Source organism: Acanthopagrus latus, chromosome 2 (assembly GCF_904848185.1).
Source record: "Acanthopagrus latus isolate v.2019 chromosome 2, fAcaLat1.1, whole genome shotgun sequence".
In the NCBI taxonomy this organism is placed as follows: Eukaryota; Metazoa; Chordata; class Actinopteri; order Spariformes; family Sparidae; genus Acanthopagrus; species Acanthopagrus latus.
Window position 1 is genome coordinate 26,278,968 of NC_051040.1, and position 233,811 is coordinate 26,512,778.

At 41.5% G+C, this 233,811-nt stretch overlaps 3 protein-coding genes across 10 annotated transcripts in view; 2 read left to right on the forward strand and 1 right to left on the reverse strand.

The window, feature by feature from the left end:
- The window catches only part of zgc:165508 (uncharacterized protein LOC100101652 homolog), a 27,609-nt gene extending 6,876 nt beyond the window's left edge, over positions 1-20,733 (forward strand). For all 5 annotated transcript variants that reach the window (XM_037117408.1, XM_037117390.1, XM_037117416.1 and 2 more), the window contains 4 exons: positions 4,238-4,331; positions 4,451-4,633; positions 12,613-12,744; positions 15,851-20,733. In XM_037117408.1, coding sequence (XP_036973303.1) covers positions 4,262-4,331; positions 4,451-4,633; positions 12,613-12,744; positions 15,851-16,497 — 1,032 coding nt within the window. In that variant the 5' untranslated portion in view covers positions 4,238-4,261 and the 3' untranslated portion in view covers positions 16,498-20,733. The remainder of the gene's footprint in view (positions 1-4,237; positions 4,332-4,450; positions 4,634-12,612; positions 12,745-15,850) is intronic.
- Positions 20,734-23,709: 2,976 nt separating this feature from the next.
- Positions 23,710-30,549, forward strand: LOC119007807 (heat shock protein beta-7-like). Of its 2 annotated transcripts, none has more exons than XM_037077723.1 (3): positions 23,710-25,041; positions 26,917-27,110; positions 29,787-30,549. In XM_037077723.1, the coding sequence occupies exons 1-3, from the start codon at positions 24,795-24,797 to the stop codon at positions 29,976-29,978; spliced, it is 633 nt and encodes a 210-aa protein (XP_036933618.1). In that variant the 5' UTR covers positions 23,710-24,794; the 3' UTR covers positions 29,979-30,549. The 2 variants fall into 2 exon arrangements, with proteins under 2 accessions (XP_036933618.1, XP_036933623.1); XM_037077728.1 differs by having other exon boundaries at positions 24,795-25,041; positions 26,959-27,110; positions 29,787-29,978.
- Positions 30,550-34,770: 4,221 nt separating this feature from the next.
- On the reverse strand, positions 34,771-194,033 carry LOC119034338 (chloride channel protein 2-like). Of its 3 annotated transcripts, XM_037125239.1 has the most exons (26): positions 193,798-194,032; positions 146,847-146,997; positions 129,596-129,646; positions 117,076-117,207; positions 114,130-114,258; positions 113,165-113,298; positions 111,286-111,363; positions 106,195-106,273; positions 105,611-105,736; positions 105,341-105,425; positions 100,437-100,538; positions 99,219-99,303; positions 96,406-96,561; positions 83,482-83,551; positions 82,854-82,964; positions 76,423-76,636; positions 69,248-69,381; positions 67,778-67,968; positions 66,394-66,505; positions 64,668-64,738; positions 64,100-64,174; positions 61,767-61,799; positions 52,279-52,317; positions 50,672-50,776; positions 42,757-42,843; positions 34,771-39,401 (listed from the first exon to the last, which is right to left on the reverse strand). In XM_037125239.1, exons 1-26 carry the CDS (start codon positions 193,846-193,848, stop codon positions 39,207-39,209), a joined length of 2,796 nt encoding a protein of 931 aa, XP_036981134.1. In that variant the 5' UTR covers positions 193,849-194,032; the 3' UTR covers positions 34,771-39,206. The 3 variants fall into 3 exon arrangements, with proteins under 3 accessions (XP_036981134.1, XP_036981142.1, XP_036981150.1); XM_037125247.1 differs by lacking the exon at positions 61,767-61,799 and having other exon boundaries at positions 193,798-194,033; XM_037125255.1 differs by lacking the exons at positions 61,767-61,799; positions 64,100-64,174.
- Between the last annotated feature and the right edge of the window lie 39,778 nt (positions 194,034-233,811).

A 233,811-nucleotide genomic window follows, 5' to 3' on the forward strand; every position in this document is an offset into this window, starting at 1 on the left:
GCAGGTACACCAGGAGGAATTGTTCCGTGGTGACCAGTTGCCATAGAAATGTTCCCATCGTGGAAAAAAAAAAGTTGAGAGGTAGAGCAAGAGAGAAATAAAAGGGAGAGAGAGAGAGAGAGAGAGAGAGAGAGAGAGAGAGAGAGAGAGACGACACAAAGTCAGGCAGAGACGAAGGATGCTCAGATTATTTTCCACCACGGAAGCAAATATCAGTGCGTTCCGCTGAAACCATTAACAGCAGCGCGTAATTTGTATGATGACGCGTGTTCTTGTACACGTGTGTGCCTGTGAGTGATTGGGGGATTGGGCTTCTGAGCGACAATAAACCAAAGCAACAGGCTGAACCATTGTGTGTTTTTGCAGGTGACATTAGATGAATAAATAAATATTTTAAAAAAAGCCGGTACAATGGCACAAATCAGGTTTCTGCTAATATAACTTCATATCTCATTTTTAATATTATTAGCCCTAAAAATAGAGCAATACATACAAATGTCTGGGAAGCAAAAAGGTTTTGCTGAAACACTAATATTTGTTTCTTAATCAAATCATAGATGTTACTGATATAACTAAGTCAGAGGGGCCATGTTGAGTTATTAAAGAATCTGTCTACACATGTATTACAGCATACACTAACATGTCCTGATGTCTCTCTGACATAGGCTTGCAGAGAGACAGCTACCGCAGCTAAACTACCGTCATTTCATCAGTGTAACTGCCGGACACAAGATGTCTCCTGTTTCACTGTACAGACCGTTCTGAGGAATTTGAAATCCAGAATCCATGTAAAAATTGCCATGATGTCACAAATCATGCTCATAGTCCTGCCTTTTGAAATGAGCGCCGGGAAAATGTACACTTTGAGCAGTGGATGTGAAATCCCATTTTTGACTGGAGGGGGCTTTAACACAGACATCCTGAAAATGTACTCCAACAAATCATGATCCTAAAATCACTGGCGCGTGCTTTGGTGTGCGCGTGCCTGCGTGCGGGGCTTCCAGGTGACGCAGGTGGGGAGCCGGTGAGGTCAGTCTGGTGTCAGCCTGCACTCTGCCTGCTCTCCTTGGCGTTCGGGCCGTGTCGAGGAACCTGCCGTGCTTTTCTCTGGGATGCCTCGAAGCCGCGACATTCCGCCTGCGCTGACTCGCGGCGATGACAATTAACCAGCGATTTAAAAGCCAAAGTTGCACCTGAGCAGCGTCACGTCCTCCTCCTGGCTGTCTGTGTTCATCAGACCGAGAAGATTTAGACCCTGTCTTGACGGAACGTGTGCGTTTGTACTGCTACTCCTCTGAGAGCAACCATACACAAGTCTTGTTTGTGTTATAGTGTGTTCCTGTATGAGGTTAAGCTCTGAATCTGAGGGTTAGAACTCAGCCTGGTCTTTGGTCCGTATTTTAGATTTTTGTGTGTGTGTGTGTAAATGTGCATATGTATGCGCTGCACGTCGTTGGAGCGTGTGATGGGAAGGATGCGGCGCAGCAGCCTAATTGAAGCGCTCGGTCTGCTCTGAGTGCTGCTCATGTCTTCCTCTGTGTTCGCTCTGTTGTTCAGTAGGGCAGTGGGGGAGCGGAGGGGGGGAGGGGAGGGGAGCAGAGCCAGGCGGTGCTGTTGACTGGAGCTGTGTGGCAAGATGATGTTCAAGCATACGGCCGGACCCAGTTTTTTCTAAAAAGCTGACACTGATAGGCATTGTAATGCTTGAATTGGACCGTTAAGTGCCTCCAAAATGACCGGTTGTCTTTCTAAACAGTATCCCTCTCCCTTAAACAGCGTTTGCATTGTCCTGGGATACGCTACGTGGAAAAACTGTTATAATATCAACTTTAGCGTCGTTAGGCAGCTGAGACAGGAGTTTCTGAGTTGGATATCCTTGAAGGTGTTTAAAATCCTCCATGCCACACTGAAATGGTTACTCTGGGCAACAAATCAAACATTATCCAGCTGTGCGTTGACAACACTGACCGTCCTTACATCTATTTGATTTTTAATTTACAGAACCAAACACAATGTATCTTTCCAACCCTCCTCGGGGCTATGTGTCACATTATCTCCAGATTATCCCCTCTCTGATCTGTGAGCTGCTCTGTGGCACAAGAGGATTATCACGCCTCGCGGCAGCCGCTGATACCGTCACAAGCTCAGGATCCCCCTCAGCTCTCATAGGGCCTTTGTGATGGAGAATTTTTTTGTTTGTTATTCGGCTGGAATTTGGTTGCTTTTAAGTGGAACTGACAGGACAAGGTCAGGGTGATGCTTCTTGGATGCTTCACTGTGCGGCCCGGTGTTTTTTTTTTTTTTTTTTTTTTTTAAATTTGCTGCAAATCAGAAGTGGTCTGTGTTGAATCATTAATGAATGGTAGGAAAGCAGGAAGATTTAACTTCATGGTAACGCAAAAACCTAAATGTTTGCTATATTTACGAGTGGTGCAGCTGTCTAAGTCAAGTAGCTGAGCGTTGTTTCCCTCAATGAAACCTGAGCTCCAGTGAGCTGCGGTCGGTCGCCACAGGGCCGGAATCAAGCCGCACTTGTTGAGATATACCGAGTCCGCCTAAAACCTTTTCCAAAGTGCTCAGTCAGCCAGGCGTGTTGACCCATACTGAGGAACAACACGATGGCGTCAGCTCGGCATGTGGCCTTTGATGCTGACGTGCCCCGCTTCCCACGTGAGTACAGGTGGGGCTATAAAAAGAGTTAGCAGACAAAAGAAATTGTCAACACCCGATACTCCCTCTGTGGTTGGACTTCACGCAGCAGACAGATTTGATGGAGGACAGACGGGGGGAGGGGGTTCGTCTTTTGTCTACTGTCTTTTGTTAACTACTGGTTTTGTTAACTCACTGCTGGAAATTCCCTATGTAACTGTCTGGAGACGGCATTTCTAGTTTCCTTTCCCATACAGTTACTTGTATATTTGCAGTTGCATTTGAAATGTGCTAAAAGCCACATGTGGCACCTCTGGAGAGGTCTGTGGCGGCACTGACTGCATGTTATGTACAAATATACATGGTCAGTGCAGAACCAGAGATACACTTCTTTCTATGACTGTTCATCTGAAGTACTCTGAGTTATAGCATGAGAATCAACTAGAGGTCCTAATTTGCTCATTATGGACCTAACAAACCACTTACATTGATGCGGCTACAACTATCAAGCAGTATCATTGTCTTGGTGTTCTACCTACTTGTGTTTCTACTCTTGTATGAAAAGTAACATGCAAACTGATTAGTCCAGATGTTAGGTCTTCAGTGTTAAATGAATAGTTCAGCTTTTTAGGAACATTGAACTAGCTGTAATCTCGGCAGGATGCCTGTCAGCTTCCCGCTGACATGAAGTCTCTGGGAAGTCACTCCAACCAGCAAAGCAATAGTCTGGCACATGCTGTAATCCCGTGTCATTTTTGGCACTCAATTTTTTTGCAGAACAAGATAAAACATGTTAATCAGTGATATGAGAGCGGTATGGATTTCATGTAGCTCAAATGATAGAAGCAAGAATAAGTGTATTTCTTAAAATATTCAACAATTACTTTAATTTGCTACACAGCATGCCTAATTTAGATAATTTAATCCTGTGTGGAGAAGCAACGCGCAGTGCTTGCAGGAAGCAGGGCATTGTACGGCTATGAACTGCACCAGTAGCAAGAAGTGTTTTAGTCCCACCAGTTTACGCAGTACAATGCCCTGCCTCCAGCTGGCGCTACACGCTGATTCTCCACGCAGGCGGACACTTGATGGGGATAAGTGCCTCATACAACCCTCAAAAGACCCAAACTATCCCTTTAAATATTTTCCACAATATTCTAAGACAACGTTACAGTACAACAATGTTCTGGGTCTATTACAGCTCCTAACACTTTAAGACATAGGAGCTGTATTGCTAAGATGCACTCCTAAATATTCATTATAGTCATCCCAAGACAAAGCATCATTGCAATACTGATGTATTTCCCTCGCATCATGCTGGCCTAGTGCCCATGTGCGGTTGTTGCTATACAGCCTGTGACTCATTAAAATCACTGTTTGCTGTGTAAAGAGAGAATCCTTCACTTTCTACGGCCTTGAAGTACACTGAAGTTGTTGAAGTAGTGTGAACACAGGAGGCTCTCCTCCATGAAAGGACAACACTTGGTTTTCCTCTGAGTCATGGCAGGGTGTATTGAACGGCTGAGCTGAGCTGCTGTACAGGTTTTCCCCTTGAGTAGCAGCTTTTTTTTTCCTCTTGTCCTTCCAGGTGAATGTTGACGACACCATTGAAATGTTACCAAAATCAAGAAGAGCTCTGACCATTCAAGAGATTGCTGCATTAGCGCGATCCTCTCTGCATGGTGAGTACGACGTTAAACACATACATGTTAAGGAATACAGCTGATGTTCATACTGTACTGCGCATAAGCATGCATGAAAATAAAACTGCAGCATAACCCCTGTGTGTGTGTCTGCGTAGGTATTTCCCAGGTAGTGAAGGACCATGTGACGAAGCCTACAGCAATGGCTCAGGGCAGAGTGGCCCATCTGATTGAGTGGAAAGGCTGGTGTAAGCCCATCGACACCCCAGCAGCTCTGGAATCAGACTTCAACTCGTACTCCGACCTCACTGAGGGAGAGCAGGAGGCACGCTTCGCTGCTGGTAAGCCTTAAGATGTTTGTCTGTGTGACTTGTTTATGACACAAACATTACAGGAAAACAGTCGCCCTGTTTTGCTAGACTCTAAGTTCAGGCTGAGAGGGAGCGTTTGAAGGCCAGAGGTCAACTGACAGCGAATTCACTGAAGGGATGACTCACATCCCGGGGGCAATAGAATTTACGAAGATACACAGTATAATGATGAAAGATCACACAGTCAGTATAAAGCCTAAGCCTAAGACAGTGACTGGAAAATAGCTGTAAAATTCACATGTATTTTAATCAGATGTAAATGTGTCATCTAATTGGATTAATGAACTCAATCTAAAGTGTCAAATTTAATGCAGCGTTTTGCCTATTGTGGTTAGTGTATAATTTGTGGAACATGTATATATTAAAGAAGTGTATTAATGCCTGATTACATTAAATTAATACAGACTTATTCTTAAACCTTAAGTGTTTATTGAATCATAACATATAAAGTTAGGGAGAACTTCCACATTACCACAATGTATTTTTCAAGTGTTAATTTTTTGTATTTTTTAAGTATTGCATTTATAATGCGTTATTCTGTCTCCCATGGTTAACAACACATCTATTTTTTTTTTATTTATTCACATGAACTCAACAGAGCTTTGCATTTGATCAGGCCATTTACAGCTTTTGAAAATTGGATATGGATATGGAAAACCAATATCAAAAGGATAATTATGTTGATTCGTTGCAGGCAGAATTATACTTTCTTCCCCATTTTAAACAAACCGTTAGCAAGCACATCTTATTCACTGGACATCTCACAAGAAAGACTTCCTAACTGTATGTATGTATGTATGGACATTGTATGGGTGGCTTCATGTTATTTAATTATAAGCAATATTTATGCATTTTTGTATCTTATTTGTTTAATGTCTTCAATTATTAACTGTTAAGCATGTTAAGCATACCTGCGTGGTAGTGCAATGTATAAATTAACACACTGCAATCGGACAACATCTGAAGATTGTCAGAGTCATGCTATGGATTGAGAAAGGTGTGAATGCAGTCTGTATAGTGTGACCTCATTTACCATGGCCCTCCATCATATTAATATTGTGATATTATTATAATATAGATATTATTAACTGGAAGACATAATTGAGGGATCCTGTTGGCATACTGCTTTTGCGTTCGTCCAGACCAAAATGGTGCGCCAAAACGGTGCAGCGCTGTGGGAGTGTCACTCCCTGTCCGTGACGTTGATCCGCTGATCAGTTTGCAGAAAGTCATAGCTGCTATGTTTTTATGCTTCTAAAGACAACCAGGTCCAGATCATTACTGTGGGTTTTAAATTGGGGGACAAGACTGAGCCGAGGTGACATTTCTACACAGAGAAATATATGTTGTGTTCTCTCTGTAGTATGTTTGTCATGCTAAATAACATGTCCTGCTACTGACTCATCCTGCTCTGCCTCTGCCAGAGTAGGTTAAGCATGCTACAGTGATCGCCAGCATCCAGGGATGTGTTTTAAACTGGTGCACAACGCCAAATTATTTGAACGCACATGACACATTACTTCACACTCCATTGTGGCTTTAGTTGTATGTGACTGACCACTGGATCATTACGTTGCCGCAGCTGGCTGTGTTTTTTTGTGAAACCCCCTGCAGTAAAAGTGGACTACCCTCATTAAAATGAATGGGAAAACCTGCAATCGCTGGTGATCTGATGTAAATTCAGCTGTAAGCTGCTATAAGTATCATCGCTTTAGCTAACTTTCTGTCCATTTGCCTGCTAGCAATTGACATTGTTCACTCAACATCACCACATAAAGGTGCAGTGGTAATTGCCAGCTATAACAGCAAACAGGGAATCCTGCTCTCTGTGCATTAAAACAAGCCTTACAGCACTTTTAAGGCCTTATATGGCCATAACACATCACCACAACCTCCCCAGTTTGAGATCTGGCCAGGGATCTCAACTGCATGCTTACCAGTCTCTGTCACTTTCTAAGTCTTCACTGTCAAATGATCTCTTTAAGACAGAAAATGCTAAAAGCTGTCAAAAAATGGGTGAAAATTGAAGCATTACTGTAGAGACAGAGATATCTTGACCTTCACTTCCTAGCCTGGACACTGGATTGTACACTAATCATCATGCAACTCATCATGCAACATGGCATCATTAACACTGCAACAGTTTCTAAGTGCTTACTGTTATATATCTGTTGTCTTCAAGCCTCACGCTAAGATAACGATATCATCAAGTTTTTCTTTTCTCAGTCTTGACAAAGCTTCCTCACAGTCACAGAACTGTTCCTTTGCGAGAAAAAAAAAACTGCCCAACAAGTTGTAAGTTTTCCTGACTACGTGTCTTCCTGCTGTCTCATGATGCTCGTCAAGCCCCCTTGGCTATGCCCATACAGAGTTACCACTTCGCTAGACCTGTGCGCCTGAGTTTCTGACTGTTGAGATCAGACATCATCTTGGAATCAAGATAAAGAGAGCAGTTATCTATTGTGAATGCAATTGATAGTGGTGTCAGTATCTAGGTACAGCCTGCCTGTTGACACCAGGTGTAGATGTTATGTTTGACGCTGCAGCTCCTGTATGCGCCCACGGCCGTTACCCTTAACTCGTCTCCTCCACATGTACAGATGGTTCGTTCCTGACAGAGCGCCGCTCACCCGCGGCTCTCCTGTCTCCTCTATCTTTTTACTCCCTTCACCTCGTCTTTCCCCCCTCCATTCATTACCCCCTTCCTCCTATTCTCGCTGTCCCCTCTTTTAATGTTCCTCTCTGCCCTCTGTCTTTGTCTCCTCTTCTTCTCTGTTTTTTTCACCCCATCCCTCCTGCCTGCTCCCCCTCCATTCTCCCGCTCGATCCCCGCAATGCAGACTCTCAAGGTTAATTTGCACAGTAAGGTTTTGCTCCTGGCTAGTGCCACCGTGACTGAGCGATTTTTCTCTGTGCCTCCTCTGTTCCCTTTCTTTTTTTTTTTTAATCTCTTTTATATCTTACTATTTACATAACTTCTCATCTCATGCCCCCCAATCCTTCTGATCCATGCCCTGATGATGATGCTGGTTATTAAAAAGTCACATCAGTCATTTCATAGATTCCTTTAAACCACAACCATAACACACTCTAAAGGTGATCTTTTCACAGCAGGTTTGGAACTGGCCACAGAAACATTCTCTAAACCTTACATTTATATCTTTATTAATTATTGATTGATCATTTAATTGTGAGTTGACGACCAGTGGGCTGGGGAGTTGTTGCTGTATGTTATACTTCCCCTTGTCTCTAAGGATTACATCATCAGTTTGTGTCCATTCCATCAGGGAGCTGCCAGTTGTGCTGACTCCGTTTATTTTCGTCAGCTCTCTCCTTGTACCCCGGTGAGAGTGTCGGAAAAGGGTGACTGGACACAATGCGGGAATGTCAGCACGCGCGTTAGTACACAAGATGAGCATGTCCCGACGTGTGAAGTGAGCGTTTGGTGTGTTTTAGTGTGTATGTAAGCAAGTCATAGTACAACACAGCTGTGTGTGTGTGTGTGTTAGTGTGTTAGTTGGGGAGTTTAGGACGTATACTGAAACCTAGAATGCAGGTGGGGTTGTCCCATTGATAGACTGACTTCTGCTAACACACACACTCCTTCAAGTTAATCCTGCAGGGTCTCTCCGTAGAGCGTGAAACTGGCTGCCAACACAGAGAGGCTTATGTCACTGTGTGTATGTGTGTGGAAGCAGGAGACAGAGTGTGAGTGAGAGAATATGTTGTAACTACGTGTGTGTGTGTGTGTGTGTGTGTGTGTGTGTGTGTGTGTGTGTGTGTGTGTGTGTATTAAAGTGGCAGTAGTCCAGTTCCTGGTGCACTGTAGTGGAGCCGGGTGGGGTGGGGGGGAATATTGCCTGACCAGTCCTGCTCACCAGGTTTACGCGATCCAAGCAACAAACAAGCCTGGCGGAAAATCTAAATTGGGAAAACTGGCACGAGGTGTCGGAAAAAATGTCTTTGGTCTTGACAAACGGCCGCTTAATAGACTCCATGTCAGATTGTGTCAAGTTTCTTCGTAATTAACATATTCTTCAGCAATGAATCCCATGACTGTATGTGATGTGAAAAGAGTTGCTTGCAGTGTTGAATCCACAGAGAGGGATCACTCATCTCTGCAGTTTCTCTCAGCTCTGTGGAGCGTTTAATATCTTTTTACTGTGCTGCTTTGTTTTTACAGCCAGCAGCTTTACTGTTGGTTCACTCACTCAGTGATCATCAACCTTATCGCCTTTTTCTTCGGTGAAAAAGCTTTGATAAATCCGCTGGAAACTACCTGCCCAATTGTGTGGAGGAATGCTTTGAAAGCATAGCGATCTACCAATTACTCTAAACTGGAAGAAGACCAAAAACAGTTAATGGAGGCTTGAAGTCAGCATTACTATAAAAAAATGAAGATGGCGTTTTATTTAAGTGTTCCTGAGCCCATGTCCTAATACACTTTACAAAATCATCGTTCCACAGCGTGGTGAACCTCACCCAATCCCTGCTTGTGAATGACTGAGCCTTTTGAGGATGCTTCTTTTAAACCAAATCATGATATAATCACTTCTTACCAATACACTTGGGTAATGTTTCCAAAAAACTCTTTCATGATTTCCTCAGTCTTTTGTTTCCCCTGTCCCAACTTGTTTGAAACATGTTGTTGACATCAAATTCAGAATAAGAAGTTAAATACAAAAATCAATGAAGTTGATCAGGTAAGATGTTAAATATATTATCTTTGTAGTGTTTTCAATTGTGTTTGTTTCAAAACGATTTGCAAATTTATATATATTTATATATATATTTCACACAGCATCCCAACTTTATTGGGGCCCGGGTTGTACATATGTCATATTCATCTGCAGGAGTTACTTTTTGCCTTCAAACCAGCTGAATATTTATGAGGGAAATGGAAGAGTTGACAAGTATAGAAACTGCAAACCACTGCAGCACATACAGCTGGCTCTAGTATATCCAAACTGTATCGCTGAGTACAGACAGATAAAAAGGAAGCTGCAGTATAATTGCAGCAAGAGTGTGTGTGAGAGACAAATTAAGTCACAGTGAACACATATTTGCAATGTTCACACAGGACATGATCTTAGTTTTTATTGACAGAAGAATACAGATGTAGTCTTGTGTGTATAGCTGTAGACGCACGTCATTTCTGCATGGCATGTGGGTCACTGACAAGAAAAAGTATGCATGCCGGTAAGAGCTCTCTTTCTTCCGACATTAAAGGAATTACAAAAGTCTTTCAAAGGAGAACAAAAGAGCAGCTGCATTTGCCAGAGGATGTGTCGGTGTTTGTGAGGAGAGTTCAGGGCCCAGCTACAGTGGAGGATGAATGAGAGCATCGATCTCTCTCTGTGGGAGACAACGCATGAATACTGAGCATTGACCAGAGAGAGTCACAGAGAGAGAGACGTGAAGAGAAGGAGGCCGGGGAGAGATAGGAATCAAAATGAGAAGTGAGGGACAAGGCTGAATGATTGCACGGCGATAGAAAGAAGAATGTCAGGGACGGGGAGAGTCAGGTGAGTCGATAGAGCGTTTCATTGAGAGAGACGACTGGAGGAAAGGCGTGACATAAAGGAGACAGTGGGTGAACAGGGAGGAATACAAAATGGATGGAACGAGAGGACGAGGACGAGGCCGAGCGGACACATGAAGGGAAAAAGAGAGACAGAGGGAGTCTTATTCTCTGATTGGCCAGCCCCTGATGATGATTGGAGGCGATTGGTCACTTGGACCTTGTGGCTGACTGGTCCTGGCACATGCTGAGTCACCTCACGCACACACACACACACACACACACACACACACACACACACACACACACAAATGCACATGAAAGTGTATGTTTGTTTACTGACAGAATATGGTGATGAATCATGGTAGTGGAGGTTATTTATGGGCAAATAAGCACTACAGAAGTACAGCCACCGATAAAATCAGGTCACGTTTTCTAAGATTGTGACTTTAAAGCCATATTATGAAACTTTTTCATCTTATAATAACAGCCTGTCTTGTAATATGGTGAATGTTAGCACTTATTTCTGCACTATATAGCTTCAGTGAGAGGATCACAGTTTTATATACATGTTTACTTCAAGATAGAAGTTTTCAAGACATAACATTGTTCTGACGTAATGAGTTTTGTTTGTAGTTAGCACCTACATCGGGTCTAACAAATTGTGAAACACCTGGGATTTGTATTTACGACAGCGGTGTTGCACAAAATGCCACTTCCCACATAATGTTGCTTTACGTATAGCTATGCAAAAAGTTCATTTCAGCGTTCACCAGACTTTTAATTACAACTGGCATGCACAGTTCTGCAATACATGTGATTAGGCCTGGTGCGACTGAACTAATTACGGAAAATACGTCAATTTACGTATATGTGGAGGATGTAAGCAGTACTTCCTGGAGTCACATTGGATCCTGTGGTGCAGCGGTGTGGGAGTCACTCTTGTTATATTAATCAAGTGGTAAAAGAATAATATTTAGATTAATAGAAAAAATGACAGATTAATCAGTTAATGGAAAAAATAATTGATAGACTGATGAATAAAAAGGTAAATATTAGGTGCAGCCCTATATATCTTTGTAAAGCATGTCACCAGGAGTGTTTGTTATTTGTTATGTTTGTTAGTGAAGTTTTTATATACTATATACTAAAAATGTCAAAATGTAAAGACAAAAATATTCATTGGTCAGTTAAATTTGTGTTAAAAAGACATCTGATTGTAGCTGAGTAGTGAGTTTAATGTGGATGAATTATTGCTATGCAAATAAACATTATGCTAAATCTACAATGTAAGTCATTACAATACAAGTGATTCCACCCTGATCATCGACCATGTTCACACAACCGCCATTTTCTTCTGACGTCACGTTCAGGATCAGCAAATCGAATGTTCAACAATTTACATGTTACATGTCATGCAAACATAAGGAATCTGACATTTTTTTTTGTCTTTTTACCACTTCCTGTCGACAAGCAACTGACAAGACGCTGGATGGTGAAAATCTAGAGGAACATTTGCTAAGTTGAAATCTGGCCCAGGTCCTCCCTTTGTTCACTATCCATTATCTTTTCAGTTGGTCAGGAAGTGATAAAATAATAATGATTTGAACCTGGAACACAGTCCCAGCACATTTGAGCTTCCCACTCTGAGCGTGGAAGCAATTCATAATTCATTCCATACATGTTGATATTTTAGCATTTTCCACTTTTACTGTATTTTGCAAGAAATCCCAGTTTAGGAACACTATCATATTATATACACACCAATAAGCCACAACAAAACATTGAGGTGGGAAGTGAATCAATCATTGATCATCTTGTTACGATCAAAATCATTTTGATGTTACTGTGCAAATTGTAGACCCTAAGTGTGACTTCATAGGAAAATTGCCACTATGTGAATGTAGTCTATTGTTTTCAGTAGTGACCTGCTCTGTGTGTCTGTGCTGGCCATGACTTGAATACTGGCTTGTGTGATGATTCTCTGTGATGTGATATTATCATTATTATTTGAAATGAAAACGTCACTGCAGTTTACTTAAGAATGTTTCTCCTGGCATTTCCAGTCACATACAGATGCTGTCAGTGCTTTTATGAGATCTTCTTCATGTTTCCTCCAACCTACTGCTTCCTTTTCACTGGCAGGAATGCAACCCACATTACAACACTAAAACCTTGTTGACAGCCATCTTAAGTGCTCTGGCCATATGTCGGCTGAAGAACAGTGACTGTAATGGGAACGCTGTCTCTTTCCAGTTAACTATAATACCACAGCATGCACTCGTCCCCCCCCACCCTTCGAGCACAGACCTACTAATCTTACATGGAGACACAATAGCCTGCTGCCTCCGTGTTACCCTGCCAGCCATGTATTCGCATGTGTACATGTGAAGCTTATGCGTGTATGTATATGTGTGTGTTTGTGCAGGTGTGGCAGAGCAGTTCGCCATAGCTGAGGCTAAGCTGAGGGCCTGGTCCTCTGTGGATGGCGACGAGTCGAACGATGACTCATATGATGAAGACTTTCTGCCTGCCAATGAGCCCACCACACAGAGCACAGGTACGAACATACACACACACATACACACACACATGTGCGCGCACACACACACACACACACACTTGTTCATCACAGTGAAGTTAAATCACATTTATTTCCTTCATATTGTCCCCTTCCCTCCTAATACCCCTCTGCCTCATCCATCTCTCTCTCTCTCCATCTCTCTAGCCCTCTCACTCACTCTCTCCCTCCCTCTCGCTCGCTCTCTGTATCTTTCATTGTCCCAGTGCCCTAGTTTTCATCCCCTCCCAACATTTTTTTTTTTTGTTCCTCGGCGCAATTTGATATCCCCTCCTGCAAGTTTAATATCATTTCCTTTCCTGCCGAGACAGTGTCTGGGCGAGGGGGGTGTGTGAGCGGGTTATAAATACACAGAGTGTGTTTGACCAGGGCTCTGTGTATGTCGAGGTGGGTGTGTGTGTATACCAGAGCTTTCATCTTGATTACACTGAACCGCCAATAACCTGTACAGCAGCTAATAACGTTCAGCTCAGTGTTGCTTCTCTATCTTCTTATATTCTTCTACGGCCTTCTTGCGTTCTGGTAAAGGCCATTTAGAAAATGGAGCTTCACGTGTACGAACCTGTAAATGACACTGATGAAGAAGAAAAATGAAGATGATGAATTCAGCTGTCATTAATGTCTAATTCGTTACATATACACTATATTACCAAAAGTATTCGCTCACCCATTCAAATGATCAGAATCAGGTGTTCTAATCACTTGGCCTGGCCCCAGGTGTATAAATTCAAGCACTCAGGCATGCAGACTGTGAAACAAGACATTTGTGAAAGAATGGGCCGCTCTCAGGAGCTCAGTGAATTCCAGCGTGGAACTGTCATAGGATGCCACTTGTGCAACAAATCCAGTCGTGAAATTTCCTCGCTCCTAAATATTCCACAGTCAACTGTCAGCTCTATTATAACAAAATGGAAGCGTTTGGGAACAACAGCAACTCAGCCACGAAGTGGTAGGCCACGTAAAGTGACGGAGAGGGGTCAGCGGATGCTGAAGCGCATAGTGCAAAGAGGTCGCCGACTTTCTGCACAGTCAATTGCTAGAGAGCTACAAACTTCATGTGACCTTCAGATTAGCCCAAGTACAGTACGCAGAGAGCTTCATGGAATGGGTTTCCATGGCCGAGCAGCTGCAGCCAAGCCACACATCACCAAGTGCAATGCAAGGCGTCGGATGCAATGGTGTAAAGCACGCCGTCACTGGCCTCTAGAGCAGTGGAGACGCGTTCTCTGGAGTGATGAATCACGCTTTTCCATCTGGCAATCTGATGGACGAGTCTGGGTTTGGAGGTTGCCAGGAGAACGGTACATTTCAGATTGCATTGTGCCAACTGTGAAATTTGGTGGAGGAGGAATTATGGTATGGGGTTGTTTTTCAGGAGCTGGGCTTGGCCCCTTAGTTCCAGTGAAAGGAACATTGAATGCTTCAGGATACCAAAACATTTTGGACAATTCCATGCTCCCAACCTTGTGGGAACAGTTTGGAGCGGGCCCCTTCCTCTTCCAACATGACTGTGCACCAGTGCACAAAGCAAGGTCCATAAAGACGTGGATGACAGAGTCTGGTGTGGATGAACTTGACTGGCCTGCACAGAGTCCTGACCTGAACCCGATAGAACACCTTTGGGATGAATTAGAGCGGAGACTGAGAGCCAGGCCTTCTCGACCAACATCAGTGTGTGACCTCACCAATGCGCTTTTGGAAGAATGGTCAAAAATTCCTATAAACACTCTCCTCAACCTTGTGGACAGTCTTCCCAGAAGAGTTGAAGCTGTAATAGCTGCAAAAGGTGGACCGACATCATATTGAATTCTATGAGTTAGGAATGGGATGGCACTTCAGTTCATAGAATGAGTAAAGGCAGGTGAGCGAATACTTTTGGTAATATAGTGTATCTTTATATGTTTTTTTGCCCTTTTCCAAATCCTACTGGGGGTAGAGTCTAATACTGGTCATCTCACTGCACTTGATTTTGCTGGGAAACGTCGGGTCCTTGAATTCATATAAATGCTACTTTACATGTTCTACCCAATGAAAAACTGTTGCAGACCAAGAACACCCTCTCATGGTAACTGCATATATAAATATACCAGCGGTGGGTAACTATGAGATAAAAGAGAGTGATTAAGAACAATTTGAAAACCAGAAATGTACACCGATCAGCCACAACATTAAAACCACTAACAGGTGAAGTGAACACCATTGATCATTTCAGTAAAATGCAATGTGCAGCTGGGCAACCCCCGGGTCCTGGTGTTCATGGGAAGGCTTCTTGAACTGAATTACCCAACCAGGCATTGTTGCATATCTTCTCACTGCAACGGCAATCACTGTCGGAAGTGGCCCTCCAACAGGACAGTGCACCCTGGAATGGCCAGAGGAACGCAACAGAAAGCACAAGGTCTCCAAATTCTCCAGATCCCAATCCGATCGACGATGTGCCGGAAGGAGTCTAATACGTGGAGGCCCCAGGGTGAATTAGACATAGATCTGACCATGTTTGGCGGCCATGTTTCAAGCGCATCCCATGGATGCTTAGGGCCAGGTCGATACCGTAAGCTTTTTGCAAGATTCTTCAGGCCATTCCTGAGCAGTTTTGTGGTGTGACAGAGAGCACTGTCCCGCTGGAGGGTTAGGACGCTGCCATTGGGGAGTACATTTGACATGCATTCTTGGTTTGCAGTGGTAGGTGGTGGTCAAGAAGCATCTACATGAAAGCCAAGACACAAGGTTTTTTCTGGAAAACTAACTTCACGTTCAGGGTTTTTTAGCTGAACCCATACATATTTGAGGCCAAACTAACATGCTGAATATTGATAAATTACCTCTAAATCAGTTTTTGCTTTTCAAAACCTACATTGACTACATCCGTTTCTGCCATCTTGCAGGATTCTTTTGCTCTACCCTTGCTGGTGCATTGTTACATTTCTTTTCACCTTTTATCATTTTCTGCTGTATTTTCTGCTCATATTTGATGCCTCAACCACTTAGTTACCCTATAGGAAATATTAGTTTGAACTCTTTTGTCCTCTCTTATTATTGTTGTTTTTGCTTCAAAGCTTCTTACAGCCTGTATCATTCACTCTAGATGTGCCATCGTATCCTCCCTACTTGAAGGACCTGATCCACAGCCAGCTTTGCCAGCACTTGGGCCTGCAAAGGCCATGTTGCGAGGGTGGTGGAGGAGGTGGCGAGGGAGGTGGCAGTGGAGAGCCTTCCCCCACGACAGGCTCCCCGGACACCCTGTGCTCCAGCCTCTGCAGCCTGGATGAGCACCACCCGCTGCTACGCGACCTAGGCGGCCACCGTGGCAACCACGCCCACAGCAACGCTGCAGAGCTCGCCGCCAAGATCCTGTCAGCACTGCAGGGAGGGGAGGAGCTGCTGGCCCGACTGCAGAGGGCGGGGCAGAGCGGGCCTGGTGGGGGGGACTGCGGCTTCCACAGCCTTGGCGGGGGAGGGCGGGGCATCAGGCCCTGCGGGGGTCAGGACTCTCCTTGCTACTCCATGTCTTACTCTGAGACGTACTTGTCACCAGGCGAGGATGACGACACCCCCTGCAAGGACTATGAGAGCACAGTGTGCCAGGTGGAGGCGGAGGGCAACGGAGTGGAGTACCCACCCGACTATGACCCACGCCGGAGGGTCTCCGACGTAGCCTCCTCTGGGGTCGTGTCCCTCGATGAGGAGGATGAAGAGGAGGAGGAGAGGGCAGGCGATCCAAACAACCAATGACTCCTTTCCTGTCACATCAGTGTTTGATTCCTCCGCGCTCTTTGGGGGGGATCTCTTTTTTGCAACAAATTCCCCACTCCTCCATGGCGTCTGAAAAGTCTGAACCTGCACGCATGTTAATTTCTTTTGACTGAAACATCCGTCTTTGCCTTACTTGCAGCATTTCAACTCCTACTCTCCACCCCGTGACTGCTTTCATCCCCATTCGATGTATCGACTCTATTTTCTTTGAAGGCGTCCAAACAATCTTTTATATCAGTGTGAAAACAGGACAGCTGGACGCTGCAGTGACTTACTCGTGGGTATGACGCTCACAGTTTTCGGCTCCATCCCCACCTGCAAGGAGACTCCAAAAACTGGATGCCACCAACAGGCAGACAGAATGACTGAGTTTAAGACTCTGACTTATCTTTGCATGTGTTTTGCAAGTGCTGAAATTGATGGGCTGACCCGGTCTTGAGCACGGTTTGTAATCTCAGCTGTTCTGTATAACCACCCCGACCCGCCTCCCCCAGTGTCGCCCATGGGAGGGAGGGTTGACACTGCGTCCTGGGACCTGCTCTTATCTCCCCCCCTCTCCTCCCCCCGCCCCTCCTTTGCAAGAGACAAAATAGCATCCTTTTGGGCATGGCTTGCTGAGTATGCCAAACTATTTAATCCTGTCACTACCAATTATGAGCAAATGCTGGAATGTCTTTAAAGTGACAGGACATAGTATGTATTTTAAAAATAACAAAGTTTAAAAAAAAGATTTGTCACAAATTATATGACAGAAATTATATGCTTTTATTGTACTAGTTTTCTATCACTCAGACATGTTGTTGTTCACATTATTCCAGACATCATTATGATGGACATAATGCCATAATGATCTACTATAGTTACTGGATATTTTTGGGGGTTCCGTGGATTCCCGCATGGAAGACACGAGAACGTTGGTTGTCTTAAAAAATACACAGCAGCAGCGATGACAACAAACACTGACAGAATGTTCCTGAAGTGACCCTTCGGCGACAGGCGTTCAGCAGGAAGGGGCGCAGGTGGAGAAGACAGAAGTTTTTTCTGTGAAGCGACTAGTTGCATCGGAGATTTTCTATATTTTTGTATGCGTTGTCATGCTTTGATCTCTTTGCCTATGCGGCGTGCCAGTGTATGTGGTTTTTTGCACGAAGCTAACGTGGCTGTAGATTTCTCCTTTTTTTTTTTTTTTCGTTATCACTGTGTGATATAGTTTAATGGGAAAAAAACAACAATACAATGTGAACAAAAAACTTTTTATTTTAGTTTCAAAAGAGGATACTGTGATACGGTTTGTTATTGCCATATGTCATGATCCTCATGAAGAGCTATTGTTCTTGTCTGTTTCCCAGAATGCTCTTCTTTCTTTCCTGTCATACTGACTCCTGAAAAGCTTTGCCTTTTATTCTCTACTTTCCCTTCTTTTCTATGAGGTTTGCAGAGTGGCATGTTTATGTGACACATGCGGAAGCTCCCATCTCCATGATGTGAGGAGCCCTGTTGAGGTTCTCCCAGAGGGACTGTCATTCATACAACTCAGGAAATCCCATTGGACCACAGCATCAATGTATCCCGCCCGCCTGCGTAACACTACTCGTCTCTCATCCTCCGTGTGTGTGTGTGTGTGTGTGCGTGTGTGTGTGTGTGTTCTACGTGTGCTTGTGTGGGTGCATTTTGGCGTGTTTGTGAGAGAGAAAGCCTGGTGTGCGTAGTTATTTTCTACAAATAATTAAAGCACAGATTCAGTCCCCACATCCTTCTTTACTGTTTGACTGTTCAGATAAGCCTCAATGTGCAAGTCCGTATGTTTGACATTTTGTGTGTGTGTGTGTGTGTGTGTGTGTGTGTGTGTGTGTGTGGCTGTAATGTAAGATGTCAGCAAGCGTTAAGCTTGCATTGTATATCCATTCCAAAATCCCTTCGATGCAGCGATTCCCTTTAAAGCAGTGTCTGGTGTAGCTGAGCTCTCGTTGGAGGTTGACCTTGGTGCTGGGGACAACATCTGGAAAATACATAAGGGATGGTGTTGATAAATCATCCAACTTCTAAACTACATGAAAATAAAGTGTCCCAGTCAGGACAGTTGGAAAAGACAGCGACAACTCAGGAGGAACCATTGAGCTGTGCCTTTCATTCATCACCTGTGACCTCCCAAGTTGTACCATCGTCACATCCTCCGTGCTGTCACTCAGGCCACAGCTTAGCTTGGCTTCCTTCCCCTTCTTCTTCCTTTCCTGAATGAGCGAGTGCAGATATATTCAGACCAGTTGGACAGCGGCACCAAATATCCTTGTTACATCTACTGAGTGTATTCTGGCGCTATAGCTGGAGGCTAACATCAGGCCGATTGTCCTTTTGGTTGACATTAAAAGCCGCGGTTGCTAACGAGGCGAGGTTGTGCTCGTCCCCGCCCCACATCACCACTTCCTCTATTTATTAGTCTGTCCACCACAGTACATTTGCTGTCTGTCTCTCTGAGTGTCCCTGTCCTCTCCCCGGGCAGTGTGTGTGTGTGCGATGGTGTGAGTGTGTGTGTGTGACAGAAGACGGGCACCTTGGTGTGATGCGTTTTTTCACTCACCCAGCAGTCTTGTTCTGTGTTTTTTATTTGCCTACTTTTGAGGACCATGACTACATTTATTAATCAAGTCTTCATTTTCCCCCTAATCTAACCCCAGACCCTAATCCCTTTGTAGAAGTGGTGTTTTCTATTCTTTCTGTCCTTGTGAGAACATTTTGTCCTCATAAGAATAGAGAGGGAAGAATTCCTGCTGACACACACACAGACAGCCTGATGAATGTCTCCCCTCTCCATCCTTCTGTCTCTGTCCTGTCATTTCCTGCCCCCTCTCCTCCCACCCCTCTTTGTCTCTGTCCTTTCCTCTTTGCCTCCTCGCTTTATTTCCCTCTCTCCCTCCATCAATCCCCACAGGGGGGCTCGTTACATAACCGAGAGGACATCCGAGTGCTACCTTTGCCGACAGGCAATTAGCCCGCGATTATGAAACCGCCTGACGAACAGGAGATGTGTATCTCCTCCCGTCTTTCTTTTTTTTTTTTTCCGCCCTTGCGTCTTTTTCCCCTTCACTCCATGTGCACCCTCCCCTTCCCTTTTTCTTCCTGATCCCCACTGCCACAAGCTTTTATTTTAAAGTAACATCTTTTTAGGTTAGCTGTCCCAGAAAACTTGTGATTTGCAGAAAGCAACAGATGATGCAGAGGAGTGTTTCTCGCTCACCTCTCTGTACAGAAGGGATGAGTAGTTCGTAGCCTGATAACAGACGAACACCCTGCTGTTCTGGAGTCAGACAGAAGTCTTTAGAGTGAAGCATGTTTCTTTTGGTGTGTGTGTGTCTCTGGGCAGTGTGTTTTAGTCTGTTGCTTCGGGCAAGTGCTGACATTGGAAACCTATCAGAGAAAAGCGCTCCAGATTCTGTGTGTGTGTGTGTTTGTGTGTGTGATAGTGGCGGGAGAATCCGGCGCTATAAAAAGACATCAAAACATCTGTTGGGCAGTATCAAGCCAGGAGGGCGTATGAAAATTCAGTTGGTGCTGGTGCCCCCGTCACCCTGTAGCCTACTTACCATTTTAAAACAAAGCTGAAGGGCCTGGGGACCGTTTCCAGCATCACCGACCCCCAGTGGTGAACATTAGGACAAAACCTGCAAACACAACTGAGAGAGTGAACGCTGCTGAAGGAACTGACTACAGAGAGTGTAATTTTCGCAGAGAGAGATGGTGTGTTTTTAACCCACATTAGCCTTTACAGTCTTAATTAAAACATCCCACAATCCTCGAGGGGATCGGGTGCATACAGTGACACGCGCATAAAAACGAGCAGAGGCTTAACATAGTTCAGAGAGCAAAGCCATACAACTCTCCCAGCAGAGGACAAAGACACCACGAGCTAACAGGGTAAATGGAAAATAGATGACCCAAAATGAATGTACCGTCCCGTCCACATCGTAAGTGGGTTCCATATCACCAATCGCATCGGTCCAACACACACACTCAACCCTCTCCTCCCTCTGAGATCTCAACCCTGTCTGTTATTTTTTTCTTCTTCTGTTTCCTTTTTAATCCTTTTCTTCTTCCTCTTTTAGCTGAATGTAATTATTTGATTATTGCCACCTTGGATTTGAAAAATGAATCTTTGTGTGCTGCATCTGATATTATTTCGAATTAATAAAATATTGTTATTGTTCTTTGCAAAAAATACGAGTCAGGTGTGATGTGATTATTCTTTAGGTAATATAAAAGAGAGTTAAAGATAGATGGGAGGAGAACACCTCTCCCCCCATTAATCTGGCTGGATCCCATGTCGTGTTTTATGGATATGATTAGATAATGAACTGCGTTCAGCTCTTTCAGCACCATTCACTACTAGACATCCACTGTGATATGCACATCATAAAGCCTGCTGCAATTAGCTCCCTGACATGACGACATCATTATTAAGTTATTACAGGAGCAAAGGACAACGGTCAGAGAGACTGCAAAGAGTGGAGCCGTGCTTACTGATCCTACAGCAGTAGGAATTTCATTTTTCCATGACATCATCGACCCCTGGGGAGCTCAGTAATCCATTTGGTGGGTCTGGAGAGGGAGGGGGGGAAATATCAGAACAGGATGTGTTGGATTTCGAACAAAGGGTAATGTGTGTGATCATCATCCTTGGACCGAGCAGACAGGTCTGGTTTTGTGGGGGAGTGTAAACAAGGTGCTCCATGATGGGGCTTCTAAACACGCGAAAATGAAAGGAAACACTTCTATATGAATCCCCAAACAAAACAACGGAGTATGAATTTGACAGGTGACCACTTCTTACATTTTGCTCCTTTAGTGTCAAGGTCTTTCAAAACCACTGGTGCCTTAGAAAGGAATTTTAGATTTCCACATATTGTGTAAAGCACTGTATTAAAAACAATAAGGCACAGTAGGTTGGGTCTCCTATCAAGGTGAAATCGTAGCCTGACTTTAGATCCGGCATACTGTGCTTCAAAAGTACTGAAAATGTTCAGAAAATGGCAAACCAAAATTAAGCTGGTGCACCAGATGCTTTGTCACACAGAAGCATCTGACAATCATTGGCTAACTTTAATAGACAAGATCAACAGTAGGAGAGTGTACCGCCAGCAGAACCACTTGGTAAATCAAACTCTTACCAAAGCCTGTAGGGAGAAGAGTGAAAACAGCTTTTCCACTGAAATAGGCTCTTTTTGCTCCTCAATGAAATACTCCTGACTTCTAATAAAACCGATGCTGTAGCAACATCTACGCCAACCTGTTGAGGAGCTGCCATTATTGTTTTCAAAGGAACATTCACTTCTTCTACCTCAGTATGCACTGTGTGGCTGAAAAAAAAAAAAGAAAGAAAAGTTTGATGTTTTGGGAAAGTCACTTTCTTGCTGAGAAGATCGATACCAAAAGATGTACACTGTGTTATCAAGGCAAGCTTTGGAGGTATTTGTAGGCGAACTTTTCAACTTTACACAGAGCCCCGCTTCCAGTCTTTATGCTAAGCTAAGATAATCTCCTCTCACACTGATGTGAGAGCAGTGTTGACATTCTAATCTATCTCTCATCAATAAGTTGACTAAGTCTATTTCCCAAAATACTGAGCTATTCCCTTAAAGTAAGTGATTGATCATGGTAATAGTTCAAAGAATCTGACACTGACTGTCGGTAGTCATGACTTGAAAACATGGCTTGTGGACTCCATGGGTTAAAATTTCATTTGATGGAGGTCTTAATTACCAGACATTTAAAAAAAAATCTTCATCATGCCTGATACCTTTCTGACTATTTGAACCTTGATATTCACGGCTAGCTAGCATTATTTTCATAGCTAGTGCATGAGTGTTCTCCCATGACCCACGCACATGGGAAAGGGAGGCCTTTTGAAAGTGTTGTGCTGTGACCTGCATTTTGATTTTGCAGACAGAAGACTGTTAAAGCTCCAATATATATGAATTAGCCACCTTCACACAACTCATACCACAAATAAACAGTGAGCAGCATAATATCCGATTAGGTCCCCACGTTAGCTGGTTAGCTCAGCTAGCAGTGCAGCTATGAATCTGATCAGCTATGTCAGGTCTGGAAGCTCAAAGCACCAAGAGAGTGACTACCACAAGAGCGCTGGACCACCAGTAGAGGGTGGTTTTCAGGCTGGAAGCTGGTTAGCATGTTTACTTCAAGGACATCCTGCACATGTCAAAGGTCAAACTACATATTCTGTTGATAAGTTGGTTGATTTAAACTAAAATTCCTATGTATTTACTTTTAAATAAAAATAGATGCTTAACCAGGTTAAGTTATGTTTAAGACAAATGTAATTATTGTAGGCCAGTGCAAACAAGCTAGCAACTAAGCTAGCAGTTTTGTGAGGCTGTACTGAGATCTGTAGTCATGGTAACAAAAAATAAACACATAGCCATCATATTTTGGTTAGGGTTAGGCAACAAAACTACTTGGTCAGGTTTAGGAAAAGACATTTTTTATGTACGTAGCGTAAATCAAATGTGTTATATCTGTTTACTTAGGGACATAAATTTAAAACAGTCACCAGTGACTTTTTGTTTCACACATGACACGAACCAAGTTGTGTCCTCTTTGATCAAACAATCAACTTCAACCTCTGCCCTAACCTGTGTGGGCTTTCCTAACATTTTTTAGAGAGAGTTTCAAAGGAGCATGCACACTCCATTTTCACTGGCTCAGCCAGCTAACATGCTGGTAGCGGGTGGCTATCCTAGTGTGCAGGTATTTGGTCGTCAACCAAAGGACTGGACAAATAAAGGCTGACCTAATGATGGATGGGATCTTGAATACAACATTTCATGGCCATGATGACAAAAATACTAAATGGAGATTCTTTGATGTTCTTTTTCCCTCCACAGCTGTTCTACCTGCTTTTACCTCGTTAACATCATTTCGTTATCCATTCTCCACTGAATTCAGCCAAAGTGCACCATATGTGGATACACCATCTGTTAGAGGTCAGTAGAGATACTATATTCTGGGCTCTGGAGACCAGCGTGCACCACCCAGAGACTAAAACTATTCCCAGCGGAGACACTGGACCTCTGGCAGGGGAGCCGATCAGATGAACTCCTCTACTGCTGACTCGGAGCAGTTGAAGGAGACAGCTGAGTGCCTACATTTTAAAAAGTGTATTTCCTATTATCCTGCACTTTTCTCAGGTCATTCTGTATACAGTGAAGATTATTTAAATAATGTTCCGGAAAGCCTTTTTTAAAGATATGCTGTGGAAGATTTATTCATGCATAATTTTTTATACAAGGACAGATACAAGTGTTTCACCTGAGAGCACAAATTGGGACTGTCATGTTGATGTATGCTGCCTGTATTAACTGGATTGTTTCAGTTTTATAGCTCACATATGAAGTGTCCCTGCTATGACTGACGCTACATTATCCTGAAGGGTAAAACGACATGCTGCTGTAAGTCATTTTTCACGTCCTCGAATGAAAAACACACACGTATACCGTAAAATTATTAATGTGACAGTCTTGAATGTCACTGTTGCCATGCAGCGCCGAGGACAACTACGCTGTCAATAGGCAAATGTCACATCAATTAAAGCTTTTTAAGAGGGAACGTAAAGGTCAGCCGGGGCTGTATATACTTTGGCTTTTGTCGGACTAAAAAACATTTTGTACATTTTGTGATCTTGGCCTTGAATCTGTTCTCCACGGAAGCACTCTCCATTTCAGATTTGAACTTTAGAGTGTATCTGTTATTCCATTAGCAGGTAAGCAGAACTTAAATGGCCAATTTTCTCTTGCATTATTGATAAAGCGTTCACATCGTGTGCTCGGTCAGTCTAACTGACGACCTGACCATACACTCGCCACTCTTCTATTTCTGACCACATGCTAGAAGCATCTCCAAGAGGCCCCTCCAGCCTTATCTCTGCTGTGTGGCTCTGCATAAGAAGGGGTCTCCAGTCCTTATCAGTTTGTCCGTTACATTCTTGGCACCGATGGATAGACAAACTGCCATTTATGGCTAAAGGAAGACATGCTGTTCTACTTCCCACAATACACCAGTGCTTTATAAAAACCCACAACAGAGACTGTGAGTGGGAGTGTAACAGCTTTTGGTAACCCACTTCTTTCGCTTTTATTCTGAAGAGTACAGAAATCACATCTGAAAAGGGTCTGATTTTCTGAATCTAGGCTGTATTGAGAGTGGGAGTATTTTCTTCTAAGTGTTTGTTTGCAAGTGTGAAAGGCTACTTCACATCCTCTATTATGGCATCACTGACATCTTCCAGCCGGAGATCCTCCTCCTCCTACCGTTCATCATCACGTTACAGCACCTCCAGCTCTTATCGGTCCGAGGGCTCACTGGGTGGATCGTCCGATTCTCTGGATCCCCTTTTTGAGCCGTTTCTTGACTCGGCTGATCATACCGGTCTGTTTGGAGAAGAGGGCCCCGGGGGACCCAGCTGTTTGTCCCCCTTCAGCAGGCACAGCAGATCCTCCTATGGACACACTGGTAAGGAAACTGGCTGATCACTAAGCCTCTTCTCCATTAGTTTCTATGCTTGACAGGCCTTCTGTTGTTACACCCCAAATACAATTTGTAGTCATAATGTTGGTAGATTTACCTAACAGCTATTTCCTCACTGTATGGAAAGCAGGGCCTGAATCAGAGTTTAGGGTAAAGCTGGGCTCAGACTTATAGACTGCATTAAATCTTGACAGGGCTTTCCAGTCTGAAAAGGGAAGCCAATGCAGAGGTGCCTTAAAACTGAACTATTTCTGAAGGCCAGCATGGGGCAACTCCAGATTTTCCAAATTTTCCAAATGAGTTTATGGTGCTAATCGTTGGTTTCGACTCCTCTTCAATTCAGCATCTAATACATTTCGTAAGTTATAGTCTCATTTAGAGTAAAACAAAAACGGTGAAGCAGGGTGTGCTTTTGGCTGGATTCACATCAAATCAGGTGGTGCAGTGCAAATGCATCTTTTCCCATTGACTCTTATAATAAGAGTAGTAAGTTTTGGCTGCTGTGATGCTGACAGGGGTTTAAAAAATAACTGTTTTAAAGTTCAAACCAACTAAACTTTTGAAGAGATGGAGCCCGACGTCATGTTGCGGTGGTCAATCACATATGCTGGCGATCAGACTCACAGCGTGAATGATTAAATCCACAGTGGATTGTAATGTAGTGTGTTGCTACCATGACCATGACTGACTCTGGATATTCTCCCCAGCTCCACCCTCTCCACCAAATGCAGTTGCCTCTTGCTCTAAATACTTGAGTGAGAGTACAAAAGTACTTACTACAATTGGGATATCTCAACCCCAGATGGTCTTAATCAGGTTAATTAGTGAATAGACAGCTGCTGTATTTATTTGTTACACAGTAACAAATCATCATGTCCTGAACTGGAGCAATGGAGCAGTCCAGGCTTAGTGCCTTGCTTATGGGCACCTTGGCAGCACTGAGGCACAAGGCAGAACCTTGTTCATTCACTTCCTCCACCAGCAGTAAAAGAGGCATTAATGTTTCACATTACAGTGGTGCGTTGATCGAAAGAAAAACGCCACAGAGAAGAAAAAGACCTGCGGCTCGGAGAAAGTAATGAGCCGGAGTCATGAAGGCTTCTAAAAATGATGATGTCTGTATGGCTCCAGACATCATCTATGGGCCACATAAAGAACTAATAGCAATGAGAAAAAAATGATGTGCTAATATAAAACACAGGAGCCTCTAATATGATATAAAGTGTTGAAGCAGTTCAACTGCCGCACAGAGCCATAATAACCCCAATAAAAAAAGGTTTATTACTGGTGTGACGCTGTAGGCAGATTAAAGCATAATCAATAAGTGGGCTTAACATTTTATGTTGCTGACCTGTTTGGAATATTTCAGTGCTCAAATGTCAAATCAAATGAAAAAAAAAGACCCAAAAGTGTTTGATGCTCCTGCTGAGTCTCTTCTTTAGTTAAGTTTGCCAGGCTGGCAGTAAACCACATTTAACAGCCAGAACACGAGCTCCAGTCTCTCATGGCCTTTATCTTCTAGTCCGAATATAAAACATAAAAAGACCCCAAAGTGGTCAATACTAATGCTAAATAAATAACTAAGACTCTTGAATGCATAGTTAGGCTACAGGAATAAACTGTGTAAAATAAAAGGGACCAAATTTTCAAAATGTAGTATATGAAGATACATAAAAAATATAGGTCAGAATTATTCATATGGATCTATGGTTCAATTTATTTTTCTCATACTTCTAACTAGTTACTTTCTATTTTTCTCAGCATTCCCACTGAAATCGATGCAGCATTCCACCCATTTTATTCTTGTTTATATATTTCTGAATGTATGAGTTTGAATCCTTTCACTGTTCAAACTTCCAGATATTGCTCCTACAGTGTGCTGTGTCTCCACCGCCCCTGTAGGTGGCGCTGTGACAGGCCGGCAGAGCAGCACAGGTGGGCCAGTGCATCCCCTGGGAGACAGCTACTACATGTCAGCTAACGTCAGCCAGTATGAGCCACATGACATAGTGGTGATGGCCTACAACCACCATGTCGTCATTCACGCTCAGAAGGTGTGTGTGTGTGCATGTGTAAATTAGCAGAGGTGTGTTATTATAATTCTGATGGTGTGGGCGGGAACCAGCAGAGCGTACGGGAACATGTCTCAAATGTGTTTTTCTCACAAACCACACGCGTCATATGACTGCGGGAATGAATCAGACACTCGTGTCCATTCTTGGACTGACTGACACAGTTTTGAGGGTAGTCAGTTGCATTTTTGATCTGGTCTGCATTATTAAACAGCACTCAACATCCTTTAGCCTCTATTGGGCAGGACAGCTTGTAGAGAGAGATAGTAAAGAGAGGGAGAAAAGCACCGGGTGTCCCGAGTCCTGGGAATGAAACTGTGTATTATACTGAGTCTCAGTACACGGGGAGCATGGTCTACCAGAGGAGCATCCAGGGAACGAAAATGTGACCATTTTCATGAAAAATCAAGTGAGTTAATCAGTTTAAAACCTCATTATAATATGAATATGAATAATTTAATGGTTAGTGGTTTAAAAGAATATATATACATTTAAATCATAGTTGTTATTATTACATTTTAATACAACTAAATACATATAGATTGTACATAATAAAACAAATAATCAAAAGGAATCAAAAGAGTTTCAGCTTCATTTAAAGGACACCTTTTCTGCTTTTATTTTTTTCCTTTCCTTCACCTAGTCAGTAGTGATGACATCACTATGTCACATTTGCATCTTTTTATTTTTATTTTTTTAAATTTTTTTAACACGGAGCTTAAAATATGATGAACCTGGCCAGAGACAAGGAGAGCGGTGCTGGCTCAGGTGTGTGTGATCTAAGCAGTCTTAGTGTTCTGGGGGGTGGAGGGGGGAGCTTTAAAGAGACATGAGACAAAACTGAGCATTTCAGACAGAGGGGGCATACAGTGCTGCACAGAACAGCATGAGAAAAGTAATGTGTTTTTGAGCATTTAGGCATGCAAACCTATTCTAGGAGTAATGCTGAATACAATTATGAACCTGTAAATAAGCATAGTGTGTCTAGTAAGAGATCACCAAGTGTTTAAGGGAATAAGAAAAAAAAAAAATACAAAGTTGTGCTGTATTTCTGGGTTCTCTCTGAATTTAACTTTTTCTTGCAAAATACTTACAAAATTATACAATTACCTATTCTGGTCTCCAAAAAGTGTTTAAATGTAACAGTTTCTGGTCAAACTGCTCAAGTCCATTCTAAGGCCATAACCACTCAGGAGCATTGAGTACTATGTCATTAGGTAAATTATACTACTGGACAATCAGTACTGATGTATTAACACTCAGTCAAGTTAGTTAAGTCGTTACTTAAGGGCAGTCAAGTCAACTTTTAAGGCCCCAACACACCGCCCAGATGTCCAACTGCCTTATCCGACCACTCTCATTGCATTGAACACACCGCTTCGACGTGCTGCCAGCTCCACGGTAGCATGTATGTTCTGCGCTTGTGCAAGATGCAATAAGTGGGTGGCTCTAGTGTTTAAATACTAGATACTGGACTAGAGGTGTATGCACACAACTTTAAATCAAAACGAAACTTAACTATGTCAGACAAAAACAGCTGCATACTAAACATGCAGCGAGGCATTACCAAACGAACACAGATCAATTTGTCCTGAGTGGACATAATAACAGCTTTTGTCATGCCAGTACTGCAAAACATGAAAAAAAGAAATGACGGGACGGAGTGCGTAGAAAACCAATGCACACGCAGTATTCTGCCCCACACACATTCGCTAGCACACCGCCAATCAGAGAATCTAATGGCTCAGACGGCTGACAGCCGACTTCACATGCTGAATCGGAGCAGACAACGTCCGAGTGGCTCCAAAAGCTTCCAACGCAGCTGAACACGCTGAACACGCTGAACATATTTGTTCCTGACCTCATCCGAGTCTCTCCAAATGCTTCAGACGTCGGCTGGTGTGCTCCTGCCTTTACCCCCCAAGATGATGTAGTCATATCTGCAGTATCCAGTCTTTACATATAGAAAAGACAAAGTGTTGACAAAAAGTATGATGATGAATTGATTCTGTCGCAGAATAATATTGAAAACGTAATCAGTTGCAGTCTGCTGTACATACCACTGCAGAGAATAAAGCAAGGTAGTGTCCTCTCAACAAACCAACAGTGATTGAGCAGTACCGTAATCCATAGAAAACCAAACAACCTGCATCATGTCCATTATATCAGACTCAGGCAGCTGACCTGCAGACAGGCTGCAGCTTGTCCTGCCTTCCCTCACAGTTTGACATTAATCAGGTTTAAAAGGTGAGAGAGTAGGAGAAGAAGCAGTGGGATCCTCTGCAGCGGTGCAGGAGGATCATTTTAACAGGGGCCAGTGGACAAATTGGCAAAAATCCACAACCATTCAACTCACATTAAAGACCGGTAACAGTGCCGAAATGTCCTCAGAGAGAACTAGTCAGTGTTCATTTCCTCTAGCCTCTCCTCCCTGTTTTTCCTCTCTTGCACACCAACTTGAGCAGCTGTTACCTCTTCACCTTCCCCTCTTTCCCTCCATCTCACCCAGTCTTCACACCTTTCTTAGCCTTGTTGTTCTTCTCACTTTCTCTTGTTGTCCTCCAGTGATCGGTGACCCTTTTTTCATCGTCTCTGCTCCCCTCTGTTTAACCCTTTCCAACAGCTTTTCATCTCTTTCATCTTGTCTCTGTCTTGTAGGTACTTGACGATGGAAGCATCAGTGACACATTCACCCATAAATCCCTCTTCCCGGAGGATATGGACCCTCTGTCAGTCAGTGGGAGCCTTAACCCTGATGGTACCCTGGTGGTGAGCGTCCGCCGGACTGCAGCACCAGCTGTGCTGGAGCCACTGGGTGTCCCCACTTATCGAAGTGAAGCTCACCTCTGAGCTCCAGCCTCATAGTGCTTCTCTCTCCTAACATTGTTTGACTATTATCATGTTATTATAGCGTTGTCAGCGAGATACACTCATGTATCAAGCCAATAATAAGTTAAGTCTGTGAATGACAAGTTGTGTTTGTCTACCGGTTAAGCAAAACTTTGATCACTATAATATATCTCAGCAACTTCTGCTGTACTTGGATCAGATCCATTGGGGTAGGGCTTACAGTCTGCCAGAATATCTTTTTGATATTACTATACCAATGTGGGGTGCCAAAGTTAGATAAATACGAAGTCCCACACAGAGTGGCTATGAAACACAGATGAACACAGACGACTGAAACCCTCTAAAAATGCATGTTTGACTTAAAACAAGTAGCCCCAGGTCAGTCTCTGTAATCTTTTTTATATGAACAATGTAATAAGTGTACTTTTTTCATGTTCTTGTGTAAATCACAAGTTGCACAACCAGTGCAAGTTGCAAACTTTGTCTGTAGTGTCAAACTAATTTATATTATGATTCAAGGTTCAATAAATGTGTGTTTTGTACAGAAAATGTTTGCAAATGTTTTTGTTAATGTGAAGGTTGCTTGTTTGATGTATAACTCTCCAACTCCTAGTCCCTGTATCCTGGACCGTCATCACATGGCGAACATTTCTCTCTGGCATCACGCACGGATATACAGTAATGACATATGGCTGTCCTGTCTTCATGGCTGCAAGTCATATATATTCTGGCATTCTGGAAAAACTGAATGGAGGACAATGGAACGTGAAACTCTGGAGGAAAATGTCCGGTGTGTAAACATGGTGTGTTGGTCAGAGGGCACACAGCCACTGCTGTGAGAAACACAGTTTCAGCCAGAGAGCTAGGTTACGTGTGCGATCGCACCACACAGTCCGACACTCAGGGTGCATTTGCTTGTTTGAAAACATCTTCCACTTAAACTGAAATCTCGACAAAGTAAGTCAGCACATTCCAGCTCACAGTGAGTTTCTCCACAAGAATAAGTGGGTGAATGTTAGCAGAAACGGCTCTGACAACAGCCAAACACTTGTCCCGGGCCACTGATCAAGATCAATATAATTGGACTGACGTGAGGCTTTACTCTGAGGCAAAATGAGATCTCACGCCTGTCACCACTCATCTCCTCTACCTCTGTCTGCACACACACGTAGTTGAATTCCTAAGCCTATTGGGGCCGGTTATCCCCCTAGCACTCACATTTATTGACTCATGATGGTGGTGGTGCGGTATGGATGGAGGACAAACAACACATGCATCAGTAGGCTAAAAACTAACCTGTCTTACAACGCTCTAAATGCAGTTAATGCACCCTATTAGGGTTCTTCTCAGTTTATTTTTATTTATCGCGATTTTAAAACAAAAATGAAAATGATGACTTGAACAATGTCCTGTGATGAAACTGTGAATCAGATGCGCACAACATTTATCCTTTCTTTCCAATTTGTTTTTCCTTTTTACTTGAGTTACATCTGCTTGCCAGACAACGTTGGTCCACTAGATACTGCTTCAGTTATTACATACAGATAAACTGAACTGAACAATAGTATTTTATAGGAACTGAATTATTAAGTTATGCACGCTAAAGGATAGTTCTTCTTAGAATAATACATTGTATGTACTGAAGAGTTATTACAATGTTACAATTACAACTTAGACCCCAGAGGAGAAATCATTTATGTGAACTAAATAATATGAGTAAAACCATTATTCTTAATCCTTAACATTACTGCACTGTACTGTAGATCCAGTATTAATCTATTAAAGATGCAATGTGAAATGTCGTTGATTGTTGAGTGTCATCCGCAGCTTGTCTAACGCCGACACACAGCGTCTGAATTTGACCTGGAAATCTGACTGAACAATCAACCATCCGTCTCCAGACTTGCTGATTGCACCTTTAAATCTACATGCAGACTGATAGACAGCAAAAATCGACTCAGCACTTTTTTTTTTTCTTTTTTTTTTTACATTTTTCCATTCTTGTTACTAGATGTGGCATTGATGAAGACACATGTAGCCGTACAGACAGAGAATAGACTGCGGCTGTCTCTGACAGAGCCCTGTCTGCACCTCGTACCAGCCATTACATCAATCAGTCTCCGAGTGCGACAAGCACTTCCTACACTGTAGCAGTTACTGGGAGGCAGGGGGACTTTTTCTAGTGACACCTTTATTTAATATTCATCAGAAACGAGGGCGGTGTCAGCAAGGACAGATGGCGCTCTGCTCAACAAGGCTAAACGCCGCTCAAGTGTTTCTAACCTCACTCATCGCAAAACAGATGAGCGACGGCAGCCGTGCTCGTCACAACTTAATCCCGTCTTTGGCGTCTCAGCCTGCGAGAATTTGGACACGTTCAGCATATGGTCACTCACACACACATGTTCATGATCTCTTGTGTGAGGGATATAAAGCGTCACATTATTACTGATAGTACCTGGCACTAAGAGGGGATTACAGATCGTAATGGAGGTACAAACCACAATAGATACTTAAAAAAAAAGTGCTTAATGATCTCTGCAACACACAGGCAGGCACGCATGCCCGTAAACAGACGGAGACACAACTCATTCTGTCTCTCTAGAGAAAGTCTGGAGCTCCCACCTGACAGTCACTGAGTGACAGAGCTGCAGCCTACTTAACGAAAGAACTCATTTAGATCATTAAGCTTTTACCATTGCAGTCCCAGCCCATTACATTCCAGATGCTCTCCTCACATTCACACACAGCAAAACAACAGAATGGAGTGTGTGTGTGTGTGTGTGTGTGTGTGTGTGTGTGTGTGTTGTGAACAGGAACATGCCATAAGGAGGGGACAGAAAAACACTGACAGAAACAACTGCATATTCACAAACTTGAGATTGTGAAAAAGTGTGGTGGTTGCAGTTCATTACAGTGCCAACTGTTGCGGTTAACACTCCCAGTGGGAAACGAGCTGAGCTGAGTACAATGCTCTGTTACTGCAGCTGACTGGACTGACTTCCACAGTTTCCACTACTTAATCAAATTTCTAAAGTTTACAACATTCTGGATGACTCAAATGAGACCAGAACCAGTTTCCTTCCCCAGCACACTCTTTTAGATAAAACCCTTTGGCTGGAAGTGTGTTCTGAGTACTACTAGGTGGATCCTCTTAAAGATAGAAGATGTAAGCTTTCTGCGCTGAGCTGTCTAAAAACGACAAGATCTTTGTTATGTATTTTGTTGAAATGAGTGAGGAAGGAAGAAAAGTTTGACTCTTTCTCTGTGTGTGTTTGAATTTGAGCTCTGAACTCAGCACTCAGCAGAGACGCCGGCTCGCTCTCTTCTTTTCCACTCTTCGCTCTGTAACATTACATTCATTCAGTAAAGCACAGTTCATCTTTAATCAGCCGTCAACATTACAGAACATAAACACCCGACAGTGGAGGTCACCTCTCGCAGACTACTGCTGCAGTTAGGTTAATAAATGGAAGGGATCTATTTTTGAATCCCAAAAGTTTGAAAGTAATCCCTGAGCTCTCCTCTCATTGGTAGATGGCTGCAGATCAGAGCAGACTCTACTGTGACTGTTTATTCCTCAAGAAGATCAGAAGGGCCCCCTTCATGAAAAGTCGGCATGGTCAGCTCTCTAATGCTGGGTTCTGACCAAAAATGATGGAAATAATTGCATCTACTTGCTCGACCCGATAAAGTAAATCGTGTGAACCCAAAAACATTTGCAAAAACTTGCTCGAGTTCAATATTATATCAATATTATCAATATTGATACTTTTTCATAATCAAAAAGATCTGGGAATCTCACCTTATGAGATATACGTCCTTTAAAATATTCTCAACATTCAAAATGGTATGATTGGCCAATTTGTCTAACCTGTTAAAAAAGTGTGATGATGAATTTACTGTGTCACAGAATAATACTGAAATTATAATTAGTTGCAGTCTGCTGTACATACCATATAAAGCAACATTAGAGTCTTCTCACAAATGAACAGTGATTGATCAGTACTATAATGCACATAAAATCAGCAACTCACAACCTGTCAAGATACTCTCGTCTGTTGAACAACAATTTGTTTGTGTCATGATTAAAAGCTATTTTGCGCAATTTCCCTTAAAAAAATCCTGACTGGTGCAAATAAATATGTTTTTTTGACAATAAATGAGTTCTTGAGTAGTAAAAAATTCACAATTAAATACCTTATTCTGTGTTCAGTGTGTTGGATTTCCAGCAGAATTCATTATGGGGCATGAAAATAAATGCTGCAGGAGTGACTTTACATTCATACATAAAATGCTGTTCTCACTTTTAACTGCAAGTCTCAATTTTTCTAATGCTATTCTAACTTTAAACATGTTTCTAACAACAAATTCCCATTTATTCTGGTTAAGTACTTTTTCTTGTTGTTGTTTTCATTTCACACTCGCTTTGGCAATGCAAATGTGCTCCCCATGCCAATAAAGCCTGTTTGAATTAGAAAAAACTTTGAACATTTAAAGAGCAATTCTCATCCAATTAAAATACAGGGGTTCGGAGCAAATGTTGTGAAAAGCCTTTGACTCACTGTGCGACGAAAAAAAGATTCGGGACATAATGAACTAAGTGGAACATTATTATGGAATTAATGTGTTTGCTTCTGCACTGGGAGTTTCGTTGGATGACAAAAACTACACCTCAGGTGCTGAACAGCTGTTACTGAAGGGAGAGAAGAGGAAATGCAGGAAAGGATCCCAGCTGCAGAATAACACATGTCCAAGGAGATGCAAATAAAAAAATAAAATGCAGACGACCTGTTTGTTAAAATCTCATTTATTCGTCCCTGATATACAAAACAATGTTTCATTTTTCTGTGTGAAAAATAGCTCTGGATTTTGTTCAGCTCTGTCTGGTTTGGCCCTTGGGCTAGTGGGGGCCTCCAGTATGTACAATGTACAGTCCCTAAGAGCCCTAAGGAGTGGATAAAAGATAACCCTTAACAGCTGATGCAAGCATCTGGTCTTATCAAAGCCCCTCAGACTGAAGGAGAGGATAGAGAGGAGTATGATAAAACTGACTTAGCGCCACTGCTTAAGGGGGGTTTGTATGAGAGTGCCAGCCACAATCCATGCAGCAGGTTTCACCACAGAGACTTTTATGACCAGACAAGGAAGGTTTCCCAAAGCCAAAATTGAGGAGTGTAAGAGATTCCTCTTGAACAAAGACTAGACAACACCTAAAAGGGTGCACACAGTGTCCTTAAATACGTTAATTCTGATTCTAGTGCGACTCTGACAGCTTTTATTAAAGCTTTTGGGAAACCTTCCCCCTTAAGCCGTCATCACATCACTTTATCACACATAAGCTCCTGTGTGAGTGTCAGTTCCTAATATACATACATCTTTTTACACTTTTCAGGTTTCTTTACAAAAATAAGGTTATCTTGCATTCATGTCATTAATCAAAACTGGGTTACAAAGTGAGATGAACAACCGTTATTGCACAAATTGATTACTTACAAGTTGATCATTCATAAAAATAATCAGAAACAAAAAACTTTTTTTGTTTGTTTGTTTTACAACTTCTACTTTGATTAATACAGACTAATAAATATGCATCTACCTCAGTCTATATCTGTCTGGTAGCAAATGAGATGAACAATTCTGAAATGTGTGCAGAGGGGAAGGCTCTGGCAGAAGGCAGAATAATGAAAATCGATGAAAAGCACAAAGAAATGAACAGAACCAAATCAGAGTGGATCTCAGTCAGCCCCTGGGGCGAGCAGATGGGAGGGTTGCGACGATGACGGCAGGTTACCATGGCGATAACGGCACACTGTTATATATAACTGACACATCATCCATCCCCACTTACGTATTTGTGTACATGTGTGTGTGTGAAAAGTGCCTCGTCCACATGCATGTGACTAGTAAACCAGATTCAAACACTTCGGTGTCGATTGCTTATCGATAAAAGAGAGGCACTTGTGGAATGAGCGTGTCACCGACAGACCTCATGCTGGTCCCTTCAACATTAACTTCTCCTTTTGCTTTCCCATCTAGCGAACCTTCATGAGCCTTCACCCCGTTAGTGTTATTTGCACTTTACAAATAAATGTTAGTAGAAATATATCAGACATGTCAAAAGATAAAAAAAACAAAACAAAACACATAAAGGACAGCATTAAAATCAAACTGTAAAATCATCAGATGTGAAGCAAATACAACACATATCATAAAACAAGCCCCCAAAACTCTCTTTAAAAAGGAGAATAGTCAGCAATTTTTAGATTGGTTAAGACATTAAATTATGGTTTTACATTACAGGAATGATGTTAAATATATTAATCTGTACGCCCCCCATCCCCAGCTCAAAATCAGACAGTGAATAAAGCTCATCGGATGAAATTAAGATGCCAATCAAAGTGAAAAAAAATCAAACACAGGAAATATAAAATAATATTCTGTAAAGACACATAACATACAGGCACAGGATGGCGAACGTACTAAGACACCACATCAGTCACTCGCCCCCACATTAATATCCATCAAGTTTTTGGTACATTTTCATTATATAAAACAAATATTACATGCACTCAGTCATGCAAAGCCATGCTGTTCAGCTTTTACTTTTAGTGGTGCGCAGCAAGACAAGACACCGCCAAAAATAAAATGCATGCGATGCGTCAAATGCAGAAAAACACAATGGAGTTCAGTATGGGTGCATACTTAAGGCATCCAAACAGTAGAGATAATTCTGTAGGTAGTAGTGGACATCTGTTTTTTTTCCTACAAACAAACAAAAAAATAAGAAACTCAAACAAAAAAACTAACTAGAAACAAAATAAAGGTGAGTGTCTTGTATGACGTGTTTGGGTGCAGCAGCCTATTTTAGTGGAAGTGGAAAGAGCGGAGAGGGTACAACAAATCAATGTTCCTCTGACAATGTGCAGAGAGCGCACTGACGAGCCTCAAGCATTATGGCACACATGAATTATTAAATACACAGTACATATACATTATCTTTCACATCAGACTACTTGCTGAGTCAGAAACCATTCAGTCATTAAAGGTCCAGTGTGTTGGATTTCAGGGGATCTATTGGCAGGAATAGAATAACATATTTATAATTATGTTTTCCTTATTGTAAAATCAGCTGAAATGAAGAGCTGTGGTGTTTTCGTTCCCTTAGAATTCATAAATCAGAATTGATAGAATTGATTTTTATTCATGGAATGAGCCTGAGTGGGTCCTCGTCCAGCCCAGCAGCCAGAAAACAACGGCAGTTAATGTTTCTGCACAGCATGGACAGGTTGAGATGTGTCCGTGCCATATATACCACATGGACAATATACATAATGTGTTACATGTACACGCGCTGACTTTCACTTGTGGAGGTTGGGGACTGTGTTTCAGCATCTGTAAGTGTGACAACAAAACCAGATGTTTTTCCTAAATCTAAAAAACAGCGATGACACACCATGAAATTACGAAGTGGACCTAAAGACATATGTATTTGCAACATATCCATGATATGCAGAAACATACACGGCCAACATTTGCTCTGGCAGTTGGGTCGCCTCTTCCATGGAGTCCGCCACATTTCCACAGAAGCAGAGAGGCTCTTTTGTGTTTCTTAGTGGCCACCATAGACGAGGGGTCTTCAGTTGGTTGCAGTCTGCCACAACACCACTAAAAAGCACCAAATCCTACACACTGAACCTGCCAATGTTAATGCCAAAGGTTTGAGGTTGAATTGGTCAACTATGTCGGACGAGTAGCTGGGGTAAGTCTTTAGTGATGACTTGGTAAATTAAGTTAATTTGAAATGGTTGGACTACAGCTTGGTCATATGATGACGTACATACTGCATGTTGGCAACATGTTTACCCTACAGCATGCGTCATATAGCTGGTGGGGGGTCACTGTGTCTCTGAAAGTGATGGAGGTTAGCTAACATGGAAATCAAAGGCAGATTGATGAGAGGACCCAGAGCAGCTGGTTAGGTAATGATGTCTTCATTCTTTCAGCCATCCATTTGCTCCCTGTTCTTCATCTCTCCCTCGCTTCCTGCCCTGTCCGACCGCCCCCAACCTTCTCTGGAACGGTTATTAAGAGCTATATTTAGATAAGCAGAAAACCGCGACTCTCAGAGTGCGTCGCTGCCGTCTTATTTGTGTGTGTTTCTATGTGTCCTTGTCATGTAAGACTGCATTATGTAAGGAGTGTACATAATGAAAAGGGCTACAGGTGCTTCCACCACTGCCTACAGGCATGTCTGCTTGCATAGATGGTACTCTCAACCTGACCATTAAAGACTGAAGAGATGAGAAGACCAAGGAAGAGAGGAATAATGAAAGCAAGAAAAAAAAAAAATAGAAAACTAAGGCATCTGTCCCCGTAGTCCAGTGCTTGTCGAGGGGACAGACTGCAGATAAAAATGGTGCTATGGCAAATTCCAGTTAAACACAGACAACCTGATCAGTCAAAAATAAAATTATTCAAGCTGGGAAACAAAGACTGAAATGTGTTCTAAAGGCAATACAAAAAAAAAAAAGAAAATCCTATGAGAAATAGTCGTTTTGCTACCTCCATCTTCACGCGCACTCACATTTTCTCATTAGATACACTCACTCTTACAAACATACGTTATTCCTCCTCGTCACCATTGCTGAATTTCTCTCATCAAGTGGAAGACTTGTTCAATAAGGTCCAAACTTTGATCCCAACTCTAATGATACATAAGCTAAACATAGTCTGCAAAAAAAAAAATCCCTTTTATTAAGATTGCAACCAATTCCCAGTCCCTTGTTGGATTCAACCAACATGAGTCCTTTTTCTTTCTTTCTTTCTTTCTTTCTTTCATTCTTTCTTTCCCCATAATCCACATTCACTCTGCTGTGGGTTCCCGAGGGTAAATGGAGAGCAGGGCACAGGTTGAGTCGTGTTCTACTCTCCTGTGGAGTGTCTGGCTTGGTCAGTGTAAGAACCCTGGGGAAAGCACTGGTGGGTCCGCGAAGAAAAAAGTGGAGGATGGAGGAGAAAAAGAGGACTAGATGAGGAGAGAAAAGAGGAGTTACGAAGAGGCTGGCGGAGCACTGGAACTCTTCTCAGAATTAAATATTGATCCTAAGCCCTGAGGATTTTTGCATTTCTTTTGTGGCTTTGGGAGATTAAAGATCTCAATGCCTCCTCCTCCTCCTCCTCCTCTCCCTTCACCTGTTCTTCTTCTTCCCCCTCCTCTATTTTCGCTCACTGGGATTTCTCGTCGGACTCAGAGGGGGTGTGTTCGCGGGGCAGCGACATGCTCTTGTGGCGATCCCACAGCTTGTGGAGCTCGGTGGCTTCATTCTCGCTGCTGCTGGTGCCGCTGTCCCGGAAGCTGGCCAGAGGAGGACGCACCTTCACACCTTTTACCGTCACAGAACCCTCAATGGCCTTGCGAAGCTGAACGGAGAAAGACAAGTTAGAGATGACACCACAAAGAGTGTCTCAGCACTCAATGAAGCTACATTGATGTTTATGGTTCAGTGGTTAATTTCAGTTTGTGTGTTTCCAGGTCTTGGGGGGTACTACTGCACTTATATATAACCTATATAACCATTGTGGGTAATGTGGGTGCGAGGTTTTAGAAAGAAGAAGAATGCGTGGAATAAAAAGTGATTTCTCTGTTTCTGCTGTATTGACTTTGATCATTTGTTTTTAAACTGACTATAATGAGTCCAAAGCTGTTAGGCTGAACTTACTATGTGTTAATATTTACAATCAAGACCTAATAAAAAAATAGGAACTAATATGGGTTTGGGATATGTCACAGCGCTTGTTCAGAGGAAAAAATGTAATGAAATAGAGCCTAAATCATACCATTACATGAAGAGTTTTATTCACTGTCCCTTATTATGCTGTGCTGCATACAGTTTTGGCCCCAGTGGAAATAGAACTGCTAACCCTGATGCTGTACTGGCCTTGCTCTACAGTACAAGATCATGTCCGTAGTTTACAATCCAATGCACAGGCACACAAGCCATTTTCTATTTTCAACTGAAACCCCCTTTCAAAATGTAATGGAGGGAGAGCTCATGGTCAGAGGGCAGTGTGCATTGAAAAGTGAGGTCGGACTGACTTCAGCCGGTGTTTGCTGAATCCTTTCACAGTAAAAGAGGAGAGGAGAAAGGAGAGGTAGAAACGACTGCACATGTATTAATCTCTGTGGCTCTCCCTGCCGCCTACACACAGCAGAAATGAAAGTAGATCAAAAGAAAGTCCACTCACAGGGTGAGACCTGCGTCTACTGCCACAGTACATACTGCAGTCTGCCTTTCAGAAATGTTTGTAGAAACAATATAAAAAAATAAAAATGGCAGAGATGATGATTCTTGATGAGGATTTAGGCTTGGTCTTGCCAGACTAAATCACAGCAAATATAGCTTTATAGCATATTTGTGGTTTTGCGAACACCAGCGTACACTGCACACAACCAATGTACACAAGTTTATATATCAGCAACATGTGTTCTATGTCAGCAAAATACTGAACTGTGGCCATTTTCCATGAGATGTTAACAGAATCAAATGTATAAATGTATAATTACCTGCAAATAAGAATCAATGTGTTTTGGTGCCCTTAGAATGAACATTTTATATCAACAGAGGGAGTGGCACCTGTTCCACAGATTCTACCATGTTGCATGCCCATGTTACTGCAGAAGTGAAGTGGGATTTTTTGTGTTTTTAGAGACCATCACAGGTTAGGGTGTATGAGGTGAGGGGTGCTCAGTTGGTTGCAACCCGCAAAAACACTGTTAGATTCTGCTAAATCCTACGCTGGACCTTTGAGCCATCTAAGCATATGTGAACGCATGTGTACTACTTTTAGAAAATTATTCAAACCATTTATTCAATAATATTAGCTAACTTGAAATGTTTCTTCTGTCTATATGGATGTGTTTGCAAAGACAGACTCTGAGCATCAGTGCACACTCTGAATCTACAAACAATCAAGATTGTGCCAGAGCGCTGGAGGTTACTGAAAGCACCAGACTCTCTGAGTGGCAGAGTGCACTCTGTATGCGAAGATGGAGTACTGAAGTGCAGAGAGCAGTCAGTGTTTCATGAGCAGCTGAACTGGCAGTCCAAGTCAGTTGTTGCAGCTGTGGACTGATGGGTGAATTAAGAAATATAATTCACACAAAAAGAGAACAGTGAACCGTAAATCTTAAAGCTAATAGCCTGCTTTTCTAACACTTAAGGGAGACGTGCTTTTTCCTTTTTGTTCCTATCATTCAGTAATACATATACAGGTTTTTGTGCATGTAAAAAGTCTAAGCCCAATGTCACCAGCAACAGAAGCTCCTCTTTCCCACAGAAAACACTGCACCTGAAGTACTTGGAATGCCTCATCACTATTCCCCCTCTTTAAATCTGTTACCATGTCAAATGTTTGCATTTATGCATGGCTAGTTTGCAATGTAAGCATTAATCAAGGACAGCTGCTCTGTTGTTGTTAGCGGTGCTAGCTCAGGCATGTGTGAGCTGGCCAATCAGAACAGACGGCGTATTCGGGAGGGAGGGCCTTAAAGAGACAGGAGCTAAAACAGAGTGTTTTAAACAGAGGAGGACCACAGTGTATTCTGAACATCAAAGCATGTTAACACATTCTAGAAGTAACCAAAAAAATATTTTATGAACCTTAAAATGAGCATACTAGTTCTCCTTGAATTTCATAGGCATAATAACATCTTACATTGTCATCTTCCTCACTGTCAACAAACAGTTGCACATGAGGCACAACATTAATACCAAAGAAAAGGTGACGTGCTCCCTGTTTTAGCCCACAGAGCAAAATATGCAATTCTGAAATGGATTTACATTGACCTTGTGTTTTAATTAAGCAGAACACACTGGGTTTATATGACCTCTAACAATACTCATCCTTGCATTTGAAAGAAACACACTGGAGCTGTGTGAAAGTTTGTTGCGATTCTCTAAGGCCTCTTTCATCCCATCTCTCTCTGTTCTCAGTGTTTTTTTGGCCGGGCCAAGTTTGTCATGTGGCCGATAAGGTGAAGGATTTTGGCGTAACAGATTCAGTGGAAGGCCTGAAAAGAACAGTGTCCGCACGCTGTAGGGTGGAAATAATGCACTATAATCACGCACACCAACATCCCTGTGAATCTCCTCTTTCATACGGACCAGTGAGGCTGTGATATAACTGCGTGCCTGTGTGACAGACAGGCAGACTGGGAGAGGCTGGGCTTTATCTGCCATGGCTGGGTTTTTGTCTGCTGGTGGAGCGCAGAACAAAAAAGCCTAAATGTCAGGGACAGGCAAGCAGAACTGCACTTAGCAACAATCCTCTCACCACTTCCTGGCCAATTCACAAGGAGCAAGAGGTTTTCAGTTGTTTGTGAGGCAGGCGAGATGAAAAGAGAGGGAGGGGGCAGAGAACAGACACAGAGACAATAGATAGAGACAGCAATATTAAGCTGCCTTTTGTCTGTCACAGTACATAACAGGCGATGGGAGGAAGAATCATTAATGCTGACTGAAATGTCTGAGTGTGTGTGTGTGTGTACAGCAGGATGACAGCACTCCTGATGGTATTGACAGTGATTTTACAGTTATGAAAGCAGTGAATATGGCTCCCGTATAAATGATGACAGTCATGTCTTTTTACATTAGGGTAGGTGTCGAACAAATTGACAGCACTGAATCATGAGATTAGATTAAAGAGGTATGAAACCATTAAAATACACACAATAATCATATGAATATGCTAAAGAATACAGAAAAAGGACTCTTACCTCTTTCAAGGAAACCACCCCAATGAGGCGTCCTATGCTGGTAACGTAGGCATGGTCAAGGCCCAGCAGCGAGAAGATGGTGTGGGTCTGCAAAAAAGACACAAGCAGATGTGGTTGAAAACAATCAGTGAAACACTAAAAACAGCATAAACAGAGATAATACCCTGCTGGGTTCCTACTTTAATTAGAAAATGAGGTTCAGTTGGGGGAAATGCACCACTGCCTTCAATTATCCTACACAGACAACTTCATTCACAATGGATTCATTCAACAAGTCAAATGTTTTGTTTTGTTTTTTTAAAAGGGGTACGATCACTTTGGGAAATACCACAGAGACATTCAGACTGATTTAACTGCTAATTTTAAAACAGAAAAGAAAGGGGAGCAAGGGGAGCTCAAATGTCGCACTGCTGTGTCTCAGGTTGCTGGCCCTACAAACGTATGGAATCTGCCAAAACAATATCATTTCCCTTTACAGATTGATCAGCAACTGAAAATATGCAGGGATGTCTGGCCATTGTCAAGATATAATGACATATTTTATAACCAACTAGCTTCTGTTAGCATTCAACCACTTCCTAGTTAACAGTTAACTGTTTGACAACATCTAGTTTGCCTTCTATCATGTAATACTATCAAACGGTAATGTTTGCTGGAAGTGGTTGAATGCTGACGTTACCTGTTGACTCATGGAAGCTACTGGGTTATGAAATGTATTGTTTTGCCTTGATCTTTGGCCCTCCACATTTTCACTCACCCATTAGCTTCTGTTAGACAACAGCTAATGTTAGCGTTCAACCACATCCTAGCTAACATGGTTGTTTGGTAGTGTTGCACAATACAAGGTTTGATTTAATTCTAAAATATCAGCACACATCTTGGGCACATTTATTGAAGCTAGGAAGTGAAACAAAACATAATCGAACCGTAGAGTAAGATATGGGTAGTTGAATGAGGAAACTAGTTTGTCATCAAATATTTTGCTTTATTATTCCTTCCACATTTTCACTATATATCAATGGGGAGATGGTAAACTGATTCCCTAAGTTTATACAACTTTTAGGAGGATGTCAGAGGAAAATGACTGCTATGTGAATATCTGAATTACGAGTTGTTCAACAGGCTAATATATGACTCTACAAAGAATACACACAATCTGGAGATTTAAAAGCCAATCGAATACTGGGACATCACATCAGGGTCAACATTTGGAGAAAGTGTAACAGTGTGTCAGTCAGGCGACCTGTATACCAGATGATCAAGGCAAAATATAGAAAAATGGGCTTAAAGGGGAATGATGGTATTCTTAAACTTAGGGCCAATATTACACCATCATAAAACACACTACGCTGGAGTTTGCTTGCCGTCATTATCAGGGGCTGTCATATCGACATCAGCTGTCAATATCCAATAGCACAGTTACACACACACCTACATTGTAAGCCAAGTCATCTTGCTGCATCTTTTCAAATATGATTCTCTCTCTGCCTTTAGTTCAGTCATGTTGCTGATGTTTTGTTTGCCCTCTCCACCTTCCCATCAACGCCCACTCTTCACATATTCACCAGCTTAATTTCAACAGTCTCAGCAGAGTCATCAGCCTACACCACTGCTGCTCAGGGACACCCCTCAGTCACAAAACTCTCCCTGTAGAGTCTAAGCACCAGACTTTCTGACAAGACTCAATTATTAGATATCATCTGCTGCAGTAAACATCTTATTTAATTCATTACACTTGTGTTGCCTGATTGAAAAAAAAATTGTTGAATGCAGCCCTATCCTTAACAGAGTGGCCACATCAGGGCCAGTGATGTGATATAGCTTATCTGTGGTTATGACTTATTTATTTTGCAATATTCAGTTCACTGTTTTGTGTTAGATATAATAAAATCCAAGACAAGCATGGTACAAGTAATGTTCCTACCACACCATCTGAACTCTACTACTACCATGAAAGCAGTATTTAAAAGAGACAGTATTTTACGTTGGGGTTACTACTAGAATATGCTGACATGCTTTAATGCTCAAAAAGCACATCAAGTTTCTCATTCTGTCTAATGCAGCAGCTCTGTTTTCCCCTTGTCTGAAATGCTCCGTATTAGCTACAATCTCTTTAAGCAGGCCCCCTCCTGAATACCCAGATTCCTCTGATTGGTCAGCTCACACACACCTGAGCCAGCACTGCTCACAACAACAGAGCAGCTGTGTTAAATCAATTTTTAAATGCTGAACTAGCCACTAGACATAAGTACATAAGTAAATGTGTGACACTGTGAGGTGGTGTGATGTCACAAAGTCACAGAAGTAAAGGTGAGACACCTGACAAGGCATTACAGGAGCCATGTTTTCTGTGGGAGAGTGGAGCTTCTGCTGGTGTGACCCTTTTAACTTTTAAAGTCCTTCACATGCACATAACCTCTATAACACAATGAAGGTAAGGAAAGCAATCAATACAAAATAACAGGTGTCCTTTAAGCAACGTTTGCTGAATGTTACACAGTATATTTTTGTTCACAATAAACTAATGTTTAAACCGTTTTAAAATTTTACTGACCACCCAGCTGATTAACCGGGCGCATATCTTTATTCTGTGCTAATTTGTTATCATAAGGTTTACAGTGATGTGTGTGGAACTCTGCCTGCAGACTTGAGTGTCTACTAATGGTGATGACCAGACATTAACCTGTGACAGCTGTCTCATGAACGCCGTCAAATACAGGGTGAGGATGTTAAAGCATGCCGAGTCTTGTGTATAAAAGGGTAAAAATGTCAAGACCAATTTCTAATAATAGTGTTGAAAATAATTTCATCATTTACATTAATTACCTTAAAGGCCTTGACTGGCAAAGTCAGACATTTTCCCTTTGAGCCATTCCATATTTAAATATTTAAAAAACAGTATGACTCATTTCTATGCAGTCCAAATAACAAAAGGAGCTCTGCTAAAATGTTCTGTGATTACTGAAGTTGTCATTATATGCCATTAGTGTCATACATGTGTTTTTTTTCTACATTTCTACTTTGTTTGTCAACTTTTATAAATGTTAGGACTTGTACGTTTCTATGACCCTGTTTTTACTCTATTTATACTCTCTGCCCTATTAGTCCTGTATTTGCTGATGACTCAGTCTCCCCTTGGGGACCATTAAACTTTCATTTAATCCCATCTCCACTGTTAGGAGTTACCATGGAGGAGTGTGGCTGTGTGGAGATAAAAAGCAAAAAAAAAAAAAAAAAAAGCAGCGAGAGGTCAAAAACTTCAGTGGCAGATCAGAAAGGTTGCAGGACTGATGCCAGCTGGACTTTTTGTTCTAGACCCTTTTAGTGTTTAATGGGACTTCCTGCTTAGCCAGAATGGGCACTTGGGACATCTGAAATTGATCCCACTGTGCCAAGCAAACGCAAGCTGTGCCAAGAAAAAGATTGTTAAGTGTTTTTAGGCCAGGGCCATTCGTAATGTAATCTGCCGAAGCGTACCCCCACTGGACGATATAGTAGCTTCTCTGGGGTTACAGTCAGCTCACCTCACATTCAGCTCATTCACATCTATTTCAACTGCAATTCACCGATTAAAAGGTGCTGCTAATAGCATTGTAGGAACAATTGATCATCAGCACAGTGAGGGGAGACATTAGAGGCTCTAAACAAACTCTGGACCAGCACACCGCATTCTATTTTGCACTAAATTATTGGGTCATATTTGGTGTTTGTCTTCATAAATCTTTCTGTAAAGTCAACAGTTATGTTTTTAGCACATCTGTCTTGCTCTATCTCACTTACTCTAGTAGGTTGCTAGTATTAGACCCAACAATTGCAAATAAAGTTGCTTTATAGATACTCTTATTGGTATTTTAGAGCTGGTAATTTCCTGGAAAAGATTACAAACGTTGATGACTCATCCTGCACTCCATACAAACTTTTCATTCAATAAAAGCTTTCTTAGTATTTACCAATTCGCCATGGAGGTACAAAAAGGACGCCACCAGAGCGAGAGGTTCTGGGTACCTGGCCTCGCAGATTACTGTACATAAACTCAACTTCATACCTTTATTCACTGATTTAGTTGACACTGGATGATAATTTATGCAGTAAGCATTTTCTGATGTTCTCTGACTGAACAGATTGCTTTACTTGCTCATTAAGTAACTGCCGACCAGCAACCTTTCAATGAACACCTCCAGACCAGGGTTGTACGCTGCTGTTGAGAATCATGTGACTGAGTAGATTAATGGTTTCTTGATGGACAGATAACCAATCTAATGCAGCTGCTGTTCTGTAGATAGTTAAAAGCCGTGCAGTTAGCGATCTTAATTTCTGAATCATCCCTGGGGTGCTTCAGCATTTTCCTGTCACCAAACCTGTCTCTGTCTTCTTCTTAGTAGCTCTGTGTTCTGTCCAGTTCCGGCAGTGTTCACTGGGATCTGCCAATTCAGGCAGCGCCAGCCGGTAGCTCCATGGAAAGGGGCGTACCACATATTCAGCCTATTGGCTCATGTAAACGTAAATCAATATCCGTAATCAAAATCCCTCCCTAGCTGTTCTGTGGAGGAAACACTATATGCAGAAGCAAGTAACACTCTACTACCTGTTGCATGGGATCTTTAAAATGAAAACCTTGTTGAGAAGCACTGCCAGTACCAGAGGCTACAAATAACCTCCAATATGGCACGTCCACGGTGTTTATATTGAGGTATTTTATTTGATGTGGCAAATTATATACTGAAATTTAAAAATGATACTGTCACACCTTTAAAGTGCAAGTTTGTAAATAAATTACAAACAACATGTTTTCTCACTTTCTCTTTCTTGCCTAGGTTTTGAGATAACCGTCATGAAATAAGGACACTGCTCAAAATGTCAAGCTATTCCTTAGAAAATAAATAAATCAATAAACCACTTTTACACTTCAACAATCCAGAAAAACTACGTTTATAGGTACCAGCCAAATATAGAAAAGTGCTGATGGTGAGTTTTGAGGATTTGGGATACTGTTTCTGAAAAGACAAGTTGCTGAAACATTACATATGTGGAATATCGCTGAAAATGTGTGCACATAATCTTCAGTACTACCTGTGGGGCTGTCTAGGTACTGACTGATAAGAAACGAACATCCCGAGAAAAAGCAGGCACAAGGGCTCAGTGAACGGTTTGCTGACTATGAAAATGATGAGCGTGTGGATATTATAGTCACCAGATCAACCTAGCTGAACACATAAGGAAGATTTTAGATTTCACCGCCATCCATCCAAACACCAAATGAGGGATCTTGGACAATCTATGACAGGGAGCACTGAAGCTGTCCTGAAGGTTTGTAATACACCAACACTTTACATGTGGTTTTACTTAAATCTTTAACCCTACTCTATGCTTTCTTGTAATTTGGAAGATCTTTTTATGATAGTATTTAGTACAAATAATTTTGCAATTTTGCTTTTATTTGGTGAAAATATACACAGTGATGGAAATTTGAGTTGCTTTTAGCATTAAGCCACTATTCTAAATAAACTGAGGGCAGCTCTGGAGCAAAACTCAGAATACAGCGACTGTAGTAACATATTGTCATTTAACTAGCCCATTACGAAAGGGCCAACTGAAAAACCCAGAAAAACAACAGTAGCAAAATGCATGGGATATATGGTGGCCATATCCTGAGAGGCCGAGCAGGGCAAGAGTGATGTATAGTGAATAACTTCACAGGCACAAACATACACATACGCCTGAATACAGCAGCGGCTGTGGCAGCGGGCGGTGTTTAATATGCTGAGGGAGATTGCGCATGGTATTGGCTTTGGGCAGTGTGCAGCGGAGGGAGGGGAGCGAGATGGATTGGTGCAGGATCCCTCTCTTAAATGTTTAAAGAATATTCACACAGAGCCCGAAGGATGGAGAGAGAGAGAGAGAGAGAGAGAGAGAGAGAGAGAGAGAGAGAGAGAGAGAGAGAGAGAGAGAGAGAGAGAGAGAGAGAGAGAGCGAGCAACATTAGGTGCTGCCACAGCCGCTGGCTGAGTCGTTGTGTGTGTTTTTGTGTGTGAGTGCTCGGTCAGAAAGGAGGGTTTCAACAGTGAAATGTTTGTGTATGTGTGCTGGAGACAGTTTCTTTCACAATGTGCAACTGGGCTGCAGTAAGAAAACCAAAAAACATGAGCTCCAAGGAGCAAAAGCGCCTTTCTTTGCCCCACACTTTAACCGCACAGTGGAGGCTAATTTGGCCTGAGTGCCTCTGTGTGTTCTTTTGGTTTGTTTGTATGGTCTTTTAATGACACTACACACAACAAGAGCACACAGACTATCCAGAGCTTTGGAACAGGTGGAGGCTCACTTTCCAAGTGCTTCTGTTCCTGATGGGAAGTCAAGATGGCCTCAGTCCAAGACTTACTTCTGAGATGAAAATGCTAAAGACGTTCATGAATAATAAATGACCCAATCATAGTACCTTCTCACCCACTCTTCCAAACACAGGACGCTACTAACAGAGAACTTTCATAGACTGTTAGGAGTATGGAAAGTTTACAACTCAAACCTTAAAAACATTCTGTCTCCTTTCAAATAATGATAATAATCGGTTCACCCACTGTATAAAAACACAACATATGCCATAACTTAAAATAACTTGGTTGTTTTCAGTGCACATTTGTCACATAAATCCTATATGGAGGATAGGCGTCTGCTTGTGTCAATCAGTAATTACATGAAAAATTAAAAAACAACCTGGAATTCCCCAAGGCTCCAGTCTCAGACCACTTCTGTTCAAAATAACAAAACAACTAACTATCTTACTGTAATTCTGCAGATGATACACCAAGTAACATAACAATATCACCAAATGAATACAGTAAGGGAATGTTTCCATGTTCTTGTCATTAGTGTTTTCACAGGTCTCTTTCATTTAGGGAGCAGCAGCTTGTTTTAAAAACAGAATAAACAGTTCTCCAAGAACTCTCGAGACACCAGAGATTTAAAAGAACTATCAATTCTTTTAAATCACGACTTAAATCTTTTGTGTTAACTGCTGTTACGGGTGGCCAGGTTAGTGCCCTATGGGTGTGTGTGTCCTCTCTCCGCCCTGCTCTGCCTTCCTGAGCTCAGGTGTGGGCAATCACCTGAGCAGGTAAAAGGAGGCAGTATCAGGGCGTCTCTCTCTCTCTCATTACAGGTGTGTTGCAGGAGGAGGGAGGCTGCGCTGGCCTCACAGTCTTTTGCTGTTTTCTACTTCGTTGTTGATTTGAGTTTGGGTTCAGTTCCCTGGCCTGTTAGAGTGCCAGGGCTTTGTTGTTTTAATCTGGGTTTGAGTTCCTGGTAGTCCTGTTTTCGTATCTTTTTGTTTTCTTTCTCTAAGTAGGTTTAGTAGTTGATTAGGCAGCTTTAGTTGGGAGGATTCCCCAGATGCGACGGTCATGGCTGGTCTGGGGTCTCCTCTCTCTTTTTTTTCAGTTTGGCCAGGAACTCTTGCCTTTTTCTTTTGTTAAATAAAAACATTTAAACTTGACTGTGTTGAGTCGGCGTCCTTTATATGTTACTGGCCTCTTTTTGTTCGAGTCTTTGGTTGTGTTCAGTTTGGGGCCGTAACAACTGCTAACTCTTATTTAAATTTTGGAGTGAAGAACATATCTTGCACTGAATTGGTGTTTTTTTCCAGCTTTAGTTTATTGTCTATCTTGTTTGTTTTGTTAAATCTTTACCGAACACCTTTTTATATCTCAAGCAAAGCTCTTTAAAATGCCTCGTCGTTGAGAATTGTGATGCAAACATACTTTTTCAGTGGGGATAAACAAAGAACAGTGGTGAAGACACACTCCTGCATGGCAAGGACACACATTTGTGCTCCGGTATGACAGACAGACAGACACACCCACACCCACACACACACCCACACCCACACACAGAGGTTGAACAACAGCTGTATTTGCAATCAGACCTTATGCAGCGACGTGCGCTCCACCAGCTGAAACGGGGCGGGGTCGATCTTGCAGTTGTTGAAGTTGACCTGCTCATCAAGCTGCATCTCCTCCCACTCGGAAATCTGTAAAACACACAAGGGAGGACAAGGAGGAGGAGGCGGAGGAGGGAGTTTGGGATGAGAGATAAACATGACTGAAGAATGTCCAACAATAGAAGAAACAGTCCCTTGCAGACAGTGCTGTATTGACCAGTTAATTAAACAGGTCATGAAATCAACTACATTATATCCAACCCGAGGCCAAACATTTATTTTTTTACCTTCTAACGATAAATCCTGGACTGAGTGTGCTCAATACATGCTGTTAAGAGATGATATCTTTATGCCTGGTGTCTGTCACTAATCAGAGAAAGGCATCAGATCTTGCCGTACCACCAACTGAAAAATCACCTCCCTCTGATAGACAATCGATGGACCAGGCGCCGCACTGAATGACTCTATAAATCATACGAGCCACGACGATGGACGGTGAGGAAGGTGAATTGCAAACATGAAGGGAGACGTGGCGGGAAGAAGTGACATAGCAGGCGTATGAGAGGTGAACGATGAGTGATTCCGAGGGAGAAAAAAGCGGGCATGTAGGGAGAAAGTGTGAGGAATGTGCGGCTGACAGAGAGGAAATGAGAGGTGCTGTTGATGGATGAATTATGAATGATGTCATATCCAAAAATATAAGACTCCAGGGTAATCGGTCCGTCTGGGAATACTGAGGAATCTAAAAAGCCTGGTCTGTCACGATGTGATGTCATCACGAGGAAGCTGAGATGTTGGACGAATATATATATTTTTGAAAACTGATATGCATGCCAAAAATCCATGTATTTGATAGCTAATACAGGATAAGGCAGTTATATTTTACAATGTTCTTAATGTCAGCCAAAACCACCAATACTAACAAGTATTGTGTGAGTATCCAAGGCCTTATACACTATATATTACGCACAGTCCTACTGCTGGAAATGCGTGGTTGAGTACCCAATGTGGCCTCCTGTTTGGATAGCATTTCTTAAAAACTACAGTTCCCAGTTGTTTTAGGAAATAAGGGACTTCAAAACAATGGAACTACTTTTTTGTGACCTCCTTCATGGTTTTAGCAGGCAACTATGGATTAAGTGAAACAGACAAGGTAGGAAGGGTACAGTGCCATGAACGGACTAACTGTTGGTATTAGTGTTATCATAGAATAATGTCAGTCTTATTCTTTAAATGCTTAATAATGTGGCCATTTTCAAAGACCCAGTGTTGGCACCAGGATTTTGTTGTTGGGTAGAAACAGTATAAGACAGCATGTGACCCCTTGCTGCTGTACTCCAAGTAAGTTGTAAGGCCCCGTTCTTACAGATTCACACTGGTCTTCCAGTTCATCTGAATGAGGCTACAGTGTTTATTTTCACTTGTATTTCCTGATTTTGGTGTTGTGCCCCAGTTTAAAACCAACACTCATGATAACCTGTCAGTGTGGACAAACAATGAATAAGACCAGAGGTGCATTACCGTCACCTTCTGGGTAGGAGGGTCAAAGTTCACAAGGTTCTAACTTTTGTTTGACTTGCTGTCTGTCTTACCTCTCTTATAGTCATGTCATCCTCCACATCTCCATCATCCTGTGGGCAACAAGCGACAGGAGAGGAGTCAGAACACCAAACAAAGACATTCTGTGTGCACACTAAACACAGTAAAATGAAGAAACCAAACGTGTACAAGTTGAATATGTGATAGAAGAGCAAACAAATGGAAGAAAAACAATGATGACCCATTGGTTTTTATCTCACTAAACATTTATTTGAACTGTTCAACTTCGCCTCCAGCAGTACACCTGTGCACAGAAGGTAAAATGACATGCAGAAAACACATAATCACCCATGCAAAAGATCAGTGTTATACAGCGCTGCTGTCTTGAGACAGATGGACAGAAATGGAATGAGTGACTAAAGGAGCGACTACAGTACATTTAATGAGTGCGGGGGATGTGATGTATGAGATGTCAGAGCAGATGATCATTATAATGATGGATCTGCGGTGCACTCAGAGCTCACGGCCCATAACTGACAGGCTAACACTGCCAACGCTGTGTGACAAGCTGGAGTCAAACTAGCAACCCTGAGCACTGAGAATACTGCATGATGGCAATATACAGCTGATTGTGTGAGAGTGCTATTGCAGGGTGCGTTTGCAGCTCTGAGAGTGTGTGTGTGTGTGTGTGTGTGTGTGAGATGGACTGTGAAATACGATTTCAAAGTGTTTAGCCATGTGCTTGTGTGCAGGTATTTACTTTCTCAGGATTGAACACAGGAGAACATGTGTGTATATGTGTGTGTGTGTGTGTGAGAGAGAGAGCAAGAAAGGAAGAGCGAGTGTGACCCAGGGGCTGATGGGAGCCCTGAGCTCATTTATCCTCATCGCTGCGGTGGCCGACCTGTCGGTAACCCTAGCAACTGTTGCCGCGGGGTAGAAAGAGGCGCCCTACTGTAGCTCTATGCAAGCAGAGGTCTGATGTGCCTGGAGTTGATGAGACTAAACACACACACACACACACACACACACACACACACACACACACACACACACACACACACACACACACACACACACACACACACACACACACACACACACACACACACACACACACACAGCACTTTATCTCTGCTGTCTCACTGATCATTCTGCTTGTCACAAGGGCACTTTGAATGTCGCCAAGATACACTGTTGTTCCAGGGGTAAAATGTAAACTAAAGCAGGAGATCTAATCATTTGATGTGTGTGTGTGTGTGTGTGTGTGTGTGTGTGTGTGTGTGTGTGTGTGTGTGTGTGTGTGTGTATGTGTCTGCTTAAAGGTGTTTTAGAGAGCGAGCGAGAGAGAGAGCGCAAATCTCTGCTTCTGGATACATGAGTTAGGCAGAAGGGTGTGTGTGCGTGTGTGTGTGTGTGTATGGGCAGTGGGACAGTGAACTTTGGCAGTATGCATGCGACTGACGGTGAACTCAGAGGAACTGTGTGGGCATATTCAAATGAGATTTGAATGAGCATGTGTGAGTGTGTGTGAGTGCAGAGGCATGTGAGAGCCAGAGTGACTCCAGAGTGCTGACAATTGGCCGATGAAGACGTACTGCTTGCTTCGCTGTTTCTGTGACCAGACACTAGATTAGAAACGTCCATTGTTCCTCCTTTCCCTCCCTCCTGCTGTGATCCATCTTCGGTGCCATCCAGTGACCCGATAACCCAATCAGTGGCAACTATCCAAGACTAGGTCAGCAGTGGACACACACTCAATCCAGCACCAGAGACTGCAGCATCATACACACACGGAGTAGGGTTATGAAACCAGCTAAAATAAATGACGATGAGAGTTTTTAAAAAGAGCCCACCAGGATTTTAATAAGCCTATAGTAGATAGAAGTGATCTTGGTAAGGCATTCTATTTATTAATTTATTTTTTGCTATCAATTTTTACTGAAGTAAGGTTTATGTAGCACCTTTGCCTTCTAATCCAAATTCATATCACACAAAATGTGGCCTGAAAGCTAGGTCAGGGGCTCATAGTATTGTTAATTTACCCTCTGGGGATAATGAATGTCTGTTTTACAGACATAGAAAGGCCATGTCATCATCTGGGGATCATGAATCCTTTCTCTTTGCTTACCGTCCTTTACTACTTTTATTTGTTTTCTTTAATCTATTCATTGTCCCTTATTCCTTTAAATGCTCTTTTTTTCTCTGATATCTCTTCTTCCTTTTGTCCTTTGTTTTTACTCTTTTATTCACTTCTATTTTGCATTTATTTTTAAATGTATTTATTAAACTTTGATTTTATGATTTTGCCTCTTTCATCACTTTCATTCCTTCATTTTCTTTTCTGCCCTCTTGTTTTAACTCACTTCGAACAAGACTTCCTTGTGTCTGGCCTGACTGTTGACTGTTTATTTTCCAATACTGTCTTCCTGGGTTAACTGCTTTTGCTTGATTGTCAAAGCAATTTGCAAACAATTTGTAAACTCAATTTGTAAAGGTATAAGCATAAATAAAAGTCTGCACAAATTTTATCACCAATCATTCAATCAGTAAAATTCATGACAATATGGAAAAAACAGGGAACCATAAAAGCCACTTGAATTCATTCGCTGAGGACCTTGAACGTCTTGACTCATTGTTAGCAATGATGACCTTTTTCTGAAAAGAAAAATTACTTTCAAATTTTTCAAATGCTTTGCGAAGCACAAACTAAATTCCATTACTCTAATGGTGGCAGCAGAAATTCGGAGTTCCTTGGGAGCTCTCTGCATGACATGCACCATGACCATATTCATACTTGATTCTAGCTGATACACTGGGCGAGAAACACAATTGGATTTTCACTGCCATACCACTTTATAGTAAGAGACATGTGAATTCATTGAAATGTGCACATACGATTTCTGTTATAATTTCTGTTATAAAAACGTCCTCAATCAACACAGATGATCTCAACACAGATGCTTTTATTGATGAGACTCTGATGGTCTGAAGTGCCTGTTAGCAGCAGTCTGTCTGGATGTGGGTGTACTCCCTCATCGTTATCATTAGGACCTTCCACTCTGCCCTCTGAAGAGCTGTTTCAATTGGTACAGTGATGACAAAAGGCGCTTTCAAGCTCATCTCCCATGTTTAAGCTCCATATAGTAATGTCTGTTGTTTCTTTAAATTCTGCCTGTGCCACATAGTGCAATAGTGCAACAGGGAAATGTTGCGACAATGGTTATTTATCACTAATGTAAAGGCAATTAGGTGCTAATTTGCTTTGCTGCTGATGCTCACTTTGCTCATTGCTTTAAAAGGTTATTACTACCTTATCTGTGAATCTGATTAGATTGCAGATGCTGTGACACAATTTTGAAAGTCTTCATTAATTAATTTGTTCACAAAAGCAGGGGCTGTGAAGTAGTTGCAAAAGATTTGGGAAAAGTTGTGAGTTGTGGGTAGTAAATTGTTAGTTAATGATCCACTATGCTGCAGCAGTGTGTCTTTTTTGGTATAAAAACATGAGAATATCTCAGTGAAAACCTCCAAAAGTTTGATTTTGTAAGTCCGTGACAAATGATTCACCCTGAAAGTATCTGAAATTGAAATTGTCAGTATGCCACACTCTATACCCTCTCTCTTGTGTCTCCATCTCTCTGTTGTCTGAAATTATTCAGGAAATGAAAACTTCATCCTGTCCCCTGAAAATTTTCCTACCAGATACCTGAAGGACAATTTTAATGGATTCAGTGTCTTTGTTCTACAACTTATAACTTGCTTTCATTGAACCTATTATGAAAGTGCCAACACTTGACCCTAATGATTTTAATAATGAACAGCATATTTGAAAATTCCCTTTTCTTGCCATATGGTTCCCAAAAAAGTGCACTCTACTGGATTCTCTTCCAGATTATTATAACACTGAGAACTTTAGTCTCCTGTTTCTGTATCAGCCACTTGTTTTAACCAATCATTACTCAGAACTATGTTAATCATTATTTCCTTTTTGACCATAAAAGGTGGTCCTGGAATCCAATCTGTAGTGGTGGATCTTTTGTGTTGGCTTGAAAGACTACAGATTTACTTTGCTTAGTCCTACTGTATTAGTCCTCCATTTACATCTTTTTGTTGTCAAGCTCATTTGGACCAACTATTTATCAACCAATCGCATCACAACACAACACAACACAACACAACACAACACAACACCAGTTTAAATAAACCTGGTTGCACTGTAAAAACTAGGGCTTAGAAACTGTGGGAGACACCAAATTGCAAAAAATTACAATACTTTGTTAAAATGCAAAATGGTAGTTGATGGTACAAAATGGTCCCCTTAAATGAGGTCTGTAGAATATGAACTATATTCATGGTAGCATCACAAGGTGTCATGTAACTTTAAAAAATAAGTTTCAGAATCCAGAACTCTTGTATTAATAATCCATCCATCCATCCATCATCTGTACACATTATATGTACGCCGCTTAATCCTCTGCAGGGTCGCGGGGGGGCTGGAGCCTATCCCAGCTGACTTAGGGCGAAGGCAGGGGACACCCTGGACAGGTCGCCAGTCTATCGCAGTTGTATTAATAATATTTATCATATTATAATATTATACACTGTATTATACACTATTATAATATGTCATGTATAATACAAATTGAAAATATCCAATTATATTGACCTAATTTAGTAATTTATTCAAGTTGTTGGCATTATGTTTTGTTGTACCAGTATTTCCTAACATTATCAAACAGCATTTTGATCAATTGTCAGTAATACACAGTGACAACTTATTGAATGGACTAGTTTGTGTGGTGTAAATCCCTACATACTAAACACTTCTACACGTCTACTTTATTATTTCATTTTATTTACATCTTCATCTTTAGCGCTTGTTTCCATACATGCTATATTTTGCACGGAGCATTGGAACAAAAACAATTTCCCCCGGGGATTAATAAAGTATTCTGAATCTGAATCTGAACTTCTGCGGCATGTATTATGCCACCACTGACTAAGTTTAAATTTGTGAGTGGCTTATGCAAATCCAAAATATCATCTTTCGTCTTTATGCTGATGACTATGAGGTACAGTATCTGTGCTATGTTCTGAACAATAGAGAAAAGGACACTGCCGTTCCTTCTTAATTGCACATTAGCAATGTATAACAGAATGTCCCTAAATTCTGTGCAGCTGGATGTCAGAACTGAATTGTGTGTAATTGGCTTCGGCAGTTGGAGGCTCCAGATGTCACAACAACTTAGCTTATTGTCTCCGCCATCACGGATAATTGTGAAAATCTGCAATTATTATTTATAATACCGTTGGATAAACACAACAAAAAGGTTGCGCGATTCTGCTTTTTTTCAGCCTGCGAAAACTGGAAATATCAAATCATTCCTCTGTCATTGATTCCTTCTTTTAACGTTTACTTAACATGCTTTACAAAATGGAGACACCAGAGTGATTTTCTTTGAACGCTGTCAAAGATGGACAGCTGAAAATATGCAAACTTAAAAAAAAAAGAAGGAATGTGTGTGTATGTGTGTTCCCATGTAAATCCATCAATAAAGAAAGAATGACACACATTCACTGTCAATCTAAAGAAACAAAAGAATGTCAAAGAAATAAAGGGAGAGAGGAGTGATGCAAACAAAAAAAAACAACAAAAAAACAAAAAGAAAAAGGCCCACGAGCCATCATAAATAAAGCATGGAGGCATTACAAAGACGCAAGAGTGGGGGAAAAATAATGAGAAAAACAGCCAGGAGAGACTGGGAGGCTGGGCGGCATCATTTCTTTGAAACAGACTACTGATGTTATTTACCCTCCATCAATATTTCACAGCCCTAGATGGACTGAGGAAAAGGGATCGGGGGGGGTAACGACATATGACAGAGGTACTGCAAGGGGAGTAAAAGTAGTAAAGATGGCCGAAAAACATGAAGCAGAGCTGCAGAGATTAAACCAGATACTGAAACAAAGAACTGTGCGAGTGGAGCTGAAAGAAAGTGAGGGCAGAAGTAATAACTTGATTTCTCTTCTGCTGCGGGGGTGTAACTCAGAAGTCTTTGGAGAAAAATTGCTAAATTTGTTCGTCTATATTCCTGCTCGGAGGGCCCGCGGAGCCTCGACTGATTCATAACAATGCTGTAATCAGCACCGCAATCTGCCACGTGCACTTATACACTGTTGAATGTTAATAATAACTCCTGATGACAGGGGAAACAAGCCCACAGGCTTAGTGTACTATAAATGCGCGCGTGCACACACACACACACCAAGTGCTAGAGGGGTTCATTACTAATTAGCTCACTGCAAGGCAATAATGACTAACATGCTTCCAGGCCCACTTAACACATCTGAAATTTCATGGCGCTAATAACGTACCATCTGTCTCAGCACTGACCATACAGTATGCTGCTCATGGGTGCACTTAACCAATCACTGCTTTAAAATTACGGCCAGCAGTGGCAGCAAAGGGCCACTGCAAACTTGACTGGTTTCAAACACTATAAAAATGTACAGGTAAGGCATGAAGCCAAACACATCCATAAAAAGGTGGTGTATTAATCGGCAGTTATAAATTTGTTCCCTTAGGTCCATTAGCCATTAGTCATGCTATGACTTGTGTAAGTACAGAAGCCCACAATCACAAGAAAAAAAAAATAAAAATTTCTACTGAGGCTGATCTTTACTGTGCAACTGTTAACTTGACAATTAAAAGTAGTGCCAGTATATACAGGGGAATATTATTTCTCCTATTTTAGGAGATAAATAATGTCCCCAGCATGCTCAATCTAAAACATGTCATGTGCAGGTTGTCTCTGTCTTACTAGACACGGGTTTGATTAGAGATACGTGGATGCAAGTATGATCTGAGTTTTAAGGTATAATTTGTGATAAATGGCAAGCAATAGAAATAGAGGAAATAACTGCTGCTCAATATACTCTTTAATGCTTCTTTTTTTTGGCTGTAGTGAGTTGGTGCCATGAGCAATTAGCTCAGCTAGCCTTGGAGCTCAGTGGCCCGATCAGCTGCCGGAGTTAGCAGCTTCACAGTGAATACTTTCTTTGAATAAAAGAAAACTATTAGGAAAACCCAGTTTCTATGTTTCATGTGTGATGTTTTTTTCTCCGATTTACTGACAAATTCTCCAAGTATCTCTGAAGACGAATTAAAGGTTACATGAACATGGATCAGCAGTAAGTAGTGCTGTTGTCCCAGGAAGTTTAGAAATGCCACAGATGTGACTGCATATCTCTATTAGACTTTCTCTGGATTTCATTTCACTCTGACTAAATTTGCTCTCACATAGTAGCTCTCATTAATATGTCCACTGCTGAGATAAACTTCAACCTACGGTATATGAAGAAGGAAAAGTTGCAGGGAACAAGAAAAAAATAAGTAATAACCCAATTAGCGGTGCAGTTCTGAAGCAGCACATGAAGGACTGGTGGATTTCAGGGCTCAGAGCTCAAATGACGACTGCAATTGTTACACAAGTTCCCCATGTAATATTAGTCAGACCCCCATGCAACTTTTGAATGTCCTTATAGCCCCACTGTAAGGTACCTAGTGATTAGTAGCCCTAATAATACATGTTCTGTCGCTCGAATAGTGCCACATGCTGTGGTGAATCAATCAATAATGAGACGTTTATCCATTTTGACTTTCATTCAAATGAAAATGATGGTGTAACAGTTACGGATTTTTAAAAGTTTTTTAATATTCTGGCCTTTAATGTGGCACCCCATCGGGACAAATCAATGAGATTCTGAACTGACTAGTGCAAACATGCTGCGTTATTGCTCAGAAACTACCTCAAAAACAGACAGACCATGTAATAAGCAGCACTACTGCTGCAAATGTGTGAAACTAGTACAATTTCTGATGAATCTTTTTCATTACTACAGTTGAAGAAATGTGTTTCGTCAATCACCTCAAAGTAAAGTTCCCTCCGGTTTAACACAGTCTCTGTGGTCTTATACTGCCACACAACTCAACATGAGCACTGTGTTGTCATGGTTTGAAATACGCTCCTGAGGGTCCACATTTTACGCCACCAAATGATAAACCACTCCCAGCGTGCCTCCTCTGTTCCTAATTTTGTACTTTTCATTGAGTTGCTCGAGGCGAGTCTGACTTCTGCTGGGAAACTGCGCAGCATGGACTGTATTATGGAACCAAAGTGCTGAATGTTGGAACATTATCTTATGCCATTTCATAGCTGAGACTGGTCAGTTTAACAGATTAAAAAAAATAATGCTGGATGTGGTGCTGGGGGTGAGAGTCCTTTGAGGTTCACTGGACAAATTAGATGGGAGCAGTGTGTGACTTTAGAACACAATCTCATCAGTGTTTATCTTTACTAATCAATAAAATGAAGATTTCATGGGGCAACTACGCAGATGTATAACAGGAGATTACACACAGGCCTTGGAGCGATAAAGTGAAGAATGATGCACCACTCTGTGCTGGTGAATGATGGAAAATGTGCACGGACTAAAATAATTGTCACTGACGTGTGAAACTAACGGAGCTGAGAAAGTATAAATCATTAATAGTTCTAATAGAGGTACACTGACACAACAATGACTGAGCATTAAAAAGGATAGTATAGTGTGTTCTTGTATCATCTTTACATTCACGTGATACTGGGGGAAAAACTGTTCATTTCCATTAAGTTCTGTGGTTTACCTAACAGTTTAGTTTTTGCATATAAATCAGTGAAGGTGACCTATCTCACTGGCCACTAACTCGTTGAAATTGCCATCATTGAATTACCAGACTTTAAAACCCTGTCTGTTTCTACTCCTCTGGAAACCAAAATGAGACTTTCCACTGTCAGCAAATTAAATCTGGTAAATGCACTATTTGTACAAAAAATATGTTTAATTCACTGAAGCCTGTACATTATAAAAAGAAATCTGAATAATGTTAGGACTGCCATCCATATAAAGGTAAATCAGTAACTGTGGGTCACTGTCACGTCACAACATCTTTAATCCAACTACCTTTGCTGCTCCCACTGTCGGCAGACACTGAGCTGCCACCACAGTAATGCCGTCGATGCTACATGGTGGAACACACAAATCAGTCGCATGATTTGTCTAAGGGTCTTGGTGACATGCATTCGTTTAAATAGCTGTTGCTGAGTGGTTTTTTTTTTAACCAGAATGAAGCATCTATCATTTTCAAAAAATCTGGTTCTGTGTAGTACTAATAATTACTGATAATAATACTAATAATTCTTTCACATCTAGAAATTATTTGGTTCTGCATAAAAAAATACAAAAAAAATCTGTGCCACAGAATTGAAGAACCTACTTTTGGGGTTATACTGATTTTAGATTTTCACAATTACCAACAATTCTGTTTCTGTGGCAATGAATCAGAAACATGCAGCATTTAATAGCTGTGACTTTGAACAGTTTTAAATGTGATTAAAAGTTCCACTGCATGTGTTAATAAGCACATTATAAATCGTATCTGTCCTTGAGTCTTCATACTGAAATGAAAGTTAAGGAGAACTTTCGTTAACATGCTCACCCCATGGAAGCTCTTTAAGATGGCTGGTGGCTCCTAGTGAATGGAATGACATTATATGTGATGAGAAAAATAATCTCATGATGATTTGACTTAATAGATTAAGAATGAATCACTGATGCTGATAAATGGACAAAGATCAAATGTGTGAATGCGCTTTGTCTGAATGCATGATTATGTATAACGTAATGGTGTTTGATTTTCAGAAGTCAATGTCTGATAATTTCTCATGCAACACTGGATGTTCTTGTATCTTAGTATCGTTTTTCTCAATTTACAATCAGACACTTGTTTCATTGATTGACATGCATCGCTGCTGGAGCGCATGTGCTCACTGGTAATTGGACAGCAGGCTACATCCCAGTTTGTGGTGATATTTTCCAATACCTCCCGGGACTTCTCATGCATCATCATTTCATCCGAGCTGTTGCTGGAATGCCGTCATTCAAATACCAGCCTGCACCTAATGAAGAGATATGATGCTCCTATCTGGAAGGTTAACGCTGCATGCACGGAAGAACTCGCCCCAACGTGTCCCCCCACCCACCCACGCCCACAACCGACTCTCCTGCACATTAAAAACACGGAAAACAACGGTTTCTTTCATCAATGATGGCAAATGCGATGGGATTTTAGTCACTCCAGGAACAAGCTGAGGCCTGCCCTGGGAGGCTGTCACTGATTGGACGTCTCGGGTGACACAGCTGATGATGGACAGCACAGCATGCTTGGTTGAACAGCCTCTTCCTTGTAGTCCACTTGACCACAACTTAACCACATCTTCATTTTAGTATGAGAATAATTTGACCTAATTTACCAGAAGACTGATAAAAAGAGGGCACCCTGACGTTTGAGAGAAGCTATATTTAACAGGACTATATAACCCACTTTAAAATTTATGAACAATCAAATTGAGAGAATGATGGCTCAGAAATAACTAAGTTGAAAATAAGTTGAAATCTATTAAAAGGGCTATATTTAAAAAAAAAAAAAAAAATTTTTGGTCCTGATAGTGAATTCTTATGTCTAAACAATGCGAAAAAGATATATGATAATCAAGAAATATTTTTAAACACCGTTAAAAGTTACATTGTAACCATTATATTGTAAAATAATCAAATACAGCTTTAAAGTTCATCATCATGAAATTACATTTGGTCCAGCTTCTTTTCAAGAACCTGTTTAGTAATTTCACAATGACGCTCAACCACTTTATGAAGTCTACTTTAAGTAGAATTAATTTTTAAGTTCAGTAATACACCGAGTTTAACAGTTTATACAATTGACATTTAAAAACAAAAAAACGCTGTTGTGACATTAATACAGACTATAACATATCAAAAAAATAAATAAGAACAGGATAATACAAATAATGTTCAGTAAAAATAAGTGTTGTTTTAGAAATGATTCTTTTTAAACAATGAAGTGGTGACATTGTATATTCTTATATCCATAAGAGTAGGTATGTCATGATGTACTACTGGAAAAAGTAGAAATCAATAACTAAAGACCAACGAAAATAAGACTTTTATGGGGTGTTGCAGTACTTTTTAAATTCTGAACACATTGGGTCTTCATGAATGGTTACCAATCGGTTCAGGCATATATTTGAGGTTTACATTTACATTTAGGGCATTTAGCAGATGCTTTAGGATACTTTTATACAAAGCGACTTCAGTACAATAAGTACATTTGTCACTTACAATTGGTTTTATCATTTGCACAAATGTTTTAATTCTGCCTCTTCTTATTGTAGAAGGTTGCACATACTGTCAAGTAGATGTTGGAACACCATTAAAATGTACTTAAATATAAATTAAACACTACACATTAAAAAAAGTCCTCTAGCAATAGTTAATAGTTAGAGTATGTTTGAGAAAATCTCATTGCATTATTTTCTCCTACAACATCTTTTATAGATCATTAAGAGAAGCATGATATCAACCCATCTATGAAAGCATATGATGCACCTTTGGCATTGCCAATTGGCAGTAGTGGTATTTTAGTTGGCAAGTGTTCTTATAACCCCAAATGACCATTGGACCAATGAGAACAGATTAACTGAATGGATCCTAGCTTTAGCCAACCACATAAGCAACTACAAGAGTGACAGGTCAGAAGGGGGTTAGAGGCTGTACAAGAAGGAGGGTGTTCAACACTTTTTAGCACGATGACACAGACGGGCTTTAGGCTGAGCCTGGCCCAGATCACAGTCCATCGGCAGTTTGGGATTAGCCCTGGAATGAAATGGCGGGGTGACAATCAGTTGATTGGCTGATGAACCTGTTGCCGGGCGGTTTCCACGCATTTGGGTTGCCCAAATCGGTGGCTCTTACCACAACGGATATCCGGACTCGTTTGGAGGGCCTCCTGTGCTCAGGAGACGTGGGGCTCTCCACGTTGTTGTTTTTCTTCCAGGTAACCAGAGACAAGCAAACAGCGTTATCAACAACCTCAACCTAAGTTTGACTTTGCAAAAAAAACTTGCAACGCCACTTTGAAAAAAAAAATATATATATAATTGAAATCTTTTTTATGTGAAACAAACCACTTGCAGGCATGTGCAGGAGCAAAGATTTTTTTTCTGTGACTTTGCAGGATGCAAGGCCAGGATGAAGTGAAAAATGTTTTATGTTGAGACTGAGATGCTGTGTGTGTGTGTGTGTGTGTGTGTGTGTGTGTGTGTGTGTGTGTGTGTGTGTATGTCTATTTGTGTGGGAGGTACTGTACTGGAGAGCGTGAAGGACTGTATGTGAGAGATAGCATAAGACTTTGTGAGTGCACTGAATGTGTGAACAACAGGACGTGAGGATGCGTGTGTGTGTGTGTGTGTGTGCACACGCGCTCGTGTGTGTGTGATGGTGTTGCTGTTATTGGGTGCATACGAGGACACGGTTGTCTCACCTCCAGGCCTTCTGTCTCTGGACTGGCGCAGAACAGGTTCTTTAAAGCAATGCCCGAATTATCTTGTGGGCCTGAAAGAGAGACAGAGAGAGATGCAAAAACAATAAAAACAAGCAGATATCTTTGGTCTCCGTCTGTTAGATACTCTAATTATGTGCCTTCTGTTTGCAGACCTTATCCTACTGGTTGCATCTAAAGAAACATTACAACAACTGCTGTGCCATCTGCAAAAAAGCTGTCACACATGGGCCTTGTGGATGACTCTAGAGAAAAACCAAGATGGGATTGATGGGGACCGACCAAGTACTAGCTTATGAAAACATTTCTTAACCAAGGGACATCTGTTAATTTCAATCAGGGCTGAATAGACAGATTATCTGGACACTGAGTAACCATAGACTGAAAAAGACACACAGAAAAAAAGGGCAGACTAAGTGACAGCCTGGCCTTAATGGACACAAACATAACGAACCAGTGATAACAGACAGTATCTGTTCTGCAAACAAGCAGAGGCAGGTCAACATGTCCTGCTACAGTGCAGCCAGAAGGACACAAGAATCTTCACAGAAACTCCTACCAAGTGTTTGACACAGACCAAAATAAAATTCAGTATTTACTTGGAGAAGAAACTGTCATTGCTACACAGCAAAACCTGTCCGTCACAGCCCAGGAGGAAACCGTGCAACAACACATAACACTCGACTAACTCTCCTAGTGTTAGGTGGATGGCCGTGACATTGTGTGCAGACATTCATGGTCCCCAGAGGATGAAATCCTTTGACTTTGGAGGCTTTTAAATAGAATATCTTAACAATTATTGGATTGATCGCCATAAAATCTGGTTAATCCATAGTGGTCCATGAATGTCAAAATACAAATTTCACCAGTATTTTGATTTATAAATAGCCATTCTCATTAGCACACTGTACATCAAGATTACATACAAAGTCAAAGCAAAGATGTAAATACGACAGACTAGACAAATGACACCATGCAAATTACGCCCATATGTGAAAATCACCTCATTTGCATGAGATGAAAACATTCAACTTATGGCAAAAAATTCTGCATGTGTCGCAATGCTTCGTCTTGTGTTGTGTGGGGATGGGTGGGCGTGGCCAGGAGGGGCGGAGCCACTGCTCAGCACCGTCCAGCTCTAAACACATGTGCCAGTGACGCAGATAAACACAAATAATCCTGGGTTTGAACTCACGTGATCAACATGAGGTGATAATTTGCTTCACACTCATTGTGAGCACATCGTCTGTGCAGCGTCACTAAGCTGACAGTGTAGATCTGACGATGCATGATTAATCATGAATTAACTAAATTATTCTTTATGGTATAGTTATCAATGAACTGCGCAGAATGACACACATTTTAAATGCAACTGTAAGGTGTACACTGTGTTGAGCAGAACAAGGTCAAAATACTTTTTTAAGTTTGGTTTAAATTAACACAGTTGTTGTCAGTCAGGTCTAAATATTTTTTTCTTCATTTAAGAGACGAATAGAGAGAGAGAGAGACAGTGAGGTGCCATTAGTGTTATGTGAGCTGTTTAGAGAGAGAGGTCATTAAAGACACTCCTTCCGGATCTATTAAATCTCCTATTATTTTCCTTTTTGATTGCCTCATCTATCTAGTCTTTCTGTGGTGTGTGTTTGTGTGTGTCTGTGTGTGTGCGTGTGTGTGTGTGATAATGTTGCTGTAATGGCGTGTTTCTTACTGGTAGGGATCTCGGTGGGTCGCTCTACCACAGAGGATCTCTTCAGTGCTGGTTTGAGGGGCTTCAGAGCAACCGGACGAACGGGACTGAAGGTTGACTCCTCAGTCGAGATCTGCACACACACACACACACACACACAAACACACACACGCACATCGTTATAAACTGCCGAGACCCAATCCTGCTTAACAGCTCAACCCCACTCTCTCTCTTCCTGTGGACTCATTAGACAAATGGATGTAGTTCTTCGGAGTGATGAGATGGAGGCAAATCAATAGGGGGAAACAGCAGAGAAGAAAACCCTCAAAAAGAGAAGAAACCAGCGGGAGCCTTGATGTAAGATTACTTGAATTCAATGACTTTTCTGTGCTGGTACTTCTACGACCTAAAAAACATTTTTGCCGGGTTATGCTAATGCCTGTCTGAAGTGAGGGAACATTAAAGGTTTCACAGATCAAATGCTTGTGTGAAACTAGTTAGAAATATATCCAGCTGTTATTCAGTAAAGCTGTTGTTCATTAATATTTCTAAAATACTGGGCTGATATAGTCTTTTAATTTAATATTGGAGTTTCTGTTCCTACAGTCTTTGGTTTTGTCTTTTATACAGCATTATATCATCCACTCCACACACACACCTTCCAGTTCACACATCAATGCCTAAGGGCTTTCAACTCAGCCACTCACTGCAAATGGATGAAAGAGTAATGTAGAAAAAGACATAGGAGTTTTTTAAATATTAAATATATGTCTTAATAATGCTAGATTTTAAGCACTATAGTTCAGGCATCTACCTTAAACTGTGACCATCTTTGTTTCACACACACAGGAAACACACACACACACAATCTCCATACTGTTATACATGGCTTAATGAAACACGTTAATAGTGCTCTAAGTTATCCATTCGTGAAAGACAATGAATTACAAACTGTCACCATCCTTCTCTTTGAGTACAGAACAGTTAAATGACTTGGAAACAGACGGTGAAATGTTCCTTGCACTCAGTTTACTCACTTTAGCACATGGACTTTAATTTCATAATCATTCAAAATCTGGAGAGTGCCTTTTATTCTGTCTCATTTGTCAATTAATGGTTTATGTCTATGGAGATGGTACTCCTTTCCTCTCAGTCATAGCTCAAGGTAACAATGCAGCTGTGCTTTTGTCCAACATAAAAGCAATATTATTAATATAATATCCAAATATACAAAATGGGAACCGGAAGGCTCTGAATGGAAACATCTTTATCAGCTAAGGTCAGCCCAGTTTCCAGTTCACTTGCCTAGCCAATCTTTCATTTTGCTTTATAAGCAACTTGTGAAAGATCATTAAGTGTTTCCATTACACCACACTTTGTCTCTCCATCCGCAGTGACCTCTGACCTGGAAGCGGACCTCCTGACTGACCCGCTGGCTGCCATCGTCGCTGCCGGGGTTTGACACCACCGACAGGCGTTTCTTCTCCGCGACGGCTCGTTCCCTGATGTACTCTAGCCGCTTGGGCCGACCGAGCTGCTGGGAGAGCAGCGACTGGAGCTGGGCGCGCTCGATGGAGCCCAACAGGATCATCGACTCTGGGAGAGGAGAAACAGATAAAGGAAGGAGGTGAGAGAGGAGGAAGAGCAGAAAGGGTGGAGAGCAGTAAGCAGAAGAGAGAAGATGGGGAAAGTGAGAAAAATTAAGGAACAAAAGGAAGAAAACAGAAAAGGACACGGAGGGTGACAAGAGGCAGCAAAAACTTGTTTGGGGAGGGAAGAGTGAGCAGACTGCAACACATGTTGCAGCACTGCAGAGAGCTCAGCTGAGTTACATAACAAGAGCCCAGAATGCAGTGAATGTGTAATAACTAGCAGAAGTGTGAGTGTGTGTGAGTGAGTGTGTGTAAGTGTGTGCAGGCGGGTGGGTGGGTGGCAGCTTGCTTGCTTTAAGTAATTGCCTTTGTGACAGTACGTGCTGATTATGTATTTGGTTAAATGCCGCAGCTAATTGTTCCCGCACGATTGAATAATTGAGACAATGCTGGAATACCAAATTTGCACTTCAATGAGACAGCAAGTGCAGCACCATCAGCAAGCTGCACCCTGACAAGTTTGTCAATCAATCAATCACCCTAATGAGCACGCCACCAAGGTCGCTGGAGTTTGTTTTTGGTACCGACGGAAAGGGACACACAGTATCAGCATCAGCAACGCTCAACACCGACATCAATACCACATCAAACAACACACTGTATTCACATGCGGGATATGATGTTTGGATTGTTACATGCTGTTGTTTTCACACTGTTTGCTAGGGACTTCAATCAAGGCTACTGCTGCTGCTATGGAGTGTGAAAGTTTTCAGTTGGGGCATGAGCGCTGCCCTTCAAATATCTGATGAAAGTTGCTGACTAATCTATAAATGATTAGCTTGATGAAATGGCAGGGGAGGCAGGGTGTTTCCCCAAGTTCATTTAGTATACTGAATACTTTGATTTAATCTCGCAAGAGGACACGAGCCAGCACTGTTTGGATTCCTCCGAGTCATTTACATTTACAGTCCATGCAGTGCAAATGATGCTTGAAGGTAAGCTCTGACACAATCACAAGTTTAAGAGGTCTAACACAAAGTGAATTTTTAAAGAATCCATAAAACAGATGACTGGTTTGTTGATTATAATAATGTAAAGATGTTTAAATATGTCCTGGGAAGTTTACAGTTAGATTACTATCTAAACCTACACACAATTGATGCAACACTTGATGCTTGATGATGTGTGTATAAAAATCTTTCATTTTTGAAGTACATACATCTGTACATTTTATGTGTGTGTGTGTGTGTGTGTGTGTGTGTGTGTGTGTGTGTGTGTCTCACCAGCTGACTCCACTAGTGCCAGAGTCTTGAGGTGGCCAGTTAGCAGGACGTTATGCAGATCTCTGTAGCAGCAGTTGAGTGTGATGTACCGCACGTCTCGCACCATGATGTCCTCCACACGAATGTTGTACTTCCTGAGAAGAGAAAAAGGGAAAATAATGTATTTTGTATTTTTCTATTTTGTTGGGGGGGGGGAAAGAAGGACCATGGGTTGGACATAAACCATGGACTGCTGCAGCAAGGGAATGGCCTCTTGTACATGGGACACACACTCTACCTACTGAGCAGGACTGAGAATTTATCAAGTGTTACAGAGATTTAAGAGATGTTTAAATGTCATACAATGTTTGTAAAGAAAACTTTTGTAATGGAATATCATGCCACTAAAGTTACAGAACTGTTTTTTTTTTCAACTGTTCAGTTTAGTTGTCATAAAAATGCTGCTCTGCACAGATCTGTAACCACTCTCCTTCATGTTCCGTGCTGACAGCGCATCCTTCCTCCAGCTGACTGGTCAGTCCAGTAACACGGTACACTGTTGACACGTCACTCGGATGTTGGCGGCAGTGACGCCATGGCCATGTGTACAGTAGGGGGAAGTGGGTGACATTGTGTGAGCAGATCTTGCCTCAGCAGAATCGTACGCCCCGGTACACTAGTCATAAACACTCAGCTCTCTCTTCCTGCCCAAGCTTGCCAAAACCTGCAAACATGACAGCAGCCGCTCGATAGATTTCGCTGCCAAGCCCCATAGCTGTGCCAGGACGCAGAAACCGTCCAAGCCACCGCTCCTTGTTGTGGTGACAACTCAATGCACTGACCTCTCTTGAAATACAAAGTTAATTTGATGACCATCCTCCCCCGTCTCCACTTGAATTAAACAGAGCGCAAAGATCCGCTATTACAAAAAAGCCCTGTATTTAGTACCAGGGAAAGGTACCAACAGAATACAAGAGTACAAACACAGCCTGCTGAAAGTCAACTCGCTACATATGCCCACCTCCAAACACTGGTCAGAACACACGCCCCAGTGAGAGCACTTTGCTCTACTGCATCAGCTGTCTGGCTGGTACCTCATAGCTGTGAGCACCCCTCCAACACCCCAAAGCCTGGGGTATGCTTCAAAACAACTAGTCCCAAAGACATGCCAAAAGGAAATGAGCGGCACCTGCTTGTCAAATTGTAGTGTGGGCAGGTGGTTATGCTCTTTATTGATCCGACAAGCTTTTCTTTCCAGTATGATACATAAAGGACATGCTACTCCCTGCATTGGTTCTGCACTGGACACAAGTGGAAAGGTGCTGAATGTTACCTCAGCAGGATAATGAAGACCCAAGCACACCGTGGAGACTGTCATGGACTTCCCTCCACTGTCACCTGGCCTCAACCCCATTGAACATCCATTCCCAGACTTCTGGACCCTACTGTACCTGTGCTGCTGTGTTGGGTGTTTATCTACCTAGGTATTGACATATTTGTTTCCGACTCAATTCAGTGGACTTGATGGGAAATGTGTTTGTGGCCCTTGAAAATGACTTTGCAGTCAACAGCTTTCATATTTTCACTTTTCAAAGAAGAAATAGTTCCAGCAATTAAAAGTCTCTTTGTGTGATCACCACAAATTAAATTCCATTTACCTTGACTGCTTTTGTTTGTCTTATCATCACTGTACAAAGCTATCTCCATGGCTAGTTGCCGCTACAGATAAGGAGGAAAATATGTTTTTTGTCACTCAAGTAAACCAAACCTGTTTTGTGGTAATGTGCAAAGACCCTATTCTGAATTTGGTCTCCAATTTTGGTCGACAGTGCTCACTGCTGCTCTACTAAACATAGATGGATATCACCTGTCAGTTAAACAGTGCAGGTGTTTGATGATCAAGATTGAACTTTTGTAGCTGCTCTTTGTCTTTTTAGCCATGGTGACAATCATTTTATCTAAATAAGGCCCTAATGGAAAATATATTACTTCCTGGACATCAGAAGATATTTTCCTCTGTGATAGATTCAGTAGACACCTACTGTTATTGAATAGAGCTGAAATGGATAAAAACTGAATAACTACTTTTTTTTATATCAGTCTGAGATAGGAAGTAGAGAAACCTTTACCCTTAAAAAAACATCACCCTTGAAGAAAGCACCCTTATTCTGATGCATTGGCAGCCTTGTTTAATTTGCTAGTGGATCTGAAAGAATAACGTAATGCCTGCCTCTGAACTGGCCAAAAACCGCTGCCAAGACTAATTTCCCTCGGGATATCAAAGCCAGTTGATGAAATCTGATTGGTTTCCTGCTTAATTGTACCTTTCTCCTAGCAAGGCTCGGCAATGCATCTGATCAGCTTGAGCTATCGTGCATTAAGCCCGAGCTTATAGATATGAGCCAAGATAAACAGACTTGTTGAGTTATAATTCCAGGATTAAAGATCATCCATATTGTCCAGAGAAGAGTGGAGAGGCTCAGGGTGTTGATATGTGCGTGTGTGTGTGTGAGGGGAAGGTGTGGAAGCCAATAAAAGGACGCTTGTAATGAGCCGGAGAAAATATGATCATCTCCCGCAGCTCTCTGTCAGACAAGCACCGACAACAGTGGACCGAGGACGATCAGCAAACAACTATTGGCCATTATGAAAAGCTGCACAACGCAATAGTGACAGAGAGGAAACAAATAACACATACACACACCACACACGCTCACACACATACACACACAGGGTGATGTTATGTAATTGTTTAAACGTCACTCCAAACGCTGAAGATAAATCCATCAAGAAAGAAGACAAGAGTGGTCTGAAAAGGGAGAGAAGAGGTGGAAAAGGCTTTGTGGGTGTTACTGGGTCTGTTTAGAGAGAAGTGAGTGGCTAACAGCATGCCTGTAGTCAAAATATACATGTGATCCCTGTGTGTGTGTGAGAATACCTACGGAAGCTACACAAATACAAGATAAGAAATCCAATTCTCTCCATGTCCATGTGGGTGTGTGAGCAAATGTACATGCCATCATGTGTGTGCATTGCGCAGCCGGCGTTACACAAGTGTTCCTCTGCGTGTCTGTGTGTGTGTGTGTGTGTGTGTGTATGTGTGTGTGTGTGTGTCTGTGTGGGTGGACTGTTGCGTGGGTGTGAGATGGATAATTTCCAGTTTGAGTGAAAAACACATTCAGCTTGGAGGGGGCCACGCTACCTACAGCCTCTCACTCCCCCATCTCCTCCGCTCTCGTATGCTGCAGTAATAACACACACACACACACACGCGCGCACACACACACACACACACACACACACACACACACACACACACACACACACACACACACACACACAGAGTCAGGAAGACTAAAATAAAAGTGAATGAATGAGGGAGGGAAGTGGAGGCTGTCTTCACAGTGACTGAAGTTCATAGTGTGTTTGTTATCAAATATAGATGATTCAAGGAGAGGAGATTACATTTTTGTGTGGGCGCTCCTGACAGTTTCTCAATCATCTTTACGCCTCGGCAACTTTAAACATTTCGAAACGTATGTCATTATGTCTCGATAATTTGATATCTTTTGATGATAAATGATGGTGTCATGATTTATTTGCACTTTGCATGCATGCACACAAGCACGCACACACGCACACACACACGGCTGTGTGACAGTTTCTCAATCATATTTATGCCTGGGCAACTTCTAACATTTGCAGACTTTGCGTTCATCATTAAGTCTAAATGATCTGATTGTGTGTTTGATGATTGATGATGTCTGATGGTGTAATGACTGTGTGCTTACACGGACCAACACACTCAACATTTCCCGCGTTTCCTGACTTTTCTAATTCAGTGTTTTGGTTTTTTTTATGGCTTAATTCATCAATATTTTACAAAGTTTCAATTTCAACAGTTATATTCACATTGGACTGTCAACAGCCTGACGATCTTAATGACTTTTTGGATGGTAAACACAAAAGTGAATACACCCACACTGTCTGTAGTTATTCCTAATTAAACAAGACAACTGTATTTTATAGTAAGTATGATACGGACGGGCCTTACGACAATTGTGGGGGTCTCTACCTAAAAACAGAGCACCAGCTACACATTACAAGTAGCACCATGCTACACGAGTATTCATCCTTTATGCAGTGACAAATAATAAAGCCTCAGGGAAATTTGATGAGTTTAAGAAAGCACTCTACGGATGTAGCATTGTACATCTACCACAATGTCGTACTCATGACAGAAGTTAAAAATGGATGCAGCAGAACCAGAGATATCTTTTCTATTCGACAGGTATTATTTCTTGTCAATACCTGGTGCCTACATTGCCCGTTACCTAACAGTCTGGTCTGAGATATGGATGCATTATGCTGGTAGCAGCTAAGGCCGGTGATATAATCACTTTTATCAATGCATTTGCGTACGCGTGAAGGCTGCCTCCTTCATCCAGCATCCGTTTGGACCATCACCTGTGCACATCCTCAGACAACTAATGTCCATAAGATGCAACATGAGATGAACTGTAAGGGCAGCATAGGACTAGTATAGGTCAGCTGTCAGTAAGTATGTCAGCAGTAGCAGGGACAACAACGATTAGTTTCACAGAAGAAGCTAAGATATGCTATCCAGTGGTAATCTCTCGTAACACATGGAGTATAGAGGCAAATGTGTGAAAAGCTACCTTCATGTTACAGACTGTTGTCTATGAAAATGGGATTAAAAAAGCAAGAATATCTCCGGCCTAATGTAAAAGCAGACATATAGAGCAGGCAACTGAGGTCTCTCAAACGTGTTCTTTCTAACTCGAATTTTCTTATTTTAAAAGTTTTGTGTAGCTTCTCCTGGACACACCAGAGAATTTAAAACAACTTTTTTCCACATAAGCAGTAGAACTAAACACCTGTAGATGCACTTTTTCATTCTCCTGACCTGTCATTTTGCCAATTCATACCTGCCCTGAACAGCTCAGTGTCAAGACCAAATCTGTTAATGCAATTACCTCTAAATCAGTTCCAGAGCTCACCTGAACTATGACCTGTGACCACACCCATAGTCCAATATACTCAGAGGTGGCTATTGAGCAGTATAGGGCCAAACAACAGCCAGGGAAATAAATAAATAAATACAAACACAGCGTGCAGATTTGCTGAGGAACGGCATGTTTTTCAGTTGTGTTCACTGTCACAGTCTGTTTGTGCCTGCCCAGACTGACTTGTTGGCAGAGGCGCATACCCAGACCTCTCCAAAAATGTGTATGTACAACGGAGATGTCTTCATTAATTCAGTAAATCTGAAGACACGGATCCAAGATGTGACAGTCATTCAGCTTGTGTGCTGGAGCATACAGTAGCAGCTGACTGGCAGATATACATTAGCTGCTTGATCACTGTCAATCTCAACATGTCTGCTGCTGTTCCAATGCCAGCCTTTAGACATGCAAATAAACCTGACTATAAATGTTGCTAATGGATTTTGAGCTCTTTCAGGGGGTGCTAGGTGTTAATCTGTTAAACCTGAGGCCATCGTCTTTTGCACACTGCATAAAGAGGTGGTCCTGCCACAGCGCAGGATCCTCCCGTTTGATACTGAGTCCAGTGATTACTGCTGCGCTTTCATGTGGTGACATGCAGAGGAGGGAGTGGACTGCTGACTGCAACATGGACGGGAAGTTGGATAAAAGGACGACAAAGTTGGAGGAAGCTTTAATTTAGGACTACCAACTAGCTAAATTCCCATCCTACAATTCCTGAATGTGGTTAGGAAAGTTCTTCAATACTGAAAATATTTCTATATTCTACGGTACAGTTTGTTAATACTATTACATTACAATGTCAGCGAGAAGAGAAAAAAAAAGTGCGACAGCTTAATGACAACATGGCTCGCATTTCACACAGCTTTCTGCCTTCTCTTCATTCTTTCAGACACAGATGGGACGTGAGAGCGAGGAGGGGACGGAGAGGCCAAAAGGTTGCAGCTGATAATAAGAAGAGACAGAGGAAAAGAGAGCAGCAGAGATAGAGTGACAGAGGAATAGATAACGAAGAGATGGATGGCGCGGGTCAACTGAGGTGCTGATGCAGAAAGTGAAGGACTCAGGAAACAGACAGAGACAAAAGTCTTCAGGGGACGGCCGCGGAAAATGATGCACAGACGGAGGATGCAATAACATTTTTCCTCATTACTCCCAACTTGTGGATGACGCATCCAATCTCCTATCTCCACCTCCACACTGGCAAACATAACATAATGATCTCCAAATAAGTAACGAGATAATATGAAATTAATGAAAAGTACATCTGTATGGACAACAAGCAGCTATTGTGCAGTTATTGGCAATTAAAAGCCACGTGTCACTGATCCACTTTTGTAAAGCGGACTCCTCTCTGTGACACAGAGTGTACCCTGAAGGTGTGTAGGTGTGCCATTTGGAGCTCAAACCTCTAAATTAAAAGCAATTCTTTAAACCATTAAGAATCACTGTGTGAGCTTCACCTATTAATGCATTAGATTAAGACAACATTGGCAACATTCACACAGTATCTAAGCCATTATGTGACTAATTAAAACTCCCTCCATGAGAGAAAGAAACCCTGCACAACAGAAAGACTTTCAGTATTGGCAGGGCTTTAATTATATTGTAGTTAAGATCTTAGCATGCTTAAGATTGGTGACCATTTATCTTATTATTATTTTATACTTATGTTATTGTTCTAACAGCATCATACTATAATAGGCCAAATAAATGTTAATAGCTTGCTAACAACTAATAAGGTTATCTTGCATTAGCTTGCCCCCGGCTAAAAATGCTCAGCTAGCATAGCTCTGTCCAAAGGTTGGCTGCAGCTTTGTGGGACAGACAGATAATGTCTTACAGAGGAGCACTGCAGATTAGTAGATTCATGTTGTGTAGAACCTGCACGCAGCATGTGGATGACACAGAAATACAATGACATACTGATTTGAAAATGAAAAGGCTCCTTTGATGATATATTCATCCTATTTCAGAACACTTATATAGGTCATCTGATCATTTTTGAAAGACACTGTCACCATACATTTTCTTAAATCACTTGTCAATAATTACCAGGTATTTTGTTTGCAGTTTCACATTACTTTGTGCATAAACAACCTATGTAATGTAATTCAATGTAATATTATGTGTGACGGTAAGGGTTTGCTAGAGCTCCACTTTACGTACTCGTGGTGTCCCCATCCCAGCTCCGGGAGGTAGGGCAGCTTCTTGATCCTGATGATGGAGTCGTAGAGGGAGGGCTGCAGGGACTGGGCCACAGCGTTCGCCAGGATCACCGCTATCATCACCGGCAGGATGTGGGAGATCTGGCCAGTCAGCTCGAAAACGATGACAGCGGTGGAAACTGTGTGGGTGACCGCTCCGGACAAGGCCGCCGCACCTTTGGGTGGGAGAGAGGACAGTTGGGTGAGCGAGCTCTGCAGACAAGCAATTGTACAGTTCAGTGGTTTTCAAGGTGGGGTCTGGTGCTAAATAAAGGGGGTCCTTGAGTGGGTTTTCAGAGGCATCATCCATCAAAACGATATAAATTGTTCAATATTACCATGATTTCAAAGGACAATAAATTATAGTTTTACTATCCCATAGCAGATCAAAGAGAGGATGTGGAACAATATCAATGACTCAAGATACTACTGCTTGTATTTCTCACTTTCACCGCTCATTTCTCCACCAGGCCTGCTGATCTCTGAAAACAAATAGTCTCAGAAAGGGACGATTGTGCCAAGAGTGACTATAATCAAAACACATTTTGTTGTCAAGTAAAAAAAAAAAAAATGCATGGTGATATTCAACATCTCTTACAAGTAAAATAAAGCTATTGTGCACATTTGGGTTTTACGTTAGCCAGTATATGCTGTCTTTTAGCAGATATCGCATGTAACTGCCCAGCAGATGAAAACATCAATGGCCAAAATGTCTGTTGGAAATATGCCAAACAAACTGACTTATTAACGACATACAAAATAAAGTTATATTGTGTGACCTATACAATATTCTGCCAAGAACACTTGTATTATGCAAAAGTTTTGTTTTATCACAACTGTGAAGACATGATTCACTGAGTAATGTTGTGATGTGTCACTTGTGATTAATGATGTGCAACATCTTTTTCTCTCAGTGCACAAGCGCTTCATCCCAGCCACAGATTTCAGCCCTGCAAAAATATAGTCAATATGGACACAGACGTGTCACGTTTTTCTAGCAGTCTTTGGTCTGGAATTATAATGTTCTCAACTCTTAAGCGCAAGTCATGGAGCTGCACTGCTCAGGATGGACATTTATGTGTAGGCACAGACCTTATCTTCAAAATAACCTCATGAACATGCATCAGTGTTTTATTTTGTTTTTCGTGCAGAGACTTTTGCAGTCATGTTGTTGCTTTTGCCTTGGATTCGACACTTGTGGGCCATCATAGGGACGTTGCTTGATCTACAATAATGAGGTTAATAAAAGGATTGTAGACTTGTGTGATGATCTGCGGGGAGGGGTTTCTCTTCTGTCTGCAGCCTGTATGTCTGTGTGTCAGCGCTGAGGAATGCATAGTCCAACTAAAAAGGAAAACAAACTACTATCACCAGCGGATCACAGTGTCTGTACATTTTTCTGTTTTTATAGCTGGAATTTTGAAACTCTAATGGCCAAGCTGGCCATGGGAAAAAAATGCTAGTGTAAACTGATTTCAACTAACTTTTACATGTCAAGCTTCTATTCTTTTTGTAACCTCTTGTAAGCATTTACAGTACAACAATTAATGAAATTACTTACTTATCAATGTAAACTGTCCCCACTTAAAAAAAACTCTATCAAATTCTTAAACAGGATTTTGGTCCGAATTCTTCAGAAGACTGATGTACTTTACATTGTGATATTGCTATTTTGACTTAAACAAGCAATATAGAACCTTTTTGCTTCAACGTATTCTGAAGTGAATACTGATTGCACGGTGTAAAGGCTATAGATTAGCATCGATCTCCCCGGTCACTATCCCTACGTAACAACAGAGCAACTGGAGTAGCTCTGGAGACTCCATATTGCAAAAGAAAACGAAGCCCATTAACAGAGAATGTAAAGATGGAGAGTGAAAGAAACAGAGACAAACAAGGGTAAATGGATGGGCGAGGGTTCAAAACAGACACTCTTTCCAGAGATCAGAGAGTAAAAAAACCTGCCTCCTTATTAAAACAGCCAGATGTTTTACTCTGCCAACGCTGGGTCTGCCACAGTGACTGCAACAGCAGTACCATGTTATAGGCACCTGTGAGAAGTTCCACGGACACTGGACTGGTCACTAATAGCTCAGTAGAGGACATATATATTTGAACATACCTTTGTTGTTCAAGAAACACAAAAAATCTGAATGACCAACCTCCAATCATATGATATGCTTTCATCAATATCATCACCACATGCTGAGCGTAGGTGGTTATATTGTTCAGATGGATGGCTCCCAGCATAAAATGATTAAATATCAATACTTAATTTACGCTACTTCATTCATAATCCTCAATTATATAAACACACACACACACACACACAATATAGTCAATTCAGCATTATTGATCCACAAAACCAACTTAAACCTTTGAAAATGGATTTACTTTAAAACTCAGTGACCCAGGAGTCATCATCCTGTTATCAATCAGTGGGCCGTTTTCATCTCTCTAACAAACCAAATTCATATTTCTCTCTGCACAATCTCCTTTCATGTGCCCATAAGGCAGAAATCAACTTATTCAGCTAATTCAATACAAGAGGGAACCTCAATATTTCCAAGCTGCATGAAAGCAGAAGCAGCATGGGGCAAAGTGAGCCTTCAGCGCTCAGAAAATGGATGAGTCCAGTCCAAAGAATGAGATGAACACTGGGGGAAAAAACAGTGGAGAATGAAAGCATTAAAAAGAAACAGATGGTGGGGGAGAGAGACTACAAAGGAAGGTTTCATTGTTCTTTCTTGTAACTTAATTAAGGCCATGTATGTCTGCCTATCCCTCTCAGATAAATGCTGCTGCTCCCTCTGCGTGTCCTAACATTTAAGTCCTTAAAGCGAGTTTGGCTGCGAGATGAAAGAGGCTCATCAGAGTGTCAGGCCTGTAAAAGGCTGAGTCATCAGCTACAGTGCACCACAACAACAACATCAGCGGCAGCTCAGAAAAAACAGCCGCCGCTAACCTGCAACAATGGCATAATCAGCCCGGCTGTCAACAAGTAGCACAGTGGAGGGAATCACAACACTGCATCTCATTAGACACGCAACTTCAGAAGGGATGGAAGCGATGTGGCGATGAAGGGACAGCTGGTGTTTGCAGGACATGAAGCACATTAAGGATTTTCTGTTACTGTTCAAAAACACAGAGTCGTTCTTGTTCTCACAAAATGAAGAAGAGGAATAACAACCCTGCTGATTGTTTTCATGTTCCAGCCATTACATGGAACCACAAATTCATCGGAACTCCTTTGATGGAAAATGTTTAGGATTAAAGGTATATGTGAATATTTACATCAACACTCAATACATTAATTGCAATGTGTTTGTTAGTATCACTCACTTCACCATAAGTGCAGTTCCTTCTTGGAGTGAGTCAAAAATGAAAGTCTGACAATGAGCTGATACAATAATAATAATAATAATAATAATAATAATAATAATAATAATAATAATTTTGAGTTTGGATTTGAATGTTGCGATGGAGTCTGACTGTCTTATGTGTGGGGGGAGGGAGTTCCATAGTCTGGGTGCCGAGCAGCTGAAGGCTCGGGCACCCTTGGTGCTGAGGCGTGATGTGGGGATGGTTAGAAGTCCAGCAGAGGTTGAGCAGAGGGTGCGAGAGGGGCTGTATTCTTGCAGGAGGTTGCAGAGGTAAGTGGGGGCTACATGGTGGAGAGCTTTGTGTGTGAGGAGGAGGGTGATGTGGTCAGACGATTTGGTACGGGTGATGATCCGGGCGGCCGAGTTCTGGATGATCTGCAGTCTGTTGATGAGTTTGGCGGGGAGTCCGGTGAGGAGGGCGCTGCAGCAGTCGATTCAGAACTGACAAATGAATGAACCAGGATTTCGGTGCTGGATTTGGACAGTGAGGGTCGGAGTCTGGAGTTTTGAGGTGGAAGAAGGCAGTCCGGGTGATGTTTTTAATGTGAGGTGCAAATGAGAGGGTGCTGTCCAGAGTGATGCTGAGGCTCTTGACTTGGGGGGAGAAGGGTATAGGGAACCCGTCGATGATGATGGGTGGATTTGGAGCCGATGAGCAGGGCCTCGGTTTTATTGCCATTAAGCTTCGGGAAGTTCCTGCTCATCCAGCTCCGGATGTCTTCCATGCAGGTGATGAGGGAGGTGGGAGGGATGGCGGTGGTGGGTTTGGAGGAGATGTAGACCTGTGTGTCATCGGCATAACAGTGAAAGTGGATCCCATGATGATGGAGGATTGTGCCCAGGGGGAGGAGGTAGATGATGAAGAGGAGTGGACCCAAGACTGACAACACCCAGACTTGTGGTCTCTTATTTGCACAAAGTGTTGGCGGTCAGTGAGGTATGATGTAAACCAGCAAAGTGCAGCACCAGTGATCCCAGTGTCAGCCAGGCAGTCCAGGAGTGTTGTGTGGGAGATAGTGTCAAATGCTGTGCTGAGGTCGAGGAGGATGAGAATGATAAGAAGTTCGGAGTCACCTCCACGGAGGGGGTCGTTAGTGATGTGATTTAGTATCAGCATGTATGTATATTGTTGAACCAATTGCATACAGATAGATTCAAATGTTCACCTTCTGTGCTGTGTTGTAAAAAGAAAAAAAATGAATTTGATACGCTATCTGATGAATGTGAGGTTTAACCAAATACAGAAAGAAAATCATCTCAGTCGTCCTTCATTATAATTCATATTATTTTCATTCTCCTGTCTTATCAAATGTTTACACTGCCTGGGGGTGATGACTGTTCAGTTATTGTGAATACAAACCCCAACGTTTCCTGCGGTCACTTATTTGTTAAATCACAGCAATTCACTAAAACCTCTACTACTTTGCTTGATGTTCATATACATATAAATTAAACTATATAGGCGAGTGTTTTATTTTAACATATAATTATGAAGTAAACATTGATTGCACAACACCGTGGATTACACACAAGTGCAAAGACCGCCAAGAGACCCGGCTTTGAACTACTATTGGTCAGAGCGACAGACCCCGCCACTGAACAGGTAGTCAAAACTCTGGCTCCAACCTTTGTCCTCTCTCTTCTCCACCTATTTAACCGTGGCAGCCTGTCTTCACTCTCCAGAGCTGTTCACCAGCTCTGCTCCCACTTGGCCTTTCCCAGCTCTTCTTCTGAGAGCTGCCAACTGCAGTTCCAGCAGGCCCAAAGAACTTCACCCCACAGAGGCGACACAAGGTCCTGCTAGTACCCTAGCTCAGATAGCAAGCATTGTGTCATAGCTGCTGGTGCTAACTCCATAATCCGCTGAACACAAAGCAAGTTAACATATAGCCGCTACCCCCTGCAAAGGAACTGAGTGACCAGTTTCCTCTGCCCACCTTCTGTCATCAGACATTGTAAAGCAAGGACAACACTGTTCAGCATTGGGATTATAATGTTATCTTGCTTGGGTCACTAGCCAAGGAACCACCAGCACCTTTTCTTCAAAGACTGGTGATGTTAAACTGGACCTAGACACACAGCTGGCTTCTCCATGCACACAGACGCTGTCTCGCCTTTCACACACACCTTTCAAGATTTAACCCAGTTTAACCAAAATTATCTATTAATGTTGCATAAAAGCATTACAAAGTAAAACAAGAAGTCAAGCACTGAAATGGACTCATGTATTATACTTTAAAATATTGAGTTTTTGGGGTAACGGAAGAAATCCAGACTTTTATGGCTCTGTGCCACTTGATTTTATTCCGAGAAGCAAGAGCCAACAAGAACTACTTTGGCACAATTTCTGTTTCTTAAAAGACGTTTTGAATTTGAAGTTCTATTTTCAGCTTCCAAACTTTTAGGATATGAGCTGTCTACAGCAGCACTAAAGGCTGTGAGTGCTTGTTGTTTTGTCAGATGGTGTCTGCCCTGTTTTGTAGCCAATATCTTTTTATTAGGACTCGTCCGGTGATCTTGTAAATGTAATTCGATTCTGTCCCGGGTGTTTGAGTCTGATCATATCTCATGTCTCCTTTGATCTGGGTCCATTTACAGTTTTAAATTGAACTTGCAGGAAATATCCATCTTGATTCATTTTCTATGAGTGCTGGCAAGTAAAGCAAAAATATTTTACTCAAGTGTAAGCACTGATGCCTCCCAGAAACCCTAATGAGAAGTATAAAAAGTGTGCATACACAGTTACCATCTTTAAGAGACTGAATCACTTAAAAGCAGTCGAGCTGGACAAGAAGGAGAAATATTTTTGTGCAGATCTGCCACAAGCCCCATAACTAATGATTTGAATCTAAGAAAATGGTTTGGAAACCTGAGAGAAAAACAATATAAATGGCTTTTAAGAGAACAGCAAACGAACAACAAAACAAAAGCACATTAGAAAGTACTTCTAGTAAAAGTGAGAATATGGAGCGTGATGAATCACAGCACCCTGATTGTGTCTTTCACTTACCCACGACAGCATAGCCTCCTGGCACTATGGGGTAGATGGTGCCATCCGTGTGAATGCCATCTGGGAACCAGGCTGCCATGCTCTCTCCAACCAGACGACCAAAGGCTGCCCCTGAGAAAGAAGAAGAAACATATACTACAATCAATGCTGAGGAGCAGCATTTGTACTGCGGTAATTGTACCACGTTACTCCCCAAAAGTGGTAGATGTATAGAAACCAAAACAAAATGTATTAGTCTAGTGTTTTAGAATGACTTTTGATGGGTGTGGATATTTTTCCACTCAGGTAAGTAAAAAATCAATAGATTCGCACCTCAACTGCTTGATGCTTGGTCATGATTCATTTTCTACAATTATTTTTCTTGCACTACTTGTGAGAACCCTTACTGATGTAATGCATTCCTTCAAATCTTGCCCTGACCTAACCCGATTCTAGCCTCAGCCTACAACCAAGCTTTAATCCTCTAACAGCCCGATGCCAAAAGGTCCTCACAAAGCAGAAATGTCCTCGTAATGATGGTTTAAAGTAAAAAACAAACAAACAAAAAAAAAACAATCAATCACACACCATCAAGTGCACACACACAGAGACCCACAGAAACACACAGACGGGTCCAGTCACTTCTTACCAATGACAAAAACTGGCATGAAGGCTCCGCAGGGCACTGGTATGGTGGTGGCCAGGGCAGACATCCAGAACTAAGAGAGGAAAGAGAGGGAGATGAAAAAAGAGAAGACATCAAAAGAAAGAACAGTGTGGCATTTCAATTAGCCTCCGAGTACCATCCGGTGTGCCCCTAGATGATAGCCAAGTTGAATCCTCCACCAGCAGTGAGGAGGCGACCATGCGGAGCCCATTGCTGAGGTTAGATTAAGCTGTCACTTTCACTCTTCATTTGACAAAGACCCTGAAATGAACCCCTCGGTAATGAGCGGGCGCCGCCGATTGGCCGACACTGTGCCTGGCGAGTGGAAGAGGCTGCTAATTAGGAAAGACAAACAAAAAGGGAAATGTCACCACTGACAATGTGTGAGCATGAACGTCAGGTGTGCGTGCCTTTGTGTGTGCCTTCGTGGACCTCAGTCGAAGCAGAAAATTCTTCTTTGGAAAGAAAAAGTTGAACTAACACTTATAACATTATTACAGCTCTGATGATCAAAAATAACATCCATGCATACTAGTGTGGAATTCTGATAAGTAAGTCGAAGTTCTAATATAGCCAGTGTAATATTGATCAGTCCTACGATAAATATATGATCATCAAATCCTTGATTGTTGAGGTGGACAACACAGGCTGGGCCAAGTCTTTGTCCATGATCAGTGTTTCATGGTGTGTTCAGACACCAAACGGAATTCAAAAAAGGCAGCACAACTACATATAAACTCAACGCAGTAACACCTCAGTCTCCTCATTTTCTTGTCCTGCTCCATGGCGCAACCAGCAGAGACTCTAGGCTAGCTGTTTTCCCCTGCTTCCATTCTAATTCTAAGCTAAGCTAACCTAACCAGCTCTGCTCATCTAAGGCTGCATCCAAATCTCAACCATCTGGACTGAGACCTGGTGGTCTTCAGTTGTGCTTACCGCGGTGTGTTCACTGTCATCACTTTTTTTCCCCATTAAAAGTTTTTTTCTCATCATGGCAAGTTTTTCCATACGCAGCTCAAGGGTCTGAGGACAGAGGATGTCTTTCACTGTACAGATTGTACAGCCCATTGAGGCTATGTGATTGTGATTTTGGGCTGTAATAAAACTGATTTGATTTGATCACATCAAGTCTGCAAGTGCGTGGGAGCACGAGGAAAACATGTCTCTGATAGACAGCTCTAAAGACTACAAAAATAAAATCAATTTGCTGACCGCTATAGCCTTTATATATTTCTGTGTCATGGTTACATATTATTTCTGGCCTTGTTGATAACTTAATAACTGATGTCTGGTAAAACTCTGCAGAAAGTCCACTTGAGAGGCCTGAAACTTGTCTGTCTGAAACTTGAATGCAGCCTAACTCTCTGCAGGAAAGTCAATAAGCACGATCCCAAAAGGTTAGTCCTCTGACACGCAGACGTGTGACACACACCCTAACAAACGCTAAAAATTAAAATGACACAAAAGTTAAGAATGTGCAACAATAAATGTTGTCACGTATAAAAGAAGAAGTATGAATTCGACTATTGTAGAAGCCATTACACAAACTTCATCGCTGTAATAATCTCATGGTTTCAAATAGAGTTTTTAATTACACTCATTGCTCCGTCTTTCTCCATCCCTCCATCCCTCCCTTTCTTCCGCTCCCTCTGCTCTGTCTATAGTTAGCTGTAATTAAGGCTGGCTGCCATGGTGAAGTAATGGATCTCCTTCTGTAACCCTGCGCTGCCGCCGCCGCTTTCTCACCCTGTGCTACACACATACGTGCGTAGGTGTTCACACACGCCCACGCACACACCACGACACAGACTCAGTGACGAGAATCAGAGCCGAATGCGGCCGGGAGCCAGAGAGTAACAGACACACAACAAGCTGAACAGCAGAGGCCTCGTGGGAAAATGAGACAGTCACAGGAACAATTCTTTAGACTCCTCCTGGACCGCCTTCCTTTTCTTCTCGTGTTTTTTTTTTTTTTTTTTCGGCCAGTAAAACTTTAATAAGAGCTGAAAGGTTTAAAGGATCTGGGAACTCATAACATAGGCTTTACCTGATTACAGAGGCCATGAACCGTGAGGAGTGTGTGTGTGTGTGTGTGAGGAGTGTGTGTGTACTTGTGTGTGAGTCAGTCACATGTTTTAAAAACCATATTGAGCGAGAACAATGAAATTTAAACCAGCTAAGGCCACTACAGCTCAGTAGATCCTGACAGTGTGAAGTACAACAGGTCTGAACAGGTAATAAAAGTGTGCACAAAAATAATTATTAAGGAGTTGTTGAAATGCTATATGACAACTGATGATTTATATCACTAAATCACAGCTTAAATTGTTGCTAACATCTAAACTAGGCAACAGCCCATTTCATCCACTTGAGCCTAATCCAATATCAAACTTAATAGCCCTCTATCATTCTACATTTGGAAACATGGATGACTGCTTAAGCATCATTAAAAGGTTCTGGGATCTGCATCAAATTATACACAATTTTCTCATCAAGATTTGCACATTATTACCTGAGGAAAAAAGAAAGAAAAAGAACAACGTTATAAAAGGTGAAGAAAAATTCCTGTATGTGTCCCTTTATCATGATCTTTACTAAACATTTATAAAGCCGAGACCATTCCTCCATCCAAGTTTCACGGACGTCCGTTCGGTAGTTGTCGTGTAATCCTAGTGACAAACCAATCAATCAACCATCAGGTGAAAACATAACCTTCCTGGTGGAGGTAACAAGAACAACCTTCATAAGGACAAACAAGATGTTAAGACATTTGTTTTGTCACATTTAAAATGACAAAAGGACATTTTGTTAATTTGTTTGTCACTGTGTCCAGCAGTCATGTCTCTAATATTTGAAGCTGTTGAAGTTAAATAAGTACAAAAGACCTGCAGGCACCAAGTATAGAAAACTAGTCACAAAACAAACTGTCAAGTAATTGAGAACAAAAGAACACTCTTCGATGAGGGGTGAGACGTCTTCAAGAGACGGAAACACGTCCAGTTGCCTACGATTCAGCACTTCAGGATAATGTTCACAGAGGAGGAAACATTTATTCTGAGTCATATAGATAGATTTTGATCATCAGCGGTGGTTGTTTAACGCTGAGGACTCCCATGATCCCACACTACTTATGCATGTTGTTTTGACTGAGAGAGCCCTAGCAGCGGACTCAACACGCTGTGCTTTTAAGAGCTGTGTTTTTGTAATGCCATCGACATTGTGTTATAATAGATCTCAGCAATCATGTTTGTCATACCATGTAATGAAGCCAGTTCATTGGACCAGCACCTGTAATCTCAAGCACAGATACATAAGAACTGAATGACAGTTCTTAGAGGTCTCTTGTGTTAGTGTCAAGCACATGGGAAATAATACTGAATCATTTTGTTTAAAAATGTAGTATTGTAGCTGTTATAATGTACAATCTGGTGTAGAGCATACACTGCAAAACCATGCTGTGCATCATATCACATTTCTGTGCAGTCTCCTTTGAATGCTGATGCACTGCCTCTGGAGCCTCAGTGGCCTCTGTTGTGGAGTCACATTGACCTCATGCTTTTAACTCTGCAGCAACACGTGTTTCCATTAGGAATATGTTAATACCATCATTATCGACTAAAAGCTTTTGTGCCACGCAAATGTGCAGTTGTATTCACTTTTTTTTTATATTAACAGTATATAGCAACTATGTTAATATATGACAGGTTTGAGCCCCAAAGAGAAAACTAAAAAAGAAATTGCAACAGTCTCACTTCGTCTAAACCTGCCTAACACAATCAGCATGATCTGGCATCCAACTCGACAGGAGTGTTAACAAGGTTATAGCCCCGTCCTGCTGAAAGCCCTCTAGGAGTTTACAGGGCCTTTGGGTTGAAGCCTGCATCACATTTACCATAAAGGGACAGAGTCAGCCGTTTATCTTTCATGGGTGCCTCCTTGAGCGTTTTTCTAACTGGCATAGTGTGACAGCATAATTGAGAGTTGATTGTTTTCCACGAGAGACATCAGCATTTCCTGACACATTTCTATATGCCCTTTATTTGCTCAACTATTATCTATGTTCTCCTAGCTATTGCTACATCCAATTCTTCGTAGGAACAATGACTCACTTTCCCCCCAGAGGAATCGTTAATGTTTCATCTAACCTGATCTACTGTAATCTACTAAGTGTACATTTCACTGAGGTAGTGCACGACCATCAACATTTATGAGGATCTCCAAACTCAAAGTGACTTCAATAAACCTTCAGAGGAAGCAGACAAGCAAGCCAAGACTACTGTATACAGGGTTGTTGGTTTCAATCCCTATAAGTGCTTAAAAACAAGTAAAAGAGATTTAAGAAGTAAAGCTCATGCCTCAACCTTCTACATTAAAATCCAATTAAAAATTACTTAATGAACCACACGAATTTTGACGGTAGCTTTAATGGGAATTCTAATTTATAGAGCTGCTTCAGGGCTAAACTATTTTCGAAGAAAAACTTATTAAATTCAGTCAATATATGGGAGTCAGACTTCGTAAGTAGACACTATCAGTAATTTGTTTTCTTGACAACTACACAGCTGCCTTTTTAGAATTCAAATTGGATTTAAATGTGACTTGAGCCTGTGTTCTGTGAGGTGAACTAAAAGACAAATTCATGTTCTCTCACATCTGCATGTTTGAGAAGTTTGTGGCTCAAAGTAATTATTACAAGTTAATGATAATGTGCTATTAAGCATTTCACAAGGCTTTAATATCCTTTAAGTGAGATAATGAAAAAAATCAGATGCCCAGTGTTCAGGGAAATGAGTTCAGATCCTCACATATTGAAGTAATCTACCCATATGATTATATATAATTAATAATAGTCTTTCTGTTGGACACCTATGTTTTGTATTTTTGCCTAAATGAGCAGCCATTTCAAATGTGCAAACATTTTTTTCTCAATTTGTGGGATTTTCTTTTGTGGATTCACAAAAATGTCACTGAAGTGTAAAAGTAAAATAAATAAATAAATGAAAATAATTTCAGCTTGATGACAGAGCTTGATGCACTGCTGTCAGAACATCATCAGACAGACACGTAATACATTTAAAAGTGTTATTGGTTGTATCATAACCCAAATATGGGGAAATATTACTACAGCTGTCAACTCCGTAACATATAGCACAAATGTACTCAGTGTGACAGGAAACAAAGAGTCTTAAAGCAATGTTATGGAGAAATTGGCATGTTATGCAAATTTGGCACTGACCACAGTTTCAGACTTCACCACGGTTTTATGTACAAATCCCACTTTTGTAACAATTTGTTAGAGGTAATGTAGGTGCTACCCACAAACAAAACTCAATAGGTCATACATTTGTTATCATATGTCTTGAAAATGCATATCTTGAAGTAAACAGCTGTTAATTCAAGGTAAAAAAAACAACTTTACATACTGTTGCTTTAATAAAGCAAATCCATCCACAATTTCAATGGCAGATGGGTAAGTCAAGGTGAAAATCACTGAGATAATACATTATATTATAAATGCTGTAACAGAGGATGTTCCCCTTGGGTGCCAACTTATGGAAAAGACCTTCAGGCAGCTGCTGGGGCAAGTTCTCATGCAAATGAAATGACAATAAGAAAAATATCATTGTTGGTCCAATATTCACATCACACTGATTGGGTGAACAGAATATTAAAATTGTTAGTTTTATTCTGAGTCAGTTAGATTTTGTTAAATGGAAACTCCAAATGTATTCAGTATAAGGCATTCTAATTCTTAGACAAGGTTTTTTCTCCCTGTGTCAGATGGTCAGCAAATGACTCATGCAACAGGCCTTGACCCCTCACGGACGTCATTCAGAGAAAAATTATGAATGCAAGAATGTTGTTGAAAGCGACTTCTACTCTTCAATCAAGTCACATGTATGAGCCACAATCAATTCTTCATGAGAGATTTTTGCATGAGGCACATTTTCTCCATGACATATACTTAAAATACTTCTAGGCTGACTGCTGATGTCATCCCTGAATTTCAAGAATACAGCTATTACCATATAGATAAATGTAAAAGGGTTAACTTTTGCTTTATAATTATTGTTAATATTATGCTGTCCAGGGTGGAAAAGTAGAGAAGTAGAACCAAACACAAATAAAACAAACAAACAAAAAAATCATCAAATACAGATACAAGTATTCCTCTGCTACTTCTCAGATGTTAAGAAGGTGCTTCATCTGACTCTTGAGCATAGTGCTTCAATCTCACAGAACACAGACATAAACTGATTAAACCTCCATGAAGGACTGAATGATACCATCAAACATAACCTTGGCATTTTCATATTCTGTACAATTTGCTCTGAATAAATGTCAATCTGTCAAAGCATTTTTTGCAGAGCTGTACACTTGAGGTTATAATATGTAAAGACATGAGCTACTGAACTACTTAACTAGAGCACCCGGTCTGGCTCTAACACTTCAGGACCAAACACAGCAGCAGACCTGGAGCTGCAGGTTTAGTTCAGGTGCACATTTCATTAAAGCAGACAGATAGCTAACAGATACAGTGCAGTAAGATTAATTGCAGATTTATCATATAATTGATCAATACTACACTGATTACCTATGGGAAATCCTTGACTCGAATTCCATCAGATTTTACAGAAGAATGCATGAACATTTTATTATCTGCTCAATGTTTTTCTAATTATGACTGAGTAGAGAATATAAGGCCAGAGGCTTGAAGACAAAGAATAGCATTTTGATTAGTGATACATTTTTTAAAATTTTCCATTTTCTGAGCCCGACTTGCTTCATTCCTGTTATTACACCTGCACACATGCAGTTGACAATAATAATGGTGGCAGATTCACCATCATAATTGTAGCAATCTTTGAACAGTGGGTCCTTGATTTCAGACAAAGGCAGCCAAAACTGCATCATGGGTGTATGCCTCCCTGCACCACTGTTCCTGGGTTGTGTGATAAACAGTGGCCACAATATTGTTTTACTGGATAATATGATGTCACAGTGAAGTTGGCCTTTGACCTTTTGGATATAAAATGACATCACATTGTCATCATTTGTTGAGCTACTGCCAAAAATGTGTTTTGTGAGGTCAAAGTGACCTTGACCGAGCTTGTGTACTTGGACAAGCAAGACAGACGTATGATTCATGCTTGACTGTTTGTTCTGGGTTCATGAGGAGAAACCAATGTGCGAGGCAAATGCAGCGATAATAATCAAGAACGTATCACTAACGTTAGCTAACGCTCTGATGAGGAAGGCTACCGTCCAGGACTGACTTCCGCTCCATGGACGTGTTAGCATAACCAGTAACCCCACAAAGTATGAAATGTTGGTTGGCCTTGGACGTTACTAGCCTATTCTGGGTAAGCTAATTATCAAGAAACGCTATCGTTTAGTTTACGTTAAAGCAGACAAATGCATTCTTCAATCCATTTCTCATAGTTTTGTTTTTTAACCTTGGAAAGGGCACCCGAACTGTTCAAATACTGTGTCAAGACTCTAAAGCCCCATAGGTCAATGTACACAAAACAAGTATTCCATAAGTGATTTCACGGGCTACTCTTCAGCCAATGCAGCGCAGATATTATAACATGTCTTGCCCCTTGGGTCTCAATTCCATATTGATTTATTGTAGTCAATCATAGTTTTGCAAATTATTTCAGGAATAGCCTAAAAATTGTGGCTAAGGTGAACGTGAGGCTAAAGAGAGCTAACAGAGAGAAAACAAAAACAGGAGAACATCAGTGAGGTAACAGGGAGAAGTGAAGGATACTCAGGTCAAGGTTATCTATGGTATATATGACGCACTATCCAGGACATTTATACTCTATTTAATTTGTCAGTCATCGGGGAGCACCTCTATGCTTGTGTTTGTGTCACATTCAGAGGACAGTCTATCGCCTGGGGGCCTCAGGGGACCCTCAGGGGCCCTTCTTCTATTCCCACTCCAATTACAGTCCCGCCAGCTCTCTGTCACTCTGACGCACACACACACACTGACAGTTAACAGAGGACTCATTTAGGCTGTAGGACACACATACACACACACGCACACACACACACACACACACACACACACACAGAAACACACCTGTATTAATAAACGCATTCCTCACTGAGAGCTGTTGATGTGCACATCAACAGCTTTATTAATAATAATAATTGCACACCACTAAAAATAGCATTTAACAACAAGGCATGCCAAATTAGCTTGCAGATTTGTGTGTGCGTGTGAATATGTGTGAGGGTATGTTTTTATGTGTGCAAAAAAAAAAAAAAACTTTCTCAGCCAACATTCATCTTATCCACAGGTGAACAGGTGCAGTGAACTTTGCACAGAGCAGCGTTCCAGCCTCTTCAGTAAGGTTCCAGTTTCGTACCATTCCAAAACACCTAATTAAAGCATTTATAGCACCTTCATTTGTTGACCAGCCGACAAGGATTTTCTGACCCGAGACACTTTCCACACGCATTTTCTTTCAAAAGTTTAGCAGCTGGGATGAGAACCTTCCCAAAAGTTTCAGCATGAAAAGGAGCAACAAGACAAGATGGCTGCCAAGTCAAATAAAAGAACCATTCATTACCAAGAAGGAGAAGGAGAGCACAATCTCCTCTTTGAAAATCACCAGGCTGAATCCAGGAAAACCAAAGGCTGTAATTAGACGGAGCCATTACAGCCTCAGTCTGAATGCTGTGTGTGTGTCTATACGTGTGTGTGTGAGTGTGTGTAAGTGAGAGAGAGGACGTGAGTCAGTGCATGCCCACAGATACATGCTGAGAGCAGCTTGATGAGATTTGTGCAGGTGGGTGATTAAACTTAGAAAAGTGTGTACATGTGTGTGTTTTGTTCCCTCTAGTGTACACATCTTGCCTCTATGTCACATATGGGGAAAAAAAAAACTGCATTTGTCTTTGTTCACCCGCTACATTCATAAAAACATGCGCACACAAACACACGCAGAAAGGACAGACACTGAAAACCATCACAGCATTTGGCTAAAGGATGGTTGGAGGATGCGACAGAGGAATGAGCAGAAGGACTGCCAGCTGTCAACAATAAAAATGTATTCAGAGAAATTGGCTTCATAAAGTAATAAAAAATGTTTACTAGTGTTTTTTTTTTTATGTGGTGGTACAATAAGGCTGAGAGAAATGTTCTCTACTGCACTGCTCAGAAACAATGATGAAGAGACAGTGAGTCAGTTTGTGCTGTTACTGCAGTACAGACTGTCACACCATCAGTTCTGTGCTTACATAACTTTGACACAGGAGCTTCTGGCCAGTGGTGGATTCTTGTTTCACTGTGTTTTTTTTTTTTTTTTTTTTAAACCACATTTTGCAGGGCAGGTTGTTCTACTGCTTGAGCTAACCTTGCAGTCAATCAAATCAGTGTATCTTTATTTGTATAGCACCAGTTCACAACAAAAGTCATGACTCCTTCCAAATTGAGCAGGTCTAGACCATACAGATAGATAGATAGAGTAAACAGACTCAACAGGATATTTCCAGAATGCTGTCTTCAGCTGTGGTGATTTCTTGTTTTTGTGCTGATCTGGTATTACTCACAATGCCATTTCCTAATTACCTGATGAAGATAGAAAAAGCGTGGCAACTCACAATACATTCTCGATTGTATGCTATCAATTAAGTCATTAAATAAAAAAGAAGAGTGCTTCACTACCCAGCAGTGCTTTAGAGACTAACATTAACAACCCGTGCTACTACCCTGCCAGTCTGCTCTGATATTAGAGGTGCAGCAACTTCAAATTCAAGCATAATATTTTCATTAAAAAGGCCAAATTTTGCCTGAAAATTATGGCAAAGATAAAGTATGTGTCCTGTTGGCCAAATACTCCCCTTCAGTTTAAAACCACAATCTGTCACTCTCAGTGTGTGCTAAGATGCAGAATAAAGTGAATGTGGGAGTTGTGGATGGTGGCAAATGACAAGCTCTCAGAGGAGATAAAGTTCTTTTCATGGTCACAGCAGACTGCAGTAGGCTGTAGCAGCAAACCTCAGTGTTTTCGAAGCGACAGGGTATGTTTGATTCCTTATGAATGTGACTTTTCATTTGGAAGAGGAAGAAAGTTCTTGTCGGATCAAAAGTATACTAATAAAGGAAAGACTCTTAGATCTGAAGGGAACCTTCCTTTTTATGAGTGACTTCAGTTGACAAATCCACCTTTCACATGAGTGTAGTTTTGCTGTACATAGTTCAATTTTAATGACAAAGTCCACTGAAAATGGACAGATAACACACATATTTTTCTAATCCAACATCCAGGAATTTGACAAAAAAAATAAATAAAATAAAAATGTTATCACCTCAAAATAACCCTGCATCAGAGTAACAGGAGCATTTAACTCATCATAGATCTTTATTTCGTTATTTACAATAACTCTGTGCTTATAGAATAGCCAAAAACAAGTGCTTAGGGCTAAGGATAATGCTAATGCCTTAAAAATTATGTAGGCTTGCATGAACCCCACTTTGATTGTATATCAACAGATTTAAAATCTCAGTGGCAACATGAAGCGTCAGTCATCCAGAGACTGGCAGCAAGTAACTAAAGGGAGAGGGGACAACACAAGGAGTGTATCTTCAGTCTATGGAATCGTTTGTTGGTTGTCGCAATTTGTCACCATTTGATTGCCGTTCATGCACAGAAGACTCTGTTACTACTGCTTTGGAGTAAATGTTTTATTGAAATTGATCTACTTGACATTTGGGAATAAAAGAAGGCAGGCTTTTGTTGGATGTGCATCACTACTGACACACCCACACACATTATTAATGAGGTGATATTTTGTCAGTTGTACCTGGGTGATATGGTCTTATCTTGAAATGGTTTGCATGGACTGAATCACAAGAATCTAAGCTTTCTAACCATGTATGGCATGACTGAACACTTGTTATCAAGTTATTCTTGTACTTTTCTTTACTGAATAGCAACAGGTGGAGAGACGGACAGGAAACATGGGCTGACACCTGCAGCACAGGCTGTAACCGTACGGCTACCATGTCACCATTCTAAACATATTTTAATGTCAAGTACTCTAACAGCTATAGGTTAGGAAAGCACACACACAATCTTATAACCCAGTTCCATTCTGTTCTGCACCTACTCACACCTCTTTGCAGGGCTCTTTTTGTGGACTTTCCATGCTGTATGAAGTCCCCAGCACAGAAAACACACACACGTATGCACACACGCACGCACACACACACACGCACACACACACACACACACACACACACACACACACACACACACACACACACACACACACACACACACACACAAGCTCTTGACGCAGTGAGTGGAGATTTATAACCTCCTGTCTTTTTGTATTCGTAAAGGACATTTCGTTTCAGCTGAACAGAGTAACCCAAATAAATAAAGGTGACATAAAAAAGCCAATGTAATCAGAACACAGGCGGCACTCTCCTCCAGCAGCCCTTAACGGCAGCATTCAAGCTGGCAGGGCAAAGAGTTCATCTTGGCACCCAAACTTCTGTTCAGCCTCTTCTCGTTATTGGGACCAAAAGAGTAACAGGATGATGGGTTATGAGCATTTCCCTGTCACACAATCCTGACTGGCAGCAGCCAGTGAGTAGAACACAATACTGATGTGAACATCATTAGCAATATTTTCATTGCTGCCCCGTGGTTTTAAAATGACATTTGTCTTCCACTTTTCCCTATACCATAAAGCAACAAATATACTTTGGGTTCTCTGGTCTTTCATTAACTGTCAGAGATATATTTCATAAACAACCAGGGATCTCCAATTATTGACACTTTCAAAGAAATGGCTTACTTTAATTTATAATGGAAAATGAATGTCTACATAAAACTCATGTTGTGAAGTGTATTAGATTGTATCGTACCACATCCAAGTGCACAGTTCTACTCTGAATACGGCTGTAAATCATGCAAATGTGTGACATGATGGCGTGGTGTGATTCGCTGAAGGAAAGGGACAAAATGAAAACGCATAATAGCTCCCCTTAACAAATTCGGGTACGCTGCCGACTGGGGGCCCTGATCCATCTAGAGTAGTACTGACTATCACAACCCGAAACTTAGTCTTAGTCTTACTAATGACACAAAGGTGAGTTTCAGTACTTACTGTAAATCACATCATAGTGTCCTCATAAACCCGTACTGTCTGCGGGCCTTTTATTGAACACCTTTCATTTCATTTGACCTTTATTATCAAACAGGACAAGCTGAGCCCCAATCATTTACAGTGGTCGAGGCAGCATAAAGTGTACCAGAGGGGTATGTAGATGTGCTCTGTTCCTGTATTTTTTATTTTTTTTGAACATGGATCCCATCAGCTCTTTCATTCGGCGATATAACATCAAAGTGGAGCGAAACTTTAAATGGCCTCGTGGGGACATAACTTTGTAACGCAGTGAAGGGGAGATAGGCCACTTTCCAACACTTTTTTTTTTTTTTTAAACACGGTCTCCCTTTGTTCTTTACCAGTGACGAGAGGAGATGGGCCCGATTCCAATAGTTTTCCATTAGCCCAGGTCCAGTATTGAATAGAAAGGGCAGAACCCTGCCATTTATTATACCTTCATGCTCAATTCACTCTCTCCTCGTGACCTTGCTTTATCCCCAGTGCCACTACAGCCACCAGCAGTGTACTCTATGTGTGGCTCTTACATGCAGTTAGGAGGTGAAGGAAGTGCCAAATAACATACATGTATATGGTAAATGTATAGAGGTACAAGCAAAGAGGGAAGGTAACCAGAGAGAAGACAGTTGATGAGAAAAACAATGACTAAAATGACTGCAGGGCTAGGCGATACATTCATTTTCACAATGAGAACTGCAGTACCAAAATGGTTTGTATGCATTTATTGGCACGAGTTAACATGTCATCACCTACCTTCATGACAATGAAGAGGACCAGGGTGACAAAAACGTTGACCTGTGGGTGTTTCCAGGCTTGCGAGTGTCCGATGTAGTCAAACTCCTCAGCTATGCCCTGTTTGGCCCACGTCCGGTTGTCCAGTAAGGTCACCAGAGACTCCTTCTGGGTAAGCTAAAGGTCACAGAAAGCAACATCATCAACAAGTGCAAACTCGAGTGTGCTCGAGTTGCAGCATTTTTTCCCCCCCCTTTCTTTTTCTTGCTTTACTTAAGATTTAACATGACTGAAAAATGTGTATTTACTCTAAGCAACATTATTCAGAAATTGACATTCGGTGCAACTTGCTGCCGCCCACAGTTTCTCGGTGCAACGCCACTGTTGTAAATACAAACAGCAGATCTGTAACAATTTGTGAGATGTAACTGATGTAAATGTTTGACCACAAACAAAGCTCATTACATCAGAACAATGTTATGTCCAAACTCATATCTTGAAGTAAATGTGTATGTGAAGCTGTGATCCTACCCTCTCAAGTTACACTGGGCAGAAAAAGCAGTGACAGACAAGCTATAACAAGACACTGTACCATCAAGATGATTCTGGAGCCTATGCTTTGACATAACGTTGCTTTTTATGTCACGTTTTCACTGTTATAACTCTATTTCTGGATTGATTTGGCCAAGGACGGACTTGGACATTATCCATTTTCAGGATAATGTACCCACTGAAACCTCTCTGAATATTGCCCTCTGACTCCACAGTCACCATGGGCCATGTGATAGAGGACAGGAACAGACAAATGGTGAATACACCTGAGTCATTTTCAATTATTACTATTTGTTTACTGTCAAACTGTTGCTGTTTATTTAATATCTGTTACAGTAGTGTATATCTAATAACTGTAGCCTGCTATAATGCAGATGATCAAGATCACAATATGGCAGAGTGAATATTCGAATGACAAGAAGCTGCAATCTTTTGATGAAATGGAAAAAATATTATATATATATTATAGATAGATAGATAGATAGATAGATAGATAGATAGATAGATAGATAGATAGATAGATAGATAGATAGATAGATAGATATAGATATATAGATATATAGATATATAGATATAGATATATAGATATAGATATATATATATAGATATATAGATAGACATGTCTGGCAAGACAGCATTATAATGTACTACACTTATTACTACTACTTATTTATTTTTCAGTGAAGATTATTCTGTCTAATCATGAATCGTGTCACAACCACATCTGTCAAAATAATTGTAATATGATTTTTTTTTTGGCGTGCAGCCGTATGTGTGATTGTAACATACAGTGCAGTGTAAGGTTTACAACTGCCATGACAATAAACTTTGTTGTCAATGCACAGCTGAAAAAGTCCACTTTTACTGATGCAGTCCCAAATCCACTGAAGAAGTTACTTCAGTCTGAAGTCAGACTCAGTATCTACACTTATAATGACAGAGTTTATATCCCAAAAAATTAAGTGGAAGTTCTCCAAAGTGATTTGCATTTTACACTATTAGACCAGAGGTTTTCACTATGTGTGGCATTTTGTTTTAAGAGTTTTTCCCTGCTGTGAAAACTGACCCAAACCTAATGCAAAACATCATCATAAAACAGACGTTAGTGCCACCTATTTGCCCATTTTTTTCAAATTCATATGCAAACACAACATAAAATACATAAAAAAGACCCTCTTCTCCTCTCTATCAAAACCTTCTGTGCATCCAGCTCCAGGCGTAAATGTAAACACTCCTGGTTAGACATAAAAATACTTCAAACCCAAAACACACCCAAAGTGTACAAAGCATCACAGTCACAGCAGGTAGATGATGTGCTGAAGTGTCTTGAAAGACGCCACTGAAGATTTAAGATACCTGACAGGGGAGAGTAAACCGCGACAAATTCATCCATCGCTGTTTTAAGGCCAGGATAACTGGAGACACTGGTGGTGATAATGTCAAAGAAATGACGAGTGAGGATTAGGAGAGCGAGACAGAAGGATTTAAGATACAGAACTCTCAGTGAGCTCTCCAGAGCTGGGCTTTAAAAGGAGGAGGGTCAGTGTAGGTAGCTTCAGAGCCCTGACTCACCCTCTCATTAGGTACCAAGACTGAGACACAGAGTGTGTGGTGTGTGGTGTGTGGTGTGTATGTGCGTGTGTGTGTGTGTGTGTGTGTGTGTGTGTGTGTGTGTAACGCTTAAGGATGCACAGAATATTCCATTTCTAATTCTGATAATTAGAGAGATGAAGGGGGTGAAATTGGAGGGAAGGGACACACACAGACACACACATACACGCACACACACTTATGAGTCATCCCAGGAGCGAAAGGACAGTATGCTCCTCCAGTCTCCAGTGTACACAGATGATACACAAACAAAAACAATTTTTAACCAGTGCTGTGAGTATTAAAAAACAATCACACACAGCCATGAATGGTAATCAGGCTGTTACGAAACAATATAATGATCTAAAATGGTTCATTAGGCAGCTGCTCTGTTTGGTTGCATAAAACCACAACAAAAAACGACATATCGTGAAGGAAATATAAATTATGCTCAGAGGTGCTGAGAAAGTTTTGATAACAAGCAGCAAAAAACGTCCACTTGATGTCTTAAACTCAGAGTCTAAGACATTTCGTGTTGCTGCAGACTGAATACATAACAGATATATCATGTTGACAGGTAAAGGGCCAGACCGCTGCAGGCTTTCTTCCACATTTTTTGAATTACAGTAATGGCTGCAGTGCAGTGTGCGTACAAACTAAAAGTATGTGTTGAGTGGGTCTGCAGAACCTACCTTGCCAGCCATGAACTGTCCAAAGCCAGGGGGAAATGTGAGTGTGGAAACAAGTAAAGTGACCAGTGCAGGATACAGCAGACGTCTTGGAGAGGCAGAGAGAAAGAATAAAACATTGGGAGAGTTAAGACTGAGGATACATTAAAAATCAGAAAAGCAAAACAAGAGGTAAATATCGGACACAACGAAACAGACTTATTGGCAAATGATTATTACACTGCAGTGGCAGATTTAATTCATATTGATACATTAAATCAATGTGTTCATTGATGCGTCATTAATGCTTTCATTGTTAATGTCAGTGCAGTAACGTTTAAGACTACTGGAAACACTGGTGTTACTGGAGTACACTTTAAGTCATGTAGTATGTTAGTGTCTGTGCATCAAACCATCAATAACATCAAAATTTACCATGTTAGCATATATGTTGTGACTTGCGATAAGTGCTCTTTCATAGCAATGCCTTCATGGACTTTTTTTTTTTTACGATAAATCATTCACTAAATATTATTTTGGCAAATGTTTTGAACAGACTCAACACCTAGTGTGGACAGCTACATAACTGGCCATTGAAACAACCATGAACATCCTTATGATTCCCTGTCACATTCCTTTCAAAGGAAGGGGAATTGGACCAAATGTGCCTTAGTGTGGAGATCTCTGAAATCCTGAAGTAAAAGTATCAATAATTCAACGTAAAAATACCCTGTTAAAATTTCAAGTCTTGGGTTTACTTAAAGCAACACTGTGTAACTCTCTGGAGAGAGACAGTTGATTGTTGAGTCTCATTCCATCCATCCACCCTACCCCTACCCATTGCAGGGCTGTGGGAGGCTGGAACCGATTTCCAGCTAACACCGGGTGAGTGGTGGTGCCAACCATGGACAAGTTGAAAGTTCATCACAGGGCCAAGTCTTATTCCCAGATCATCAAATATCAACGCTGGCTTGGGTATTAAACCCACACATCAGTATTTGACAACTTGAGAATGAGATTCATCTATCATCAACCATCTTTCTCCAGAATCCATTAAAAAAGTTATATAGTGTTACTTTAAGTAAAAATAAACAAAGCTATAATATACTTAAGAATGTAAAAGTAAAAGTACTCTTAAGTAAGGAACATTGAAATGTACCTTAATTACCACAGTGGTGCACATGAGTAAAGCACTTGTGTTAATGTACTTGTTACTTTCCATAACAGGTTACTGTAGCTTACTTCTTCATGAGGAATCTGTTGATGGCCTTCTGTTTCCTGATGAACTGGACAATCAGTCGGTTCAGGTAGACAAACAGAGCCCCACCAAAACCGCTGGCAATACTGCAGAGACACAAATTAAGAGGTTAAAAGGCATTCTGGGTAATCACATTGAAAGTGGATGGAATAGATGAGTCTGGGCTTGTTCAAGCCGAAGCATGAATCATTACATTTTCTCTCTCAAAGCACCTCCATACGATGTCTCCAGTGCACTCGGCCATGGTAAAAACACTGTCAATGTAAAGAACCTCCGCTAAACTGAAGGCGGATGTCAAATGCAAATGAAATGCAGTCGTATCATATTTACAGTAAATACACTCCACACTCTGTATGAGGTATGTGTAAAAATCTGAAGAGGGGGGAGGCAAAGGCAAAGTCAATGAAACACGTAGGAGGGATATACCTCGGATACAGACTGGAATAAAAAAGACACAGAAAAACAAAAAGACATGGATTTTAAAGGAGAAACATACTAAAAAAAAAATAAAAAAAATAAAAAAAAAAAAGCTGAAGAGGGAATTACAGCTATGAGACCGAGGAGGAGGTTGAGCGGGAGCGCACAGTCAAATGGAGATGTGTGGGGGAGTCAAAGCAGAAAAAGAGGTTTACATAAGCGTGCATTTGAAAGCTCAGTGGGAGTCCTCTTCATGACAGTGAGAGGGAAAGATGGGAGAGAGAGAAAGAATAGACTCCGACGGCTCTGCAGACATCCTAATGCTTATAAATTTATCTTGATGCATTATTAATTCTGTCAAATATCTCTGAAAAAATCATGAACAGGATGATGAGGGAGTCTTTGCCCCCGTTGTGCAGCCGAGGAAAACACTGCTTACGTGCCGCTGTGTGTTCTTTGTAGTTGTACCCATAAAAGGAACACATGTCTTTGTTGTTTGGGGTGCGTCAGGGTGATAGTACTATTACAGGTCATAGGGTCGGGGTGTAGTCATGTCTCAGCCAGATTGGACATAGATCTGCATGGTCTGGTACAACAAATTATATAAAAACAAATAGAAAAGCTATAACTGATGGTTAATTTCTGGAGTCATTTTTCGATCTATCCACCTGTTTCTTCAGAGGCCTATGGAGGCTGCCATACCACTACATTGGTGCCCTACGCCCTGCGCATCATGCCAAGGAGGAAGGAACGGGGACTAGCGTGGCTCATGGCTTTGAGACCAAAATAAATATTTGGGTTCTGAATACCTTCCACAGAATAGCTGCTGCATGACTACATGACTTCCCCAACCCGGCAATGCAGGAGCAGCCTCCTGTCTCCACGACTCCACTTTCCTTCAGCATTATCCACGCTGTATGTTTAACTTTACTGATGCTCTGGCTGGGCTCCACTGCTGCCTTCAGAAATATAAACTTGCTGTGTTTCTTCAACAGTGCTTTCCCTATGGTGTTACTGTGCAGGTAGTTAGGAGTAGCAGGTATGCTTCTGTGCTTTTGTTACTGTGTAATTCTCCGCCGTTAACACCAACATGTTGATGTAGCTAACGTTGGGCCATTGCATAATGTCATCTGCCCACTCTGTGAGAACCGACAGGTGAGGCACTGTAACAGAACTGTCCTTACGACTTTTTAAAACATCCGTACTGTACTATTTCCTAGAGCCCATTCTGGTGTCATTAAAAAGTTCAAAACACCAGCATAAAACCCAATGATTTTCTAATTTTCAAGCAAATTAATACAATTGCGAGGCTGAAATAGAGTATGTTTGTCATTTTTGAAAAATGAATGATTATAAATAAAATAATAAATCAATAAAGTATCTACTATAATCAATTGTCCAATTTGTTGTTTATTACATATCTGTTGGTTGATGCAACAATTTACTGACTTACTGTTTCAAGAATCATCTGAACAGATAAATGAAAGACACAGTCTGCTGTTGATATTAAGTACATATTTTCATTGTTGTCAACAAATCATGTGTCATGTTTTACTCTCTACTTCCTCTCTTTGTCTGTTTTCCTGCCGTGTGTACTGATGCCTGTGTTGTTCCTTCACTCTCTGTTGGTTTGTCTCTTTCCCCATGTCAGTCCTGTGATCATTCACCTGTTGCTCATGTACCACCCTTGTTCCTGAAATGTTCCATATGGCTTCATGGTTCATTCTTAGTTTTTGCAATACTCTTTGATTTCCTTGGATGCTTTCTGTTGCCTTTGTGTTGCCTACTTTTCGGATTTTGGACTTTGGTTACCAGCATTAAAGTTAGGTTTTTTGCATAAATGTGACAGTGAAATCTTGTATATTTGTGTCATTTGTTTTCATTTTTATTTTGACTGGCTGAAAATAGTCCCAAACAAAAGCACATTTCATTCCTATATGAGTAACGTTGAATAAAAAATGACAGTGACCAGCTGTTATAGGAAATTCATCTGACTTTTTGCCCAGTTGAATAAAAAAAATTCTAAAAAAATCTGTACCTTCGACTTCCACGTTATCCTCCCCCTCTCCCAGGGGAAATTTGTCTCATAGTCACATAAACCACAGAAGACAAATGATAAAAACCCCACAGAAAGTCTTGTAAAACAACTATTAGCCACAGCATAACATAAAACCTGGAGGACATCCAGCCATTATCATAACACCCAATCAGCCATGATTAAAACAAGATCACCATCATCAGCCAACAATGTCACACTGACAACGGCTCATCTACTGAGTCATCTTGAGTATTTAACACTTTGACTGTGCGAGAGATCGAATCATTCTTTAAGATTTACCTCTTCAGTGGGCTCAGGGCTGAGAGCCACAGAAGGAATTGGCAGATGCACTAACACGCTGGGTTTTGGTTTTTATGACTAACAAAATAGAGACTATTGTCAGCATTATTCTTTAATTTGTGATGTTTCTAAAAATTATTGGCACTACAGTATATTCTCTCATGAGTAGGTCCCCAATGTTTTTCTAACTGCTACTCTTAATAGTCTACTACCATGTGCACAAGGACAGATGTATGCACTTAAAAAGCTCAAAAAGTGCCAAGATCCATCTTCCTGCTAATGGTTTCCCACTATTCCTCTGATCGACAGCTGGTGGTTTAGCAGTGTGCCAGAAAAAGAAGGCTTTTCTGGCTGCTCGTGGAGGGGCAGCCCAAATTTCGGACATCCAGCCCATTTGCTCACTCTAGCCTAGAGACACTCTGGTAGCGAAGAGCAGCTCCAGAGGTGGAGTGTAAGCCAGGAGGAGCAACAGGCTGGTCAGGAGGAACTGCGACAGCAGTAGCAGCTAGCTTTGCTGCACTAAAAAATTACAAGAATCAGAATCAGAAATCTATTAATGTCCCAGCAGAGACAGAATATTACAGAAGAAAAACCAGTCGCAAAAATAAACAATATACGGTAATTAAAAAGGGAAGAAATAGAATAGAATATATGTATATGTACATATTTACATGATATAGTGCAAGGTCTCCACTGGCTCCACTATCTGTGTAAGTGGCAGCTAATGTTTGATAGACTTATGTTCTATGAAAGCTAAGATTTTATAAAAACCTACTTCATCCCCATGCACTTAAAGTAGTATAACTGTTCCCCAATCTTATTCCATGTATTATTGTTTAATCTGCAGTCTGAGCAGCTTTCTGTTCTACAAAAGCCTCTACTTTTGTATTGACTTTTTAACACAATACATATGTAAACATAAAACTCTCTATTTTTATCGATTATTGGTTGCAAGAGACAGTGATTATCGGTTGAAAAAAAAACATATTGTACATCCCTAGTGTAGACGATGAGGTGAATAGTGTGCAACTCTTTAAACATGTGTCCCTTGTAGCATCTAGCACAGGACAAACTCTTGCTGGCCTAGTTAACTGAGACACTGACCGACTTTCCCCACTTGAGAGCTGCTGGCAGGGGAAGATGGAAACTACATGGATGCGCACAAACTCAGACATATCAGTGCACATGTACACACTGTAGCAGAGTGTAAAACTGGGGCCAAGTGCTCTCTATTGAGTTAAATGTACTGTATGTGCAAGTCACAGATACAGCTGTGAGTGTTCACATCTCTGGACAATTAAACCAAAAAACAGCCAAAAGGATGAAGAACAAAAGACAGGAGACATAAGAGGAGAGCGGTTTTCTTCTCTTGGGGAGCCTACACAGAGTAGCGCACAGGCATGTACTTTCATCTGAGAGAGTGAGGGGGAGGGAGAGCACCTCTCCCATCTCATCACCAACTTCCTTCCAGGAGACCATGGTCTCATTCACAGCCATGTAGAAGCCCTCAGGCAAAGGCAGGATAAAATAAGAAATGCCTCAGTGCACTAGCAACTGTTGCAGGCTGAATTATCCATGCTAGGTGACTCACGCAGGCTACCCTGAAGTAACACCTTCACAAGCTACAGTGAGCTCAGCTCCTGAATTATATCTGAATTTGTGCTGCCATGACAGCGAAATGGGAATACCTGTCAGAACAACCAGATGGACAAAAACAATGAGCCACTGTTTGAATTCACAGGAACCTTCTATGGACTTTTGTGGAAAATCAAACCTACGTTCATCTTTGTGCCAGTACTTTACAACAACATCACTTTCTCATAATTATTTATAAAGGGTATGGAAGTTGTTGATATTAATATTAAAATCTTTTAGAAAGAGATGGGTCGTTGAAGTGCGATAGTCTCTGTTGATTACTGAGCTGCAGTCAACAGCAGATTATGGCAGTTTTTTAGGGCTTTATTTTTCTTTATCTTATAGCTTTTATTTTCATTTATCTGTTCAGATGATTCATGAAACAAACAGCTAAAAATGAATGGCGATTACATTTTTTAAATTGATATACATTATCATATTATATCATATTATTAGATTAGATTAGATATTATATAACATTTAAAAATCAAGACTTACCCAATGACGGCAAAGGCAGGAAGCTCCTGGAGGTCAAAGGGAAAGTCGAGCCGGAAGCGGGTTTTAAAAAGGGCTGTGATGGTCTCTGGAGAGAAACAACGTACAGCTAGAGTAAGAGAACGGTCTTGAAAACACAGCCAAACTGTGACACGCGCGCACACAGGCACACCTTTTCTGTCCAGGTGCTTGGTTAAAAAAGGATGCCTCCGGTTCTAAATATATCTGCACTTGCAATCAAAATTAATTTTACTGAACAGAAGTGGGCCTCACCTTCGTCTCTGTTCCAAACAGCCAGCACTCTGAAGATGAAGGCACTGAAGGTAGCAGCAAAGAAACCTCTCCAATAGTTCCGCACCGCAAAGAATGTGGATGTTACTTCAATACTGAACAGGACGCCTGGAACACACGCAGACACACATATTGTATAACATTTAATTGTGGAAGTGCAGAATCATGTGACAATATCAGCACTCGGACACGTTCTTGTGTGTTTTTGCATCACGTTCTTGTGTGTTTTTGCTTCAACAGCCATTATTAATTAAAGGCTTTTTCACTCTAGCTTCTTGAGTGCCTCTGACTTTTTCAGGCATTTTTATCTTTTAAACCAAATTTAGACAACAACAGCAGTAAACTAAATTATGTCACCAACAGAAACGCATCTGATGATACTGTATTAGGTGTGCAGAAAGGGATATTGCCCTGACTTTACCATATAGTACATCCCAACAGAGTAAGATGAACCTCACTATTTGTTATTGTACAATGTGCAGATGATACTACATGTGATACAAAACGTATTGAAAATCACACATCTCCAAACTACTGCTACTACAGATTTATCTCAGAGGACTCACCTCCTATGGGGGCAGCAAAACAGCAGCCCACTCCCACAGCACAGGCTGCAGCCAGCATCTCGATGTTTCTTGACTCATTCTGAAACACACACACACGCAGGGTTAGATTCAGCAGAAGAATCTAACATATGGAGCATGCAATAATTTCACTGACAAATCTGATTGTCACACCATGTGTCAGTTCAGAATGGAGCTAATTCTTCACATTAAAAAAGTCAGTGAAGCTAAGAAAGAAAGAAAGAAAGAAAGAAAGAAAGAAAGAAAGAAAGAAAGAAAGAAAGAAAGAAAGAAAGAAAGAAAGAGGAAGTGGCTCATATGTAGAGTGTGCTACATATATTGCACACCTGGACATTTTGTTGACATGCCTCAATCTTACTCACCTGCATCCCTATGAGACTGATTTCCTTCAAGCAGCATGGCAGTGATAAAGAGAAGTTAGTGAGTGTGTGTGTGTGTGTGTGTGTGTGTGTGTGTGTGTGTGTGTGTGTGTGTGTGTGTGTGTGTGTGTGTGTGTGTGTGCGTGCGTGCGCATACTCCCTTTGACACCCAGTGGCTTATCCTAGACTTACAAACCTACAGTGTGGAACTCTGATTAGCATGCTGCGTAAATACACATAGATACACACACACACACACACACACACACACACACACACACACACACACACACACACACACACACACACAGAAAGACAGTCACAGTGTAATATAAAGTGGTGGTCTAGAAAGATACTGCAAGTACAGCTTACACTGCAAAACATATTAATCTTGAATGAATATTTTTAAAAATGCCAGCAGGCTGGAATATTTCCACCTCTTCACTTTTTGGTGAACATTTCATGAGCGTGCACAAGGACGGAGTAGACCAGACCTGTTCAGACCAGGTATTAACATCTGACAAGAGTGTTCACTGGTGTGAATGCCCCCAAGATGCATCAATACGCATTTCAGATCTGATCTCTCAGGCCACATAAATGACTGACATGAGAATGCCTTCATGCTTGTTCTTGCTTTCGGCCCAAAGTTTAAAAGATACAAACTATATCAGGCTGATGTGTCTGAAATGATGCACAACACATGTAGAAAATCTACACTTCATGCCGGGAGGTGTGGAATTGAATTACCTTAGTCCCCGGCTCCTTCAGGAAGTATGGGAATAAGAGACAGAGATAAGGTTCTCATGAACCGTGAATTACTACACTTTTAAAAAAATAAAAACAATTATAGGAAAATTAAGCAAATATAGATTTTTGATTTCCATTCATTTTTCCCCAACTTAATGAAGAAAGTTTCCTGTGTTTTAGCACCAAAAGGTACACTTTTGTACCTGACACTCACAGATCTGCTGAAGAAATGTTTTTTCCCCAATTATAGCTGATACGTGTCAGCCTTTCCAAACCACGGTATTCTCCACATGTGCGTGAAGTACACAGGTGGAGTTTTTAGAGTGCAGCAGGCTTTCTAAAAGCATGCTGTAACAAAAAAAAGCTGCTTTTTACAGCCCACAGGCCATATTAGCATACAGTACTTCAAACTCTGAGGAGGATGAGATACTGCTGCAGAAGGACACTACACCACGCACACACACACACACACACACACACACACACACACACACACACACACACACACACACACACACAAACTTGCACACGGCATTAATATGCAATAAAATGCAGCACAACACTCAAGAGGGAGTGGAGAGCGGGAAATAAAAGGAACATGGGGGCGGGACCCCCTGGAGGGGAATAGAGCCACTGCGGGGGGTGTCTGAATGGCTGAGGGGAAAAATATGGAGTGGAAATAATTTGATTCAATATAATTTATGTAACTAAAAAATAAACAGGAGTTAGTTACTTCCCCATCATTATTATGCATAAACATTACACGGTGAGGGGCCATAACGTGTTTTCAGCTTCAGAAGGGGAGGTAGGCCAGACAAAATTTGAAAGAAAGAGGGTTACATGTAGATGAAGATGATCACCGAAGAGAGGAGGTAAAAAGGTAGACAGGCAGAATTAATTTAGGAAGGGTTTAAACCAATGCCTAGCACAACATTTACAGTATGAGTTAAATGTCATCATAGAGAGTTTATTGTTCTCAATTGGAAGACCGCAAAAAACTCTACCCACCCACCTACAGATGAGCTACAAATGATTCATTTCCCAATTTATGTTCAGCCAAAGTATAATAACGAAATAATAAAATAATCTGCCTCTCTGTGACATGTCTCACATTTTGAGGAGGATGAATGACATTTAGATGATCAGAAGTCACATGTGGCATGGTGAGAAATGCCAGAAACTGGTGCTTTGGGTCAGTGTTCATCTCAAAAAAGCATCAGTATTTGACGACCTGGGATTGAGACTCAACACTTGACTATCTTTCTCCAGAATCGCCCTCCGTCCACATAACTAAGTACTTATTCTAACCTAGACCATGATCTTTCCCTAAACTTAACCAAGTCCTTTGTGACTTAGCCAGACTAAAGCATAACCAGCACTGTCAGATCAACAAACAGATTTATATTTCAGTGGCAGATGGTAATGGTTTATAAGGGGTTAACAGATAGAGTCTCAGAAAATGCTTCCATGTGTTGTTGTAGAGGACCACTCATGGACCGCTATGTGTTTCATCATTTAATTTGGAGGGCCTGCTGGGAACACTGACTGTGAGCCAGACTTTATCACCCGACATCAGTGTTGGACCTCACTAATGCTCTGCTTTCTGCATGGGAAACTGTCCCTGCAGCCCGGATCTTAACGCTGATGGAAAGCATATTAGAGCCCATGATTCAGTGTTCAAAATCACATAATGTCGGGTCATAATGTATGATGAGTGTCCACATATTTCTTGGCATGAATTGTTGGTAGATAATGTCAGCAGTATAATTTAGACCAGGGGTCTCAAACTCAAATGAGCTCTGGATCACTGCCAGTATTGTCATCCTGTAGGAGGAACATTTTAGTGGTGAAGTACTAAAGGTGCGGTATTTCTGAAAATGTAGGTTTTATTTCCATTATCTTTATTTCCACCTCTGAATCAAGATATCACATTTACTAATGAACTTATGTGACAGTTTTTTCTGTTAGTTTAAGGCCACACTGTGGACGCAGGGTGGAGCCTCTGTCTCTCTGTTCACTCTTCAAACCCCTCCCATCTTCTTCCCAACATTTCATCCCCCAAGAGAACTGCTCGCATTTTCAGAAAGATGAGAGTCAAGATTTTCTCCGCCTTCCTGAACAAGCTCCCGGACTCCTATACCAATGGGCAGAGACGACAGAGAGCTCGAAAAAGGAAGGAGAACAAGGATGAGATGCTGAAGAAGAAAATCATTTTGCTTTCCTCTTCCCCCTACTCAATCTGCATCTTTTCTATCCTTCTCTTCCTTTCAATCCACTGAAATTTTCATCTCGCTGAAAATCTCTCTGGGCAGAGTTGGTTTTGAAGATGAAAAAGATCCAATTTGCTGACAAATAACAGAGTGATTAAACATTTATGAAATGGGTTATTGCTGGTTGTTGACTTTACATGGGATGAAAGAAATGGATTCCTGAGGAAAAAAAACAAACAAATATTTTGTCTCTATGCGCACAGCTATTTGTCTGTCTTCAAATGACAGGGAAATAAAGGGGGATTAACCAACAAATGTCTGCCCTTAGACATCAACAGACCAGACATAAACAGACAAGCACAGTTTAAAAATGAATCAAGAACCATCAGGCTGCTGCTTTCAACTTTCCCAAGAAAGTAAACAAGAGAACAAGATAAACAGAGGCATGAACATGTGCTCTAGCAACATGTAAGTAAAGCCTATTGAATTAAATCAAAAAAGATCATTGTTGGAAATCTTTTCTTCCATATCTTGCACTTTTTTCAGGCCTTTTCCTCACCATTTCCATCCGATCCTCTTGGCGTTTTGAAACATCTGCCTTAGCTGAAGTTTCATCTCATTCTCTCTCTCCTCCTTGGTGTGAGCACTGCCTTAAGACAAAATTTGCCTCTGTTCTGATACATTTCTCATGATCAAGAAACTGATCCAAACTCACATGAGCTGCTCTGAATTAAAACTTCATCTGCCTCGCTCGCAATTTTGCTGATTCCGGTGTAGAACAGGAGGCCATTTTCAGCCACAAAGCACTTCAGCTGGTCCTATTTGCCGACTCTGCCAGGACTGGGAGCTCAGAACTGGCAAGTGTTGGTGTTGTGTGGACACAGCGCGGGAACTTGGGGGTGCCAGGAGGAGGAGGAGGAGTTTTCGAGGCTGGGACAGGGGAACCCAGCGAGGAATGCTCAGTGGAAGCGGCACTAGAGTTGGCACTCCAACCAAAACTGGGAAAATGAACTGGGCTTGGCAAGAAACAAAAATTCTTCGTACTTTTCAGTTTTAGTGGACAGTTAGGACTACAGAGGTCACTGAACCAGATACCAAATATACCAATATACCTATATATCAAATTAAATTTCACCAAATGGATAAATCTGCAGTATAGCTAGCCTGGTAACGTCTTTTTACTTTCTTGCTAGAGGCGGCGCCAAACCGTACATTTACATTTATCTATGTAAATGTAATGATAATGTGTTAATACACTACAAGTCCATCTGTTTCTTTTATAGATACTTCAAAATAGCGTAATATTTGCATGTTTACTACAAAGTGTAATATGATTTACAGTCCTGTCTTTTTAGGAGAATATTAATTGTCCATGAAAAACATTAAAAGGAACTACAAACTAGTAGGTGCCTTTCTCAACCCTGAGTGGTGTCTGCAGGTTTTCCCTTCAGGTATCATATGGCCCCAACAACCTTCAGCAATAAGACAGGGCACTCTTATACAGCTTGTGAGGCTGTGTGTAGAGGAGCAGGTCACTGAACTGGATAGTAACTTGAGCTGGAGGTTGAAATTGTATTTGCATATTGTGCATGAAGATGTACGATGTATATGTAAACTAAAAAAAAAAAAAAAAAAATGCACACGAGCTGATTTTGCAAGTAAAACCAGTGTCATTAATTGAGCAGTTGGGGTAAATTTAGAAAGAGAGTGTTAAGGAGAGGAAAGGCGATGACATTAAAAAGAAGATCAGGACTGACCTCGTAGATTCCTCCAAACAGAGACATGAACTTGCTGAGGAGAGCCGCACACAGACTGGCGATGTGTACGAAGGGACCCTGACAGGGAAAAGAGAAAACGTCAAAAAACGGATGTAAAGTAAAAAAAACAAAAAAAAAACAAAAAAACAGCCTCCCGTTTGTTGTGCGTCACACACAAACACACATACATACTCTTTGAAAACACATCGATAACAACAAACTCTGCAGTGAATATTAATATTCTGGGGGGGACGGAGTTCAGAGTGGAACTAACAGGATTAAAAGTGAGGGAATCACGTCAGGAAAGTGATGCGCAAGTTAAAGAAAATCTGAGGCCTGCGCTGAATCCAAACTGGATGTTGCTGCAGTAGGACAAAAAGAAGGGCCTGAAGGCTTCTCTGTGTGCGTGTGTGTGGGAGTGTGTGTGTGCGCATGTGTGTGTGTGTTTGACAGAGAGAACAAAATCTGCTAGGCAGTCTTCTGGGGGACGCCATACTTACCCGAAATCATTTTTGTGCATCAGTGTACTGTACACTGTAGTTTAGATAGGGATCTCTCAAACACACACACACACACACACACACACACACACACACACACACACACACACACACACACACACACACACACACACACACACACACACACACACACACACACACACACACACACACACACACACACACACACACACGCTTCCAGAAGACATAAACAACATCTGCTTGGGTAGGTTGGGGATCCTAAAATCTCCAGAAAAACATTCTCCTCCCTCCCTGTGGGTTTAGAAAAGGTCTCAAGTCGACCTGACTCTTTTCTTTCTTATTTCCTTCCATATGTCTTTCCACTTTTCCAGATTTTACACACATTGCTTTCCACCTGGACCTGAGCACATGAGCCCATCATGTGCCATTTATGAATCACTTTGAAATTCATGCTGGAGGGATGTGGGGAGCTGTAATATAAATGAGCTGGAGAGGGTTATGTTTCCCTGGGATGTTCATATATCGTAACATGTTAGCTCTGTATACATATATGCTCTGACCTGAGGCACAATACACCTGCTGTTAAATCTGAGTCTTACAACCTGCTGTACTGCCAGTGTCCCTCCACTGACCTACTTGGGCTTTTCATGACTGATAATGATTTGAATTGCGGACAGCTGGTATTCTGTGTAACTGACGGTTTATTTTTTTGGATGTTGTGTAAGCTGGCATTCAAAGCTGATGGCTGCTCGGTGCCGGTCTGGATTCTGTAACTGATCACAAACGAAGACTCAATACTGTGAATCGCTCAAACTGTGTCACAAACGTAACTGTTGAATGTGGGTCAGCGTTTCAGTTTCACTGGCACTGCGAACAAGAAGAAAACATACTCAAATTTGTCAGCCATTACGTGATGGCCCTGTAATGTGTGTCAGTAGCAGAGTCGAGAACAACAGTTGTTGTATCACCAAATGCTGTTTGGCATCCAGTTTAAAACCAGAAGTCAGTGGCGAGTACTTTTAACTTACTAACTACTTACGTTAACTAACTTTTAAGTTACTTAGGTCACGTAGGTACATTTGGAACTTAAGTCACACAATGAATGTTGCTATTTTGACCTAAAGCACAATGTTTTCATAAACCTTACCAAGAAGTTTGGTGGCCTAAACCTAACCAAACTGCAACCGTACAACAAAGGTCTGGTTCACCTGGCAGTGTTATGTTGCAACGGTTATATTGTTTTGGGAGCAATCATACATGTTGTCACGCATTTAGTCATTTAGGTATGAGTATGTGACATCCCACCCAGTAGGATAGTTCCATTCAAAACTAAATGCACAACCATAGAAGCATACAGTAGAGAAAAAGGCTTGTGTGCGTGTTTGCTTGTGTGTTACCTCCTTGCCAAGTGGCATGCCACTGCCAAGAGCGCATGTAAGGCCGATGACTTTGGCCACAAACGTTTTGAAGGTGAGGTATTCTTTCAGCACAACTCCTCTGAGGATGGTCTTCATCTCTGGAATCCCTGAACCTGCAGGGGGAGCACATCGGGCACTTAGGGCACACAATACAACACACTGAGCAACTGTGTTCATAGTAGAAAATATGCATGTTCATTACTTGCTTAGAATTATGCAAGAGGATGGCTATCACCCTGGTATATGTATAGTAAATATAAAGTAACAACCAGCAGCTTAGCATGGCATAAAGAGTGGAAAAAACCAGGCTTCTTTGTCTAAAGCTAACAAAATCTGTGTACCGGCACCTCTAAAGCTCAATTATTAACACAGTATCTTATTTTTTTTTTTACATGTAAATGAAAAACATAGTGTGGGAAATGTTGATGGGTTTATGTGCAGGACTGTTTCTTGGCCAGGAGCAGTAACTTCCTGGTGTCACTGCTGGTTGCCTTCCTCCCTCACACCCAGTCCTGACTGCATGCTCGCGTCAGCAACAAAATCAGCCTGATTTCATTGTTTCCAATTGCGGCGTCCTAACTGGCCGCAGCCTAGCGCTATTTACTTCCTCTCTCGCGCGAGTTGGAAAGGGCAACATGGAAAGGTTGGTTCATATAAATGAACTGTGGACTTATCAGTTCAATTTATCTACACAATTCCGTCTTCCTTTGTAACTTAAATGTAAACCAGCTGACTGGAGTGAGATTGCCAGGGAGCGAAAAGTTTGATAAGAAAACACATCCGTCTCTACCTGCTGTGTGTGTGTGTGTGTGTGTGTGTGAAATTATTCCCAAACCAGATAATGAATGTCCAATTGTGCCAACATACAAAAGCTGCCACCTGCCTCCACCAACCACTCATTACTGTGTGTGTGTTGTCCTGTTGTGTATGTGTGCTGGTCATACCAACAGCCTGCGGTGCGAGAATCTGGGTGAATCCGGCAGAGAAGGTGATGAGGACTACAGGGTAGGTGACCCAGGCCAGGTACTGCAGAAACACATTACTGTCCAGACCACCGTACATCCACTTCTGTGCTGTGGACACACACAAATACACACACGAAAACAGAAACAGGGAAGACATGTAAACTACAGCTGCAACACAAATTCACACAAATTCACGTGCATGCATGTCAAGTGAACATATAAAGTATACTGTACAAAACACAGCTTTACACATCTAGCAAGAGATACATTTACAGTTACACTGAAGCCACACACACACACACACACACACACACACACACACACACACACACACACACACACACACACACACACACACACACACACACACACACACACACACACACACACACACACAGAGGGACAAATGTACATCCCCATACATACATTAGTCATGTTCTGGATCCAATTATAAGAACACAGCCTGAGAAAACCCATTTGAATTAGAGCTGGTCCCTGAAGGTTTCAGATCAGCTCTCACAACTTCCCCCAATCGTTTTTTTTTCAGATGTCTGCCTTCCCCTTCCTGGAACTTAGACTTACTGATGAATACCTTGTTATCATCCCCCCCTTCCAGTTGCTTGCATCCACCTTGCAGGTATAAGACTGATGCCACCTACCTTATGATCCACCTTGATTCCTTCTTTCTGTCTTCAATATCAAATCTAGAGTGAATGTATCAGCTCTTTCTATGACTTTTGAAGATCATGTTTCCAAGCTCATCCAGCCCTGTTTTCTTCAGCTAAGAAATATCTATTATTGCAATTCCCTCTGCTTGAGGAACGTCCAAGCCCTAATCTGTTTGCACCTGGTTAAAAATGCAGCTAGCAGGCTGTTAGCTAGAGGTCGCCCTTTTCAGCACTACCCCTGTTCTTGCCTTCCTCCATTGGCTTGCTGAAAGATTCAGAATATACTACAAGATTGATTTAGCCCAGTTTCCAGGATATAATGTTGGCAGAACAAAGGTTAACATTTTCAAGCTCTTTTTTATAGCCTTTCCATAGACATCATCACCACCTCGAATTCTTCAGTGACACACTTTAACTTATATTTACTACATATTGATTATAAGACAGAACAACTGAGCAGTCTTAGTTTGTGTTGTCTCCTTATCAATGCAACATAAATAAAATAGGCAGGGTGGGAACATAGCACAAAGAGAATTAACTAAGCCAATGAAAGGTTTATTAGAAAGAAACCATTAGAAAACCAGTATTTGGCCAAAAAAAATAATAAAAATAAATGGAAACTAGAAATGAATCCCCTCTGTATCTGAGCTTCAGAAGGGTCATGCCATGCAAGAACTCCCTCACAAAGAAAAGACCCAGTGGTGGAAGAAGTATTAAAATAATTTACTCAAGTCAAAGTAGCAATACAAATATCATATATAATTCGATAATTTATCATTAGATTATTAATACTGCATCAAATCGGTTTTAGCTGTAATCATTTTATGCACTTTTAGGTAGTTTCATCCGGTGGTTGCCAGCACAGGGGTCAGGATTCACAGGGTAAATCTGAGGGGTCCCGAGGATTGATGGGGTAGAAATTACGAGAAAAAACACAAAGTTACGCTACACACGTTTGTATTATCTAACTGGAACTTTAGTCCGACTCTCCAATCTAACAGATCTGTTGAATCTTGGGACTGTTTCAAGCAGCTTATAAAAACCCATCATAACAGGAAAGCTTTCTCAAAGATCTCCTCTGCGTCCATCCTCCTACCATCCTATTTTGGTTTGTTTTTGTTTGGTCTGCCTCTCATTGTGATGTGTTCCATGTTGCAACAAAAGCTTCACTTACTTGCTTTCTGCTTCCTGTTCCTCCATCACTCACCTCAATCCTCCATTCTCCAATCTGCATTTTCTCTTGCAAATACACACTTCTGTCTGCTCTTTGTGCCAACTATCCCTCCTTGAATCTACTCATTTAAGGACTGTTTTCAGTCACAACACAGTCCCAGTCTTTCACTATTTAGAAGCTCCTAGACTAGATCATCTGAAAATACCCCATTAAATTTAACATTAACAATGTTACACAGATGTATTAATAAAGCCATTGAAAGTATTTCTCAGGTAAATTAAGTAATTAAGACAAAGCTGCAGCCCCTTAATTCTACTCACATCAGAAGTCAAGAACTGTCACTAACCCAGTAGGGCAGACTTATTCAGCAGAAGGACCGAGGGTCAAATGCAGCCCTTTAAGAACCCAAACCCTAACCCGCCCCCGCCACAGTTCACAAGATGGTATTCTGTGCCCATTCATGAGTGAGGAAGTGATGAAGTGTCTCTCAAAATACTTAAATTATTAAGGGCAGAAGGTGAAAAACCTTTTTCCATTGTTCAGACTATATACTTTAGGAGCATTTGGAAGAATGCATTTCATGTATAATTCATACGACTTGTCCTGTTGAAGACAAATGCCTTTGCTGGGTATACTGCATGTTGCCACCATTCACCATTGGGGCCAAACATAATAAAACCCTTTACATTCACCTTTCCACATATTGTGGGTAAACTGTGTGGTGCACATGTGACTATAATTGTTAAATATTAAGTGTATCTATGCCTTAATTGCTTTTATTTCCTGGTTTTACTACATTATTTGTAAAGCATATTTTCTAAGAAACCTATTTCCTCTTAAAGTGTACAATTCCCCTTATATATGTTTCTCTCCCTTCCTAATGCCAACCTTTAATCCTTTCCTCCGTATCTGGATCCATCCCAGCTGTGCATCATATCATGAATCCCGCCCCCTCTCTTGTTTCTCACAATTTATCCTTTACCTCTGACATCACCTGTCTTTGCCTCCTCCATGTTTGTTGACACTCTTCATGCCCCAACCTGTAGGTATGAAAATAATCCAATACTCCGCTCCCTCCCTCACCTTGTAGACAGATGGCGATGCAGAAGTCCACCACCCAGCTGACCAGGGCCATGAGGAGTCCCAGCAGGATGAGGAAGATCCAGTCCTCCCCGACCCGCGAGATCAGGAACTTCTGACAGCGAACCGTGCAGACTACAGAGACGGCAGGAACACAAACATAACATGTTAGGAACTACAAGCACACACCGAAACTTCATCCCCTAGTAAGTGGCACTGAGGTCTGGAATATGCATTAAATGCATTAATCAGTCTTGGCAACACTGGCCAATAGCAGCTGCTCTGTCCCCATCCAACAGCTTTTTGAAATACTGACCGTAAACATGTTGTCTGCCCAAGTCAAGTCAAGGCAATTTGGAAAATGGTTAAATGTTCAATTTCTCCAAAAATATAATCTGCAGTGTCCAGTCCGTGATGCATGAATTAACAGAGACACTGATCTAGATCTAAAGAGCGTACACATAAACACTGACAACAGATTTGTCAGTGTGGGTATGTTTTATTTCATAGTTAATCATAACAGAGAAAGATAGACCAGGTTATAGTGAGAATGTATTGAAAATGTACCAATTAAAGCCCACCAATGGGCAATGTGTTTGTACCACATTCTACTGTCCTTTCTCAGAATGGTACCATATAGGCCTTTCAAAAAAAAATTATAGCAAATTATGAGACCTGAACGCTTTGAAGCAAATTCCTTTCAGAGAGGCTGTGGTTTCATTAAAATTAGTTAAAAGGTTAATTGACTAAAATACTACAACAAAGATTACAAACAAACATATTCTTCACTTACTTCTAGTTGTATGTATCTATGCAGTTATTGATTTTTTTATTGTTTTATTTGACCAGGTGTCACACTGTCAGTTGGTTTAATCAATATTCATTACATTCATCAAAATCATATCTTCAGTAGAACGTAAAATGTGGACTATTCAGAGTAATTGGAGAACTGTTACTAAGGACATATGATGCTATTTGAATTCTTTAACTGATATTTTCAAAGTTGCAGCACAAACATAATCCATGTGTTATGGCTTATTAGTACATTTCCTATGTTAAACTGAAACTCTAGACATATCTTACAACTTTTCCCTTGAAGGAATTGCATTTTCTTTGCTATCTATCCAAGTATTAGTTGCATTAGCAAAAAGATTTTCATATTGTGTAATAAAAGGATGGAAAGCAGCTACCTAGATGACGACTGTTATGTGACCTAGGACCAGCTTTGACGGATTGACTACTGCATGTCCAGCAGAGGTTATGACAAAACACTTTCATTATGACAGACACTGACAGACTATTGTCACCTTGTGTTAAGAATATTTACCTACATTGTAGTGGGGCAAGAGGAAGCGGACAAAACGAGCGACAGCGATCACCATATATCAAATTCACAGCACAAAAGCCAAAGGAGGAACTATGAAACAAATCACAGAACACACAAATGCACATATACTCACTCGAAACAAACAGTGCATGAAGCACAATCAGATCTGCTGTACTCACCTGCAAGCAACAGCAAGCTCTCGGCCAATATATTGTATAGCAGCGCGAGACATGCATACACAGTTACTAATTGTGACTAATCGCTGGAACAAAACATTAGTTTGATGGTGACTCATTAAGATGTGCACGCACACACACAACATCATTTATAAAGCCTCTTGTTCACACCAGATTTCTTTCCTCTCCTCCCCTCTTCCAGGCCTGTCCTCATTTCCCTTCTCTCCTCCGCAGGGAAGTCAGCGGGGTGCCCCTCACACTAATGACACTCACAACACGCACACACACACACACACACACACACACACACACACACACACACACACACACACACTTTTTGTTTCTTGCACCCTGTTTCTCCTCTAATCTCCAGCATACAGAACCAATGTTTATGTAACACTTTTTCCGATACTATTTATTTCCAGTTCTCAAGAATACCCGTCCACCCAAAGTTTTTTCTTTAGGCAGAACAACATGATTATGTTTATACCTGGTATCCTAGATGCATTTGTAGGAATCTTCTTGCTATAGGGCTGTGTCCACATAGTGTTTTTTTTTTTTTTTTGAGGCGGAAAAGTGTTTGCTGAGATGGAAGCATTTGTGTGCTGAGAGAAAAAATGCTGCAAGTGCATCTTATCTCTATGACAACAACACCCTGACAATAGCCGCTGTATGATCGACACTGCACCTTAGCAGTGAAGCTAACTGGAGGCTGAAAACACAGAGTTGAACAGAGACATGGTGGGTTTAGCTAGATAAAGCTTGTGTGAGCTGACCAGTCAAAATGGACTGGGTAATTGGGAGAGCACTTTAAAGAGACATGAGCTAAAATAGAGAATCTCAGAAAGAGAGGGGAAATACTTCAATCAAACTCACAATAACTGAGCAAGTATCTGGTAGCGTCATGTCGGCTAATGAGTTACCTCTCAGTTCATGTGACTAAATCAAAACATGTTATGCTCATTTTTCAGGTTCTTAAAAAATACATGAGTTTTCTCATTCTGTTCAGTGCTGAAGCACCTGAGCCAGCGGCGCTAACAGCAACAGAGCAGCTGTGCTAAATATTTGACATGTTGATGCAGTGTGATGTCACAGCGTCATGGAATTGAAGATGGGACTACTGACGAGGCATTTCAGGCACTTCAGGAGCAGTGTTTTCTGTGGGAGAGAGGAGCTCCTGTTGGTACGTTCAAGAACTTTTACATACACCTTTATGACACAGTGAAGGAAAGGGAAAAAAAAAAAACAAGAAAGCATTCTAGGTCTCCTTTAACATTAAAGCTACTACAAGGATCTCTCACTTCTTGTTGATTCTGGCAGCCGTTCTCAAAAAAAGATGGAAGTAAACTTTGTTTTGTGCCATACCTCCAGTCTACAGAGCTGCTTCTTTCTCAGGCTGTGAGACCCTCTCAATGCATCCTCAGCACTCCTCCATGAAAAAAGTGGCGTTAGGAACAACTATAATAACTATAAATACATAACTAATCGTCTTTGTCTTGTTTTCTTATGTCGCCCATGTAGAGCAATCAGTATTAAATTGAGAGAGTGTCAGAGTGTCTTCTTTCCTTCACTGTGTTATAGATGTAGGTTCTTGTGGATGCAAAAGGTCTTGAACGTTAAAAAGATCAATGTCTGCATAAACAAAAACTCCTCTCCCATATCTTACCTTAAAAAACCTGCTCCTGAAGTGCCTGAAACATGTCGTCAGTAGCGCTTCCTTTAAATCTGTGACATCACACACATTACCATGTCACACATTTGTATAATTTATGCTTAGCAGCTAGACTGGGACCTGAGAATTAATTCAGCACAGCTGCTCTGTTGGTGCTGCTAGATCAGGCATTTGTGAGCTGACCAATCAGAGCAGACTGGGTATTCAGGTGGCAGCCACTTATAGAGAGCTAAAACAGAGCGTGTCTGACAGAGGGGGAATACAGTCCTGCAGCACTGTACAGTACGAGAAAACTGTTGTGGTTTTTAAGCACTAAAGCATGTAGAACTATGCTGGTAAACCGAAAACAAAATTATGAACCTGACAAAAAAACATTTTGGAACCAAAATCATCCCTAAAACATAAAAAACAAAAAACATTTTCAAAGTCAAGACGAGACTGACACCTCTGATTGAGTGACGGAGAGAGGGCAGGAGGTGACTGACAACTGCTGCAGGATAGAACAATGCAGTTACACACACTTCCACGCCTACACGCACACATTCTCCAATCAACACCTTCAGGAGTCGTCTCACACGCATGCTGGTAAAGACAGACACATCCATGAGCACACCATCATTGATTCGCCTTTGCTTTCTATAGCTCCACAGACAGTTATGTGACAATTCTGAGAAACAGAATGTGTACATGTGTATATTTAGATTTTTTTTGTGTGTGTGTGCGTGTGTGTGTGTGTGTGTGCGTGTGTGTGTGTGTGTGCTTGTGCGTCATCTCACCCACGGCCCGTCTGTGTTCTTGGACCCCTTCTGTCATCCAGACACTAGTCAATGTAAATGAGTGTTATTGTGTGCGTTTGTGTCCGAGAGCATGCATGTGTGCAGGCCTCTTTTTTTGTACTGCTAAACACGGTCTGATCATGTGTGTGTATGTGTGTGGCTAGGAGCAAGTGTAATCTTGTCTTTTTGGCGATGTAATGTAGTTAGTTCTGTCTGTGCCGTTATTGCTTAATAGCTTTTTCTGCAGTGCATTCACACACACACACACACACACACACACACACACACACACACACACACACACACACACACACACACACACACACACACACACACACACACACACACACACACACACACACACACACACACACACACTGCAGACTGGTTGCTGACTTTATTCTTCGTGGCATGCAATAAGCAGCATGCTAGTTCCCAATCACTCTCATTGCCTTCTGACTCACCCTCTGCACCACTCTCCCCACTTTCGTCCCTCCCCTCTCTGATCCAATCATCCCTCGCTCCCTCTCTTCCCCTTTTTCTGCCACTGCTTCCTTGCTAATCACATTCAACCTCTGACTTTACCTCTCATCTTCTCCTCTCCCTCAGAGGCCTTATCTGGTGCCCTCCACTCCTCCTTTACACACTTGCTTCTTTCTTTGCACCCTCACCTCTCTCTCTCCTCGCTCTCTCCGTTCATCCCGCTCTTGGTCGCCCGCTCGCTCACCCTCTCCTCAGCAAGAGACATAATGCCCACACACCTGCTGAGACTAATTTAGGTTGCCTTGGATACACAGCACATCTACTGCCTTGGCCAGGCGTTAAGAAACTGTGTGAGTGTGTGCACATGTTGTTGTGTTTATTCTGGTTGGCAAAAACAACTGTAAAGTCTATTTTCGGGGTCAAATTTGATATTTAAACCTGATAAATATTCAAAAGGGGCAAAAACACAATTAATGTTAAATATAAATGCAGAGTGCATTGCTCTGGTTGTCTTTATGAATTTATTAGTTGGTTTATTTGTTTGAAAACTGACTGCTTTACTCTTTGACTAAACTATAATAGAAATACATGACAGGCACAAACTGGGACTTGGCACCATGGTGGTTTATCCTATGTGCTTCTTGACAGCAGCCAAAGCTGAACATCATTGCTAAAATATGTCTAATGGATCACATTTGTACTGTATTTGTAGGGCTGTCACGATTTCCATTTTATTTCGAAAATTGAGCTTTCGAGTTCTACCACCAAAATCTCAATGAAGCACCAATTACGCGCTGCTCTCACTGTCGGTGTAGCCAGCTCAGTGAATACAGTTAGAGCATAGTGTTGCATCATCAACGTTCTATTTAGTTGTTACAGTGACTCCAACAGTCCAACAGTCCAACAGTCTACCTCAAATACAGAAACGCTAGTAAACACAGGACAGTCTGTTACAGTCAACCTCTGCCCTCCAGTGACTCTTTTTTTTCTTAACAGTTTGTTTGTTTGTAAATCTTTATAAATGACTGAATGAAACAAGTGTGGTTTCATGTTTCATATTTCAAATGATGTAGTCTGTCCTTTAAACAAATTTAAAACAAATGTAAATGAATCATGAAACCCCTGATAGTTTGACTGCCGGATGTTAATGAAATTCTTCTGCTGGCACATGTTGGGCTGTTTAGAAAATGATATTCCAACAAAATTGCCCTAATTTTTAGCAAGAACAGGCCTTTTTCCATGGAAGACATTTTGACATGTCAGAGCAGGAACAGGGCCTCTGGAAATGAGTCAGACTGCTCCATATCAATCACCTCAGAGGTACAGCTGAGAAATCAGACATTTTTAAATCAAAGAACAGAATAAGACAACCCACACATCAGTAATATAACGCTGAAATATAGGATGGGAGGGAAGCAGTGAACACACACACACAGACACACACACAGACACACACACACACACACACACACACACGAAAATCACTACCGGTGCAGATTCTCTGCTGCTGCTCTCACATAAACCCCAATTATTCAAATCACCTCCTTATTTGTTATGCAAGGTGACAGCTATATATGGGTGTAAAGGGTAAAAGAGCCTGCCATTAATGCCTCAATTTTGCACAGTCATGCCAATGAGGCCTCTCCCCATTTAGTGTGTATGTGCTCCCACATTCATTATGTGGCTTCATGCGTTAGGGAGTGATTCAATTAGAAATGCCTGGCTGTGTTTGAAACCACCGTGTTAATTAGGTAGAATTCATATAGATAGGCAAATCTGACCATTCAGCTCTTTCTTCTGCCTTTTAAACACCAATATTAAAAAAGCGAGGGAGGGCCGAGATAGTCTTTATGGCACGGCATGTACTGTGTGAACTGTACAGAACCAGGGGATAAGTGAAAGGTTTCTGAGGGTTGACGGTTGATGTGCTGTGTCAATATATTAAAATTTATCTCTCTTTTTTTATACCTACTTTGGGATTCACTGTCTGACCATACACACACTAGCAGTGTTTTTCAAGACCATAAATCTGCACTGGATGAAGTTCACTCTTGCAGTCTATAGCTACAATTCATATGTTGGCATCGACGTAAAGCTCAGAACACTGTGCACATTGTTTAGAGACTCGGATCGTTTTTGTTGCTCTAAAGAAAGAAAGGGCTTTAACTGCATTTGCCTCTAGTTAGTTCTTCACTTGCTTGCAAAGTGAGCTGAGGGAGTGAGATATCTAAGGAATTAAAAGGTGTAGTCATCATACTTTAGATGAACTGACTGTGGTGGTGATAAATTGGTTCCCTTCCAGCTGCTAATCCACTATGTAACCTCCTGGCACTGAACTGCCAGAATACCTTACAACGCTAGCAAGCTTGGTCACTGGACGAAAAGTTCACACACTTTAATGAAAAGATGTATATCGATCAAGTCTATGGTCTGCAAACTGCGCTTCTTTTGAGAGGTTAAAACTTTTCCAGCACAGGTTTATATACACCAATCAGCCATCACAACATTACAAGATGTAACAACAGATAATGAGATCACAATGTTACAATAGAAAAATATGCTGGGAAACATGGCATTCATGTGGATCAGCACTACATGAGAAAGAGCTTAAGGTGGCCTCCAAATTTCCTGGAGCCCAATCAGATCGAGCATCCAGGGGATGTGCTGGACAAAATCTGACCCATGGAGGCCTCATGAACTTTGCTCTGACATGTCGAAGCATGGACACAGGACCTCTGGGTGAGTCCTTTGGTTTCTGGCACCCAAGTGTTGATGGCGGATCCTTTGAGTCCTGTGGGTTGAGAGGTTGGGCCTCAATGGATCTGGGGGTGCCATTGCTATGTGGGGCTATACCTGTTCTTCAGGAGTGTTAGAGTCCTGCATGAATGCCAGGATGTTGGCTCTCCACTGACTCCAGGATCGGCACTTTCAAGATGGTTTGTGATTGGTCAACGAGAAAAAAATTGCCCATCAAAGGTGACTAAAGTTGATGCAAACACGAAAGCTCTGTGAATCGCCCTGTGAATTAAATGATCGCTGCAATTCCAAATTAGAAGAACTGAATTTGGAACTGAGCAGCTGAAGATAAAGAGAACAGACAAATGAGGCACAGGAGAGAATGGATTTAAGAAGAAAAAGGCAACAACTAACAAGACAAATTGGTCTCTAAAGACAGAAAGGAAACATTGTTGGGGTAATAAAACCAACAATGCATCTGTAAATGTTTGCTCTGGTACTTAATATGTCTATCGTCATTCCCTTAGTGCACTATAACTGTAGCTCCTCTTCTTGCTTTCCCCTCCTTTCTCCCCCAGTCTTCCATTTGTTAATCCATCCATCTACCCCTCCTCCGTTCCTTCCTTTTTGTTGATGTCTTCTCTATGCTAATGAGATGTAAAAGGCGGTGATGTTTATGTAAATGTGCTGTAGCGGCGGCGGTCCCGGGCGAGCGGGCAAAGCACCTTCGCCTCGTACTCAATCAACGCGTTTGCTCGTCGAGCAACGGCGGCTGCGACACCCGTCTTATGGCTGCAGTACAATGTCTGCTTAATGAGGTGTAATGGTGTAAACACGCAGGCACACACACACACACACAGAGGCCAGCACAGTCACCAAAGTTATTATCCAAAAACAGCCCGAGCATCCCTCTTAAATCACTTCTGGAGAGAGTGAGATGTATGTTTAACTTTTCTTAAGGGAGTAACACTCAAACCCACACACTCAAGTGGAATCTTATGCTGCATTTAAGTCCGTGCAGGGTGGAAGGAGGAGAAACACATCAAATATCATCAAGTGGACTTGTTAATATAAATGTTACAGGGCAATGATTTTTCCAGGAACCAGATGAGGTTTCTGTTTTGCTCGGAGCTTTTGGGGAGAAGGGATGTTAATCTGCACAACGTTTAAGGCTCAGGCCCGTCACTTTTGTGTCTATTTCTTATTTTACATCCATACATTTTTTAAATGTATTTTATGTGGGAAGCTTCTGTGTCTCATAACAACTGCTGCCAATACTACCATAATGCTAATTCATCAGGCGCATCAGGTTTAACTTATCGGAAAAATGATTTGTAAGGCAATCTGGAATGAGAATAGTGTATATCTTAAATCATGTATAACAGATAGACTTCACCGCTTCAAGAGGATGTCACAGATCACTGCCTTCAGTGTAAGAAATACCCTCTTTCAAACTTTCAGTATCCTATGAAAGCCACAGAGTTCTTAGTCCTGATACGACATCCTCTGAATTAGATACTTACATCACAGCGCGGACCACAAGCGTTAACTGATCCCTCCTCAGCTTCTGCCTGCACGACACACCGCTGCATACTGGCCAGTGAAAGCTACCAGCCTTTTAATAGATCAGAATGTAACGGACTTATTCTGTTCCTGCTTAATTGCCTAGAGCATTCTCACAAACGTATCTCAATTTATAACTCTGAGTTTGAGCACTGAACTTTTTTCTGACAACTTTTTCACTTTTTGATCAACTCAGCTGAACCAACAAGAATCACCTTCAGGGGAAGCTGGTCCATAGAGGCAGGGGATGTTGCTAATGCTGTAGTTTTGAAAATGTAAGAGGGATATGATAGACACACAACATTACCAATCTCAGTGTCATTTATACAAAAAAAAAAGATACAATCAAAACCTATTGCCTACATTTCCCACAACCACCCTGACTCCAAACAGTTCAGTCTGAGAATTGACTTGTAATGTAACCTTAAGCCTTAAGCCTTTAGCCTTGAGCAGAGATGCTCTCTCAGCTCACACTGGTCCTTCTGAAGACATGAAAAGGCCCTGTACAACTTTTTTCCTCCCATACTCCCAAACACTCAACGAAGAGTTCCCCTCTAAAAAGACCCAGTGAAATGAAATCTTCCTTTCTATTCTGTTAAAATAGGATGTTAGAGTATCCCAAACTGAACACCTATTTAAAACCATGTAAGGTATGACAGCCTGTGAATCCCTCTCTTTCATACCACCAACCTGAGGACACAATTGAAAATTCCCCTTTTTTCAGAGAGGTCTCTTCTGCAAGCTGAAGTCTTCATGCCATTGGGTATATGAGGAAGAACCATGCAATTACAACAGTAATGTTTATGTCACCTATAGTCTATTAATAGAATGAGCCAATAGGTCATGAGATGATGAAGGCTCTGGGGATTTAGAGCATATCAGGGCCATTTTTTGACCTTTTCTTGACTTTGGAAAAACTGGGTCAGATTTGAACCCTGGGCCACTGTGGTGCCCAAACGACAACAATACCTATACTGATGTCAACATTTAATAACAGGTTTAAAAATCGGGCATCTATATTTTGGTTACATTTTTTATCTTTTTTTTTTTTTTTAGATAAAAAGAATTTAGAAAAAAGTGAATTCTAAACATATGTATTTGGTGGGAAATATGTAGTGAAAATCCATATCCTCATTGCTCGCTGGACAAAATATGACGCTGCCTCAGCAAATGTGTTATTTGCTGACATACATGTATGTGTATACATATGGGGAAGCTGTAACTCAGGAGGTGGAGTGGGTCCATCCAGTAATCAGGATATTGCTGATTCGACCCCCCTGGCTCCACTGGCTGCACAGAGTATCCTTAAACAAGACACTCAACCCCAAATTGCTCCTGAAGAACTCGGCATGTATGTCGGCACCTTGCATTCAGTGCATGAATGTGTGTGTGAATGTGACAAATGTTGTAAAGCAAGTGCTATAGAAAAACAAGTCCATTTACTATCTACATGTATATCATCCGGGGCCATTTCGTTATTATAAAAATCAAGTAGGAGGTTAAATAAAACACAACTCATATTTGATGTGAGACTTTTTGGACAGTCTGTGTTTGAATAAGCCCCTATGGGCTAAGACACGTGTTTACTGAGCGGTTGGAAAGATTCTTCTGTTTTATGATTCTCAATTGAGCAACATTCAAACACGTGTGTTGAGGGCAATGATGATGAACAAAATTAGTTCTGAATCCACACTGAGGCCAGGATGGTATGACTGAGAAAGAAGTGGCATGATTTCTCCAGTGGCCACACACACACACACACACACACACACACACACACACACGCACACGCACACGCACACACACACACACACACACACACACACTGGAGATGCGGACATGAAGAGTCAAGAAAGGCATATGGTGGCCCTGATGATGACAATAACAGCCCATCAACGTAAGTGTAGGTGAGTAAGTCTGTGTGCACATGGTTTAAATGCATTGGGGGAAAACACATTTCTCTCCTTTCATTTTTGTGTGAGTGCTTGTACATCTATATATAAATATATATATATATATACATATATATGTGTGTGTGTGTGTGCATGTGTGTGCGCAAGTGTGTGTGTGTGTGTGTGTGTGTGTGTGTGTGTGTGTGTGTGTGTGTGTGTGTGTGTGTGTGTGTGTGTGTGTGTGTTTAGCCCAATCACACAGGGGAGAGGTAAGTCGTTTCATTTCCTGGATGAAAGCCTGGTGAGCCAAAAGCCAAGGGACCTGCTGCTGGCTCTCTGCACTGCTTCTCTCTTTCTCTCTCATTCCATCTCAATTGATTTTATCCATCCAATCCCCAGACCTCTGCCATCAACTCCCCCTTTATCTCTTTCTTTTATTTCTTTTACTCCCTCCCCTCCCTTTACTTTCCTCTCCTCCTGCTCCACTCCCACGTGAAGATTTCCACCTCCATCTCCTTTAAATCATACTTCCATTTCTGCTCTGCATCCTTTCATTTCTCATTCTCTCTCTTTCTCGCTCTCTCTCTTTATTCCGTCTACCCACACCCCCCCTTCACCCATCCCTCCAACCACCCATCTCTGCTGTTGCAGAGTCAGCACTTCCGTTCTGCAGTCCTCTGCAGACATGCAAGTGCACTGATTTACACTTTTATATTCTGGCGTAACCAATTTCAGAGCACTTCCATTGCACATACATTGACTATTCTCAAGCATCACACACACACATACAGTATATACATATATATAGTGTACGTAAGGTTACATGCAGAGTGCGTATGTCTGCATTCATGCATATGGAAGAGGAGAAATGAGGCATACATGCCATCAATCTTGGGGGAAACTAAAAGAAGTTAGAAGTTGCTGGCAAATGCTCAATGAACGAAGGCAACCCACACACTGAAACACACACCTTACACAGCTGATAAAAAAAGGCCACATACAGTATGTACGTGCGTGTGTGTGTGTCCGTGTGTGTGTGTGTGTGTGGCCACGGCACATTTATCTGCTCTCGTGCAGCAGAGAGAGGGGAGACATTGATCACCACGCTTGTCTGCAGCTTGCACCGACTAATCAGAACCATTCATCTCCTCTATCTGGCTCACACTCACTCACACACGCACATGCGCACATGCGCGCACGCACACACACACACACACACACACACACACACACACACACACACACACACACACACACACACACACACACACACACACACTAAACACACAGCTAAACTAAGACATTCACAGCTCTTTATTACTTTCCATTAGGGCTTGAGGCTAGCTTTAATAAGGCCGGGCTGAGAGAGAGTTAGTTTTTGGCACACAGACACACAGCAGAATGGGATTAATATGTACACAGATATATTTTTTTTTAGGAGATATTTTTCATGTTGGCTGTTGATTAATATGGAGCCACAAGGTGAGTGTGTGCGTCTGTGTGTACTGCTATGTGCGGGCATGTGTGTGTGTGTTTGCAGGCACCACTTTGCAAACTGCAGGATCATCAGAGCTCAGCTTGTGCTTTTATTTTTCCTCCTGCTTTGCCCTCAGACGCGCGCGCACACACACACACACACGCACACACACACACAGTCCTGGTTGGAATCTGCGGACACCAACCATGGGATTTTTTTTTTTAATTGATGGCAGCATTAATATGTGGTTCTCAAGCGCCTAATAAAGTTGGAGCAACACTTATTGGCCACTTATTAAAGATTAATGATGGACCAGTGAAGCAGCAGTATTAGCGGTAGCAGAGTTAAGTACGAGGATCGACTTTAGTTGGTAGTTGAAGGGGCAGACTGGGAACGATATCGACGTTTTCTGCTTGTTTACCAGAGATAAAGTCGTGGGCTGGGGCGTCCAGAACATACGGGTACCCTGACCCTGGAGGACAAATAGACCACATAATAATAGTTAAACACTAACAGTGTCCTAACCTGTGTGTGTGTATGTGTGTGTGTGTGCATGCGTGCGTGCGTATTCATTTCATGGGCAATTCCATCCTTCATTTTAAACAGGTTTCCTTTCCTTTGCTGTAAAAAGGAAAAGAATAATCTCTCACTTTATCCATTTTTCTATACAACATTATTAGTTTGTGATGGATGCCAGCCCTGCGCAAACTCAGCAGCAGGACAAATGAATGAGCAGTGGAGGAGAGAGGGGGACGAAAGAGTGATGGGAGGGAGCAAACCCTCCGACCGAGAAGGATTGGAAGTGTTGGAAGAGTTGTGATGAGAAGAAGAGGGCAGAAAAAGGGTGAAAATGTCAGAAATATGGGAGAGGAACTAAAAGACGGGCAGTTTATAAAATATGTTTTATGTTTATGTTTTTTTTCCTACTAAACAGCACCAAATTCACAACAAGTTAAAACAGCATACATAAGGCTCTATTACAACAATATTCAGCATGTAAAAAAGGGAAGAATTTGAATAAAACATACACTATTGTCTACCTTTTCCACGTAACAGGCCGAAATTGGTCTTGCTTGCTTGTGCAAAGATGACACATTAACTACACAACATATGACATTCAAAACAGGGTACATTAAGACACACTTAAAGAGACCTATCATTTCCTTGTGCAGGTAAAAGAAGCTCCTCACTTCAACAGGAAAAAAAAAAAAAAAAAACTGCTCCTGAAGTGCCTGACACACCACGTCAGTAGTGTTTGTGACATCACACTGTCACTATGCCACATACATGCATAATGTACACCTCATGGCTAGTTCAGACAGTGCCATGCCCAAGCTGTTTAACACCTACAGTTGATGTAACTGTGTAAACTAGGTTTGCATAAATTAGAGTTTATGAGATTACTGACACATAGCTGGTGCAACCCGCTCCTGAACTGGAACATTAGCAGCATTGTCCTACTCTTTACTTGGTTTGAGGGATGTTTACACTCCAACAACTCTATATGTCCATTATATCAGTGTTTCCCACACACTCATTCATTTGTGGCGGTCTGCCACAATATCAACTTTGGGCACCACGTATTGATTTTCTATTTTAGGAGCTGTGCATCCCGTTCTCACTCGCTCAAGACAGCGCAGCAGTCAGTCAACAGCATGATATTATGTATTCCAATACAGTGGGTGGCGGTGTGGTTTTTAGTCTGCCGGTAAAACCAACGAAGAAGAGGAAGAGCGCCGGGCCTTGAAGACAGTTTTTATCATGGCCAAGCCGTGCAATTACATCATTATGTGATGCACTGAGGACATTTTTCCACAAGCCAACATTGTGAAAGATGCATCTGTAAAACAATAATAAACGCTTCACATCCCCACAGAAAAGGACTCGGTTTACTGTCAGAATTTGAGCAATTCAGTCCAATAAAATTTGGAGATACTAGAAAAGCCCCCCGTTTACATTTCATCTCCATCCAAGTTAGCTCAGTGCTAAACCGGAAGTTAAGAAGTGCGCATGCTCTTTGGCAACCCAGCCTGACAACCACCACAACAATTAAAGTCTGATACTGTGGGAAACACTGTACATATATATCAATTATACATAATAGTCATTATATTTCAGTGTTGAGTGCAATGCTTGGTCATTGCTGCTTCTTTGTTTCCATGTTCTCTAAATGATTCATCAGCAGGCAGGGATGGTTTTGCACCAGTCTTATAGCACAATATCTTGTATGTTGCCTTTATATTAATTAATTAATATTAATATATTCATATATTATTAATATAAATTAATATCTAAGACCGTTTTTTTTTTTAAACGAAAGTGGAGAGTGAGTTTTCACCCAGCTCTTAACTAGCTAGGGTGCGAGAATAAAAAGCAGCAGACTGTCGTAGCAACAGCAACTTAAGGAGAAGGTGTCTGGTCAAGTTAAATGGTTTTATTCTAAAATATGTTGCACTTCCTTCCAGGTTAAGAATGTCATTCAAAATAGGTTTTATATGAAAAAAAAACAGTAAGCATAGCCCCTGAAACACGTCATGATGATTTGTAACCTAATCAAAATTCAAATGGGAGTCATTTCAGGCTGAGGTCTTCCAACTGCCTGCCAGTGTGCTATTGATCAGTACATTAAATGTCATCAGTCAAACAGCATCACATCCATCATATCAGGTGACAAACAAAACTGGATGAGAAAAGTCCGCTAAGGACAAACTAATACATCTGCATATTAAACACACTCATATATAAAAAAAATCATAGGATAATCAAAATTTGTTTGTTTTTTTTTTTTTTTTTTTTTTTTTTTTTTTTCTCCAACTGTGTTTTTTAAGAGGATGATGAAAAGATAAAGAAGTTTTGGGGCTCACATCCAAGTTTGAATACACACCTGCAAAATATGTACAACATCCGTTTGCAACTCCTGTGGATTGGCCCGGGGCTCACCGATGATTAGAGAGCAATAACTCAGAACATGGGGCTCAGATGGATGAAGAGAGAGGAGGAGAGAGAAAGAGAGAGGGTTACACCAACACACACACACACACACACACACACACGCACACACACACTCTTCAGATTATACCCAGTGGAAAAGAGGGGGTGGAGGAAGTGATGGATTGCAGACAGAGAGGAAAGTGAAGAGAGCTGAGTGGTAAGAACGGAGGGAGAGGAAAAGGAAGAGAAAACTGCAATGGGGGAGGAAGGAGAGGAAAAGAGAAAGAATAGGAGACGAGTTAGAAGTAAGACATTTAGAGAATTTAGAGATGAAAGTTGATGAAGAGATCGAAACACGGAGGGGACAGATGATAAGGAAGAGACGATGTACAGGATTAGAGGATGGAAGAAAAGGAGGAAATATGGGGGGAAAACAAAAGTAAAGGAGGACACATTAGAATATGTATAGTAGATGGAAGGAAGGGAGGGAGGGGAAGGGAAGGAGAAATAGAAAGAAGATAAAACAGCAGGAACTTGAAACCGGAGAGAGCATGAAAGATCGAACTACAGAATTATTAAAAAAGCCACAAATTAACCGAGAAAGTAGGACGCTGACTTCACCACAGCCTTCTGTGTTTAATTACCATCGATTTTAAAAAAAGGAGAGGAGCCAGCTACAAAAGTCCACATGCTGATACCACAATCCACATACACAACTCAACAATGGCATTCATATAACAACTTTAACCTGCACGGTCTGTCAACAACTCATACAGCTTATTGACTAAAACATATGTATTAGTACCTCAGGCTCAATATACAGAAAACTCCAATGAATTATGAAGTAACCCCGACCCTGCTCTTACTGCATCTACACACCATGACAGTGTTGACCATAAAAGTGAGAACACTTGCAGTTTGATCCCTGGATGGTGACCATAGCAGAATGACTAATGTGGGCTTGAGCAACGAGCTTTCTCATTAAAAAAAAAAAAGTGTATTCAAATAGGTCTGCATTATTTAATCACCACTTACCACTCAACTGGTATAGGATGTAAACTTTGATGGTAACTGTATTTTAGTTCCCTCCCTATCTTTATTACTTTCATATCGCTGGAAGAACGACCCAGCCAATTCCTCTTCAATTCCCCCCGTTCTCGTCTGTTCTTCAACCTCTACCGTCTGCTCTCCATTAGGTGGAGAGAAACTCAAACTGGGTGCAACATTACTCTTTAAAAGTGCTCCCCGCGGATTAGAAACTTGATGACTTTGGCAACCCTGTGAGTCCCTCGGTGACAGTATCACTCCTGGAAAAGTCAGCCTGCCAGTTCTCTCTTGCCTGCCGAGCGGAGACAAGTGTGTGTCCAGAGAAGAGGTGACGTGAAACTGTCATCATGGAAACTGAATAATGTACCGGAATAATGTATCCTTGAGTCAAACTACTCTCTCTCTGTGCAGAAAAAGAGACGCTGTGCCATTTAGCCAAGTTTTGTAAGTGGGACTTACTGCTGCATACTTTTGCTCTTTTTTTTTTTTTAAGCAAATGAAAACAACAATGACAAAAAAGAAAATGCAGAGTTTATTACAACATCATACTCTGTCCCTTTGTGTTGGCTTATGCTTGGCTGACCAGTGTTGGTATCACACTGCTTTCTTAAAAACACGGTTCATAAGTAACACAACCTGTGACTACAGTCCACACAGCGAAGAGATTGCAGCTTTTGCTCTTGCCAGAGGATTTTTTCCTGTCTGAACAAAAGCTGGAGCTGACAGTCATTTTCAATTGATTAATCCATTGGAACATAATCATTTCTGTCATCATTTTTGGATCAACGGTTAGTTATTATGTCCATGGGAAATTGTGGATTTTATTTAATTGTTTTTACATTTCAGATTCACGGGGAGCAGTCTTTATTTAATTTTGCAGGACTATATTCAATTATCACTTCCAGTGGCAATTTCCAATACATCACCTTTTTATCTGGCTAAGCCCCACCCACTTTGAACCACTGGATTTGAGATTAAAAACATTACGTTATATAAACATTACAACCCTGCTACCTTTCAAAGTAAATTCAACTTGGCTTGAATAATTCATTTTAAGTCGAGTTATGAGTTTTGAGAATTTACTGAGTTCAGTAATCTGAGCTTGTAGAGGCAATGTGTGAGACTGCTCCCAACTAACTCAATTATAAATGTAGAGATGTTAGGAACCACGTTTGTTACCCCTCATCATGGTTCACATTGCTTTCATTGTCATGAAAATAAAAAGAAACGACCATGACGTATCAACCACACAGCAGAGTGTGTTCATATGTTTTGTGCAAACTACACAAATCAGGGAGTTTCTGTAGAATTTTGAATCTCAAAACAATGCATGCTGTGAAGTTTCTAAATAAGCCGATAATATTTCAGTATGCTTAAAATAACTTCAAAATCATTCTGATGATAGAGTACAGTGTCTTGAAATAGGGTGAATGATGGCGTCTGTCAGAGTCATCCTTCAGCTGTCTGCCAGTTTCACACAGTCAAACTGTTGGAACTGAATGCCTGTGTTTCCTCTCTGGCTGTACGTCGGAATAACCACACAAACCCTAATTTACCAACTGGCACCCTGGGACAGGAGTATGGATATCAAATATGATGTCACCATTTTAATTCTCCCAACTGATGTTGTTATTGGTGCCATCTTGGCTCAACTTGCTGTCCCTGAGATGACAAAATCAATGTAAGGTAACACTGTGGCTGGTGACCACTCTCTCTGCTGACACACACATTGGACCAGCGCCAATAGTAAAAGCAATGGACAACAGAAGTCCATCACACACACACACACACACACACACACACACACACACACACACACACACACACACACACACACACACACACACTGCCCCAAATGGCACTGAATCAAATATTGATCAGCACGCCAAGTCTCCTTGGTTACTTGATATATTAAAGTGAAAGTTCCCTCACTCGTTTTCCCTGTCTCGCTCTCTCTCACACACACAGACACACACACACTCCATCAACCAAACCACACAAGCAGCAGTGTGTATATGTGTGTTGGTTGTGTTACTTCCTGGACTTGGCTGGCAGCTAAATGTGAATGACGTCTGAACACCCCCACAGTGCGTCAGCGTGGTGCCACACACACACACACACACACACACACACACACACACACACACACACACACACACAGGGGCAGATCACACGCTCACATGGCTCACATAAATATTTTCAAAAAGCAAAAGCATGTGTGTTTGTGCTGGTGAGTGTGTGTAAACGGTGAGTGTGTTCTTCAATCATTTGGCAGGTTAATGTTGCCCATTCACTGGTAAATGCAGTCCATGCTGAAGTGAAGTGTGTCATAAACCGTACTCCAATCACGCTCTGGTACATTATGCTGATCACAGCCATAATTTAAGTGTTTCAATTGGCCATAAGAAGAAAATATATTAAAAAAAATAATAATACACATGTTCACTAAATTACACAGAATGACAATTTTTGCCTTGTGCAATATACAATGTCAGTAGTTGCATAAATGTTGTATGTAGGTAGTTTATGTGACGGGCCTACATCGTGAAGCACATGCATGAATGAATGACCTCTGCCTATGCTATGCTATGCAGGTTTTTCAAATATATCAATTGCCAGAAAATTGACAATCTTGACAATCATAATTTATGAAGTAATTTATAAAGTAAAAATGCTAACCATTAAAGGAGGTTTATCTTGCCGCGTTTTCTTGTCCTGCATAGCGTTATATAGGTCCTCATGCATGCTGAAAAGTGAAAAAAGTCAACGTCTGCACCAACAGCACCTTGTCAGTCCTTCATTTAATTCTGTGACTTTCTTACATCACACTGTGTCACCATGTTACACACATGCATAATAAATGCAGCTAGTTTGACATGTATGAATTAATTTAGCACAGCTGTTCTTTTGTGGGTCAAGTGTGTGTGAACTGGTCATTCAGAGGAGACTGGGTGTTCGGACCCAAAAGCGATGGGAGAAAAAGCAGAACATTTCAGACAGATGGGGAATAGAGTGCTGTGCACTAGACACTATGAGAAAACTGAGGTGTTTTTGGAATATAATTATGAAGCTGAAAATTAGCGTAATATGTCTCCATTAACTGGCCGCAGCTGCTTGAATGTGAAGATCTGCAGATTTTCTTACTTGTACATGGAATATTTTGGGACATATGGCTGAAAGAAACAAACCATTTGAAGAATTCACCACATTTTACAGATCATTGGCCTGCTATGATATGCTATATGTAGGGTCTCTTATAAGCTTGGCACTTTAAATGATTCGTTAAAACTAGTCACTTTGATGCTAAAGCTGTGTGGATGTTTGCATGCATCACAGAGACGTACGGTTAATCTCAACTACTCTGGTTTGAAGTCCAAACAACCCAAAATATTGTTGCAGGAAAATTACATTTATCATTGGATTGTTATTGATTGTGTGCCCAATTGTCTTTGAACACCAATCAAAAGTGCGGATGCTAACAGTAAAAAAAAAAAAGAAAAGGTAACGCCAGCTTCACCTGTGAAGTGAAAACCATTTCAGGTGACTATGTCATGAAGCTCACTGAGAGAAGGCCAAGGGTTTGCAGCGCAAAGCAAAGCAAAGCAAAGCAAAGCAAAGCAAAGCAAAGGGTGGCTACTTAAGGAATCTAAAATATGAAACATATTAAACAGTTATTTCACACTTTTTTGTTTACTACATAATTTCATGTGTTCATTCACAGTTTTGATGCCTTCAGTGAGAATCTACAATGTAAATAGTCATGAAAATAAAGAGAAACCATTAAATGAGAAAGTGTGTCCAAACTTTTGACTAGTAGTGTAAGTTAAGTATGAAAAAGCATTGTGATTTGGTGATAACCGGTCTATAACCATCATCTACAGCTGGCGAAAATTAACAGTTACATACAGTAGAGAGGTAAAACTATCAACAACAACATCAACACAGGGTCATATCATTAAATTCTATGCTATTATCTGGCTGATGAGGTTGTTGTTGGTAAGTGGAGAGCTATCTAACTCAATATATTTGATGCCAGCACTGTAACATTAGTGCCTAATGTCAAGTAGAGAAGTTACCAGCTTTCCTAGCCTTACAATGTTACGCTGATGTCAGTTTGTGTACTTTTATAGGGATCCAACCATGTCTGACAAATTCCACAAGCTATCCAATCTTCTATAATGAGGCTCTATATCAACCGCCATTTTACAGAGGATTTAAGCTGTAACTTATGCCTACATTTGAACTACTTCAGTGGGCCCAACCTCTATGGTAATAGTGCGTTAACTCCGTCCTTAGTTGCAAATAAGCCTGTGACAACACCATTAATCCCTGGTGCGGACTGTAAAGTGCTTTTGGACCAAACATTTCCTACAGCTGAAGCCTGAAGTCTGATAATGTGTCTTTACTCTGTCTTTACTCAAACATCCCCCCATTTTGCTCTCCTCCTTCTGCCATTCTTTGCTGGATTAATTTGACCTGGGAAACACCCGCAACTGATCCCAACAGTAAACACCATTTCACCTTTTAGGAATTTTATGCCTTATACGATAGCTCCAGATGGCACCAAGAGAGAGATACGACTAAGTCCCCAGCCACATGAGGCCTTCCACCACACAGGGTTTAACTAATAGTATCAATAATCTTTGGATGCAGACCTAAACATAGCATACTCTCAACCCCAATAGAAACAGTGCAACATTAGCATTTATTGAGATTTCGATTTCTGGCTTCATGAAGAATTCAATCAAGCAGTCAAATAGTCCGAAAAATATATCTTTAGTCGGGTCTATAGCTGCCAGATAAATGGTACAACTTTCTTTCAACTGCAGAGATGAGCGATAACTCTCTGTGGGGTTGGCTGTATGAGCAAAACAGTTATTTGATTTATTGTTAATACAAAAATATAGATTTGTGCCGCTTTAATCTTCCAAAAGAAGTTTGGCTTGCGCCTTGAGCAGGCTGGAACTCTGTGTAACTCAATACATGTGTAAATAGGTTGAAAAGTGATTACTGCATAAAAACTCACAGCACACACTTGGTCCTCATAAAGACAGGCAGCAGGCAACACCGTATTTCAGTCTATGGAAAATTATCAAACAAGCAGAGCAGTGCTGTGTGTGTGAACAGTACGACGATTGATGAAGAGGCAGACAGCATGGACAGGAGTGAATGTTTTAACTGTCAGCCATCACCTGAAACACAACACCTGACAACTGAGACTGACTGACTTTAAAAGGCAGCTAAAGAGAAAGAAGAGTAAATGTTGTCAATCATCAATCTTTTTGTCCTCCACTTTAATTATTCTTCTCATTATCAATTCTACCTTTTAACTGTTATGTTGTTGTTTTTTTGCTTTTTTTTAGTTGCTGGTGTTTTATTTATAATTCTTGTTTACTCAGGAGGTGAAATGTATTGGGATATCTTTTTGGTGGTGTTGCTTTTAGTGTTCAATAAAAGGTGATTATACATTTAAATTCCAGATGCGTTTTGCCAGTCTTTTCTAAACTGCTGTGAAAACATGTCAGAAGGAAGTCGCAGCCTGGTGAGACACACACAGGCTTGAGCACACTCCAATGCACAAGAGCACACAGGTAAGCACATAATGGCAACATGGAAGGTTCAATTCATAAAGAGGGTGCATATGGGTCAGCGTGCGTTTGTGCTCATGTGCACGCAGACATGTGTGTCCCGTGACAATGTGTTCATACCCAACCTTGAGCTGCCAACAGCCATCAGGTGCTTTCCTGCTCTGACATTCCAATCCAGTTTTTACACTGCCAATGGACAGGTGAGTAGAGGGGAGAAACGGCTGAGAAGTGAAGGAATGGTTAAATGGAGAAAATGAAGATAAAGAAGTGGTGAGGAGGAGGAGGAGGAGGAGGAGGGGAGAGGAGAGGAGAGGAAAAAGAAATAAAGGAAAGATGATAAGAGCATGTGAGCAACTGTTGGTCGCTAGGCGCCCGCCGGTCACCATAGCAACATGCGGCGCCATGCTGAGCTCCTGCTGACATCACACCTGTTGAAGCAAAATGCTGTGTGTGTGTGTGTGTGTGTGTGTTGGAACCAATTAAATGGCATAGTGGTGCAGGTGGACTGAGGGGGACAGAAGGGGGGAAGAAAGGAGGAAGACAGCTGTGTATATTTCTTCACCTCTTGGACACAGCCGCTTCTTACACTTACACAGTGTGTGTGTGTGTGTGTGTGTGTGTGTGCGTGTGTGTGTGTGTGCGTGTGTGTGTGTGTGCGCGAGAGAGAGAGAGTCAGGCTTGAGGCTGCTGTCATTCACTCTCACTGCTGATGTCAAGGGCTCCCAGCATCACAGAAGGGACACACACAAACACACACACACACAAAGAAAGAAAGAAAGAGATATTGAGATGGAGAGATAAAAAGATGTTCCATTATGTTCAATTTTTTTCTGTCTTTCTATTTTGTTACCAGACAAGAGAAATATCTTTAGCTTTCCAACAAATAAATTGAAAAAAGAAGAAAAGGAAAGAGAGCAGGAAAAAAGATTAAATGGGACTGATGTATATTTGCTTTGGCATCAGATCGCTAAGTCATGTGGTGATGAATAAAGCTTGACTGGGATTTGAGTTGGTGCACCACTGAGTTACCCTCTACTGCTGCACTGTGTGTATGTGTGTGTGTGTGTGCGCGTGTGTTTGTGTTGGGTAAAGTTCCTCTTGTCAGCTGAATATTTCATGTCCGTTCTCATGGCTGAGCTCTTTTAACAGAATTTGTTACTCTGCAGGCGCGTGCACATGCACACACACACACACACACACACACACACACAGTAATGTAATCACACTGCTTGTGTAATCCCTACCTTTTAACCCCGTCTGCTGCAAGGATTCAATTTAAAATGGTCAGTCTCAAAGACGTAGTATCTTTATGCCATCAACTTTTAGAGCACACGGGAAAAATTCAATTGTTTCACCTGACCAATTACAATGAGATTACTTTGGTGGCTACATAAGGATATGATATTAGGGTTAACTGATATTCACATGACATGTGAAAAAAAAAATACTGGATGGGGAAAATTTAAAAAGATTTGTGTGTCCAGTTGATGCACCACAAAGAGGCAGGCTGACTGAGGCTGTGGAGATACTCCCTGACATCCAGAGATTACACACCTGAGCACACACACACACAAACACCCTCTCCCCCCATCACACACACAAACAAACACAGGCACACACACCCACCAGTAGAAGAGACAACTGCCAGCAACACACTGCCTTTCTGAGGTCCCTCCTCTTATTTGTACTCACACTCTTCTAACGACTGGACAGCATCCCTCTGAATGTGCTGCTGTGAAGCCCAATGCTGCAGCCTGCTGGCCAGCAGACACAATAACAAGCCCTCCCGAAGGACCACACTGGCTGGTTGAACAGCCAACAGTCAGTGAAAACACCGTCTGTTCATCCTTGTGGCACTTGTTTTCCAGTTTATGTTCTCCAAATGGAGGCGTTGCAGGCATGCAAACCCATCCGGCGTTGCAGCTTTAAGTTGTCAGTTTCCCTTTTCATGTTTTACACCCTGTATGTATGAGCAGCCTGGGAAACTATTCAAAACCCTGATATACACAAGTGACTTACTGAAACAACTCTTTTATACAACAAATTATAAAACTGTGATAATTCCAACTTTCACTGGCACTAATGGGTCAGAGTGGACTGACAGTGGTGTAAAGTCACTCATTTCAGGGTACACTTGTATTTGATTTGTCTACAATGCAGTAGGAAATAACGATTTATTTGAAAGCTTTAGCTACTACACAGATTAAAATGTTAGATGTTATTAGGAGTTTGATATACCAACAGGCTCAGCTGGTGGTAGCACTCTCCTACAGTTGATCTGATTGGTTGAAGCTGGCCAATAGTAGAAGATAAGTCAATCTCCTGCCAAGAACTTTTCATGTTTGCCCTTTTCCAAACATTTTTTAGCTGAATTTATCCAGATGGTTTTGTGTAATGAACCATCTGGCACATCATGTTACTGAAGTGGTTAAAATTTCCAATATGTATATATTTTAAAAATGTCCAAAATATTCTTTTTTCCTTTGTCTACTGCCCCAATAGTTTTCTCACATCTCCTCAGATTTAATTTTTGAACCTTTAAACTTTAAATAACCCCTTGCTTGGGAACCAGCAGACTAAACTACAGACTAAATCACTGTCTATTAAGCAATTACACACTGATGCATCAGCATTAGCAATCTAATGATGTCACACAGCTATTTTCATTCGGAATAAGTATTTTTAGCTTTAATTCTTTGAGTCCATCTACCTCAAAGTTCTCCTTAAAAGTCTGAGCACTTCCACCACAGAAGACAGGTGACCTGACCAAGCCGTCCCCAGCAGTTCTACCCATCTGACATTTTCTGATCGAGGTACCCCCTGAAGAGTGGACATATTTACTACTGAAAATAGTTGGAAACCCTTGTTAAATTTAGATATTTTTAGCAGACACACAGCTCAACAAAAAAAGGAATGTCAAGTGGTCACTCACAATGTTCATCTGTTCAAAGCACTTTGTTCCAGCAGGGTGAAAGTGGCAACTTTGTAGATGCCAACACAAATAAAAGGAAGTTTCAGCATGGCCAGACATAGCAGGGGGTCCTGTATATAGAGCAACACACTTCATATAACTAAGTGAGGAGAAAGCGAGTACAGCAGTCAGTCTAATATTGCCCACTAGGGACTGCCAAGAGGGCTGCATTACCATTCTCTAATTGATTATCTACAATCAGTTTTCCAACAACAACTGTAGAACATGAGCAATAGTGGATAAAAATGGATAAACCATTGAATGTCATTATTTTATAATAATTACTGAACCATTAATCCTGAAGTCACACGTTTTCATTCCCAACTCATCAAAATCGACAGCTTGGTCAATGACACTAAGCTTCACAATATGATGTTCTATCTGCCCCCATGTGAAGTTAGCACCAACAGGTTATATGCAACGCCCAGTTAGTCTTTCAAAATACAGTGTGTTGAATTCTTTGAACGTAATAAACGTTGTCAGTCACCTGTGGTTTGATTAGGATTACGTATAAAAAAAAACAAAAATACTTGGTTAGGATAGGAAAGGATCACTCTTTAAAGGTTAAAATAACCAACACCAGTGACGTAACTGACATCACCTACGTCCGAGGTGACATCACTTTAGTCATTTATGAATTTTCACTTACTCACATTACATGAAATATAAACTGAGAAAAAAAAAAATCTCCCACCAAACCACCCATTCTGTCTCCTGACTCAGTCTTTCTTGCTCTTCAAGAAGTGATGCTACAGTGTCAAACTTCGATGCCTAGGGCTATTGACCAGGCTGCTGTATTTGATGCGCTTGGAGAGACAATGGACGACACCTGAATAGCTAATCTTGGTTTCAAAGTGAGCAAGCTGACACATTAACTGCTGGTAATCAGCTTCATGATTACCAGACCACCAAAACCTATTTTCTAAAAACAGACATTCAGAGACAATTACTCAGATTTTTTTCCTTTATCTTCAGCAAATGTACTGTTCCTTACAAAAAAGCTCCAGTCAGCCTTTTCACAGCCTCGGAAAAGGCAAAGGTGGCCTGTCTGATGATGCACAACTGGGCTCTGTCTCATAAGGAAATGATAGATGTGAAGTATAGCTGTAGGGGCAGAAGCAGTCAAGCCTTAAAAGTCACCAGTTAAAAGCTAGAAATTGAATGTATAAATCCTAAAAGGTGTTATATTGGGCTCCAGGTCCAGGGGCAGCACTGCAGTGTTTAAGCTGCAGAGACTTTTGAGGTAGAAAACAAAGTTATAACCAGTAAAAACGTACAGCTTATAAATAGTTGAAATGGATAAAAGCCTTTATTGACTTTTGCATTTTGACATTTAACACTATAATTCATCCAAAGGACTGATACAGGCCCTCAAGAGTTTGCCTTTGTTTGTTTGGGTTTTTTTTATTATTATTATTTCTTAGAAGTCAAGGCTGGGAGTGGGAATCTCACAAGCTAGCGTTCACTGGATTTGGTTTGATTTATAGCGCTACTTCTTGATGTAGAAGGATTCTTCACCTAAGAACAGTTTCTTTTATCAACAAAAATAATTTAAAAAAGGCATGGTCTGTGTCATATGAACATCCAAATTTAACCTGATTGTCCTCCGCCAGTTCCAGCTGGGTCAATGTTCACACCTAGTCCTGAAAACCTAAAAATAATAATAGTAATAATAACAATAACAATAATAATAATAATAATATACTTTTGTAAACCTACTAGCAATACAATACAATACACTGATCTCCCAGCAGCATCTTGTGACTGAAACATACCCGTCTGCTACACCATTGGCCATAATTGCTGAGATGCTACCTGTTGTTTGAGCTGCTCTCCTGTCATTCCATTTTGAACAATGCCTGGAGCTGCTGGGACTGCCTGGCATATATCACCACACACACACACACACACACGCACACACACGCACACACACGCACACACACACACACGCACACACACGCACACACACGCACACACTTTAAATGATGACAGCTGCTTCTGGGCTGGGCTGTACAGATGATAGGCTGGAGATTCTGCTGCTGGCTGCAATATTTAGCATCATTTAACACCGGCAAATGAAAAGGAAGATGTGTGTTTGCTGCTTCGTCTGTGTGTCTATATGCGTGTGCACACGTGTGTGTGTGTGTGTGTGTGTGTGTGTGTGTGTGTGTATGCGCGTGTGTGTGTGTGTAAAATATAAATAACAAAACAGCATGCGTGAGCAATAATAAAGAGAGATTGTGCCGATCCAAGCAGGGGAATACTGTGTGTCTGAGTGTGAGAATGCCTCTCTGTCTCTCACAGCAGTCGCGGTCATAGCCCACAGCAGCAATGAAGGAAAGTGTGTGTGAGCGTGTGTGTGTCTTTATATTTACATATATTTTCAGCCTATCGCCTCTTGTTTTACGGCTTCACCTCACTGCGTGTGTGTTTATATTTGCCGTTGTCTCGTGCAGGCATGAAGAGTGCGTGTGTGGCTGAGCAGCACAAGCCAGATCAAATCTCAATATCTTGAGGCGACCTGCTGAGGGACAAATCAATTCAGTTGCTGGCATTTGGTGTCCCGATCAAACAAAGAGGATGAGACCTGGAGGAAGAGGAAGATGGACAGCTGACTCATCAGCTGCAAGTGAAACAACAACAAAACTCATCACCGAGATGAGAGCAGAGGACACACACACACACACACACACACACAAATGAGTGGAGAGACAAGTGCTGGGTGCATTGAGCACTTCTCAGCAGCAGAGGGCGCTCCATTTACATTGAACTGGGAGCTGCACAGGGAAAACTGTTGGTAACATATAACACCTCATCAGCAACTTGATTCAGTCACTGTGAGCTCTCATCATTCACAAAAACACCTGATTGGCAAAAAAAAAACATTAAAAAATCACCCTGGGACCAAGTAAAACTGGGACAAGGGCTAACCTAACTCATGCTGTCTGGTGCTTCTGGGTGAAGATTTTAATGGCTTCCCTAATGCCCTTAAAATCAATTTGCAGTTCTTCCTTTTCGTAGCTATGTTTGGCCTTCACAATGCCATAAGTTGGAACTTAAAAAGTGGCCTTTCGTCACTGCTTGTGTGCAGGAAAATCCCCCTACTGCCCCATTGGCTGGAGCCTGGTCACAGGATGTTGTGTTATTCCTGGAAGCATAAATTCACAGTTTTTCAAGTCCTGTCCTAATCCATTTGTCAGGTGCCTAAATTAACACACACACATTTGGTTTGCTGCAACTATTCCTCTGGGCCATACTATAGTGGACATGAGACAAGAGAGATATCATGCCCATTTTTACAGCGTTGATAATTTTATTTTGGGTTAGTATGAGTAGAGAGCAAAATGTTCAATGCTTTGAAAACACGAGTTTTTTCATACTGTCTGTTGTTGCACTACTGTGCACCTCTCTGACTTAAACGCTCTGTTTTAGCTCCCGTCTATTTAAGGCCTACTCACCTGAACATCATACATGCCTGAGCCAGCACTGCAAACAACAACAGAGCAGTCGTTCTAAATGAATTATTATGCGCCAAACTGGCCCGTAGACATTAAATTATGTAAATGTGTGACTCCATGACGTACAAGTCTGACGCGTGCCTCTTAAATTTGGGCTCTTCAATGGATGAATTTGATCGAAAAACAAGGGAAAGAGAAGAAGCCAGGAAGTCCATTTCAGCAAACCAGCAATGTGTCTTTAATATACAACATTTCCAGCACTAAGGCAATATTCAACTGATATCCACCTTATGAGCAGTGATGCGTCAGATTGTTCAGGCTGATGTATGGAGCGTACACTGTTACTATTTCTTTATAGTTCAAATCTGAAAAGTGACCACTGTTGTTGTGACGTAAAATTACATGACTTTTTTTCCAACTACAGTCATTACTGAAGACCATTAATGAGGTGATTCCTTTCAGCATTCTTTGTCTTTTCAGTTCAGAAAATGATTACTTCTTTTTCACCGTCTTTCCCTATCAGGGATACTTTTCTGCAAAAGCCCCAATGATCAGAGTGTGGTGTTCTCAAAAACACCATCGTTTCATACCGGAGTTATCTAGTGTTTTAGTCCGTTTCACATTTCTCCAGAGCCGTGTAACAAGCAGCTGCAGTGCTCACACTACAGTAAAATATGACATTAACACACACACACACACACACACACACACACACACACACACAGACACACACAGACACACGTGAAAGGCTCAGCAAAACACTGTTCCTGACCTTTTTAGTACTCAGTGCACTCTGTTCCAAGGCACACCTCATTACAGACTGCTGTGGAAATATCACACACAAATCCAGTGTATCGACATGTAAAGAAACAGATGGAGATGCTGGCCGGGAAGAAAAATGCACTAAATTTGAAAGGGTAAAAACCGCAACTGGAGGCTGATATTATTTCATGGTAATGAAGATAGAGCAATGTTTCTTTCTTTTCTTTCTTTTCTCTACTCCTCGAATTTGAGAGCCAGAAAAGGCTCGTGTAGGCCAATTTATTCATTGCACGTGTAGTGGGTGACATGGTGAGTACAATGTCTCCTGGTGCCAAGGCACTGAACTGAGATAGTGTGTGAGTGCTTGTGATGTGGGGCCGCATGTAGGGAATTTGAAACATAATAGAAAAGTTCTTGAAATCATGGATTTTTTGTTTAGGCAGTAAAAATATGACCTAAATTTCTTCACTTCTTTAAACACAGACTGGTTGGAAAAAGTTTAATCTTGCTGATTTACCTTAATTTCATGGTTCGTTAAGAACCTCTGGGATTTATGCGGAAGAAGAGATTTTCAGAAAATGGTTCCTGGAAGCACTAAAATATGATATTAATTCCACACCAGCTGCAACACGTATTCTGAGAATTTCTATCTTTAAACCCCAGAACATTGTGGAAACTATATGACATTATGAGATCATTAAACCATCAGGCACAAAACATCAGATTCAATAGGCTTAACATTGACAAATGGCATTTTATCAGTTCTATGTCTATATTGTACAAGTGGTCATGCATTGTATCCAAGCTTTTTCTTCTTGCTGAAGATCCATTCAAAGGCATTTACTTATCAATTATGCATACTGATGGGATTAGTTACCATTTCAAGCAGCGGTAAGGATGTGGTGTGAAACTTACTTCGACACTTGGCACAGCGTCCCTTGTCGTACTCCAGCAGGTCCAGGGTCCGGCTTCGGTCGCTGACTGATCGCCTCTGTCCGCTCTCCCTAAGCCTGGCGGCCTCCTCTTTGGCATACACCCCGAGCTCCTGGGTGTAGCGCCCATACATCTGGAAACCGACACAGTAAGGGCATTAGCTTAAAAATCCCTCATCACACATGTATTAAGGGCCTACATGAAGATTTGCTACTGAGTATCTAATATGGTTTTTGCACAAAAAATGGATAATTGCCGCATTCAAATCCTTAAAATGGCACCCACTCCCTCTATCTCATTAAACATTCCATACAATACAATAGATGAATATGCAATTCTGTTTCATTTGAAAAATATAACTGCTGGACACAATATGTCCCCTAATATGAGCTGATGTCTGGGCCATGGGTAAATGTCTGTGGACCTAGTTCTAAGGAAACAGAAAAAGGAAAGGGAACTACCCTTAAGCCTGCATCTGTAGAATCTATGATGTTTATTTAGCACAGTGTCTCTTATTTTTTTCTCCTGCTTCTTCGACAGTGCCATGTTCAACTTTTTTACCAGACATATCCTGGACTAGAAATGCCTTTATGATTGAGAGTGATATCAGAAAACACTGCTTCATCATCACAGTTTACGGTATGTCAGCATTTTACAGAGAGCACAGAGTAAATGTACACTGAGCAATGAATGTGAAAACTTCTTGTGTCCAGCTCGGATTTACGGCTGCCCCTGGCTAATTTCTGGTCGCAGGAAAACCAAATGGACAAATGGGGCTGGCAAAGCAACAGGAATTCAGTGACTGGTGTGACCACTGCTCTGCAAAGACTTGTCTCCACCAAAACATCCCGGATTAAGCTGTTGCACTTGACAGGCAGACTATGTGAACTATGTGAGCACAGAACTACAGCGGGACTATGAGCACCAAGCATCAGTGATGTAAAACACAAACACAGTCAAAGATGCTAGACAGCGTTGATGTGTTTACATGTATATAAATAAATATATAATAAATTCATTATGCAACCCCGTGGTGTGCAATGATAAATAAATCACCTTGAACCTTGTCCGAGGTTCAAGGTGATTTATTTTAAAAGATTCCTTTAAAACAGCCCTCTGACATAAAGACAATAACTTCTCACTGGCTTCAAATTGGTCAAGTCTCGACCTTAACTGTGACCTGTGACGGCCTAACAACCCGCACACACCAACATACTCATCCCGAAACGACAGACATTCTCTTAAACACACACAAATACACGCATAGAAAAGAGATCAAGGCAGCAGTACAAGAGACAGGAAGCTCAATGTTTTGTACACCACCCAGAGACCAGCTCTCCCTTCCATAATGCCCCTGGGTGGTGCACAGAAGCAGGGACACTAATGACTTCCCCTTGGCCAACCGTCCCGTCACAGCACAGTATCTCAACCCACATCAGCAGGGTCAGTCAAGGTCATCAAGGCTGGTTTCAAAAACATGTGAGTTGCCGATGGGCAAAAGTTAGATTTACAACAATCAAAAATCTCCATTTCGGATCAATCTAGCGTGATTGTTCTGCACTCATCTTCCTGCCTCCTCCTCAGATGAAAGAAATTAGAGACGGGCCAGATGGTGGCCCTACAGGAAGCAATATTATGCAGTTTCTTTATCTAGCAGCTTATAAATCAGTTTACAGATACAATTCTTTCCTGGAATTACAGGAGACAAAGCATAGGTATAAAGAATATGATTTGTGCCAGGACATATGCCAGCCATTCAGAATAAATGCGAAACCTACTGTCTAATCAGTGCTGCAAAAGTGATCCAGTGACAAAATGTTGCACGCAGCATATTTGAACTTCCTAGATTACAGGCATTACTCTTCAAAGTCTAAACCCTGCAGTGCACAGATGAGGTCCACGGTAAAGGGGGAAACAAGGAATGCAATATACAGAGCTGGATCCTCAGTGCTCAATCTATTGTGCTAAAGCATTTAACTTCATAAGAGTCCATCTGCTTGTAGAGGGCCCAAAGCCTGTTCCAGACTACATTTACTCGACAGAACCAGCACTGGAACAAAACTGCACTTTTTCAAATGGAATGTAGTCTTTTAAGCATGTTTTCAGGTGTATTTGCTAGGTTTTGGCTGCAGTGTATTCTCATTTTGAAATCATATGATGCATAGGCTTTGAATTGTTTGCTTTGTATGTTCTTGCGGTGATGTCAGTGGTGTTGATATTTTTTTTGTAACTGGTGGTGGCATCACCATAACCATAACCGTCACCCTTAATACATGTCGTTAGCCACCTTTTTCTGTGATCTATATATGATGTTGATGAGAAAAAATAGACTTTCTGAAACAAAAACTAAACAAATCCTTACATAACATCGAGAAGAGACTCTGGAGACCATAAAAGGCTCTAAATGTGGCAATAACAAAGGAGATGGTTGAGGACTTCAGGAAGACCCAGACCGCCCTGAGCTCTGTTTCCATCCTGGGAGACCAACAGATACCCTAGTGTTCTTCTGTTCAACAGACTGGACTGTATGCAGGAGAGGACAGAGCAGACTACTTCCAGAACAAGCTCAGATCTATAAATGTGTGCAGCAAGATGTTACACATCTTTTATCAGTCTGTTGTTGCCACTGCAATTTTTGAAACTTTGCAGCCATCTGTTAGTGGAGCAGCATCAGGGCCAGCGACACCAAGAGACTTAACAAAGACATTAAGAAGGCTCTGCACTGCAGACTGCCCTGAAGCCCCTCAAGGTGGTCATGAAGAGGAGGAAGCTGCACAAACTGGTGACCATCATGGACAACACCTTACATCCTCCCCATGACCTGCTGATTGAGCAGCAGAGCAGCTCAAGGCTCCTCCAACTGCAGTGCTCAAAGGACCTTTATCTCAAGTCTTTCCTATACACTGCCATAAATTGTTATAATGACTCTAGACTCTGAGCAGGGAGAGGAGATGGCACAACCAGAACTGAATGCACATTACAGATTTATAACCAAATTCTTCTCTCTTTCTATCATCTGTATAGTTGTTGAGATATTTCAGTCTGGACTAAATTGGTCGTCCAACAGACCAGCAAAGTCATCCCCAGACCAATGCCACTAGCATGACTAAAAATGTAAATGAAATGCAATAAATAGAAATCAGTATTTATCAGTATTTACAGAGGTGTAAAATTATATTTCTTCCTGCACATACAATTCACATTATAAATATCTGACATTACATGACCAAATAATCCTAACCCTAACATCCAATTCACTTTTTCAGCTAAATCTTTTAAGATTCTGAGCATGTGTTGTGCAAGGTTACATTTTTTGTTTTTGAAAGGGTTTGTTAAACACAACAGATGCTAAGGCTAGTTTTACTAGACTGCTCATACTTGTGTGTGAACTAGAATAAATGTTGTCTTTTCATCAACCAAAATTTGACAAAAATAAATAAGGATGAAGGTGCCTAGTATGACTTACACTCATAAGAATGTGTGGCATCAGAATCAAGACAAAGGCTAAATCTTAAAATGGCTACAGACACGATCTGGTTAGCATCTTATAAACAATATGAGTCTTTCTTTCTGCCTTTGGATAGGATTACAGAAATACCAAGTATTTGTCACATAATAATGTTCACAATGTGCAAACATTGCATAGTGTTACGACCTTGAAAAAAAAAAAAAAAAGCATACCCCTTCCTTGTCGCAATATTAGTGCTTCCCTTTTGTGAGGCTCATGTGTTTACACAGCAAAGCAAGAGGTACAGTGCATAGGTATTGCTGTTTTAACAATCACATTTCCAGATTCATCAAATTTCCATGCATGTCAGGATAAAACAGACACTGGGTGTGTGCTTTCATTTCTTGGAACGTGGCCCCTATGGCCTGATGGAAGTGTTTAGATATTATACACGAGGGCACGGGCTCGCACACAAAAACACACAAATAGAAGGTCCTGCTGGCTATTTTTAGCCACACACACATAGCAAGTTTATCTGGAACTTAAAGCGCATTGTGATCATTGACCCCAATAAGATGGCAATTAGAGTTCTATTGGGGTCAATGATCATGGGAGGTGGACTGACAGCAGTACAGGATGTTAAATTGTCGAAATGTGGAGGACATTTACCCCAGGGCTCAAATAGTCAGAGTTCATGTTTGACAGGCCTTGTCACAGCCATGCTTTAAATAGGTTGATTGTGATTATTTCCGGGCACTATAGCCCTGTGTTGTGCAAGTCCCGGACATATCAAACAAGTTGTTTGGTATGGGTAAAGTTTTGCCAGTTGAGTCACTAGGTTCAATAAAGGTCCTTCTTTCTGTCACTGGTATCAGCACCATTGTTGACTTTATGAAATGGATCAGGTATTATAGGCCATACATGACAGATCTACACTGTTTCTCAATGTCATCACAAAATTGTCTTAACACAATATTCTCAAAAATTTCCAAGGGGAATGGCATCCCACATTCTTAGGAACTTCCAAAAACAGAGAAACAACAATGCCCCCTTTACGCTGGCCAGATTTGTTGATGCTTCAAAGAAGATACTTCTTATGATTTGAGAAGCAAACAGCAAGCTTCCAACATTGTTTATATAAGTTCATTAATGAAATCTCTGTGTAACCATGCCACGTAAGGGACCACCTGACTGTTCTAAAATTACCATTTGACTCAAGTGAAGTACAGCTCTGCTGATCCAATGAACATACCCCTGTTCATCGCAGACTGACAGACTGTTGTCGAAGGATCTGCCCTTGAAATAGGTGGCTTAGCTGAATCAGGTAAGAAATAAGTCTCTGGTAAGGACCTTTCTGGGGGCAACACTGCAAAGCAAGGAGGGGTGTCCCAATGTCAGTCTGGTAGTTACAAGATTGTACAAAGCTCTGAGTTGAGATGCAAAAGTGAGCAGCAGCCATTCTTCAGCAATACTGGAAATCATTTAGATATTATCAATCTAAATTCACTCACTTGCTATGCAGAAATTGGCTGTACTGCCTGTATTGTCTGTGTTATATACTTTGGTTGAACCATTGCCATTTGATGATTCTTAGACAATTCAAGTAGAACTAAGGAGTCGAATATTTTGTGACGAATTAAATCGTGTTCAGACCCGCAACAGCCATATTTGAACCCAGGACCATCTTGTTTTGAAGCAACAGTTCTAACTACTGGTCCAACAACATGCACGTGTTGCCACTCTCCTAACCATTGATATAGACCAAAATGCAGTAAGACCAGGTAATCGCTTAAGGAATATATGAGCAGGACAAAAAACCTTTTAAGAGAACTGAAACATTACTTGAGGAATCCCTGATCTGAAATATGCAGAACTGGTTTCAATGCAGAGCCATATTCAGTAGAAGGGATCAAGTGACTGACAAGCCTCAAAATATCTCGCCGGATTCATGTAAAAGTCCAAAATGGGAGCAGGAAAGGAATGAACACAAACAGTGGGAAACAGAGGAAAAATCGAGAAGGGAAACATTTGGGGAGCGATTTGGGGTTTCTGACATCAAATGTCAACCGCTGTTCTACCCAAGATGCCATTCTGCATGGCATTCTCGCCCACATTCATGATCGCCAACCCTACGTTTTAATTAAGTAAAGAGGCTTCAAACGCAACGGAAACTCAAAAGACCCGAAAACAAGAGGGCAGAAATAGACCTTCTCAGATGCACCCCCTTGAAACTCGAATCTGAGTAGAGGAAGAAAACAAACAGACCCATCTAGAACAAAGGCATTACTGGTTGAAAGCCTATCATTATGTTGAGTGTAGTCAGAAACGGGCACTCTGCTGAGCCTGCCTGCCTGCCTGGGTTAATTGATCCCAGATGAATGGGTTGTCCCGGACTCATTGTCCTGGCTGCTGGGGCAAGGGAGAGGGCAAGGGTGATGAACGATTCCTGCATTGATATGAATAGTATCAGTCGCTGGGAGAACCAGGAGTGACTCTGAATCAATATATACTTAGAAATTGTACTTGTTGCGAAGCTGTGGGACATTCCCAACCAAGAAAATCACTTTAAGCATTTAACATGCCAGAAACAACTAAGTTCAAAGCCTAACTGAGAAACTTGCTGTTAACAGGTGACAGATTCGCCAAAACAAAAACCATAAGCCTCATGGCCAAGTGATCTTGTTTAATCACACTTAAAGCACGAGAGATAACAAGCAAGCTAGAGTTGGGAGATAAGTCCCACCTCTGTCCTTGACCTATTTCTTTAGATGCAATAGAGTCTAGATATTCTACAAAGGGTACAAAGGGAAAACCCATATCTCATTTTTGAGACATCATCTAAATAGCCTAGGTGTCTGAGATGACATGCTTTACTTGAATGACACAAGACATAATAGGTGACCAAGATAAACTCTGCAGGAATGTGACACTCAAACTCAAAGACACGTTTTATCCACTAGCATGCATTTGTAAAAGTTTCACAGACGCCTGGGCATAAAGGATTTTATCTATACATAGGGGACCATAATACCCTTTAAGTGTGCACATCCAAGCTGAGGTTTGGAATTTCACATGCAACAGCATCCGTTTAGTATTCTGTTCTCCGCATAGGTATAGCATAAAAACAACAAGGGCAGGGGGATAACAAAAAGAAAATCATGTTTTATTGATAAGAAAAGTCAACAGAGGGAAAACAAGTTAAGGAAACAAGGTCAGAGAAAGACTGTAAACACAAATGTCAGGATTGTCTCCAGGAGCCAATCAAAGAAATCAGTTGGAGTCACACCTTTCCCTGGCTGAGCCACTCAGAATGGTCAATGAGGGAACCAGCCCAGCTGGAGTTTAATCAGCCCGGCATGCTTATAATAGACATGCACAGCCAAAGACACTCAGACAGATATATATTCCTTTGGTTGATTGTACTTGAGGGCACATTAAAAAATGTCGTTTAAGTTGAAACCGAAACAAAAATCTGTGTTTTGCAAAGAAATCAGTGTATATCAAACATATATAGATCCTTGATCCTTGTTTTTGACTTGTATTAGGCCGACAAATTTTATTAACCAAAGGAAGACATTCAACTTCGGTATTGTGCACATTCATTTTTAGTTCTGACTGACATATTGATAGTGGTAATTGGTTGGAGCATTATCCTTGTGGGCTGATACAAAAACTGGTTTGTTATCTCCTCAATTAAAACAGCCACAATTCATGTCACAGTTTCAATTTTCTATGCCATTTCTTCTTTTTTATTCAGTTAACTGTATTGATAAAAATACACAGGAAGAAACAGCTGAAGGGATACAGTATTACAAATGTTTGTGAAGTTGTTCTGTGCAAAAAAGGTAATATGGGGCCACTGGGAAAAGACCTTGTGTGTGCGCCCACTACCTTGTGTGGCCTCGCGTGTGGTTCAATGCCAAGTACACACAAGTCAGGCATAGCCATACTGGAGACCCCAAATGAGGGAATGAGAGCCTAAAATGTACAAGAACACAGACACACACCAACTCACACACACACAGCTGGCTAAAGTCCAAGTAGTCAACCTCAAATGACCAGGAGCCTCACTAGTTGAGCCCCACATGCCACCACTCACTTCAGCTAATGAGCTCCCTGACAGTATGTGAGTGCACGTGCGTCCACGTCTGTGTGTGTGTGTGTGTGTGTGTGTGTGTGTGTGTGTGTGTGTGTGTGTGTGTGTGTGTGTGTGTGTGTGTGTGTGTGTGCGTGCATGCGCCTGCATGTAGAAAATGGAAAAAGGTGCTGATTTTGATCACTCAAAGATTCAGAGTGGTGCAGTGAAAAGAAAGCACAAGCAGATAAGACTTGTCCGTCTACCTTCCTTTTAAAAACACCCCACACAATAACAGATAGAGGAGGGAATTCAAAACACACATCTTTTCCTGCTGTTTCTTTTTTTTATGTGAGTGCAAGCGTGTCAGCACACTGGTGTGGGAAGGAAGGAAGAAGAGAATTTGAAAGGATCATTGTGCAATTAATCTAGAGGAAGGACTGTGTGAGCAGACTGAAGGAAGAAAGGGTGAAGAGTGAGACTGTGTGGGACAGAGGAAGGAATTCGATGGTGTAAAGACTTTTTCACCCAAATGACAATAAAATCGTGAGGTTCACAGAATGCCATTGGACACAGCAGCACCTTTGTCTTATTATGAAGGCTGGTGCTTCCATTTTAAATGGAACTCATGTTCAGCTACAGCCTCACTTGTGAGCCATGGTGATATTTTGGACTTAAGTGAAAGATTAGATAAGACTTTATTAATCCCTCAGATGGGAAATTCACGTGTTACAAGAGTCATAGACAGAGGGAAAAGAGTAACAGTGATTGAGTTATAGATAAAAATGTAAAACAAGAACACGTGCTATATGGGGCCTAGAGGGCAGTCCAGGACAGAGCTGGGTCTCCTCACTGACTTATTGAGTCCTTTCTTGTGACTTTCAGTGCTTCCAGCGCCCCAGCAGCACCAAACAAGTGAAGAAGCGGTAAACGGGCTGCACAATGGACGATGAAAACATTTTTTGCGCTGTACATTAAGAAATTTATTTTACTACTACTGCTACTACTACCAATAATAATAATAATATTAATAATAACAATATTAATAACAACAATAATAATAATAATAATAATAATAATAATAATAATAATAATAATAATAATAATTTCATTGGTCACTGTGCAACCCTTTTACCACCTCTTAACTTGTTTAGTATGTAACGTAACAGGTCATCCTGATGATGGCCCAGTAGCAACGAGCTCAAACCCGCCCGTATCCCCGCCTACCATGGTGAAGAAGGCCATATATTCCTTCAGTAAACTGATTCTCCCCTGGTGCAATGGCAGTAGTCCAATTAAATGGCTTAAAACGCCTAAGGCCATAGCTCGACTTAAGTGTGCATGGAAATGTACTGTAAGTCAAGATTTGAGTCCATTTTAAAAACTATGGCGTTGTTAGACTATCACATCTGGATTCTTAAGATCAACAGATCATTGGTTTAACACTTTAAAAGGTGGTGGTATTTTGCAGCAACAGCTTGATTTTATTCTGGTGTCTATGTCCAATGTGTTCCCCATTAACTCATCCACTAAAAGGAACAACTTGTTTAACTGGGCAGGTTAAGGGAGAATTAACAAACGGGAACGTGGAAAAGTAACGTTACTGCACTGAGCAGCATTCATTTTCTGTCCCACACATCAGATGTGAACAGCTCCTGTCTCACGCCAACTCAAAACATTTCTGTGATTTCTGTGGGGGCCCCTAAAAATCACAATGTTACCATGGTACAGGGCTCAGTAGTTGATGATAGTCAGCCATGGGTATGAGACTCTTTGGGGGGTTGTTGAGGTTTTGTCAATATAGACTTTGAAATTAGCTTTGAATTCTGAATCATAAAACTCAAACAGTTTTTGATAACATTTTACTCAGTAGTATGGGTGTCATGATTTTGATTTTAAAGGAATAAAACAATACGGCAGATGTGGGAACATTTTACACTGAGCAATGAAGTTCAATATGATGGCATTGTTGGACTGATGTTTATGCCAAAAGGTATCAAAAGACATTTAAAAAAGTTTAAAAAGTGATGCAGCAGAATCAGAGATACTGTCTTCACATGTGTTCAGATGCATGTAAAGACACCTGAAGTATAAAACAAAGTGGAGTTTCCTTCCTTTTCTCTGGACATGTGTCTGATTTTACACATTTACACACCACCACATTACATTCATAACTGTACACATTTCAAGCAGCTTTTATACTCTTATGTTTCATAGGCATAATTCTCAGAAGTTCGATCCCAATTATACCCCAAGAACAGCAGAACTGTACTTGTAAAGTAGATTCGATAAAAGCATCAAAGAGCACGCAGAGAAGAAAAGCTGAAGGAGTGAGATGTGGAAGGATGTACACTAAATAAAGGTTTCCCACTCCCCCTGTCAGGCACCCTAGGGGGCTAATAGGGAGTCTTGTGTGCTTGTGCCAGGCTGCCATGCCAACCCTCTGGGCCTCTCTTACACTGACCCAGAGCTGAACAAACAGATGGAAGAAAAGCGGGCAGGATGGATGGAGGGATGACAGAAAACTAAGAGGCAGGAAAAAAAACTGCAGGAGGTGCTCCAGAAAAGCAGGGGAGCAGTGATGGACAGATGGCAAAGAAAGGTAAAGAAAGGAAAAGGAGGATGGGTTAATGTGTGTGAAGGAGGGGGCGTTAGGAAGTTTGGCATTATATACAGAATCCATCCTGCAGTGTGAGCTGAATTTAGATTTTTAACTGTAGTGTTCGGGAGGGGGAAGGACTTGGAGAAAGAAAAAAAAAAGATGGGGAGGAAAGGCTGGTGATTAATGATAGAGCCTTCACACCTGTCCAGTGTTATTGTTAGCACTATAGGGAGAGCAAGGAAATGCAATGAATTATGGTCGACACACACACACCCACAATACTGTGCAATACAAGTTGTGCAATATACATATTAATTGTGTTCCAGAGTTCCAGTTAAAGTACTACAATTTTTCGGTACAATAAGCTACAAGCGCAAAGGACAAATTGAGCACACAACCACACACTCACTAACTTCTTCAACACATCAGCCGTGTGTATACAGAGCACCACTGATGTTGCACTACAGTGTCAGCATGAATCTCTCTGCCTCTCTCTCTGTTCACTGCTGCCTCGTTCTCTCGCTCCAGTAATCAGTTCCAATGGCAGGCTGGCAGCTGCACATTGATATTAGCGCCACGTCTTGACCACTGCCACAAGAAAACCACAGCCCCTGCACAGCACTGATATTCACCTGCAGACAGTGTGTGTGTGTGTGTGTGTGCGTGCGTGTGTGCGTTCATAAGCAGCAGGTGCACTCTCCTGTTGCCTCATTAAGAAAACCCATATTTGCTTGGGCACATTCAGCTCTGCTGGCAAACTGCACTAATGCTCTTTCCAAATTCTTCACTTCCATTACTCTTTGTCCTTCCTCCCAAGGTTTAAAGCCTCATGTGGTTTTGAAGGCCAATACTCACATTGACTTGTTTTTCAAACTGCCTTTAGTCAATTAATTGTACCAATACTGCATAACTCTAAAGCAGCTACAGTATTCAAATTGCTGTGGGTTATGAAAAAAGGTGTCGCGTGTATGAATAAAACCCCAGCTTTAAGTTTTGGCATCTTTCAGCTAATTGTTTTGGGTTTTCCCTTCTGCAACTTCACTGTTCTGGTTCACTCGCATCACTCTCTTTAGTTTTGTTTCCGGACGCAACGCACAGCTCTAAAAACCTACTGTGTGTTCCCTGGGCAACAAAGATGAAAAAGGCTTTCACTATAGAGAAGTTTCATATCAGTCGATATCAGCAATTATTGATAATTTGAAATAACATAACATTTCAATTTTTTTAAGACCAGACTAAAGAGGTTGAACCACGTTATCAAGTCACAGGTAAAAATGTTTATGTTACATGACAGAAAGACACACAAATACAGGCTGGGTGGCGGAGCAGTGGCAGGGCAGCCAGGTGGCAGCCTGCAGGCCTGTCTGCTCTGCCTGATGAGCCCAGACCAGGTTGGTATGTTTACCAGCGGAACTACATCTCACGAAACCACCATGTCAAACCGCAAGAAAAGCAAAAGCATTTAAAAACTGTGCGAGTTAACTGTTTTACAGTCAGAGTGCAGCCAGTCTTGTGAGAACTGTGGTGGGATCCACATCAGACCTAACGCCATGCTCCCTTACTATCGTCAGTCACATGGACATGGTGGAACAGAACTACACTCCTGTTAAATGACTGGATTTTAGCATGTCACTTGTAAGCACTCTGCACTATCGAGGGATATGACAGGCTGTTTAGGAGCTGGGGTGGTTTTGTTAAATGCTCTCTATTGGTTTGCATTTACTGCTGTTACAGTATTTACCTCAGGAGTTGGTGGAGTACAAAACAGAGATAATAAAAGAGTCAATATTGGACTTAGATTCATCAGGCGGACACAGAGACAGCGTCAAATGTTTGCTAGGTGATAATGCCAGCTTTGTGTCTGGATCCTCTTTATAATTGTTAATACAGGTAAAAAGAGTCACATCTTTTTTTTTTTGGGTTTTACTGTTCTGTAGAGATGACCGATAATTATATTTATGACATTGTTCCTAAACTTGACTGTTCATACCCTACATTTCACATTAAAAAAACATCTTCTTCTCATGCCAAAAATGATGCGTCACATCAAGCCTGCAAAACATTAGTCCTGACTCAAGTCGTAGTCATTAGGACCTCATTGGGTCTGTAAAGATCTCTACATATGCTACGCATCGATCCTACATGTGTTTGTTTCATGTAACATAGCGAGGATAAGAAATCATTAGTCAACGCCAATTGTTTGAATGATTTTAAAAAAAAAATGTAAATCACAAGAAATCTCCACTCACTATCTAGCATTATATTCAATTGCCTTTATTGTAAAGGCACCTTACTGCCAAATCTGACATTTCTATATCAAGCAATGATCAGGGAGCTCCCTCCTTTTAAATAATTGAAATGATAGTTTTCTTATGGAATTTAGACTTTTAATGATTTACCAGATTAACATAAAACTTAAGAAGGAACATGGTTGACACAAAATCCTGTTAAAAAAAAGACATCAAAGAAGAGAAAGGAATCCACTGCTCACGACAACGAGCGCAGAGCACCACAGAGACTTCTAAATCTAATCTTTATGATAATCTTACTCAGCACTCTGACATAAAAATGTGACATTTCATTTTGATCATCGTGTCAGAGCGGTAAAACCTTTTAAAATGATGTGTAGACTGAGAAAAGCTTCACAGATGGTTTTTAGGGAAGAACTGTCACGCCACACTAAAATCTCTGCTCAGACAACTGATACGAAAATAATGATGAAAGCATATCATTTTTGAACCCTGCTGCTTTACTTTAAACACATTTAATAGCATGTATTGCAAATTGCAATAAATTATTTTCTGTCCAGTACGTTTATATTTTTTTGCCCTCTCTGAGCCATCCCACTGTGTGCACACACACTGATGCAGGGAGTCGTGGTGAGGACACTGCAGCGGGCGGCGAGGGTGTCATGTTAGTAGAGAAGCAGCTCTGGCGGACAGATTCCCATTAGGGGAATCGCTGCGGTGACATGGCTGACAGCAGTGTACTGTGACTCAAACCACGGAGAGCTCAACAAGTAAAAATAAATGGGAGGAAAAGAAAAAAATCACCCCCTCATGCACAGAGGCCCGATATGGCCGAGCTGAGTTGTAACAGCTAGTGGAATTCACAATGGCATGTCCGGACTGTGGTCGTTTGCATCAGTCTCGCGCTCTGAATCGTTACAGCCCTAGTGTTTATTAAAAGGAAAAATCAGGTCAGTTAACGGAATCGCGCTTTGTACTCCATTTGATGCTTCAGAGTAAAAAATTAGTGAACTGATGTCATTTTGAACAGTAAACTCAGTGTTTCCCACACACTCACTTATATGTGGCAGTCTGGCTCACTATTAACCTTTGGCTACCACATATTGATTCTACTGTCATGTGATACAGTGGGGACTTTTTACTAACAGCCAACATTGTGAAAAGTCTGTAAAACGATAATAAAAGCGTCACAAACCCCGCAACATGACTTGTTTTCTGTCAGGATTTGAGCAATCGGTCAAATACAATTTGGAGAGTCTAAAAGAGCCGCCCAATAATATCTTTTCCCCATCAAGCTAGCTCGGCACAAAACCGGAAGTTAGCCAACTTGGTTGACAGAAGTCTTGAGCGCGCATGCTCTACGGCACCCCAGCCCGACAGCCACCCGCACAATTATAGTCTGATTCTGTGGGAAACGCTGAAACTTCACCCAAAATGTAACATTTTGAACACCTCATAATCAGCCAGTCATGGAGCCAGAGAGCCAAAACAACATTTTTATATATGTATAATAAAGTGCTTAATAATGTCATCCTCGTGTCAGTGAGGAAGCATGGGGGGATACAACATCTTTCTCATTTTCAAATGCTGGTAGATGAAGTGAGGCAAAAGTAACAGAACAGACAATGGAGTCCCAGTGTGAGAAGGGGAGAAGCTGAGGGAGGAAAGGAGGGAGAGAAGACATTTGTGCACAATGACCCCCAGTGTTTCTCTCTCTCGTCTTTTTTGTCTCTCACACGTGCTTGTCGGGCTGTGGGAAGGCACCGGCATGGCACTGCCCTGTACCGGCCATGAAGCGCACACACACACACACACACGCACACACACACACACACACACACTCACACACACACACACACAGAAGGGCTGAGGACGTACTGTCCAGCAAAATCATCATGGACATCTGACTGAGACAACACAGCTGTGACAATAACTAGCCTGAGAAAGTGAGGGGCCACAAACAGAAAAAACTCCCAGAGAAGTGAGGAAAGACAAAAAGTCAGGGCAAAATACAGAAAAAACGGTCAGAAGAAAGAAAGGGACGATAAAATTGATAGAAGAAAAGACACAACGCAACAATATGTCTGAGAGAGAGAGAGAGAGAGAGAGAGAGAGAGAGAGAGAGAGAGAGAGAGAGAGAGAGAGAGAGAGAGAGAGAGAGAGAAATATGAGAGTCATAACATCAACAGACCTCCACAGGGTATGAAAGAGAAAGAAACAAAAACAGCACATGAGAAAGTGAGACATGGACCCAGGTGAGATAGTGAATAACAGAATAAGAAAGTCTTTTCACCACACACACGCACACACACACACGTAACTTCAGGCAGATGAGGAGAGGATGAAGAGTAGGAGGAGGGACACAGCTAATTGTTAGGCAGGACAGTATTGTGTCAGTATCTGTAATGTAATAAAGGCTCCTTGAGACAGTATCCAATCAAACTGTGTGTGTGTGTGTGTGTGTGTGTGTGTGTGTGTGTGTGTGTGTGTGTGTGTGTGTGTGTGAGAGCGATAGATAGAGACAAACCTGCAGCCATCAGCATACACCTGCATCACACTCTGCCACCACCCAACAACTCCACCCGTTGTTATTATTATTCAACTATTATCTTAATAAGGGCCTCAACTCTTTGATAATTGAGGATTTGTGTGTGTTTGACTCTAGGGCTGCACAACGTGGTTAAAAAAAAAAAAAAGAAAAAGAAAAACATACTGCGATTGTTATGACAGATTTTACAATTGCCATATGATTCATGATTAGAGGCAATGATCATTATTGCACCACAATGTTTTCTTTCGCCAGGAGGAGATGCAGCAGCCGGTCGTAATTAAAACAATAATGGAGGTTCATTTGGAGGAGCTGTCTTTATTTCCCAGCTTTCTTGCTGAAACATGTACTGCAGACATACTGGCATCATCACTGGAGACTGAATCTGGCGTTTTGGATTAAGAGCAGCAGACTATGAGACCATCGCGGCCTGCGGCATCTTTCGACCGTCTAACTTGAACCCCCCTGGGCAGGAAGAGGGTCGGAATAAGAGCCACGCCAATCCAGCTCTGTTTTAAGGCAGCTCCTGGCTGATGTCCGGTCACAGGAAAAGAAAACGGACAAAATGGTCAGCTGGCCAAACAACATGAAATCAGAGACGGTGGTGCCAACAGAGACCTGTCTCCACCACGGCATCTCAGATCAACAAGTTGATCATCATAATCATCACAACAACAAAAACACCTTACTAATACTGTGGATGAGCTCATGTGTTCTAAGGCACAGATAAGCATATGTCTTATATATTCTGTGGTTTAAATACCAATCTGGAATAAAACCAGTAACCTTTGTGATATTAATGAATAAAACTAATATTGGTAGAAGAATGACAGGAAACACTGTGGGGAAAAAAAGAGTGTTAATTATATTGAGACAGAAATGAAGATGGGAGTTCTCCTTCAGTCAGGAGGATGAAGGAGGTTCAGTGTTGTTGTAACACACACACACACACACGCACACCACACACAGAAATGACTTTTACCCTGCTTTAATGGATTAACTTCCTTAGCTTTGTCACATGTGGCGAGATTAGTTCAATTAAGTTTTCTTTAATGTGCACACACACACAAACACACACACACACACACACACAGAACAATTGAAAGCATTCAGCAAAACAGAAGTAAAATAAAGACAATAAAGAAGAAGTTGAGAGAGACAAAGTGTACAGATGGAGAGGCGAGAGAGCACTGAAATGATTAAACTAACTGACATATTTGGTGTGCTTGTGTGTGTGTGTACATAGTAAACAAAGCAGAACAGGCAATAAGAGTAGCTTGTGTGGCATAACATCCACTAAAGTCAGAAGCAGGTCAACATAATCCCTTTTTCATAACCAAGCCAATCTACACAGTGGATTGATGTGGCATCCGTGTTGCAAAATGAAAATAATTTTGAGGAAAGCCTTCAATCTCCCAGATAATCACGAAGCTGAAGCACTTGGACAGGTGACAGTGAAAATGCTTCACTCCGGTGCCTCGGTAAATCCACTTAACTGACCGGTTACGTCAGTACATTCTGAGATGACTCAAGGATATTAAACGGAAGGAAAAAAAAAAACAACAAGTGCATTGGAGCATCTTCTTTATTAAGTTATCATGTGACGCATTTTCTCTCAGAAGGCAAACAGCACAATGTTCTCTTTGCTACGTTTCCTCTAAATCACAATTCTAAATTGTGCCAATGAAAAAAAGTTGAACTTGACTGATAGAATTTGTTCCTGACTAAAATGCTTGGATTAAACGTGCCAGATGTTCTAAACATAGAAAACTATCAGATACAGGAAAGTAAAGCTATCCATTAGATAGGGTGATGATATGTGCAATGACAAGATACCCAGAGACAATGTCCGTTAAAGTGTTTTATGCTGATGGAGCAGAAGATGAAACTAAATGTGATTCATCCTTTCTTTGCGGGCTATGCACTGACCATATATTTGGTCAAAGCTGAACCAGAATGTGACTTTTCAACCTGTTACTTTCCCTATTCACATGTTGAAGTGCTCCCAGTGGCACAAGTGATCACTGGAATTTCCCACAGACATCGGTGGCCAGCTATCATGGTCAGTCTGACTATGTTGCACTGTGTGTGTGCAGTTCCTGCTATGGCAAGTCCAAATGTCTGCCGTCAATAAAATACATAATTAAACACGACTTAACTTCTACAGTGGCACTAGCAGCTCTGCGAGGCTATACAGCAGTGCTTTAATCTAACTGCTTCTATAAACATGCTCACAGTGATCCTAACCCAAACTGAAATCGACCTGGTTATAGCCATGAAAAGTTAGGGAATCATGAAACATGATCATTCAAAGACATACATAATATATCTGAGATATTTAAATCAAAGCAACAAATGTGAGCTTAATTGTGGCACTAGAGAACAAGTTGAGGGAACACTTAAGTGAGGAGGATATATCCTCTGGCAACCATGAATGATTATGAAGAATGTTTGTGCCAGTGCAACAAGTAGATTATGAGATAAGTAAAAGCTTTGACCTTCTGGTGATGCTAGAGGGAAATGAAGGGGGTTCACTTAAGAGTGCTTTGTCCCATGGGGGCCATGAATGTCTGTACTAAATTTCATGGTAAACCAACCAAGAGCTATTGTAATGTTCGTACCACAGTGGTTGACTGATCAATAGATATTACTAAAGGGCTAAAATGCAACAGGACTGTGTTCATGATGCTCAGCAGTTAGGCACTGAATTCATAGTGGTGCATGATACTGATAAGAAAATAGATACTGTTTTCTGCAGTGTTAATGCTGATCAATCAGATATGCTGATGTACAGATCAAACTGCCCAAGGCAAGAGTTCAGTGAGAGTTATCACCAAATACTTCTAAAAACTTAAAATGGGTGATCCCACTGATTTGTCCTCATCTTTGGTAAAAGTCAGCTTTCCCACATTACCACTCAAGACATACATCCCTTCAGGGGGTGTATTGTGTCAACAGAGTCAAATCAGCAGCTGAGCTGGAACACATGACTGTACTGGTCCCAGATCAGAGTCTGAGGTCATTAACAGTGTGGCCAGAGGTAAGAGCTGCAGTTTCCTTTTGTCGTGGAGTATGGCAGGACAGTAACATGGCTGGTTTAGTCACATAGTGATTATGTGACAGAGGCAGAGAACTGACACTGCATTTGTGTAATACAGATTCAAGAAAACACCATTCAAGTCACCAACTGACAATAAATGGAACCAATGTGGACACATAAATTTTCAGGTAGTGAAAACTTAATAGTTTCCAATACATCAGAGGTGTAGGTACATCTGTGTTTGGACCGTGCATCGATATAAATGTACTATGAATCTGTACAACACTGATTAAATTGGTGACGGTGCAACCAATCATTTTACCCTATGTCATAAATTAACCAAAAACACTTGGGGTTTGCTGGTATATCTGATATACCTGATAGACAGAGGAGCTGATCCCCAAGTACAGTCATTTTATAGAAAACAGTCCATCTTAATTCATATGGGAAAATGAAGCAGTGCATTAAACAAATGTTAAGAATTGCATTAGATTGCGCAACATCATATCATATTGTCCTAAATTGTACGGAACGGTCCTGTATTAAATATGTATCATCCCTGAATAATATAAAAGCCCTAGTGTCTAGATGCAAATTGAATCGTCCTATAAGGGAAGGATGCATACCCTTAGTTTCCAATATCACCAAGCAGTGGTGTAGCCAGCTGGCTAAGATGACTGGAAGAATTACTTCATGCAGCTCTCCACTGGTTTATGTACTGTGAAAAAGGATGTCAGTTAAAGCTACAGCATAAGGTTGGCCGATAAATATGTGAAATCAATTAATTTGAATTAGTGGTTTAGGACAATTTTAAAAATGTATATAGAGCGGGAAAGCCGAATGTTCATCCACATGCTGAAAACTTTTGACCCCAGGTTTGTGCAACGAAGCCGCAACGGGGCATGTCTCAATCCAGAGGAAGCAAACAGGCTCATCTTCCTGGTCAAAAATGTGTTAAAAAGACAGCCAGCACACACCTCGTGTCCTGTACATCTGCCAACATGTCATGTTTACTATTCAGTGCATTCAGATGTTTGACTTAGTTTACATATCTTCAGGGACATAAAATACTTACTGTAAACAATAGAAAAATGTTTGCAAAATGAAGTTTTCAATAAAAGTTATGTTCACACTTTATCAGTCCCAATGGGGAAACTGATCTGTTTTATAAAAACATGCAATCTGAAATGTTAAAATCATGTTTACAAAAAGCATTTTATCAAAAAGGGACACATTCTTTCCAAAAGGAGGCCAAATTGCGGGTAAAAATGTATTCATGGCCGATACAAGATCTGTCCAGACATGGTGCCTCTTTACTCAAAAAGATCAAGGCTGATTTCACTCAAAGCAGATGAAGGACCTCATCTACAAAACATTTCACATTTTCAGGGTACAGTGAGATGACTATGTCCAGGATCTGCCCTGTGTGACCCCCCGTTACTTTTACTCCTGCTGCTCTTACTGGAACACACACACACACACACTCTCTCACATTGGCAGACAGAAACCCTGAGATCCCTGTCAAAATCCTTAAAGCCAGTCTACTGATCCAAGTGAGTAATACTTGTCCAAAGTGGTCCACACACTCTCTGAGCCCCTACATGCTGAGGCTCAGTCCTTCATAAAATTTTAAACTTGAGATAGAAAAGTTGTTTTTCTTCGCTAGAAGATTTACTGTTTTCTGAGGTTATCTTGAGACAAGTTAGTTTCGCATGTCAGTCTGTTTTCTTAAGCATGCAGTTAAGCTATAAAGCATTAAATGTTCATACTGTGATCCTATCTACATAGTTACATAAGAAGGTACACTGTGTCTATACATTACAGAAAAAGTAACTAATCATTACTCCTTTTGATTGAAATTAAAGTTAATAATGATAAAACATGAGGTCAGTCTGCAGTTAGTCCAACAGATGAGACACATCAGGTCCTGATCACCAGTGTCAGCATGTCATGAAGTAAAGTTGCACACCTTTCACAAGCACTTATATAATATTGTAACATTTTAATGAAATTAAATATGCACACTTTCTAATAAAAAAAAGGTGTTAAGGAAATTAAAATAACCCTTTTTAGGAAAATGTACAGTAGAAAAAACATTAAGCTGCAACAGACATGTTATTTTGGGAACAGTGATAGGCGTTGCTTTGGGAGACAATGACCTATTCTGTTGTTTGGGACTGAGGAAGACATTGAATTTTTCAAGTCGATTGGGAGCTCTGTTTTTCTTTCATACAACAACCAAACTTCCCATCGCTGCCATCAGGAGCTCAGCGGCTTCCCAGCCTCTTATCTGCTGAGCCGCGTCCTGCCCTTTCCTGCTATCGGAGCTGAGATGATTAACTTTTTGGATTAAAAACAACCTACTGTGCCAGTTTGATTGTACTCTCCCTGTGTTATACATGGCCGCCTTCATCACACTGTCACTGAACCGATCGCTTACTGCAGGGATTCCTTTTGAATAAATCTGAACTAGAAAAGACACAAGGGAGTGAGAGGGAGCGAGTGAAAGCTCTGTGTGTCTGTGTGTGTGTGTGTGTGTGTGTGTGTGTGTGTGTGTGTGTGTGTGTGTGTGTGTGTGTGTGTGTTATAATTAATTTAAGGTTAATGATGCCCATCTATCTTAAAGCAAGTGGGTGTCACTGGTAAAAGTGTGCGCACACACACACACACACACACACACACACACACACACACACACACACACACACACACACACACACCTGACTGATTTAATCAATCCCCTTTGATTTAGCCGGCCCCTCACTGAGGCCATAGCTACTTGCACTGCTGACTGTTGCTGATACTTCTGAGGAGTGAGTGTATATTGAGGTATGTGGTCAGTGGGGACCTTGGCCCAGTGAAACTACTGCAGCTGTGGCAAGTACTGATTATTAGAGCAACAGAGAGGCACTATAAGAACATGACATTTAAAACATGATGAGTCAAATTGATCACTAGGATGTTGGCAGGAAGAGAACTTATTATATTTGGTTCAAAGGGCATGTGTGTGAGCTTGTGTGTGAACCAGCTCACTCCCAACTCAGACACAAGATTACACCGTTTACCTCAATCTCACTCCGAACTTCTAAATCTAATCAGTTTTATGTCTCCAAATCTCTCTTTCCGTACCCTGCTCAGTTCAGTGTACTCACTGATGTGTTCACACTGTGTGTGAGAGATACGAGTACGGTTGGGTATCAAGAACCTGTTCTAAGCAGGATCCAGTTGGAACAGTGGATTTGATAAGACGTGCTTTTCGATTCTGCTTGTCGGTTCCTACGTTGTGCATATCTAAAGTCGCACTCCCGGGTGAACTACAATGAGCATTTTACAGTCCCTAAAATATCTACTTATCTGCCAGGACGTGGTATGCGTCCCTAACAGGATGTCATTACACAGTATGTCAACAAGGCATTTCATAAGACAAGACACTTCTGTTTGCATCCCGGAGCATGGCTGACCGCCCCAATCGCTTGAAAGTTTGGCTTGGCTACAACTAAAAAGATAAGGCCACAGCAAAATGCAACAACTGCAGTAAATATATTTTGTGCAAGGGAGGAAGTACCTCAATATGACGAGGCGTTTAATGCTACAAGGCGTGTTCTAAAGGAATGCACCGTGTTCCATGCGCTGCTGTCATTCTCATGTAATGCTAACGCTAACAGTAGCAACGTCTCATGCTCGGTACAAAGAGGAGCTGACGTTCGCCTTTTATGCTGAAGGTAAATTAACAATGTTTACAAGTTGTTCTCATATTTTTCTGAGATATGAGTTCAGAGAGCCCCCCTCCAACTCTGGTTCATCATCCCCAGAGACCCCCCGCTAGTACAAAAACTCCTTTCACTTTAGCCATGAAGGGGAAGATGAGCGAGGAGAAAGTGAAAGTATGTCACAGAGTGATGGCGCGATTTGTGGCGAAGGGATTACATCTGTTTCCTACGGTCAAGTCTCCTCTGTTTAGGTGTGCAAAATTGCAGTAATTACCATAGATTTTCATATTGTTGCTGCTTCCAAACCAACTGCCTGTTTTGATTTTGTTATATTCTGATTTTTTTTGTTATATTTTTCTATTATTCTTCTAAATAGATTGTAATTGTTTTTGTTGATCATTCCTTATGAAAGTAATATTTATTTTAATGAAAGATTATACCATAAATGTGCCAAGATTAAAAAGATTTTTTTTTTTCTCCTCTCCCAAAAAATCTGATCAGAAGCGAGAAGCAAATGGCAGAATTGGAATCAGGATGGATTCAACTGAAACAATACCTGACCCTAGATACTAGAGTGATTACCTCATTGTCCTTGCTGTACCTTTCTCATATTAAGTCTATAACAAACTGGGGTAAATTGAGCGCATTTTATTCACTGTAACATAACTGTATCCGTCACAAACCAATGATTATTTTCATCATCAATTAACCTGTCAAAATTAGAAGTTAGCTGAGTTGATGTGCTCTAAAAATGGAAACCAGGCATTTGGAATAAGGTACCAAACAAATTCAAATATGAATGCACAGATGAATAACAAATAAACCAGGACTCAATATTTTCCAGGTTTCAGAGTGATGGACTTCCTTTCTTTTCTGGTGACATTTTCCAAAAATACAGGCTAATTTCATTTATAATTTCGCCTCACACATTCATCAGTCATCCAGCTGTAAACTTCTACAATGATTGAGATGTTTGGATTGTTTCTGAACTAACATGACAGATTTCCCCCGCTGCTCTCTGTCCTGCCTGCACAACTGACAGAACAGGCAGATAGCCTGCAAGACACCTGGGTTACTACTTAACCTGCATGTGTGTCAGTGATAAATTCAGTCTTTAACAGAGCAGACAGAGTCCATCTAAAGTTTCCCCAGCACCTTTGGTCATTTCTGTAGCACAGTACTTCATCAGTCAGACAGCTGAGATTGACGGTGTGTGACGGTAACATGAGAGTTGACAGGGCTGCTATCTGGTCAGTAGTGCTGATTAAACTCTGAAGGTGGCGATGCAGTGATACGACAGCCCGGTGAAGGTTCAGTGACTGGATATAGATCTGCTGGTGGTGCAAAGCAGCCACGGTATACAGCCTCTGCTTATCAATGATATTGATGAGCTCGGAAGTCTGAGGTCTGCTACCAATAACTTCCAGTGGTTGTCAACATACAATATATTACAGAGCAATTCATTTTAAACAAGGACCTATTACGCGTTTTCATTTTTTCCCCTCAGTGTTTTATATAGGTTCTTGTGCATGTGAAAGATCTTTAAAGTTTAAAAGGTCGATGTTTGTTAGTAGGGTTGGGCGATGTGCCAAATTGGCAAATGACGATTTCCACAGTGAAACGCTGTGATGGACGATGACTTCCTTGTTTATTAATGTGAAGCAGTATGTCACCTCACTGTTGTCATAAGGCAGCAGTTGTGTGTTAGCTGTTTCCCACCGTTGCTCTGACATGAATCTCAACTGTCTCCCATTACCACCGACATACAGCCCTGTGCCAACTTTGCAAGCGTCCTCGTCTCCGCAATACTAGGAGAGGACAAACTTAGCTTTGTCTCATATACATAAAACAACTTTTGCTGACTGGCCAAGGAAGCTGAGCAATGAAATCTGTGTCATAGCGGCAGAGACAGAGAAACAGCATCGCGCAGGGAAAGGAACACCGCTGCCACAAAATTCTCCCTTGCCCAACTCTGAGGGAACACACCGCTTAATGATGTTCTCTGGTGGGGGAGCCTTTAGAATCCAATGTTATGATGGTCAGGGATTAGTAGTCGATGGCTGACAGCCGATATCATCGTTCATCGGCCCAACCCTACTGGTCAGGATTACCAACTCGGACATATCAACTTGCAATGCAATGGAATACAGCATAATTCTGTGACTTTGTGACATCACCATGTCACACATTTGCACAATTTGTGTCAAGCAGCTTATTTGGCCACAGCAGTTACCCACATCGAATATGTTTTCTCCATGTTTACCCTCAGCAGTAGAATTTCTGAAGAAGTACACCAGGAAATATAGAAGCGACTGGAAAAAAGAGTGAGCTACCAAATGACAGCAGCTCTGTGGCACAAGCCCTCTTGTGTCTTGCCTTTGTTGCATAACTCTTAACACTTTCTAGAAGCAGATTACAACATCCCCTAAATGCTGCAGTTATTTTGTAAAACAGCTGTCCAACAGACAGTAGGGTGAAGTTGTACATGCATACAAATGCACTAGGTGTGTCATGAAAAAAAAAAAAAAAACACACATTTTGGTATAACTGGACCCCTAGAATCTATGTTAAGAAACTACCAAGCTGTGCTATTCATGGTTAGCTGAAGGACTGCAATGACTGACTGATTTATTGATTAGTTGGCTATTAATTTAAGCTGATAATCGAATAATTGGTTTGAGTATTTTCTCAAGAAAGGTGTCTGGGTGTCTTCACTCCTCTTTGATAGTACACTGAATATCTTTAGGTTTAGACAAAACAAGTCATTTGAGGAGGTCATCCTGGGCTTTGGTCTGTAAAATGTCTGAGAATGGTGAAAAATGTAAATCAGAGTTTCCCAAACAACTGACTGATTAATCAAGATAATAATCGACAAATATATCAACAATGACAATAATCAGCGGCTGCAACTCTACGTGATGTGACATTTTTACAAAAGCCCCGACCCTTTCACTAATTATCTAAATGTCAATAATACAAGTTATATCACCAAAACCTGCATGTTTCACCTGATTTCATTTAGAAATCATTTTCAATGTTACCTGCAACTGAAAAAAGGGATTTAAGTACAAGGAAGAACAAAGAAAATCTCCCAACCTCAGCCTTACTGCAATCTAAGATGGCTAATGAAATGGAAAAATAGCAAAAGAACTACTTTGTAAAAGGGCACATAAAGCCGTGTGTGTGTGTGTTTACTGGAGCAGATAATATGCACTTATTTGCTGTTCATCAGTGTCTCTATGGACAACGCAGTTTCTCAGGATCCTTCCTCGACTCTTGCACAATTCCATACACTCACACACCTAGAGGCTGCTCTTTACACAAGGTCTGGTTTGTACAGCAGCGTGGGACAAAAGGGTCTTGGTCAGGAGCACCTGGGCAGGGGTTATGTACAAGTTACAGTAGTGTGTGCTGTGTGTGTCCGTGATTAAAAACACTGCTGACTGCCGGGTTAACCTCTGTGTGCGTGCTGAACTGAAATTGCTATGCAGGCACAAAACAGTGAGATATTAACACTGGCTAATCTCTATCAGTCGATGCACCGACATTACAGAATGTGATACAGTGACCAATGTCCACATTTGTATCAGTGTGTGCGTGTCACACTGAATATAGAAACATTGCATCATCAGCAAGGTGTTTCCAAGGTTGTTGGAGTTGGGAATTTGTGCGCGTGTGTGTGTGTGTGAGACATGATGCCTCATATCACTGTCTGGCTGGACTGTGCTGCAGCTTCAACGACACAAGCAATGTATCAGCCAGTTGCTGCATCTGAAAATGTGTATTCATCCATGTGTTGTGAGTTTGTGCGTGTGTGTGTGTGTGTGCAGATCCCACGCAGCTGTCTGCGAGCATCAGTCACAGCTCTCACACGCCTGAGCCTAGTGCACTGCACCATAGCCCATGGCCCTGCGGCACTTTGCTAAACCCCAACAGGTTCTCCTCCCTCTCCTTCTTTTCTCTCCACCTCCCAGGGTTGAGGGGAAGGGGGGAGGGGGGGGTTGCAAAATCACTGAGGCTTGGACCAACTTATTAGAGAGGGGTCGATGTGTCTGAGCTCCCGATACTGGCAGCGGGATGTGGGAGGATGAGCCAGCGCACGCACTTTTGAGAGTGGATGGGAGGGATGAAGGGATGAATGGAGGGGAGAGATGGAGGGAATGAAGCAAGAGGAGGTGACATGAGGAGGGGGTGAGAAGAACTAAAAATAACATATATTGATCTCAGCTTTAACATGAATATAGTGGAGCAGAAATGCAGCAGCCATCCTTGATTCAATCAAGCGTCCCAAACGCCCCGTCGGCATTTTACAAGTAATATATCACAGACACTATATATGCTGAGGAACACACACATTCTCACACACACACACACACACACACAGACCCAACTGTTGCTAATCGCCACTGCACAATAACACAAATGGGAGAAACTTTGATGCAGGTGCACAAACTCTTTCTGTCTGCATGGGCTGGAAGCATAAGATCTGTGTTAGTTCGTCATCATACACACACACACAAACCCAAAGCTAACTGGAAAGCTTCATCTTAGCTATTTGGACTCTGCGTCTCACCTGGACGGACAGAAAACAGATGGAAGGGAGGACAAAGACAGACGAAACGCAATTTGAGATGCCTCCTACACTTTCATATCTGTCCTACCGCAGAGATTGGGAACCACACACACACACACGCACACACAAAAGGGGAATAGGACTGGCTATGGGAGAGTGAACACAGCCGTGGGTGCCATATACACTTTAAAAAAACCAAACACCCACCTGCGGTAAAAATAAAATATAAGAGTGATATTCCTGCTACAGTGTGAACATGGAGAGAGGGGAACAAGAAGTACAGAGGAGAGCTGGTTGGACGTGGCGATGCCTCTTCACAGTCACAAGCTTCAAATATTTCAACTGGCCTTGGATCGTCCTTAAATCATTTGGTCTGCCTTTTTCTAATTCTGTCAGGTGCTCGAGACGTTTAGCCGTGTCAGTCATCAAACACTGCAATAAAGTGGCAGAGGCAACTTTAAGAGAAGAAACATATCAAGTAGTTACGTTCAAAAAAAAAAAAAATCATCTTCCTGTAAGAGAAAAGTGAGGGGAGACTGGGGGTCTTATCTTGATGTTTTGCCACAAAACAACTCAGTTTCATTGTCATTGCAATCAAAACTTTTTTTTTTCTGAAACTACAGCTGAAATCGTACAGCATTCAGGCTTTTTTCTCAAATTGTGGTGAAAAATATTATTATAACGTGATATAACTCTCCTAATAAAGTCTCATGGCTGTGGGAGTTTTAATCTTCTGTGACAAGATTTTCTTATAGTTTAACATTGATGATCTGATTTAACTGTAATGAATCTCATCTGATGTTGGCTCGTCATAGCTTGCACTGTATCACACATTCTGTACATTTGCAGTAGAGCTCCACATTAGTCGGAACATTATCAAAATGGCTACGTGCAATATCAAAAATTGTTTTGATGAAATAAATCAAATGTGTGACAACCAGCCCTTTAATGTGGCACTGTGGAGATGCAGAGAGGTCCCGGCCTACAAATCTTGTACTCCAGACGTAAAGATGATATATCGCCATATCTGAAATGAATTGTGATTTTTGGACCATATTGTGCAGTCCTTAGTTTGCAGATATGAAAAAAGACATTTTCAGCTTTTCACCTTTGTTATTAGATGTAACTGTGATCTTTGATTCTAAACTGTAGGCTCTCTCAGACGACTTAGCTAAATTTAATAAGAAAGTTGGCAAAAACATTTACGTACGGTGTCTGTGCAAGATAAACATTTATTATTATTTCAATTAATGTTTATGCTTCATGACTTTGTGCACCTCTACATGATTTTGTTTTTATATTCTGTTACTTGTGAAGCACTTTGAGCTGTATTTTATGTATAAAAAAGGTACTTTACAAAAAAAATATATAATATTGCTCTTTCTCTCCCTCCATTTCCTATTTGTATCTCCAAGAAGAAAATATGAAATACAGATGGAAGAATAAGCATCAGTCTCCAAAAGCTGACATCATTCAACTGGAGTCATCATTTTGTCACTCTTCTCCTCTTTTTGTTCCTACATCCACCCGTCCCTCACCCTCACCTCTTCAGGGTATGTCTTTTGTTATATGTCTTAGCTGGGTCACCCTAGGGTGGCATCAGGTGGCACCACGGTTTAAATCAGCACAATGGGCCTCATTCTCCCATAATGCACCCTCTCCCGTGTGAAAGTGAGGAGAGAGCACATCACACCAGCATGCCTGCAGCTGTGCAGGCGTCACTGTAACACCACCGGGTGCCCACTGACAGACTGACTGGTCGTCCTACAGAGAAGGGGAGGAGAGGCGAAGAATGGATGAATGACTTCACTTCAGGTGTTGAGAGAAGAAGAGGAGACGCTGCTGATTGAAACCATCAGTCCATCACACGTAACAGACATGCACTGTGGTTTTAGTTTTTCCTCCCTAAATCCAGATTACAAGTTGAGAGAGTCCTAGAAACTTTACTCTTCAGCTATAACACATTGCAAAGTTCTGTTAATTAATGTTCTTGACTTACAGGAAACTAAAAATTGATTTGATTGATTTTAAAGAAACCTGGGGACATTTGCACCCGTTTATGTGGAGACCAAAGCCAGTTATTTTTGATGGAGCAGTCGGACCATCTCAATCTGTAGCTGTGGGGACCAAAACAGGCATAATGAGCCAAACTATGCTGTCCTAACCCATACCAAGTGGTTCTCATGCCAAAACATGAGCAGAGCAGAGCATGGGCATCGTATTGTGACATGAGGGACATTTAAAGAGAAAGTTAAACCCCAAACTAATGGAAAATTGCAACATCCAGCTTTTTTTTGTTTTGTTTTGTTTTTTAAATCTTTACTTTTGCAGAAACATACTTTACTCAGGTATTTTCGTGCTTAAACCCAAAGGTTAAACATACTTGTGGTTTGCACACACCAACAATTCAAGTAAGGTGACTGGGTTGTGAAAAACCTGAGCTGAAATTTAACTTAAAATTTCGACTTTTTCTCTACTTCCTCCTTTGTTTACAGCACAGACATGAACAGAATACATAACTTGAACACACAAGTAGTACCACAGAAAATAATAATAAAATGTCCCTTATCACCTGAGCAAGAAGCTGTCAGACCAGTTGGATAATTGCCATGAGAAAATACACTCAGCTTTAAAGAGAAAACACCAGCCACTGTAGTCGTGATGGATTCGATTTAGTTTGTCATCTTGGGATCTCTTGTTATCTGAAAAGTGATTAAAGGCAGTGTGGGATTCGTCGGGGGGTAGAAGATGTCACAGAGAGGAAGATTCTGCAGCAGTTAATATTCTGCCAGAGGTTTCACACTCTCTCAGTATGCTGTCCGTAAGGCTGGGCCGTGTGAAGCGCTCCCCCATCAGATGAAATAAATAGGTCGGAGGCCTGGGCTATCTGGGTTTAAGTATTTGAATAAATGCCTCATGAGTTAGTGTTTGATGGGAGATATAAGAGAGGTCTGGGAGTGAAAGGGAGAGGCAGACATGAGCCGCCGTGCGCCTTTGAGGACATGCACGCACACACGCACACACACACACACTTGTTTTCAATACAGATTTGAATGCCAAATCTGCTCTCACCCTCCTGAACTCCTTGATTCTGATCCTCGAAGCAAAATCTATCGAGGGGGCACAAGCGCACACACACGTGTACACCCACTTGCAAGCTGGAGCCAGACAGGCCGAAGATGGGCGCGTGATAACACGCCGCATCGGGAGGCTCACTGCTGACAGCTTCTCCTACCGTGCGTGCCGCAGTTACCTTTAATTCAAGTCAGATATCGAGACTGTAACATCACATTTTTTTCTCCCAGAATACACTGATTGAACGCTTCAAGTGCCAGGAACAGATCTATGAGGAAAACCAATGTTTTCTGCAAGCACAAGGTTCATCCATATGAATATATTACCACGGGCAACGCTACATAGGTTATTTGCATTCTCAGGAAAAAATGAGATGCAGAGAAAGAGGATTTGATCTAGTGGGAAATCAACAACACACCTGTATGTTTGCTGCCTGCACTTGAACACTTCCTCCCCAGGAGACCTCTTCACAGCGGGCTCCTGCTCTTAAACAAAAAGGCAAGCGTACTAAAAGGAAAACACAGTCACCTCGGAGGCCTTTCTGATTTGATGGACTGAAACTCTGGATCAACGTCTGAAAATGTGTGATTTGTTTGGTTTGATTATATTGTAAATACTGGCTTGTTGTATCACCGACACTGACCATCGCAAATCCAATCCTCAGGCTAAGGTCCGGTACACCATAATGTCTTAACTCACATTACGATTTAGTGCCATATACAGGATATTGAAGTATTGTAGTATACTGTCAGTTTTCTCATTGATTTAGTTTTTTTGTAAATGAATGTTCTTTACTTGAGGGCTGCATTAATAAAATACATAACAGGGAGCTTTTGAAAAATGTAACACTTCAAAATTAAAAATAATTTAACAAAAATTAATCTATTTTCCAAAAACTTTAATACAGTCTCCACTTTTCTGTTATTTAATGCTTGCCATGTGAAACATCCTTTTTCTGGCTCACGGACTCCTCGGACAGTCGAATGAGCTGATTTGATTGGCTGGGTGGTGTCATCTGAGCAGATTTACAGCGCATGCAGCTGGTCTGTTAGTTTGCAGGAGCTGCTAAACCAGTGCCGTATACGCTGGAAAAGCTGCACCAGTGAATACAGAAATCATAATTTTATAATACGTTTTCAACACGTTATCAATTATAGGTGACTGAAAATTGGTGAACTGGAAAAAAGGGAATAAAAGATGGAGGAAATAGAAAAGGAGGGAGGGAGAAGGAGATTGATGGGTGAGAGGTGGATCAACTCCAGAACAAACCAGTTGACAATCCAGTCACACACTCGCACTGCAACTGGGACCCAATGGGCAGACCTTCAAACAAAGTGGAGAAGTGTGTGTGTGTGCGTGCGCGCATTTAATGTGCATCTTTGATGCTGCATGTTGTGCCGTTTCCTCATGTGTGTCCATGCACATGCATGCCCCTGGGTGCAGTTAGTGTGTCCCATGCCCTCCCATGTTTTGTGTGTGTGTAGGAAGACTAATCGTATGTTGTGGCTGAGAGTGCAGAGGGGCGTTCAAAGGCACGCAGTCATTCTCCCAGAGGGGAAGGAATGTTGCTGAATCTGTTTGCAGAAACAAAACAGCAGCAGCGAGGAGACAAATGCACAAACACTATAGCAGAGGAGGGGGAAAGAAAGGAGGGGGGAATTACATTGGAAGTTAGAAAAAAATAGAGAGTAAAGAAGTCGTGCCCAACAGTGCGAGTAGGTGCCAGAGCTAGTTCCAAAGCACGAAGAGGATACAGGTTAAAGACTACAGCAAAGTTAGGCCTCATTATAATACGAAGCGGAAAAATTAAATGAGGTAGAAAGTCTCTTAAAATATAGTTTTTTGAAACACGCGTAACTTCCACATGTTGCCAGTCACTGCATCATGACTACATAACATAAACACTGATAACACTGTATGTTTGAACAGAAGACAGCTTTGTCGGTGAATAAAGAGACAGAGGACGTGTGCGTTTTCCTAATCGTTCGTCGCTGTATGTGAGAAGAGGTCTTCAGCAGCTGAGCCATTAAAGTGAGCAGGCCAGCTCTTGAACTTAATCTCTTCTTTTCCTCCGTGCCGTCACATCACATTACACCATCTATCCATTCAACACACACACACACACACACACACACACACACACACACACACACACACACACACACACACACACACACACACATATACAGTAGAGTCTTAGACACACACACACACACTCTTGCCAACACTGCAGCTCTCCTGGAAGCTCAGAGTTGGACACACTGTGGGTCTGGTTCCTGGAATGACTGTAGAGCTGAAGAGGGAAACTGAAGAGAACAGCGATGGGATTGAGCAGTACATTGTTAACGCAGGCAAACACACACACAAACACACACACACCATTTATACTGAGTGTAAGGATCCACTGCAATGATGCAACTTAATGTGATAAAAACTCTATTACTAAAACAGCATGATCAAACTTTGTTCTCAGACATGTGCATATCACTCTATGTTTTTTAGTAGAAAACTAAGAGCAGCTTGTTTTCCTTGATCTGAAAGTGAACGGGTATTACAGCACATACTTGATTACCGATTCTGGTGAAGGAGACCAGAACCAGACCAGCACTAAAAGGCATATCTTTTTGTCTTTGGTCCAGAGCTAATGGACCTGAATACAGGTTTGCAAGCATACTGTTTTTTTCCAAAGCATAAAAAAATGTATTAATAAAAGGTAACTTGTAAAGGTGGGTTTCCAATTTTGTACAAGCTTCAACCAGTTTTATTTTTTCGTAATTAACTGGCTCGTCATTTCTCAGTTGTAATGTTTGGTAGATAGAACTAGCAGCATGTAGCATGTTGGCAGGAGCTGCTGGATAGCCAATTAGCTCAGCTCCACGGGCCGTGCAGTGTTTACGTCTTGTTATGTTGTACTAGAGTTGAGAGTTGTTCACTTAGTGTCACTGTACTACTCAGGCTGACATCCACAAGAGTGTAACGAGCTGGTGCAGGTTATGCTGCACTTCATGAGGGTTAGAGGTGTTTTTGTAGTCTGCAGCACTAGGCCTCGTTTTGATCCGCTGCTCCTGTTTGCCTTGTTAATACAAACAACACTTCCTATTAAAAAAACCTATTAAAGCTCAAATTAAAGGCCTGCAGCATTTCAGTGGAAAAAAAATCCTTCAATTCTTAGTAAAGCTGTTATTCTGAAACAAAAAAAAAAAAAAAAAAAGCTTGTAAAAAATCTTGTGTGGCCTGTCCTCTCCTACGTCACTACAGTGGAGTGGAGGCCGTGTGACTCGGGCAGTGCCTTGGCCTTCTCAGTCATCCTCCAGGATCCACACTCTTTACAACTGACCTGTACTGACATTCTATCAATAAACGTAATAAACTGTGGTTTTGTTGTTCTGGTCTGTACATGTGACATCTATTGCATGTCTGTCTGTCCTGGGAGAGGGATTTCTCCTCTGTGGCTCATCCTCAGGTTTCTTCCTTCTATTTATTTCTGGGTAAAAAAAATAAAAAAAAACAGAAAAAATGTCTCTTTTCAATAAGGCAAGTTTTTCCTCACTCAAATCGAGGGCCTAATAACAGACGATGCCGTCCACTGTACAGATTGTTAAGCCCACTGAGGCAATGTGATTGGGATTTTGGGCTGGAATATTTGCAGGGATGTGCTGTGAAAAACTCAATGACCTGCAAGATTCACGTGTGACCACCTGAAACATCACTGCTGCCATCTTTTCTCTGGTTTCACTCCTTTTATTGATTACTTTGATGTTAAACTTCAGAATAATAAAAGTTAAGTTGAATTGTTGTGAGAACCAAAAACATGATGTGTCACAGTTTCCCTGATGGACTGTAGTGTAGCGTAATGGGCCATCATTATGATCCTCCTGGGTGCAGCTGAGTCGCAGTGGTGAAATTCAGTATCACACGTCTGGTCAGGTATTCAGCTTCATATCAAACCGGTCTGATACATTTGTAAATCTGCCCAACCCTAGTTACTTGCATTATTTAGCAAACGTGTCTCTGTTGATTTTAATATCACCATTATCTCGTTAGCCTTATCTGAAGTTACATGTATATATTTACCAGGTGCATGCACCACGGAACAATAAAAGACCAACAAGCAGTGACATATGTAAACAAATCCGTTTATCACAACTTATGCAATTCAAACATCCAGCAGTCGATAGTGAAGGTGAACTTGCGTCGACGGTTGTAAAGTCAAGCAGCATGTCAGCTAATCTGTGGGTGTGTGAGTGTAAGTGTGTAAGCGGATGGGAAAAGAGAGAAAAACAACAAGGGAGGTGAGAAAAGAGAAGACACACACATACACACACACAGTCAAACTGCAGACCTGACACTAACAAAACACAATGAAACTTCACGTTTACATAAAAATAAAGAGACAGGGATGGAAATAAAAGAAGACAGAGAGGATATTTATAAGTAATCTGCCATGCTCTGATTCATTGCTTCATTAGCACCAGTTCAACTCTTTTTATCTAAGCCATATGACATATAGCACAGGCAGGGCTGCGTGAGGGCAGAAAGGAACAGGTGGGACCTGCGTGTCTCAATGTGTTGTGAGTGAACATTACACCTGCCTGCCTGCACTCACTCAAGAGCCGCATGTGAGAAAAAGGCCAAGTGCCGATTAGTGAAAAATGTGTGTGTGGTATACAAGGAGGTGTGTGTACCAGCTTGAGTGCTGTAAAGTCTGATGATAACCACTGTTAGGTGCATCAAAGCACCTTCCATCTTGCTTTGCAATCTGTCAGCACAGGGACCGTTGCGCCTGGGCTGCCAAGAGCGGCGCTGATCAACTATCAGTGGCGAAATACTGCCAAGCGTCTGTTTAATTACACTCCATCAACAGCAAACTAACAGCAATTAGGAGGCTCGCAGGCAGCGGGGGGAGCTACTGTAACTCTGGGTTGACGAACAGAGGATGAAGCTGGAGATGAATCCTGTACAGCACTATGATTTCACAAGAACAGGTGAAAGTGGAGATACAACAATCAACCAGCCAGGGACCAGAATCTGCCAGTTTTCAGCATGAGGGTGACCAATGCCAATTCTGTGCTTTTACATTAGACTGACCAATGATGGAACTGCATCACCTCATCGCTGACTTAATTGGTAAGTTACAGACTTTCCTTTAGAGTTAGTGATCACTTTGTTGCAGTCCAGCCAAAAATAAAATGTTGAATGTCTGAGAATGTCATAATGTTGTGACCTCCTGACACTCATGTTTAAACAGAGGCCTCCTGGTGAATAATCGTCCAGGACGTTCAACAGTGGAAAATGTGCTGATGACACAGTGTGGATGCTGAAACACTGAGGCAGTCAGCCACCATGTGGAAGATCAGTAGTGACAGCAGATAAGGACTGACTACACCAGAGATCATCCCGTCAAACCACAACACGACGATGATACGGACAGCTGTACTGAGCTGGCCTGAAGAGGAAGGCATCACACCACGTCACCTTTTTGCTGTCCCAAACATTTGCATGAGCAACTGTCAGGTTATTCCAGTCACTCAATACTAACCAATGCACTGTGAACTGGATGTTTACTAAATAAGTCATGCAAATAAGGGTATTTGAAGGTTTGTTTCTGCAATGGACGAATTACTTTAGCACTAGTCATCATCAGTTGACCATAACCGTTTCTTGTATGAAAAAAAAAAAATCACAAGATTTCATTGACTTTTTCAGAAATGTGTATTGAACAGGATGGAGTAGCTTCTGAAAAGCAGTGAAACTCCAAATGGGAACGGTCACTCCATACCAACTCATGCAGGATTCAATTTCTCAGTTAGATTTTCTCAAAAAAAGATTCATGTAAAAAACCTCTATCAAACTCATGGGACCTTTCAAAATCCTACAGCTGTACTCCAAATACTTTTTTTTTAGTTACGAAAGTCTGAAGTTTGGCCCTCACAACACACATACAAAGAACCCCCAAAAATAATGTAATTTAGCTCCAAGCCTCACAAATCACAGATTTGTCTGCATTGGGTGGCAATTTGTCCTGAACATCCAAGAAACCCTGAGGATATCTGTATTCACTTAAATGTATACACTGAATGTTCATAGTAATAGTAAAATTGGTAATAATAAATAAATATTATTTAATGGAATGAAGAAAATTGTAATGCATCTAAATAACTTGCAGAAAGGTGCAGAATTAAACTATCTATTTTCCTTAAAAATATTATTATGATTCTGAACTACTTTTATTTATTTATTTATTTATTTATTTTTAAATGGTCAGGCCCAAAATGATCATTTCATTTCATTCACTGTGTAAGCTCTAGCCCCAACAAGGTTTGTAAGCCAATAGCAAACACCCTAGCCATCAGGTGGTAGCTGTGTTTCTTCAGCAATTGAGACTCAAGGTGGCTGTGGCTCAGGGGTGCTAGCATCTAGTTATCGGAAGGTTCGATTCCCCTGGTCTGCATGTCGAAATGTTGGGCAAGATAGCGAACCTCAAAGTGCTCCTGATGTGCTGGTCGGCACCTTGTATGGCAGCCACTGCCATTAGTGTATGAAAGTATGTATGAATTACTGTTAGTTGGACAAAAGTGTCTGCTTAATGCCCTAAGATGTAAAATGTACTCATGGTAGATGCCAGTTTGTTGAAAATTGCACAATGTTAGCTAGCATTAATTGACGTTTGCCAGCTAGCGTCTGCAACATTATCTAGTGCAGCAAATGTCACATGCCCAGATGGAATGACACATTTAATGCTGAACGTTATTAATTACACTCTCCTTATATAAAAAGGAATTCAATGACAAAAGAAAAAATCAAAAAGGCACAACATAGAAAAAAGGGGTTATAATATGATAGCATAAAAATGTAAGAATACACTACAATAGAAAATAACCAGGTACAGTATACCGAGTCTTTAGTTTTTGCTGCCTCTGGCCCTCTGTCTGTTGCACCACATTATTGATTACCAAGCTTTCTACTTATGAAATGGCAGAGGATGGCATGCACACAAAGCCTTGTGAACAATTAGACAGAGAAAGTTGAGCAGCTCTTTAAGCTTCATCGGCATTATGCAGAAATATCATCCATACAAGGTGAAGGGCATTAGAACATCAAGCCGGCTGCACAGTGGAAGCTTTTCATCAGTCGAGGTAAAGGTGACTGCGTATTTATTCACGTGTCTATATCTTCTTTTTCATGACATGTAGTTGATACATCAACAAGATGACTTATCATAAAAGGTGTTTCAAGTAAAAGCAACTACACATGGAAAATCTCCCCAGCTGATAGTGAACTGAACATCCGCTGATGTGTCAACTCTGACTTTGGAGGTTGTGCCATCTCAAGGTGACTTAGCTGCGTTTGTCCAGACTGTCTGATTGTTTGAACCAGCTGAGCCCAAACAGAAAGAGGCACAATGACTTCACACAGACAGTGACAAGAGAAAAGTGACTTATAGTTGTTTATTTCACAATGATTGCTATGAGACGAGCAGTGACGAAGGCAGGGGGAAAGATTTCATCCACTTGTGGGTAGATAAAAATGTCTGGGCAAGATTCAGTCAGGTAAGTGGTTATACCGTGTAGTGATAGCCACTTGAAGGGCTGGAATCTTCAGTGTCTGTTACCTTTTTTTCTGTGCATCTGTCCATATCCATTGCGAAAAGTGAGAAAAGCTTATCGTTCAGACACCTCTGTACATTTTTTTGCATTGAAAATACGAGGACGTATGAAATACAAAGAACAGGGATGTTCACAGAGCAGCCAATATAAATGGAAATGCTGCTGCATCTCAGACCTTCTTTCAAGAAAAAAAATGTGGATGGGAAGACAGAAAGTCAAAAGTGAAGTGTGGATGTGGGTGGCAACAGCAAACACTTGGCACACTACTGTATTCTTACAAATTCATGATTTATCTCCTGTTTAAAAACTGGAAGAAATGTCATGACATAAGTGAAAGTTTTAGATTCTCGTTGCCAACAGTGATCCAAAGGTGTAAAGGCAATGCAAATGTACATTTGGTTTGTTAATTTCATTCTCAACTCTGTGACAGCACATTCAATTCTGCTGTGTGAGAGTCTTTAGATGACTGACTGGCAGCCATGTCATGCAATGAAACGTGTGTCCAATTGTTTTAATGCAAATATTTGCAGGGCTAGCAGGTTAGCACACTAACATCAATGGAATGAATCTCTGCAACAAACTGTTCTTAACTTAAGTTCTTAACTTTGTTTGTAATTTTAACCTCTGAATGCATTAAACTAAAATTTCATATTTAAAGCATACAATGTTATGTACCTTTTATTGCAAACTATTATCAATGTACTATTTTGAGAAAGATTGCCCAGTAAGAAAATCCCTATACACACACCATCTGCTTTTATACACTTCTGATACTTTAAGGGATTTTTTGGGGATGGTATTATATGGGTTTGTTTTGTAGTTGAGATAGAGTACTTCACTGATGACATCAGGCACCAATTAGTCACGGGGACTACAGAAAATTAGCTCATAAGCTAACTCAATTACATTAATGCGTAAACTGAAATGTTGATTAATGTGCATTGTCCTTGCTAAATAAAAAAATGAATGAAATTAAATCCGTTGTCAGTTGAAGCCCAGTGGAAGGGGGTTACTAATCTGAAAGGTTCAAGTGACTGCTGGTTTTCAGACTGTACTCAAGTTTAAGACATTAACTGCATACAATGTGGTGACATTTTCTCAGAATGTATGGTACATTAGAAAATGTTTGATAACATTTTATTTCATTGTCAATTCATCAAAGAATTATTTTCATCATTAATTTAACAGTCAACCCTACTCAATCAATCACTGCAGCTCTACAGTCCGCTGGGCTTTTCGTTTTGGCTTGACAGAGTAACATGAATCTACACAACTTTCATGTTTTATTGAATTGTCTCCTCTACTCTGTAATTTAAACCCCTTATTGACTTTGTAAGGCTGAGTAGTGCTCATCAACTGTCTTGCTTTAGATTTCCATTTTCCATCTGATCTCTAATCCATATATGTTGAGGACACAAAAGGGGGAAAGTGATAATTGAATGGCACTAATCAAGAGCCACGCCTCCAGCTCAACTGTTAATGTATTCACCCATCAAGTTGATTCTGTCCTTCCCTCTCTCAGCGGTTAATCATCAACACCACACAAGCTTGATCAATGCATCTTAGAACAGAGAGCCGGTCACACTAACACATTCCTCCTTTGGTTTTACCTACAGACACTTCTCTTCCGTCTTGTGGAGTGTTTGCCAGATTCACAGTTATTACAGCTCCTCATTTAGACGCTTCGTTCTTTTGCTTTTGTGCAAATGTTTGTGTTTACACCTCAGGATCCATGCTTTGTCCACAGAGTAAATAAAGGTGATGTCATTTTGGCTTGGCTTTTTGAAAAAAAACAAAAGGTCGATCTTTTGCACAGCAGAGACAAAAAACGTTTAAGGCTTTTGATCCTTATCTTCAGCAAAAGCCGTCTCAACTCAGCTCTGACTCAGACTCCCCTGACCAAATGTTATGCAAGCGCCCCTTTTCTCCACAAACAAAAAGACAGAGTCAAGGAGCTGTTGACCTGTCTTGCAAAAAACAAGTAAAAAAAAAAAAAAAAAAGTAAAGACTTTATCCACAAGGCGTGATGGAGTGATGGTGAAAGAAAGGAGTGGAGAGGGCAAGTAAAAGGAAATTTCCACCACGGCTGCGAGCGAGCAGACATCAAACGGACACGGCCGCGACTACATAAAGCCTAATTACCACGGCACGGCGAATAACATGGGGTTACAAATTACCCTGTGTCACAGCAAGACAGATGGCTGCAACAAACACACACACACACACACACACAGCAAAATACACACTCACAAATCATTAAGTTTCCATGCTTCTCTAACTGACACTTTCACTTCCCTGTTGTTTTGTTCAAAAAGTCAGTAGTTGAGAGTATTAACACATTCCTGATCACACAACAGAAATCCTGCAAAAGAAAAACAAACGCGCCAGAATGACCAGAATGCCTTTCAAATAAAATAGCCTGTACTAATCAGTGAACACTTCTCTCATGTAAAGGCTTCTAATACATCCTCAGAGGGAGACAACATCTGTGTTTCCCACAGAATCAGACTTGTGGCAGCAGCTGTCAGGCTGGGGTTCCATGCGCATGACCGAGTCGGCTAACTTCCGGTTAAGCACCGAGCTAACTTGGATGGAGATAAGATGTAATCGGGCGGCTCTTCTAGACGCTCCAAATTGTATTGGCCCGCATTGCTCAAATTCTGACCTTAAAACTAGTAATTTCGCGAGGTTTGCGAGGCTTTTATTACCGTTTTACAGACGCATCTTTCACAATGTTGGCTTTAAGTAAAAAGTCCCCAGTGCATCACATGACGATGTAATTACACAGCTTGGCCACGACAAAAACTGGCTTCAAGGCCTAATGCTCTTTGTGGGGGCTTGATCAAATTCAGATCAGTGGTTATCCTTTGACTAAATGTTTGCTGGTCACCTTACCTCTCACCTTTTGCCTCTTATCTGAGCTTTTAAACATCTATGAACTAAAAACATAAAACAAGCAATTGTGGGACACAAGCAATGTTGCCAAACAATCACGAGCTCTGGGACAGCTGGACACAATCCTTCAGACACATCGTCTCAGCACGCACACGATCTGATAATAACAATAACAAGTCAGAGAGACAAAAGGCATGATGTGACAATCAGCAGTCTGTCCAACATGGACAGGATGAATGAAGAGGAGGAACATAAAAGGCAACGCATCAAGACTCCGAGGAATGACGGGGCATCATGGGCGCAATGACGGGAGCAAAACGATGCCATCTCAGAGTCAGAACAACACCCCTGGCTCCCACACACACACACATTCTGTACATGTTGTCCATCAACAATCACCAATTTTCAAAATGTCTCATAATCTCAGACAATGAGCTCAAGCTGATGTTGGAGCGTTGTGAGCGTCCATATAAAAATCAGAAAAATAGACCATCCCAGGCTGCATCTCCTCAGGTTCAGACATTACTGCGAACACAAGCCACCAAATGATCAACGGAATCCTCTTGTAGCTTGTATTGGTTTGGTTTCCGCCTAAAAGTGCCAGTACTTCCTACTTATTGGCATGCACACACACATCTTATTGTAATGTATGTGATCCACCCAGAGAGCTTTGGAAGGGCGTTACTGTTGTCAGCTAAACCATGCTAACCAGGTTAGCCCCTTTTAGAGCGGACACTGTAGTGATTAAACATTGGACTTCTACATAGAGCAGCAATGATTAGTCCATTAATAGACAAGTTAATCAAAACAAAATTAGTTGCCATCCATTTTGATAATCAATTAATGGTTTAAGTCATTTTTCATTTTTCTTATGAAGCAAATGAAAAGTCTTTGGGTTTTGTACTGATGGTTACAATAGATGCAATCTGAAAACAAGACATTGGGCTATGGAATTTATCTATTTATTTCTTTTTACATTTTATGCAAAATTTAATCATGAAATTGATCGGAAGATTAGTCAATAATGAAAATAATAGAGAGAAGAATGGCAAAAATGGATTAAACCCAGTCTTTTAATTACTTCATACATACTTCTTAAATTTAGTATTGAATATGTTGACTTAGAAGAAAAAAAAAACACAAATTTGCTTTTGATATCTTGAATAGCTCTAATTGGAGAGAATTAATCACTCCAGAATGATCATGCATCCAAGAACCCTTAAATCAGACGAAATTATGTGATATTAGACTTCTCTTGTAGATTAGATTATGGACAATGAGAACTGTGTGGGTTTTCCTTTTGTATCAAGCAGCAGAAAAAGCTGTGGCATGAAGTGTGTTAGTTCTTTTGCTGACATTGCACTTCCTGCGATGAGACTTTTGTGCATGTTGCAATGTCATTGCTGAAATTATACATTGCGCAGCCCTACTTTTTATCATGTATGGGTCATGGATCATAAATCCACATCAGCAGAAATTTTGATAACACACTACTTGGAGCCATTCTTAAAAGCAAATATGAAAAGAAAAAGAAAATCACCTGTCCCAACTCTTTAAATGTAAACATGTGCTTCTTTTCTTAGTCTTCTGCAATAGTAAAATCGTTACATTTTAAAATGCTAGTATGTATTTTCCAAGCTGAGTAGTGCCTACCATGATCTTAAAGACACGATAAGTCATTTCTGCCACTAGGGGTCTCTCTCTATCACTTTGTTTCTTGGAGAGGGCTGGGCTGCCAGTTCTGAAGAAAGAAAAGGGTGTAGAGCCACACCATCTTGAGGAATCAACACCCGGAATCATTTCGGATTGTATACTAATCCAGACCCGTTTACCTAGAGTTTAGAAATTAATTTCTTAGGTTTTGAGATTTAAAAAGCGGATTTATCTTCACTCCCGCTTATCAACCTGACTACAGCAGCAATCCTTGTTTGTGACCTCCATTGTTGGGTGTTCCTGAATTGTAATGTAATGATGTATCCACACAACTCAACAAAATCACAGGTCTAATTATTATTAAAGACATTTTAAAGCAGAATTCTCACATATTACATCTTTACTTGCTACAGTGCCATTTTAAGAGCAGCAAGACAGGCTTGTGTGGCAGTGTCACTCCATGGTCCTTGTGTGTGACATGATGGGAACCCTGCTGACCAGGATAAGGCAGATCATGCTATGTTTTGACCTGGGGGACACGACCAAACTGAAGTGAAAGTGAATCTTAACGCTACACAGAGAAATGTCCCTCTGTAGTATTAATAAATAAAATTTTAAAAATCCTGCTACTGCTACTGTCCCGAAGACCACAACATTACATTTATTCATTATTTTCTTTTGTTTTCTACCGATCAAAAGATTGTTAGCTACGTTGATTACACATTGTCGCTGGAATTCTTTTACAGCAATCCCGCTAATGTGGCTTATTTCCCCGTCACTGACATTATCGCAGCGTTAACGTCTGGAGAGAGTAGAAGGTGTTGCTGAGTTCATGCACATTACACCAGAGAATGTGCAGTGTTTCCCACACATTAATTTACTTGTGGCGGTCTGTCACAATATCAACATTGACATTGCTGTGTAATTACAATGTCATGTTATGCACTGGGGACTTTTTCCCCACAAGCTAGCATTGTGAAAGACGCATCCGTAAAACGGTAATAAAAGCCTCACAGCCCCCCTGAAATTACTTATTTTACTGAGTGTAGAAGAAACGCCTGATTACATTTTATCCCCATCCAAGTTAGCTCGGCACTTATCAGAAGTTGGCCGACTCAGCCGGCAGTGCATCATAAATTAATCTCTTGTCTCTCCTCTCCTATCGGAGTCTGATACACTCAGACGGACTTGTGGTGCATTCAGGAGCATGTCAAACTCTGAAATCTACCTCGCTTCATACAGCAACAGGTGCGCCAACCACAAAGTCATGGTGTGCTTCATAAACTCATGAATCTTCTCTCAAATGGCCACAAAGGTTCTTTTAAAATGGGAAAGTTTAATTATGGTCAATTTTCATTAGTTGAAACACATCGGCCGACATCCATTAGAACTTTCTTCTTTCATTACAGCACTTTTAATAATTAGACTAATAATAATAGCCCAGTCATTTCTAGATAGATTTTACTATTGAAAAAAAAAATCTTAGCAATCGTGAAAGCTCAAGTAGCCTGTGATGTTCAAGGTGTTTAACTGCAGCATTTTTAAAATGAATAAAAGACATGAGATGTGAAAGATGTAACGATAACTAATTGAAAATTAAATGTTATTTTCTTATCGCCAGTTGTTCTGGACCCCTAACCCTCAGCCTTCAACCTACAAATCAGATGTGGACCTTTAACACCTGATTTAAGAAGTTAAATCACCATTAAAGACTTGATGGTGAATTAAGGGTAATTAGTGTACAAGACTGTTTATCACCGCAGGAAAAAAACAATATACAAGCAAATTGCTCTGTTTCATCATAAATTAACCTAAAACAATATAAATAAGTGTCGTGAAACCAAGCACATGTGCGTGAGTAGTATAATCTGTGGCAATATGGTGTATTAAACCTAATTTTGGGGCAAAGTCACCACCATTTATAGCATTTTTTTAATCAGACTTGAAGCTCTTACTTAATTTCTTACTGACCACGAAAAGTGAAGTTGTGTCTCTCTTCCCATTCATCTAAATAAATGCCCGTTCTTGTGAGCCCAATGTAGGTACCTAAGAACATTGCAAAGATGGCATGACTTCCCCCTCAGGACTTTGCCTACAGCATTGGTTTTCACTGCTTAGGGAAAACTACCATATAACATAAAATGTCATAACTATTAGCCTCTTACTGGCATCAGTCACAAGTACCTCTATTGTCCGCCATCTAATAAAACTGCACCTTTGATCACCAGGCGAACCATTTATTATTTAATGACATGAGGACATAATGTTACCGAAAACATTACCACAACGTGTCAGTCAGCACGTGACTGGGAAGAGTGTTCTAGGGTTTGAATGGTACCTTTAAATAAATGCCAAGGCTCCTCAGGCTTATTACTGAACTACACAGGCTACAACATTCATTGTTGAGGGGCATTATTAATATGTTTTGAATGTGGCTGCCATTTGCTGATATTCTTTGGGGCTCTTAAAATAAAAATCACAATGTTTGAATGCCAAAAAAAAATCTGATTCAAAAATATTTTGATCTTTTAATCTTGGAAAAGCCTCTGAAAAGTTTTTTTGATGATCATGGGACACTGAAACCCAACCCAAAAATAATTTTAAAAAAACATGTGACTTGTGTTGCCACTAAAAAAAAAATTGCAGTTCAGCATAAAGGTATGGAAGCACATTAATATATATTTGATGTAATTCATCATAGATTCTCAAACAGCACTGTGTTTCTTATATCCTACTTTTACAAATGTGACCTCTGATTCAAGCGTAATCCAACTAAAAAGCTTTAGACAAACACAAACAGATGCACCAGTCTGATGGTAACGGACAATATGTTGAGGCTGGTTTTATTCTGTGAGTGCTCCTTACTCATGGCCCTGCCAACATTTCTGTAGCCAGCCTTTCAGCTGCTCTCACAGCCAAACTACACTGGCCTCTTTGAGCATCCACTGCCCACAACAAACCCACACAACCACCATGACTGCCAATATCACACAAAGACACCATGTTACTACAACCCACGGCGAGGAGATGGGGGGCAGAGAGAACTCATTTATGTTAAAAGAGGTTATTCTCACACTGGAGCTATTTTTATTTTATTCTATTTCAATGCTTTTTCAATTTCTGTTCATATAACAATCATCCAAGCGCAGCAGGGAGAGCTGAGATTAACAGAAAAGGTGGTGCGGGTGGATTTTTTTTGCTTGCACGTTCCTGTCAGAGAGGGGCGGGGGGCGAGCACGAGACCCCGCCAGGGTGATAGAGCGTCCAGCGCTGAATCAGCGGGTCGCACATTGTGTAATCTCTCACACAAACACTCACACACACACAGATTAACAGCACACAGAGAGGCAGGAGGGAAGGGAGGTGTGGGGGGGGAGCTCTCTTTACAAAGAAACTTTTTCAAGAAAAGGAAACAGAGGCCCAAAGTAGTGTTACAGTTGTGGCTCTTCTTAATTTAAAGCCTCGCTGCCACTGAATGGGTCCAGTTGGCCTATAAAACTAGTCTCTTCAAATAGCAGATTCTTTAGGCTTCACAGAAGTTTGTCAGGAAAAGTTCAACTAGACACTCACACACACACACACACACACACACACACACACACACACACACACACACAGCACTTGGCCTCTTACACCATACTAGATCACCCTGGGGACACACTTTAGATACATGCTCCTCAAAGTGGTATTTACAATGCCTCAGGGGCTACTTTAGGAGGAGCAAAATCATGAACAGCATAAGTTCTTTACACTAGAATTTACTCTATATATTGGGGAATGTATAAGAATGTTTTTTTCCCTTTCTACATCACCACTGTTACCTCTCAAACAATGTATTGCTGCCTGTCAATTTAAACCAGTTGTTGCAGATCCCAATGACAAATGTGACAGAGCTGTTTGAGGGCCTTCCCCATGCAAATGTTTGAGAGCCCCCTGCTGTATGCAACAGGTCTAATGTTCGAACCCCTCACTCAGCAGACTCATCCTCTACCCCGTGTGCAGACCACTTAGAAATCCCAACTACTACCTGCTTGTTACGCAAGCTAAACAGTCAACTATCTTATGTCATGGATATGAGGCGTACAGTAACTCATAAAGTCCTGGCTCAAATGTAATCACTGTGCACACTTGGGGACCCTCTATACAGGTTAACCGGCATGACAGTGAGCCTGCACAGCTGTCAGATGGATCTCATCTTAGAGCACATTGTGTATGTGCATGTAAACAGAAGCATTTCCAAGCTGATGAACAACACTGAACTGATCTATTGTGGGATGGTACTGACTGATATCAGTGCAGCCTAGACGTACTGAGTTTCTCACACACACAGTAATGCCAATGACTACTGTACTGTGTGTGTAAAGACGACATCATCCTCTTGCATATAATATAGGTGCATTTACGATGGCAGGCAGATAAGAATAATTTACCAATTCATGGTTCTGGATACATTATGAAGCAAAATCCCATTCAATAGTCTATGAGGGGAGTACACTTGCTATAAGACAATAATGCATATCTAAGAAAAAACATTAAGAAAACATTAATCCAAGCCATGTATTAATCATTAAGAGTTTTGTTTGTGTGTGTGTGTATTTGGCACCAAGCACTTTGATAAAATTTCAACTTTCCAAACCACACACTGCTCGCTACCGCCCACCATACGGTCTTTTGGACGCTGTGTGAAAAAGTTGATATTTTACATGCATGAATGAATGCATGATGAAATCATTTCAATGCCGAATTATAGGGGACATTCTCTTAATTCCAAACAGGCATTATGCATGTTTCTAATATCCACTTCCGACAGTATACGCCACTTTCTTGAAGCGAACGCAATTTTGAAAAGGTAGTTTTGACCTAAAGCAGAGAGGACTACCTGGACCGGGACAGACTCATCACGTCTTGTCAGTGAGCCCATTCACAAGCCTCCCTGTTGTAAAGCTAACTAGTAGCTACAGACACTCAGTGTGCTGTGTTTAGACATTTAGGAAACGTATCCTTAGATGTGCCTCTTGACAAGAACACAAGCGGCCACTTGAAGGACTTTAACACACATAAGCCACACACAGCGGCTTCCGACACCACAAACCCCCGTCACTTTCACGTGGGTGTACAGGAACTCCGCTTAAAATCTGGCAACTTTTAGTCGACCCGTGGTTGTCTGCTGATAAAGACACTCCAGCAGAAACCTCCCGGATCACAGAGACCCATTGCTCTATTCGGCACACAAATATTGCACCAGAATGCATTCATTTCGTTTTAATGATGAACTTTTGACCACGGTTCGCTCTCCCTGCTTGCTATCATGTAGCTAGGTCCAGATGCAGCCAGCAACGCAGACAGCTGTGAATTCAACGATGTGTCAGTGGAGTCTGGCTTCCCTGTCAGTGCAGGAGAACTGCAACTGCTGTGTGTCCAGTGAACAAAGTTCAGAGCGGCAACAAGTCAAACTTACCAGAGTTTGTTCATACTGCAGCGCCCGCTGGTCCGAGCCGTCCCCTGCCATGGCTCGGCTCCGTCTCTACCCGGCGACTTGATGAAATCTTTTCAGCTTTGGAAGTGAGAGGGAACCGACAGCGATATCTCTCTGTGTGCGCACTGATTAAAGCATTGGATTGACTTTAGTGTCTGTACGGGAGTTCACAAAAGGAACTCCGGCTACAGAATGCGTCCCAGTTACTGTTAGTTCCTTCATTTTATAGCCTGTAGTCCCCAGCAAGACACACGGTGTGAGGCGGGACTTCGGCGGTTTGAAGTGGAGTCGACCCTCCCATCTGGAGCTCCTGTCAATCAAACCACAGGGATTTACGCTCCGTGCGCTGGTTTAAATTGCTTTTTTTATTGGAGAGAGTTACTTTGCATCTTTAAATCGTTTCATTTTTGTTTTTCAACAGTTTTTTTTTCCTTTTTTTTCCTTTTTTTTTAAGAAACAAGGTGGGAGATGAGCCCAATACAGCTATTAATATGAAATTTGTAGTGAGCTACCAACACAGGTAAGGCCAGGCCCAGGTGGGTTCACTCATAACTGCACCTCTGGGTGGTGATGATTAACTACTTATAGTATTTTTTTATTATTATTATTAGGGTGGATCATTTAATGGTTCATGTATGAATTTGTGTTGGCTGCAATTATTTTTTGGGGGGGATTTAAAAATCTTCCCCATGAGTCATGATATCACTGAATTCATTATGGGCAAAACAATATACATGTGGAGAACCCCTCTGAGCCGGCCCAGGTGCCCTCTGGGTCCTGTGAAACAGAGGCAATTGAGACAATAAAACTGATCCAATACCCTTAAGGTCCCCCAGACACGCACCCGACCAAACTGTTGGCGTTTAAGTTGCATCGTGGGTAATGTTCTACGAAGAAGAATGCGCGAAATGAAAAGGAAAGTATCCCTGCGTTGACTTTGATAAAGAGATTGTCAATTTTTAGAGGAGGAGGAGGTACAAATGCTAAGTCAGTGAAGTATTGATGATTCTGGGTATTTCCTCCACCACTGATGTTGTGCTGTTCCAGACTTTTAATCAGCGTCAACCTGCCCCCAAAGGCCCCAGGTTAACTATGTATTTTGCGTTCCAAATAATTACAAAGCTGTTAAGGAATGTGCAGCGGGTACTGTATTATTACCTCATTTTGTGGCTTGTAAAATCTAGTTTTAAGAACTGAGGTACTTTAGTTCATATTGTGCTCACATTGTGTGTAACTGCAGACAAAGTCGCTTTAAATGACATTAACACAAACCGACACCAGTCATTATCTCAGCATGGGAGGGATCTTTGCACTTGATTTGAGTTAGATTGGAAGATGACTTGCTCCGTAAAGACCGTTAGGAACCTGATTGTTAGAAGTTCTTCCTCACGTGTGTCACCCGTCACGCTGCTGTTACATGTCATACTTATTATTGTGGAAATGAGTGTTGTATATTCGCTGTAAACACCCATCCATCCAAGAGAGGGCTGCTTGGTGCTCGGTGCACTCAGCTCTTCCCCTTCCTCTTTTTTATGAAACAAAGTGAAAAGCTCCTCCTGTTGCAGCAGGAAGTCCTCGTCCCGGCAGAGGACTGCCATCTACCCTTCAAGTCTCATTTGGAGAACCGACACAGTCTCAGTGGCCTCCAGCACACAGTTCTCTGCCTGAGTCCTCAAAGCATTTTCTTTATCCAGCATCTGAGTGAGCGTTGTGACGTCTCTGTGAGCTTCGTGCATCTTTTCTTCCCTTTTGTCAGCCAGCCTCTGGCTTTCAGCTGGAAGCTCCTCTCTGAGCATCTCTTCACCTCCCAGATTCTAACAGCCTCCAGTTTGCTCTTCTCTGCCTCCGTCCTCGCTTTCTTCCACTTCGAGAGCTGTAAGTCAAAGTCTTTACGAAAGGCCTCTGATTTCAACGTTCTTGAGGTTTTCAGCCTCTGGTTCCTCAGGTCCTGTTCTGTCTGAGGTGTTTCAGGATCTCATAATGGGGTTAAATCTGTCTGGTTTTCTCAGATCTGAGCTCAACTGAAGACTCACCTGAGACCTTCTGCGTGACTTCCAGTTTGTGGAAGAGAGTTTCAGCTCCTGTTTTGCCTCCTCGATCTGTTGAAGTAATTCCTAGTTTGAATGTTAGTACTCTGTCACAGAGATGAAGACATTACAGTTGAACAGGTGAAGGGCAGTATCTTTCCAACGCCCTCTTGTTCTCCCTCTCCCTCTGATCCCTATATCTTTAAAAAATGGTGAAGAAAAATCACACCATCATCTTTGTTGATAATTATCAAACTCCATGTAGAAAGACAGGGCTGACAGTAGCCGCGCTGCAGCAGCCACACTCCACGAGTGGACCAAAACAATTCTTCTTCCTGTTTCAGTCAGCCAATGGCGGATGTGTTGTCTTTGTTCAAAATGTAGTTCTTTGACTTTGCGTGAAAATTTGAGCCCCCCCGCCCCAAGTTAAATTAAAGCAAACAAGTGGTTTATGCTAGTTTAAATAATATTCTCGAGCACATGAATGGGATGCACATGTCATTCTGTCATATGATACAATAACATTTGAAAAATGACTCCTTGTAACAAAAGTCAGAAAAACAACACTGACGTGAGGTGTATCCACAGCGGATTAGTGGCAGAGAGCGGCTGCCTCACTGCTCTGCGTGGCTGGGGAAAACTTGGAGCTCTTAAGATATTAAATGCTGGCCCCGAGCAAAGACTATCTCTTCCTGAGGTCAAACACATGCTCGATTCAATCTGTCTTCAGAAACCTGATACTGAGAAACTGAAGTGTTTGATGTTCTTTTGCGGTGTAGTGAAACAAATACAGGGAAACCTATACATAGCTGTCGGTAGGGAGTTCAACCTGGGATGGAATTCTTCAAAAACACACACTTGAACCAGCAGAGGTATTATTCACTTCGACAGAATGTGTACGTGTGTGCTGGATAGAGTGGGTTAATCATTAGAATGGCACTGCTTTGTGTGAATCTGTTTGAAAGTGCCTTTGTAGTTTAACCCCAGGTGTTACTGGACTGTTCTCGTCAAGGTTATGCAAGGGCTCACATTCTTGTGGCTCGTAATAGCTTTACTATCTCTCCGTGGAATATGACTGGAGTTGCGCAACTCACCGAGACGCTGGTCATTATTACATTCATCCAATTTACACCACCTTACACCATTTTTATATGTAGCCCTACTACTTAGCTCTACCCCTCCATTTTGCGCATTCATATTTAGGGATGGGAAGGGGGTGTATTGGGATTTGTCATGAGAGCCTGTACAGAACTTAACATGCACCTTGGGTGATCCAGTCCCAAGTGGACAGCTGTAAACAACCACCAAGATGCACACTCAGACCACTTGTTGACGTGGTCTATATCTTTTGTAGTGTAAAAACAAATGCGTGCTATGGCAAATTCTGAATGATTTGTACTTTCTAGTAAATGTGGCATTACATACAGAACATGTTTCTTTGCCTGGGGCTTTCACTGCGTCATTGCATCAGCCTGTCTGCTTCCATCTCTGCCTTCACGTCAGATGCTTCTTTATTTTCCCATTTACACTTTATGAAAGAAGACATTTTATCAATTCATTTAACAAATACAGTAAACGGTAACCAATATTGGCTACTTCACCTGTGGAGAGTTTTGGGATGCACTCACACTTGGCCAAGTTGCTCTGTACTATGCTGAAGCAGGATTGTTCCTGTTCTCCAACCCCCGATTGCCCTGCACTCACAGTAACAGGAGTATAACAGAGAGAACATGACCAACTTCCCTGACTTTTTTTGTGGCTTAATTTGTGTCGTCTTGGTCACAGGAGGCCCTCTTACATCCCTGGATTTCTTGATTATGCAAGGCAGCTTAATACACATGATTATACTTCATGTCCACGTTGCTGAACAGTGCTTATGCTCTCGCATGAGCAATCGTGCTGTGCCAAAGCACACCTCTTCTGACCGAGCCAGGGCCAAGGAAGTGTGGTACAGAGTGCCCACATTAGTCACACCAACTGGACCGTGGGGGTCAAATGTGCTCGGGCATGGTACGGCTGGCCCAGTGTGAGTCCGCCCTTAGACTCCTATAAAACATCATTCAAGTTTCTGTGGTGCAAGAAACTTTATAAACTTTGTGAAGTGCTGTTCATGAAAAATTCTTAATCATCTTGTAATTTCAATTAATGTTATATATTTCCCAGTGTCCCAGTGATGATTATTAGTAAATAGAGTGGAAAAATGAGATCTGGTCACTCGAGATTCACATTAATGCCAGGTATGAACTGACAGCCTTAAAGCTGTCCATATGTGATCAGGTCATCCAAGACGGACATTAATACAGGGTATGACGATGCTCTTAAATACAACCCAGACCTGTCAGGGTCTATTCACCATGCTGTTGTCGGCCTCAAGGGGCCAAATCACAAAAAGTATCAATTTCGACACAATGTTGCTTTCAGAATTGTGAACCTTTTCCTTTCTAATAGACTTAAAAGATTAAAATCCAGCTTCACTTGTGAACCAAAACCTAAGACTGTTGTTGACGCTGACCCTGAACACTTCATGTCAGATCTAAAGTGCCCCGCTGCGTGCCATAAAGCTAATGGAAACAGCAGGACTACATCATGACATTTCATTACAGTACATCATCAGCAAGATTCCCAGTTTCATCAGGACAAATGAGGGTTTAGAAGAAGCTCAAAGAGTTTCAGTTCATACATTTGTATCCAAATGTGAAGCTAATCCTTGAGGAAACACAGAGGCGCTCGCAGAAGCTCTGACCTTTGGTCTTGAACTAATCAGTGTTGGAGGGCTGCTCCGCAAAGACATAATCTCATCAAGTGTACGAGGTATTAAACGATGCTGGTGTGGGGAGAGCAGTGACTAAGTCAACAGTGACTGAGAAGAGCACAAGTCGAAAAATGAGCGATGGAAAAGTACAAGACAAGTGTTGTTAGCAGTTTCAAGTACCGCAGCCTTCAGATACATAAGCCTCATATTTCTCCTCCTCCACTCTCTCTCATGTTTGTCACATCCATATTAAGGCTAATGCAATCCATCAGCAGCCCTACTACAAAAGCTAATGGCTTTTGTTTGACTGTGCAACGGCTTGCGTGCTTGAGGCCGTCAGGTGTGACGGATAGGCCCACCATGCAGCACAAAGCACACCTGCAGAATGTCAAGTCAGACAGCTGAGAACAAAGCAGCGGGACGGACTGAAGCTCATTCCTCTCTGATAGGTTGTTCAAATGTGTCAAGTATGTGCGTCTCCAGCAAACATTTTTAAATAGCAAATTCACATTCAGAGCCAACTAACACTAAGCAAACGTACCATAATATAATAGGGGGCACTCCGCTTTCTAGAGTCAATAAACTATTAGCTAATTCAAACACAAAGTGATAGAGCGTGTTGCACAACAGATCTGGCACATTCTTGGAGTGGTACCTGGAGAATGGAGGTCAATGAGAAGGAGAGTCCGGAGCAGCGACGCTGCCACAATCCATTCAGCCCTACATCTTTGTGTATGTGTGTGTGTGTGTGTGTGTGTGTGTGTGTGTGTGTGTGTGTGTGTGTGTGTAGGCCAGCACCTTTTTGACAAGAGCTGCTCAGCTGTGACTGTCCAGCTCTGGGCACAGATTACGCCTTTTCACATGGTCTGTGTTGACAAGACAGATCAGTCCAGCTGGATGAAAAGGCCCAGACAGTTCACTTTTTCTAATCCTCTTTTTGATATCTATGGAAGACCCATCCGACATCCTCCAGCACGTCTGTCTGCTCTCCAGTAGTCAGGGACAGAGGCTTTTTCTTTTCCTTTTTTTCACCCTGCTGGCTCTCCAGTGGTGGAAAGTAACCAAGTGTAATTTTTGTCAAGCTACGTACTAGTTATTCTGTTACTAAACACACAGTTTAGCTGATGGTGGACGTGGCTATTTACAGTTGAAATGCACTTTATAGAAGACCTATATTGCTTTTCTTTTTCAGTTTTTCTTACAGTGTGTTATAAAGGTTCCTGTTAAAGGTCTTGAAAGTTAAAAAGCCCCGACCAACAGAAGCTCCCCTCTCCCACAGAACACACTGATCCTGAAACTTCTTGTCAGTAGTCCTCCCTTTAACTCCATGACTTCTTGTCATCACATTAAGTCATCCTGTCTCACATTTGCATGATTTATTAACATGGAACAGAGGGGGAATACCGTGCTGCAGCTCTGAACAGTATGAGAAAGCTGATCTGTTGTAAACCGATCCTGATAGCAACCCAAAATAAAATAAATGAATATGAAAATGGGCATGAGATGTATCCTTTAAACAGTTTGCATCTGTTTTTACAGACATAAGAAACGTGTAAAACCAGATGTGATGACCACTGAGCTGGCCTCTCTCTTCTGGAGCCCGGTGGGCAGAGCAGGGTCTCTGGCTGGATTGCCAGAGTTTATAAGTCAGTGGAACTCTCTCCCATCATCATCATCATCATCATCATCATCATCATCATCATCATACCATCTTCACTCTCTCCCATCCTACAGCTGGCATCCACTCTGCAAATGCATCTTTTGGTTGTCTTAATATTTGCATAATACATTAGTCTAATGTCTTATGTCTTATGTCTTATGCGCGCTCTCCTTGACATAAGCCTTGGCCAATTTGTGATAGATACAAAAAACATTCATGTAAAAAACATTCATGTAAGTCCACATGCGATTACGCTTTGTTGAATAAACAGTGTCACCCTGTGTTTACCTGATTAATCATACTGTCATTGAAACCATCCAAACTGTACCACCACATGTTATCATAAAGCAGTGGCAACCAATTTTCGATACCGACAATTCATAATCACAAGCTTTTGTGGTAATGACTAGCAATACCAAAAGTGTTATTTGCTCTCAAAATCATGTAACATACATAAAACACTAGTTTACTCAACTATTGCTCAACATTAGATAAGTGTATGGATACAAACAGAGCCTTTCCCTCTGTACTGTGCATTCATTTCATCCGTATTTCTGCACATTTTCTGAAAGCCTACTGATATGGTCCAACAGAGTGGGGAATTAAATGTGAGCTGGACGGTGGCTAAGGGAAAGTGGAGGTCCATGCAAAAACAAAAACCTTTGCAAAGGAATTAATTAATACTAACCAGACTTAAAAAAAATAAATAAATAAAAAAATAGGGGATATGTACATCAAGACAGGGCAACTGAACCTCTAACCAGCTGATAAACTTGACAAGTCAACTTATCAGCAATGCAGATAAGATACTGACCTATTTAGTTTTTACCTGATTTAGATGTCTCACTTGAACCAAACTTTAACCTGTCTGAATGCACCAATTTGAACCATCTGGTATCTTTTTACCAAAGGGGGAGATTTTGCAACACACTCCCTGGTCTTCAGTCACAAGACTTGGGTCAGACGAGATTTGAGTCATTTGACAGCAGCACATTTCATGCGAGTCACCAGCTCTGACAGTGTTTGCACAGATTGTAACGGTGGTGGTAAAACTCAATTATATTAGCGTCATTTTCACTGTACTTGTAAATGGTTCTCAGAATCACATAAACCAGACCTGTCCAAGTTCAGCCCCTTATTTCACAAGGACAAATCAATCATAACCCTGCTCTCCCAAGAAATTATGTCAGCTTTTTTCAATTTTACTGTCACACCAACTGCAACACAAGCATGACAATAGATTATCTTTGCCTGGGCATTAATCTTTAAATGGTCATTATGGACATAGAGAAGAAGTAAAGGGTACAATATCAGCAGAGTTTGAACTGACTAATTGCTCCCTCTGTCAAACAGTGACCAATCACAGCTTAGCTCCCAGAAGAGCAAGCCTTTCAAGCTTTCACAGAAGTTTAGATGCCTTTCTCTTTCTCCAAGCCTTTCCAAAACCCCAAATATAACATAAAAAGTTTAAGGAATGTTAGCATACACATTTCTAGATGACTTACTACAGCAGTAACCTAATCTGCTGTTAAAGCTGTAGTCTGTAACTGTTCTTTTCTTGTATTTGCTACAATTGTCACTATGATCTGACAGTAGAATACGATACAGGTCAGCTGTGGAAAAATCCACTGTCTGTGGCTCCACCCAGTGGCTGTCATTTGATTTGCAAAATTCCACCGCTCCCGGGCCAATACGACAAATCAGAGCCAAGGGGAGTGTTTGCGAAGTGTCAATCATTCTCGTGCATATGCCGTCCCTCCCTCTGTGCCTACTGGGCAGTGCCCCTCTCCCGAGCAGCTGCAGTGTCTGCTCTTACCTGGTCAGATATGTTCAAGCCCAAACTGTAAACAATGATGGAGAACAGACAACAACGACAGAGCCGAAAAATGCCCCACCACTGCTCACATCAAAGAGAAAAAAATAAGAAGACTGACAAAGAAAAGCAGTGTAAAAAGAAAGAATTGGACCGAGCCAGAGAGAAAACAAGGATAAATTCTGCTGGACAAGTAAGGAGCTCAGTGCATTGAACGGAGTCCAGATGCAAAGCGAATTTTAACCACCTAAAACATGGCCCACCTAAAAAACAGTTCAAGTGTACGTTGTATAGAGAAAATTCACATCTTGTCAGTCCGCCCTTTCTTTTAGCACTACATTTTATCAACTGTAGAACCTCTGTATCCCTACGCATTAGCACAACTGGGCCTCGCACTATATTTCACCTCTTGCAGACCACCTGTGTGTGTTTCAGCGTAGGGATATGGAGATAATTTCTAGCCAGCTGGTTCATTCTAGGAAAATAGCAAACAACCACTTACTCACATGCTTATGCAAAAACTAAGAAAATATGAAGCTAACTTGTTATTTTTTTCTAACTATATGAGTTTACCAACATGTGACAAAGTCAGACTTTCTTCCGAGTGCTAGCATCCCTTAGGCTTTGTTCCCGTCTCACCGATGAATGACTCATGTGCGGCAAACCGATTAAAAAGCCTTTAATTGTCACCATGTGCCTTACAAATGAGTTATTTTCAGCAACTTCTATTTATCATTTAACTTCTTTCTAGATAATAGGTTTTGTTTTCATAGTTCTTCCACTTATCCCTCAACACACCTGCACACACACAACGACACACACCAATCATTTTTGCTGCAAGTAATATTATTTTTCCTCTTGACTGCTTTTCTTTGCCTACTTTTGACCTTTAACAGGTCTTAATCCCTCATCCTCCACTTAATTGGTTTATTCTTGGTTTTTCAGTGTGCCTGTGCGTGCACATATTGTTTAAGTGAAAGTGTACTCTTTATGCTTGTTCCGTTGAAAAAAAAAATCTTCTCTTTGCTAAAGCATGTGATGCTGTTTGTTTCAGCTTTGGCACTTTCATTTTTTTCTGTGTGATTCGACGTGCTTGCTGCAAATTAGACTTGCCATCTCTAAGGCTTCCACCTCCTCCTCCTTCCTCCCAAATACCCTCGAACCATATGCGGTTTTTGATGTGATGCTCACAAAGCTGTTCAAGTGTCTGAGAAATAAATCTTTTGCATTTGTGCAGAAAAACCAGTGTTGTTGTCTGCGAGGCTAACAATCGGGCTCATTCATACGATGGCAACTCGATTTTGGCAATGCAACAACACTAACCCCTTTTATTGGAAGTACCGATAAAAACACCGGATATAGCGCATACACACAAACACACACATACACACACCCTGCGGGCTTTAGACATTGAACCATCACACGGATACTTGACTGCTATTTTTTCAAGAGAAAGAGCGTCTGGTGTGTACATATTCGGTCCACATTATTTGATGTGCACGTGTCATGTGAAACTTGTCAGCATTAACACAACAGACACACTCGCTGCCCTCTTGTCTGCTCACTTCTCTGATTATTTACTGACTTTATACAACCACAGTTTGATGCACCAGTCTTTTGAGTTTGAATTTCTTCTCCAAAACTACATAGCGCCATTTTAATCAATCTGTAAACAAAAAAAAGTATCCCTCTGACGGACGTTTCTGCTAACCGATCCTGAGCCATTGTCACAACATGCCTTTACTCCCTGGTCGAGCGTAGCCTGACTGTTTCCATCATGTTGCGTCTTTTATGTTGTATCGTCTCGCTAGGTCGCATTGTGTGTGATACGCGCAGATAGGTTGGAACCTTCTATATCTCTGGGGACATGATGGGGAGGTGGTGTTCAATGACACAAAATAGATGGTACAGTGAAGTGAAGGTAGAGTGAGAGTAAAAAGTTCTCTGACAATAAATACTGAGTACTGTGATTAAGTATTTGTAAGCTGTTTCTTGCCACATTATGGAGGATAACTGAAATAAATCCGGCGGAATTATTCGCATCCTGTTTTAAGTGCAAAATCTGCACTGTAGCTGCCAAGATAAAAACATGAGCACACAACCCGTTTCAACGCTTTGGCTTCTCCTCTGGCACTTGGCGGCGGTGCTAATAACGGGGATTGAGTCCTGACTGAGACTGTACTCATCTCCTGTTGCAGTCCCTCCTGACCGGTCTGCTGCTGCTAGTCTTGGATTATACTTATCCTGCGGAGGCTCTCGTCGTTCCCAGGGAGTCTCTGGGCGAGAGACTGTGGACAGGCTGAATGTCTGAATGGCTGCAGCCTGGTGGCAAATGCAGACTTGCCAAAAACAAATGAATTCCAGCCTGCAGCCTGCTCTCTCTAGTCCAGAGACACAGCTGTGTACTGAAGGAGTTGTAGTGTCTAAAGGGGAAAGTCAGTTGGCAACCCCTTCAGCACCACCAGCAATGCAGACACACCAGCTAACATGTGTAAATACTAACTACGACGTCGGTCACTTGTGTTGGTTGAGGTTTCGGCTCTGGAGCCGACATGCAATTCATAAATCAGCGTTATTACACCACCAGACACTGGGCTTGATGGATGACATAAAAGTCTCAGATGCTTCGTCTTAGTCGTCTTAGTGACAGTTTTTAAAAAAAAATTTATTTCATTGTTTAAGTTTAAAATTAAGCACATAATTAAGACACTGTCAAGAAAGATCATAGAAATACGAACACAAACTATAGCGGGGCTTAATAAAATGTCCAGATGAAACTGTTGACAGGAACACTGTATCTTTACCGTTCATGCCGGAAGGACTTTTCCATTGGACTACTTTAAGCTTAAAATATCGCCTCCTTTTAAAGTTCAGAGTGTCTGTTTATTCATTTATTCATTCACTCATCTACAGAAACAATACATGTTCTTAAAAAGCTTACAGCAAATACTGGTTTAATTCAATTCATTAATCAAAGCTTGTAATTAATCAGATTCATTTTTAATTGGTTGATAGCCCTAGTTTTAAATCAAGTCCCCATCTACCAACACAACTTTATCATTCACGGCATTTATTTTTCTATATGTCAAATGTTTATTTAAAAAAGCTGCGAATGAGAAGTAATATATAGTAATATATATATATATATATATATATATATATATATATACCAGCACCAGTTCTAATTTCTCCACTAACAAAAAAAACAAGACAAAAACGATTCTGTCAAAATAATTTCTTATGTTCCTTAGTCACACTGAGAAGGTATAAATAACATAGGGGCTGTAGATTTGTGGATACAAAAAAAGTGAATGTAGAGAATCAACAGTGCGCTGGGATGGATGTCCGGAAGAGGAATGTGCATTGGCAGCCAGAGTCTGTGGGGTAAACTCAGATGAAGGATGGTGCGAGTCAGGCCAGCGTCAGTAGACATAGATCTAACCCGTGGTATTATATGCTGAGGCCATACATTAACAACCTTATCATCAATTATTGATTACACCATCCTAAAGATCACATATCTTCCACTGAGCCGCCTGTGTGTCCTTAAGCTGCTGTTATAGAGATTTATTTATATGAATGTGCCTGCCTTTTTACTGTATAAGTTCATTTTTCAGATAGGTATATGCATTATTTCTGTGTGTATGTCGTCATGTATTTTTGCTTATGTGTCTTTTAGTGTGTGTGCGTGTGTGTGTGTGGGTGCGCACATGGATTCCATTTCCATCCACACAGTGTTGGAAGATGAAATAAAAGAATAAAAGGTTTTCCCATGGGGGATCAGGGTCTGATTGGTGAATCCCATCTGACATCGGGCTGCAGCTTTGAGGTCAGCCAATGGAACGTGTGGAAAGAGAGATGAAGGACCATGACAGACAGACAGACAGACAGACAGACAGACAGACAGACACACACACACACACACACACACACACACACGTTATAGCTCCCTGACATGTTTTCAAGCACAAGATAAAGATTTACTGAAGGTTCTGTCCCAATGATAACATAAAAATACCCCAAACTTTCATGTGTCACTGGTATATATGACCTTACCACCTTTTATTATAACATACTGTTGAGTGATAGCATAGAAGAAGAAATGAGAATTTACTCACAGCTCCTCTAAAGGGACAGTTCACCCTAAATTCCAAAGTTCACGTGTTTCCACTTACCTGTGGGGCTATTCATCCATGTCAAATATGTTCTGGGCTGCCAAGCAGGTGACCACAGTTCTGCTCTGTGGGAAGAATTCCAGCAGTTTTGTAGCAACCAAAACAGGTAGACTATTTTAAGCCAAGCCATGACGTTTTCATAACTCTATAGCTTGATTTATGCTTATGCAATGAATTAATGTCGTACCTATGGTGTAACCGCTGCTTAGGTGCATGACCTATGCCACTGCACATCACATCTTCTCTTCCAGTGCAAAGCTACCCGCTACCTTACTGTGAGCTGAAGGGTCGCTGTGTCTAAGGGGGAAACTACAGAGGCCGATCCACTCAGCACCGGCATCTGCACAAACACACCAGCACACATGTGTAAATGCCCACTACAGCATAGGCCACCTGTTATGGTGGGGCGAAAACAAAAACAGCACCTTGCCTCGAGTTCAAGAATGTATATTTATAATTATATTCTCAACTGTTTCTGAAAAAGTTACGTTGTGCACATTTTAAGGAGCCAGGTTTCTACTGGAATAGGGTTACATGCTAAATGCTCAAAAGCAGGTTCAGTTTTCTTATACTGTCCAGCACTGCACTGTATTATCCCTGTCTGAAATGCTCTGCTCCTGCCTGAGCCAGCACAGCTGTGTCTCCGGTTGGCACAGTTGTGTTCTCAGCTTTTGGTTTGCTCACTTCCACAATGATTAAAGGCATACATTATGCAAATGTGTTAAGGCTGGGTGACAAGGCCCGAAAATTACGTCACAGTATTTTTAGGCTATATCTCGAAAAACGATATAGATCTAGATATTTTAAAATCTTAATTAACGCTACAACTGGGAGACTGAAATACTGTCTCTGTTGCGACAATATAGATGACAATTGGTTCTTTCACAAAATATTATCACAGTGACAGTTTTGCTAATAATCATCAGTAATGTCGATGAGTCTGGTGAGTTAAGAAAATCATGTCACTTTTACTGTAATGTAGCCTTTAAAAACAGTAAAAAACACAAGTTATGCATAATCATGTTTTAACAATATCCAAAATCTATATACATCTTTATATTGAGTTTATATAAATCACAGAATTAAAGGCAGTACTACTGACGAGGCTGTAAAAGCTACCCATTGGTAGATCATGACTAGTGTAATCATTTTATTTTGGTTATCATTTTGAATCTACTTTCTATCCTCCTCTAGTTTTTAAATCACAGGACATTCTACAGACAGGACTTATTTTAAAGTTATTTTTAAGACTTTTTGTGTAACAGGACCGATGGGAGCCACGGGAGTCCCTCCATACTGGAGAAATTAATAATTCAGACCACGATCAGGCAAGGAAGCAGCAGCAGACTGACCATCTGGATGCTCTCGAGAGCCACAGATTGACTACAAGCTCCAGGAAATCTTTGCTCATTCATTAATAAACATTGTAAGAATCTAAAATCAGAAACCAGTGATACAGTGTTTTTATATATATATATATATATATATATATATATATATATATATATATATATATATATATATATATATATATATATATATATATATATATATATATATAAACACTGTATCACTGGTTTCTGATTTAGATTTTAGATTCTTTTTTCAAGTGCAGAATGTAAAAGAAATATCAATAAAACATTGAACTAGCCTCAATCATTCTGAGTCAGCTCATAAATCCTGAGAGCAGTCAAAACAGCAATATACTGAGCAGGTGGACATGGGTGCAGACAAGACTTTACAGTGGTTCTAAAAAGCTGTCAACACATTTTAAAAGGCCTGTCATGTTTTCAAAATATCACACTAAACATTGAATTTTATAAGGTGTGCTGTGAATTAGAGTTTATGTAAATGAAGGGAAAGGAAAGAGACAGAGCAGTCCCAAAGGAGGGTCAACAGTCAGACTCAAAATAATAAATAATAGCCAGGAACACATGTGATCATAGAACAGTTATATCTTGGTGTTATTGTTCTTCCTCTTCACAGCGGCTGTGTTTTCAATGGAAGTGATACGTGACGAAGTCCTTGTTTTAAACAAAAAGGTATTCCAGTGTTTATCTGAAGCCAACACAGGGCTGCATCAGTCCAAGTTTGACGTATCGAGTGGGTGTTCATGAATGAATGAACATTTGTATTTCAGACACGTGAGAACAAAACAAAACAAAAAGTTAAATCGGTTCAACAAATAAGCAGAATAAAATGAAGAGCATGTTACATTGGTGCCACCATGTCTCCACAACTGTCACAGATCGAGTGCCATGACATGTAGACCAACTGGAATTATATTGATATCTTTGGTGATCCCATAACTTTTCATCTACCACCATCACATGGTTGAGCTTTTAAGGTATGCGATACTTGAGTGCTACCTAGCCAACGTAATTGCATGTTAGCATGTAGCTTCAAGTAAAACCCTCGCAGGGCTGCAAGCATCACTAGACTCTTAGGCCCTGTCCACATGTAGATTCTTAAAACTAAGCTTTTCATCTGGTCTTGGCCTTTCAAACGTGCGTAAACCACGTTTCAGGTCACTGAAATCAAACCGTTGTGAGGATATTCATAGTTTGTGTGTTAAGGGTTTGCATCTGGACGGGAAGAAAGAGAGATTTTGTGAAAAAGATGAGGCAGGCACTCATGATCGCTTCCGCATTGGGTCCTGTCAGCAGTGGTGGAAATAGTGGGAGGGGGGCCATTCCAGGAGCAGAAGTCAAAAATAGATTTAGAAAATCTATTCAGTCTTTTCATAGGGTACTGCAATATTGGAGAAATTTAGATGTTTTATGTATTTTTGCTGGGCCCGAAGAGAGATCTCTCTTTTTCCTGCGCCTGACATCTACTGGCAGAGGGCTGGTTCAGCTCTGTCAGCTGGTGCGCAGACACAGAGACCGTGTTCTGATGACAATGCACTTAACAGTCTGGCTAACTTTACTGGAGATGATGGAGACACTGCTTGCTGCCACCAGTACAACAAGTGGCAGTGGGAAAACAAGCCAACTCTCCGAACATCAGCTGAGAGTTCATTCGGTCGTACATACAGTACCGAAACGTACAGACTGCAGAGCTCATAGTTCATCTCTCCCCTTCCAACTCCACCTCAGGTGTGTTGCAGAGTTAACTAAACATAGGGTTAATGATTAAATTGGACCATTAGTCTGCTGATTGTTTGCTATGAATATGGGTGTGTTCATAAATTCAGTCAGAAACGGTCCCTCAGAAATTCACAGTTCCAGTCTCAGAGCACGCTGTAGAGAGGATCCTTTTGGTCATAATTCAAATCAAAAGGCAAAATCGAAAGGGAAAATTAGAGAGACACAATTAAAAGATTATTTTAGTAGCCACTGAGGCTAACATCAGTTAGCATACCACTGCGCTTGTTTTTTCCCTCAATCCAGATCATCAAACTGTTGCGCCACTCTAACCTCCATGTTGATTACATTTGCTTGTGTGTGTGTGTGTGTGTGTAGGTGTGTGTGTGTGCAGCGCCGCAGTGCCATAAAGCCAGACTAAAGCCATGCCAAGCTGTGTTGGCCGTTTATTCAAATTGCACCAAACAGCATGCTGCACTTCTTTTGGACCTCAGCAACAAACCTGCCAAGTTAATAACATCCTAGTAACAGACAGACAGACAGACAGACAAAGGTTCCTTGCTTTAAAGTTAGATAACAACAAGCCCACCTCCTTCCCAGCTCCACCTGGCAAAACACTGCTGTACTATGACTCATGAATTTGTACTGAAAGGCAGAGTGTCTGACTCAGTCCACAAAGTACGCAATTCAGAGAGACGACTATAAATAATGTCCCAAAACAACAGAGCTTCTGTTCCAGCGTTGTTGTTATGCTAGTTATAGTTACATGTCTGTAAGAAAGTGTTTCTAGACGATAGAATCAGATAACCTCTCTTCATGTCAATGTTTATGTGCAATGTGACCACAAGGAAAAAAAAAAATAGGAAGACTTGTTTTTTTGCAACATGAGCCTTTAATCTCACGGCGTACCTACAGGGGACAGCGAGCACGAGTACATTAGAGAAAGATTTAAAAACAGAGCGCCTTTATGTCGAAAAAATATTTCAGGCTTTACCCAAAATCACCAAAATAAACCCCTTCTCAATGATTATACCCCACATAAACCATGCATGCTGCAGTGATTTACTGAATTTCCACAAAACGTGGCATTCATCTCAGGACAGTGGCCCTCATTCATCACAGCATTGTAGAATCAGAGCTAAATTTATTTTGGACGGGATCCTAAGATCCTGTCACACTGGCTGAATGGAGACAACTCAAACAAGCACAAATAAATCAGAGGCGACTCATCATCCGCGTGTGATACGCGCTAATTATGCGAGTCTTGATCTCATTAAAAAAAAAAAGTCAGGACACAGCAAAATACGAACGCTTACAAATACTGTCGCAAAGCGCGGCGGTAATCTCGTTATGTAATTGCAGAGGTCTACGTGCAGCGAAAAATACCGTTTGAAATGAGCAGAGAGATGTTCTCTGCAGATTCAGCTCAGATCTTTGTTTGTGGCTCCAGCAGAGATTGAAATGTTAAAAAAAAAGGAGTTTGGCAGCGTAACAACGCAGAGTCCCATGAATGAGGACCACTGTCTTTCCAAGAACCTTGAAAATCAATTGCAGACTGCTTCAACATGAAGTGATGAAGACGCCCTCACATCTGAAGCTCTATCAACTTCTTCCACTGTTGCTTTTACATATGTTTCTCTGTCATACATGCACTGACTCACAGTCACTGGAGCACTGAATGCTGCGGTGTGTTTGTGAGCTTGTTAGCAGTTGTCAGCTGGTCTCGTGACGGCACAGGAAGTCATCACACACACGCCCAAAGTTCCGGAAACGACTAAAAAGATGTTATTCACACCCTTCTGTTGTGTCAAAATCTTCACTGTTGCTGCTAAGCTACAAGTTTTAGCCTGAATCTGATCTGAAGTGGCTCCACTGTGTGTCTAGGGTGTAAATAATTGGAAATGGATTATGGCGAACAAGCTGTATGTAAATATTAGTATGGGGTTTTTTTGGGGTTGTTTTTTGTCCCCCGCTACTTCAGTTGTTTAGCAGAATGCTGCAACACGATTTTGTTGTGAAGCTCCAGAAATAAAACGCAAGGCTTAGTAGATAATGACGGAATTTTCGTTTTTGGGTGAACTTTTCCTTTAACCAACATCACACATCCATTTTTTCCCAAACCATGACATCTCCCTAAACCTAACCAGGTAGTCTTGATTCTGTGTTTAAATCATTGGTACCATGAAAATGAAGCTCGCCTGACTTCCTTTCCTGCATGTACCAAAGTCACAACATGCAGATTCTGCTAAATGACACGCGAAAAAGCCTAAGATGCGAAGGCGTGGTGAGCAAAATGCCCTGCTTCTACATGATCACGTTATGGTTATGTGTACTCGCAAAGAAATTAAATAAAGGACGAGAGCTGCAGAGGAGCAGCTCTCCTCATTTTGGCAGGATTTATTCAAGGATCGACCTTATTTAAATGTTTCAGATGCATCCTCCATGTTCACCAAATCAATTTCTGTTCTGATCTTTGGCGCGATTCCCAGTAAAACTGACAGTGAAAGAAACAAAATGAAACAAATTTTCCACATCTCTCAGACAGCACATCTGCTATTCTTCTTCAAGATTGACATACTGCTCAGTTTTAAAAGTTGATGGTGAGAGGCCAGATCTCATTTGGGCACGCAGATCTTTGCTCTCAGATTAATCCCTGCTTTATAATTCTCAGTATTAATATCCTGAATGAATCTTCCTGAATGTTTGCACTTTGGGTCATTAACAGGAAGCCGTTATTTTGCACTTCTCTGACTCAGACTCCCACACTTGCACACCCTTCCACCATCCTGGTCTCCACACACCACTTTCCCCCCTCAAAACACAAAGGAAGCGCTACATCCTCAACTGGCACCGATCACTGGCAATGAGAGGACATTATGAGGTGTGGATTCCTCCAGTATGAAAGATTTTTAAACATGTGAGAACCATGAACCCTAGCGACAAAAAAGAAAAAAAACAAAAAAACACCAAAATTGAATGGTATGTACACACACACACAAACAGCATATCACGGTGCAGGGAGCTGTGCATCTGCAGTAATATATGACACGCATTGCCAATTGATCTGTGTCTTACTCTGCCAGCCATGCACAACAGCCTGAGGACATAAACTCACACACACACACACACACACACACATAGCTCTAAGTACCAGCTAGCGGTGGATATATTCACTGTTTGATGTTATTTTCTTTGGTGGGACTGAGGTCGGCCATCACTACACACTCTGCATCATACCATGTGTGTGTTTTCCATGTGCAGCCACATTTTCAGTCCTAATTAGTTAAAACGTCTCAGGCTATAAATCCGCACAGGAGTTTCCTCTCAACTACCCATCACATTTCTACGTTATTCCTTATGTAATTCCATTCATCATTACCAGTGCTCCTATCCTGCTGTTAGACCAAATTTAAAACCAAATGAAATTGAGCTGTGTTTCCATCAGCTGGTGGTCCGTGCTGAATAAATCATCCTGAAAATTCCCCGGGCCAGGTGCGTGCACTGTCGAGGTTCAGGAAGCGCAATACCCTCGTGTCACCAGCTTGGCAGGAAATGTGCAATGACACATGTAGAGGAGAGGGTGCCTGGTTCAGATTCACTGTATGTCATTACAACACTGGTTATTTTGGAGATAATGAGCTGGGCTCCATGGCGCCCTGCTGCCATATCGTTTCACAGAACACTTTGCATCGTACAAGTGCCTGACAACCTTTGGATTCTGTTTGGAGGATGAAGAATCTTCGTCAGCAGAAACATAGGGAGGTATTATCTGTTTATGGTAAAGCCAGATATTATGGGCAAGGCTTCCTTTTTCTGTGTACTGGCCATTTTGGCTGATCTCTAAAAGAAACTTAGATCTGGTGCCGTGTCTTGTTCCTCGCCTACAGATTATGCATTCATGTGCTGGTATCTGTTCACAGTTAATGATGATGGACTGATTTGTATTGTATTGTAGTGACCCTCCTGTCTCCACCTTGGATCTGTTCTTGTGGCATAACTTAAATAATCTGGAAACCCACAATAATCTGAAATTGTCCTTTTGCTAGCCACGTGTCAAAGGAGTACCCACAGCATCTTGCAGACTATTGCAACTTTTTTTCCTCCCGTGTACATAAAAACTGTGTATGCATTGTAATATCCACACAACCATATGCTCTGATTGGTTAGCTGACCTTTGACTAGATGTGATGCTGTATAATTATCCCCACATTTGGCATCTACATCCATCCTACGTGATCTGATCACAGGTGGTCAGCTGCAGGTTCAGGCGCAGGTGTGAACCACTGAGGACGCATTTGAGATCTGATCAGACCACATTCAGAGATAGTAGAATGTACCTCCAGCAGCCTCCAGTGTGGGCCACATGTGATCACATTCTTTTAGCAGTACGTTCACACACGGGTCCCGGGCCGCCTGCTCAACTGACGTCCTCTGAGAAACAAGAAGAACCCACAACAACAATCATAATGGACTGGTGCCATCTGATTTCCATGTGGGTCATTGTATGGTAATTGACGTGTTTGGGCTCCCTTAACCGGCCTGCGTCAGCAGCAGATGTTTGTGAACTCACTGTGTGTTTCAACCGACAATTAAACTAGTAACTGCAATTTCTCGGATCTCTAACAAATTGGGATGTTGCATGAGGAGAAACTTAACTTTGTGAAATGGCCACGGCATATTCTAAATCAACTGGACCTTCTGGGTTGTTTCTCCTCGTAAAAACTCTCATTTTGTCGAGGTGTTTTGTTTCCCTGTTTAAGACTCATCTTGTTTCGGTATCTTAACTCCCAAAAGATGTTTGTTTGTCCGTTTGTTTCAGGGATGTAGCTGTGTGTTTCAGAGTGGAGTAGTGAGGCCTGATCACAAGAGGTCACGTGTCTCAACATATTGGATGTCAGGTGTGAACTGGAGGGCTTATAGTTGTCCACTCATGATCAGATCATTCAGGATGGACGACAAAACCTCAAGAGAAAAGCCTCTCTGACCGTCTTGCCCTGTTTGCAATCCTGGTTACCTTAAATGGAAGCAGTGTTGTGTACAATGTCAATAAAACCAGAATAGATTTTTCAAACTGACAACAGTCTCAAGAAGCCCATGTAGAAATACCCTTTATACAATCATGTGTTTGAACCTCACCCAGTCCTCGCATGTGAACGATGAGACTCTCAAGGACTTTTTCATACCCAACCTTGATACTTCCACTTGTTACCAATGAACCTGTCCACATCTTTCCCAGTCTTTCCTTGCCCCTATCCAAACTTGTTTCTGGCATCAAATCCAGAATAAGCACATATTTACAAAAATCAATGAAGGTGATGAGGCAAAACATTATTTTATCTAACTGAGTTTGTGCCGGAAATGGCTAGAAAATTCTCACCTTCTGTTCTGTTTACGTTTTACACAGCTTCCCAGGAAAGTGGGTCTTGTGTAAGTGACATCCGCACTGCAGAGTTGTGGTGCTGATGACGGGCAGACGGCTGAAAACGCCTCGACATTGGGCTTCTTCTCCTCCCTCATTCATCGTTAATATAAACCACATTAGAGGGAAACCGCACGCAAACTTTCCAATTAAATCGCTCCTCTCTCGGTAAACCCTGCAGCAGGATGTCCTCTCTCTGGGGCACTTCTGTTTGTTTTGGGTGCGATTCCGCCAAAGCCTTTTAATCAGTCAAACAGTCGAATATGTGTGTCAGCAAATTCTGCGTCTAAGTCATTTGCAAAGACAGCGGCTGGATCAAACGCTTCAATCTGCTGCGACTCAGTGTGAAGAATACGTCTAGTCACTGTCAGCACCACCGGTAGTGTGTGTACCATGCTGGCATGGTGAACAAGTGACTGTACAGCATCGGAATGTGTTTCCAGAAGGTGCTTTCATTTTATTTTTGAGCATCTGCGTGTGTGTGTTCATGTCTGATACTGACCTTGGGGATACATGCTGACTGGTCTCTGCGGGGATTAAAAGCCGTGAGATGATTCAATTAGGAGAAATGAAGAGTCTCTGATGTCTCAGAAAGTGTGTGTACGTGTGTGGAGATGCAAGAATGAGCCGACCTGCCAGCGTGCTCAGGTCCGGCTGCACCGCGCGTCTCTCTGCTTTACGAAACAGACAAAAAGCGCAATTTCTCTGCGACACCTGCACTGACGTTTGCCAGGAAATCATCCACATGCCGGGAAGCGAATTATTTGTTTTACCCATAAATTCTTGCACCCCTGAGCAAAGAACGCTCCACCTGAGGACTCTCTTACAGTCTGGAATGACTGAAGAACGGACTAAAACAACCAACAATTTTTATTTTTATTAATCATGCTCCGTAAAATGTGGCAGCTCACGGTTTCACTTCTCATTTACATTTTCGCATTCTCACTTCCTTCTTTTTCGCCAACCATCTCAGTGCTGAGTTGGTATAGACACTTCTTTTTCGAGAAGAGAATGAGGAGGGGAAAAAAAATAGAGAAGCCAATGCCAGTGGCACTGCATCATTTTTTTTAAACAATGGACGGGTTTAGGCTGCCACCGAGCCACAGGTCTGAACATGCCCAAGGTGATGAGTAACAGATTCTGGTACAACAAAATGTCATAATGAGTCTGTCTCCTGGCTTTTTAGGGTTGTCTGCTCTCTCCCCCCTGGTTCACTTTGGCAGCTGTCTAAGTAATGACTCCCCAGCTTGGGATTTCTTGGAGACCTATTACGCTTTTTTTTGGTATTTTCTTTTGTTCAGTGTTTTAGATTCAGGTTCATGCTCATGTAATAAAAGTTGAAAAGCCCAGCCCTCCTACACAGCATGCAGCTGGAGTCAGAGGGGTGAGGAGTGGAAGTTAAAGTAACAGCAGGTGGGCTTTGCTGTGAAATTATGTGCGGGTTGTTCTGTGTATTTCACAAGATGAAGTGAATGATTACACGAGCACATTGGGTTTGTCGGCATAGGAGTCATTAGCCGCTAACCAACCCGTCCCTCTAGGAATAAATTTGTGGTCGCAGCTAGCAGCGAGCACCTATATTTCTGGATTAATGTTAGCCCACTGTTGCATAAATGTGTGTGTTTTGTTGTGTAATTTAAATGTATTTGCATACTGTTGTTAATCTAATCTGCAACAGTCTGCGCCGACAGGAGCTCCTCTCTCCCACAGAGAGCACTGCTCCTCCTGAAGTGCCTCGTCAGCAGCCCCGCTGATAATTCTGTGACTTCTTGACATCACACTGCATCATCACGTCACACATTTGCATAATATATGCCTATACGCATGGTAGAAGTGAAGCTAGCTGGAAACTGAAAACAGGACAGAGCCGACCAGATACAAGGTGAGCAGTGCTGGCTCAGGTGTGTGAGAGCTGACCAATCAGAGCAGACTCATTATTTGGGGGGGGGGGTAAAACAGAGCGTTTAAGGTCGGATGTCAAGATGTAGTCTTTCTGACAAAAATAGTAGCCCCTCCAAAGTTGACATGACTAATGTGCTAGCAACCAGTTAGCTTATTTACAAGGGCTGCCCCTTAAACACACAACAATCAGACAGACTCAAGGCCCTGACCTGGGCTTCATATGTAAATCAGATGGTGCTGCTCCAGCGGGGAGTCAAGATCACATCAAAAACACACAGCATCTGGAGGACACCCAGCTGCTAGCTGTTAAAACGTAATAAAACTCAAACTGTCGCATCAGATCAGTATTGATTTGCATTTATTAATCAGAGCATATCTTAATAATGACTCTGGAAGCAAGTCTCTGTCTTCGCTGTAGTCTCCCATCTGTGTGTGAATTGCTACAATGGAGGCAAATGTCTGTCTGTCTGTCTGTCTGTTGATCCGTATCCTTTGCTCTGTATCAGTACTATGGACAGCGCCACACCTACACACACACCCCCCTTATTGAGCCACACTCACAACGTTCACGGCACAAACGCCCACTTACTCATTGGAGTTTCCACAATCATATACCAAGACATTAATGCAACAACTGGTGTTAAGCCACACAGCATAGCACAGGTGATGCGGAACGACATCAGCATTCCCTTATAGTTCCTCAGCACTTGGAGAATGCGCATCCACTATTCACTCCCCTTTAAGCTCTGTTTTGGTCTCTACCAACTCCTGAGGCCTCTTCAGCTGCTAAACGCTACACAAGGTTCATCAGCTAGCTGCTAACTCTGTCTGTTATTTGGAGCGGGTAATGTACATTCATATTCATAAATGAATTTTGCGCTAACGTCCGCTGCATGCTACGACTGAAACAAAGGTGATGTGAACTTTATTGAGGCAAAACATTAATTTGAGCTGTAAAACCAAAACAATGAGATTAAGACTACCATGGAGCTGATAGGACTGCTGAGTCGGGTGATAGTTCACTGTGGGTTCATCACTCTGAGAGAACCCTGTCACATAACAGCAGTCAGCTGACCCACTGCTGAAATACAAATATCATTTAGAGCTTTAAATATGACCCAGATGCCCAGATCAAACATATTGCCTCGTGCCCATCATATCAGATACCAATGATAGCTGACATCCAGCATTCAGTAAGTCAAGTTCAGTTCGGATACTGTTGTTAATAGCAACATCCTGATTACAATTCCTGTCTCAACCCTCCTGTCCTTCAGTTTGCGGCGCACACTCACATTTTGTTCAGCCAACACCTTGTTTTTAGTACCAATTGTTGTTTTATTTCTGTTGCCATCCTTGTCTGGTGGAGGTATTTAACTACTCTGTTAAGTTGATATTTATCACATTTTAACATTTTAAGTGCCATTATGTCAAATGTTTTTCTGCAACAAAGTCATCCTTCCTCTATTTATTAAAAGGACTTCTGGCGGTGTCCTTCCTTGCTGGCCAGACTGTGGACACTCTGTCGGGATGTGGCCAGGATCTGTCTGGATGTCTTACACCAAAGAGATGTCCCGCTTAGTTGCTCATGCAGAGTGGTTTTGATATGTCTGCATCAACCCAGTATGATGTCTGGTCTTCAGTTCAGTGCTCATGTCTCACCTGTAAATTCACTCAGTCATGATTTGGCAGCCCAGCTGCTGGGATGTCAACCAAAACAGGTCAGCTACTTGAAGCCAAACCATGATGTTTTCCTAACCCTAACCAAGTGGTTTTGTTGTGTAATCCTAACCATTTGCATTAGCAAAGAGCTGTGACCAGAGAGAAGTAGAAAATTCAACCTAAACAAAGTTAAAGCTGTAGCATAAAGAAACGTTCAGTGTGCACAGGTGAGTGTCCCACCCTCCTGTGGGCCAAAGTCATGGCACAAATCATCGAAGCTGTCAAACTAGACAAGACAGGATAATATTATGCTATGCTATGTTCAAGGCTGCAAGTCGTATAAATGTAGGGACTGTGACAAAAATCATTTTCATTTTAGCATTACCTGATTGATAAGGAAAGCGAAAAGATGATGAATAGTGAAAATCTGGGTAACATATTTGATAACCATTTAGCTAAAGTTGACATTCAACCGCTTCCATGCCAACATTGTCATTCAACTACAGCCAGTGTGTTTCACTTACAGGATTAATTAGTCGATGCCTCTCCAATCATTTTGCTTAACACTGTCAAACCGGTAATGCCACAATAGCTGTTGTCACACGGAAGCTAACAGACTATTAAATATCTTGTTTTTCCTTGAAATATGGCCCAATTCCCACCAGATTTTCACTGTCCATTATCCTTTCAGTCGCTGATCAGTCAGAAAGCAGGGAAATGATAACAGTTTGCCCGATTTATACGTCTCGTGACTCGGAGCAGAGAAGAGCTGACTGTCCCACCCTTTGTAGTGTAATGTCCGAGGGAAATGGCCCGCTGTGTGACTATTGTCTGTGCACAGCGTTTAATTTCTTTCGCTTGATCTTTTCTCAGTCAAAACATCATGAGACATACTATAAGAAGCGTGGAACCATGGGTGTTAATGCCTTTCTTCATTAATTAACCAACCACCACTGCTGTTGGTGCTCACTGAGGACGTAATGTTTTAAAGTTTTGTTCATGTTACGCTCTGTCAGGTTCAGTTTAGTCTCGGCTGTAGACATTTTAATGCTCAGTAATGTTACATTATATATATTTAACATGGATTCCTTTACTCTTGTTTGAACCCTGCTGCATGTAAAAGTGCTCACCTTGATGGCGCGCGCTCAGTCGCCAGTCTTTCTGTGTCTCCCTGCTGCTGTCTTTACTTTACCATCAGAGGAATAAACTGTAATTTTCTCAGCACCACAGTGCATCTGAGTCGTGCCCCAGTCAGTACACAATCAAGGCAAATGATTATCCAGCTCAGATTGAACAATAATTTTAGTAGCATTGCACACCACACACATAAACACGGCTGACTGAGCTCTCGAGATGGCAACGTGGAATGAAGGCAATCTCAATTAAGCCCCTAATTTCTCAAACTCCACCTACATACTGAAATGGAGGCACGTCATTAGAAAATGCTCTCCCGCTAGCGGAGAGTCGTTTCATTTGAACGAGATCTGAAAACGAAACAGGCCATTTGAGCCGCTCCTCGCTTCGTGCCTTGGAACACTTCATCCGGCGGCACACTCTCCGGCTCACTCTCAGACCATCAAAGAGGCGGTAAGGCTCAAAAGGATCAATATTAAATACCAGGAGCCGACCAACTGCTCCCTGATACTCCATCCCCCACCTGCCTCCATTTGCCTCCGCCCCCTACCTCACGTCTTCCGCTGTTTCTGTCTCAACAGCTCCGATACTGTCCCTCGAGCGCTGAACTTTAGAGAAAAATCTATCACATGCCTTGGGCAGCAGGTCTGCTGATACACTTCGTGGTAGACAGCTCTATTAGTCCCCTGGATACATTGGACTGATTCAGACCTGCAGCTCCTCGCCAACTCTATTGCCGCCTCACCTAATTGTTTCACACTTATATGTCAACTTCAGCGTTAATGGAATGTGTCTAAAGAGCCCAAGAGTGGAGATAACTAACACAGTGGTTTTACAATGGAGCGCAGAAAATCTCTCTTGAGCACACAGTACAAGAGTAATGTCTTCCCAATGTGAAGCTAGTCTCAGATGAAGCCAGCAGATGAAGTGGAAAACAGGACAAAGTCCTCATTATCTCAAGTGATCTTTATTGATAAAGCCTAAAATCACGACTCTTATTACCTCACTGAGCTTTACAATCTGTACAATGAACCACACCTTCAGTCCTTAGACCCATTTGATTAAGGGTAAATCTAACCCTGTGCTTATGGTCTCTTTCCCAGTGAAATGGCCTACTAATGGCCCTTCGGGAAGAACTTTTAACAATTGGCCATAAATAAAATGACCTGGACACTAGTAGGCCACTGACATTTCACCTACGTACCATCCTATGATGCACGCAGCCGGAGTCAGAGGGATGAAGAGGGGAAGTTAAAGTGATGGTAGTTGGTAAAATTGGTATGGTATCTTAAATTATGTGCACAATGTTCTGTCTATTTCACAAGACTGACTGTACATACACATTAGGTTTGTTTGTGCAGGAGTCAGTAGTCACTGGCTAACCAGTCCTTCCAGGATGGAAACAGTCAGGAAACAGTTGACTTGTGGCTGCGGCAGCTAGCAGTGACACTTCGCGGCACCTCCCATTCATTGACTATCATGTTCCTGGTGTAATGTCAGCCTACTGTTGCATGAATGGGTGTGCGTGTGTGTGTTGTATCTTTGTTCTAACTTGAATTTACCTGCATGCTGTCGTTTAATTTGATCTGCAACAATGCATTTTGATCTGTAAGATCGTCACGTTTGCTGTCTCACTGTTCTCTGAGAAATCCACAAATCTGTCAGAAGTCAAAACTTTTCATGGTGTCGGGAAAAAAAAAACCCATCATATCATGAAAAGCGGTCGGTAAAGACTGACCAACCAGACTGTTGCAGCACCTCAAAGCACATGTGGGGGGAAAACTATGACATGCAGATCTTTCTTACTTTCTGTCACGAGCATCCCGACTGTTGATTACTTTTCACACAGCAGTCAGCAGCACCGTGGATCATGCGGTGGTGGTGCGTTCTTTATCTTACAACAGTTTTTCATATCTCCTTGCTCACAGTATTGTAATACATCATACATATTGGATTATAAAACCAGCATCATCATGTATACTGTGTCTAAACACAGCACCAACACCATGGCGGCAACACTGAGCACCTGCCCCCTTCAGAGGTCTGTGTGTGGCCCTGCCATAGAGATGGACAGATGGATTCTTCTTATGGCTGAGACGTCCGTGGCGGTACGGGACAAACATACGTACCGCTACGTTCCTAATGCCAAATGTTCCTGAGATGCAGCCACTCTAGAATCAGGGCATGCCTGTGAATTATTTCGTTATATGACAGACACAGACAAAACTTTTGTGTCAGTTTCTTTTTTTATTGTCTGTATTGAATCCTAGATGAGGATGGATCACAGATGCATCTTTTTGTACAGCAATTATAGTGCGATTGCTGGGGAAAAAAAAACCAAAAACAAAAAAACAACCAAAAAACCTGATGGCCAACAAATCAACAGTCGACGATGATGAAACTACACATTCTAGATTTAATATATAAGGCGTGGACAGAGCAAGGCGGTGCATTTCTTTTTCCTGTATAAAACAACTCTCACTGCCTGCTGGAAAATCTCCATTTCTTAGCGCCAAACGGTTTCTCGTTGTTGTCACACCTCACCTCATCTGTGAAAAGACGAGCTCACTGAGAGGCTAGCTGGGGAAAGGCGGGATTGGATACCGAGAATTCAGCAAGCAGATGATGAAATATAATGGGGGGAAAAGTGAAGAAACCTTGACGGGAACTTGCAGCAGCTACTGTTGGCCTAATTCAGTCAGCGCTGCACACAACTGGAAGGACTTTAGCAGTGGTGGCTCAACATTTTCTCTTGTGAACACAGAGGAGGCCACACTACATGGTGTCTCTGGGCCCCCTAGTGGGACACAGAGGCAGGTGGGTGCCCATGTAAGGGTGCTGATCACCAGAACCTGTGGAGTGTCCTGCTCTCTGCTGCAGCTCGCTGCCCTGCCTCTGACTCTGCAACTGGTCGCCCCAGTTCTGTTCACTGTGTGTGTGTGTGTGTGTGTGTGTGTGTGTGTGTGTGTGACGGAAGACGCCTGCCTCCCAAATTAAAGGAGTTTGGCCGTTTCCTGTCTGAGTGAGGCACATGATCGCTCCCCCCCGCACTGAAACGCAGAGAATGCGCGCAGCCACTCCAAAGGGCCCGTCTTGTGATTTGGGAGCCCGCAGCTGATGTGCTGATACGGTGTCTGTCTTGTGACGAGCGGAACCGTGAAGAGGCCGCGCCAAGAACCGGAACGTGTTTGAAACGTTGCGGGGCTGCGCGTGTGCGTGGGGACGCGGCGGTGAAGACGGGGTGAGGAGGTTGACGGAGAGGTGACGTGAAGACGTGGGTTTTAAGGGGAAAGATGAAAGGCAGTTGGCACACATACACACACACACAAACATTGATCAAGCATGCGGACGCGCAGTGCGCAGCCTACCCACCGTCCTGCCCGGGGCACCTGGGTACTCCCAGGATGTCCAGCAGATCCCCAGTAGGCGTCCTGAAGCGGCGGTGCGCGGTCAGTCACCTGCAGCTCTCCATGTCTCACCCTCCGAGCGCTGAGGGCGGTGGAGGGGGGTGTCGGGAGCGGGCGACGGCCAGGTCACAATCCCGCAAGTCCAAAGACAAAGTTTGATTCAACGCAACAGTTCCTCCTCCAGTAGAACTTGTCTGCTGCTGCTGCTGCTGCTGCCGCCGCACTGCTCTCTGATCGCCGAGCCGAGACCCCAGTCAGAGTCGTGTGTGTTCAGGCTGCCACTGGTACCAGGATGGAGAGAAACCCTGTTGGTCGCACCAGCCCAACTTCCAAGGCGCATTTAGAATCCAGAAGACACAGCCTCTGTGATCCTGCGTGGAAACATTTTTTTTTTTTTAAAGATGACACCAGTGGATGAGCTTCCCGCGCACGATCAGTGCGTGTGTGTGTCTGTCTGTCTGCTCACTGCTGCCGGAGAGAAAATCAAAATAAAGAAGAATGTGCAGAGACAAGAAATGTTCCTCATACATTCAACAGCCGCTCCTCAGCATCGTCCCCGTGTTGCAATGCGGGTGCTGCCGCGGCAAAATAAAAAAAAAAAAAAAAAAAAAAAAAAAGAGAGAGAAAAAAACCGGCGCTTGATCTCATCCCCTGGTTCTCCCTCGGTGCTCCAGATGTGCAGCGCTGAGCCGGGCTGCCACTGCTCAGAGCGGACTGGACGGAGCGGGATGCGGTGGAGACGGAGTGCAGTGCGCACTGCTGGGGGAGGCAGCGCCGCTGCCGGGAGCTGGATGGCAGAGAGAGTAAGGTAGCCTACCTGTGGGAGGTTAAGTGAGTTTATTTAAGATGCAGACTCCAGAAAATAACGAGGCTCACAGAAGTGAGACACATCTGCCTGTATCCGTGCGCAAAAGTGCGGCAGCTTTCTGAATTTACAGAGCAAATCCAAGAAACTGATGGACTGGAGTGAACATCCTGTTTGGTCCTGACCATCAGTCTCCTCTCCACCAGCCTGCCACACATAGTTTAATGATAGAAGAAGTTCCGTCGCTTCATACAGCCCGATATAAAAGTATTTTGACACCCACTGCGTGTTAAATGACTCGGAGCTGAATGGAGCCACTGAGTGCTTCTAATGTTCATGTCAGTGAACAACAAGGACAGCAGGACATCCTGTAAATAAAATCTGCTTTGACATTTGGTTTTGTTTGACAGATGTTCCCCCATATTTTTGAAATCCAACAAAATATTCATAAAATGCATAAATAGACTGAATTTACGTCTAATGTAAATATTATGAAACATCTGATCTTAACCTGTGCAAAACTGTCAAATTTCCTTTTTTAATTTTTTTTTTCGTAGCAGCCATATTCTGCCCACCCACTTTTTATAAATGATCACATTCTTCCTCCCCACTTTTACCTTGTTGAAAATGTGGCGGTGTGCTTGTGCTTAAATCCAGAGATTTCCCAAATGAATGAAACTTTTAACCGCTGCCTTGCTCAAGGCAGACTGACACAGAGCACATTGCAACATGCGCACAAATGCATCATCAACATAAACCACACAGACAATATGCAAGGTTGGAAGACGGGGAGCATGACAGGAAAGATGGTGAATGAGATGAATACAGAGGGAGAGAGAGACAGGGATGAAATGAGGAGGTGAAGAGGGAGCGAGTGAAATAAACAAGAAGGGATGACGGACAGAGAGGAACTCCAGCAGAAAGCTTTTTGTTTTACTATCTTTAAATCTTTTAACTGTTGCCTCAGTGCTACCTTGACATTAGAAGATACAACTGAATTTATGAAATAGAAAACAGGAAAGCTCATTCTTGGTAAATAATTTGTTAATGATGATAATAATAATGTTTTGGCCCTATGTTTTCAATTTTGAAGTTATTTTCTATTACAGATGTTAGCAGATATGTATTTGTAGCCATTAAAAATGAGCCTGTGCAACAAAGCTGTGATAAATTTGTCATTAAATCAAATCAATGTATAAACGTTCATATCTCTGTGTGATCTGCAGAACCTTCTCTGGATGATCTGGCAAAATATAGTAATGGCCTAGAGACATTCTTTCTTATGCTATTATATATATGTATGTATATATATATATATATATATATATATATATATATATATATATATATATATATATATATATATATATATATATATATGTGTGTGTGTGTGTGTGTGTGTGTGTGTGTGTGTGTGTGTGTGTGTGTGTGTATGTATATATGTGTGTATATATATGTATGCTTCCTCTGCAGTAATTATATAAAATCCATTTAGACAAAATGAGTGAAAATGAACAGTTGGATACATTTTTGTGTAGATATACAGATTTGTTTATTAATTGACAGATGTCAGTTCTGATCGTGAAAGTTTTTCACAACACAAACATGAATGAATCAAGCCTACATGCCTCAGACGGGGCCGAGGCTCCTGGAGTCAAAGACGTTTGAGACTTAAACCATCATGCACTGTGCATGAAGGAAGTTGCTTTTTCCCAAAATGTTCCAAAATGCAAATGTGAATTTGTGTTTGTGCTTGGAATGTGTATGTTCAACATGGCAGTTCATATTTGTAACTGTCATTTTTGTGGTGGTTAGTAGTTTTTACCATTAGTGAGCCGGCTGTTGGACTTCTTGACACACGAATAAATGAATACATATCCCCATGTTGAACATGTGGAGCGTTTGTCATAGATGAAAGTTGTACATTCATAAGCAGAATACTCTACGTTACAACAGGGACACTGATACTGACTGTGATCTCTGTCAAAATGTTGATGTTGCTGACACTATGTACAACATGTGTTGATGCTGCAATACATCAAACATTGATTAAATCTACTAGATTAATCACATACATTTGTATAAGAAAACACATCTTTAATAACAGCACTCGACTGTGATTTTAACTTATATTATTTGTATTTTAACAGTCTGACCATCTTTAAATGTCATTTCATTGTTTATTACATTTGAAAACATCCTTATTTTACAGTGTTAAATTAAATTAAATTAATTTGTCACTGTTTTTTGTTGTTGTTGTCTTATTTCTCCTGATTTAGTAGAACACAAAAAGACAAACTGGCACATGGCACCCTTTGTATAAGGTTGCAGAGTTGTACAGCTTCATTCATCACTGTATGATTTTTATTTTTTTGTCTTTTTGCTTGGACCCATTTTCTTACACAAGCTGCATCAGTTTTTCCACTCAGTATTTTTTGCTGCACCCATTTCACCCTTGTACCCTCACAAGCCTTGCAGGGACTTCTGCGGGGAAGCATAACAACAGCGTGATGCTGCCAGCTCACGTGACTTGTTTATGAATCAGTTTGAAAAGAATCAAATAAAGGTTCATGTCACACACACAATCAAACAAGTCTCCTCTCTGCAGTTAATCCGTCCTGAGCATTAGGACCAGTGGGTGCCCAGGGACCAGCTCCAGTGCTTAGCCAGTGCCTTGGGCAAACCAAAGCATTCATTTTGATCTTGATCATCTCAGAGCAAACTTGCAAACTCCACAGTGAGGCCTGCCCTCTTAGATTTGCTCTCAGCACACTACAAAAGCTTCTTTCCTGCTGACCTCAGGGTCTCCTAACATGTCATGCGAGTGTCTCTTTCTTCACTCTTTAATAAAGAAACCTCTGGTGAAGCAACAAGCTGGATTAATGTTGAAATGTTGGTCTTAATGAGCTGAAATAGATGGAGAGTTCAGTGTGCACCTTTCACTTTGTCTATATTGACCGCTTATCTGGACCAAAATCGATTTAATAAGATCCTACTAACTTTTACAACAGCAGGCTTAAAGGATCAAAATATATTTGTGAATTATTTTAACCTTAGATTTGATGTCAGAAAGTGAGAACTTCATGTTCGTTGAGATCAGATTATCCATATTTATCATAATCGCGAATTTTGAAGGTGCGTCTCTGCTGTTTTATGATAGATGGACAGATTAGAGAAAGGCGCTCCAATTACAGTTGAGCAAGCATGGTACTCACGGTCAAGGATTTTGGAGATATTTGTGTTAATTCCGTTTTCAAAAGAGAAAACACATTTTATTGGCTGTGAAAAGTGGATTGGTTCACCATCCGCTGAACATTAGCACCATCACTAAAGACACATTGTTTGTTCAGTGGTAACATTATCAGGTAAAGTCATAATATATTGATGCCAAGCTCTTCACCGACACATGACATTGTATAGAGTCACATTTTAGGTCAATATTGGAAAGCAACAGATCGGTTGGTTGCTGAAGTATTTTAAGATGACACAAATTACTGCCAGCCAGAAAAGATCCAGGCTTCTGTCGTATTTGTTGCAACTCGTATGAATTGTCCTCAATCAGTTCGTAAAACTTGACATTGTCTCGCTTTTTGAAGCTATACTGCTTGACTTGAAGACACCGTATCATAAACACTGCACTACATAACACAATAAAGGAAAGGCAAAAACCCAAAAAGCTTAATATGACCTCTTCAAAGCAACATTATGCTGAAATCAGCATTTTGTGTCGCTTCAGAATCGGCACACTAGAGCTGCTGTGTCTTTCTAAATGTGACACTCTGGTGAAGGCAGTGTGTTGGGGACCAGAAGAAAAGAAGATGAATGTGACAGTAGCCTAAAGAGGATGTATTGCTCAACGGGCTGCAGGCAGGGCTGCTTCTTCTTTTGCCACAGAGGGACAAGGCTCAAAATGCGCAGGGCTGACTTTTGTATTTTGGCAGTATATGCCATGGCATTTACCATTGTTATTTCATTTTGATACAAAGACGCTGTGTTTTATGATAAAGTGAAATATTGGTGGTGTGTTTACTGGGGACACTACAGGTCACAGTCCCCTGTATTACCAAAGCTCCAGAGGAGAAGCTGGAAAATGTGATGCTACCAAGTGGACCAATAACATTCACTGCATTCCACATCACTGCAAACGAACAGTATATAATAAGAGTGAATGCATTTCCTACCCATAAGCACGTGAGGCTAGGGTTATAACTGTTTCCCGACCCCTTGGATTGTGATGCCATACTCCCTTTCCTCGACCATTCTTCACACAGAGAACACAGAGACGTCAATAAAGTAATTTACTCCTCTGCGCTGTCTCTTTCCAATCACACTCAGTAAGCACATGGATCAGGGAGGCAGCTACCGCAATTCCACAGCTGGTTCATCTGCACACATTAAGAGTCAGAGAAATGCTATGTTGCAAAATTGATCAGGGCACAGAGGTCAATAAGCACTAATTACACCCTGAATGTTCCAGATCGGTCAGAGGTTAAAAGGTAAAAAAGAACAAGAAAAAGAAGAGCAAGCTGGTGTTCTCCCCTCTGCTGCTCATGTCTCATTTGAAAGCACCGGCGTCTGCTCGAGAATCTCTCTGACTTTGTCTCACCTCAGTCTGCTGACTACATTTGATGTTATTATCTTATTTAGATTTCATTTCAAGCTTTGATGACTAATATTAACTCATGCAACAGCGCTGGGGGGAATGATTGTACGCTCGTCTCTGAGACTGAAAAAATACAAATAATGCAAATAAATTATACATCCATTCGATGCCTCTAATTTACTTTAAAGCCACCTCCTGGCACGTATTCCCGTTGCCACCTCTCACCGAAATCCAAAACTTTTAGACTGTCAACTGTATCCGCACAACTCTGCATTACTAATATGTATAGAGGGTTGAAACCTATTTGCCCTCTTTGTTACTGTTTTCCTCTGCCACAGGGAGATATGACCTCATTTTCACTGTCTGCAGGCTTCGATAAGCACAGTGGATGTGGCTTGGAAGCGAGTCCCTCTCCGGCAAAGAAAGTGTGAGAGCAAGACTTCTGGAACTGAGCATGTTGAGTTGTAAGTGGCTGGAAATGATTATGAGTCTCGGAAAAGGTCAGTAGATCTGCTGGACTGATGCTGCGGATGAAGAGCCTTTCATACATGATGAAGATGGTTCAGAGTGTAGCAGGATAGACTTAACGTAGGGTAAGCCTTCAGGGTATAGGCTCATTTGGCTTTTGGAGCTCAGGCTACACACGGAACACGCAATGATGAATAAGTAAGAAAGGTGGATGTCTAATTAAGGCCATAATGAGCAGTCCCCAGGCAGGTCCAGGTCCAGGCATGGCCAACAGTGCCTCAAACCTCGTGAAGAGGAAAGGGAATGAAAAGAGAGAAATGATGACAGCAATAACATTTTTCTCCCCAGCCATCCATCCTCTCTGTTGGCTCCACCTTTTAGCCTGTTGCCCCTGATGCTTTCAGGAGGGATAGGATACCCAGAGGCCACTCCTTCCAAAACCATCAATTCCCACACTATCTATTATTCAAACAAAAGGATTGTTTAAACAGATACACTAAAAAAAAGCTAAAACAATTAAGTAAATAGATTAAAAAAAGAGAGTTTGCAACAGTTAAAAAATATCCAGAGACATGGCCGTTTTATGCTTAGGTCTTAACCTTGATCCGCAGTACACATTTTTTTTTTTTTGTCATTCCATCATTCTAAGTTCTTACGACTTTGGAAGTGAATTTGCTCCAAATTACCTCATATCATTGTTTTCAGTGCGTTGGGGTTCTGGGTGACCCCGGTCGAAACCTCCAACCTCTGACTGTGCAGTTTTAATAGATGGAGTTATTTACTGAGCTCATATTGTCCAGGGGTGTCACACTGTCGGGGCAGGAAGCACGAGTCGGTCAGTTTGGAGAAGACAGACACAGATAGCGCAAATAAAACATAGATTCAAGTTCAGTTTTTAGGTTTAAATGACTGTGGGTTCATTTTAATCACTTTATAATGGGGTCAAATTGAGCACAGTCAGTGTCACCATACAAATATAACACAGTGTTTTATTGAAATTCCTGAAAGCCTAATGACACCAGCAACAAATTATATGAATATGCTTTTAAGTACTAATGTGGTTTGCACTGAAAGAAATGTACACATGTATTAGTTTCACGCATGTTAGCTGTTTCATGCAGTAGTTTATTCCTCACGATCTCAGTTGTTCGGAAGAGGCTCGAAGGGAATAAAGAAATCATCTACTTACAACAAATGTTTCAGTTCCCTCAAGCTCCCTGACAGACAGACGGACTTCCTGTGATTAATCCACATAAAACACACTTGTGTTCTTTGATGTGACATGTGGTGTAATATAGCGCAGGGGAAATGTGAGTCCTAGTATTCATCAGGGGAAGCACTCGCCCTTTATCTTCAGCCCGATGATGAGTCACTCTCAGTTTAATTAAACATTCAAAGCCAGGGGTGTCAGGGTTTCTCCAACTGTCTGCTTCGTCTGCTCGATATCAATATCTTTTTACGACAGGAGCAGCTGTTTTTTTTTTTTTTTTTTTTTTTCAGAAAACATGTGGGAGTCACTGACGACTCATTAGGAAACGCTAAGCAATGAAAATGCATCTCTAATCTCCCTGTCTGCATCATTCTTGCCGTGGATTTCCTCCCTCCCCTCTGTCCCAGCAGACGTGTGTGCTGGTGTGATGACAGGGTGAGACGATCCTGGCTGGTCCCTCTTCTGGCCTTTTTCAGCCTCCGCCGATAATGACCACGCCGGTAGCAGCGGTAGTAAGGAGTAATGATAGTCTGACATTACATATCTGGCCCTGCTGCCACCGATGAGGGTGCAGCGCAGTTACGAGCTGCCACAAACCCTGCAGGACATGATGAGCGACGCCGTGTTCTGCTGGCAGAGGGAACATGTTGGGAGGCTGCACCGTCATGTCCAATGGCCGCTCTTCTCGCTCATAAACAATCCTCCTCCATCAATAAAAGGGACAGTGATCCCGCGAGTGGTTTCCGTTAAAGTGGCGTTTTCTGTCGTCAGCTTTACAACCCCGCGACAGGATCAGACTGAGACGTGATGAAGGAAATGTTTCTCTTGTCATGTTTTCTTTTAATGAGTTTGGCTCTGCTTATCATGATACATAGACAGGAAATCTGCCTCATCAGGTGGGCTCAGATTATACTGCAGCTCTGGTTTGGAGCCACCACCTGCGTTTTCAGGATCCGTGTGGACGGACGGCCCAAATGATGCAATATGTGTGCGTTTTCGCAAAAGAGCGTTTTTGTGTGGACTGCACAACAAGTTCTGCCTCGTGCACGTGGCAAATGGAAACAGTTATCCTCCCGATCTGTAAATCCTGCGTTCTGGCTGCACGTCACATGATCCGAGGGATATTTTTGCTCCCTGTAGCGATTGACCTGTGAGAGTGGAACATGACAGAGTTTGAGGTGGGAGAAGAGCTCCAGAAGCCTTTATCAACATGGCAGAAGCGTACACGTCGTCAGAACACTGTCGTCTGCGCTGAGATGTGACATGACATGACATGACGTGACAGTATTGACCACACGTAGCATGACACAACACTGCCTAACTTGGCGTGATGCAGTATGACATGACATGTTCACAGTGTGACATTACAAAATATGGGCTCACATGAAACTAATGCAACATACTGATGCGAGATAATATAGCGTACTACAAAGTCACATGGTGTAACACAACAGAGTGTGACGTGGCACAACAATATGAAGTGACACAATATGACCTTACGTAATGTCATATAACACAACACAACGCAGCATAACATGACGAGAAAGCTGAAACAACTTTACAGTATGATCCTGATTCTCAGGATATTGACTCAGCTGCCAGATAATAAACCTTTCAACTTCTTTGTTTAAATTGAATTATCTCCATCATTCACGGTTCATCCACTCACTGCGACACTGCAGTTAATGATTCTTTTTTTTTTCCTTGGCATAAGAAATATAGGAGCTGAACTCTTCGTGGGGGGTTTATAGCACAGACAGGAGCAAGTGATGCAGAAAAGGTGAAGAGGATGGTGTGAAGTGAACCCAAGCCGTGTACAGGAAACCAACATCTGCAAGTAAATTTAATTTTGAAAAGATTCACACTGAATCAGTTTTTTGCCGGCAGCACAATAAGAACTGCACAGTTTTCACTTGGGAGCTGCAAACATCGCAAGAGACGACCTCTACTCTCAGTTGGAAATCATCGATGGCGAAAGAAAAACAAAGATTCCTGAAACGTGCGGCAGGTACTTTCATCTTTGATGGTCAAGACGAGGAAATCCCAACAGGTTCGTCTGACGGGCTGGCTGATGAAACCGGGGACAACATCACAGGACGTGTGCCGCATAAATGTCACTCAGCGACACCTGAGAGGTGAATCAAGCAGCAAATGAACCGTGAGTGGAATGTCTAAGATTTGATCCCCTAAATACCTCAGCCGTCCGCTGCCTGCTGTAAGAGTCCTTAAGTAAGACACCACACCAGACTGCAGAGTCCATTGCTGTGGGTCAGTGACTTGGAATTAGAAGGCTGTGTGGGAAACAGTTCATTTAAAGGTGCTGTTTGTAAGAAGAGTTGATTTTTGAGCGTCATTCCCAACTGCATCGGAATTGCAGGTCAAAAATCAGCTTTTCTCACAACAAGCACCTTTTAACCTGCAAACCTGCGAGGTGAGAGAGACTTAGGAACCTGTGAGGAACCGGAATTTTGGAAAGTGCAGTTTGCTGATGTTGTGTGTGCGATTTCTGAGTCGATCAAGCATTACCTCTTGCTGCCACGTGACGCCGATAAAATGCAAATTTTTATCACAGAATATAATTTGTCTTATATTTTTTCTTAGAGGCTGGGAGACTTTTAAACAGTTGTTCAAAACACCTGCTTAAAAATGACAGCAGAACACGTTCCTGACCCTAATAAAAAGGATTTTGAAGTATTCCAGTCAGGTTTCGTTTCGACCCCGTATCACAGAGCTGTCGGGTTTTAATTGACATCCGTTCCAGCACAGACAGTCTTTAACGGTTGACCACCATCATCCAATTCATGGATCTTTGCTCTGGCCTCCTCTGTGCCAAATACTTGATTTTAAAATACTGCTATTGATCTATATAACGCTGGTTTCTGACCTCTCAGATCGGAAACACGCTCCCAGAAACCTCGAGCGCTGCTCCACTCCCTTTAAATCCCTGTTATCCTATTTACATTTGGTTTAATTCATTCATATCTGTGAGTTTATTACCCTGATTTATCAGCTTCCTCCAGATTCAGCCTATTTGTGCTTTAAACTATCATAACTGTAAACACTGCACCTTATCCCCCTGAACCTTATTACATCATTTTCTTTTCTACCTCAGTATTTTACTTTTATGTTATAAGCATTTTAGCATTTTATTGTATATAGTGTTATTGTTTTTTGTATATTATATATAGTACTTTATTGTTTCTATATTTGCCCTTGTATATTGATTGTATTTGTATTTGAATGTAATCTTTTTAGTATGTTGTCTTTTTGTTTGTCTTTGTTGCAGGTGCTTCACACATAAACCTTTACTTTCTGCCAGCCCTGGTTGAAGTCATTTTCAGGAAATGTTCTATCTATATGCTATTAATACAATATAGTAAAATGACATAACCTTGTAAAGTTCCAGATATCAGAAAAGGTCTGCTGATAGGATAACGTGAGACGTGTGGAAGTAGGAACTGGTTTAGACACGTTCATGCTTGACCCAGTCCAGAGGGTGGACGGTTGCTCGGGGCTCATGCTACACACACGGGTGACTTTCCAAGACAATTACAGTCATTTGATGAAACATTTGATGTGACAAATCTGGTTTTGTGCTCTCACACCTGCTCGTGTTTACCTGTGCAGCCTGGAGGCTAGACAGCATGTCAGCAAGTCAGTACAAGACTTCTGTTTTTCTTCTGTTTTTTTTTTTTTTTTTCCTTCCTTTCAGCAGCTGCTACCACAGTGCCATTAAGCAAGGTGTTTACCCCTTGCAGCCGCACCAGTGGAGCGAGTAAACTGTGTGAAAATTCAGTGGCCGAGGTGCAGATAAAGCCTCGGAACCGTGGAGGGAAACTTCTTTATGGCGCCATAAATGTGGCGGCAGCAGCAATA

What these genes read in the sequence shown, in the direction of transcription:
- LOC119007807 (XM_037077723.1), top strand. Translation starts at nt 24,795, where the DNA reads ATGGCATCACTGACATCTTCCAGCCGGAGATCCTCCTCCTCCTACCGT. An exon ending in ATCCTCCTATGGACACACTG is followed by an intron (nt 25,042 to 26,916) that starts GTAAGGAAACTG and finishes TCAAACTTCCAG; the next exon opens with ATATTGCTCCTACAGTGTGC. An exon ending in TCGTCATTCACGCTCAGAAG is followed by an intron (nt 27,111 to 29,786) that starts GTGTGTGTGTGT and finishes TCTGTCTTGTAG; the next exon opens with GTACTTGACGATGGAAGCAT.
- LOC119034338 (XM_037125239.1), bottom strand. Translation starts at nt 193,848, where the DNA reads ATGGCAGGGGACGGCTCGGACCAGCGGGCGCTGCAGTATGAACAAACT. An exon ending in AGCCCACGACTTTATCTCTG is followed by an intron (nt 117,208 to 129,595) that starts GTAAACAAGCAG and finishes CCGTCTCTGTAG; the next exon opens with TCTGCACGGTTCGCTGTCAG. An exon ending in GGCACTAGTGGAGTCAGCTG is followed by an intron (nt 67,969 to 69,247) that starts GTGAGACACACA and finishes CTCCTCTCCCAG; the next exon opens with AGTCGATGATCCTGTTGGGC.